Raw genomic sequence first — 288,358 nt, forward strand, 5'->3', positions numbered from 1 at the left:
ATGTGCTCCGCTTAGCTTCACATCTCACACTGCTTATAATTATAAGATAACGTATCCACGTTCGTAATAACGTGGTGAAATCTGCCAAAAATGGTGAGACTGAGCATAATAAGTAATAAGACAATCTGAGCACTTAGTCCACATATTTCTAAATGAGAAGAAAAAGTTCCTCCAAACAATATAAGGCACACAATTCTATATGGGAAAACAGTTACAGTTGTCATTAAGAGAAGCACTACTCATTACACAGATGTCAATAACCGTCCTAATATTAATAGTTCAACAGTCTTCCTCTGTCTATTATACGCACTGTACACATGTTAAATATCTGCCTTGAAATGACAATGAAATGACTTCCGGGCGCACTGAAAATTGTTATATACACACAGACACCCCCATACCAACATAAGCATAGTGCAACTCTTTGTTTACGCACCAGAGATTGAGTGGGCAAGTGCGTGTATATGCGAGTTTAAATTATTATACACAAATGTAAGTAGTAGGCTATTTATGTGAAAATGTTTCATATGTATGTACAAGTAGTGTTTCCCTGATTTCTCCCTAAATGGCCCCTCATAGTTCAGCAGTAATGAGGCTAGTTAGATTTTGCTCAGAATTAAGTACACTTTGGGATGTTATACGTATCACAGTCTCCGGTGAGCCGTACATGGTTGATCAATCCAGGTTGAGGTAGAGTCACTGCATTAATGACACGTCTGTTTGCATTGCCAGTTGCTGCTATGGCAGCAATGAAATTAGGAAATTCAAAGAAAAACAACTCATCTACGCTCTTGGAACTTTAGAACCCCATATGTCCTGTGGCCCGATGTCACACGTGAGGGGAATCCCATGAACACCTTTACAGATCAGTCTGTGGAAAGACACTGAAGAAGACAGAGGAAAAATGAGGCGTTTCTGGAGATGGTGTGCTGGACGCATCGAGGACGAATACACAGACACAAAGGATGTGGAGGGTAAATGTAAATATAATGCCACTCACACCTGCGGTTGCTGGTGCTGCCACTCATACCTGTGGTTAAAATTCCTTTTTTGTCTTTAGCGCTGCATTGTCGCCTCTATCTCCCAATAATTCATACTCGAGGCTTTAGAAATCTAAGTTTTTGGGGGGTATATGCCATTTCCTGTTATTTGTGCAGAATACACACACTTTCACTTTGGAATCCACAAAGTTTTATAAATGAGGTCCCTGAATAACATCTATCTATTTCTACACTATATGGCTTGCTAATTTGTGTGTGTGTGTGTGTGTGTGTGTGTGTGTTATACCAGCCCATAGAGGAGGACATGAGTCTGAAAGTGGTGCTGGAGATGAAGAACCAGGAGATCAAAGATCAGCACGATCTTTTGGTAAAACTATATACTCTGTATGTAGTACCTGGTTTAACATTATGTCCTCTGTATATATATTATATACTGTTTATGTAGTACCTGGTTTAACACTATACCCTCAGCTTACTCTAGTCTGCAGATGTGAAGAAATTAAACAGAATGTGTATCTGTGTATATGTGCGCACCTGTATGTGTCTGGTTGTAGTATTATTTAAAGGGTCAAACTGCGTGAAGTGTGCCCAGACCCAGGCATGACTCTGTGACCTCTTGGGCCAGGAAGTCTGTTTCTAGTTTTATTTAAACGGTCAAACTGCGTGAAGTGTGCCCAGGCCCAGAGCTACTTTGCTGGGCATGACTGTGTGACCTCTTGGGCCTGGAAGTCTGGTTTTAGTATGATTTTAAAGGGTCAAATGGTCTCCATTGTGTGTCCAGGTTTAAGGCTAGTTTGCTGGGCATGTGATTTGGACCCATCGGGTACGGAAGCCTTTCCCTCAAGTGCTCGTTTTATACGCCTTCAGCGCAGGTAGCCTGCGAATTTAAAACCGACGTGCATTTTATTCTTTTCCCCTTTTATCCTTTCATATCTCTCCGCTACCTTGGAGAAGAGAGACGCACGCGGGTAAATAAAATGTAAATATCTGTAAATATCTGTATAATATGTAAATAAAAGGAAGAAGTGGTTGTGTAGTGTAGTCGTTTGATTATAAATAATCTCATAATAATTTTATCCACAAATTCTTATACATTTATACATGTTTATCTCTCTCTCTGTGTGTGTGTGTGTGGTTCTGTGTCACTAGTGGGGCCTGTGGCCCGATTGGAGTGTTTGCGGTGTGAGAAGGAGGAGTTGGAGAACAATTTGTTGGAGCAGCTGAAGGAGTTGAGGTTGCAGAAGCAGAAGGAGCTGCAGGTTCTTCAGGAGATGCTGAAACACAAGCAGCAAGAGGAGACAGAGCTCCTGCAGAAACAGCAGGAGGAGGAGGAGCATAACAGGTCCATCAAGAGTAAGTACTATGGAAATGCAATAATACTAACATAACTAATAATGAATGTTAGCCTTTAGGCTCCAATAAAAGTGATACTAATATATGTATAGTACTATATATATTATATTTTATATATTCAGTAGTAATTATGTAGTATATACAATCTGTGTTATATCCAGCAGTAATGATACTTGCTCTGGCAGATATGAAAATGGCCTGTGAACAGGAGAAGAAATCTCTGGAGGAAGAACTTGAGAAGCTCAGACTGTCACTGCAGGTAGAGATCCCTTATAGTGTCAGTACACATCCACCAGTACCTCCACCTTTCACTTATAACGTCAGTACACATTCAGTACACATTCCCACCTTTCCATTGTACTGGCTGTAGATATGATTCGTGTGTGTGTTATACCAGCCCATAGAGGAGGACTTTATGAGTCTGAAAGTGGCGCTGGAGATGAAGAACCAGGAGATCAAAGATCAGCACGATCTTTTGGTCAAACTATATACTCTGTATGTATACTATATACTCTGTATGTAGTACCTGGTTTAACACTATATCCTCTGTATATATACTATATACTGTTTATGTAGTTCCTGGTTTAACACTATACCCTCAGCTTACTCTAGTCTGCAGATGTGAAGAAATTTAAACAGAATGTGTATCTGTGTATATGTGCGCACCTGTATGTGTCTGGTTGTAGTATTATTTAAAGGGTCAAATGGTCTCCATTGTGTGTCCAGGTTTAAGGCTACTTTGCTGGGCATGTGATTTGGACCCATCGGGTACGGAAGCCTTTCCGTCACGTGCTCGTTTTCCACGCCTTCAGCGCAGGTAGCCTGCGAATTTAAAACCGACGTGCATTTTATTCTTTTCCCCTTTTATCCTTTCATATCTCTCCGCTACCTTGGAGAAGAGAGACGCACGCGGGTAAATAAAATGTAAATATCTGTAAATATCTGTATAATATGTAAATAAAAGGAAGAAGTGGTTGTGTAGTGTAGTCGTTTCATTATAAATAATCTCATAATAATTTTATCCACAAATTCTTATACATTTATACATGTTTATCTCTCTCTTTGTGTGTGTGTGTGTGTGTGTGTGTGTGTGTGTGTGTGTCTGTGTGTGTGTGTGTGTGTGTGTGTGTGTGTGTGTGTGTGTGTCTGTGTCTGTGTGTGGTTCTGTGTCACTAGTGGGGCCTGTGGCCCGATTGGAGTGTTTGCGGTGTGAGAAGGAGGAGTTGGAGAACAGTTTGTTGGAGCAGCTGAAGGAGTTGAGGTTGCAGAAGCAGAAGGAACTGCAGGTTCTTCAGGAGATGCTGAAACACAAGCAGCAGGAGGAGACAGAGCTCCTGCAGAAACAGCAGGAGGAGGAGGAGCATAACAGGTCCATCAAGAGTAAGTACTATGGAAATGCAATAATACTAACATAACTAATAATGAATGTTAGCCTTTAGGCTCCAATAAAAGTGATACTAATATATGTATAGTACTATATATATTATATTTTATATATTCAGTAGTAATTATGTAGTATATACAATCTGTGTTATATCCAGCAGTAATGATACATGCTCTGGCAGATATGAAAATGGCCTGTGAACAGGAGAAGAAATCTCTGGAGGAAGAACTTGAGAAGCTCAGACTGTCACTGCAGGTAGAGATCCCTTATAGTGTCAGTACACATCCACCAGTAGCTCCACCTTTCATTTATAACGTCAGTACACATTCAGTACACATTCCCACCTTTCCATTGTACTGGCTGTAGTGATGATTCGTGTGTGTGTTATACCAGCCCATAGAGGAGGACATTATGAGTCTGAAAGTGGCGCTGGAGATGAAGAACCAGGAGATCAAAGATCAGCACGATCTTTTGGTCAAACTATATACTCTGTATATATACTATATACTCTGTATGTAGTACCTGGTTTAACACTATATCCTCTGTATATATACTATATACTGTTTATGTAGTACCTGGTTTAACACTATACCCTCAGCTTACTCTAGTCTGCAGATGTGAAGAAATTTAAACAGAATGTGTATCTGTGTATATGTGCGCACCTGTATGTGTCTGGTTGTAGTATTATTTAAAGGGTCAAATGGTCTCCATTGTGTGTCCAGGTTTAAGGCTACTTTGCTGGGCATGTGATTTGGACCCTTCGGGTACGGAAGCCTTTCCGTCACGTGCTCGTTTTCCACGCCTTCAGCGCAGGTAGCCTGCGAATTTAAAACCGACGTGCATTTTATTCTTTTCCCCTTTTATACTTTCATATCTCTCCGCTACCTTGGAGAAGAGAGACGCACGCGGGTAAATAAAATGTAAATATCTCTAAATATCTGTATAATTTGTAAATAAAAGGAAGATGTGGTTGTGTAGTGTAGTCGTTTGATTATAAATAATCTCATAATAATTTTATCCACAAATTCTTATACATTTATACATGTTTATCTCTCTCTTTGTGTGTGTGTGTGTGTGTGTGTGGTTCTGTGTCACTAGTGGGGCCTGTGGCCCGATTGGAGTGTTTGCGGTGTGAGAAGGAGGAGTTGGAGAACAGTTTGTTGGAGCAGCTGAAGGAGTTGAGGTTGCAGAAGCAGAAGGAGCTGCAGGTTCTTCAGGAGATGCTGAAACACAAGCAGCATGAGGAGACAGAGCTCCTGCAGAAACAGCAGGAGGAGGAGGAGCATAACAGGTCCATCAAGAGTAAGTACTATGGAAATGCAATAATACTAACATAACTAATAATGAATGCTAGCCTTTAGGCTCCAATAAAAGTGATACTAATATATGTATAGTACTATATATATTATATTTTATATATTCAGTAGTAATTATGTAGTATATACAATCTATGTTATATCCAGCAGTAATGATACTTGCTCTGGCAGATATGAAAATGGCCTGTGAACAGGAGAAGAAATCTCTAGAGGAAGAACTTGAGAAGCTCAGACTGTCACTGCAGGTAGAGATCCCTTATAGTGTCAGTACACATCCACCAGTACCTCCACCTTTCACTTATAACGTCAGTACACATTCAGTACACATTCCCACCTTTCCATTGTACTGGCTGTAGTGATGATTCGTATGTGTGGGTTATACCAGCCCATAGAAGAGGACATTATGAGTCTGAAAGTGGCGCTGGAGATGAAGAACCAGGAGATCAAAGATCAGCACGATCTTTTGGTCAAACTATATACTCTGTATGTATACTATATCGAACCCACGGTTTTCTCGCTACGATTTTTTTAAATGTGGTGAGCTGCGGAGAAAAGTCGCGGTCCGGACGTATTTGTGGCTTAATATCTTTGGGCTCCTTGGGAGTAGGAAGTCTGTTCATGCCTCTTTGGAAAGGGCTGCATCTCCCCTGTAATCGCCTTCGAGCGGCACGCGGATCGAACCCACGGTTTTCACGCTATGATTTTTTTAAATGTGGTGCGCGGCGGAGAAAATGCGCGTGTTGGACGTCATTTCGGCTTAATATCTCTTGTCTCCTTGAGAGTAGAAAGTCTTTTCATGGCTCTTTGGAAAGGGTTGCGTCTCCCCTGTAATCGCCTTTAAGCGGCACGCGGATCGGACCCACCGTTCTTACGCTACGATTTTTTAAATGTGGTGCGCGGCGTAGAAAAGACGCGCGTAGGACGTATTTGCGGCTTAATATCTTTGGGCTCCTTGGGAGTAGAAAGTCTGTTCATGGCTCTTTGGAAAGGGCTGCATCTCCCCTGTAATCGCCTTCGCGCGGCACGCGGATCGGAACCATCGTTATCACGCTACGATTTTTTAATGCCGACAGGGATAGGCCGAAAGCGTGGCAGGTGGCGTTCGTTAGGGACAGTCATGGAGGTGATGCGCGCCGAGTTGCAGGCCATTTGGTCCTGGCCCGGCCTAGATGTGAGCGTTCAAAGTCAGCGCGTTTGTTTAAACTTTCTCCTCCAATTCGTTGCAATTGTACAAGCGTTTCTCGCTCATCCGACTAGAGCGTAACGCTTTATCTGTTAATATCTCTGGTCTCCTTGGGAGTAGAAAGTCTGTTCATGGCTCATTGGAAAGGGCTGCATCTCCCCTGTAATCGCCTTCGAGCGGCACGCGGATCGAACCCACGGTTTTCACGCTATGATTTTTTTAAATGTGCTGCGCAGCGGAGAAAATGCGCGCGTCGGACGTCATTGCGGCTTAATATCTCTTGTCTCCTTGGGAATAGAAAGTCTGTTCATGGCTCTTAGGAAAGGGCTGCATCTCCCCTGTAATCGCCTTCGAGCGGCACGCGGATGGAACCCACGGTTTTCACGCTATGATTTTTTTAAATGTGGTGCGCGGCGGAGAAAATGCGCGCGTCGGACGTCATTGCGGCTTAATATCTCTTGTCTCCTTGGGAGTAGAAAGTCTGTTCATGGCTCTTTGGAAAGGGCTGCATCTCCCCTGTAATCGCCTTTAAGCGGCACGCGGATCGGACCCACCGTTCTCACGCTACGATTTTTTAAATGTGGTGCGCGGCGCAATAAATGCGCGCGTCGGACGTCATTGCGGCTTAATATCTCTTGTCTCGTTGGGAGTAGGAAGTCTGTTCATGGCTCTTTGGAAAGGGCTGCATCTCCCCTGTAATCGCCTTCGAGCGGCACGCGGATCGAACCCACGGTTTTCACGCTATGATTTTTTAAAATGTGTTGCGCGGCGGAGAAAATGCGCGCGTCGGACGTCATTGCGGCTTAATATCTCTTGTCTCCTTGGGAGTAGAAAGTCTTTTCATGGCTCTTTGGAAAGGGCTGCATTTCCCTTGTAATCGCCTTTAAGCGGCACGCGGATCGGACCCACCGTTCTCACGCTAAGATTTTTTAAATGTGGTGCGCGGCGTAGAAAAGACGCGCGTAGGACGTATTTGCGGCTTAATATCTTTGGGCTCCTTGGGAGTAGAAAGTCTGTTCATGGCTCTTTGGAAAGGGCTGCATCTCCCCTGTAATCGCCTTCGAGCGGCACGCGGATCGAACCCACGGTTTTCACGCTATGATTTTTTTAAATGTGGGGCGCGGCGGAGGAAATGCGCGCGTCGGACGTCATTTCGGCTTAATATCTCTTGTCTCCTTGGGAGTAGAAAGTCTTTTCATGGCTCTTTGGAAAGGGCTGCATCTCCCCTGTAATCGCCTTTAAGCGGCACGCGGATCGAACACACGGTTTTCACGCTACGATTTTTTTTAAATGTGTTGCGCGGCGGAGAATAGACGCGCGCCGGACGTATTTGCGGCTTGATATCTCTTGTCTCATTGGGAGTAGAAAGTCTGTTCATGGCTCTTTGGAAAGGTTTGCATCTCCCCTGTAATCGCCTTTAAGCGGCACGCGGATCGGACCCACCGTTCTTACGCTACGATTTTTTAAATGTGGTGCGCGGCGTAGAAAAGACGCGCGTAGGACGTATTTGCGGCTTAATATCTTTGGGCTCTTTGGGAGTAGGAAGTCTGTTCATGCCTCTTTGGAAAGGGCTCCATCTCCCCTGTAATCGCCTTTAAGCGGCACGCGGATCGAACACACGGTTTTCACGCTACGATTTTTTTTAAATGTGTTGCGCGGCGGAGAATAGACGCGCGCCGGACGTATTTGCGGCTTGATATCTCTTGTCTCATTGGGAGTAGAAAGTCTGTTCATGGCTCTTTGGAAAGGTTTGCATCTCCCCTGTAATCGCCTTTAAGCGGCACGCGGATCGGACCCACCGTTCTTACGCTACGATTTTTTAAATGTGGTGCGCGGCGTAGAAAAGACGCGCGTAGGACGTATTTGCGGCTTAATATCTTTGGGCTCTTTGGGAGTAGGAAGTCTGTTCATGCCTCTTTGGAAAGGGCTCCATCTCCCCTGTAATCGCCTTCGAGCGGCACGCGCATCGGAACCATCGTTATCACGCTACGATTTTTTAATGCCGCCAGGGATAGGCCGAAAGCGTGGCAGGTGGCGTTCGTTAGGGACAGTCATGGAGGTGATGCACACCGAGTTGCACGCCATTTGGAGTTGGCCCGGCCTAGATGTGAGCGTTCAAAGTCAGCGCGTTTGTTTAAACTTTCTCCTCCAATTCGTTGCAATTGTACAAGCGTTTCTCGTTCATCCGACTGGAGCGTAACGCTTTATATGTTAATATTTCTGGTCTCCTTGGGAGTAGAAAGTCTGTTCATGGCTCTTTTGAAAGGGATGCATCTCCCCTGTAATCGCCTTCGAGCGGCACGCGGATCGAACCCACGGTTTTCACGCTATGATTTTTTTAAATGTGGTGCGCGGCGGAGGAAATGCGCGCGTCGGACGTCATTTCGGCTTAATATCTCTTGTCTCCTTGGGAGTAGAAAGTCTTTTCATGGCTCTTTGGAAAGGGCTGCATCTCCGCTGTAATCGCCTTCGAGCGGCACGCGGATCGAACCCACGGTTTTCACGCTATGATTTTTTTTAAATGTGGTGCGCGGCGGAGAAAATGCGCGCGTAGGACGTCATTTCGGCTTAATATCTCTTGTCTCCTTGGGAGTAGAAAGTCTTTTCATGGCTCTTTGGAAAGGGCTGCATCTCCGCTGTAATCGCCTTCGAGCGGCACGCGGATCGAACCCACGGTTTTCACGCTATGATTTTTTTTAAATGTGGTGCGCGGCGGAGAAAATGCGCGCGTCGGACGTCATTTCGGCTTAATATCTATTGTCTCCTTGGGAGTAGAAAGTCTTTTCATGGCTCTTTGGAAAGGGCTGCATCTCCCTTGTAATCGCCTTTAAGCGGCACGCGGATCGAACCCACGGTTTTCACGCTACGATTTTTTTTAAATGTGTTGCGCGGCGGAGAATAGACGCGCGCCGGACGTATTTGCGGCTTGATATCTCTTGTCTCATTGGGAGTAGAAAGTCTGTTCATGGCTCTTTGGAAAGGGCTGCATCTCCCCTGTAATCGCCTTCGAGCGGCACGCGGATCGAACCCACGGTTTTCACGCTATGATTTTTTTAAATGTGTTGCGCGTCGGAGAAAATGCGCGCGTCGGACGTCATTGCGGCGTAATATCTCTTGTCTCCTTGGGAGTAGAAAGTCTTTTCATGGCTCTTTGGAAAGGTTTGCATCTCCCCTGTAATCGCCTTTAAGCGGCACGCGGATCGGACCCACCGTTCTCACGCTACGATTTTTTAAACGTGGTGCGCGTCGGAGAAAATGCGCGTAATATCTCTTGTCTCCTTGGGAGTAGAAAGTCTGTTCATGGCTCTTTGGAAAGGGCTGTATCTCCCCTGTAATCGCCTTCGAGCGGCACGCGCATCGGAACCATCGTTATCACGCTACGATTTTTTAATGCCGCCAGGGATAGGCCGAAAGCGTGGCAGGTGGCGTTCGTTAGGGACAGTCATGGAGGTGATGCACACCGAGTTGCACGCCATTTGGAGTTGGCCCGGCCTAGATGTGAGCGTTCAAAGTCAGCGCGTTTGTTTAAACTTTCTCCTCCAATTCGTTGCAATTGTACAAGCGTTTCTCGTTCATCCGACTGGAGCGTAACGCTTTATATGTTAATATTTCTGGTCTCCTTGGGAGTAGAAAGTCTGTTCATGGCTCTTTTGAAAGGGATGCATCTCCCCTGTAATCGCCTTCGAGCGGCACGCGGATCGAACCCACGGTTTTCACGCTATGATTTTTTTAAATGTGGTGCGCGGCGGAGGAAATTCGCGCGTCGGACGTCATTTCGGCTTAATATCTCTTGTCTCCTTGGGAGTAGAAAGTCTTTTCATGGCTCTTTGGAAAGGGCTGCATCTCCCCTGTAATCGCCTTTAAGCGGCACGCGGATCGAACACACGGTTTTCACGCTACGATTTTTTTTAAATGTGTTGCGCGGCGGAGAATAGACGCGCGCCGGACGTATTTGCGGCTTGATATCTCTTGTCTCATTGGGAGTAGAAAGTCTGTTCATGGCTCTTTGGAAAGGTTTGCATCTCCCCTGTAATCACCTTTAAGCGGCACGCGGATCGGACCCACCGTTCTTACGCTACGATTTTTTAAATGTGGTGCGCGGCGTAGAAAAGACGCGCGTAGGACGTATTTGCGGCTTAATATCTTTGGGCTCTTTGGGAGTAGGAAGTCTGTTCATGCCTCTTTGGAAAGGGCTCCATCTCCCCTGTAATCGCCTTCGAGCGGCACGCGCATCGGAACCATCGTTATCACGCTACGATTTTTTAATGCCGCCAGGGATAGGCCGAAAGCGTGGCAGGTGGCGTTCGTTAGGGACAGTCATGGAGGTGATGCACACCGAGTTGCACGCCATTTGGAGTTGGCCCGGCCTAGATGTGAGCGTTCAAAGTCAGCGCGTTTGTTTAAACTTTCTCCTCCAATTCGTTGCAATTGTACAAGCGTTTCTCGTTCATCCGACTGGAGCGTAACGCTTTATATGTTAATATTTCTGGTCTCCTTGGGAGTAGAAAGTCTGTTCATGGCTCTTTTGAAAGGGATGCATCTCCCCTGTAATCGCCTTCGAGCGGCACGCGGATCGAACCCACGTTTTTCACGCTACGATTTTTTTTAAATGTGGTGCGCGGCGGAGAAAAGACGCGCGCCGGACGTATTTGCGGCTTAATATCTCTTGTCTCATTGGGTGTAGAAAGTCTGTTCATGGCTCTTTGGAAAGGGCTGTATCTCCCCTGTAATCGCCTTCGAGCGGCACGCGCATCGGAACCATCGTTATCACGCTACGATTTTTTAATGCCGCCAGGGATAGGCCGAAAGCGTGGCAGGTGGCGTTCGTTAGGGACAGTCATGGAGGTGATGCACACCGAGTTGCACGCCATTTGGAGTTGGCCCGGCCTAGATGTGAGCGTTCAAAGTCAGCGCGTTTGTTTAAACTTTCTCCTCCAATTCGTTGCAATTGTACAAGCGTTTCTCGTTCATCCGACTGGAGCGTAACGCTTTATATGTTAATATTTCTGGTCTCCTTGGGAGTAGAAAGTCTGTTCATGGCTCTTTTGAAAGGGATGCATCTCCCCTGTAATCGCCTTCGAGCGGCACGCGGATCGAACCCACGTTTTTCACGCTACGATTTTTTTAAATGTGCTGCGCGGCGGAGGAAATGCGCGCGTCGGACGTCATTTCGGCTTAATATCTCTTGTCTCCTTGGGAGTAGAAAGTCTTTTCATGGCTCTTTGGAAAGGGCTGCATCTCCGCTGTAATCGCCTTCGAGCGGCACGCGGATCGAACCCACGGTTTTCACGCTATGATTTTTTTAAATGTGGTGCGCGGCGGAGAAAATGCGCGCGTCGGACGTCATTTCGGCTTAATATCTATTGTCTCCTTGGGAGTAGAAAGTCTTTTCATGGCTCTTTGGAAAGGTTTGCATCTCCCTTGTAATCGCCTTTAAGCGGCACGCGGATTGGACCCACCGTTCTTCCGATACGATTTTTTAAATGTGGTGCGCGGCGTAGAAAAGACGCGCGTAGGACGTATTTGCGGCTTAATATCTTTGGGCTCCTTGGGAGTAGGAAGTCTGTTCATGCGTCTTTGGAAAGGGCTGCATCTCCCCTGTAATCGCCTTCGAGCGGCACGCGGATCGAACCCACGGTTTTCACGCTATGATTTTTTTAAATGTGGTGCGCGGCGGAGGAAATGCGCGCGTCGGACGTCATTTCGGCTTAATATCTCTTGTCTCCTTGGGAGTAGAAAGTCTTTTCATGGCTCTTTGGAAAGGGCTGCATCTCCCCTGTAATCGCCTTTAAGCGGCACGCGGATCGAACCCACGGTTTTCACGCTACGATTTTTTTTAAATGTGTTGCGCGGCGGAGAATAGCCGCGCGCCGGACGTATTTGCGGCTTGATATCTCTTGTCTCATTGGGAGTAGAAAGTCTGTTCATGGCTCTTTGGAAAGGGCTGCATCTCCCCTGTAATCGCCTTTAAGCGGCACGCGGATCGGACCCACCGTTCTCACGCTACGATTTTTTAAACGTGGTGCGCGTCGGAGAATATGCGCGTAATATCTCTTGTCTCCTTGGGAGTAGAAAGTCTGTTCATGGCTCTTTGGAAAGGGCTGTATCTCCCCTGTAATCGCCTTCGAGCGGCACGCGCATCGGAACCATCGTTATCACGCTACGATTTTTTAATGCCGCCAGGGATAGGCCGAAAGCGTGGCAGGTGGCGTTCGTTAGGGACAGTCATGGAGGTGATGCACACCGAGTTGCACGCCATTTGGAGTTGGCCCGGCCTAGATGTGAGCGTTCAAAGTCAGCGCGTTTGTTTAAACTTTCTCCTCCAATTCGTTGCAATTGTACAAGCGTTTCTCGTTCATCCGACTGGAGCGTAACGCTTTATATGTTAATATTTCTGGTCTCCTTGGGAATAGAAAGTCTGTTCATGGCTCTTTTGAAAGGGATGCATCTCCCCTGTAATCGCCTTCGAGCGGCACGCGGATCGAACCCACGTTTTTCACGCTACGATTTTTTTTAAATGTGATGCGCGGCGGAGAAAAGACGCGCGCCGGACGTATTTGCGGCTTAATATCTCTTGTCTCATTGGGTGTAGAAAGTCTGTTCATGGCTCTTTGGAAAGGGCTGCATCTCCCCTGTAATCGCCTTCGAGCGGCACGCGGATCGAACCCACGGTTTTCACGCTATGATTTTTTTAAATGTGGGGCGCGGCGGAGGAAATGCGCGCTTCGGACGTCATTTCGGCTTAATATCTCTTGTCTCCTTGGGAGTAGAAAGTCTTTTCATGGCTCTTTGGAAAGGGCTGCATCTCCCTTGTAATCGCCTTTAAGCGGCACGCGGATTGGACCCACCGTTCTTCCGATACGATTTTTTAAATGTGGTGCGCGGCGTAGAAAAGACGCGCGTAGGACGTATTTGCGGCTTAATATCTTTGGGCTCCTTGGGAGTAGGAAGTCTGTTCATGCCTCTTTGGAAAGGGCTGCATCTCCCCTGTAATCGCCTTCGAGCGGCACGCGGATCGAACACACGGTTTTCACGCTATGATTTTTTTAAATGTGGTGCGCGGCGGAGGAAATGCGCGCGTCGGACGTCATTTCGACTTAATATCTCTTGTCTCCTTGGGAGTAGAAAGTCTTTTCATGGCTCTTTGGAAAGGGCTGCATCTCCCCTGTAATCGCCTTTAAGCGGCACGCGGATCGAACACACGGTTTTCACGCTACGATTTTTTTTAAATGTGTTGCGCGGCGGAGAATAGACGCGCGCCGGACGTATTTGCGGCTTGATATCTCTTGTCTCATTGGGAGTAGAAAGTCTGTTCATGGCTCTTTGGAAAGGTTTGCATCTCCCCTGTAATCGCCTTTAAGCGGCACGCGGATCGGACCCACCGTTCTTACGCTACGATTTTTTAAATGTGGTGCGCGGCGTAGAAAAGACGCGCGTAGGACGTATTTGCGGCTTAATATCTTTGGGCTCTTTGGGAGTAGGAAGTCTGTTCATGCCTCTTTGGAAAGGGCTCCATCTCCCCTGTAATCGCCTTCGAGCGGCACGCGCATCGGAACCATCGTTATCACGCTACGATTTTTTAATGCCGCCAGGGATAGGCCGAAAGCGTGGCAGGTGGCGTTCGTTAGGGACAGTCATGGAGGTGATGCACACCGAGTTGCACGCCATTTGGAGTTGGCCCGGCCTAGATGTGAGCGTTCAAAGTCAGCGCGTTTGTTTAAACTTTCTCCTCCAATTCGTTGCAATTGTACAAGCGTTTCTCGTTCATCCGACTGGAGCGTAACGCTTTATATGTTAATATTTCTGGTCTCCTTGGGAGTAGAAAGTCTGTTCATGGCTCTTTTGAAAGGGATGCATCTCCCCTGTAATCGCCTTCGAGCGGCACGCGGATCGAACCCACGGTTTTCACGCTATGATTTTTTTAAATGTGGTGCGCGGCGGAGGAAATGCGCGCGTCGGACGTCATTTCGGCTTAATATCTCTTGTCTCCTTGGGAGTAGAAAGTCTTTTCATGGCTCTTTGGAAAGGGCTGCATCTCCGCTGTAATCGCCTTCGAGCGGCACGCGGATCGAACCCACGGTTTTCACGCTATGATTTTTTTTAAATGTGGTGCGCGGCGGAGAAAATGCGCGCGTAGGACGTCATTTCGGCTTAATATCTCTTGTCTCCTTGGGAGTAGAAAGTCTTTTCATGGCTCTTTGGAAAGGGCTGCATCTCCGCTGTAATCGCCTTCGAGCGGCACGCGGATCGAACCCACGGTTTTCACGCTATGATTTTTTTTAAATGTGGTGCGCGGCGGAGAAAATGCGCGCGTCGGACGTCATTTCGGCTTAATATCTATTGTCTCCTTGGGAGTAGAAAGTCTTTTCATGGCTCTTTGGAAAGGGCTGCATCTCCCTTGTAATCGCCTTTAAGCGGCACGCGGATCGAACCCACGGTTTTCACGCTACGATTTTTTTTAAATGTGTTGCGCGGCGGAGAATAGACGCGCGCCGGACGTATTTGCGGCTTGATATCTCTTGTCTCATTGGGAGTAGGAAGTCTGTTCATGCCTCTTTGGAAAGGGCTCCATCTCCCCTGTAATCGCCTTCGAGCGGCACGCGCATCGGAACCATCGTTATCACGCTACGATTTTTTAATGCCGCCAGGGATAGGCCGAAAGCGTGGCAGGTGGCGTTCGTTAGGGACAGTCATGGAGGTGATGCACACCGAGTTGCACGCCATTTGGAGTTGGCCCGGCCTAGATGTGAGCGTTCAAAGTCAGCGCGTTTGTTTAAACTTTCTCCTCCAATTCGTTGCAATTGTACAAGCGTTTCTCGTTCATCCGACTGGAGCGTAACGCTTTATATGTTAATATTTCTGGTCTCCTTGGGAGTAGAAAGTCTGTTCATGGCTCTTTTGAAAGGGATGCATCTCCCCTGTAATCGCCTTCGAGCGGCACGCGGATCGAACCCACGGTTTTCACGCTATGATTTTTTTAAATGTGGTGCGCGGCGGAGGAAATTCGCGCGTCGGACGTCATTTCGGCTTAATATCTCTTGTCTCCTTGGGAGTAGAAAGTCTTTTCATGGCTCTTTGGAAAGGGCTGCATCTACCTTGTAATCGCCTTTAAGCGGCACGCGGATTGGACCCACCGTTCTTCCGATACGATTTTTTAAATGTGGTGCGCGGCGTAGAAAAGACGCGCGTAGGACGTATTTGCGGCTTAATATCTTTGGGCTCCTTGGGAGTAGGAAGTCTGTTCATGCCTCTTTGGAAAGGGCTGCATCTCCCCTGTAATCGCCTTCGAGCGGCACGCGGATCGAACCCACGGTTTTCACGCTATGATTTTTTTAAATGTGTTGCGCGTCGGAGAAAATGCGCGCGTCGGACGTCATTGCGGCGTAATATCTCTTGTCTCCTTGGGAGTAGAAAGTCTTTTCATGGCTCTTTGGAAAGGTTTGCATCTCCCCTGTAATCGCCTTTAAGCGGCACGCGGATCGGACCCACCGTTCTCACGCTACGATTTTTTAAACGTGGTGCGCGTCGGAGAAAATGCGCGTAATATCTCTTGTCTCCTTGGGAGTAGAAAGTCTGTTCATGGCTCTTTGGAAAGGGCTGTATCTCCCCTGTAATCGCCTTCGAGCGGCACGCGCATCGGAACCATCGTTATCACGCTACGATTTTTTAATGCCGCCAGGGATAGGCCGAAAGCGTGGCAGGTGGCGTTCGTTAGGGACAGTCATGGAGGTGATGCACACCGAGTTGCACGCCATTTGGAGTTGGCCCGGCCTAGATGTGAGCGTTCAAAGTCAGCGCGTTTGTTTAAACTTTCTCCTCCAATTCGTTGCAATTGTACAAGCGTTTCTCGTTCATCCGACTGGAGCGTAACGCTTTATATGTTAATATTTCTGGTCTCCTTGGGAGTAGAAAGTCTGTTCATGGCTCTTTTGAAAGGGATGCATCTCCCCTGTAATCGCCTTCGAGCGGCACGCGGATCGAACCCACGGTTTTCACGCTATGATTTTTTTAAATGTGGTGCGCGGCGGAGGAAATTCGCGCGTCGGACGTCATTTCGGCTTAATATCTCTTGTCTCCTTGGGAGTAGAAAGTCTTTTCATGGCTCTTTGGAAAGGGCTGCATCTACCTTGTAATCGCCTTTAAGCGGCACGCGGATTGGACCCACCGTTCTTCCGATACGATTTTTTAAATGTGGTGCGCGGCGTAGAAAAGACGCGCGTAGGACGTATTTGCGGCTTAATATCTTTGGGCTCCTTGGGAGTAGGAAGTCTGTTCATGCCTCTTTGGAAAGGGCTGCATCTCCCCTGTAATCGCCTTCGAGCGGCACGCGGATCGAACACACGGTTTTCACGCTATGATTTTTTTAAATGTGGTGCGCGGCGGAGGAAATGCGCGCGTCGGACGTCATTTCGGCTTAATATCTCTTGTCTCCTTGGGAGTAGAAAGTCTTTTCATGGCTCTTTGGAAAGGGCTGCATCTCCCCTGTAATCGCCTTTAAGCGGCACGCGGATCGAACACACGGTTTTCACGCTACGATTTTTTTTAAATGTGTTGCGCGGCGGAGAATAGACGCGCGCCGGACGTATTTGCGGCTTGATATCTCTTGTCTCATTGGGAGTAGAAAGTCTGTTCATGGCTCTTTGGAAAGGTTTGCATCTCCCCTGTAATCACCTTTAAGCGGCACGCGGATCGGACCCACCGTTCTTACGCTACGATTTTTTAAATGTGGTGCGCGGCGTAGAAAAGACGCGCGTAGGACGTATTTGCGGCTTAATATCTTTGGGCTCTTTGGGAGTAGGAAGTCTGTTCATGCCTCTTTGGAAAGGGCTCCATCTCCCCTGTAATCGCCTTCGAGCGGCACGCGCATCGGAACCATCGTTATCACGCTACGATTTTTTAATGCCGCCAGGGATAGGCCGAAAGCGTGGCAGGTGGCGTTCGTTAGGGACAGTCATGGAGGTGATGCACACCGAGTTGCACGCCATTTGGAGTTGGCCCGGCCTAGATGTGAGCGTTCAAAGTCAGCGCGTTTGTTTAAACTTTCTCCTCCAATTCGTTGCAATTGTACAAGCGTTTCTCGTTCATCCGACTGGAGCGTAACGCTTTATATGTTAATATTTCTGGTCTCCTTGGGAGTAGAAAGTCTGTTCATGGCTCTTTTGAAAGGGATGCATCTCCCCTGTAATCGCCTTCGAGCGGCACGCGGATCGAACCCACGGTTTTCACGCTATGATTTTTTTAAATGTGGTGCGCGGCGGAGGAAATGCGCGCGTCGGACGTCATTTCGGCTTAATATCTCTTGTCTCCTTGGGTGTAGAAAGTCTGTTCATGGCTCTTTGGAAAGGGCTGCATCTCCCCTGTAATCGCCTTCGAGCGGCACGCGGATCGAACCCACGGTTTTCACGCTATGATTTTTTTAAATGTGGTGCGCGGCGGAGGAAATGCGCGCGTCGGACGTCATTTCGGCTTAATATCTCTTGTCTCCTTGGGAGTAGAAAGTCTTTTCATGGCTCTTTGGAAAGGGCTGCATCTCCGCTGTAATCGCCTTCGAGCGGCACGCGGATCGAACCCACGGTTTTCACGCTATGATTTTTTTAAATGTGGTGCGCGGCGGAGAAAATGCGCGCGTCGGACGTCATTTCGGCTTAATATCTATTGTCTCCTTGGGAGTAGAAAGTCTTTTCATGGCTCTTTGGAAAGGTTTGCATCTCCCTTGTAATCGCCTTTAAGCGGCACGCGGATTGGACCCACCGTTCTTCCGATAAGATTTTTTAAATGTGGTGCGCGGCGTAGAAAAGACGCGCGTAGGACGTATTTGCGGCTTAATATCTTTGGGCTCCTTGGGAGTAGGAAGTCTGTTCATGCCTCTTTGGAAAGGGTTGCATCTCCCCTGTAATCGCCTTTAAGCGGCACGCGGATCGGACCCACCGTTCTCACGCTACGATTTTTTAAACGTGGTGCGCGTCGGAGAAAATGCACGTAATATCTCTTGTCTCCTTGGGAGTAGAAAGTCTGTTCATGGCTCTTTGGAAAGGGCTGTATCTCCCCTGTAATCGCCTTCGAGCGGCACGCGCATCGGAACCATCGTTATCACGCTACGATTTTTTAATGCCGCCAGGGATAGGCCGAAAGCGTGGCAGGTGGCGTTCGTTAGGGACAGTCATGGAGGTGATGCACACCGAGTTGCACGCCATTTGGAGTTGGCCCGGCCTAGATGTGAGCGTTCAAAGTCAGCGCGTTTGTTTAAACTTTCTCCTCCAATTCGTTGCAATTGTACAAGCGTTTCTCGTTCATCCGACTGGAGCGTAACGCTTTATATGTTAATATTTCTGGTCTCCTTGGGAGTAGAAAGTCTGTTCATGGCTCTTTTGAAAGGGATGCATCTCCCCTGTAATCGCCTTCGAGCGGCACGCGGATCGAACCCACGTTTTTCACGCTACGATTTTTTTAAATGTGGTGCGCGGCGGAGGAAATGCGCGCGTCGGACGTCATTTCGGCTTAATATCTCTTGTCTCCTTGGGAGTAGAAAGTCTTTTCATGGCTCTTTGGAAAGGGCTGCATCTCCGCTGTAATCGCCTTCGAGCGGCACGCGGATCGAACCCACGGTTTTCACGCTATGATTTTTTTAAATGTGGTGCGCGGCGGAGAAAATGCGCGCGTCGGACGTCATTTCGGCTTAATATCTATTGTCTCCTTGGGAGTAGAAAGTCTTTTCATGGCTCTTTGGAAAGGTTTGCATCTCCCTTGTAATCGCCTTTAAGCGGCACGCGGATTGGACCCACCGTTCTTCCGATAAGATTTTTTAAATGTGGTGCGCGGCGTAGAAAAGACGCGCGTAGGACGTATTTGCGGCTTAATATCTTTGGGCTCCTTGGGAGTAGGAAGTCTGTTCATGCCTCTTTGGAAAGGGCTGCATCTCCCCTGTAATCGCCTTCGAGCGGCACGCGGATCGAACCCACGGTTTTCACGCTATGATTTTTTTAAATGTGGTGCGCGGCGGAGGAAATGCGCGCGTCGGACGTCATTGCGGCTTAATATCTCTTGTCTCCTTGAGAGTAGAAAGTCTTTTCATGGCTCTTTGGAAAGGGTTGCGTCTCCCCTGTAATCGCCTTTAAGCGGCACGCGGATCGGACCCACCGTTCTTACGCTACGATTTTTTAAATGTGGTGCGCGGCGTAGAAAAGACGCGCGTAGGACGTATTTGCGGCTTAATATCTTTGGGCTCCTTGGGAGTAGAAAGTCTGTTCATGGCTCTTTGGAAAGGGCTGCATCTCCCCTGTAATCGCCTTCGCGCGGCACGCGGATCGGAACCATCGTTATCACGCTACGATTTTTTAATGCCGACAGGGACGGGCCGAAAGCGTGGCAGGTGGCGTTCGTTAGGGACAGTCATGGAGGTGATGCGCGCCGAGTTGCAGGCCATTTGGTCCTGGCCCGGCCTAGATGTGAGCGTTCAAAGTCAGCGCGTTTGTTTAAACTTTCTCCTCCAATTCGTTGCAATTGTACAAGCGTTTCTCGCTCATCCGACTAGAGCGTAACGCTTTATCTGTTAATATCTCTGGTCTCCTTGGGAGTAGAAAGTCTGTTCATGGCTCATTGGAAAGGGCTGCATCTCCCCTGTAATCGCCTTCGAGCGGCACGCGGATCGAACCCACGGTTTTCACGCTATGATTTTTTTAAATGTGCTGCGCAGCGGAGAAAATGCGCGCGTCGGACGTCATTGCGGCTTAATATCTCTTGTCTCCTTGGGAATAGAAAGTCTGTTCATGGCTCTTAGGAAAGGGCTGCATCTCCCCTGTAATCGCCTTCGAGCGGCACGCGGATGGAACCCACGGTTTTCACGCTATGATTTTTTTAAATGTGGTGCGCGGCGGAGAAAATGCGCGCGTCGGACGTCATTGCGGCTTAATATCTCTTGTCTCCTTGGGAGTAGAAAGTCTGTTCATGGCTCTTTGGAAAGGGCTGCATCTCCCCTGTAATCGCCTTTAAGCGGCACGCGGATCGGACCCACCGTTCTCACGCTACGATTTTTTAAATGTGGTGCGCGGCGCAATAAATGCGCGCGTCGGACGTCATTGCGGCTTAATATCTCTTGTCTCGTTGGGAGTAGGAAGTCTGTTCATGGCTCTTTGGAAAGGGCTGCATCTCCCCTGTAATCGCCTTCGAGCGGCACGCGGATCGAACCCACGGTTTTCACGCTATGATTTTTTAAAATGTGTTGCGCGGCGGAGAAAATGCGCGCGTCGGACGTCATTGCGGCTTAATATCTCTTGTCTCCTTGGGAGTAGAAAGTCTTTTCATGGCTCTTTGGAAAGGGCTGCATTTCCCTTGTAATCGCCTTTAAGCGGCACGCGGATCGGACCCACCGTTCTCACGCTAAGATTTTTTAAATGTGGTGCGCGGCGTAGAAAAGACGCGCGTAGGACGTATTTGCGGCTTAATATCTTTGGGCTCCTTGGGAGTAGAAAGTCTGTTCATGGCTCTTTGGAAAGGGCTGCATCTCCCCTGTAATCGCCTTCGAGCGGCACGCGGATCGAACCCACGGTTTTCACGCTATGATTTTTTTAAATGTGGGGCGCGGCGGAGGAAATGCGCGCGTCGGACGTCATTTCGGCTTAATATCTCTTGTCTCCTTGGGAGTAGAAAGTCTTTTCATGGCTCTTTGGAAAGGGCTGCATCTCCCCTGTAATCGCCTTTAAGCGGCACGCGGATCGAACACACGGTTTTCACGCTACGATTTTTTTTAAATGTGTTGCGCGGCGGAGAATAGACGCGCGCCGGACGTATTTGCGGCTTGATATCTCTTGTCTCATTGGGAGTAGAAAGTCTGTTCATGGCTCTTTGGAAAGGTTTGCATCTCCCCTGTAATCGCCTTTAAGCGGCACGCGGATCGGACCCACCGTTCTTACGCTACGATTTTTTAAATGTGGTGCGCGGCGTAGAAAAGACGCGCGTAGGACGTATTTGCGGCTTAATATCTTTGGGCTCTTTGGGAGTAGGAAGTCTGTTCATGCCTCTTTGGAAAGGGCTCCATCTCCCCTGTAATCGCCTTCGAGCGGCACGCGCATCGGAACCATCGTTATCACGCTACGATTTTTTAATGCCGCCAGGGATAGGCCGAAAGCGTGGCAGGTGGCGTTCGTTAGGGACAGTCATGGAGGTGATGCACACCGAGTTGCACGCCATTTGGAGTTGGCCCGGCCTAGATGTGAGCGTTCAAAGTCAGCGCGTTTGTTTAAACTTTCTCCTCCAATTCGTTGCAATTGTACAAGCGTTTCTCGTTCATCCGACTGGAGCGTAACGCTTTATATGTTAATATTTCTGGTCTCCTTGGGAGTAGAAAGTCTGTTCATGGCTCTTTTGAAAGGGATGCATCTCCCCTGTAATCGCCTTCGAGCGGCACGCGGATCGAACCCACGGTTTTCACGCTATGATTTTTTTAAATGTGGTGCGCGGCGGAGGAAATGCGCGCGTCGGACGTCATTTCGGCTTAATATCTCTTGTCTCCTTGGGAGTAGAAAGTCTTTTCATGGCTCTTTGGAAAGGGCTGCATCTCCGCTGTAATCGCCTTCGAGCGGCACGCGGATCGAACCCACGGTTTTCACGCTATGATTTTTTTTAAATGTGGTGCGCGGCGGAGAAAATGCGCGCGTAGGACGTCATTTCGGCTTAATATCTCTTGTCTCCTTGGGAGTAGAAAGTCTTTTCATGGCTCTTTGGAAAGGGCTGCATCTCCGCTGTAATCGCCTTCGAGCGGCACGCGGATCGAACCCACGGTTTTCACGCTATGATTTTTTTTAAATGTGGTGCGCGGCGGAGAAAATGCGCGCGTCGGACGTCATTTCGGCTTAATATCTATTGTCTCCTTGGGAGTAGAAAGTCTTTTCATGGCTCTTTGGAAAGGGCTGCATCTCCCTTGTAATCGCCTTTAAGCGGCACGCGGATCGAACCCACGGTTTTCACGCTACGATTTTTTTTAAATGTGTTGCGCGGCGGAGAATAGACGCGCGCCGGACGTATTTGCGGCTTGATATCTCTTGTCTCATTGGGAGTAGAAAGTCTGTTCATGGCTCTTTGGAAAGGGCTGCATCTCCCCTGTAATCGCCTTCGAGCGGCACGCGGATCGAACCCACGGTTTTCACGCTATGATTTTTTTAAATGTGTTGCGCGTCGGAGAAAATGCGCGCGTCGGACGTCATTGCGGCGTAATATCTCTTGTCTCCTTGGGAGTAGAAAGTCTTTTCATGGCTCTTTGGAAAGGTTTGCATCTCCCCTGTAATCGCCTTTAAGCGGCACGCGGATCGGACCCACCGTTCTCACGCTACGATTTTTTAAACGTGGTGCGCGTCGGAGAAAATGCGCGTAATATCTCTTGTCTCCTTGGGAGTAGAAAGTCTGTTCATGGCTCTTTGGAAAGGGCTGTATCTCCCCTGTAATCGCCTTCGAGCGGCACGCGCATCGGAACCATCGTTATCACGCTACGATTTTTTAATGCCGCCAGGGATAGGCCGAAAGCGTGGCAGGTGGCGTTCGTTAGGGACAGTCATGGAGGTGATGCACACCGAGTTGCACGCCATTTGGAGTTGGCCCGGCCTAGATGTGAGCGTTCAAAGTCAGCGCGTTTGTTTAAACTTTCTCCTCCAATTCGTTGCAATTGTACAAGCGTTTCTCGTTCATCCGACTGGAGCGTAACGCTTTATATGTTAATATTTCTGGTCTCCTTGGGAGTAGAAAGTCTGTTCATGGCTCTTTTGAAAGGGATGCATCTCCCCTGTAATCGCCTTCGAGCGGCACGCGGATCGAACCCACGGTTTTCACGCTATGATTTTTTTAAATGTGGTGCGCGGCGGAGGAAATTCGCGCGTCGGACGTCATTTCGGCTTAATATCTCTTGTCTCCTTGGGAGTAGAAAGTCTTTTCATGGCTCTTTGGAAAGGGCTGCATCTACCTTGTAATCGCCTTTAAGCGGCACGCGGATTGGACCCACCGTTCTTCCGATACGATTTTTTAAATGTGGTGCGCGGCGTAGAAAAGACGCGCGTAGGACGTATTTGCGGCTTAATATCTTCGGGCTCCTTGGGAGTAGGAAGTCTGTTCATGCCTCTTTGGAAAGGGCTGCATCTCCCCTGTAATCGCCTTCGAGCGGCACGCGGATCGAACACACGGTTTTCACGCTATGATTTTTTTAAATGTGGTGCGCGGCGGAGGAAATGCGCGCGTCGGACGTCATTTCGGCTTAATATCTCTTGTCTCCTTGGGAGTAGAAAGTCTTTTCATGGCTCTTTGGAAAGGGCTGCATCTCCCCTGTAATCGCCTTTAAGCGGCACGCGGATCGAACACACGGTTTTCACGCTACGATTTTTTTTAAATGTGTTGCGCGGCGGAGAATAGACGCGCGCCGGACGTATTTGCGGCTTGATATCTCTTGTCTCATTGGGAGTAGAAAGTCTGTTCATGGCTCTTTGGAAAGGTTTGCATCTCCCCTGTAATCACCTTTAAGCGGCACGCGGATCGGACCCACCGTTCTTACGCTACGATTTTTTAAATGTGGTGCGCGGCGTAGAAAAGACGCGCGTAGGACGTATTTGCGGCTTAATATCTTTGGGCTCTTTGGGAGTAGGAAGTCTGTTCATGCCTCTTTGGAAAGGGCTCCATCTCCCCTGTAATCGCCTTCGAGCGGCACGCGCATCGGAACCATCGTTATCACGCTACGATTTTTTAATGCCGCCAGGGATAGGCCGAAAGCGTGGCAGGTGGCGTTCGTTAGGGACAGTCATGGAGGTGATGCACACCGAGTTGCACGCCATTTGGAGTTGGCCCGGCCTAGATGTGAGCGTTCAAAGTCAGCGCGTTTGTTTAAACTTTCTCCTCCAATTCGTTGCAATTGTACAAGCGTTTCTCGTTCATCCGACTGGAGCGTAACGCTTTATATGTTAATATTTCTGGTCTCCTTGGGAGTAGAAAGTCTGTTCATGGCTCTTTTGAAAGGGATGCATCTCCCCTGTAATCGCCTTCGAGCGGCACGCGGATCGAACCCACGGTTTTCACGCTATGATTTTTTTAAATGTGGTGCGCGGCGGAGGAAATGCGCGCGTCGGACGTCATTTCGGCTTAATATCTCTTGTCTCCTTGGGAGTAGAAAGTCTTTTCATGGCTCTTTGGAAAGGGCTGCATCTCCGCTGTAATCGCCTTCGAGCGGCACGCGGATCGAACCCACGGTTTTCACGCTATGATTTTTTTAAATGTGGTGCGCGGCGGAGAAAATGCGCGCGTCGGACGTCATTTCGGCTTAATATCTATTGTCTCCTTGGGAGTAGAAAGTCTTTTCATGGCTCTTTGGAAAGGTTTGCATCTCCCTTGTAATCGCCTTTAAGCGGCACGCGGATTGGACCCACCGTTCTTCCGATAAGATTTTTTAAATGTGGTGCGCGGCGTAGAAAAGACGCGCGTAGGACGTATTTGCGGCTTAATATCTTTGGGCTCCTTGGGAGTAGGAAGTCTGTTCATGCCTCTTTGGAAAGGGTTGCATCTCCCCTGTAATCGCCTTTAAGCGGCACGCGGATCGGACCCACCGTTCTCACGCTACGATTTTTTAAACGTGGTGCGCGTCGGAGAAAATGCACGTAATATCTCTTGTCTCCTTGGGAGTAGAAAGTCTGTTCATGGCTCTTTGGAAAGGGCTGTATCTCCCCTGTAATCGCCTTCGAGCGGCACGCGCATCGGAACCATCGTTATCACGCTACGATTTTTTAATGCCGCCAGGGATAGGCCGAAAGCGTGGCAGGTGGCGTTCGTTAGGGACAGTCATGGAGGTGATGCACACCGAGTTGCACGCCATTTGGAGTTGGCCCGGCCTAGATGTGAGCGTTCAAAGTCAGCGCGTTTGTTTAAACTTTCTCCTCCAATTCGTTGCAATTGTACAAGCGTTTCTCGTTCATCCGACTGGAGCGTAACGCTTTATATGTTAATATTTCTGGTCTCCTTGGGAGTAGAAAGTCTGTTCATGGCTCTTTTGAAAGGGATGCATCTCCCCTGTAATCGCCTTCGAGCGGCACGCGGATCGAACCCACGTTTTTCACGCTACGATTTTTTTAAATGTGCTGCGCGGCGGAGGAAATGCGCGCGTCGGACGTCATTTCGGCTTAATATCTCTTGTCTCCTTGGGAGTAGAAAGTCTTTTCATGGCTCTTTGGAAAGGGCTGCATCTCCGCTGTAATCGCCTTCGAGCGGCACGCGGATCGAACCCACGGTTTTCACGCTATGATTTTTTTAAATGTGGTGAACGGCGGAGAAAATGCGCGCGTCGGACGTCATTTCGGCTTAATATCTATTGTCTCCTTGGGAGTAGAAAGTCTTTTCATGGCTCTTTGGAAAGGTTTGCATCTCCCTTGTAATCGCCTTTAAGCGGCACGCGGATTGGACCCACCGTTCTTCCGATACGATTTTTTAAATGTGGTGCGCGGCGTAGAAAAGACGCGCGTAGGACGTATTTGCGGCTTAATATCTTTGGGCTCCTTGGGAGTAGGAAGTCTGTTCATGCGTCTTTGGAAAGGGCTGCATCTCCCCTGTAATCGCCTTCGAGCGGCACGCGGATCGAACCCACGGTTTTCACGCTATGATTTTTTTAAATGTGGTGCGCGGCGGAGGAAATGCGCGCGTCGGACGTCATTTCGGCTTAATATCTCTTGTCTCCTTGGGAGTAGAAAGTCTTTTCATGGCTCTTTGGAAAGGGCTGCATCTCCCCTGTAATCGCCTTTAAGCGGCACGCGGATCGAACCCACGGTTTTCACGCTACGATTTTTTTTAAATGTGTTGCGCGGCGGAGAATAGCCGCGCGCCGGACGTATTTGCGGCTTGATATCTCTTGTCTCATTGGGAGTAGAAAGTCTGTTCATGGCTCTTTGGAAAGGGCTGCATCTCCCCTGTAATCGCCTTTAAGCGGCACGCGGATCGGACCCACCGTTCTCACGCTACGATTTTTTAAACGTGGTGCGCGTCGGAGAATATGCGCGTAATATCTCTTGTCTCCTTGGGAGTAGAAAGTCTGTTCATGGCTCTTTGGAAAGGGCTGTATCTCCCCTGTAATCGCCTTCGAGCGGCACGCGCATCGGAACCATCGTTATCACGCTACGATTTTTTAATGCCGCCAGGGATAGGCCGAAAGCGTGGCAGGTGGCGTTCGTTAGGGACAGTCATGGAGGTGATGCACACCGAGTTGCACGCCATTTGGAGTTGGCCCGGCCTAGATGTGAGCGTTCAAAGTCAGCGCGTTTGTTTAAACTTTCTCCTCCAATTCGTTGCAATTGTACAAGCGTTTCTCGTTCATCCGACTGGAGCGTAACGCTTTATATGTTAATATTTCTGGTCTCCTTGGGAATAGAAAGTCTGTTCATGGCTCTTTTGAAAGGGATGCATCTCCCCTGTAATCGCCTTCGAGCGGCACGCGGATCGAACCCACGTTTTTCACGCTACGATTTTTTTTAAATGTGATGCGCGGCGGAGAAAAGACGCGCGCCGGACGTATTTGCGGCTTAATATCTCTTGTCTCATTGGGTGTAGAAAGTCTGTTCATGGCTCTTTGGAAAGGGCTGCATCTCCCCTGTAATCGCCTTCGAGCGGCACGCGGATCGAACCCACGGTTTTCACGCTATGATTTTTTTAAATGTGGGGCGCGGCGGAGGAAATGCGCGCGTCGGACGTCATTTCGGCTTAATATCTCTTGTCTCCTTGGGAGTAGAAAGTCTTTTCATGGCTCTTTGGAAAGGGCTGCATCTCCCTTGTAATCGCCTTTAAGCGGCACGCGGATTGGACCCACCGTTCTTCCGATACGATTTTTTAAATGTGGTGCGCGGCGTAGAAAAGACGCGCGTAGGACGTATTTGCGGCTTAATATCTTTGGGCTCCTTGGGAGTAGGAAGTCTGTTCATGCCTCTTTGGAAAGGGCTGCATCTCCCCTGTAATCGCCTTCGAGCGGCACGCGGATCGAACACACGGTTTTCACGCTATGATTTTTTTAAATGTGGTGCGCGGCGGAGGAAATGCGCGCGTCGGACGTCATTTCGACTTAATATCTCTTGTCTCCTTGGGAGTAGAAAGTCTTTTCATGGCTCTTTGGAAAGGGCTGCATCTCCCCTGTAATCGCCTTTAAGCGGCACGCGGATCGAACACACGGTTTTCACGCTACGATTTTTTTTAAATGTGTTGCGCGGCGGAGAATAGACGCGCGCCGGACGTATTTGCGGCTTGATATCTCTTGTCTCATTGGGAGTAGAAAGTCTGTTCATGGCTCTTTGGAAAGGTTTGCATCTCCCCTGTAATCGCCTTTAAGCGGCACGCGGATCGGACCCACCGTTCTTACGCTACGATTTTTTAAATGTGGTGCGCGGCGTAGAAAAGACGCGCGTAGGACGTATTTGCGGCTTAATATCTTTGGGCTCTTTGGGAGTAGGAAGTCTGTTCATGCCTCTTTGGAAAGGGCTCCATCTCCCCTGTAATCGCCTTCGAGCGGCACGCGCATCGGAACCATCGTTATCACGCTACGATTTTTTAATGCCGCCAGGGATAGGCCGAAAGCGTGGCAGGTGGCGTTCGTTAGGGACAGTCATGGAGGTGATGCACACCGAGTTGCACGCCATTTGGAGTTGGCCCGGCCTAGATGTGAGCGTTCAAAGTCAGCGCGTTTGTTTAAACTTTCTCCTCCAATTCGTTGCAATTGTACAAGCGTTTCTCGTTCATCCGACTGGAGCGTAACGCTTTATATGTTAATATTTCTGGTCTCCTTGGGAGTAGAAAGTCTGTTCATGGCTCTTTTGAAAGGGATGCATCTCCCCTGTAATCGCCTTCGAGCGGCACGCGGATCGAACCCACGGTTTTCACGCTATGATTTTTTTAAATGTGGTGCGCGGCGGAGGAAATGCGCGCGTCGGACGTCATTTCGGCTTAATATCTCTTGTCTCCTTGGGAGTAGAAAGTCTTTTCATGGCTCTTTGGAAAGGGCTGCATCTCCGCTGTAATCGCCTTCGAGCGGCACGCGGATCGAACCCACGGTTTTCACGCTATGATTTTTTTTAAATGTGGTGCGCGGCGGAGAAAATGCGCGCGTAGGACGTCATTTCGGCTTAATATCTCTTGTCTCCTTGGGAGTAGAAAGTCTTTTCATGGCTCTTTGGAAAGGGCTGCATCTCCGCTGTAATCGCCTTCGAGCGGCACGCGGATCGAACCCACGGTTTTCACGCTATGATTTTTTTTAAATGTGGTGCGCGGCGGAGAAAATGCGCGCGTCGGACGTCATTTCGGCTTAATATCTATTGTCTCCTTGGGAGTAGAAAGTCTTTTCATGGCTCTTTGGAAAGGGCTGCATCTCCCTTGTAATCGCCTTTAAGCGGCACGCGGATCGAACCCACGGTTTTCACGCTACGATTTTTTTTAAATGTGTTGCGCGGCGGAGAATAGACGCGCGCCGGACGTATTTGCGGCTTGATATCTCTTGTCTCATTGGGAGTAGAAAGTCTGTTCATGGCTCTTTGGAAAGGGCTGCATCTCCCCTGTAATCGCCTTCGAGCGGCACGCGGATCGAACCCACGGTTTTCACGCTATGATTTTTTTAAATGTGTTGCGCGTCGGAGAAAATGCGCGCGTCGGACGTCATTGCGGCGTAATATCTCTTGTCTCCTTGGGAGTAGAAAGTCTTTTCATGGCTCTTTGGAAAGGTTTGCATCTCCCCTGTAATCGCCTTTAAGCGGCACGCGGATCGGACCCACCGTTCTCACGCTACGATTTTTTAAACGTGGTGCGCGTCGGAGAAAATGCGCGTAATATCTCTTGTCTCCTTGGGAGTAGAAAGTCTGTTCATGGCTCTTTGGAAAGGGCTGTATCTCCCCTGTAATCGCCTTCGAGCGGCACGCGCATCGGAACCATCGTTATCACGCTACGATTTTTTAATGCCGCCAGGGATAGGCCGAAAGCGTGGCAGGTGGCGTTCGTTAGGGACAGTCATGGAGGTGATGCACACCGAGTTGCACGCCATTTGGAGTTGGCCCGGCCTAGATGTGAGCGTTCAAAGTCAGCGCGTTTGTTTAAACTTTCTCCTCCAATTCGTTGCAATTGTACAAGCGTTTCTCGTTCATCCGACTGGAGCGTAACGCTTTATATGTTAATATTTCTGGTCTCCTTGGGAGTAGAAAGTCTGTTCATGGCTCTTTTGAAAGGGATGCATCTCCCCTGTAATCGCCTTCGAGCGGCACGCGGATCGAACCCACGGTTTTCACGCTATGATTTTTTTAAATGTGGTGCGCGGCGGAGGAAATTCGCGCGTCGGACGTCATTTCGGCTTAATATCTCTTGTCTCCTTGGGAGTAGAAAGTCTTTTCATGGCTCTTTGGAAAGGGCTGCATCTACCTTGTAATCGCCTTTAAGCGGCACGCGGATTGGACCCACCGTTCTTCCGATACGATTTTTTAAATGTGGTGCGCGGCGTAGAAAAGACGCGCGTAGGACGTATTTGCGGCTTAATATCTTTGGGCTCCTTGGGAGTAGGAAGTCTGTTCATGCCTCTTTGGAAAGGGCTGCATCTCCCCTGTAATCGCCTTCGAGCGGCACGCGGATCGAACCCACGGTTTTCACGCTATGATTTTTTTAAATGTGTTGCGCGTCGGAGAAAATGCGCGCGTCGGACGTCATTGCGGCGTAATATCTCTTGTCTCCTTGGGAGTAGAAAGTCTTTTCATGGCTCTTTGGAAAGGTTTGCATCTCCCCTGTAATCGCCTTTAAGCGGCACGCGGATCGGACCCACCGTTCTCACGCTACGATTTTTTAAACGTGGTGCGCGTCGGAGAAAATGCGCGTAATATCTCTTGTCTCCTTGGGAGTAGAAAGTCTGTTCATGGCTCTTTGGAAAGGGCTGTATCTCCCCTGTAATCGCCTTCGAGCGGCACGCGCATCGGAACCATCGTTATCACGCTACGATTTTTTAATGCCGCCAGGGATAGGCCGAAAGCGTGGCAGGTGGCGTTCGTTAGGGACAGTCATGGAGGTGATGCACACCGAGTTGCACGCCATTTGGAGTTGGCCCGGCCTAGATGTGAGCGTTCAAAGTCAGCGCGTTTGTTTAAACTTTCTCCTCCAATTCGTTGCAATTGTACAAGCGTTTCTCGTTCATCCGACTGGAGCGTAACGCTTTATATGTTAATATTTCTGGTCTCCTTGGGAGTAGAAAGTCTGTTCATGGCTCTTTTGAAAGGGATGCATCTCCCCTGTAATCGCCTTCGAGCGGCACGCGGATCGAACCCACGGTTTTCACGCTATGATTTTTTTAAATGTGGTGCGCGGCGGAGGAAATTCGCGCGTCGGACGTCATTTCGGCTTAATATCTCTTGTCTCCTTGGGAGTAGAAAGTCTTTTCATGGCTCTTTGGAAAGGGCTGCATCTACCTTGTAATCGCCTTTAAGCGGCACGCGGATTGGACCCACCGTTCTTCCGATACGATTTTTTAAATGTGGTGCGCGGCGTAGAAAAGACGCGCGTAGGACGTATTTGCGGCTTAATATCTTTGGGCTCCTTGGGAGTAGGAAGTCTGTTCATGCCTCTTTGGAAAGGGCTGCATCTCCCCTGTAATCGCCTTCGAGCGGCACGCGGATCGAACCCACGGTTTTCACGCTATGATTTTTTTAAATGTGTTGCGCGTCGGAGAAAATGCGCGCGTCGGACGTCATTGCGGCGTAATATCTCTTGTCTCCTTGGGAGTAGAAAGTCTTTTCATGGCTCTTTGGAAAGGTTTGCATCTCCCCTGTAATCGCCTTTAAGCGGCACGCGGATCGGACCCACCGTTCTCACGCTACGATTTTTTAAACGTGGTGCGCGTCGGAGAAAATGCGCGTAATATCTCTTGTCTCCTTGGGAGTAGAAAGTCTGTTCATGGCTCTTTGGAAAGGGCTGTATCTCCCCTGTAATCGCCTTCGAGCGGCACGCGCATCGGAACCATCGTTATCACGCTACGATTTTTTAATGCCGCCAGGGATAGGCCGAAAGCGTGGCAGGTGGCGTTCGTTAGGGACAGTCATGGAGGTGATGCACACCGAGTTGCACGCCATTTGGAGTTGGCCCGGCCTAGATGTGAGCGTTCAAAGTCAGCGCGTTTGTTTAAACTTTCTCCTCCAATTCGTTGCAATTGTACAAGCGTTTCTCGTTCATCCGACTGGAGCGTAACGCTTTATATGTTAATATTTCTGGTCTCCTTGGGAGTAGAAAGTCTGTTCATGGCTCTTTTGAAAGGGATGCATCTCCCCTGTAATCGCCTTCGAGCGGCACGCGGATCGAACCCACGGTTTTCACGCTATGATTTTTTTAAATGTGGTGCGCGGCGGAGGAAATTCGCGCGTCGGACGTCATTTCGGCTTAATATCTCTTGTCTCCTTGGGAGTAGAAAGTCTTTTCATGGCTCTTTGGAAAGGGCTGCATCTACCTTGTAATCGCCTTTAAGCGGCACGCGGATTGGACCCACCGTTCTTCCGATACGATTTTTTAAATGTGGTGCGCGGCGTAGAAAAGACGCGCGTAGGACGTATTTGCGGCTTAATATCTTTGGGCTCCTTGGGAGTAGGAAGTCTGTTCATGCCTCTTTGGAAAGGGCTGCATCTCCCCTGTAATCGCCTTCGAGCGGCACGCGGATCGAACACACGGTTTTCACGCTATGATTTTTTTAAATGTGGTGCGCGGCGGAGGAAATGCGCGCGTCGGACGTCATTTCGGCTTAATATCTCTTGTCTCCTTGGGAGTAGAAAGTCTTTTCATGGCTCTTTGGAAAGGGCTGCATCTCCCCTGTAATCGCCTTTAAGCGGCACGCGGATCGAACACACGGTTTTCACGCTACGATTTTTTTTAAATGTGTTGCGCGGCGGAGAATAGACGCGCGCCGGACGTATTTGCGGCTTGATATCTCTTGTCTCATTGGGAGTAGAAAGTCTGTTCATGGCTCTTTGGAAAGGTTTGCATCTCCCCTGTAATCACCTTTAAGCGGCACGCGGATCGGACCCACCGTTCTTACGCTACGATTTTTTAAATGTGGTGCGCGGCGTAGAAAAGACGCGCGTAGGACGTATTTGCGGCTTAATATCTTTGGGCTCTTTGGGAGTAGGAAGTCTGTTCATGCCTCTTTGGAAAGGGCTCCATCTCCCCTGTAATCGCCTTCGAGCGGCACGCGCATCGGAACCATCGTTATCACGCTACGATTTTTTAATGCCGCCAGGGATAGGCCGAAAGCGTGGCAGGTGGCGTTCGTTAGGGACAGTCATGGAGGTGATGCACACCGAGTTGCACGCCATTTGGAGTTGGCCCGGCCTAGATGTGAGCGTTCAAAGTCAGCGCGTTTGTTTAAACTTTCTCCTCCAATTCGTTGCAATTGTACAAGCGTTTCTCGTTCATCCGACTGGAGCGTAACGCTTTATATGTTAATATTTCTGGTCTCCTTGGGAGTAGAAAGTCTGTTCATGGCTCTTTTGAAAGGGATGCATCTCCCCTGTAATCGCCTTCGAGCGGCACGCGGATCGAACCCACGGTTTTCACGCTATGATTTTTTTAAATGTGGTGCGCGGCGGAGGAAATGCGCGCGTCGGACGTCATTTCGGCTTAATATCTCTTGTCTCCTTGGGTGTAGAAAGTCTGTTCATGGCTCTTTGGAAAGGGCTGCATCTCCCCTGTAATCGCCTTCGAGCGGCACGCGGATCGAACCCACGGTTTTCACGCTATGATTTTTTTAAATGTGGTGCGCGGCGGAGGAAATGCGCGCGTCGGACGTCATTTCGGCTTAATATCTCTTGTCTCCTTGGGAGTAGAAAGTCTTTTCATGGCTCTTTGGAAAGGGCTGCATCTCCGCTGTAATCGCCTTCGAGCGGCACGCGGATCGAACCCACGGTTTTCACGCTATGATTTTTTTAAATGTGGTGCGCGGCGGAGAAAATGCGCGCGTCGGACGTCATTTCGGCTTAATATCTATTGTCTCCTTGGGAGTAGAAAGTCTTTTCATGGCTCTTTGGAAAGGTTTGCATCTCCCTTGTAATCGCCTTTAAGCGGCACGCGGATTGGACCCACCGTTCTTCCGATAAGATTTTTTAAATGTGGTGCGCGGCGTAGAAAAGACGCGCGTAGGACGTATTTGCGGCTTAATATCTTTGGGCTCCTTGGGAGTAGGAAGTCTGTTCATGCCTCTTTGGAAAGGGTTGCATCTCCCCTGTAATCGCCTTTAAGCGGCACGCGGATCGGACCCACCGTTCTCACGCTACGATTTTTTAAACGTGGTGCGCGTCGGAGAAAATGCACGTAATATCTCTTGTCTCCTTGGGAGTAGAAAGTCTGTTCATGGCTCTTTGGAAAGGGCTGTATCTCCCCTGTAATCGCCTTCGAGCGGCACGCGCATCGGAACCATCGTTATCACGCTACGATTTTTTAATGCCGCCAGGGATAGGCCGAAAGCGTGGCAGGTGGCGTTCGTTAGGGACAGTCATGGAGGTGATGCACACCGAGTTGCACGCCATTTGGAGTTGGCCCGGCCTAGATGTGAGCGTTCAAAGTCAGCGCGTTTGTTTAAACTTTCTCCTCCAATTCGTTGCAATTGTACAAGCGTTTCTCGTTCATCCGACTGGAGCGTAACGCTTTATATGTTAATATTTCTGGTCTCCTTGGGAGTAGAAAGTCTGTTCATGGCTCTTTTGAAAGGGATGCATCTCCCCTGTAATCGCCTTCGAGCGGCACGCGGATCGAACCCACGTTTTTCACGCTACGATTTTTTTAAATGTGGTGCGCGGCGGAGGAAATGCGTTCGTCGGACGTCATTTCGGCTTAATATCTCTTGTCTCCTTGGGAGTAGAAAGTCTTTTCATGGCTCTTTGGAAAGGTTTGCATCTCCCCTGTAATCGCCTTTAAGCGGCACGCGGATCGGACCCACCGTTCTTACGCTACGATTTTTTAAAATCCGCCAGGGACGGAACGAACGCTTGGCAGGTGGCGTTCGTGACGGACAGTCAAGCAGTTAATGCGCACCGAGCTGCAGGCCATTTGGACCTGGCCCAGCCTAGATGTGAGTTTTCAAAGTCAGCACGTTTGTTTCAAAGTTCTCCACCAATTCGTTGTAATTGCGTGTGTGCGCGTGAACACCAGGTTTGTGGAGGAGTTCGTCCTTGGACTGTACAAGGGGAGACAGTGTGTGGCCTGGCTGCGTGAGGTTGCAGTTTGCTGGGCATGAGAGATTGGCATGTGGTGCCCTGGAGGTGTGGTTGTTCCAGGACGGGCAAGGTGGGGTAGTGTGGCTGGGTGACGGTGCGCTTCACTGGGGATGTGGTTGTGAGTTGCAGGCCCATTCCTTTGAATGACAGAAAGGATCTGATTTGTTTCCAGGTTTAAACGTACTTTGCTGGGTATGACTGTGACCTCTTGGGCCAGGAAGTCTGTTTCTAGTTTTATTTAAACGGTCAAACTGCGTGAAGTGTGCCCAGGCCCAGAGCTACTTTGCTGGGCATGGCTGTGTGACCTCTTGGGCCTGGAAGTCTGGTTGTAGTATGATTTTAAAGGGTCAAATGCTCTCCATTGTGTGTCCAGGTTTAAGGCTACTTTGCTGGGCATGTGATTTGGACCCATCGGGTACGGAAGCCTTTCCGTCACGTGCTCGTTTTCCACGCCTTCAGCGCAGGTAGCCTGCGAATTTAAAACCGACGTGCATTTTATTATTTTCCCCTTTTATCCTTTCATATCTCTCCGCTACCTTGGAGAAGAGAGACGCACGCGGGTAAATAAAATGTAAATATCTCTAAATATCTGTATAATATGTAAATAAAAGGAAGATGTGGTTGTGTAGTGTAGTCGTTTGATTATAAATAATCTCATAATAATTTTATCCACAAATTCTTATACATTTATACATGTTTATCTCTCTCTTTGTGTGTGTGTGTGTGTGTGTGTGTGTGTGTGTGTGTGTGTGTGTGTGGTTCTGTGTCACTAGTGGGGCCTGTGGCCCGATTGGAGTGTTTGCGGTGTGAGAAGGAGGAGTTGGAGAACAGTTTGTTGGAGCAGCTGAAGGAGTTGAGGTTGCAGAAGCAGAAGGAGCTGCAGATTCTTCAGGAGATGCTGAAACACAAGCAGCATGAGGAGACAGAGCTCCTGCAGAAACAGCAGGAGGAGGAGGAGCATAACAGGTCCATCAAGAGTAAGTACTATGGAAATGCAATAATACTAACATAACTAATAATGAATGCTAGCCTTTAGGCTCCAATAAAAGTGATACTAATATATGTATAGTACTATATATATTATATTTTATATATTCAGTAGTAATTATGTAGTATATACAATCTATGTTATATCCAGCAGTAATGATACTTGCTCTGGCAGATATGAAAATGGCCTGTGAACAGGAGAAGAACTCTCTGGAGGAAGAACTTGAGAAGCTCAGACTGTCACTGCAGGTAGAGATCCCTTATAGTGTCAGTACACATCCACCAGTAGCTCCACCTTTCACTTATAACGTCAGTACACATTCCCAACTTTCCATTGTACTGGCTGTAGTGATGATTCGAGTGTGTGTTATACCAGCCCATAGAGGAGGACATTATGAGTCTGAAAGTGGCGCTGGAGATGAAGAACCAGGAGATCAAAGATCAGCACGATCTTTTGGTCAAACTATATACTCTGTATGTATACTATATCGAACCCACGGTTTTCACGCTACGATTTTTTTAAATGTGGTGAGCTGCGGAGAAAAGACGCGGTCCGGACGTATTTGCGGCTTGATATCTCTTGTCTCATTGGGTGTAGAAAGTCTGTTCATGGCTCTTTGGAAATGGCTGCATCTCCCCTGTAATCGCCTTCGAGCGGCACGCGGATCGAACCCACGGTTTTCACGCTGTGATTTTTTTAAATGTGCTGCGCGGCGGAGAAAATGCGCGCGTCGGATGTCATTGCGGCTTAATATCTCGTTTCCTTGGGAGTAGAAAGTCTTTTCATGGTTCTTTGGAAAGGGTTGCATCTCCCCTGTAATCGCCTTTAAGCGGCACGTGGATCGGACCCATCGTTCTCACGCTACGATTTTTTAAAATCCGCCAGGGACGGAACGAACGCTTGGCAGGTGGCGTTCGTGACGGACAGTCAAGCAGTTAATGCGCACCGAGCTGCAGGCCATTTGGACCTGGCCCAGCCTAGATGTGAGTTTTCAAAGTCAGCACGTTTGTTTCAAAGTTCTCCACCAATTCGTTGTAATTGCGTGTGTGCGCGTGAACACCAGGTTTGTGGAGGAGTTCGTCCTTGGACTGTACAAGGGGAGACAGTGTGTGGCCTGGCTGCGTGAGGTTGCAGTTTGCTGGGCATGAGAGATTGGCATGTGGTGCCCTGGAGGTGTGGTTGTTCCAGGACGGGCAAGGTGGGGTAGTGTGGCTGGGTGACGGTGCGCTTCACTGGGGATGTGGTTGTGAGTTGCAGGCCCATTCCTTTGAATGACAGAAAGGATCTGATTTGTTTCCAGGTTTAAACGTACTTTGCTGGGTATGACTGTTACCTCTTGGGCCAGGAAGTCTGTTTCTAGTTTTATTTAAACGGTCAAACTGCGTGAAGTGTGCCCAGGCCCAGAGCTACTTTGCTGGGCATGGCTGTGTGACCTCTTGGGCCTGGAAGTCTGGTTGTAGTATGATTTTAAAGGGTCAAATGGTCTCCATTGTGTGTCCAGGTTTAAGGCTACTTTGCTGGGCATGTGATTTGGACCCATCGGGTACGGAAGCCTTTCCGTCACGTGCTCGTTTTCCACGCCTTCAGCGCAGGTAGCCTGCGAATTTAAAACCGACGTGCATTTTATTCTTTTCCCCTTTTATCCTTTCATATCTCTCCGCTACCTTGGAGAAGAGAGACGCACACGGGTAAATAAAATGTAAATATCTCTAAATATCTGTATAATATGTAAATAAAAGGAAGATGTGGTTGTGTAGTGTAGTCGTTTGATTATAAATAATCTCATAATAATTTTATCCACAAATTCTTATACATTTATACATGTTTATCTCTCTCTTTGTGTGTGTGTGTGTGTGTGTGTGGTTCTGTGTCACTAGTGGGGCCTGTGGCCCGATTGGAGTGTTTGCGGTGTGAGAAGGAGGAGTTGGAGAACAGTTTGTTGGAGCAGCTGAAGGAGTTGAGGTTGCAGAAGCAGAAGGAGCTGCAGGTTCTTCAGGAGATGCTGAAACACAAGCAGCAGGAGGAGACAGAGCTCCTGCAGAAACAGCAGGAGGAGGAGGAGCATAACAGGTCCATCAAGAGTAAGTACTATGGAAATGCAATAATACTAACATAACTAATAATGAATGTTAGCCTTTAGGCTCCAATAAAAGTGATACTAATATATGTATAGTACTATATATATTATATTTTATATATTCAGTAGTAATTATGTAGTATATACAATCTATGTTATATCCAGCAGTAATGATACTTGCTCTGGCAGATATGAAAATGGCCTGTGAACAGGAGAAGAAATCTCTGGAGGAAGAACTTGAGAAGCTCAGACTGTCACTGCAGGTAGAGATCCCTTATAGTGTCAGTACACATCCACCAGTAGCTCCACCTTTCACTTATAACGTCAGTACACATTCAGTACACATTCCCACCTTTCCATTGTACTGGCTGTAGTGATGATTCGTGTGTGTGTTATACCAACCCATAGAGGAGGACATTATGAGTCTGAAAGTGGCGCTGGAGATGAAGAACCAGGAGATCAAAGATCAGCACGATCTTTTGGTCAAACTATATACTCTGTATGTATACTATATACTCTGTATGTAGTACCTGGTTTAACACTATATCCTCTGTATATATACTATATACTGTTTATGTAGTACCTGGTTTAACACTATACCCTCAGCTTACTCTAGTCTGCAGATGTGAAGAAATTAAACAGAATGTGTATCTGTGTATATGTGCGCACCTGTATGTGTCTGGTTGTAGTATTATTTAAAGGGTCAAACTGCGTGAAGTGTGCCCAGGCCCAGAGCTACTTTGATGGGCATGATTCTGTGACCTCTTGGGCCTTGAAATGTGGTGCTTTGAATGATTTAAAGAGTGAAACGGTCTGAAGTGTGCCCACGTTTAAAGCAACCTTGCTGGGCATGACTGTGTGACCTCTTGGGCCAGGAAGTCTGTTTCTAGTTTTATTTAAACGGTCAAACTGCGTGAAGTGTGCCCAGGCCCAGAGCTACTTTGCTGGGCATGACTGTGTGACCTCTTGGGCCTGGAAGTCTGGTTGTAGTATGATTTTAAAGGGTCAAATGGTCTCCATTGTGTGTCCAGGTTTAAGGCTACTTTTCTGGGCATGTGATTTGGACCCATCGTGTACGGAAGCCTTTCCGTCACGTGCTCGTTTTCCACGCCTTCAGCGCAGGTAGCCTGCGAATTTAAAACCGACGTGCATTTTATTCTTTTCCCCTTTTATCCCTTCATATCTCTCCGCTACCTTGGAGAAGAGAGACGCACGCGGGTAAATAAAATGTAAATATCTCTAAATATCTGTATAATATGTAAATAAAAGGAAGAAGTGGTTGTGTAGTGTAGTCGTTTCATTATAAATAATCTCATAATAATTTTATCCACAAATTCTTATACATTTATACATGTTTATCTCTCTCTGTGTGTGTGTGTGTGTGTGTGTGTGTGTGTGTGTGTGTGTGTGTGTGTGGTTCTGTGTCACTAGTGGGGCCTGTGGCCCGATTGGAGTGTTTGCGGTGTGAGAAGGAGGAGTTGGAGAACAGTTTGTTGGAGCAGCTGAAGGAGTTGAGGTTGCAGAAGCAGAAGGAGCTGCAGGTTCTTCAGGAGATGCTGAAACACAAGCAGCATGAGGAGACAGAGCTCCTGCAGAAACAGCAGGAGGAGGAGGAGCATAACAGGTCCATCAAGAGTAAGTACTATGGAAATGCAATAATACTAACATAACTAATAATGAATGCTAGCCTTTAGGCTCCAATAAAAGTGATACTAATATATGTATAGTACTATATATATTATATTTTATATATTCAGTAGTAATTATGTAGTATATACAATCTATGTTATATCCAGCAGTAATGATACTTGCTCTGGCAGATCTGAAAATGGCCTGTGAACAGGAGAAGAAATCTCTGGAGGAAGAACTTGAGAAGCTCAGACTGTCACTGCAGGTAGAGATCCCTTATAGTGTCAGTACACATCCACCAGTACCTCCACCTTTCACTTATAACGTCAGTACACATTCAGTACACATTCCCACCTTTCCATTGTACTGGCTGTAGTGATGATTCGTATGTGTGGGTTATACCAGCCCATAGAGGAGGACATTATGAGTCAGAAAGTGGCGCTGGAGATGAAGAACCAGGAGATCAAAGATCAGCACGATCTTTTGGTCAAACTATATACTCTGTATGTATACTATATACTCTGTATGTAGTACCTGGTTTAACACTATATCCTCTTTATATATACTATATACTGTTTATGTAGCTCCTGGTTTAACACTATACCCTCAGCTTACTCTAGTCTGCAGATGTGAAGAAATTAAACAGAATGTGTATCTGTGTATATGTGCGCACCTGTATGTGTCTGGTTGTAGTATTATTTAAAGGGTCAAACTCCGTAAAGTGTGCCCAGGCCCAGAGCTACTTTGATGGGCATGATTCTGTGACCTCTTGGGCCTTGAAATGTGGTGCTTTGAATGATTTAAAGAGTGAAACGGTCTGAAGTGTGCCCACGTTTAAAGCAACCTTGCTGGGCATGACTGTGTGACCTCTTGGGCCAGGAAGTCTGTTTCTAGTTTTATTTAAACGGTCAAACTGCGTGAAGTGTGCCCAGGCCCAGAGCTACTTTGCTGGGCATGACTGTGTGACCTCTTGGGCCTGGAAGTCTGGTTGTAGTATGATTTTAAAGGGTCAAATGGTCTCCATTGTGTGTCCAGGTTTAAGGCTACTTTTCTGGGCATGTGATTTGGACCCATCGGGTACGGAAGCCTTTCCGTCACGTGCTCGTTTTCCACGCCTTCAGCGCAGGTAGCCTGCGAATTTAAAACCGACGTGCATTTTATTCTTTTCCCCTTTTATCCTTTCATATCTCTCCGCTACCTTGGAGAAAAGAGACGCACACGGGTAAATAAAATGTAAATATCTCTAAATATCTGTATAATATGTAAATAAAAGGAAGATGTGGTTGTGTAGTGTAGTCGTTTGATTATAAATAATCTCATAATAATTTTATCCACAAATTCTTATACATTTATACATGTTTATCTCTCTCTTTGTGTGTGTGTGTGTGTGTGTGTGGTTCTGTGTCACTAGTGGGGCCTGTGGCCCGATTGGAGTGTTTGCGGTGTGAGAAGGAGGAGTTGGAGAACAGTTTGTTGGAGCAGCTGAAGGAGTTGAGGTTGCAGAAGCAGAAGGAGCTGCAGGTTCTTCAGGAGATGCTGAAACACAAGCAGCAGGAGGAGACAGAGCTCCTGCAGAAACAGCAGGAGGAGGAGGAGCATAACAGGTCCATCAAGAGTAAGTACTATGGAAATGCAATAATACTAACATAACTAATAATGAATGCTAGCCTTTAGGCTCCAATAAAAGTGATACTAATATATGTATAGTACTATATATATTATATTTTATATATTCAGTAGTAATTATGTAGTATATACAATCTATGTTATATCCAGCAGTAATGATACTTGCTCTGGCAGATCTGAAAATGGCCTGTGAACAGGAGAAGAAATCTCTGGAGGAAGAACTTGAGAAGCTCAGACTGTCACTGCAGGTAGAGATCCCTTATAGTGTCAGTACACATCCACCAGTACCTCCACCTTTCACTTATAACGTCAGTACACATTCAGTACACATTCCCACCTTTCCATTGTACTGGCTGTAGTGATGATTCGTATGTGTGGGTTATACCAGCCCATAGAGGAGGACATTATGAGTCTGAAAGTGGCGCTGGAGATGAAGAACCAGGAGATCAAAGATCAGCACGATCTTTTGGTCAAACTATATACTCTGTATGTATACTATATACTCTGTATGTAGTACCTGGTTTAACACTATATCCTCTTTATATATACTATATACTGTTTATGTAGCTCCTGGTTTAACACTATACCCTCAGCTTACTCTAGTCTGCAGATGTGAAGAAATTAAACAGAATGTGTATCTGTGTATATGTGCGCACCTGTATGTGTCTGGTTGTAGTATTATTTAAAGGGTCAAACTCCGTAAAGTGTGCCCAGGCCCAGAGCTACTTTGATGGGCATGATTCTGTGACCTCTTGGGCCTTGAAATGTGGTGCTTTGAATGATTTAAAGAGTGAAACGGTCTGAAGTGTGCCCACGTTTAAAGCAACCTTGCTGGGCATGACTGTGTGACCTCTTGGGCCAGGAAGTCTGTTTCTAGTTTTATTTAAACGGTCAAACTGCGTGAAGTGTGCCCAGGCCCAGAGCTACTTTGCTGGGCATGACTGTGTGACCTCTTGGGCCTGGAAGTCTGGTTGTAGTATGATTTTAAAGGGTCAAATGGTCTCCATTGTGTGTCCAGGTTTAAGGCTACTTTTCTGGGCATGTGATTTGGACCCATCGGGTACGGAAGCCTTTCCGTCACGTGCTCGTTTTCCACGCCTTCAGCGCAGGTAGCCTGCGAATTTAAAACCGACGTGCATTTTATTCTTTTCCCCTTTTATCCTTTCATATCTCTCCGCTACCTTGGAGAAGAGAGACGCACACGGGTAAATAAAATGTAAATATCTCTAAATATCTGTATAATATGTAAATAAAAGGAAGATGTGGTTGTGTAGTGTAGTCGTTTGATTATAAATAATCTCATAATAATTTTATCCACAAATTCTTATACATTTATACATGTTTATCTCTCTCTTTGTGTGTGTGTGTGTGTGTGTGTGTGGTTCTGTGTCACTAGTGGGGCCTGTGGCCCGATTGGAGTGTTTGCGGTGTGAGAAGGAGGAGTTGGAGAACAGTTTGTTGGAGCAGCTGAAGGAGTTGAGGTTGCAGAAGCAGAAGGAGCTGCAGGTTCTTCAGGAGATGCTGAAACACAAGCAGCAGGAGGAGACAGAGCTCCTGCAGAAACAGCAGGAGGAGGAGGAGCATAACAGGTCCATCAAGAGTAAGTACTATGGAAATGCAATAATACTAACATAACTAATAATGAATGCTAGCCTTTAGGCTCCAATAAAAGTGATACTAATATATGTATAGTACTATATATATTATATTTTATATATTCAGTAGTAATTATGTAGTATATACAATCTATGTTATATCCAGCAGTAATGATACTTGCTCTGGCAGATCTGAAAATGGCCTGTGAACAGGAGAAGAAATCTCTGGAGGAAGAACTTGAGAAGCTCAGACTGTCACTGCAGGTAGAGATCCCTTATAGTGTCAGTACACATCCACCAGTACCTCCACCTTTCACTTATAACGTCAGTACACATTCAGTACACATTCCCACCTTTCCATTGTACTGGCTGTAGTGATGATTCGTATGTGTGGGTTATACCAGCCCATAGAGGAGGACATTATGAATCTGAAAGTGGCGCTGGAGATGAAGAACCAGGAGATCAAAGATCAGCACGATCTTTTGGTCAAACTATATACTCTGTATGTATACTATATACTCTGTATGTAGTACCTGGTTTAACACTATATCCTCTGTATATATATTATATACTGTTTATGTAGTTCCTGGTTTAACACTATACCCTCAGCTTACTCTAGTCTGCAGATGTGAAGAAATTTAAACAGAATGTGTATCTGTGTATATGTGCGCACCTGTATGTGTCTGGTTGTAGTATTATTTAAAGGGTCAAATGGTCTCCATTGTGTGTCCAGGTTTAAGGCTACTTTGCTGGGCATGTGATTTGGACCCATCGGGTACGGAAGCCTTTCCGTCACGTGCTCGTTTTCCACGCCTTCAGCGCAGGTAGCCTGCGAATTTAAAACCGACGTGCATTTTATTCTTTTCCCCTTTTATCCTTTCATATCTCTCCGCTACCTTGGAGAAGAGAGACGCACGCGGGTAAATAAAATGTAAATATCTGTAAATATCTGTATAATATGTAAATAAAAGGAAGAAGTGGTTGTGTAGTGTAGTCGTTTCATTATAAATAATCTCATAATAATTTTATCCACAAATTCTTATACATTTATACATGTTTATCTCTCTCTTTGTGTGTGTGTGTGTGTGTGTGTGTGTGTGTGTGTCTGTGTGTGTGTGTGTGTGGTTCTGTGTCACTAGTGGGGCCTGTGGCCCGATTGGAGTGTTTGCGGTGTGAGAAGGAGGAGTTGGAGAACAGTTTGTTGGAGCAGCTGAAGGAGTTGAGGTTGCAGAAGCAGAAGGAGCTGCAGGTTCTTCAGGAGATGCTGAAACACAAGCAGCAGGAGGAGACAGAGCTCCTGCAGAAACAGCAGGAGGAGGAGGAGCATAACAGGTCCATCAAGAGTAAGTACTATGGAAATGCAATAATACTAACATAACTAATAATGAATGTTAGCCTTTAGGCTCCAATAAAAGTGATACTAATATATGTATAGTACTATATATATTATATTTTATATATTCAGTAGTAATTATGTAGTATATACAATCTGTGTTATATCCAGCAGTAATGATACTTGCTCTGGCAGATATGAAAATGGCCTGTGAACAGGAGAAGAAATCTCTGGAGGAAGAACTTGAGAAGCTCAGACTGTCACTGCAGGTAGAGATCCCTTATAGTGTCAGTACACATCCACCAGTACCTCCACCTTTCACTTATAACATCAGTACACATTCAGTACACATTCCCACCTTTCCATTGTACTGGCTGTAGATATGATTCGTGTGTGTGTTATACCAGCCCATAGAGGAGGACATTATGAGTCTGAAAGTGGCGCTGGAGATGAAGAACCAGGAGATCAAAGATCAGCACGATCTTTTGGTCAAACTATATACTCTGTATGTATACTATATACTCTGTATGTAGTACCTGGTTTAACACTATATCCTCTGTATATATATTATATACTGTTTATGTAGTTCCTGGTTTAACACTATACCCTCAGCTTACTCTAGTCTGCAGATGTGAAGAAATTTAAACAGAATGTGTATCTGTGTATATGTGCGCACCTGTATGTGTCTGGTTGTAGTATTATTTAAAGGGTCAAATGGTCTCCATTGTGTGTCCAGGTTTAAGGCTACTTTGCTGGGCATGTGATTTGGACCCATCGGGTACGGAAGCCTTTCCGTCACGTGCTCGTTTTCCACGCCTTCAGCGCAGGTAGCCTGCGAATTTAAAACCGACGTGCATTTTATTCTTTTCCCCTTTTATCCTTTCATATCTCTCCGCTACCTTGGAGAAGAGAGACGCACGCGGGTAAATAAAATGTAAATATCTGTAAATATCTGTATAATATGTAAATAAAAGGAAGAAGTGGTTGTGTAGTGTAGTTGTTTCATTATAAATAATCTCATAATAATTTTATCCACAAATTCTTATACATTTATACATGTTTATCTCTCTCTTTGTGTGTGTGTGTGTGTGTGTGTGTGTGTGTGTGTGTGTGTGTGTCTGTGTGTGTGTGTGTGTGGTTCTGTGTCACTAGTGGGGCCTGTGGCCCGATTGGAGTGTTTGCGGTGTGAGAAGGAGGAGTTGGAGAACAGTTTGTTGGAGCAGCTGAAGGAGTTGAGGTTGCAGAAGCAGAAGGAGCTGCAGGTTCTTCAGGAGATGCTGAAACACAAGCAGCAGGAGGAGACAGAGCTCCTGCAGAAACAGCAGGAGGAGGAGGAGCATACCAGGTCCCTCAAGGGTAAGTACTATGGAAATGCAATAATACTAACATAACTAATAATGAATGTTAGCCTTTAGGCTCCAATAAAAGTGATACTAATATATGTATAGTACTATATATATTATATTTTATATATTCAGTAGTAATTATGTAGTATATACAATCTGTGTTATATCCAGCAGTAATGATACTTGCTCTGGCAGATATGAAAATGGCCTGTGAACAGGAGAAGAAATCTCTGGAGGAAGAACTTGAGAAGCTCAGACTGTCACTGCAGGTAGAGATCCCTTATAGTGTCAGTACACATCCACCAGTAGCTCCACCTTTCACTTATAACGTCAGTACACATTCAGTACACATTCCCACCTTTCCATTGTACTGGCTGTAGTGATGATTCGTGTGTGTGTTATACCAGCCCATAGAGGTGGACATTATGAGTCTGAAAGTGGCGCTGGAGATGAAGAACCAGGAGATCAAAGATCAGCACGATCTTTTGGTCAAACTATATACTCTGTATGTATACTATATACTCTGTATGTAGTACCTGGTTTAACACTATATCCTCTGTATATATACTATATACTGTTTATGTAGTACCTGGTTTAACACTATACCCTCAGCTTACTCTAGTCTGCAGATGTGAAGAAATTTAAACAGAATGTGTATCTGTGTATATGTGCGCACCTGTATGTGTCTGGTTGTAGTATTATTTAAAGGGTCAAACTGCGTGAAGTGTGCCCAGGCCCAGAGCTACTTTGATGGGCATGATTCTGTGACCTCTTGGGCCTTGAAATGTGGTGCTTTGAATGATTTAAAGAGTGAAACGGTCTAAAGTGTGCCCACGTTTAAAGCAACCTTGCTGGGCATGACTGTGTGACCTCTTGGGCCAGGAAGTCTGTTTCTAGTTTTATTTAAACGGTCAAACTGCGTGAAGTGTGCCCAGGCCCAGAGGTACTTTGCTGGGCATGACTGTGTGACCTCTTGGGCCTGGAAGTCTGCTTGTAGTATGATTTTAAAGGGTCAAATGGTCTCCATTGTGTGTCCAGGTTTAAGGCTACTTTGCTGGGCATGTGATTTGGACCCATCGGGTAGGGAAGCCTTTCCGTCACGTGCTCGTTTTCCACGCCTTCAGCGAAGGTAGCCTGCGAATTTAAAACCGACGTGCATTTTATTCTTTTCCCCTTTTATCCTTTCATATCTCTCCGCTACCTTGGAGAAGAGAGACGCATGCGGGTAAATAAAATGTAAATATCTGTAAATATCTGTATAATATGTAAATAAAAGGAAGAAGTGGTTGTGTAGTGTAGTCGTTTGATTATAAATAATCTCATAATAATTTTATCCACAAATTCTTATACATTTATACATGTTTATCTCTCTGTGTGTGTGTGTGTGTGTGTGTGTGTGTGTGTGTGTGTGTGTGTGTGTGGTTCTGTGTCACTAGTGGGGCCTGTGGCCCGATTGGAGTGTTTGCGGTGTGAGAAGGAGGAGTTGGAGAACAGTTTGTTGGAGCAGCTGAAGGAGTTGAGGTTGCAGAAGCAGAAGGAGCTGCAGGTTCTTCAGGAGATGCTGAAACACAAGCAGCAGGAGGAGACAGAGCTCCTGCAGAAACAGCAGGAGGAGGAGGAGCATAACAGGTCCATCAAGAGTAAGTACTATGGAAATGTAATAATACTAACATAACTAATAATGAATGTTAGCCTTTAGGCTCCAATAAAAGTGATACTAATATATGTATAGTACTATATATATTATATTTTATATATTCAGTAGTAATTATGTAGTATATACAATCTGTGTTATATCCAGCAGTAATGATACTTGCTCTGGCAGATATGAAAATGGCCTGTGAACAGGAGAAGAAATCTCTGGAGGAAGAACTTGAGAAGCTCAGACTGTCACTGCAGGTAGAGATCCCTTATAGTGTCAGTACACATCCACCAGTACCTCCACCTCTCACTTATAACGTCAGTACACATTCAGTACACATTCCCACCTTTCCATTGTACTGGCTGTAGTGATGATTCGTGTGTGTGTTATACCAGCCCATAGAGGAGGACTTTATGAGTCTGAAAGTGGCGCTGGAGATGAAGAACCAGGAGATCAAAGATCAGCACGATCTTTTGGTCAAACTATATACTCTGTATGTATACTATATACTCTGTATGTAGTACCTGGTTTAACACTATATCCTCTGTATATATACTATATACTGTTTATGTAGTACCTGGTTTAACACTATACCCTCAGCTTACTCTAGTCTTCAGATGTGAAGAAATTTAAACAGAATGTGTATCTGTGTATATGTGCGCACCTGTATGTGTCTGGTTGTAGTATTATTTAAAGGGTCAAACTGCGTGAAGTGTGCCCAGGCCCAGAGCTACTTTGATGGGCATGATTCTGTGACCTCTTGGGCCTTGAAATGTGGTGCTTTGAATGATTTAAAGAGTGAAACGGTCTGAAGTGTGCCCACGTTTAAAGCAACCTTGCTGGGCATGACTGTGTGACCTCTTGGGCCAGGAAGTCTGTTTCTAGTTTTATTTAAAAGGTCAAACTGCGTGAAGTGTGCCCAGGCCCAGAGGTACTTTGCTGGGCATGACTGTGTGACCTCTTGGGCCTGGAAGTCTGGTTGTAGTATGATTTTAAAGGGTCAAATGGTCTCCATTGTGTGTCCAGGTTTAAGGCTACTTTGCTGGGCATGTGATTTGGACCCATCGGGTACGGAAGCCTTTCCGTCACGTGCTCGTTTTCCACGCCTTCAGCGCAGGTAGCCTTCGAATTTAAAACGGACGTGCATTTTATTCTTTTCCCCTTTTATCCTTTCATATCTCTCCGCTACCTTGGAGAAGAGAGACGCACGCGGGTAAATAAAATGTAAATATCTCTAAATATCTGTATAATATGTAAATAAAAGGAAGATGTGGTTGTGTAGTGTAGTCGTTTGATTATAAATAATCTCATAATAATTTTATCCACAAATTCTTACACATTTATACATGTTTATCTCTCTGTGTGTGTGTGTGTGTGTGTGGTTCTGTGTCACTAGTGGGGCCTGTGGCCCGATTGGAGTGTTTGCGGTGTGAGAAGGAGGAGTTGGATAACAGTTTGTTGGAGCAGCTGAAGGAGTTGAGGTTGCAGAAGCAGAAGGAGCTGCAGGTTCTTCAGGAGATGCTGAAACAAAAGCAGCAGGAGGAGACAGAGCTCCTGCAGAAACAGCAGGAGGAGGAGGAGCATAACAGGTCCATCAAGAGTAAGTACTATGGAAATGCAATAATACTAACATAACTAATAATGAATGCTAGCCTTTAGGCTCCAATAAAAGTGATACTAATATATGTATAGTACTATATATATTATATTTTATATATTCAGTAGTAATTATGTAGTATATACAATCTATGTTATATCCAGCAGTAATGATACTTGCTCTGGCAGATATGAAAATGGCCTGTGAACAGGAGAAGAAATCTCTGGAGGAAGAACTTGAGAAGCTCAGACTGTCACTGCAGGTAGAGATCCCTTATAGTGTCAGTACACATCCACCAGTACCTCCACCTTTCACTTATAACGTCAGTACACATTCAGTACACATTCCCACCTTTCCATTGTACTGGCTGTAGTGATGATTCGTATGTGTGGGTTATACCAGCCCATAGAGGAGGACATTATGAGTCTGAAAGTGGCGCTGGAGATGAAGAACCAGGAGATCAAAGATCAGCACGATCTTTTGGTCAAACTATATACTCTGTATGTAGTACCTGGTTTAACATTATATCCTCTTTATATATACTATATACTGTTTATGTAGTACCTGGTTTAACACTATACCCTCAGCTTACTCTAGTCTGCAGATGTGAATAAATTAAACAGAATGTGTATCTGTGTATATGTGCGCACCTGTATGTGTCTGGTTGTAGTATTATTTAAAGGGTCAAACTGCATGAAGTGTGCCCAGGCCCAGAGCTACTTTGATGGGCATGATTCTGTGACCTCTTGGGCCTTGAAATGTGGTGCTTTGAATGATTTAAAGAGTGAAACGGTCTGAAGTGTGCCCACGTTTAAAGCATCCTTGCTGGGCATGACTGTGTGACCTCTTGGGCCAGGAAGTCTGTTTCTACTTTTATTTAAACGGTCAAACTGCGTGAAGTGTGCCCATGCCCAGAGCTACTTTGCTGGGCATGACTGTGTGACCTCTTGGGCCTGGAAGTCTGGTTGTAGTATGATTTTAAAGGGTCAAATGGTCTCCATTGTGTGTCCAGGTTTAAGGCTACTTTGCTGGGCATGTGATTTGGACCCATCGGGTACGGAAGCCTTTCCGTCACGTGCTCGTTTTCCACGCCTTCAGCGCAGGTAGCCTGCGAATTTAAAACCGACGTGCATTTTATTCTTTTCCCCTTTTATCCTTTCATATCTCTCCGCTACCTTGGAGAAGAGAGACGGACGCAGGTAAATAAAATGTAAATATCTCTAAATATCTGTATAATATGTAAATAAAAGGAAGATGTGGTTGTGTAGTGTAGTCGTTTGATTATAAATAATCTCATAATAATTTTATCCACAAATTCTTATACATTTATACATGTTTATCTCTCTCTCTGTGTGTGTGTGTGTGGTTCTGTGTCACTAGTGGGGCCTGTGGCCCGATTGGAGTGTTTGCGGTGTGAGAAGGAGGAGTTGGAGAACAATTTGTTGGAGCAGCTGAAGGAGTTGAGGTTGCAGAAGCAGAAGGAGCTGCAGGTTCTTCAGGTGATGCTGAAACACAAGCAGCAGGAGGAGACAGAGCTCCTGCAGAAACAGCAGGAGGAGGAGGAGCATAACAGGTCCATCAAGAGTAAGTACTATGGAAATGCAATAATACTAACATAACTAATAATGAATGTTAGCCTTTAGGCTCCAATAAAAGTGATACTAATATATGTATAGTACTATATATATTATATTTTATATATTCAGTAGTAATTATGTAGTATATACAATCTGTGTTATATCCTGCAGTAATGATACTTGCTCTGGCAGATATGAAAATGGCCTGTGAACAGGAGAAGAAATCTCTGGAGGAAGAACTTGAGAAGCTCAGACTGTCACTGCAGGTAGAGATCCCTTATAGTGTCAGTACACATCCACCAGTACCTCCACCTTTCACTTATAACGTCAGTACACATTCAGTACACATTCCCACCTTTCCATTGTACTGGCTGTAGATATGATTCGTGTGTGTGTTATACCAGCCCATAGAGGAGGACTTTATGAGTCTGAAAGTGGCGCTGGAGATGAAGAACCAGGAGATCAAAGATCAGCACGATCTTTTGGTCAAACTATATACTCTGTATGTATACTATATACTCTGTATGTAGTACCTGGTTTAACACTATATCCTCTGTATATATACTATATACTGTTTATGTAGTTCCTGGTTTAACACTATACCCTCAGCTTACTCTAGTCTGCAGATGTGAAGAAATTTAAACAGAATGTGTATCTGTGTATATGTGCGCACCTGTATGTGTCTGGTTGTAGTATTATTTAAAGGGTCAAATGGTCTCCATTGTGTGTCCAGGTTTAAGGCTACTTTGCTGGGCATGTGATTTGGACCCATCGGGTACGGAAGCCTTTCCGTCACGTGCTCGTTTTCCACGCCTTCAGCGCAGGTAGCCTGCGAATTTAAAACCGACGTGCATTTTATTCTTTTCCCCTTTTATCCTTTCATATCTCTCCGCTACCTTGGAGAAGAGAGACGCACGCGGGTAAATAAAATGTAAATATCTCTAAATATCTGTATAATATGTAAATAAAAGGAAGAAGTGGTTGTGTAGTGTAGTCGTTTCATTATAAATAATCTCATAATAATTTTATCCACAAATTCTTATACATTTATACATGTTTATCTCTCTCTTTGTGTGTGTGTGTGTGTGTGTGTCTGTGTGTGTGTGTGTGTGGTTCTGTGTCACTAGTGGGGCCTGTGGCCCGATTGGAGTGTTTGCGGTGTGAGAAGGAGGAGTTGGAGAACAGTTTGTTGGAGCAGCTGAAGGAGTTGAGGTTGCAGAAGCAGAAGGAGCTGCAGGTTCTTCAGGAGATGCTGAAACACAAGCAGCAGGAGGAGACAGAGCTTCTGCAGAAACAGCAGGAGGAGGAGGAGCATAACAGGTCCCTCAAGGGTAAGTACTATGGAAATGCAATAATACTAAGATAACTAATAATGAATGTTAGCCTTTAGGCTCCAATAAAAGTGATACTAATATATGTATAGTACTATATATATTATATTTTATATATTCAGTAGTAATTATGTAGTATATACAATCTGTGTTATATCCAGCAGTAATGATACTTGCTCTGGCAGATATGAAAATGGCCTGTGAACAGGAGAAGAAATCTCTGGAGGAAGAACTTGAGAAGCTCAGACTGTCACTGCAGGTAGAGATCCCTTATAGTGTCAGTACACATCCACCAGTACCTCCACCTTTCACTTATAACGTCAGTACACATTCAGTACACATTCCCACCTTTCCATTGTACTGGCTGTAGTGATGATTCGTGTGTGTGTTATACCAGCCCATAGAGGAGGACATTATGAGTCTGAAAGTGGCGCTGGAGATGAAGAACCAGGAGATCAAAGATCAGCACGATCTTTTGGTCAAACTATATACTCTGTATGTAGTACCTGGTTTAACATTATATCCTCTGTATATATACTATATACTGTTTATGTAGTACCTGGTTTAACACTATACCCTCAGCTTACTCTAGTCTGCAGATGTGAATAAATTAAACAGAATGTGTATCTGTGTATATGTGCGCACCTGTATGTGTCTGGTTGTAGTATTATTTAAAGGGTCAAACTGCATGAAGTGTGCCCAGGCCCAGAGCTACTTTGATGGGCATGATTCTGTGACCTCTTGGGCCTTGAAATGTGGTGCTTTGAATGATTTAAAGAGTGAAACGGTCTGAAGTGTGCCCACGTTTAAAGCATCCTTGCTGGGCATGACTGTGTGACCTCTTGGGCCAGGAAGTCTGTTTCTACTTTTATTTAAACGGTCAAACTGCGTGAAGTGTGCCCATGCCCAGAGCTACTTTGCTGGGCATGACTGTGTGACCTCTTGGGCCTGGAAGTCTGGTTGTAGTATGATTTTAAAGGGTCAAATGGTCTCCATTGTGTGTCCAGGTTTAAGGCTACTTTGCTTGGCATGTGATTTGGACCCATCGGGTACGGAAGCCTTTCCGTCACGTGCTCGTTTTCCACGCCTTCAGCGCAGGTAGCCTGCGAATTTAAAACCGACGTGCATTTTATTCTTTTCCCCTTTTATCCTTTCATATCTCTCCGCTACCTTGGAGAAGAGAGACGCACGCGGGTAAATAAAATGTAAATATCTGTAAATATCTGTATAATATGTAAATAAAAGGAAGAAGTGGTTGTGTAGTGTAGTCGTTTCATTATAAATAATCTCATAATAATTTTATCCACAAATTCTTATACATTTATACATGTTTATCTCTCTCTTTGTGTGTGTGTGTGTGTGTGTGTGTGTGTGTGTGTGTGTGTGTGTGTGTGTGTGTGTGTGTGGTTCTGTGTCACTAGTGGGGCCTGTGGCCCGATTGGAGTGTTTGCGGTGTGAGAATGAGGAATGAGGAGTTGGAGAACAGTTTGTTGGAGCAGCTGAAGGAGTTGAGGTTGCAGAAGCAGAAGGAGCTGCAGGTTCTTCAGGAGATGCTGAAACACAAGCAGCAGGAGGAGACAGAGCTCCTGCAGAAACAGCAGGAGGAGGAGGAGCATAACAGGTCCATCAAGAGTAAGTACTATGGAAATGCAATAATACTAACATAACTAATAATGAATGTTAGCCTTTAGGCTCCAATAAAAGTGATACTAATATATGTATAGTACTATATATATTATATTTTATATATTCAGTAGTAATTATGTAGTATATACAATCTGTGTTATATCCAGCAGTAATGATACTTGCTCTGGCAGATATGAAAATGGCCTGTGAACAGGAGAAGAAATCTCTGGAGGAAGAACTTGAGAAGCTCAGACTGTCACTGCAGGTAGAGATCCCTTATAGTGTCAGTACACATCCACCAGTACCTCCACCTCTCACTTATAACGTCAGTACACATTCAGTACACATTCCCACCTTTCCATTGTACTGGCTGTAGTGATGATTCGTGTGTGTGTTATACCAGCCCATAGAGGAGGACTTTATGAGTCTGAAAGTGGCGCTGGAGATGAAGAACCAGGAGATCAAAGATCAGCACGATCTTTTGGTCAAACTATATACTCTGTATGTATACTATATACTCTGTATGTAGTACCTGGTTTAACACTATATCCTCTGTATATATACTATATACTGTTTATGTAGTACCTGGTTTAACACTATACCCTCAGCTTACTCTAGTCTTCAGATGTGAAGAAATTTAAACAGAATGTGTATCTGTGTATATGTGCGCACCTGTATGCGTCTGGTTGTAGTATTATTTAAAGGGTCAAACTGCGTGAAGTGTGCCCAGGCCCAGAGCTACTTTGATGGGCATGATTCTGTGACCTCTTGGGCCTTGAAATGTGGTGCTTTGAATGATTTAAAGAGTGAAACGGTCTGAAGTGTGCCCACGTTTAAAGCATCCTTGCTGGGCATGACTGTGTGACCTCTTGGGCCAGGAAGTCTGTTTCTACTTTTATTTAAACGGTCAAACTGCGTGAAGTGTGCCCAGGCCCAGAGCTACTTTGCTGTGCATGACTGTGTGACCTCTTGGGCCTGGAAGTCTGGTTGTAGTATGATTTTAAAGGGTCAAATGGTCTCCATTGTGTGTCCAGGTTTAAGGCTACTTTGCTGGGCATGTGATTTGGACCCATCGGGTACGGAAGCCTTTCCGTCACGTGCTCGTTTTCCACGCCTTCAGCGCAGGTAGGCTGCGAAATTAAAACCGACGTGCATTTTATTCTTTTCCCCTTTTATCCTTTCATATCTCTCCGCTACCTTGGAGAAGAGAGATGCACGCGGGTAAATAAAATGTAAATATCTGTAAACATCTGTATAACATGTAAATAAAAGGAAGAAGTGGTTTTGTAGTGTAGTCGTTTGATTATGAATAATCTCATAATAATTTTATCCACAAATTCTTATACATTTATACATGTTTATCTCTCTCTTTGTGTGTGTGTCTGTGTGTGTGTCTGTGTGTGTGTGTGTGTGTGTGTGTGTGGTTCTGTGTCACTAGTGGGGCCTGTGGCCCGATTGGATTGTTTGCGGTGTGAGAAGGAGGAGTTGGAGAACAATTTGTTGGAGCAGCTGAAGGAGTTGAGGTTGCAGAAGCAGAAGGAGCTGCAGGTTCTTCAGGAGATGCTGAAACACAAGCAGCAGGAGGAGACAGAGCTCCTGCAGAAACAGCAGGAGGAGGAGGAGCATAACAGGTCCATCAAGAGTAAGTACTATGGAAATGCAATAATACTAACATAATAATGAATGTTAGCCTTTATGCTCCAATAAAAGTGATACTAATATATGTATAGTACTCTATTTATATTATATTTTATATATTCAGTAGTAATTATGTAGTATATACAATCTGTGTTATATCCAGCAGTAATGATACTTGTTCTGGCAGATATGAAAATGGCCTGTGAACAGGAGAAGAAATCTCTGGAGGAAGAACTTGAGAAGCTCAGACTGTCACTGCAGGTAGAGATCCCTTATAGTGTCAGTACACATCCACCAGTACCTCCACCTTTCACTTATAACGTCAGTACACATTCAGTACACATTCCCACCTTTCCATTGTACTGGCTGTAGTGATGATTCGTGTGCGTGGGTTATACCAGCCCATAGAGGAGGACATTATGAGTCTGAAAGTGGCGCTGGAGATGAAGAACCAGGAGATCAAAGATCAGCACGATCTTTTGGTCAAACTATATACTCTGTATGTATACTATATACTCTGTATGTAGTACCTGGTTTAACACTATATCCTCTGTATATATACTATATACTGTTTATGTAGTACCTGGTTTAACACTATACCCTCAGCTTACTCTAGTCTGCAGATGTGAAGAAATTAAACAGAATGTGTATCTGTGTATATGTGCGCACCTGTATGTGTCTGGTTGTAGTATTATTTAAAGGGTCAAACTGCGTGAAGTGTGCCCAGGCCCAGAGCTACTTTGATGGGCATGATTCTGTGACCTCTTGGGCCTTGAAATGTGGTGCTTTGAATGATTTAAAGAGTGAAACGGTCTGAAGTGTGCCCACGTTTAAAGCAACCTTGCTGGGCATGACTGTGTGACCTCTTGGGCCAGGAAGTCTGTTTCTAGTTTTATTTAAACGGTCAAACTGCGTAAAGTGTGCCCAGGCCCAGAGCTACTTTGCTGGGCATGGCTGTGTGACCTCTTGGGCCTGGAAGTCTGCTTGTAGTATGATTTTAAAGGGTCAAATGGTCTCCATTGTGTATCCAGGTTTAAGTCTACTTTGCTGGGCATGTGATTTGGACCCATCGGGTACGGAAGCCTTTCCGTCACGTGCTCGTTTTCCACGCCTTCAGCGCAGGTAGCCTGCGAATTTAAAACCGACGTGCATTTTATTCTTTTCCCCTTTTATCCTTTCATATCTCTACGCTACCTTGGAGAAGAGAGACGCACGCGGGTAAATAAAATGTAAATATCTCTAAATATCTGTATAATATGTAAATAAAAGGAAGATGTGGTTGTGTAGTGTAGTCGTTTGATTATAAATAATCTCATAATAATTTTATCCACAAATTCTTATACATTTATACATGTTTATCTCTCTCTGTGTGTGTGTGTATGTGTGTGTGTGTGTGTGTGTGTGTGTCTGTGTCTGTGTGTGTGTGTGTGGTTCTGTGTCACTAGTGGGGCCTGTGGCCCGATTGGAGTGTTTGCGGTGTGAGAAGGAGGAGTTGGAGAACAGTTTGTTGGAGCAGCTGAAGGAGTTGAGGTTGCAGAAGCAGAAGGAGCTGCAGGTTCTTCAGGAGATGCTGAAACACAAGCAGCAGGAGGAGACAGAGCTCCTGCAGAAACAGCAGGAGGAGGAGGAGCATAACAGGTCCATCAAGAGTAAGTACTATGGAAATGCAATAATACTAACATAACTAATAATGAATGCTAGCCTTTAGGCTCCAATAAAAGTGATACTAATATATGTATAGTACTATATATATTATATTTTATATATTCAGTAGTAATTATGTAGTATATACAATCTATGTTATATCCAGCAGTAATGATACTTGCTCTGGTAGATATGAAAATGGCCTGTGAACAGGAGAAGAAATCTCTGGAGGAAGAACTTGAGAAGCTCAGACTGTCACTGCAGGTAGAGATCCCTTATAGTGTCAGTACACATCCACCAGTACCTCCACCTTTCACTTATAACGTCAGTACACATGCAGTACACATTCCCACCTTTCCATTGTACTGGCTGTAGTGATGATTCGTGTGTGTGTTATACCAGCCCATAGAGGAGGACATTATGAGTCTGAAAGTGGCGCTGGAGATGAAGAACCAGGAGATCAAAGATCAGCACGATCTTTTGGTCAAACTATATACTCTGTATGTATACTATATACTCTGTATGTAGTACCTGGTTTAACACTATATCCTCTGTATATATACTATATACTGTTTATGTAGTACCTGGTTTAACACTATAACCTCAGCTTACTCTAGTCTGCAGATGTGAAGAAATTAAACAGAATGTGTATCTGTGTATATGTGCGCACCTGTATGCGTCTGGTTGTAGTATTATTTAAAGGGTCAAACTGCGTGAAGTGTGCCCAGGCCCAGAGCTACTTTGATGGGCATGATTCTGTGACCTCTTGGGCCTTGAAATGTGGTGCTTTGAATGATTTAAAGAGTGAAACGGTCTGAAGTGTGCCCACGTTTAAAGTAACCTTTCTGGGCATGACTGTGTGACCTCTTGGGCCAGGAAGTCTGTTTCTAGTTTTATTTAAACGGTCAAACTGCGTGAAGTGTGCCCAGGCCCAGAGCTACTTTGCTGGGCATGACTGTGTGACCTCTTGGGCCTGGAAGTCTGGTTGTAGTATGATTTTAAAGGGTCAAATGGTCTCCATTGTGTGTCCAGGTTTAAGGCTACTTTGCTGGGCATGTGATTTGGACCCATCGGGTACGGAAGCCTTTCCGTCACGTGCTCGTTTTCCACGCCTTCAGCGCAGGTAGCCTGCGAATTTAAAACCGACGTGCATTTTATTCTTTTCCCCTTTTATCCCTTCATATCTCTCCGCTACCTTGGAGAAGAGAGACGCACGCGGGTAAATAAAATGTAAATATCTGTATAATATGTAAATAAAAGGAAGAAGTGGTTGTGTAGTGTAGTCGTTTGATTATAAATAATCTCATAATAATTTTATCCACAAATTCTTATACATTTATACATGTTTATCTCTCTCTGTGTGTGTGTGTGTGTGTGTGTGTGTGTGTGTGTGTGGTTCTGTGTCACTAGTGGGGCCTGTGGCCCGATTGGATTGTTTGCGGTGTGAGAAGGAGGAGTTGGAGAACAATTTGTTGGAGCAGCTGAAGGAGTTGAGGTTGCAGAAGCAGAAGGAGCTGCAGGTTCTTCAGGAGATGCTGAAACACAAGCAGCAGGAGGAGACAGAGCTCCTGCAGAAACAGCAGGAGGAGGAGGAGCATAACAGGTCCATCAAGAGTAAGTACTATGGAAATGCAATAATACTAACATAATAATGAATGTTAGCCTTTAGGCTCCAATAAAAGTGATACTAATATATGTATAGTACTCTATTTATATTATATTTTATATATTCAGTAGTAATTATGTAGTATATACAATCTGTGTTATATCCAGCAGTAATGATACTTGTTCTGGCAGATATGAAAATGGCCTGTGAACAGGAGAAGAAATCTCTGGAGGAAGAACTTGAGAAGCTCAGACTGTCACTGCAGGTAGAGATCCCTTATAGTGTCAGTACACATCCACCAGTACCTCCACCTTTCACTTATAACGTCAGTACACATTCAGTACACATTCCCACCTTTCCATTGTACTGGCTGTAGTGATGATTCGTGTGCGTGGGTTATACCAGCCCATAGAGGAGGACATTATGAGTCTGAAAGTGGCGCTGGAGATGAAGAACCAGGAGATCAAAGATCAGCACGATCTTTTGGTCAAACTATATACTCTGTATGTATACTATATACTCTGTATGTAGTACCTGGTTTAACACTATATCCTCTGTATATATACTATATACTGTTTATGTAGTACCTGGTTTAACACTATACCCTCAGCTTACTCTAGTCTGCAGATGTGAAGAAATTAAACAGAATGTGTATCTGTGTATATGTGCGCACCTGTATGTGTCTGGTTGTAGTATTATTTAAAGGGTCAAACTGCGTGAAGTGTGCCCAGGCCCAGAGCTACTTTGATGGGCATGATTCTGTGACCTCTTGGGCCTTGAAATGTGGTGCTTTGAATGATTTAAAGAGTGAAACGGTCTGAAGTGTGCCCACGTTTAAAGCAACCTTGCTGGGCATGACTGTGTGACCTCTTGGGCCAGGAAGTCTGTTTCTAGTTTTATTTAAACGGTCAAACTGCGTAAAGTGTGCCCAGGCCCAGAGCTACTTTGCTGGGCATGGCTGTGTGACCTCTTGGGCCTGGAAGTCTGCTTGTAGTATGATTTTAAAGGGTCAAATGGTCTCCATTGTGTATCCAGGTTTAAGTCTACTTTGCTGGGCATGTGATTTGGACCCATCGGGTACGGAAGCCTTTCCGTCACGTGCTCGTTTTCCACGCCTTCAGCGCAGGTAGCCTGCGAATTTAAAACCGACGTGCATTTTATTCTTTTCCCCTTTTATCCTTTCATATCTCTACGCTACCTTGGAGAAGAGAGACGCACGCGGGTAAATAAAATGTAAATATCTCTAAATATCTGTATAATATGTAAATAAAAGGAAGATGTGGTTGTGTAGTGTAGTCGTTTGATTATAAATAATCTCATAATAATTTTATCCACAAATTCTTATACATTTATACATGTTTATCTCTCTCTGTGTGTGTGTGTATGTGTGTGTGTGTGTGTGTGTGTGTGTCTGTGTCTGTGTGTGTGTGTGTGGTTCTGTGTCACTAGTGGGGCCTGTGGCCCGATTGGAGTGTTTGCGGTGTGAGAAGGAGGAGTTGGAGAACAGTTTGTTGGAGCAGCTGAAGGAGTTGAGGTTGCAGAAGCAGAAGGAGCTGCAGGTTCTTCAGGAGATGCTGAAACACAAGCAGCAGGAGGAGACAGAGCTCCTGCAGAAACAGCAGGAGGAGGAGGAGCATAACAGGTCCATCAAGAGTAAGTACTATGGAAATGCAATAATACTAACATAACTAATAATGAATGCTAGCCTTTAGGCTCCAATAAAAGTGATACTAATATATGTATAGTACTATATATATTATATTTTATATATTCAGTAGTAATTATGTAGTATATACAATCTATGTTATATCCAGCAGTAATGATACTTGCTCTGGTAGATATGAAAATGGCCTGTGAACAGGAGAAGAAATCTCTGGAGGAAGAACTTGAGAAGCTCAGACTGTCACTGCAGGTAGAGATCCCTTATAGTGTCAGTACACATCCACCAGTACCTCCACCTTTCACTTATAACGTCAGTACACATGCAGTACACATTCCCACCTTTCCATTGTACTGGCTGTAGTGATGATTCGTGTGTGTGTTATACCAGCCCATAGAGGAGGACATTATGAGTCTGAAAGTGGCGCTGGAGATGAAGAACCAGGAGATCAAAGATCAGCACGATCTTTTGGTCAAACTATATACTCTGTATGTATACTATATACTCTGTATGTAGTACCTGGTTTAACACTATATCCTCTGTATATATACTATATACTGTTTATGTAGTACCTGGTTTAACACTATAACCTCAGCTTACTCTAGTCTGCAGATGTGAAGAAATTAAACAGAATGTGTATCTGTGTATATGTGCGCACCTGTATGCGTCTGGTTGTAGTATTATTTAAAGGGTCAAACTGCGTGAAGTGTGCCCAGGCCCAGAGCTACTTTGATGGGCATGATTCTGTGACCTCTTGGGCCTTGAAATGTGGTGCTTTGAATGATTTAAAGAGTGAAACGGTCTGAAGTGTGCCCACGTTTAAAGTAACCTTTCTGGGCATGACTGTGTGACCTCTTGGGCCAGGAAGTCTGTTTCTAGTTTTATTTAAACGGTCAAACTGCGTGAAGTGTGCCCAGGCCCAGAGCTACTTTGCTGGGCATGACTGTGTGACCTCTTGGGCCTGGAAGTCTGGTTGTAGTATGATTTTAAAGGGTCAAATGGTCTCCATTGTGTGTCCAGGTTTAAGGCTACTTTGCTGGGCATGTGATTTGGACCCATCGGGTACGGAAGCCTTTCCGTCACGTGCTCGTTTTCCACGCCTTCAGCGCAGGTAGCCTGCGAATTTAAAACCGACGTGCATTTTATTCTTTTCCCCTTTTATCCCTTCATATCTCTCCGCTACCTTGGAGAAGAGAGACGCACGCGGGTAAATAAAATGTAAATATCTGTATAATATGTAAATAAAAGGAAGAAGTGGTTGTGTAGTGTAGTCGTTTGATTATAAATAATCTCATAATAATTTTATCCACAAATTCTTATACATTTATACATGTTTATCTCTCTCTGTGTGTGTGTGTGTGTGTGTGTGTGTGTGTGTGTGTGGTTCTGTGTCACTAGTGGGGCCTGTGGCCCGATTGGATTGTTTGCGGTGTGAGAAGGAGGAGTTGGAGAACAATTTGTTGGAGCAGCTGAAGGAGTTGAGGTTGCAGAAGCAGAAGGAGCTGCAGGTTCTTCAGGAGATGCTGAAACACAAGCAGCAGGAGGAGACAGAGCTCCTGCAGAAACAGCAGGAGGAGGAGGAGCATAACAGGTCCATCAAGAGTAAGTACTATGGAAATGCAATAATACTAACATAATAATGAATGTTAGCCTTTAGGCTCCAATAAAAGTGATACTAATATATGTATAGTACTCTATTTATATTATATTTTATATATTCAGTAGTAATTATGTAGTATATACAATCTGTGTTATATCCAGCAGTAATGATACTTGTTCTGGCAGATATGAAAATGGCCTGTGAACAGGAGAAGAAATCTCTGGAGGAAGAACTTGAGAAGCTCAGACTGTCACTGCAGGTAGAGATCCCTTATAGTGTCAGTACACATCCACCAGTACCTCCACCTTTCACTTATAACGTCAGTACACATTCAGTACACATTCCCACCTTTCCATTGTACTGGCTGTAGTGATGATTCGTGTGCGTGGGTTATACCAGCCCATAGAGGAGGACATTATGAGTCTGAAAGTGGCGCTGGAGATGAAGAACCAGGAGATCAAAGATCAGCACGATCTTTTGGTCAAACTATATACTCTGTATGTATACTATATACTCTGTATGTAGTACCTGGTTTAACACTATATCCTCTGTATATATACTATATACTGTTTATGTAGTACCTGGTTTAACACTATACCCTCAGCTTACTCTAGTCTGCAGATGTGAAGAAATTAAACAGAATGTGTATCTGTGTATATGTGCGCACCTGTATGTGTCTGGTTGTAGTATTATTTAAAGGGTCAAACTGCGTGAAGTGTGCCCAGGCCCAGAGCTACTTTGATGGGCATGATTCTGTGACCTCTTGGGCCTTGAAATGTGGTGCTTTGAATGATTTAAAGAGTGAAACGGTCTGAAGTGTGCCCACGTTTAAAGCAACCTTGCTGGGCATGACTGTGTGACCTCTTGGGCCAGGAAGTCTGTTTCTAGTTTTATTTAAACGGTCAAACTGCGTAAAGTGTGCCCAGGCCCAGAGCTACTTTGCTGGGCATGGCTGTGTGACCTCTTGGGCCTGGAAGTCTGCTTGTAGTATGATTTTAAAGGGTCAAATGGTCTCCATTGTGTATCCAGGTTTAAGTCTACTTTGCTGGGCATGTGATTTGGACCCATCGGGTACGGAAGCCTTTCCGTCACGTGCTCGTTTTCCACGCCTTCAGCGCAGGTAGCCTGCGAATTTAAAACCGACGTGCATTTTATTCTTTTCCCCTTTTATCCTTTCATATCTCTACGCTACCTTGGAGAAGAGAGACGCACGCGGGTAAATAAAATGTAAATATCTCTAAATATCTGTATAATATGTAAATAAAAGGAAGATGTGGTTGTGTAGTGTAGTCGTTTGATTATAAATAATCTCATAATAATTTTATCCACAAATTCTTATACATTTATACATGTTTATCTCTCTCTGTGTGTGTGTGTATGTGTGTGTGTGTGTGTGTGTGTGTGTCTGTGTCTGTGTGTGTGTGTGTGGTTCTGTGTCACTAGTGGGGCCTGTGGCCCGATTGGAGTGTTTGCGGTGTGAGAAGGAGGAGTTGGAGAACAGTTTGTTGGAGCAGCTGAAGGAGTTGAGGTTGCAGAAGCAGAAGGAGCTGCAGGTTCTTCAGGAGATGCTGAAACACAAGCAGCAGGAGGAGACAGAGCTCCTGCAGAAACAGCAGGAGGAGGAGGAGCATAACAGGTCCATCAAGAGTAAGTACTATGGAAATGCAATAATACTAACATAACTAATAATGAATGCTAGCCTTTAGGCTCCAATAAAAGTGATACTAATATATGTATAGTACTATATATATTATATTTTATATATTCAGTAGTAATTATGTAGTATATACAATCTATGTTATATCCAGCAGTAATGATACTTGCTCTGGCAGATATGAAAATGGCCTGTGAACAGGAGAAGAAATCTCTGGAGGAAGAACTTGAGAAGCTCAGACTGTCACTGCAGGTAGAGATCCCTTATAGTGTCAGTACACATCCACCAGTACCTCCACCTTTCACTTATAACGTCAGTACACATTCAGTACACATTCCCACCTTTCCATTGTACTGGCTGTAGTGATGATTCGTGTGTGTGGGTTATACCAGCCCATAGAGGAGGACATTATGAGTCTGAAAGTGGCGCTGGAGATGAAGAACCAGGAGATCAAAGATCAGCACGATCTTTTGGTCAAACTATATACTCTGTATGTATACTATATACTCTGTATGTAGTACCTGGTTTAACACTATATCCTCTGTATATATACTATATACTGTTTATGTAGTACCTGGTTTAACACTATACCCTCAGCTTACTCTAGTCTGCAGATGTGAAGAAATTAAACAGAATGTGTATCTGTGTATATGTGCGCACCTGTATGTGTCTGGTTGTAGTATTATTTAAAGGGTCAAACTGCGTGAAGTGTGCCCAGGCCCAGAGCTACTTTGATGGGCATGATTCTGTGACCTCTTGGGCCTTGAAATGTGGTGCTTTGAATGATTTAAAGAGTGAAACGGTCTGAAGTGTGCCCACGTTTAAAGCAACCTTGCTGGGCATGACTGTGTGACCTCTTGGGCCAGGAAGTCTGTTTCTAGTTTTATTTAAACGGTCAAACTGCGTGAAGTGTGCCCAGGCCCAGAGCTACTTTGCTGGGCATGACTGTGTGACCTCTTGGGCCTGGAAGTCTGGTTGTAGTATGATTTTAAAGGGTCAAATGGTCTCCATTGTGTGTCCAGGTTTAAGGCTACTTTTCTGGGCATGTGATTTGGACCCATCGTGTACGGAAGCCTTTCCGTCACGTGCTCGTTTTCCACGCCTTCAGCGCGGGTAGCCTGCGAATTTAAAACCGACGTGCATTTTATTCTTTTCCCCTTTTATCCCTTCATATCTCTCCGCTACCTTGGAGAAGAGAGACGCACGCGGGTAAATAAAATGTAAATATCTCTAAATATCTGTATAATATGTAAATAAAAGGAAGAAGTGGTTGTGTAGTGTAGTCGTTTCATTATAAATAATCTCATAATAATTTTATCCACAAATTCTTATACATTTATACATGTTTATCTCTCTCTGTGTGTGTGTGTGTGTGTGTGTGTGTGTGTGTGTGTGTGTGTGTGTGTGGTTCTGTGTCACTAGTGGGGCCTGTGGCCCGATTGGAGTGTTTGCGGTGTGAGAAGGAGGAGTTGGAGAACAGTTTGTTGGAGCAGCTGAAGGAGTTGAGGTTGCAGAAGCAGAAGGAGCTGCAGGTTCTTCAGGAGATGCTGAAACACAAGCAGCATGAGGAGACAGAGCTCCTGCAGAAACAGCAGGAGGAGGAGGAGCATAACAGGTCCATCAAGAGTAAGTACTATGGAAATGCAATAATACTAACATAACTAATAATGAATGCTAGCCTTTAGGCTCCAATAAAAGTGATACTAATATATGTATAGTACTATATATATTATATTTTATATATTCAGTAGTAATTATGTAGTATATACAATCTATGTTATATCCAGCAGTAATGATACTTGCTCTGGCAGATCTGAAAATGGCCTGTGAACAGGAGAAGAAATCTCTGGAGGAAGAACTTGAGAAGCTCAGACTGTCACTGCAGGTAGAGATCCCTTATAGTGTCAGTACACATCCACCAGTACCTCCACCTTTCACTTATAACGTCAGTACACATTCAGTACACATTCCCACCTTTCCATTGTACTGGCTGTAGTGATGATTCGTATGTGTGGGTTATACCAGCCCATAGAGGAGGACATTATGAGTCAGAAAGTGGCGCTGGAGATGAAGAACCAGGAGATCAAAGATCAGCACGATCTTTTGGTCAAACTATATACTCTGTATGTATACTATATACTCTGTATGTAGTACCTGGTTTAACACTATATCCTCTTTATATATACTATATACTGTTTATGTAGCTCCTGGTTTAACACTATACCCTCAGCTTACTCTAGTCTGCAGATGTGAAGAAATTAAACAGAATGTGTATCTGTGTATATGTGCGCACCTGTATGTGTCTGGTTGTAGTATTATTTAAAGGGTCAAACTCCGTAAAGTGTGCCCAGGCCCAGAGCTACTTTGATGGGCATGATTCTGTGACCTCTTGGGCCTTGAAATGTGGTGCTTTGAATGATTTAAAGAGTGAAACGGTCTGAAGTGTGCCCACGTTTAAAGCAACCTTGCTGGGCATGACTGTGTGACCTCTTGGGCCAGGAAGTCTGTTTCTAGTTTTATTTAAACGGTCAAACTGCGTGAAGTGTGCCCAGGCCCAGAGCTACTTTGCTGGGCATGACTGTGTGACCTCTTGGGCCTGGAAGTCTGGTTGTAGTATGATTTTAAAGGGTCAAATGGTCTCCATTGTGTGTCCAGGTTTAAGGCTACTTTTCTGGGCATGTGATTTGGACCCATCGGGTACGGAAGCCTTTCCGTCACGTGCTCGTTTTCCACGCCTTCAGCGCAGGTAGCCTGCGAATTTAAAACCGACGTGCATTTTATTCTTTTCCCCTTTTATCCTTTCATATCTCTCCGCTACCTTGGAGAAAAGAGACGCACACGGGTAAATAAAATGTAAATATCTCTAAATATCTGTATAATATGTAAATAAAAGGAAGATGTGGTTGTGTAGTGTAGTCGTTTGATTATAAATAATCTCATAATAATTTTATCCACAAATTCTTATACATTTATACATGTTTATCTCTCTCTTTGTGTGTGTGTGTGTGTGTGTGTGGTTCTGTGTCACTAGTGGGGCCTGTGGCCCGATTGGAGTGTTTGCGGTGTGAGAAGGAGGAGTTGGAGAACAGTTTGTTGGAGCAGCTGAAGGAGTTGAGGTTGCAGAAGCAGAAGGAGCTGCAGGTTCTTCAGGAGATGCTGAAACACAAGCAGCAGGAGGAGACAGAGCTCCTGCAGAAACAGCAGGAGGAGGAGGAGCATAACAGGTCCATCAAGAGTAAGTACTATGGAAATGCAATAATACTAACATAACTAATAATGAATGCTAGCCTTTAGGCTCCAATAAAAGTGATACTAATATATGTATAGTACTATATATATTATATTTTATATATTCAGTAGTAATTATGTAGTATATACAATCTATGTTATATCCAGCAGTAATGATACTTGCTCTGGCAGATCTGAAAATGGCCTGTGAACAGGAGAAGAAATCTCTGGAGGAAGAACTTGAGAAGCTCAGACTGTCACTGCAGGTAGAGATCCCTTATAGTGTCAGTACACATCCACCAGTACCTCCACCTTTCACTTATAACGTCAGTACACATTCAGTACACATTCCCACCTTTCCATTGTACTGGCTGTAGTGATGATTCGTATGTGTGGGTTATACCAGCCCATAGAGGAGGACATTATGAGTCTGAAAGTGGCGCTGGAGATGAAGAACCAGGAGATCAAAGATCAGCACGATCTTTTGGTCAAACTATATACTCTGTATGTATACTATATACTCTGTATGTAGTACCTGGTTTAACACTATATCCTCTTTATATATACTATATACTGTTTATGTAGCTCCTGGTTTAACACTATACCCTCAGCTTACTCTAGTCTGCAGATGTGAAGAAATTAAACAGAATGTGTATCTGTGTATATGTGCGCACCTGTATGTGTCTGGTTGTAGTATTATTTAAAGGGTCAAACTCCGTAAAGTGTGCCCAGGCCCAGAGCTACTTTGATGGGCATGATTCTGTGACCTCTTGGGCCTTGAAATGTGGTGCTTTGAATGATTTAAAGAGTGAAACGGTCTGAAGTGTGCCCACGTTTAAAGCAACCTTGCTGGGCATGACTGTGTGACCTCTTGGGCCAGGAAGTCTGTTTCTAGTTTTATTTAAACGGTCAAACTGCGTGAAGTGTGCCCAGGCCCAGAGCTACTTTGCTGGGCATGACTGTGTGACCTCTTGGGCCTGGAAGTCTGGTTGTAGTATGATTTTAAAGGGTCAAATGGTCTCCATTGTGTGTCCAGGTTTAAGGCTACTTTTCTGGGCATGTGATTTGGACCCATCGGGTACGGAAGCCTTTCCGTCACGTGCTCGTTTTCCACGCCTTCAGCGCAGGTAGCCTGCGAATTTAAAACCGACGTGCATTTTATTCTTTTCCCCTTTTATCCTTTCATATCTCTCCGCTACCTTGGAGAAGAGAGACGCACACGGGTAAATAAAATGTAAATATCTCTAAATATCTGTATAATATGTAAATAAAAGGAAGATGTGGTTGTGTAGTGTAGTCGTTTGATTATAAATAATCTCATAATAATTTTATCCACAAATTCTTATACATTTATACATGTTTATCTCTCTCTTTGTGTGTGTGTGTGTGTGTGTGTGGTTCTGTGTCACTAGTGGGGCCTGTGGCCCGATTGGAGTGTTTGCGGTGTGAGAAGGAGGAGTTGGAGAACAGTTTGTTGGAGCAGCTGAAGGAGTTGAGGTTGCAGAAGCAGAAGGAGCTGCAGGTTCTTCAGGAGATGCTGAAACACAAGCAGCAGGAGGAGACAGAGCTCCTGCAGAAACAGCAGGAGGAGGAGGAGCATAACAGGTCCATCAAGAGTAAGTACTATGGAAATGCAATAATACTAACATAACTAATAATGAATGCTAGCCTTTAGGCTCCAATAAAAGTGATACTAATATATGTATAGTACTATATATATTATATTTTATATATTCAGTAGTAATTATGTAGTATATACAATCTATGTTATATCCAGCAGTAATGATACTTGCTCTGGCAGATCTGAAAATGGCCTGTGAACAGGAGAAGAAATCTCTGGAGGAAGAACTTGAGAAGCTCAGACTGTCACTGCAGGTAGAGATCCCTTATAGTGTCAGTACACATCCACCAGTACCTCCACCTTTCACTTATAACGTCAGTACACATTCAGTACACATTCCCACCTTTCCATTGTACTGGCTGTAGTGATGATTCGTATGTGTGGGTTATACCAGCCCATAGAGGAGGACATTATGAGTCTGAAAGTGGCGCTGGAGATGAAGAACCAGGAGATCAAAGATCAGCACGATCTTTTGGTCAAACTATATACTCTGTATGTATACTATATACTCTGTATGTAGTACCTGGTTTAACACTATATCCTCTGTATATATATTATATACTGTTTATGTAGTTCCTGGTTTAACACTATACCCTCAGCTTACTCTAGTCTGCAGATGTGAAGAAATTTAAACAGAATGTGTATCTGTGTATATGTGCGCACCTGTATGTGTCTGGTTGTAGTATTATTTAAAGGGTCAAATGGTCTCCATTGTGTGTCCAGGTTTAAGGCTACTTTGCTGGGCATGTGATTTGGACCCATCGGGTACGGAAGCCTTTCCGTCACGTGCTCGTTTTCCACGCCTTCAGCGCAGGTAGCCTGCGAATTTAAAACCGACGTGCATTTTATTCTTTTCCCCTTTTATCCTTTCATATCTCTCCGCTACCTTGGAGAAGAGAGACGCACGCGGGTAAATAAAATGTAAATATCTGTAAATATCTGTATAATATGTAAATAAAAGGAAGAAGTGGTTGTGTAGTGTAGTCGTTTCATTATAAATAATCTCATAATAATTTTATCCACAAATTCTTATACATTTATACATGTTTATCTCTCTCTTTGTGTGTGTGTGTGTGTGTGTGTGTGTGTGTGTGTCTGTGTGTGTGTGTGTGTGGTTCTGTGTCACTAGTGGGGCCTGTGGCCCGATTGGAGTGTTTGCGGTGTGAGAAGGAGGAGTTGGAGAACAGTTTGTTGGAGCAGCTGAAGGAGTTGAGGTTGCAGAAGCAGAAGGAGCTGCAGGTTCTTCAGGAGATGCTGAAACACAAGCAGCAGGAGGAGACAGAGCTCCTGCAGAAACAGCAGGAGGAGGAGGAGCATAACAGGTCCATCAAGAGTAAGTACTATGGAAATGCAATAATACTAACATAACTAATAATGAATGTTAGCCTTTAGGCTCCAATAAAAGTGATACTAATATATGTATAGTACTATATATATTATATTTTATATATTCAGTAGTAATTATGTAGTATATACAATCTGTGTTATATCCAGCAGTAATGATACTTGCTCTGGCAGATATGAAAATGGCCTGTGAACAGGAGAAGAAATCTCTGGAGGAAGAACTTGAGAAGCTCAGACTGTCACTGCAGGTAGAGATCCCTTATAGTGTCAGTACACATCCACCAGTACCTCCACCTTTCACTTATAACATCAGTACACATTCAGTACACATTCCCACCTTTCCATTGTACTGGCTGTAGATATGATTCGTGTGTGTGTTATACCAGCCCATAGAGGAGGACATTATGAGTCTGAAAGTGGCGCTGGAGATGAAGAACCAGGAGATCAAAGATCAGCACGATCTTTTGGTCAAACTATATACTCTGTATGTATACTATATACTCTGTATGTAGTACCTGGTTTAACACTATATCCTCTGTATATATATTATATACTGTTTATGTAGTTCCTGGTTTAACACTATACCCTCAGCTTACTCTAGTCTGCAGATGTGAAGAAATTTAAACAGAATGTGTATCTGTGTATATGTGCGCACCTGTATGTGTCTGGTTGTAGTATTATTTAAAGGGTCAAATGGTCTCCATTGTGTGTCCAGGTTTAAGGCTACTTTGCTGGGCATGTGATTTGGACCCATCGGGTACGGAAGCCTTTCCGTCACGTGCTCGTTTTCCACGCCTTCAGCGCAGGTAGCCTGCGAATTTAAAACCGACGTGCATTTTATTCTTTTCCCCTTTTATCCTTTCATATCTCTCCGCTACCTTGGAGAAGAGAGACGCACGCGGGTAAATAAAATGTAAATATCTGTAAATATCTGTATAATATGTAAATAAAAGGAAGAAGTGGTTGTGTAGTGTAGTCGTTTCATTATAAATAATCTCATAATAATTTTATCCACAAATTCTTATACATTTATACATGTTTATCTCTCTCTTTGTGTGTGTGTGTGTGTGTGTGTGTGTGTGTGTGTGTGTGTGTCTGTGTGTGTGTGTGTGTGGTTCTGTGTCACTAGTGGGGCCTGTGGCCCGATTGGAGTGTTTGCGGTGTGAGAAGGAGGAGTTGGAGAACAGTTTGTTGGAGCAGCTGAAGGAGTTGAGGTTGCAGAAGCAGAAGGAGCTGCAGGTTCTTCAGGAGATGCTGAAACACAAGCAGCAGGAGGAGACAGAGCTCCTGCAGAAACAGCAGGAGGAGGAGGAGCATACCAGGTCCCTCAAGGGTAAGTACTATGGAAATGCAATAATACTAACATAACTAATAATGAATGTTAGCCTTTAGGCTCCAATAAAAGTGATACTAATATATGTATAGTACTATATATATTATATTTTATATATTCAGTAGTAATTATGTAGTATATACAATCTGTGTTATATCCAGCAGTAATGATACTTGCTCTGGCAGATATGAAAATGGCCTGTGAACAGGAGAAGAAATCTCTGGAGGAAGAACTTGAGAAGCTCAGACTGTCACTGCAGGTAGAGATCCCTTATAGTGTCAGTACACATCCACCAGTAGCTCCACCTTTCACTTATAACGTCAGTACACATTCAGTACACATTCCCACCTTTCCATTGTACTGGCTGTAGTGATGATTCGTGTGTGTGTTATACCAGCCCATAGAGGTGGACATTATGAGTCTGAAAGTGGCGCTGGAGATGAAGAACCAGGAGATCAAAGATCAGCACGATCTTTTGGTCAAACTATATACTCTGTATGTATACTATATACTCTGTATGTAGTACCTGGTTTAACACTATATCCTCTGTATATATACTATATACTGTTTATGTAGTACCTGGTTTAACACTATACCCTCAGCTTACTCTAGTCTGCAGATGTGAAGAAATTAAACAGAATGTGTATCTGTGTATATGTGCGCACCTGTATGTGTCTGGTTGTAGTATTATTTAAAGGGTCAAACTGCGTGAAGTGTGCCCAGACCCAGGCATGACTGTGTGACCTCTTGGGCCAGGAAGTCTGTTTCTAGTTTTATTTAAACGGTCAAACTGCGTGAAGTGTGCCCAGGCCCAGAGCTACTTTGCTGGGCATGACTGTGTGACCTCTTGGGCCTGGAAGTCTGGTTGTAGTATGATTTTAAAGGGTCAAATGGTCTCCATTGTGTGTCCAGGTTTAAGGCTACTTTTCTGGGCATGTGATTTGGACCCATCGTGTACGGAAGCCTTTCCGTCACGTGCTCGTTTTCCACGCCTTCAGCGCAGGTAGCCTGCGAATTTAAAACCGACGTGCATTTTATTCTTTTCCCCTTTTATCCCTTCATATCTCTCCGCTACCTTGGAGAAGAGAGACGCACGCGGGTAAATAAAATGTAAATATCTCTAAATATCTGTATAATATGTAAATAAAAGGAAGAAGTGGTTGTGTAGTGTAGTCGTTTCATTATAAATAATCTCATAATAATTTTATCCACAAATTCTTATACATTTATACATGTTTATCTCTCTCTGTGTGTGTGTGTGTGTGTGTGTGTGTGTGTGTGTGTGTGTGTGTGTGTGGTTCTGTGTCACTAGTGGGGCCTGTGGCCCGATTGGAGTGTTTGCGGTGTGAGAAGGAGGAGTTGGAGAACAGTTTGTTGGAGCAGCTGAAGGAGTTGAGGTTGCAGAAGCAGAAGGAGCTGCAGGTTCTTCAGGAGATGCTGAAACACAAGCAGCATGAGGAGACAGAGCTCCTGCAGAAACAGCAGGAGGAGGAGGAGCATAACAGGTCCATCAAGAGTAAGTACTATGGAAATGCAATAATACTAACATAACTAATAATGAATGCTAGCCTTTAGGCTCCAATAAAAGTGATACTAATATATGTATAGTACTATATATATTATATTTTATATATTCAGTAGTAATTATGTAGTATATACAATCTATGTTATATCCAGCAGTAATGATACTTGCTCTGGCAGATCTGAAAATGGCCTGTGAACAGGAGAAGAAATCTCTGGAGGAAGAACTTGAGAAGCTCAGACTGTCACTGCAGGTAGAGATCCCTTATAGTGTCAGTACACATCCACCAGTACCTCCACCTTTCACTTATAACGTCAGTACACATTCAGTACACATTCCCACCTTTCCATTGTACTGGCTGTAGTGATGATTCGTATGTGTGGGTTATACCAGCCCATAGAGGAGGACATTATGAGTCAGAAAGTGGCGCTGGAGATGAAGAACCAGGAGATCAAAGATCAGCACGATCTTTTGGTCAAACTATATACTCTGTATGTATACTATATACTCTGTATGTAGTACCTGGTTTAACACTATATCCTCTTTATATATACTATATACTGTTTATGTAGCTCCTGGTTTAACACTATACCCTCAGCTTACTCTAGTCTGCAGATGTGAAGAAATTAAACAGAATGTGTATCTGTGTATATGTGCGCACCTGTATGTGTCTGGTTGTAGTATTATTTAAAGGGTCAAACTCCGTAAAGTGTGCCCAGGCCCAGAGCTACTTTGATGGGCATGATTCTGTGACCTCTTGGGCCTTGAAATGTGGTGCTTTGAATGATTTAAAGAGTGAAACGGTCTGAAGTGTGCCCACGTTTAAAGCAACCTTGCTGGGCATGACTGTGTGACCTCTTGGGCCAGGAAGTCTGTTTCTAGTTTTATTTAAACGGTCAAACTGCGTGAAGTGTGCCCAGGCCCAGAGCTACTTTGCTGGGCATGACTGTGTGACCTCTTGGGCCTGGAAGTCTGGTTGTAGTATGATTTTAAAGGGTCAAATGGTCTCCATTGTGTGTCCAGGTTTAAGGCTACTTTTCTGGGCATGTGATTTGGACCCATCGGGTACGGAAGCCTTTCCGTCACGTGCTCGTTTTCCACGCCTTCAGCGCAGGTAGCCTGCGAATTTAAAACCGACGTGCATTTTATTCTTTTCCCCTTTTATCCTTTCATATCTCTCCGCTACCTTGGAGAAAAGAGACGCACACGGGTAAATAAAATGTAAATATCTCTAAATATCTGTATAATATGTAAATAAAAGGAAGATGTGGTTGTGTAGTGTAGTCGTTTGATTATAAATAATCTCATAATAATTTTATCCACAAATTCTTATACATTTATACATGTTTATCTCTCTCTTTGTGTGTGTGTGTGTGTGTGTGTGGTTCTGTGTCACTAGTGGGGCCTGTGGCCCGATTGGAGTGTTTGCGGTGTGAGAAGGAGGAGTTGGAGAACAGTTTGTTGGAGCAGCTGAAGGAGTTGAGGTTGCAGAAGCAGAAGGAGCTGCAGGTTCTTCAGGAGATGCTGAAACACAAGCAGCAGGAGGAGACAGAGCTCCTGCAGAAACAGCAGGAGGAGGAGGAGCATAACAGGTCCATCAAGAGTAAGTACTATGGAAATGCAATAATACTAACATAACTAATAATGAATGCTAGCCTTTAGGCTCCAATAAAAGTGATACTAATATATGTATAGTACTATATATATTATATTTTATATATTCAGTAGTAATTATGTAGTATATACAATCTATGTTATATCCAGCAGTAATGATACTTGCTCTGGCAGATCTGAAAATGGCCTGTGAACAGGAGAAGAAATCTCTGGAGGAAGAACTTGAGAAGCTCAGACTGTCACTGCAGGTAGAGATCCCTTATAGTGTCAGTACACATCCACCAGTACCTCCACCTTTCACTTATAACGTCAGTACACATTCAGTACACATTCCCACCTTTCCATTGTACTGGCTGTAGTGATGATTCGTATGTGTGGGTTATACCAGCCCATAGAGGAGGACATTATGAGTCTGAAAGTGGCGCTGGAGATGAAGAACCAGGAGATCAAAGATCAGCACGATCTTTTGGTCAAACTATATACTCTGTATGTATACTATATACTCTGTATGTAGTACCTGGTTTAACACTATATCCTCTTTATATATACTATATACTGTTTATGTAGCTCCTGGTTTAACACTATACCCTCAGCTTACTCTAGTCTGCAGATGTGAAGAAATTAAACAGAATGTGTATCTGTGTATATGTGCGCACCTGTATGTGTCTGGTTGTAGTATTATTTAAAGGGTCAAACTCCGTAAAGTGTGCCCAGGCCCAGAGCTACTTTGATGGGCATGATTCTGTGACCTCTTGGGCCTTGAAATGTGGTGCTTTGAATGATTTAAAGAGTGAAACGGTCTGAAGTGTGCCCACGTTTAAAGCAACCTTGCTGGGCATGACTGTGTGACCTCTTGGGCCAGGAAGTCTGTTTCTAGTTTTATTTAAACGGTCAAACTGCGTGAAGTGTGCCCAGGCCCAGAGCTACTTTGCTGGGCATGACTGTGTGACCTCTTGGGCCTGGAAGTCTGGTTGTAGTATGATTTTAAAGGGTCAAATGGTCTCCATTGTGTGTCCAGGTTTAAGGCTACTTTTCTGGGCATGTGATTTGGACCCATCGGGTACGGAAGCCTTTCCGTCACGTGCTCGTTTTCCACGCCTTCAGCGCAGGTAGCCTGCGAATTTAAAACCGACGTGCATTTTATTCTTTTCCCCTTTTATCCTTTCATATCTCTCCGCTACCTTGGAGAAGAGAGACGCACACGGGTAAATAAAATGTAAATATCTCTAAATATCTGTATAATATGTAAATAAAAGGAAGATGTGGTTGTGTAGTGTAGTCGTTTGATTATAAATAATCTCATAATAATTTTATCCACAAATTCTTATACATTTATACATGTTTATCTCTCTCTTTGTGTGTGTGTGTGTGTGTGTGTGGTTCTGTGTCACTAGTGGGGCCTGTGGCCCGATTGGAGTGTTTGCGGTGTGAGAAGGAGGAGTTGGAGAACAGTTTGTTGGAGCAGCTGAAGGAGTTGAGGTTGCAGAAGCAGAAGGAGCTGCAGGTTCTTCAGGAGATGCTGAAACACAAGCAGCAGGAGGAGACAGAGCTCCTGCAGAAACAGCAGGAGGAGGAGGAGCATAACAGGTCCATCAAGAGTAAGTACTATGGAAATGCAATAATACTAACATAACTAATAATGAATGCTAGCCTTTAGGCTCCAATAAAAGTGATACTAATATATGTATAGTACTATATATATTATATTTTATATATTCAGTAGTAATTATGTAGTATATACAATCTATGTTATATCCAGCAGTAATGATACTTGCTCTGGCAGATCTGAAAATGGCCTGTGAACAGGAGAAGAAATCTCTGGAGGAAGAACTTGAGAAGCTCAGACTGTCACTGCAGGTAGAGATCCCTTATAGTGTCAGTACACATCCACCAGTACCTCCACCTTTCACTTATAACGTCAGTACACATTCAGTACACATTCCCACCTTTCCATTGTACTGGCTGTAGTGATGATTCGTATGTGTGGGTTATACCAGCCCATAGAGGAGGACATTATGAGTCTGAAAGTGGCGCTGGAGATGAAGAACCAGGAGATCAAAGATCAGCACGATCTTTTGGTCAAACTATATACTCTGTATGTATACTATATACTCTGTATGTAGTACCTGGTTTAACACTATATCCTCTGTATATATATTATATACTGTTTATGTAGTTCCTGGTTTAACACTATACCCTCAGCTTACTCTAGTCTGCAGATGTGAAGAAATTTAAACAGAATGTGTATCTGTGTATATGTGCGCACCTGTATGTGTCTGGTTGTAGTATTATTTAAAGGGTCAAATGGTCTCCATTGTGTGTCCAGGTTTAAGGCTACTTTGCTGGGCATGTGATTTGGACCCATCGGGTACGGAAGCCTTTCCGTCACGTGCTCGTTTTCCACGCCTTCAGCGCAGGTAGCCTGCGAATTTAAAACCGACGTGCATTTTATTCTTTTCCCCTTTTATCCTTTCATATCTCTCCGCTACCTTGGAGAAGAGAGACGCACGCGGGTAAATAAAATGTAAATATCTGTAAATATCTGTATAATATGTAAATAAAAGGAAGAAGTGGTTGTGTAGTGTAGTCGTTTCATTATAAATAATCTCATAATAATTTTATCCACAAATTCTTATACATTTATACATGTTTATCTCTCTCTTTGTGTGTGTGTGTGTGTGTGTGTGTGTGTGTGTGTCTGTGTGTGTGTGTGTGTGGTTCTGTGTCACTAGTGGGGCCTGTGGCCCGATTGGAGTGTTTGCGGTGTGAGAAGGAGGAGTTGGAGAACAGTTTGTTGGAGCAGCTGAAGGAGTTGAGGTTGCAGAAGCAGAAGGAGCTGCAGGTTCTTCAGGAGATGCTGAAACACAAGCAGCAGGAGGAGACAGAGCTCCTGCAGAAACAGCAGGAGGAGGAGGAGCATAACAGGTCCATCAAGAGTAAGTACTATGGAAATGCAATAATACTAACATAACTAATAATGAATGTTAGCCTTTAGGCTCCAATAAAAGTGATACTAATATATGTATAGTACTATATATATTATATTTTATATATTCAGTAGTAATTATGTAGTATATACAATCTGTGTTATATCCAGCAGTAATGATACTTGCTCTGGCAGATATGAAAATGGCCTGTGAACAGGAGAAGAAATCTCTGGAGGAAGAACTTGAGAAGCTCAGACTGTCACTGCAGGTAGAGATCCCTTATAGTGTCAGTACACATCCACCAGTACCTCCACCTTTCACTTATAACATCAGTACACATTCAGTACACATTCCCACCTTTCCATTGTACTGGCTGTAGATATGATTCGTGTGTGTGTTATACCAGCCCATAGAGGAGGACATTATGAGTCTGAAAGTGGCGCTGGAGATGAAGAACCAGGAGATCAAAGATCAGCACGATCTTTTGGTCAAACTATATACTCTGTATGTATACTATATACTCTGTATGTAGTACCTGGTTTAACACTATATCCTCTGTATATATATTATATACTGTTTATGTAGTTCCTGGTTTAACACTATACCCTCAGCTTACTCTAGTCTGCAGATGTGAAGAAATTTAAACAGAATGTGTATCTGTGTATATGTGCGCACCTGTATGTGTCTGGTTGTAGTATTATTTAAAGGGTCAAATGGTCTCCATTGTGTGTCCAGGTTTAAGGCTACTTTGCTGGGCATGTGATTTGGACCCATCGGGTACGGAAGCCTTTCCGTCACGTGCTCGTTTTCCACGCCTTCAGCGCAGGTAGCCTGCGAATTTAAAACCGACGTGCATTTTATTCTTTTCCCCTTTTATCCTTTCATATCTCTCCGCTACCTTGGAGAAGAGAGACGCACGCGGGTAAATAAAATGTAAATATCTGTAAATATCTGTATAATATGTAAATAAAAGGAAGAAGTGGTTGTGTAGTGTAGTCGTTTCATTATAAATAATCTCATAATAATTTTATCCACAAATTCTTATACATTTATACATGTTTATCTCTCTCTTGTGTGTGTGTGTGTGTGTGTGTGTGTGTGTGTGTGTGTGTGTCTGTGTGTGTGTGTGTGTGGTTCTGTGTCACTAGTGGGGCCTGTGGCCCGATTGGAGTGTTTGCGGTGTGAGAAGGAGGAGTTGGAGAACAGTTTGTTGGAGCAGCTGAAGGAGTTGAGGTTGCAGAAGCAGAAGGAGCTGCAGGTTCTTCAGGAGATGCTGAAACACAAGCAGCAGGAGGAGACAGAGCTCCTGCAGAAACAGCAGGAGGAGGAGGAGCATACCAGGTCCCTCAAGGGTAAGTACTATGGAAATGCAATAATACTAACATAACTAATAATGAATGTTAGCCTTTAGGCTCCAATAAAAGTGATACTAATATATGTATAGTACTATATATATTATATTTTATATATTCAGTAGTAATTATGTAGTATATACAATCTGTGTTATATCCAGCAGTAATGATACTTGCTCTGGCAGATATGAAAATGGCCTGTGAACAGGAGAAGAAATCTCTGGAGGAAGAACTTGAGAAGCTCAGACTGTCACTGCAGGTAGAGATCCCTTATAGTGTCAGTACACATCCACCAGTAGCTCCACCTTTCACTTATAACGTCAGTACACATTCAGTACACATTCCCACCTTTCCATTGTACTGGCTGTAGTGATGATTCGTGTGTGTGTTATACCAGCCCATAGAGGTGGACATTATGAGTCTGAAAGTGGCGCTGGAGATGAAGAACCAGGAGATCAAAGATCAGCACGATCTTTTGGTCAAACTATATACTCTGTATGTATACTATATACTCTGTATGTAGTACCTGGTTTAACACTATATCCTCTGTATATATACTATATACTGTTTATGTAGTACCTGGTTTAACACTATACCCTCAGCTTACTCTAGTCTGCAGATGTGAAGAAATTTAAACAGAATGTGTATCTGTGTATATGTGCGCACCTGTATGTGTCTGGTTGTAGTATTATTTAAAGGGTCAAACTGCGTGAAGTGTGCCCAGGCCCAGAGCTACTTTGATGGGCATGATTCTGTGACCTCTTGGGCCTTGAAATGTGGTGCTTTGAATGATTTAAAGAGTGAAACGGTCTAAAGTGTGCCCACGTTTAAAGCAACCTTGCTGGGCATGACTGTGTGACCTCTTGGGCCAGGAAGTCTGTTTCTAGTTTTATTTAAACGGTCAAACTGCGTGAAGTGTGCCCAGGCCCAGAGGTACTTTGCTGGGCATGACTGTGTGACCTCTTGGGCCTGGAAGTCTGCTTGTAGTATGATTTTAAAGGGTCAAATGGTCTCCATTGTGTGTCCAGGTTTAAGGCTACTTTGCTGGGCATGTGATTTGGACCCATCGGGTAGGGAAGCCTTTCCGTCACGTGCTCGTTTTCCACGCCTTCAGCGAAGGTAGCCTGCGAATTTAAAACCGACGTGCATTTTATTCTTTTCCCCTTTTATCCTTTCATATCTCTCCGCTACCTTGGAGAAGAGAGACGCATGCGGGTAAATAAAATGTAAATATCTGTAAATATCTGTATAATATGTAAATAAAAGGAAGAAGTGGTTGTGTAGTGTAGTCGTTTGATTATAAATAATCTCATAATAATTTTATCCACAAATTCTTATACATTTATACATGTTTATCTCTCTGTGTGTGTGTGTGTGTGTGTGTGTGTGTGTGTGTGTGTGTGTGTGTGTGGTTCTGTGTCACTAGTGGGGCCTGTGGCCCGATTGGAGTGTTTGCGGTGTGAGAAGGAGGAGTTGGAGAACAGTTTGTTGGAGCAGCTGAAGGAGTTGAGGTTGCAGAAGCAGAAGGAGCTGCAGGTTCTTCAGGAGATGCTGAAACACAAGCAGCAGGAGGAGACAGAGCTCCTGCAGAAACAGCAGGAGGAGGAGGAGCATAACAGGTCCATCAAGAGTAAGTACTATGGAAATGTAATAATACTAACATAACTAATAATGAATGTTAGCCTTTAGGCTCCAATAAAAGTGATACTAATATATGTATAGTACTATATATATTATATTTTATATATTCAGTAGTAATTATGTAGTATATACAATCTGTGTTATATCCAGCAGTAATGATACTTGCTCTGGCAGATATGAAAATGGCCTGTGAACAGGAGAAGAAATCTCTGGAGGAAGAACTTGAGAAGCTCAGACTGTCACTGCAGGTAGAGATCCCTTATAGTGTCAGTACACATCCACCAGTACCTCCACCTCTCACTTATAACGTCAGTACACATTCAGTACACATTCCCACCTTTCCATTGTACTGGCTGTAGTGATGATTCGTGTGTGTGTTATACCAGCCCATAGAGGAGGACTTTATGAGTCTGAAAGTGGCGCTGGAGATGAAGAACCAGAAGATCAAAGATCAGCACGATCTTTTGGTCAAACTATATACTCTGTATGTATACTATATACTCTGTATGTAGTACCTGGTTTAACACTATATCCTCTGTATATATACTATATACTGTTTATGTAGTACCTGGTTTAACACTATACCCTCAGCTTACTCTAGTCTTCAGATGTGAAGAAATTTAAACAGAATGTGTATCTGTGTATATGTGCGCACCTGTATGTGTCTGGTTGTAGTATTATTTAAAGGGTCAAACTGCGTGAAGTGTGCCCAGGCCCAGAGCTACTTTGATGGGCATGATTCTGTGACCTCTTGGGCCTTGAAATGTGGTGCTTTGAATGATTTAAAGAGTGAAACGGTCTGAAGTGTGCCCACGTTTAAAGCAACCTTGCTGGGCATGACTGTGTGACCTCTTGGGCCAGGAAGTCTGTTTCTAGTTTTATTTAAAAGGTCAAACTGCGTGAAGTGTGCCCAGGCCCAGAGGTACTTTGCTGGGCATGACTGTGTGACCTCTTGGGCCTGGAAGTCTGGTTGTAGTATGATTTTAAAGGGTCAAATGGTCTCCATTGTGTGTCCAGGTTTAAGGCTACTTTGCTGGGCATGTGATTTGGACCCATCGGGTACGGAAGCCTTTCCGTCACGTGCTCGTTTTCCACGCCTTCAGCGCAGGTAGCCTTCGAATTTAAAACGGACGTGCATTTTATTCTTTTCCCCTTTTATCCTTTCATATCTCTCCGCTACCTTGGAGAAGAGAGACGCACGCGGGTAAATAAAATGTAAATATCTCTAAATATCTGTATAATATGTAAATAAAAGGAAGATGTGGTTGTGTAGTGTAGTCGTTTGATTATAAATAATCTCATAATAATTTTATCCACAAATTCTTACACATTTATACATGTTTATCTCTCTGTGTGTGTGTGTGTGTGTGTGGTTCTGTGTCACTAGTGGGGCCTGTGGCCCGATTGGAGTGTTTGCGGTGTGAGAAGGAGGAGTTGGATAACAGTTTGTTGGAGCAGCTGAAGGAGTTGAGGTTGCAGAAGCAGAAGGAGCTGCAGGTTCTTCAGGAGATGCTGAAACAAAAGCAGCAGGAGGAGACAGAGCTCCTGCAGAAACAGCAGGAGGAGGAGGAGCATAACAGGTCCATCAAGAGTAAGTACTATGGAAATGCAATAATACTAACATAACTAATAATGAATGCTAGCCTTTAGGCTCCAATAAAAGTGATACTAATATATGTATAGTACTATATATATTATATTTTATATATTCAGTAGTAATTATGTAGTATATACAATCTATGTTATATCCAGCAGTAATGATACTTGCTCTGGCAGATATGAAAATGGCCTGTGAACAGGAGAAGAAATCTCTGGAGGAAGAACTTGAGAAGCTCAGACTGTCACTGCAGGTAGAGATCCCTTATAGTGTCAGTACACATCCACCAGTACCTCCACCTTTCACTTATAACGTCAGTACACATTCAGTACACATTCCCACCTTTCCATTGTACTGGCTGTAGTGATGATTCGTATGTGTGGGTTATACCAGCCCATAGAGGAGGACATTATGAGTCTGAAAGTGGCGCTGGAGATGAAGAACCAGGAGATCAAAGATCAGCACGATCTTTTGGTCAAACTATATACTCTGTATGTAGTACCTGGTTTAACATTATATCCTCTTTATATATACTATATACTGTTTATGTAGTACCTGGTTTAACACTATACCCTCAGCTTACTCTAGTCTGCAGATGTGAATAAATTAAACAGAATGTGTATCTGTGTATATGTGCGCACCTGTATGTGTCTGGTTGTAGTATTATTTAAAGGGTCAAACTGCATGAAGTGTGCCCAGGCCCAGAGCTACTTTGATGGGCATGATTCTGTGACCTCTTGGGCCTTGAAATGTGGTGCTTTGAATGATTTAAAGAGTGAAACGGTCTGAAGTGTGCCCACGTTTAAAGCATCCTTGCTGGGCATGACTGTGTGACCTCTTGGGCCAGGAAGTCTGTTTCTACTTTTATTTAAACGGTCAAACTGCGTGAAGTGTGCCCATGCCCAGAGCTACTTTGCTGGGCATGACTGTGTGACCTCTTGGGCCTGGAAGTCTGGTTGTAGTATGATTTTAAAGGGTCAAATGGTCTCCATTGTGTGTCCAGGTTTAAGGCTACTTTGCTGGGCATGTGATTTGGACCCATCGGGTACGGAAGCCTTTCCGTCACGTGCTCGTTTTCCACGCCTTCAGCGCAGGTAGCCTGCGAATTTAAAACCGACGTGCATTTTATTCTTTTCCCCTTTTATCCTTTCATATCTCTCCGCTACCTTGGAGAAGAGAGACGGACGCAGGTAAATAAAATGTAAATATCTCTAAATATCTGTATAATATGTAAATAAAAGGAAGATGTGGTTGTGTAGTGTAGTCGTTTGATTATAAATAATCTCATAATAATTTTATCCACAAATTCTTATACATTTATACATGTTTATCTCTCTCTCTGTGTGTGTGTGTGTGGTTCTGTGTCACTAGTGGGGCCTGTGGCCCGATTGGAGTGTTTGCGGTGTGAGAAGGAGGAGTTGGAGAACAATTTGTTGGAGCAGCTGAAGGAGTTGAGGTTGCAGAAGCAGAAGGAGCTGCAGGTTCTTCAGGAGATGCTGAAACACAAGCAGCAGGAGGAGACAGAGCTCCTGCAGAAACAGCAGGAGGAGGAGGAGCATAACAGGTCCATCAAGAGTAAGTACTATGGAAATGCAATAATACTAACATAACTAATAATGAATGTTAGCCTTTAGGCTCCAATAAAAGTGATACTAATATATGTATAGTACTATATATATTATATTTTATATATTCAGTAGTAATTATGTAGTATATACAATCTGTGTTATATCCTGCAGTAATGATACTTGCTCTGGCAGATATGAAAATGGCCTGTGAACAGGAGAAGAAATCTCTGGAGGAAGAACTTGAGAAGCTCAGACTGTCACTGCAGGTAGAGATCCCTTATAGTGTCAGTACACATCCACCAGTACCTCCACCTTTCACTTATAACGTCAGTACACATTCAGTACACATTCCCACCTTTCCATTGTACTGGCTGTAGATATGATTCGTGTGTGTGTTATACCAGCCCATAGAGGAGGACTTTATGAGTCTGAAAGTGGCGCTGGAGATGAAGAACCAGGAGATCAAAGATCAGCACGATCTTTTGGTCAAACTATATACTCTGTATGTATACTATATACTCTGTATGTAGTACCTGGTTTAACACTATATCCTCTGTATATATACTATATACTGTTTATGTAGTTCCTGGTTTAACACTATACCCTCAGCTTACTCTAGTCTGCAGATGTGAAGAAATTTAAACAGAATGTGTATCTGTGTATATGTGCGCACCTGTATGTGTCTGGTTGTAGTATTATTTAAAGGGTCAAATGGTCTCCATTGTGTGTCCAGGTTTAAGGCTACTTTGCTGGGCATGTGATTTGGACCCATCGGGTACGGAAGCCTTTCCGTCACGTGCTCGTTTTCCACGCCTTCAGCGCAGGTAGCCTGCGAATTTAAAACCGACGTGCATTTTATTCTTTTCCCCTTTTATCCTTTCATATCTCTCCGCTACCTTGGAGAAGAGAGACGCACGCGGGTAAATAAAATGTAAATATCTCTAAATATCTGTATAATATGTAAATAAAAGGAAGAAGTGGTTGTGTAGTGTAGTCGTTTCATTATAAATAATCTCATAATAATTTTATCCACAAATTCTTATACATTTATACATGTTTATCTCTCTCTTTGTGTGTGTGTGTGTGTGTGTGTCTGTGTGTGTGTGTGTGTGGTTCTGTGTCACTAGTGGGGCCTGTGGCCCGATTGGAGTGTTTGCGGTGTGAGAAGGAGGAGTTGGAGAACAGTTTGTTGGAGCAGCTGAAGGAGTTGAGGTTGCAGAAGCAGAAGGAGCTGCAGGTTCTTCAGGAGATGCTGAAACACAAGCAGCAGGAGGAGACAGAGCTTCTGCAGAAACAGCAGGAGGAGGAGGAGCATAACAGGTCCCTCAAGGGTAAGTACTATGGAAATGCAATAATACTAAGATAACTAATAATGAATGTTAGCCTTTAGGCTCCAATAAAAGTGATACTAATATATGTATAGTACTATATATATTATATTTTATATATTCAGTAGTAATTATGTAGTATATACAATCTGTGTTATATCCAGCAGTAATGATACTTGCTCTGGCAGATATGAAAATGGCCTGTGAACAGGAGAAGAAATCTCTGGAGGAAGAACTTGAGAAGCTCAGACTGTCACTGCAGGTAGAGATCCCTTATAGTGTCAGTACACATCCACCAGTACCTCCACCTTTCACTTATAACGTCAGTACACATTCAGTACACATTCCCACCTTTCCATTGTACTGGCTGTAGTGATGATTCGTGTGTGTGTTATACCAGCCCATAGAGGAGGACATTATGAGTCTGAAAGTGGCGCTGGAGATGAAGAACCAGGAGATCAAAGATCAGCACGATCTTTTGGTCAAACTATATACTCTGTATGTAGTACCTGGTTTAACATTATATCCTCTGTATATATACTATATACTGTTTATGTAGTACCTGGTTTAACACTATACCCTCAGCTTACTCTAGTCTGCAGATGTGAATAAATTAAACAGAATGTGTATCTGTGTATATGTGCGCACCTGTATGTGTCTGGTTGTAGTATTATTTAAAGGGTCAAACTGCATGAAGTGTGCCCAGGCCCAGAGCTACTTTGATGGGCATGATTCTGTGACCTCTTGGGCCTTGAAATGTGGTGCTTTGAATGATTTAAAGAGTGAAACGGTCTGAAGTGTGCCCACGTTTAAAGCATCCTTGCTGGGCATGACTGTGTGACCTCTTGGGCCAGGAAGTCTGTTTCTACTTTTATTTAAACGGTCAAACTGCGTGAAGTGTGCCCATGCCCAGAGCTACTTTGCTGGGCATGACTGTGTGACCTCTTGGGCCTGGAAGTCTGGTTGTAGTATGATTTTAAAGGGTCAAATGGTCTCCATTGTGTGTCCAGGTTTAAGGCTACTTTGCTTGGCATGTGATTTGGACCCATCGGGTACGGAAGCCTTTCCGTCACGTGCTCGTTTTCCACGCCTTCAGCGCAGGTAGCCTGCGAATTTAAAACCGACGTGCATTTTATTCTTTTCCCCTTTTATCCTTTCATATCTCTCCGCTACCTTGGAGAAGAGAGACGCACGCGGGTAAATAAAATGTAAATATCTGTAAATATCTGTATAATATGTAAATAAAAGGAAGAAGTGGTTGTGTAGTGTAGTCGTTTCATTATAAATAATCTCATAATAATTTTATCCACAAATTCTTATACATTTATACATGTTTATCTCTCTCTTTGTGTGTGTGTGTGTGTGTGTGTGTGTGTGTGTGTGTGTGTGTGTGTGTGTGTGTGTGTGTGGTTCTGTGTCACTAGTGGGGCCTGTGGCCCGATTGGAGTGTTTGCGGTGTGAGAATGAGGAATGAGGAGTTGGAGAACAGTTTGTTGGAGCAGCTGAAGGAGTTGAGGTTGCAGAAGCAGAAGGAGCTGCAGGTTCTTCAGGAGATGCTGAAACACAAGCAGCAGGAGGAGACAGAGCTCCTGCAGAAACAGCAGGAGGAGGAGGAGCATAACAGGTCCATCAAGAGTAAGTACTATGGAAATGCAATAATACTAACATAACTAATAATGAATGTTAGCCTTTAGGCTCCAATAAAAGTGATACTAATATATGTATAGTACTATATATATTATATTTTATATATTCAGTAGTAATTATGTAGTATATACAATCTGTGTTATATCCAGCAGTAATGATACTTGCTCTGGCAGATATGAAAATGGCCTGTGAACAGGAGAAGAAATCTCTGGAGGAAGAACTTGAGAAGCTCAGACTGTCACTGCAGGTAGAGATCCCTTATAGTGTCAGTACACATCCACCAGTACCTCCACCTCTCACTTATAACGTCAGTACACATTCAGTACACATTCCCACCTTTCCATTGTACTGGCTGTAGTGATGATTCGTGTGTGTGTTATACCAGCCCATAGAGGAGGACTTTATGAGTCTGAAAGTGGCGCTGGAGATGAAGAACCAGGAGATCAAAGATCAGCACGATCTTTTGGTCAAACTATATACTCTGTATGTATACTATATACTCTGTATGTAGTACCTGGTTTAACACTATATCCTCTGTATATATACTATATACTGTTTATGTAGTACCTGGTTTAACACTATACCCTCAGCTTACTCTAGTCTTCAGATGTGAAGAAATTTAAACAGAATGTGTATCTGTGTATATGTGCGCACCTGTATGTGTCTGGTTGTAGTATTATTTAAAGGGTCAAACTGCGTGAAGTGTGCCCAGGCCCAGAGCTACTTTGATGGGCATGATTCTGTGACCTCTTGGGCCTTGAAATGTGGTGCTTTGAATGATTTAAAGAGTGAAACGGTCTGAAGTGTGCCCACGTTTAAAGCATCCTTGCTGGGCATGACTGTGTGACCTCTTGGGCCAGGAAGTCTGTTTCTACTTTTATTTAAACGGTCAAACTGCGTGAAGTGTGCCCAGGCCCAGAGCTACTTTGCTGTGCATGACTGTGTGACCTCTTGGGCCTGGAAGTCTGGTTGTAGTATGATTTTAAAGGGTCAAATGGTCTCCATTGTGTGTCCAGGTTTAAGGCTACTTTGCTGGGCATGTGATTTGGACCCATCGGGTACGGAAGCCTTTCCGTCACGTGCTCGTTTTCCACGCCTTCAGCGCAGGTAGGCTGCGAAATTAAAACCGACGTGCATTTTATTCTTTTCCCCTTTTATCCTTTCATATCTCTCCGCTACCTTGGAGAAGAGAGATGCACGCGGGTAAATAAAATGTAAATATCTGTAAACATCTGTATAACATGTAAATAAAAGGAAGAAGTGGTTGTGTAGTGTAGTCGTTTGATTATGAATAATCTCATAATAATTTTATCCACAAATTCTTATACATTTATACATGTTTATCTCTCTCTTTGTGTGTGTGTCTGTGTGTGTGTCTGTGTGTGTGTCTGTGTGTGTGTGTGTGTGGTTCTGTGTCACTAGTGGGGCCTGTGGCCCGATTGGAGTGTTTGCGGTGTGAGAAGGAGTTTGAGAACAGTTTGTTGGAGCAGCTGAAGGAGTTGAGGTTGCAGAAGCAGAAGGAGCTGCAGGTTCTTCAGGAGATGCTGAAACACAAGCAGCAGGAGGAGACAGAGCTCTTGCAGAAACAGCAGGAGGAGTAGGAGCATAACAGGTCCATCAAGAGTAAGTACTATGGAAATGCAATAATACTAACATAACTAATAATGAATGTTAGCCTTTAGGCTCCAATAAAAGTGATACTAATATATGTATAGTACTATATATATTATATTTTATATATTCAGTAGTAATTATGTAGTATATACAATCTGTGTTATATCCAGCAGTAATGATACTTGCTCTGGCAGATATGAAAATGGCCTGTGAACAGGAGAAGAAATCTCTGGAGGAAGAACTTGAGAAGCTCAGACTGTCACTGCAGGTAGAGATCCCTTATAGTGTCAGTACACATCCACCAGTACCTCCACCTTTCACTTATAACGTCAATACACATTCAGTACACATTCCCACCTTTCCATTGTACTGGCTTTAGTGATGATTCGTGTGTGTGGGTTATACCAGCCCATAGAGGAGGACATTATGAGTCTGAAAGTGGCGCTGGAGATGAAGAACCAGGAGATCAAAGATCAGCACGATCTTTTGGTCAAACTATATACTCTGTATGTATACTATATACTCTGTATGTAGTACCTGGTTTAACACTATATCCTCTGTATATATACTATATACTGTTTATGTAGTACCTGGTTTAACACTATACCCTCAGCTTTCTCTAGTCTGCAGATGTGAAGAAATTAAACAGAATGTGTATCTGTGTATATGTGCGCACCTGTATGTGTCTGGTTGTAGTATTATTTAAAGGGTCAAACTGCGTGAAGTGTGCCCAGACCCAGGCATGACTGTGTGACCTCTTGGGCCAGGAAGTCTGTTTCTAGTTTTATTTAAACGGTCAAACTGCGTGAAGTGTGCCCAGGCCCAGAGCTACTTTGCTGGGCATGACTTTGTGACCTCTTGGGCCTGGAAGTCTGCTTGTAGTATGATTTTAAAGGGTCAAATGGTCTCCATTGTGTGTCCAGGTTTAAGGCTACTTTGCTGGGCATGTGATTTGGACCCATCGGGTACGGAAGCCTTTCCGTCACGTGCTCGTTTTCCACGCCTTCAGCGCAGGTAGCCTGCGAATTTAAAACCGACGTGCATTTTATTCTTTTCCCCTTTTATCCTTTCATATCTCTCCGCTACCTTGGAGAAGAGAGACGCACGCGGGTAAATAAAATGTAAATATCTCTAAATATCTGTATAATATGTAAATAAAAGGAAGATGTGGTTGTGTAGTGTAGTCGTTTGATTATAAATAATCTCATAATAATTTTATCCACAAATTCTTATACATTTATACATGTTTATCTCTCTCTCTGTGTGTGTGTGTGTGTGGTTCTGTGTCACTAGTGGGGCCTGTGGCCCGATTGGAGTGTTTGCGGTGTGAGAAGGAGGAGTTGGAGAACAATTTGTTGGAGCAGCTGAAGGAGTTGAGGTTGCAGAAGCAGAAGGAGCTGCAGGTTCTTCAGGAGATGCTGAAACACAAGCAGCAGGAGGAGACAGAGCTCCTGCAGAAACAGCAGGAGGAGGAGGAGCATAACAGGTCCATCAAGAGTAAGTACTATGGAAATGCAATAATACTAACATAACTAATAATGAATGCTAGCCTTTAGGCTCCAATAAAAGTGATACTAATATATGTATAGTACTATATATATTATATTTTATATATTCAGTAGTAATTATGTAGTATATACAATCTATGTTATATCCAGCAGTAATGATACTTGCTCTGGCAGATATGAAAATGGCCTGTGAACAGGAGAAGAAATCTCTGGAGGAAGAACTTGAGAAGCTCAGACTGTCACTGCAGGTAGAGATCCCTTATAGTGTCAGTACACATCCACCAGTACCTCCACCTTTCACTTATAACGTCAGTACACATTCAGTACACATTCCCACCTTTCCATTGTACTGGCTGTAGTGATGATTCGTGTGTGTGGGTTATACCAGCCCATAGAGGAGGACATTATGAGTCTGAAAGTGGCGCTGGAGATGAAGAACCAGGAGATCAAAGATCAGCACGATCTTTTGGTCAAACTATATACTCTGTATGTATACTATATACTCTGTATGTAGTACCTGGTTTAACACTATATCCTCTGTATATATACTATATACTGTTTATGTAGTACCTGGTTTAACACTATACCCTCAGCTTACTCTAGTCTGCAGATGTGAAGAAATTAAACAGAATGTGTATCTGTGTATATGTGCGCACCTGTATGTGTCTGGTTGTAGTATTATTTAAAGGGTCAAACTCCGTAAAGTGTGCCCAGGCCCAGAGCTACTTTGATGGGCATGATTCTGTGACCTCTTGGGCCTTGAAATGTGGTGCTTTGAATGATTTAAAGAGTGAAACGGTCTGAAGTGTGCCCACGTTTAAAGCAACCTTGCTGGGCATGACTGTGTGACCTCTTGGGCCAGGAAGTCTGTTTCTAGTTTTATTTAAACGGTCAAACTGCGTGAAGTGTGTATAGGCCCAGAGTTACTTTTCTGGGCATGACTGTGTGACCTCTTGGGCCTGGAGGTCTGGTGTTTCCATTATATAAAAGGTGAAATGGCCTGAAGTGTACACAGGCCCAGAGCTACTTTGATGGGCATGATTCTGTGACCTCCTGGGCTTTGAGTTCTGTTTCTAGTTTTGGTTAAAGGGTCAAATTGCATGGTCTGCCCAGGCCCATAGCGACTTTGCTGGGCATGACTCTGTGACCTCTTCGGCTTGGAAGTCTGGTTGTAGTATTATTTAAAGGCACAAAGTACATGAAGTGTGCCCTGGCCCAGCACTACTTTGCTGTGCATGATTGTGTGACCTCTTGTGCCTGGAAGTCTGGTTGTAGTATTATTTAAAGGGTCAAACTGCATGAAGTGTGCCCAGGCCCAGAGCTACTTTGCTGGGCATGACTGTGTGACCTCTTGTGCCTGGAAGTCTGGTTGTAGTATTATTTAAAGGGTCAAACTGCATGAAGTGTGCCCAGGCCCAGAGCTACTTTGCTGGGCATGATTCTGTGACCTCTTGGGCCTTGAAATCTGGTGCTTTGAACGATTTAAAGAGTGAAACGGTCTGAAGTGTGCCCACGTTTAAAGCAACCTTGCTGGGCATGACTGTGTGACCTCTTGTGCCTGGAAGTCTGGTTGTAGTATTATTTAAAGGGTCAAACTGTGCCCTGTAAACCGCACTGTGCCCTTCTGCGAAGAGCAAAGATGGTAAGGAAATCTCACAATTAATATCGTGATATGTCATCAGCTTGGCAAACGTCACATCCGGGTCAACCCAACACCATCTCAGCCTGCAGATGGCGTAAGTTTACACGACGGATTCTTTTATTCTCTTCAACGACAAAACTCAGGTCTATACACCAAAAATATGGCTGATTAAAATGCACGTAAATTAAATTTTGAGTCAATAAAATGCATATGAATTGACGTTTTGACTGATAAGTAGTTTTATTTGACTCAAGTTTAATCAACTTATCTTTCAACTTTATCCATTTTTATTACTTGCCTTATTTATCGTTTATTTGAAGTTTGCGGGCGCAACGTTCTGATTGACATTTTTGCGTCGAGAGGCGGAAGTAACGAAAATTGCTTGGGTTAAACCATGGATTGATTAATTAATGAATGTTATTGGATAAACAAGGCAACTAAAACAGTTACTAATGTTAAGTGATAAAAGAGTCCGGTAACACAAACGGCTTGAGTTAAATGTTAAATGACGTGACACAAAGTTATTCCAATTATTTAATTATATACCACTGTAGTATTTAGTTCACATGCATTTGTTGTTTACACCCTCATAGAAACTCCCTTGGTCATGAATGATCAAACTTGATATTTGATTTTTAAAAATATATCAAATCAAGACTGTTTTAATCCTATCACTTACATTTTCAATTCACAAGCATTTTTTCATGACCAGTTTATATTTTCATGGATTTTTATCAGCTTCGATTTCATCATTTAGAATTTGCTAGTTCCTCCACTCATGTGCCTGAAATGTTACTAAATTAGTAGATTCATTCCTGTTTGAGGAATTCTGGCTTGTGTTTATTGTCTGTGGGCAGAAAGGCTTTCCTAGATGCCAACTGGCAAAATGTTCCAAGATTTCTAAGAAATTATTAAACTTCCCTGAAAAAAACACACACACAAAAAAACCAAATAAGTAAGCTGAGAGAACTAAAACGAAAGCTATAAATACAACTTGACAGTTTTCAGCAGCAGGCGAATTTGTACGGTTACTGAGCTGCTAGCTAGCTAGCGAGCTACCGGCTGCAAGGTTAACAGTGCAAAGTCAGTAGCTAGCTAGCTAGCTACAGTAGCTACTACTAGCTAGCTACTGACTTTGCACTGTTAAAAGTGCTTCCGGTAGCTAGCTAGCTACAGTAGCTACTACTAGCTAGCTACTGACTTTGCACTGTTAAAAGTGCTTCCGGTAGCTAGCTAGCTAGCTAGGTAGCTTGGTAATGGCTTTGCACTGTTAACCGTGCAGCCGGTAACTAGCGGTATCTAGTGGTTTAAATGCTTGGTGGACATTTGATTGTATGGTTTACTGAGCTGATAGCTAGCTAGCTAGCTACGGTTACTGAGCTGAAAGCTAGCTAGCTACTTTACTGGGTATGATTCTGTGAGCTCCTAGGCTTGCAGGTCTGTTTCTAGTTTTGGTTAAAGGGTCAAACTGCGTGAAGTGTGCCCAGGCCCAGAGCTACTTTGCTGGGCATGACTGTGTGACCTCTTGGGCCTGGAAGTCTGGTTGTAGTATGATTTTAAAGGGTCAAATGGTCTCCATTGTGTGTCCAGGTTTAAGGCTACTTTGCTGGGCATGTGATTTGGACCCATCGGGTACGGAAGCCTGTCCGTTACGTGCTCGTTTTCCACGCCTTCAGCGCAGGTAGCCTGCGAATTTAAAACCGACGTGCATTTTATTCTTTTCCCCTTTTATCCTTTCATATCTCTCCACTACCTTGGAGAAGAGAGACGCACGCGGGTAAATAAAATGTAAATATCTGTACATATCTGTATAATATCTAAATAAAAGGAAGAAGTGGTTGTATAGTGTAGTCGTTTGATTATAAATAATCTCATAATAATTTTATCCTCATATTCTTATACATTTATACATGTTTATCTCTCTGTGTGTGTGTGTGTGTGTGTGTGTGTGTGTGTGTGTGTGTGTGTGTGTGGTTCTGTGTCACTAGTGGGGCCTGTGGCCCGATTGGAGTGTTTGCGGTGTAAGAAGGAGGAGTTGGAGAACAGTTTGTTGGAGCAGCTGAAGGAGTTGAGGTTGCAGAAGCAGAAGGAGCTGCAGGTTCTTCAGGAGATGCTGAAACACAAGCAGCAAGAGGAGACAGACCTCCTGCAGAAACAGCAGGAGGAGGAGGAGCATAACAGGTCCATCAAGAGTAAGTACTATGGAAATGCAATAATACTAACATAACTAATAATGAATGTTAGCCTTTAGGCTCCAATAAAAGTGATACTAATATATGTATAGTACTATATATATTATATTTTATATATTCAGTAGTAATTATGTAGTATATACAATCTGTGTTATGTCCAGCAGTAATGATACTTGCTCTGGCAGATATGAAAATGGCCTGTGAACAGGAGAAGAAATCTCTGGAGGAAGAACTTGAGAAGCTCAGACTGTCACTGCAGGTAGAGATCCCTTATAGTGTCAGTACACATCCACCAGTACCTCCACCTTTCACTTATAACGTCAGTACACGTTCGGTACACATTCCCACCTTTCCATTGTACTGGCTGTAGTGATGATTCGTGTGTGTGTTATACCAGCCCATAGAGGAGGACATTGAGTCTGAAAGTGGCGCTGGAGATGAAGAACCAGGAGATCAAAGATCAGCACGATCTTTTGGTCAAACTATATACTCTGTATGTATACTATATACTCTGTATGTAGTACCTGGTTTAACACTATATCCTCTGTATATATACTATATACTGTTTATGTAGTACCTGGTTTAACACTATACCCTCAGCTTACTCTAGTCTGCAGATGTGAAGAAATTAAACAGAATGTGTATCTGTGTATATGTGCGCACCTGTATGTGTCTGGTTGTAGTATTATTTAAAGGGTCAAACTCCGTAAAGTGTGCCCAGGCCCAGAGCTACTTTGATGGGCATGATTCTGTGACCTCTTGGGCCTTGAAATGTGGTGCTTTGAATGATTTAAAGAGTGAAACGGTCTGAAGTGTGCCCACGTTTAAAGCAACCTTGCTGGGCATGACTGTGTGACCTCTTGGGCCAGGAAGTCTGTTTCTAGTTTTATTTAAACGGTCAAACTGCGTGAAGTGTGTATAGGCCCAGAGTTACTTTTCTGGGCATGACTGTGTGACCTCTTGGGCCTGGAGGTCTGGTGTTTCCATTATATAAAAGGTGAAATGGCCTGAAGTGTACACAGGCCCAGAGCTACTTTGATGGGCATGATTCTGTGACCTCCTGGGCTTTGAGTTCTGTTTCTAGTTTTGGTTAAAGGGTCAAATTGCATGGTCTGCCCAGGCCCATAGCGACTTTGCTGGGCATGACTCTGTGACCTCTTCGGCTTGGAAGTCTGGTTGTAGTATTATTTAAAGGCACAAAGTACATGAAGTGTGCCCTGGCCCAGCACTACTTTGCTGTGCATGACTGTGTGACCTCTTGTGCCTGGAAGTCTGGTTGTAGTATTATTTAAAGGGTCAAACTGCATGAAGTGTGCCCAGGCCCAGAGCTACTTTGCTGGGCATGACTGTGTGACCTCTTGTGCCTGGAAGTCTGGTTGTAGTATTATTTAAAGGGTCAAACTGCATGAAGTGTGCCCAGGCCCAGAGCTACTTTGCTGGGCATGATTCTGTGACCTCTTGGGCCTTGAAATCTGGTGCTTTGAACGATTTAAAGAGTGAAACGGTCTGAAGTGTGCCCACGTTTAAAGCAACCTTGCTGGGCATGACTGTGTGACCTCTTGTGCCTGGAAGTCTGGTTGTAGTATTATTTAAAGGGTCAAACTGTGCCCTGTAAACCGCACTGTGCCCTTCTGCGAAGAGCAAAGATGGTAAGGAAATCTCACAATTAATATCGTGATATGTCATCAGCTTGGCAAACGTCACATCCGGGTCAACCCAACACCATCTCAGCCTGCAGATGGCGTAAGTTTACACGACGGATTCTTTTATTCTCTTCAACGACAAAACTCAGGTCTATACACCAAAAATATGGCTGATTAAAATGCACGTAAATTAAATTTTGAGTCAATAAAATGCATATGAATTGACGTTTTGACTGATAAGTAGTTTTATTTGACTCAAGTTTAATCAACTTATCTTTCAACTTTATCCATTTTTATTACTTGCCTTATTTATCGTTTATTTGAAGTTTGCGGGCGCAACGTTCTGATTGACATTTTTGCGTCGAGAGGCGGAAGTAACGAAAATTGCTTGGGTTAAACCATGGATTGATTAATTAATGAATGTTATTGGATAAACAAGGCAACTAAAACAGTTACTAATGTTAAGTGATAAAAGAGTCCGGTAACACAAACGGCTTGAGTTAAACGTTAAATGACGTGACACAAAGTTATTCCAATTATTTAATTATATACCACTGTAGTATTTAGTTCACATGCATTTGTTGTTTACACCCTCATAGAAACTCCCTTGGTCATGAATGATCAAACTTGATATTTGATTTTTAAAAATATATCAAATCAAGACTGTTTTAATCCTATCACTTACATTTTCAATTCACAAGCATTTTTTCATGACCAGTTTATATTTTCATGGATTTTTATCAGCTTCGATTTCATCATTTAGAATTTGCTAGTTCCTCCACTCATGTGCCTGAAATGTTACTACATTAGTAGATTCATTCCTGTTTGAGGAATTCTGGCTTGTGTTTATTGTCTGTGGGCAGAAAGGCTTTCCTAGATGCCAACTGGCAAAATGTTCCAAGATTTCTAAGAAATTATTAAACTTCCCTGAAAAAAACACACACACAAAAAAACCAAATAAGTAAGCTGAGAGAACTAAAACGAAAGCTATAAATACAACTTGACAGTTTTCAGCAGCAGGCGAATTTGTACGGTTACTGAGCTGCTAGCTAGCTAGCGAGCTACCGGCTGCAAGGTTAACAGTGCAAAGTCAGTAGCTAGCTAGCTAGCTACAGTAGCTACTACTAGCTAGCTACTGACTTTGCACTGTTAAAAGTGCTTCCGGTAGCTAGCTAGCTACAGTAGCTACTACTAGCTAGCTACTGACTTTGCACTGTTAAAAGTGCTTCCGGTAGCTAGCTAGCTACAGTAGCTACTACTAGCTAGCTACTGACTTTGCACTGTTAAAAGTGCTTCCGGTAGCTAGCTAGCTAGCTAGGTAGCTTGGTAATGGCTTTGCACTGTTAACCGTGCAGCCGGTAACTAGCGGTATCTAGTGGTTTAAATGCTTGCGGTTTAAATGCTTGGTGGACATTTGATTGTATGGTTTACTGAGCTGATAGCTAGCTAGCTAGCTACGGTTACTGAGCTGAAAGCTAGCTAGCTACTTTACTGGGTATGATTCTGTGAGCTCCTGGGCTTGCAGGTCTGTTTCTAGTTTTGGTTAAAGGGTCAAACTGCGTGAAGTGTGCCCAGGCCCAGAGCTACTTTGCTGGGCATGACTGTGTGACCTCTTGGGCCTGGAAGTCTGGTTGTAGTATGATTTTAAAGGGTCAAATGGTCTCCATTGTGTGTCCAGGTTTAAGGCTACTTTGCTGGGCATGTGATTTGGACCCATCGGGTACGGAAACCTGTCCGTTACGTGCTCGTTTTCCACGCCTTCAGCGCAGGTAGCCTGCGAATTTAAAACCGACGTGCATTTTATTCTTTTCCCCTTTTATCCTTTCATATCTCTCCGCTACCTTGGAGAAGAGAGACGCACACGGGTAAATATCTGTAAATATCTGTATAATATGTAAATAAAAGGAAGAAGTGGTTGTGTAGTGTAGTCGTTTGATTATAAATAATCTCATAATAATTTTATCCACAAATTCTTATACATTTATACATGTTTATCTCTCTGTGTGTGTGTGTGGGGTTCTGTGTCACTAGTGGGGCCTGTGGCCCGATTGGAGTGTTTGCGGTGTGAGAAGGAGGAGTTGGAGAACAATTTGTTGGAGCAGCTGAAGGAGTTGAGGTTGCAGAAGCAGAAGGAGCTGCAGGTTCTTCAGGAGATGCTGAAACACAAGCAGCAGGAGGAGACTGAGCTCCTGCAGAAACAGCAGGAGGAGGAGGAGCATAACAGGTCCATCAAGAGTAAGTACTATGGAAATGCAATAATACTAACATAACTAATAATGAATGTTAGCCTTTAGGCTCCAATAAAAGTGATACTAATATATGTATAGTACTATATATATTATATTTTGTATATTCAGTAGTAATTATGTAGTATATACAATCTGTGTTCTATCCAGCAGTAATGATACTTGCTCTGGCAGATATGAAAATGGCCTGTGAACAGGAGAAGAAATCTCTGGAGGAAGAACTTGAGAAGCTCAGACTGTCACTGCAGGTAGAGATCCCTTATAGTGTCAGTACACATCCACCAGTAGCTCCACCTTTCACTTATAACGTCAGTACACATTCAGTACACATTCCCACCTTTCCATTGTACTGGCTGTAGTGATGATTTTTGTGTGTGTTATACCAGCCCATAGAGGAGGACATTGAGTCTGAAAGTGGCGCTGGAGATGAAGAACCAGGAGATCAAAGATCAGCACGATCTTTTGGTCAAACTATATACTCTGTATGTATACTATATACTCTGTATGTAGTACCTGGTTTAACACTATATCCTCTGTATATATACTATATACTGTTTATGTAGTACCTGGTTTAACACTATACCCTCAGCTTACTCTAGTCTGCAGATGTGAAGAAATTAAACAGAATGTGTATCTGTGTATATGTGCGCACCTGTATGTGTCTGGTTGTAGTATTATTTAAAGGGTCAAACTGCGTGAAGTGTGCCCAGGCCCAGAGCTACTTTGCTGGGAATGACTATGTGACCTCTTGGGCCTGGAAGTCTGGTTGTAGTATGATTTTAAAGGGTCAAATGGTCTCCATTGTGTGTCCAGGTTTAAGGCTACTTTGCTGGGCATGTGATTTGGACCCATCGGGTACGGAAGCCTTTCCGTCACGTGCTGGTTTTCCACGCCTTCAGCGCAGGTAGCCTGCGAATTTAAAACCGACGTGCATTTTATTCTTTTCCCCTTTTATCCTTTCATATCTCTCTGCTACCTTGGAGAAGAGAGACGCACGCGGGTAAATAAAATGTAAATATCTCTAAATGTCTGTATAATATGTAAATAAAAGGAAGATGTGGTTGTATAGTGTAGTCGTTTGATTATAAATAATCTCATAGTAATTTTATCCTCAAATTCTTATACATTTATACATGTTTATCTCTCTCTTTCTGTGTGTGTGTGTGTGTGTGTGTGTGTGGTTTTGTGTCACTAGTGGGGCCTGTGGCCCGATTGGAGTGTTTGCGGTGTGAGAAGGAGGAGTTGGAGAACAGTTTGTTGGAGCAGCTGAAGGAGTTGAGGTTGCAGAAGGAGCTGCAGGTTCTTCAGGAGATGCTGAAACACAAGCAGCAGGAGGAGACAGAGCTCCTGCAGAAACAGCAGGAGGAGGAGGAGCATAACAGGTCCATCAAGAGTAAGTACTATGGAAATGCAATAATACTAACATAACTAATAATGAATGTTAGCCTTTAGGCTCCAATAAAAGTGACACTAATATATGTATAGTACTATATATATTATATTTTATATATTCAGTAGTAATTATGTAGTATATACAATCTGTGTTATATCCAGCAGTAATGATACTTGCTCTGGCAGATATGAAAATGGCCTGTGAACAGGAGAAGAAATCTCTGGAGGAAGAACTTGAGAAGCTCAGACTGTCACTGCAGGTAGAGATCCCTTATAGTGTCAGTACACATCCACCAGTAGCTCCACCTTTCACTTATAACGTCAGTACACATTCAGTACACATTCCCACCTTTCCATTGTACTGGCTGTAGTGATGATTCGTGTGTGTTTTGTACCAGCCCATAGAGGAGGACATTATGAGTCTGAAAGTAGCGCTGGAGATGAAGAACCAGGAGATCAAAGATCAGCACGATCTTTTGGTCAAACTATATACTCTGTATGTATACTATATCGAACCCACGGTTTTCACGCTACGATTTTTTTAAATGTGGTGAGCTGCGGAGAAAAGACGCGGTCCGGACGTATTTGTGGCTTAATATCTCTTGTCTCCTTGGGAGTAGGAAGTCTGTTCATGGCTCTTTGGAAAGGGCTGCATCTCCCCTCTAATCGCCTTCGAGCTTCAAGCGGATTGGACCCACGGTTATCACGCTACGATTTTTTAAAGCCGCCAGGGACGGGCCGAAAGCGTGGCAGGTGGCGTTCGTTAGGGACAGTCATGGAGGTGATGCGCACCGAGTTGCACGCCATTTGGACTTGGCCAGACCTAGATGTGAGCGTTCAAAGTCAGCGCGTTTGTTTAAACTTTCTCCTCCAATTCGTTTCAACTGCTCAAGCGTTTCTCGCTCATCCGACTGTAGCGTAACGCTTTATATGTTAATATCTCTTGTCTCCTTGGGAGTAGGAAGTCTGTTCATGGATCTTTGGAAAGGGCTGCATCTCCCCTGTAATCGCCTTCGAGCGGCACGCAGATCGAACCCACGGTTTTCACGCTATGATTTTTTTAAATGTGTTGCGCGGCGGAGAAATTGCGCGCCTCGGACGTCATTTCGGCTTAATATCTCTTGTCTCCTTGGGAGTAGAAAGTCTTTTCATGGCTCTTTGGAAAGGGGTGCATCTCCCCTGTAATCGCCTTTAAGCGGCACGCGGATCGGACCCACCGTTCTCACGCTAAGATTTTTTAAATGTGGTGCGCGGCGGAGAAAATGCGCGTGTCGGACATCATTGCTGCTTAATATCTCTTTTCTCCTTGGGAGTAGGAAGTCTGTTCATGGCTCTTTGGAAATGCTGCATCTCCCCTGTAATCGCCTTCAAGCGGCACGCGGATCGAACCCACGGTTTTCACGCTATGATTTTTTTAAATGTGGTGCGCGGCGGAGAAAATGCGCGCGTCGGACGTCATTGCCGCTTAATATCTCTTGTCTCCTTGGGAATAGAAAGTCTTTTCATGGCTCTTTGGAAAGGGTTGCATCTCCCCTGTAATCGCCTTTAAGCGGCATGCGGATCGGACCCACCGTTCTCACGCTACGATTTTTTAAATGTGGTGTGCGGCGGAGAAAATGCGCGCGTCGGATATCATTGCGGCTTAATATCTCTTGTCTCCTTGTGAGTAGAAAGTCTGTTCATTGCTCTTTGGAAAGGGCTGCATCTCCCCTGTAATCGCCTTCGTGCGGCACGCGCATCGGAACCATCGTTATCACGCTACGATTTTTTAATGCCGCCAGGGACGCGCCGAAAGCGTGGCAGGTGGCGTTCGTTAGGGACAGTCATGGAGGTGATGCGCACCGAGTTGCAGGCCATTTGGATCTGGCCCGGCCTAGATGTGAGCGTTCAAAGTCAGCGCGTTTGTTTAAACTTTCTCCTCCAATTCGTTGCAATTGTACAAGCGTTTCTCGCTCATCCGACTGTAGCGTAACGCTTTATATGTTAATATCTCTTGTCTCCTTGGGAGTAGGAAGTCTGTTCATGGATCTTTGGAAAGGGCTGCATCTCCCCTGTAATCGCCTTCGAGCGGCACGCAGATCGAACCCACGGTTTTCACGCTATGATTTTTTTAAATGTGTTGCGCGGCGGAGAAATTGCGCGCCTCGGACGTCATTTCGGCTTAATATCTCTTGTCTCCTTGGGAGTAGAAAGTCTTTTCATGGCTCTTTGGAAAGGGGTGCATCTCCCCTGTAATCGCCTTTAAGCGGCACGCGGATCGGACCCACCGTTCTCACGCTAAGATTTTTTAAATGTGGTGCGCGGCGGAGAAAATGCGCGTGTCGGACATCATTGCTGCTTAATATCTCTTTTCTCCTTGGGAGTAGGAAGTCTGTTCATGGCTCTTTGGAAATGCTGCATCTCCCCTGTAATCGCCTTCAAGCGGCACGCGGATCGAACCCACGGTTTTCACGCTATGATTTTTTTAAATGTGGTGCGCGGCGGAGAAAATGCGCGCGTCGGACGTCATTGCCGCTTAATATCTCTTGTCTCCTTGGGAATAGAAAGTCTTTTCATGGCTCTTTGGAAAGGGTTGCATCTCCCCTGTAATCGCCTTTAAGCGGCATGCGGATCGGACCCACCGTTCTCACGCTACGATTTTTTAAATGTGGTGTGCGGCGGAGAAAATGCGCGCGTCGGATATCATTGCGGCTTAATATCTCTTGTCTCCTTGTGAGTAGAAAGTCTGTTCATTGCTCTTTGGAAAGGGCTGCATCTCCCCTGTAATCGCCTTCGTGCGGCACGCGCATCGGAACCATCGTTATCACGCTACGATTTTTTAATGCCGCCAGGGACGCGCCGAAAGCGTGGCAGGTGGCGTTCGTTAGGGACAGTCATGGAGGTGATGCGCACCGAGTTGCAGGCCATTTGGATCTGGCCCGGCCTAGATGTGAGCGTTCAAAGTCAGCGCGTTTGTTTAAACTTTCTCCTCCAATTCGTTGCAATTGTACAAGCGTTTCTCGCTCATCCGACTGGAGCGTAACGCTTTATCTGTTAATATCTCTGGTCTCCTTGGGAGTAGAAAGTCTGTTCATGGCTCTTTGGAAAGGGCTGCATCTCCCCTGTAATCGCCTTCGAGCGGCACGCGGATCGAACCCACGGTTTTCACGCTATGATTTTTTTAAATGTGTTGCGCGTCGGAGAAAATGCGCGCGTCGGACGTCATTGCGGCTTAATATCTCTTGTCTCCTTGGGAGTAGAAAGTCTTTTCATGGTTCTTTGGAAAGGGTTACATCTCCCCTGTAATCGCCTTTAAGCGGCACGCGGATCGGACCCACCGTTCTTACGCTACGATTTTTTAAATGTGGTGCGCGGCGTAGAAAAGACGCGCGTAGGACTTATTTGCGGCTTAATATCTTTGGGCTCCTTGGGAGTAGAAAGTCTGTTCATAGCTCTTTGGAAAGGGCTGCATCTCCCCTGTAATCGCCTTCGAGCGGCACGCGGATCGAACCCACGGTTTTCACGCTATGATTTTTTTAAATGTGGTGCGCGGCGGAGGAAATGCGCGCGTCGGACGTCATTTCGGCTTAATATCTCTTGTCTCCTTGGGAGTAGAAAGTCTTTTCATGGCTCTTTGGAAAGGGCTGCATCTCCGCTGTAATCGCCTTCGAGCGGCACGCGGATCGAACCCACGGTTGTCACGCTATGATTTTTTTAAATGTGTTGCGCGGCGGAGAAATTGCGCGCCTCGGACGTCATTTCGGCTTAATATCTCTTGTCTCCTTGGGAGTAGAAAGTCTTTTCATGGCTCTTTGGAAAGGGGTGCATCTCCCCTGTAATCGCCTTTAAGCGGCACGCGGATCGGACCCACCGTTCTCACGCTAAGATTTTTTAAATGTGGTGCGCGGCGGAGAAAATGCGCGTGTCGGACATCATTGCTGCTTAATATCTCTTTTCTCCTTGGGAGTAGGAAGTCTGTTCATGGCTCTTTGGAAATGCTGCATCTCCCCTGTAATCGCCTTCAAGCGGCACGCGGATCGAACCCACGGTTTTCACGCTATGATTTTTTTAAATGTGGTGCGCGGCGGAGAAAATGCGCGCGTCGGACGTCATTGCCGCTTAATATCTCTTGTCTCCTTGGGAATAGAAAGTCTTTTCATGGCTCTTTGGAAAGGGTTGCATCTCCCCTGTAATCGCCTTTAAGCGGCATGCGGATCGGACCCACCGTTCTCACGCTACGATTTTTTAAATGTGGTGTGCGGCGGAGAAAATGCGCGCGTCGGATATCATTGCGGCTTAATATCTCTTGTCTCCTTGTGAGTAGAAAGTCTGTTCATTGCTCTTTGGAAAGGGCTGCATCTCCCCTGTAATCGCCTTCGTGCGGCACGCGCATCGGAACCATCGTTATCACGCTACGATTTTTTAATGCCGCCAGGGACGGGCCGAAAGCGTGGCAGGTGGCGTTCGTTAGGGACAGTCATGGAGGTGATGCGCACCGAGTTGCAGGCCATTTGGATCTGGCCCGGCCTAGATGTGAGCGTTCAAAGTCAGCGCGTTTGTTTAAACTTTCTCCTCCAATTCGTTGCAATTGTACAAGCGTTTCTCGCTCATCCGACTGGAGCGTAACGCTTTATCTGTTAATATCTCTGGTCTCCTTGGGAGTAGAAAGTCTGTTCATGGCTCTTTGGAAAGGGCTGCATCTCCCCTGTAATCGCCTTCGAGCGGCACGCGGATCGAACCCACGGTTTTCACGCTATGATTTTTTTAAATGTGTTGCGCGTCGGAGAAAATGCGCGCGTCGGACGTCATTGCGGCTTAATATCTCTTGTCTCCTTGGGAGTAGAAAGTCTTTTCATGGTTCTTTGGAAAGGGTTACATCTCCCCTGTAATCGCCTTTAAGCGGCACGCGGATCGGACCCACCGTTCTTACGCTACGATTTTTTAAATGTGGTGCGCGGCGTAGAAAAGACGCGCGTAGGACTTATTTGCGGCTTAATATCTTTGGGCTCCTTGGGAGTAGAAAGTCTGTTCATAGCTCTTTGGAAAGGGCTGCATCTCCCCTGTAATCGCCTTCGAGCGGCACGCGGATCGAACCCACGGTTTTCACGCTATGATTTTTTTAAATGTGGTGCGCGGCGGAGGAAATGCGCGCGTCGGACGTCATTTCGGCTTAATATCTCTTGTCTCCTTGGGAGTAGAAAGTCTTTTCATGGCTCTTTGGAAAGGGCTGCATCTCCGCTGTAATCGCCTTCGAGCGGCACGCGGATCGAACCCACGGTTTTCACGCTATGATTTTTTTAAATGTGGTGCGCGTCGGAGAAAATGCGCGCGTCGGACGTCATTTCGGCTTAATATCTATTGTCTCCTTGGGAGTAGAAAGTCTTTTCATGGCTCTTTGGAAAGGTTTGCATCTCCCTTGTAATCGCCTTTAAGCGGCACGCGGATTGGACCCACCGTTCTTCCGATACGATTTTTTAAACGTGGTGCGCGTCGGAGAAAATGCGCCTAATATCTCTGGTCTCCTTGGGAGTAGAAAGTCTGTTCATGGCTCTTTGGAAAGGGCTGTATCTCCCCTGTAATCGCCTTCGAGCGGCACGCGCATCGGAACCATCGTTATCACGCTACGATTTTTTAATGCCGCCAGGGACGGGCCGAAAGCGTGGCAGGTGGCGTTCGTTAGGGACAGTCATGGAGGTGATGCGCACCGAGTTGCACGCCATTTGGAGTTGGCCCGGCCTAGATGTGAGCGTTCAAAGTCAGCGCGTTTGTTTAAACTTTCTCCTCCAATTCGTTGCAGTTGTACAAGCGTTTCTCGTTCATCCGACTGGAGCGTAACGCTTTATATGTTAATATTTCTGGTCTCCTTGGGAGTAGAAAGTCTGTTCATGGCTCTTTTGAAAGGGATGCATCTCCCCTGTAATCGCCTTCGAGCGGCACGCGGATCGAACCCACGTTTTTCACGCTACGATTTTTTTTAAATGTGTTGCGCGGCGGAGAAAAGACGCGCGCCGGACGTATTTGCGGCTTAATATCTCTTGTCTCATTGGGTGTAGAAAGTCTGTTCATGGCTCTTTGGAAAGGGCTGCATGTCCCCTGTAATCGCCTTCGAGCGGCACGCGGATCGAACCCACGGTTTTCACGCTATGATTTTTTTAAATGTGGTGCGCGGCGGAGGAAATGCGCGCGTCGGACGTCATTTCGGCTTAATATCTCTTGTCTCCTTGGGAGTAGAAAGTCTTTTCATGGCTCTTTGGAAAGGGCTGCATCTCCGCTGTAATCGCCTTCGAGCGGCACGCGGATCGAACCCACGGTTTTCACGCTATGATTTTTTTAATGTGGTGCGCGTCGGAGAAAATGCGCGCGTCGGACGTCATTTCGGCTTAATATCTATTGTCTCCTTGGGAGTAGAAAGTCTTTTCATGGCTCTTTGGAAAGGTTTGCATCTCCCTTGTAATCGCCTTTAAGCGGCACGCGGATTGGACCCACCGTTCTTCCGATACGATTTTTTAAATGTGGTGCGCGGCGTAGAAAAGACGCGCGTAGGACGTATTTGCAGCTTAATATCTTTGGGCTCCTTGGGAGTAGGAAGTGTGTTCATGCCTCTTTGGAAAGGGCTGCATCTCCCCTGTAATCGCCTTCGCGCGGCACGCGGATCGGAACCATCGTTATCACGCTACGATTTTTTAATGCCGACAGGGACGGGCCGAAAGCTTGGCAGGTGGCGTTCGTTAGGAAAAGTCATGGACGTGATGCGGACCGAGTTGCAGGCCATTTGGACCTGGCCCGGCCTAGATGTGAGCCTTCAAAGTCAGCGCGTTTGTTTAAACTTTCTCCTCCAATTCGTTGCAATTGTACAAGCGTTTCTCGCTCATCCGACTGGAGCGTAACGCTTTATCTGTTAATATCTCTGGTCTCCTTGGGAGTAGAAAGTCTGTTCATGGCTCTTTGGAAAGGGCTGTATCTCCCCTGTAATCGCCTTCGAGCGGCACGCGCATCGGAACCATCGTTATCACGCTACGATTTTTTAATGCCGCCAGGGACGGGCCGAAAGCGTGGCAGGTGGCGTTCGTTAGGGACAGTCATGGAGGTGATGCGCACCGAGTTGCACGCCATTTGGAGTTGGCCCGGCCTAGATGTGAGCGTTCAAAGTCAGCGCGTTTGTTTAAACTTTCTCCTCCAATTCGTTGCAATTGTACAAGCGTTTCTCGCTCATCCGACTGGAGCGTAACGCTTTATCTGTTAATATCTCTGGTCTCCTTGGGAGTAGAAAGTCTGTTCATGGCTCTTTGGAAAGGGCTGTATCTCCCCTGTAATCGCCTTCGAGCGGCACGCGCATCGGAATCATCGTTATCACGCTACGATTTTTTAATGCCGCCAGGGACGGGCCGAAAGCGTGGCAGGTGGCGTTCGTTAGGGACAGTCATGGAGGTGATGCGCACCGAGTTGCACGCCATTTGGAGTTGGCCCGGCCTAGATGTGAGCGTTCAAAGTCAGCGCGTTTGTTTAAATTTTCTCCTCCAATTCGTTGCAATTGTACAAGCGTTTCTCGTTCATCCGACTGGAGCGTAACGCTTTATATGTTAATATTTCTGGTCTCCTTGGGAGTAGAAAGTCTGTTCATGGCTCTTTTGAAAGGGATGCATCTCCCCTGTAATCGCCTTCGAGCGGCACGCGGATCGAACCCACGTTTTTCACGCTACGATTTTTTTTAAATGTGTTGCGCGGCGGAGAAAAGACGCGCGCCGGACGTATTTGCGGCTTAATATCTCTTGTCTCATTGGGTGTAGAAAGTCTGTTCATGGCTCTTTGGAAAGGGCTGCATCTCCCCTTTAATCGCCTTCGAGCGGCACGCGGATCGAACCCACGGTTTTCACGCTATGATTTTTTTAAATGTGGTGCGCGGCGGAGGAAATGCGCGCGTCGGACGTCATTTCGGCTTAATATCTCTTGTCTCCTTGGGAGTAGAAAGTCTTTTCATGGCTCTTTGGAAAGGGCTGCATCTCCACTGTAATCGCCTTCGAGCGGCACGCGGATCGAACCCACGGTTTTCACGCTATGATTTTTTTAAATGTGGTGCGCGGCGGAGAATAGACGCGCGCCGGACGTATTTGCGGCTTGATATCTCTTGTCTCATTGGGTGTAGAAAGTCTGTTCATGGCTCTTTGGAAATGGCTGCATCTCCCCTGTAATCGCCTTCGAGCGGCACGCGGATCGAACCCACGGTTTTCACGCTGTGATTTTTTTAAATGTGCTGCGCAGCGGAGAAAATGCGCGCGTCGGATGTCATTGCGGCTTAATATCTCGTTTCCTTGGGAGTAGAAAGTCTTTTCATGGTTCTTTGGAAAGGGTTGCATCTCCCCTGTAATCGCCTTTAAGCGGCACGCGGATCGGACCCATCGTTCTCACGCTACGATTTTTTAAAATCCGCCAGGGACGGAACGAACGCTTGGCAGGTGGCGTTCGTGACGGACAGTCAAGCAGTTAATGTGCACCGAGCTGCAGGCCATTTGGACCTGGCCCAGCCTAGATGTGAGTTTTCAAAGTCAGCACGTTTGTTTCAAAGTTCTCCACCAATTCGTTGTAATTGCGTGTGTGCGCGTGAACACCAGGTTTGTGGAGGAGTTCGTCCTTGGACTGTACAAGGGGAGACAGTGTGTGGCCTGGCTGCGTGAGGTTGCAGTTTGCTGGGCATGAGAGATTGGCATGTGGTGCCCTGGAGGTGTGGTTGTTCCAGGACGGGCAAGGTGGGGTAGTGTGGCTGGGTGACGGTGCGCTTCACTGGGGATGTGGTTGTGAGTTGCAGGCCCATTCCTTTGAATGACAGAAAGGATCTGATTTGTTTCCAGGTTTAAACGTACTTTTCTGGGTATGACTGTTACCTCTTGGGCCAGGAAGTCTGTTTCTAGTTTTATTTAAACGGTCAAACTGCGTGAAGTGTGCCCAGGCCCAGAGCTACTTTGCTGGGCATGGCTGTGTGACCTCTTGGGCCTGGAAGTCTGGTTGTAGTATGATTTTAAAGGGTCAAATGCTCTCCATTGTGTGTCCAGGTTTAAGGCTACTTTGCTGGGCATGTGATTTGGACCCATCGGGTACGGAAGCCTTTCCGTCACGTGCTCGTTTTCCACGCCTTCAGCGCAGGTAGCCTGCGAATTTAAAACCGACGTGCATTTTATTCTTTTCCCCTTTTATCCTTTCATATCTCTCCGCTACCTTGGAGAAGAGAGACGCACACGGGTAAATAAAATGTAAATATCTCTAAATATCTGTATAATATGTAAATAAAAGGAAGATGTGGTTGTGTAGTGTAGTCGTTTGATTATAAATAATCTCATAATAATTTTATCCACAAATTCTTATACATTTATACATGTTTATCTCTCTCTTTGTGTGTGTGTGTGTGTGTGTGTTTTTCTGTGTCACTAGTGGGGCCTGTGGCCCGATTGGAGTGTTTGCGGTGTGAGAATGAGGAATGAGGAGTTGGAGAACAGTTTGTTGGAGCAGCTGAAGGAGTTGAGGTTGCAGAAGCAGAAGGAGCTGCAGGTTCTTCAGGAGATGCTGAAACACAAGCAGCATGAGGAGACAGAGCTCCTGCAGAAACAGCAGGAGGAGGAGGAGCATAACAGGTCCATCAAGAGTAAGTACTATGGAAATGCAATAATACTAACATAACTAATAATGAATGCTAGCCTTTAGGCTCCAATAAAAGTGATACTAATATATGTATAGTACTATATATATTATATTTTATATATTCAGTAGTAATTATGTAGTATATACAATCTATGTTATATCCAGCAGTAATGATACTTGCTCTGGCAGATCTGAAAATGGCCTGTGAACAGGAGAAGAAATCTCTGGAGGAAGAACTTGAGAAGCTCAGACTGTCACTGCAGGTAGAGATCCCTTATAGTGTCAGTACACATCCACCAGTACCTCCACCTTTCACTTATAACGTCAGTACACATTCAGTACACATTCCCACCTTTCCATTGTACTGGCTGTAGTGATGATTCGTATGTGTGGGTTATACCAGCCCATAGAGGAGGACATTATGAGTCTGAAAGTGGCGCTGGAGATGAAGAACCAGGAGATCAAAGATCAGCACGATCTTTTGGTCAAACTATATACTCTGTATGTATACTATATACTCTGTATGTAGTATCTGGTTTAACACTATATCCTCTTTATATATACTATATACTGTTTATGTAGCTCCTGGTTTAACACTATACCCTCAGCTTACTCTAGTCTGCAGATGTGAAGAAATTAAACAGAATGTGTATCTGTGTATATGTGCGCACCTGTATGTGTCTGGTTGTAGTATTATTTAAAGGGTCAAACTCCGTAAAGTGTGCCCAGGCCCAGAGCTACTTTGATGGGCATGATTCTGTGACCTCTTGGGCCTTGAAATGTGGTGCTTTGAATGATTTAAAGAGTGAAACGGTCTGAAGTGTGCCCACGTTTAAAGCAACCTTGCTGGGCATGACTGTGTGACCTCTTGGGCCAGGAAGTCTGTTTCTAGTTTTATTTAAACGGTCAAACTGCGTGAAGTGTGCCCAGGCCCAGAGCTACTTTGCTGGGCATGACTGTGTGACCTCTTGGGCCTGGAAGTCTGGTTGTAGTATGATTTTAAAGGGTCAAATGGTCTCCATTGTGTGTCCAGGTTTAAGGCTACTTTGCTGGGCATGTGATTTGGACCCATCGGGTACGGAAGCCTTTCCGTCACGTGCTCGTTTTCCACGCCTTCAGCGCAGGTAGCCTGCGAATTTAAAACCGACGTGCATTTTATTCTTTTCCCCTTTTATCCTTTCATATCTCTCCGCTACCTTGGAGAAGAGAGACGCACGCGGGTAAATAAAATGTAAATATCTCTAAATATCTGTATAATATGTAAATAAAAGGAAGATGTGGTTGTGTAGTGTAGTCGTTTGATTATAAATAATCTCATAATAATTTTATCCACAAATTCTTATACATTTATACATGTTTATCTCTCTCTGTGTGTGTGTGTGTGTGTGTGTGTCTGTGTGTGTGTGTGTGTGGTTCTGTGTCACTAGTGGGGCCTGTGGCCCGATTGCAGTGTTTGCGGTGTGAGAAGGAGGAGTTGGAGAACAGTTTGTTTGAGCAGCTGAAGGAGTTGAGGTTGCAGAAGCAGAAGGAGCTGCAGGTTCTTCAGGAGATGCTGAAACACAAGCAGCAGGAGGAGACAGAGCTCCTGCAGAAACAGCAGGAGGAGGAGGAGCATAACAGGTCCATCAAGAGTAAGTACTATGGAAATGCAATAATACTAACATAACTAATAATGAATGTTAGCCTTTAGGCTCCAATAAAAGTGACACTAATATATGTATAGTACTATATATATTATATTTTATATATTCAGCAGTAATTATGTAGTATATACAATCTGTGTTATATCCAGCAGTAATGATACTTGCTCTGGCAGATATGAAAATGGCCTGTGAACAGGAGAAGAAATCTCTGGAGGAAGAACTTGAGAAGCTCAAACTGTCACTGCAGGTAGAGATCCCTTATAGTGTCAGTACACATCCACCAGTACCACCACCTCTCACTTATAACGTCAGTACACATTCAGTACACATTCCCACCTTTCCATTGTACTGGCTGTAGTGATGATTCGTGTGTGTGTTATACCAGCCCATAGAGGAGGACTTTATGAGTCTGAAAGTGGCGCTGGAGATGAAGAACCAGGAGATCAAAGATCAGCACGATCTTTTGGTCAAACTGTATACTCTGTATGTATACTATATCGAACCCACGGTTTTCACGCTACGATTTTTTTAAATGTGGTGAGCTGCGGAGAAAAGACGCGGTCCGGACGTATTTGTGGCTTAATATCTCTTGTCTCCTTGGGAGTAGGAAGTCTGTTCATGGCTCGTTGGAAAGGGCTGCATCTCCCCTCTAATCGCCTTCGAGCTTCAAGCGGATTGGACCCACGGTTATCACGCTACGATTTTTTAAATCCGCCAGGGACGGGCCGAAAGCGTGGCAGGTGGCGTTCGTTAGGGACAGTCATGGAGGTGATGCGCACCGAGTTGCACGCCATTTGGACTTGGCCAGACCTAGATGTGAGCGTTCAAAGTCAGCGCGTTTGTTTAAACTTTCTCCTCCAATTCGTTGCAACTGTTCAAGCGTTTCTCGCTCATCCGACTGGAGCGTAACGCTTTATATGTTAATATCTCTTGTCTCCTTGGGAGTAGGAAGTCTGTTCATGGCTCTTTGGAAAGGGTTGCATCTCCCCTGTAATCGCCTTTAAGCGGCATGCGGATCGGACCCACCGTTCTTACGCTACGATTTTTTAAATGTGGTGCGCGGCGTAGAAAAGACGCGCGTAGGACGTATTTGCGGCTTAATATCTTTGGGCTCCTTGGGAGTAGAAAGTCTGTTCATGGCTCTTTGGAAAGGGCTGCATCTCCCCTGTAATCGCCTTTAAGCGGCACGCGGATCGGACCCACCGTTCTCACGCTACGATTTTTTAAATGTGGTGCGCGGCGCAATAAATGCGCGCGTCGGACGTCATTGCGGCTTAATATCTCTTGTCTCCTTGGGAGTAGAAAGTCTGTTGATGGCTCTTTGGAAAGGGCTGCATCTCCCCTGTAATCGCCTTCGAGCGGCACGCGGATCGAACCCACGGTTTTCACGCTATGATTTTTTAAAATGTGGTGCGCGGCGGAGAAAATGCGCGCGTCGGACGTCATTTCGGCTTAATATCTCTTGTCTCCTTGGGAGTAGAAAGTCTTTTCATGGCTCTTTGGAAAGGGCTGCATCTCCCCTGTAATCGCCTTTAAGCGGCACGCGGATCGGACCCACCGTTCTCACGCTAAGATTTTTTAAATGTGGTGCGCGGCGGAGAAAATGCGCGCGTGGGACATCATTGCGGCTTAATATCTCTTGTCTCCTTGGGAGTAGAAAGTCTGTTCATGGCTCTTTGGAAAGGGATGCATCTCCCCTGTAATCGCTTTTAAGCGGCACGCGGATCGGACCCACCGTTCCCACGCTACGATTTTTTAAACGTGGTGCGTGTCGGAGAAAATGCGCGCGTATGACGTATTTGCGGCTTAATATCTTTGAGCTCCTTGGGAGTAGAAAGTCTGTTCATGGCTATTGGGAAAGGGCTGCATCTCCACTGTTATCGCCTTCGAGCGGCACGCGGATCGGAACCATCGTTATCACGCTACGATTTTTTAATGCCGCCAGGGACGGGCCGAAAGCGTGGCAGGTGGCGTTCGTTAGGGACCGTCATGGAGGTGATGCGCACCGAGTTGCAGGCCATTTGGACCTGGCCCGGCCTAGATGTGAGCGTTCAAATCAGCGCGTTTGTTTAAACTTTCTCCTCCAATTCGTTGCAATTGTACAAGCGTTTCTCGCTCATCCGACTGGAGCGTAACGCTTTATCTGTTAATATCTCTGGTCTCCTTGGGAGTAGGAAGTCTGTTCATGGCTCTTTGGAAAGGGCTGCATCTCCCCTGTAATCGCCTTTGAGCGGCACGCGGATCGAACCCACGGTTTTCACGCTATGATTTTTTTAAATGTGTTGCGCGTCGGAGAAAATGCGCGCGTCGGACGTCATTGCGGCTTAATATCTCTTGTCTCCTTGGGAGTAGAAAGTCTTTTCATGGCTCTTTGGAAAGGGTTGCATCTCCCCTGTAATCGCCTTTAAGCGGCACGCGGATCGGACCCACCGTTCTTACGCTACGATTTTTTAAATGTGGTGCGCGGCATAGAAAAGACGCGCGTCGGACGTCATTGCGGCTTAATATCTCTTGTCTCCTTGGGAGTAGAAAGTCTTTTCATGGCTCTTTGGAAAGGGTTGCATCTCCCCTGTAATCGCCTTTAAGCGGCACGCGGATCGGACCCACCGTTCTTACGCTACGATTTTTTAAATGTGGTGCGCGGCGTAGAAAAGACGCGCGTAGGACGTATTTGCGGCTTAATATCTTTGGGCTCCTTGGGAGTAGAAAGTCTGTTCATGGCTCTTTGGAAAGGGCTGCATCTCCCCTGTAATCGCCTTCGAGCGGCACGCGGATCGAACCCACGGTTTTCACGCTATGATTTTTTTAAATGTGGTGCGCCCCGGAGAAAATGCGCGCGTCGGACGTCATTTCGGCTTAATGTCTCTTGTCTCATTGGGAGTAGAAAGTCTTTTCATGGCTCTTTGGAAAGGGCTGCATCTCCCCTGTAATCGCCTTTAAGCGGCACGCGGATCGGAACCATCGTTCTCACGCTACGATTTTTTAAAATCCGCCAGGGACGGAACGAACGCTTGGCAGGTGGTGTTGGTGACGGACAGTCAAGCAGTTAATGCGCACCGAGCTGCAGGCCATTTGGACCTGGCCCAGCCTAGATGTGAGTATTCAAAGTCAGCACGTTTGTTTCAAAGTTCTCCACCAATTCGTTGTAATTGCGTGTGTGCGCGTGAACACCAGGTTTGTTTAGGAGTTCGTCCCTGGACGGTACAAGGGGAGACAGTGTGTGGCCTGGCTGCGTGAGGTTGCAGTTTGCTGGGCATGAGAGATTGGCATGTGGTGCCCTGGAGGTGTGGTTGTTCCAGGACGGGCAAGGTGGGGTAGTGTGGCTGGGTGACGGTGCGCTTCACTGGGGATGTGGTTGTGAGTTGCAGGCCCATTCCTTTGAATGACAGAAAGGATCTGATTTGTTTCCAGGTTTAAACGTACTTTGCTGGGTATGACTGTGACCTCTTTGGCCAGGAAGTCTGTTTCTAGTTTTATTTAAACGGTCAAACTGCGTGAAGTGTGCCCAGGCCCAGAGCTACTTTGATGGGCATGATTCTGTGACCTCTTGGGCCTTGAAATGTGGTGCTTTGAATGATTTAAAGAGTGAAACGGTCTGAAGTGTGCCCACGTTTAAAGTAACCTTGCTGGGCATGACTGTGTGACCTCTTGTGCCTGGAAGTCTGGTTGTAGTATTATTTAAAGGGTCAAATTGCATGAAGTGTGCCCAGGCCCAGAGCTACTTTGCTGGGCATGACTGTGTGACCTCTTGGGCCTTGAAATGTGGTGCTTTGAACGATTTAAAGAGTGAAACGGTCTGAAGTGTGCTCACGTTTAAAGTAACCTTGCTGGGCATGACTGTGTGACCTCTTGGGCCAGGAAGTCTGTTTCTAGTTTTATTTAAACTGTCAAACTGCGTGAAGTGTGCCCAGGCCCAGAGCTACTTTGCTGGGCATGACTGTGTGACCTCTTGGGCCTGGAAGTCTGGTTGTAGTATGATTTTAAAGGGTCAAATGGTCTCCATTGTGTGTCCAGGTTTAAGGCTACTTTGCTGGGCATGTGATTTGGACCCATCGGGTACGGAAGCCTTTCCGTCACGTGCTCGTTTTCCACGCCTTCAGCGCAGGTAGCCTGCGAATTTAAAACGGACGTGCATTTTATTCTTTTCCCCTTTTATCCTTTCATATCTCTCCGCTACCTTGGAGAAGAGAGACGCACGCGGGTAAATAAAATGTAAATATCTCTAAATATCTGTATAATATGTAAATAAAAGGAAGATGTGGTTGTGTAGTGTAGTCGTTTGATTATAAATAATCTCATAATAATTTTATCCACAAATTCTTATAAATTTATACATGTTTATCTCTCTCTGTGTGTGTGTGTGTGTGTGGTTCTGTGTCACTAGTGGGGCCTGTGGCCCGATTGGAGTGTTTGCGGTGTGAGAAGGAGGAGTTGGATAACAGTTTGTTGGAGCAGCTGAAGGAGTTGAGGTTGCAGAAGCAGAAGGAGCTGCAGGTTCTTCAGGAGATGCTGAAACACAAGCAGCAGGAGGAGACAGAGCTCCTGCAGAAACAGCAGGAGGAGGAGGAGCATAACAGGTCCATCAAGAGTAAGTACTATGGAAATGCAATAATACTAACATAACTAATAATGAATGTTAGCCTTTAGGCTCCAATAAAAGTGATACTAATATATGTATAGTACTATATATATTATATTTTATATATTCAGTAGTAATTATGTAGTATATACAATCTGTGTTATATCCAGCAGTAATGATACTTGCTCTGGCAGATATGAAAATGGCCTGTGAACAGGAGAAGAAATCTCTGGAGGAAGAACTTGAGAAGCTCAGACTGTCACTGCAGGTAGAGATCCCTTATAGTGTCAGTACACATCCACCAGTACCTCCACCTTTCACTTATAACATCAGTACACATTCAGTCCACATTCCCACCTTTCCATTGTACTGGCTGTAGATATGATTCGTGTGTGTGTTATACCAGCCCATAGAGGAGGACTTTATGAGTCTGAAAGTGGCGCTGGAGATGAAGAACCAGGAGATCAAAGATCAGCACGATCTTTTGGTCAAACTATATACTCTGTATGTATACTATATACTCTGTATGTAGTACCTGGTTTAACACTATATCCTCTGTATATATATTATATACTGTTTATGTAGTTCCTGGTTTAACACTATACCCTCAGCTTACTCTAGTCTGCAGATGTGAAGAAATTTAAACAGAATGTGTATCTGTGTATATGTGCGCACCTGTATGTGTCTGGTTGTAGTATTATTTAAAGGGTCAAATGGTCTCCATTGTGTGTCCAGGTTTAAGGCTACTTTGCTGGGCATGTGATTTGGACCCATCGGGTACGGAAGCCTTTCCGTCACGTGCTCGTTTTCCACGCCTTCAGCGCAGGTAGCCTGCGAATTTAAAACCGACGTGCATTTTATTCTTTTCCCCTTTTATCCTTTCATATCTCTCCGCTACCTTGGAGAAGAGAGACGCACGCGGGTAAATAAAATGTAAATATCTGTAAATATCTGTATAATATGTAAATAAAAGGAAGAAGTGGTTGTGTAGTGTAGTCGTTTCATTATAAATAATCTCATAATAATTTTATCCACAAATTCTTATACATTTATACATGTTTATCTCTCTCTTTGTGTGTGTGTGTGTGTGTGTGTGTGTGTGTGTGTGTGTGTCTGTGTGTGTGTGTGTGTGGTTCTGTGTCACTAGTGGGGCCTGTGGCCCGATTGGAGTGTTTGCGGTGTGAGAAGGAGGAGTTGGAGAACAGTTTGTTGGAGCAGCTGAAGGAGTTGAGGTTGCAGAAGCAGAAGGAGCTGCAGGTTCTTCAGGAGATGCTGAAACACAAGCAGCAGGAGGAGACAGAGCTCCTGCAGAAACAGCAGGAGGAGGAGGAGCATAACAGGTCCCTCAAGGGTAAGTACTATGGAAATGCAATAATACTAACATAACTAATAATGAATGTTAGCCTTTAGGCTCCAATAAAAGTGATACTAATATATGTATAGTACTATATATATTATATTTTATATATTCAGTAGTAATTATGTAGTATATACAATCTGTGTTATATCCAGCAGTAATGATACTTGCTCTGGCAGATATGAAAATGGCCTGTGAACAGGAGAAGAAATCTCTGGAGGAAGAACTTGAGAAGCTCAGACTGTCACTGCAGGTAGAGATCCCTTATAGTGTCAGTACACATCCACCAGTAGCTCCACCTTTCACTTATAACGTCAGTACACATTCAGTACACATTCCCACCTTTCCATTGTACTGGCTGTAGTGATGATTCGTGTGTGTGTTATACCAGCCCATAGAGGAGGACATTGAGTCTGAAAGTGGCGCTGGAGATGAAGAACCAGGAGATCAAAGATCAGCACGAACTTTTGGTCAAACTATATACTCTGTATGTATACTATATACTCTGTATGTAGTACCTGGTTTAACATTATATCCTCTGTATATATACTATATACTGTTTATGTAGTTCCTGGTTTAACACTATACCCTCAGCTTACTCTAGTCTGCAGATGTGAAGAAATTTAAACAGAATGTGTATCTGTGTATATGTGCGCACCTGTATGTGTCTGGTTGTAGTATTATTTAAAGGGTCAAATGGTCTCCATTGTGTGTCCAGGTTTAAGGCTACTTTGCTGGGCATGTGATTTGGACCCATCGGGTACGGAAGCCTTTCCGTCACGTGCTCGTTTTCCACGCCTTCAGCGCAGGTAGCCTGCGAATTTAAAACCGACGTGCATTTTATTCTTTTCCCCTTTTATCCTTTCATATCTCTCCGCTATCTTGGAGAAGAGAGACGCACGCGGGTAAATAAAATGTAAATATCTGTAAATATCTGTATAATATGTAAATAAAAGGAAGAAGTGGCTGTGTAGTGTAGTCGTTTCATTATAAATAATCTCATAATAATTTTATCCACAAATTCTTATACATTTATACATGTTTATCTCTCTCTTTGTGTGCGTGTGTGTGTGTGTGTGTGTGTGTCTGTGTGTGTGTGTGTGTGGTTCTGTGTCACTAGTGGGGCCTGTGGCCCGATTGGAGTGTTTGCGGTGTGAGAAGGAGGAGTTGGAGAACAGTTTGTTGGAGCAGCTGAAGGAGTTGAGGTTGCAGAAGCAGAAGGAGCTGCAGGTTCTTCAGGAGATGCTGAAACACAAGCAGCAGGAGGAGACAGAGCTCCTGCAGAAACAGCAGGAGGAGGAGGAGCATAACAGGTCCCTCAAGGGTAAGTACTATGGAAATGCAATAATACTAACATAACTAATAATGAATGTTAGCCTTTAGGCTCCAATAAAAGTGATACTAATATATGTATAGTACTATATATATTATATTTTATATATTCAGTAGTAATTATGTAGTATATACAATCTGTGTTATATCCAGCAGTAATGATACTTGCTCTGGCAGATATGAAAATGGCCTGTGAACAGGAGAAGAAATCTCTGGAGGAAGAACTTGAGAAGCTCAGACTGTCACTGCAGGTAGAGATCCCTTATAGTGTCAGTACACATCCACCAGTAGCTCCACCTTTCACTTATAACGTCAGTACACATTCAGTACACATTCCCACCTTTCCATTGTACTGGCTGTAGTGATGATTCGTGTGTGTGTTATACCAGCCCATAGAGGAGGACATTATGAGTCTGAAAGTGGCGCTGGAGATGAAGAACCAGGAGATCAAAGATCACCACGATCTTTTGGTCAAACTATATACTCTGTATGTAGTACCTGGTTTAACATTATATCCTCTGTTTATATATTATATACTGTTTATGTAGTACCTGGTTTAACACTATACCCTCAGCTTACTCTAGTCTGCAGATGTGAAGAAATTAAACAGAATGTGCATCTGTGTATATGTGCGCACCTGTATGTGTCTGGTTGTAGTATTATTTAAAGGGTCAAACTGCATGAAGTGTGCCCAGGCCCAGAGCTACTTTGATGGGCATGATTCTGTGACCTCTTGGGCCTTGAAATGTGGTGCTTTGAATGATTTAAAGAGTGAAACGGTCTGAAGTGTGCCCACGTTTAAAGCATCCTTGCTGGGCATGACTGTGTGACCTCTTGGGCCAGGAAGTCTGTTTCTACTTTTATTTAAATGTTCAAACTGCGTGAAGTGTGCCCATGCCCAGAGCTACTTTGCTGGGCATGACTGTGTGACCTCTTGGGCCTGGAAGTCTGGTTGTAGTATGATTTTAAAGGGTCAAATGGTCTCCATTGTGTGTCCAGGTTTAAGGCTACTTTGCTGGGCATGTGATTTGGACCCATCGGGTACGGAAGCCTTTCCGTCACGTGCTCGTTTTCCACGCCTTCAGCGTAGGTAGCCTGCGAATTTAAAACCGACGTGCATTTTATTCTTTTCCCCTTTTATCCTTTCATATCTCTCCGCTACCTTGGAGAAGAGAGACGCACGCGGGTAAATAAAATGTAAATATCTCTAAATATCTGTATAATATGTAAATAAAAGGAAGATGTTGTTGTGTAGTGTAGTCGTTTGATTATAAATAATCTCATAATAATTTTATCCACAAATTCTTATACATTTATACATGTTTATCTCTCTCTGTGTGTGTGTGTGTGTGTGTGTGTGTCTGTGTGTGTGTGTGGTTCTGTGTCACTAGTGGGGCCTGTGGTCCGATTGGAGTGTTTGCGGTGTGAGAAGGAGGAGTTGGAGAACAGTTTGTTGGAGCAGCCGAAGGAGTTGAGGTTGCAGAAGCAGAAGGAGCTGCAGGTTCTTCAGGAGATGCTGAATCACAAGCAGCAGGAGGAGACAGAGCTCCTGCAGAAACAGCAGGAGGAGGAGGAGCATAACAGGTCCATCAAGAGTAAGTACTATGGAAATGCAATAATACTAACATAACTAATAATGAATGTTAGCCTTTAGGCTCCAATAAAAGTGATACTAATATATGTATAGTACTATATATATTATATTTTATATATTCAGTAGTAATTATGTAGTATATACAATCTGTGTTATATCCAGCAGTAATGATACTTGCTCTGGCAGATATGAAAATGGCCTGTGAACAGGAGAAGAAATCTCTGGAGGAAGAACTTGAGAAGCTCAGACTGTCACTGCAGGTAGAGATCCCTTATAGTGTCAGTACACATCCACCAGTACCTCCACCTCTCACTTATAACGTGCCCACGTTTAAAGCAACCTTGCTGGGCATGACTGTGTGACCTCTTGGGCCAGGAAGTCTGTTTCTAGTTTTATTTAAACGGTCAAACTGCGTGAAGTGTGCCCAGGCCCAGAGGTACTTTGCTGGGCATGACTGTGTGACCTCTTGGGCCTGGAAGTCTGCTTGTAGTATGATTTTAAAGGGTCAAATGGTCTCCATTGTGTGTCCAGGTTTAAGGCTACTTTGCTGGGCATGTGATTTGGACCCATCGGGTACGGAAGCCTTTCCGTCACGTGCTCGTTTTCCACGCCTTCAGCGCAGGTAGCCTGCGAATTTAAAACCGACGTGCATTTTATTCTTTTCCCCTTTTATCCTTTCATATCTCTCCGCTACCTTGGAGAAGAGAGACGCACGCGGGTAAATAAAATGTAAATATCTGTAAATATCTGTATAATATGTAAATAAAAGGAAGAAGTGGTTGTGTAGTGTAGTCGTTTGATTATAAATAATCTCATAATAATTTTATCCACAAATTCTTATACATTTATACATGTTTATCTCTCTCTGTGTGTGTGTGTGTGTGTGTGTGTGTCTGTGTGTGTGTGTGGTTCTGTGTCACTAGTGGGGCCTGTGGCCCGATTGGAGTGTTTGCGGTGTGAGAAGGAGGAGTTGGAGAACAGTTTGTTGGAGCAGCTGAAGGAGTTGAGGTTGCAGAAGCAGAAGGAGCTGCAGGTTCTTCAGGAGATGCTGAAACACAAGCAGCAGGAGGAGACAGAGCTCCTGCAGAAACAGCAGGAGGAGGAGGAGCATAACAGGTCCCTCAAGGGTAAGTACTATGGAAATGCAATAATACTAACATAACTAATAATGAATGTTAGCCTTTAGGCTCCAATAAAAGTGATACTAATATATGTATAGTACTATATATATTATATTTTATATATTCAGTAGTAATTATGTAGTATATACAATCTGTGTTATATCCAGCAGTAATGATACTTGCTCTGGCAGATATGAAAATGGCCTGTGAACAGGAGAAGAAATCTCTGGAGGAAGAACTTGAGAAGCTCAGACTGTCACTGCAGGTAGAGATCCCTTATAGTGTCAGTACACATCCACCAGTAGCTCCACCTTTCACTTATAACGTCAGTACACATTCAGTACACATTCCCACCTTTCCATTGTACTGGCTGTAGTGATGATTCGTGTGTGTGTTATACCAGCCCATAGAGGAGGACATTGAGTCTGAAAGTGGCGCTGGAGATGAAGAACCAGGAGATCAAAGATCAGCACGAACTTTTGGTCAAACTATATACTCTGTATGTATACTATATACTCTGTATGTAGTACCTGGTTTAACATTATATCCTCTGTATATATACTATATACTGTTTATGTAGTTCCTGGTTTAACACTATACCCTCAGCTTACTCTAGTCTGCAGATGTGAAGAAATTTAAACAGAATGTGTATCTGTGTATATGTGCGCACCTGTATGTGTCTGGTTGTAGTATTATTTAAAGGGTCAAATGGTCTCCATTGTGTGTCCAGGTTTAAGGCTACTTTGCTGGGCATGTGATTTGGACCCATCGGGTACGGAAGCCTTTCCGTCACGTGCTCGTTTTCCACGCCTTCAGCGCAGGTAGCCTGCGAATTTAAAACCGACGTGCATTTTATTCTTTTCCCCTTTTATCCTTTCATATCTCTCCGCTATCTTGGAGAAGAGAGACGCACGCGGGTAAATAAAATGTAAATATCTGTAAATATCTGTATAATATGTAAATAAAAGGAAGAAGTGGCTGTGTAGTGTAGTCGTTTCATTATAAATAATCTCATAATAATTTTATCCACAAATTCTTATACATTTATACATGTTTATCTCTCTCTTTGTGTGCGTGTGTGTGTGTGTGTGTGTGTGTCTGTGTGTGTGTGTGTGTGGTTCTGTGTCACTAGTGGGGCCTGTGGCCCGATTGGAGTGTTTGCGGTGTGAGAAGGAGGAGTTGGAGAACAGTTTGTTGGAGCAGCTGAAGGAGTTGAGGTTGCAGAAGCAGAAGGAGCTGCAGGTTCTTCAGGAGATGCTGAAACACAAGCAGCAGGAGGAGACAGAGCTCCTGCAGAAACAGCAGGAGGAGGAGGAGCATAACAGGTCCCTCAAGGGTAAGTACTATGGAAATGCAATAATACTAACATAACTAATAATGAATGTTAGCCTTTAGGCTCCAATAAAAGTGATACTAATATATGTATAGTACTATATATATTATATTTTATATATTCAGTAGTAATTATGTAGTATATACAATCTGTGTTATATCCAGCAGTAATGATACTTGCTCTGGCAGATATGAAAATGGCCTGTGAACAGGAGAAGAAATCTCTGGAGGAAGAACTTGAGAAGCTCAGACTGTCACTGCAGGTAGAGATCCCTTATAGTGTCAGTACACATCCACCAGTAGCTCCACCTTTCACTTATAACGTCAGTACACATTCAGTACACATTCCCACCTTTCCATTGTACTGGCTGTAGTGATGATTCGTGTGTGTGTTATACCAGCCCATAGAGGAGGACATTATGAGTCTGAAAGTGGCGCTGGAGATGAAGAACCAGGAGATCAAAGATCACCACGATCTTTTGGTCAAACTATATACTCTGTATGTAGTACCTGGTTTAACATTATATCCTCTGTTTATATATTATATACTGTTTATGTAGTACCTGGTTTAACACTATACCCTCAGCTTACTCTAGTCTGCAGATGTGAAGAAATTAAACAGAATGTGCATCTGTGTATATGTGCGCACCTGTATGTGTCTGGTTGTAGTATTATTTAAAGGGTCAAACTGCATGAAGTGTGCCCAGGCCCAGAGCTACTTTGATGGGCATGATTCTGTGACCTCTTGGGCCTTGAAATGTGGTGCTTTGAATGATTTAAAGAGTGAAACGGTCTGAAGTGTGCCCACGTTTAAAGCATCCTTGCTGGGCATGACTGTGTGACCTCTTGGGCCAGGAAGTCTGTTTCTACTTTTATTTAAATGTTCAAACTGCGTGAAGTGTGCCCATGCCCAGAGCTACTTTGCTGGGCATGACTGTGTGACCTCTTGGGCCTGGAAGTCTGGTTGTAGTATGATTTTAAAGGGTCAAATGGTCTCCATTGTGTGTCCAGGTTTAAGGCTACTTTGCTGGGCATGTGATTTGGACCCATCGGGTACGGAAGCCTTTCCGTCACGTGCTCGTTTTCCACGCCTTCAGCGTAGGTAGCCTGCGAATTTAAAACCGACGTGCATTTTATTCTTTTCCCCTTTTATCCTTTCATATCTCTCCGCTACCTTGGAGAAGAGAGACGCACGCGGGTAAATAAAATGTAAATATCTCTAAATATCTGTATAATATGTAAATAAAAGGAAGATGTTGTTGTGTAGTGTAGTCGTTTGATTATAAATAATCTCATAATAATTTTATCCACAAATTCTTATACATTTATACATGTTTATCTCTCTCTGTGTGTGTGTGTGTGTGTGTGTGTGTGTCTGTGTGTGTGTGTGGTTCTGTGTCACTAGTGGGGCCTGTGGTCCGATTGGAGTGTTTGCGGTGTGAGAAGGAGGAGTTGGAGAACAGTTTGTTGGAGCAGCCGAAGGAGTTGAGGTTGCAGAAGCAGAAGGAGCTGCAGGTTCTTCAGGAGATGCTGAATCACAAGCAGCAGGAGGAGACAGAGCTCCTGCAGAAACAGCAGGAGGAGGAGGAGCATAACAGGTCCATCAAGAGTAAGTACTATGGAAATGCAATAATACTAACATAACTAATAATGAATGTTAGCCTTTAGGCTCCAATAAAAGTGATACTAATATATGTATAGTACTATATATATTATATTTTATATATTCAGTAGTAATTATGTAGTATATACAATCTGTGTTATATCCAGCAGTAATGATACTTGCTCTGGCAGATATGAAAATGGCCTGTGAACAGGAGAAGAAATCTCTGGAGGAAGAACTTGAGAAGCTCAGACTGTCACTGCAGGTAGAGATCCCTTATAGTGTCAGTACACATCCACCAGTACCTCCACCTCTCACTTATAACGTGCCCACGTTTAAAGCAACCTTGCTGGGCATGACTGTGTGACCTCTTGGGCCAGGAAGTCTGTTTCTAGTTTTATTTAAACGGTCAAACTGCGTGAAGTGTGCCCAGGCCCAGAGGTACTTTGCTGGGCATGACTGTGTGACCTCTTGGGCCTGGAAGTCTGCTTGTAGTATGATTTTAAAGGGTCAAATGGTCTCCATTGTGTGTCCAGGTTTAAGGCTACTTTGCTGGGCATGTGATTTGGACCCATCGGGTACGGAAGCCTTTCCGTCACGTGCTCGTTTTCCACGCCTTCAGCGCAGGTAGCCTGCGAATTTAAAACCGACGTGCATTTTATTCTTTTCCCCTTTTATCCTTTCATATCTCTCCGCTACCTTGGAGAAGAGAGACGCACGCGGGTAAATAAAATGTAAATATCTGTAAATATCTGTATAATATGTAAATAAAAGGAAGAAGTGGTTGTGTAGTGTAGTCGTTTGATTATAAATAATCTCATAATAATTTTATCCACAAATTCTTATACATTTATACATGTTTATCTCTCTCTGTGTGTGTGTGTGTGTGTGTGTGTGTCTGTGTGTGTGTGTGGTTCTGTGTCACTAGTGGGGCCTGTGGCCCGATTGGAGTGTTTGCGGTGTGAGAAGGAGGAGTTTGAGAACAGTTTGTTGGAGCAGCCGAAGGAGTTGAGGTTGCAGAAGCAGAAGGAGCTGCAGGTTCTTCAGGAGATGCTGAAACACAAGCAGCAGGAGGAGGAGGAGCATAACAGGTCCATCAAGAGTAAGTACTATGGAAATGCAATAATACTAACATAACTAATAATGAATGTTAGCCTTTAGGCTCCAATAAAAGTGATACTAATAAATGTATAGTACTATATATATTATATTTTATATATTCAGTAGTAATTATGTAGTATATACAATCTGTGTTATATCCAGCAGTAATGATACTTGCTCTGGCAGATATGAAAATGGCCTGTGAACAGGAGAAGAAATCTCTGGAGGAAGAACTTGAGAAGCTCAGACTGTCACTGCAGGTAGAGATCCCTTATAGTGTCAGTACACATCCACCAGTACCTCCACCTTTCACTTATAACGTCAGTACACATTCAGTACACATTCCCACCTTTCCATTGTACTGGCTGTATTGATGATTCGTGTGTGTGTTATACCAGCCCATAGAGGAGGACTTTATGAGTCTGAAAGTGGCGCTGGAGATGAAGAACCAGGAGATCAAAGATCAGCACGATCTTTTGGTCAAACTATATACTCTGTATATATACTATATACTCTGTATGTAGTACCTGGTTTAACACTATATCCTCTGTATATATACTATATACTGTTTATGTAGTACCTGGTTTAACACTATACCCTCAGCTTACTCTAGTCTGCAGATGTGAAGAAATTTAAACAGAATGTGTATCTGTGTATATGTGCGCACCTGTATGTGTCTGCTTGTAGTATGATTTTAAAGGGTCAAATGGTCTCCATTGTGTGTCCAGGTTTAAGGCTACTTTGCTGGGCATGTGATTTGGACCCATCGGGTACGGAAGCCTTTCCGTCACGTGCTCGTTTTCCACGCCTTCAGCGCAGGTAGCCTGCGAATTTAAAACGGACGTGCATTTTATTCTTTTCCCCTTTTATCCTTTCATATCTCTCCGCTACCTTGGAGAAGAGAGACGCACGCGGGTAAATAAAATGTAAATATCTCTAAATATCTGTATAATATGTAAATAAAAGGAAGATGTGGTTGTGTAGTGTAGTCGTTTGATTATAAATAATCTCATAATAATTTTATCCACAAATTCTTATACATTTATACATGTTTATCTCTCTCTGTGTGTGTGTGTGTGTGTGGTTCTGTGTCACTAGTGGGGCCTGTGGCCCGATTGGAGTGTTTGCGGTGTGAGAAGGAGGAGTTGGATAACAGTTTGTTGGAGCAGCTGAAGGAGTTGAGGTTGCAGAAGCAGAAGGAGCTGCAGGTTCTTCAGGAGATGCTGAAACACAAGCAGCAGGAGGAGACAGAGCTCCTGCAGAAACAGCAGGAGGAGGAGGAGCATAACAGGTCCATCAAGAGTAAGTACTATGGAAATGCAATAATACTAACATAACTAATAATGAATGTTAGCCTTTAGGCTCCAATAAAAGTGATACTAATATATGTATAGTACTATATATATTATATTTTATATATTCAGTAGTAATTATGTAGTATATACAATCTGTGTTATATCCAGCAGTAATGATACTTGCTCTGGCAGATATGAAAATGGCCTGTGAACAGGAGAAGAAATCTCTGGAGGAAGAACTTGAGAAGCTCAGACTGTCACTGCAGGTAGAGATCCCTTATAGTGTCAGTACACATCCACCAGTACCTCCACCTTTCACTTATAACATCAGTACACATTCAGTCCACATTCCCACCTTTCCATTGTACTGGCTGTAGATATGATTCGTGTGTGTGTTATACCAGCCCATAGAGGAGGACATTATGAGTCTGAAAGTGGCGCTGGAGATGAAGAACCAGGAGATCAAAGATCAGCACGATCTTTTGGTCAAACTATATACTCTGTATGTATACTATATACTCTGTATGTAGTACCTGGTTTAACACTATATCCTCTGTATATATATTATATACTGTTTATGTAGTTCCTGGTTTAACACTATACCCTCAGCTTACTCTAGTCTGCAGATGTGAAGAAATTTAAACAGAATGTGTATCTGTGTATATGTGCGCACCTGTATGTGTCTGGTTGTAGTATTATTTAAAGGGTCAAATGGTCTCCATTGTGTGTCCAGGTTTAAGGCTACTTTGCTGGGCATGTGATTTGGACCCATCGGGTACGGAAGCCTTTCCGTCACGTGCTCGTTTTCCACGCCTTCAGCGCAGGTAGCCTGCGAATTTAAAACCGACGTGCATTTTATTCTTTTCCCCTTTTATCCTTTCATATCTCTCCGCTATCTTGGAGAAGAGAGACGCACGCGGGTAAATAAAATGTAAATATCTGTAAATATCTGTATAATATGTAAATAAAAGTAAGAAGTGGCTGTGTAGTGTAGTCGTTTCATTATAAATAATCTCATAATAATTTTATCCACAAATTCTTATACATTTATACATGTTTATCTCTCTCTTTGTGTGCGTGTGTGTGTGTGTGTGTGTGTGTGTCTGTGTGTGTGTGTGTGTGGTTCTGTGTCACTAGTGGGGCCTGTGGCCCGATTGGAGTGTTTGCGGTGTGAGAAGGAGGAGTTGGAGAACAGTTTGTTGGAGCAGCTGAAGGAGTTGAGGTTGCAGAAGCAGAAGGAGCTGCAGGTTCTTCAGGAGATGCTGAAACACAAGCAGCAGGAGGAGACAGAGCTCCTGCAGAAACAGCAGGAGGAGGAGGAGCATAACAGGTCCCTCAAGGGTAAGTACTATGGAAATGCAATAATACTAACATAACTAATAATGAATGTTAGCCTTTAGGCTCCAATAAAAGTGATACTAATATATGTATAGTACTATATATATTATATTTTATATATTCAGTAGTAATTATGTAGTATATACAATCTGTGTTATATCCAGCAGTAATGATACTTGCTCTGGCAGATATGAAAATGGCCTGTGAACAGGAGAAGAAATCTCTGGAGGAAGAACTTGAGAAGCTCAGACTGTCACTGCAGGTAGAGATCCCTTATAGTGTCAGTACACATCCACCAGTAGCTCCACCTTTCACTTATAACGTCAGTACACATTCAGTACACATTCCCACCTTTCCATTGTACTGGCTGTAGTGATGATTCGTGTGTGTGTTATACCAGCCCATAGAGGAGGACATTATGAGTCTGAAAGTGGCGCTGGAGATGAAGAACCAGGAGATCAAAGATCACCACGATCTTTTGGTCAAACTATATACTCTGTATGTAGTACCTGGTTTAACATTATATCCTCTGTTTATATATTATATACTGTTTATGTAGTACCTGGTTTAACACTATACCCTCAGCTTACTCTAGTCTGCAGATGTGAAGAAATTAAACAGAATGTGCATCTGTGTATATGTGCGCACCTGTATGTGTCTGGTTGTAGTATTATTTAAAGGGTCAAACTGCATGAAGTGTGCCCAGGCCCAGAGCTACTTTGATGGGCATGATTCTGTGACCTCTTGGGCCTTGAAATGTGGTGCTTTGAATGATTTAAAGAGTGAAACGGTCTGAAGTGTGCCCACGTTTAAAGCATCCTTGCTGGGCATGACTGTGTGACCTCTTGGGCCAGGAAGTCTGTTTCTACTTTTATTTAAATGTTCAAACTGCGTGAAGTGTGCCCATGCCCAGAGCTACTTTGCTGGGCATGACTGTGTGACCTCTTGGGCCTGGAAGTCTGGTTGTAGTATGATTTTAAAGGGTCAAATGGTCTCCATTGTGTGTCCAGGTTTAAGGCTACTTTGCTGGGCATGTGATTTGGACCCATCGGGTACGGAAGCCTTTCCGTCACGTGCTCGTTTTCCACGCCTTCAGCGTAGGTAGCCTGCGAATTTAAAACCGACGTGCATTTTATTCTTTTCCCCTTTTATCCTTTCATATCTCTCCGCTACCTTGGAGAAGAGAGACGCACGCGGGTAAATAAAATGTAAATATCTCTAAATATCTGTATAATATGTAAATAAAAGGAAGATGTTGTTGTGTAGTGTAGTCGTTTGATTATAAATAATCTCATAATAATTTTATCCACAAATTCTTATACATTTATACATGTTTATCTCTCTCTGTGTGTGTGTGTGTGTGTGTGTGTGTCTGTGTGTGTGTGTGGTTCTGTGTCACTAGTGGGGCCTGTGGTCCGATTGGAGTGTTTGCGGTGTGAGAAGGAGGAGTTGGAGAACAGTTTGTTGGAGCAGCCGAAGGAGTTGAGGTTGCAGAAGCAGAAGGAGCTGCAGGTTCTTCAGGAGATGCTGAATCACAAGCAGCAGGAGGAGACAGAGCTCCTGCAGAAACAGCAGGAGGAGGAGGAGCATAACAGGTCCATCAAGAGTAAGTACTATGGAAATGCAATAATACTAACATAACTAATAATGAATGTTAGCCTTTAGGCTCCAATAAAAGTGATACTAATATATGTATAGTACTATATATATTATATTTTATATATTCAGTAGTAATTATGTAGTATATACAATCTGTGTTATATCCAGCAGTAATGATACTTGCTCTGGCAGATATGAAAATGGCCTGTGAACAGGAGAAGAAATCTCTGGAGGAAGAACTTGAGAAGCTCAGACTGTCACTGCAGGTAGAGATCCCTTATAGTGTCAGTACACATCCACCAGTACCTCCACCTCTCACTTATAACGTGCCCACGTTTAAAGCAACCTTGCTGGGCATGACTGTGTGACCTCTTGGGCCAGGAAGTCTGTTTCTAGTTTTATTTAAACGGTCAAACTGCGTGAAGTGTGCCCAGGCCCAGAGGTACTTTGCTGGGCATGACTGTGTGACCTCTTGGGCCTGGAAGTCTGCTTGTAGTATGATTTTAAAGGGTCAAATGGTCTCCATTGTGTGTCCAGGTTTAAGGCTACTTTGCTGGGCATGTGATTTGGACCCATCGGGTACGGAAGCCTTTCCGTCACGTGCTCGTTTTCCACGCCTTCAGCGTAGGTAGCCTGCGAATTTAAAACCGACGTGCATTTTATTCTTTTCCCCTTTTATCCTTTCATATCTCTCCGCTACCTTGGAGAAGAGAGACGCACGCGGGTAAATAAAATGTAAATATCTCTAAATATCTGTATAATATGTAAATAAAAGGAAGATGTTGTTGTGTAGTGTAGTCGTTTGATTATAAATAATCTCATAATAATTTTATCCACAAATTCTTATACATTTATACATGTTTATCTCTCTCTGTGTGTGTGTGTGTGTGTGTGTGTGTCTGTGTGTGTGTGTGGTTCTGTGTCACTAGTGGGGCCTGTGGTCCGATTGGAGTGTTTGCGGTGTGAGAAGGAGGAGTTGGAGAACAGTTTGTTGGAGCAGCCGAAGGAGTTGAGGTTGCAGAAGCAGAAGGAGCTGCAGGTTCTTCAGGAGATGCTGAATCACAAGCAGCAGGAGGAGACAGAGCTCCTGCAGAAACAGCAGGAGGAGGAGGAGCATAACAGGTCCATCAAGAGTAAGTACTATGGAAATGCAATAATACTAACATAACTAATAATGAATGTTAGCCTTTAGGCTCCAATAAAAGTGATACTAATATATGTATAGTACTATATATATTATATTTTATATATTCAGTAGTAATTATGTAGTATATACAATCTGTGTTATATCCAGCAGTAATGATACTTGCTCTGGCAGATATGAAAATGGCCTGTGAACAGGAGAAGAAATCTCTGGAGGAAGAACTTGAGAAGCTCAGACTGTCACTGCAGGTAGAGATCCCTTATAGTGTCAGTACACATCCACCAGTACCTCCACCTCTCACTTATAACGTGCCCACGTTTAAAGCAACCTTGCTGGGCATGACTGTGTGACCTCTTGGGCCAGGAAGTCTGTTTCTAGTTTTATTTAAACGGTCAAACTGCGTGAAGTGTGCCCAGGCCCAGAGGTACTTTGCTGGGCATGACTGTGTGACCTCTTGGGCCTGGAAGTCTGCTTGTAGTATGATTTTAAAGGGTCAAATGGTCTCCATTGTGTGTCCAGGTTTAAGGCTACTTTGCTGGGCATGTGATTTGGACCCATCGGGTACGGAAGCCTTTCCGTCACGTGCTCGTTTTCCACGCCTTCAGCGCAGGTAGCCTGCGAATTTAAAACCGACGTGCATTTTATTCTTTTCCCCTTTTATCCTTTCATATCTCTCCGCTACCTTGGAGAAGAGAGACGCACGCGGGTAAATAAAATGTAAATATCTGTAAATATCTGTATAATATGTAAATAAAAGGAAGAAGTGGTTGTGTAGTGTAGTCGTTTGATTATAAATAATCTCATAATAATTTTATCCACAAATTATTATACATTTATACATGTTTATCTCTCTCTGTGTGTGTGTGTGTGTGTGTGTGTGTGTGTGTGTGTGTGTGTGTGTGTGTGTGTGTGTGTGTGTGTGTTTGTCTGTGTCTGTGTGTGTGTGTGGTTCTGTGTCACTAGTGGGGCCTGTGGCCCGATTGGAGTGTTTGCGGTGTGAGAAGGAGGAGTTTGAGAACAGTTTGTTGGAGCAGCTGAAGGAGTTGAGGTTGCAGAAGCAGAAGGAGCTGCAGGTTCTTCAGGAGATGCTGAAACACAAGCAGCAGGAGGAGGAGGAGCATAACAGGTCCATCAAGAGTAAGTACTATGGAAATGCAATAATACTAACATAACTAATAATGAATGTTAGCCTTTAGGCTCCAATAAAAGTGATACTAATAAATGTATAGTACTATATATATTATATTTTATATATTCAGTAGTAATTATGTAGTATATACAATCTGTGTTATATCCAGCAGTAATGATACTTGCTCTGGCAGATATGAAAATGGCCTGTGAACAGGAGAAGAAATCTCTGGAGGAAGAACTTGAGAAGCTCAGACTGTCACTGCAGGTAGAGATCCCTTATAGTGTCAGTACACATCCACCAGTACCTCCACCTTTCACTTATAACGTCAGTACACATTCAGTACACATTCCCACCTTTCCATTGTACTGGCTGTATTGATGATTCGTGTGTGTGTTATACCAGCCCATAGAGGAGGACTTTATGAGTCTGAAAGTGGCGCTGGAGATGAAGAACCAGGAGATCAAAGATCAGCACGATCTTTTGGTCAAACTATATACTCTGTATATATACTATATACTCTGTATGTAGTACCTGGTTTAACACTATATCCTCTGTATATATACTATATACTGTTTATGTAGTACCTGGTTTAACACTATACCCTCAGCTTACTCTAGTCTGCAGATGTGAAGAAATTTAAACAGAATGTGTATCTGTGTATATGTGCGCACCTGTATGTGTCTGGTTGTAGTATTATTTAAAGGGTCAAATGGTCTCCATTGTGTGTCCAGGTTTAAGGCTACTTTGCTGGGCATGTGATTTGGACCCTTCGGGTACGGAAGCCTTTCCGTCACGTGCTCGTTTTCCACGCCTTCAGCGCAGGTAGCCTGCGAATTTAAAACCGACGTGCATTTTATTCTTTTCCCCTTTTATCCTTTCATATCTCTCCGCTACCTTGGAGAAGAGAGACGCACGCGGGTAAATAAAATGTAAATATCTCTAAATATCTGTATAATTTGTAAATAAAAGGAAGATGTGGTTGTGTAGTGTAGTCGTTTGATTATAAATAATCTCATAATAATTTTATCCACAAATTCTTATACATTTATACATGTTTATCTCTCTCTTTGTGTGTGTGTGTGTGTGTGTGTGATTGTGTGTGTGTGTGTGATTGTGTGTGTGATTGTGTGTGTGTGTGTGATTGTGTGTGTGTGTGTGATTGTGTGTGTGTGGTTCTGTGTCACTAGTGGGGCCTGTGGCCCGATTGGAGTGTTTGCGGTGTGAGAATGAGGAATGAGGAGTTGGAGAACAGTTTGTTGGAGCAGCTGAAGGAGTTGAGGTTGCAGAAGCAGAAGGAGCTGCAGGTTCTTCAGGAGATGCTGAAACACAAGCAGCAGGAGGAGACAGAGCTCCTGCAGAAACAGCAGGAGGAGGAGGAGCATAACAGGTCCATCAAGAGTAAGTACTATGGAAATGCAATAATACTAACATAACTAATAATGAATGTTAGCCTTTAGGCTCCAATAAAAGTGATACTAATATATGTATAGTACTATATATATTATATTTTATATATTCAGTAGTAATTATGTAGTATATACAATCTGTGTTATATCCAGCAGTAATGATACTTGCTCTGGCAGATATGAAAATGGCCTGTGAACAGGAGAAGAAATCTCTGGAGGAAGAACTTGAGAAGCTCAGACTGTCACTGCAGGTAGAGATCCCTTATAGTGTCAGTACACATCCACCAGTACCTCCACCTCTCACTTATAACGTCAGTACACATTCAGTACACATTCCCACCTTTCCATTGTACTGGCTGTAGTGATGATTCGTGTGTGTGTTATACCAGCCCATAGAGGAGGACTTTATGAGTCTGAAAGTGGCGCTGGAGATGAAGAACCAGGAGATCAAAGATCAGCACGATCTTTTGGTCAAACTATATACTCTGTATGTATACTATATACTCTGTTTATGTAGTACCTGGTTTAACACTATACCCTCAGCTTACTCTAGTCTGCAGATGTGAAGAAATTAAACAGAATGTGTATCTGTGTATATGTGCGCACCTGTATGTGTCTGGTTGTAGTATTATTTAAAGGGTCAAACTGCGTGAAGTGTGCCCAGGCCCAGAGCTACTTTGATGGGCATGACTGTGTGACCTCTTGGGCCTTGAAATGTGGTGCTTTGAATGATTTAAAGAGTGAAACGGTCTGAAGTGTGCCCAAGTTTAAAGTAACCTTGCTGGGCATGACTGTGTGACCTCTTGTGCCTGGAAGTCTGGTTGTAGTATTATTTAAACGGTCAAACTGCGTGAAGTGTGCCCAGGCCCAGAGCTACTTTGCTGGGCATGACTGTGTGACCTCTTGGGCCTGGAAGTCTGGTTGTAGAATGATTTTAAAGGGTCAAATGGTCTCCATTGTGTGTCCAGGTTTAAGGCTACTTTGCTGGGCATGTGATTTGGACCCATCGGGTACGGAAGCCTTTCCGTCATGTGCTCGTTTTCCACGCCTTCAGCGCAGGTAGCCTGCGAATTTAAAACCGACGTGCATTTTATTCTTTTCCCCTTTTATCCCTTCATATCTCTCCGCTACCTTGGAGAAGAGAGACGCACGCGGGTAAATAAAATGTAAATATCTGTATAATATGTAAATAAAAGGAAGAAGTGGTTGTGTAGTGTAGTCGTTTGATTATAAATAATCTCATAATAATTTTATCCACAAATTCTTATACATTTATACATGTTTATCTCTCTCTGTGTGTGTGTGTGTGTGTGTGTGTGTGTGTGTGTGGTTCTGTGTCACTAGTGGGGCCTGTGGCCCGATTGGATTGTTTGCGGTGTGAGAAGGAGGAGTTGGAGAACAATTTGTTGGAGCAGCTGAAGGAGTTGAGGTTGCAGAAGCAGAAGGAGCTGCAGGTTCTTCAGGAGATGCTGAAACACAAGCAGCAGGAGGAGACAGAGCTCCTGCAGAAACAGCAGGAGGAGGAGGAGCATAACAGGTCCATCAAGAGTAAGTACTATGGAAATGCAATAATACTAACATAATAATGAATGTTAGCCTTTAGGCTCCAATAAAAGTGATACTAATATATGTATAGTACTCTATTTATATTATATTTTATATATTCAGTAGTAATTATGTAGTATATACAATCTGTGTTATATCCAGCAGTAATGATACTTGTTCTGGCAGATATGAAAATGGCCTGTGAACAGGAGAAGAAATCTCTGGAGGAAGAACTTGAGAAGCTCAGACTGTCACTGCAGGTAGAGATCCCTTATAGTGTCAGTACACATCCACCAGTACCTCCACCTTTCACTTATAACGTCAGTACACATTCAGTACACATTCCCACCTTTCCATTGTACTGGCTGTAGTGATGATTCGTGTGCGTGGGTTATACCAGCCCATAGAGGAGGACATTATGAGTCTGAAAGTGGCGCTGGAGATGAAGAACCAGGAGATCAAAGATCAGCACGATCTTTTGGTCAAACTATATACTCTGTATGTATACTATATACTCTGTATGTAGTACCTGGTTTAACACTATATCCTCTGTATATATACTATATACTGTTTATGTAGTACCTGGTTTAACACTATACCCTCAGCTTACTCTAGTCTGCAGATGTGAAGAAATTAAACAGAATGTGTATCTGTGTATATGTGCGCACCTGTATGTGTCTGGTTGTAGTATTATTTAAAGGTTCATACTGCGTGAAGTGTGCCCAGGCGCAGAGCTACTTTGCTGGGAATGACTATGTGACCTCTTGGGCCTGGAAGTCTGGTTGTAGTATGATTTTAAAGGGTCAAATGGTCTCCATTGTGTGTCCAGGTTTAAGGCTACTTTGCTGGGCATGTGATTTGGACCCATCGGGTACGGAAGCCTTTCCGTCACGTGCTGGTTTTCCACGCCTTCAGCGCAGGTAGCCTGCGAATTTAAAACCGACGTGCATTTTATTCTTTTCCCCTTTTATCCTTTCATATCTCTCTGCTACCTTGGAGAAGAGAGACGCACGCGGGTAAATAAAATGTAAATATCTCTAAATGTCTGTATAATATGTAAATAAAAGGAAGATGTGGTTGTATAGTGTAGTCGTTTGATTATAAATAATCTCATAGTAATTTTATCCTCAAATTCTTATACATTTATACATGTTTATCTCTCTCTTTCTGTGTGTGTGTGTGTGTGTGTGTGTGTGGTTTTGTGTCACTAGTGGGGCCTGTGGCCCGATTGGAGTGTTTGCGGTGTGAGAAGGAGGAGTTGGAGAACAGTTTGTTGGAGCAGCTGAAGGAGTTGAGGTTGCAGAAGGAGCTGCAGGTTCTTCAGGAGATGCTGAAACACAAGCAGCAGGAGGAGACAGAGCTCCTGCAGAAACAGCAGGAGGAGGAGGAGCATAACAGGTCCCTCAAGGGTAAGTACTATGGAAATGCAATAATACTAACATAACTAATAATGAATGTTAGCCTTTAGGCTCCAATAAAAGTGATACTAATATATGTATAGTACTATTTATATTATATTTTATATATTCAGTAGTAATTATGTAGTATATACAATCTGTGTTATATCCAGCAGTAATGATACTTGCTCTGGCAGATATGAAAATGGCCTGTGAACAGGAGAAGAAATCTCTGGAGGAAGAACTTGAGAAGCTCAGACTGTCACTGCAGGTAGAGATCCCTTATAGTGTCAGTACACATCCACCAGTACCTCCACCTTTCACTTATAACGTCAGTACACATTCAGTACACATTCCCACCTTTCCATTGTACTGGCTGTAGTGATGATTCGTGTGCGTGGGTTATACCAGCCCATAGAGGAGGACATTATGAGTCTGAAAGTGGCGCTGGAGATGAAGAACCAGGAGATCAAAGATCAGCACGATCTTTTGGTCAAACTATATACTCTGTATGTATACTATATACTCTGTATGTAGTACCTGGTTTAACACTATATCCTCTGTATATATACTATATACTGTTTATGTAGTACCTGGTTTAACAGTATACCCTCAGCTTACTCTAGTCTGCAGATGTGAAGAAATTAAACAGAATGTGTATCTGTGTATATGTGCGCACCTGTATGTGTCTGGTTGTAGTATTATTTAAAGGGTCAAACTGCGTGAAGTGTGCCCAGGCCCAGAGCTACTTTGATGGGCATGATTCTGTGACCTCTTGGGCCTTGAAATGTGGTGCTTTGAATGATTTAAAGAGTGAAACGGTCTGAAGTGTGCCCACGTTTAAAGCAACCTTGCTGGGCATGACTGTGTGACCTCTTGGGCCAGGAAGTCTGTTTCTAGTTTTATTTAAACGGTCAAACTGCGTAAAGTGTGCCCAGGCCCAGAGCTACTTTGCTGGGCATGGCTGTGTGACCTCTTGGGCCTGGAAGTCTGCTTGTAGTATGATTTTAAAGGGTCAAATGGTCTCCATTGTGTATCCAGGTTTAAGTCTACTTTGCTGGGCATGTGATTTGGACCCATCGGGTACGGAAGCCTTTCCGTCACGTGCTCGTTTTCCACGCCTTCAGCGCAGGTAGCCTGCGAATTTAAAACCGACGTGCATTTTATTCTTTTCCCCTTTTATCCTTTCATATCTCTCCGCTACCTTGGAGAAGAGAGACGCACGCGGGTAAATAAAATGTAAATATCTCTAAATATCTGTATAATATGTAAATAAAAGGAAGATGTGGTTGTGTAGTGTAGTCGTTTGATTATAAATAATCTCATAATAATTTTATCCACAAATTCTTATACATTTATACATGTTTATCTCTCTCTGTGTGTGTGTGTGTGTGTGTCTGTGTGTGTGTGTGTGTGGTTCTGTGTCACTAGTGGGGCCTGTGGCCCGATTGGAGTGTTTGCGGTGTGAGAAGGAGGAGTTGGAGAACAGTTTGTTTGAGCAGCTGAAGGAGTTGAGGTTGCAGAAGCAGAAGGAGCTGCAGGTTCTTCAGGAGATGCTGAAACACAAGCAGCAGGAGGAGACAGCTCCTGCAGAAACAGCAGGAGGAGGAGGAGCATAACAGGTCCATCAAGAGTAAGTACTATGGAAATGCAATAATACTAACATAACTAATAATGAATGTTAGCCTTTAGGCTCCAATAAAAGTGACACTAATATATGTATAGTACTATATATATTATATTTTATATATTCAGCAGTAATTATGTAGTATATACAATCTGTGTTATATCCAGCAGTAATGATACTTGCTCTGGCAGATATGAAAATGGCCTGTGAACAGGAGAAGAAATCTCTGGAGGAAGAACTTGAGAAGCTCAAACTGTCACTGCAGGTAGAGATCCCTTATAGTGTCAGTACACATCCACCAGTACCACCACCTCTCACTTATAACGTCAGTACACATTCAGTACACATTCCCACCTTTCCATTGTACTGGCTGTAGTGATGATTCGTGTCTGTGTTATACCAGCCCATAGAGGAGGACATTATGAGTCTGAAAGTGGCGCTGGAGATGAAGAACCAGGAGATCAAAGATCAGCACGATCTTTTGGTCAAACTATATACTCTGTATGTATACTATATCGAACCCACGGTTTTCACGCTACGATTTTTTTAAATGTGGTGAGCTGCGGAGAAAAGACGCGGTCCGGACGTATTTGTGGCTTAATATCTCTTGTCTCCTTGGGAGTAGGAAGTCTGTTCATGGCTCTTTGGAAAGGGCTGCATCTCCCCTCTAATCGCCTTCGAGCTTCAAGCGGATTGGACCCACGGTTATCACGCTACGATTTTTTAAAGCCGCCAGGGACGGGCCGAAAGCTTGGAAGGTGGCGTTTGTTAGGGACAGTCATGGAGGTGATGCGCACCGAGTTGCACGCCATTTGGACTTGGCCAGACCTAGATGTGAGCGTTCAAAGTCAGCGCGTTTGTTTAAACTTTCTCCTCCAATTCGTTGCAACTGCTCAAGCGTTTCTCGCTCATCCGACTGGAGCGTAACGCTTTATATGTTAATATCTCTTGTCTCCTTGGGAGTAGGAAGTCTGTTCATGGCTCTTTGGAAAGGGCTGCATCTCCCCTGTAATCGCATTCGAGCGGCACGCGGATCGAACCCACGGTTTTCACGCTATGATTTTTTTTAAATGTGTTGCGCGGCGGAGAAAATGCGCGCGTCGGACGTCATTGCGGCTTAATATCTCTTGTCTCCTTGGGAGTAGAAAGTCTTTTCATGGCTCTTTGGAAAGGTTTGCATCTCCCCTGTAATCGCCTTTAAGCGGCACGCGGATCGGACCCACCGTTCTTACGCTACGATTTTTTAAATGTGGTGCGCGGCGTAGAAAAGACGCGAGTAGGACGTATTTGCGGCTTAATATCTTTGGGCTCCTTGGGAGTAGGAAGTCTGTTCATGCCTCTTTGGAAAGGGCTCCATCTCCCCTGTAATCGCCTTCGAGCGGCACGCGGATCGAACCCACGGTTTTCACGCTATGATTTTTTTAAATGTGGTGCGCGGCGGAGAAAATGCGCGCGTCGGACGTCATTTCGGCTTAATATCTATTGTCTCCTTGGGAGTAGAAAGTCTTTTCATGGCTCTTTGGAAAGGTTTGCATCTCCCCTGTAATCGCCTTTAAGCGGCACGCGGATCGGACCCACCGTTCTTACGCTACGATTTTTTAAACGTGGTGCGCGTCGGAGAAAATGCGCGTAATATCTCTTGTCTCCTTGGGAGTAGAAAGTCTGTTCATGGCTCTTTGGAAAGGGCTGCATCTCCCCTGTAATCGCCTTCGAGCGGCACGCGCATCGGAACCATCGTTATCACGCTACGATTTTTTAATGCCGCCAGGGATAGGCCGAAAGCGTGGCAGGTGGCGTTCGTTAGGGACAGTCATGGAGGTGATGCACACCGAGTTGCACGCCATTTGGAGTTGGCCCGGCCTAGATGTGAGCGTTCAAAGTCAGCGCATTTGTTTAAACTTTCTCCTCCAATTCGTTGCAATTGTACAAGCGTTTCTCGTTCATCCGACTGGAGCGTAACGCTTTATATGTTAATATTTCTGGTCTCCTTGGGAGTAGAAAGTCTGTTCATGGCTCTTTTGAAAGGGATGCATCTCCCCTGTAATCGCCTTCGAGCGGCACGCGGATCGAACCCACGGTTTTCACGCTATGATTTTTTTAAATGTGGTGCGCGGCGGAGAAAATGCGTGCGTCGGACGTCATTTCGGCTTAATATCTATTGTCTCCTTGGGAGTAGAAAGTCTTTTCATGGCTCTTTGGAAAGGTTTGCATCTCCCTTGTAATCGCCTTTAAGCGGCACGCGGATTGGACCCACCGTTCTTCCGATACGATTTTTTAAATGTGGTGCGCGGCGTAGAAAAGACGCGCGTAGGACGTATTTGCGGCTTAATATCTTTGGGCTCCTTGGGAGTAGGAAGTCTGTTCATGGCTCTTTTGAAAGGGATGCATCTCCCCTGTAATCGCCTTCGAGCGGCACGCGGATCGAACCCACGTTTTTCACGCTACGATTTTTTTTAAATGTGTTGCGCGGCGGAGAAAAGACGCGCGCCGGACGTATTTGCGGCTTAATATCTCTTGTCTCATTGGGAGTAGAAAGTCTGTTCATGGCTCTTTGGAAAGGTTTGCATCTTCCCTGTAATCGCCTTTAAGCGGCACGCGGATCGGACCCACCGTTCTTACGCTACGATTTTTTAAATGTGGTGCGCGGCGTAGAAAAGACGCGCGTAGGACGTATTTGCGGCTTAATATCTTTGGGCTCCTTGGGAGTAGGAAGTCTGTTCATGGCTCTTTGGAAAGGGCTGCATCTCCCCTGTAATCGCCTTTAAGCGGCACGCGGATCGAACCCACGGTTTTCACGCTACGATTTTTTTTAAATGTGTTGCGCGGCGGAGAATAGACGCGCGCCGGACGTATTTGCGGCTTGATATCTCATGTCTCATTGGGAGTAGAAAGTCTGTTCATGGCTCTTTGGAAAGGGATGCATCTCCCCTGTAATCGCCTTTAAGCGGCACACGGATCGGACCCACCGTTCTCACGCTACGATTTTTTAAACGTGGTGCGCGTCGGAGAAAATGCGCGTAATATCTCTTGTCTCCTTGGGAGTAGAAAGTCTGTTCATGGCTCTTTGGAAAGGGTTGTATCTCCCCTGTAATCGCCTTCGAGCGGCACGCGCATCGGAACCATCGTTATCACGCTACGATTTTTTAATGCCGCCAGGGATAGGCCGAAAGCGTGGCAGGTGGCGTTCGTTAGGGACAGTCATGGAGGTGATGCACACCGAGTTGCACGCCATTTGGAGTTGGCCCGGCCTAGATGTGAGCGTTCAAAGTCAGCGCGTTTGTTTAAACTTTCTCCTCCAATTCGTTGCAGTTGTACAAGCGTTTCTCGTTCATCCGACTGGAGCGTAACGCTTTATATGTTAATATTTCTGGTCTCCTTGGGAGTAGAAAGTCTGTTCATGGCTCTTTTGAAAGGGATGCATCTCCCCTGTAATCGCCTTCGAGCGGCACGCGGATCGAACCCACGTTTTTCACGCTACGATTTTTTTTTAAATGTGTTGCGCGGCGGAGAAAAGACGCGCGCCGGACGTATTTGCGGCTTAATATCTCTTGTCTCATTGGGTGTAGAAAGTCTGTTCATGGCTCTTTGGAAAGGGCTGCATCTCCCCTGTAATCGCCTTCGAGCGGCACGCGGATCGAACCCACGGTTTTCACCCTATGATTTTTTTAAATGTGGTGCGCGGCGGAGGAAATGCGCACGTCGGACGTCATTTCGGCTTAATATCTCTTGTCTCCTTGGGAGTAGAAAGTCTTTTCATGGCTCTTTGGAAAGGGCTGCATCTCCGCTGTAATCGCCTTCGAGCGGCACGCGGATCGAACCCACGGTTTTCACGCTATGATTTTTTTAAATGTGGTGCGAGTCGGAGAAAATGCGCGCGTCGGACGTCATTTCGGCTTAATATCTATTGTCTCCTTGGGAGTAGAAAGTCTTTTCATGGCTCTTTGGAAAGGTTTGCATCTCCCTTGTAATCGCCTTTAAGCGGCACGCGGATTGGACCCACCGTTCTTCCGATACGATTTTTTAAATGTGGTGCGCGGCGTGGAAAAGACGCGCGTAGGACGTATTTGCGGCTTAATATCTTTGGGCTCCTTGGGAGTAGGAAGTCTGTTCATGGCTCTTTGGAAAGGGCTGCATCTCCCCTGTAATCGCCTTCGAGCGGCACGTGGATCGAACCCACGGTTTTCACACTATGATTTTTTTAAATGTGCTGCGCGGCGGAGAAAATGCGCGCGTCGGACGTCATTGCGGCTTAATATCTCTTGTCTCCTTGGGAGTAGAAAGTCTTTTCATGGTTCTTTGGAAAGGGCTGCATCTCCCCTGTAATCGCCTTCGCGCGGCACGCGGATCGGAACCATCGTTATCACGCTACGATTTTTTAATGCCGACAGGGACGGGCCGATAGCTTGGCAGGTGGCGTTCGTTAGGAAAAGTCATGGACGTGATGCGGACCGAGTTGCAGGCCATTTGGACCTGGCCCGGCCTAGATGTGAGCCTTCAAAGTCAGCGCGTTTGTTTAAACTTTCTCCTCCAATTCGTTGCAATTGTACAAGCGTTTCTCGCTCATCCGACTGGAGCGTAACGCTTTATCTGTTAATATCTCTGGTCTCCTTGGGAGTAGAAAGTCTGTTCATGGCTCTTTGGAAAGGGATGCATCTCCCCTGTAATCGCCTTTAAGCGGCACGCGGATCGGACCCACCGTTCTCACGCTACGATTTTTTAAACGTGGTGCGCGTCGGAGAAAATGCGCGTAATATCTCTTGTCTCCTTGGGAGTAGAAAGTCTGTTCATGGCTCTTTGGAAAGGGCTGTATCTCCCTTGTAATCGCCTTCGAGCGGCACGCGCATCGGAACCATCGTTATCACGCTACGATTTTTTAATGCCGCCAGGGACGGGCCGAAAGCGTGGCAGGTGGCGTTCGTTAGGGACAGTCATGGAGGTGATGCGCACCGAGTTGCACGCCATTTGGAGTTGGCCCGGCCTAGATGTGAGCGTTCAAAGTCAGCGCGTTTGTTTAAACTTTCTCCTCCAATTCGTTGCAATTGTACAAGCGTTTCTCGTTCATCCGACTGGAGCGTAACGCTTTATATGTTAATATTTCTGGTCTCCTTGGGAGTAGAAAGTCTGTTCATGGCTCTTTTGAAAGGGATGCATCTCCCCTGTAATCGCCTTCGAGCGGCACGCGGATCGAACCCACGTTTTTCACGCTACGATTTTTTTTAAATGTGTTGCGCGGCGGAGAAAAGACGCGCGCCGGACGTATTTGCGGCTTAATATCTCTTGTCTCATTGGGTGTAGAAAGTTTGTTCATGGCTCTTTTGAAAGGGCTGCATCTCCCCTGTAATCGCCTTCGAGCGGCACGCGGATCGAACCCACGGTTTTCACGCTATGATTTTTTTAAATGTGGTGCGCGGCGGAGGAAATGCGCGCGTCGGACGTCATTTCGGCTTAATATCTCTTGTCTCCTTGGGAGTAGAAAGTCTTTTCATGGCTCTTTGGAAAGGGCTGCATCTCCGCTGTAATCGCCTTCGAGCGGCACGCGGATCGAACCCACGGTTTTCACGCTATGATTTTTTTAAATGTGGTGCGCGGCGGAGAAAATGCGCGCGTCTGACGTCATTTCGGCTTAATATCTATTGTCTCCTTGGGAGTAGAAAGTCTTTTCATGGCTCTTTGGAAAGGTTTGCATCTCCCTTGTAATCGCCTTTAAGCGGCACGCGGATTGGACCCACCGTTCTTCCGATACGATTTTTTAAATGTGGTGCGCGGCGTAGAAAAGACGCGCGTAGGACGTCATTGCGGCTTAATATCTCTTGTCTCCTTGGGAGTAGAAAGTCTGTTCATGGCTCTTTGGAAAGGGATGCATCTCCCCTGTAATCGCCTTCGAGCGGCACGCGGATCGAACCCACGTTTTTCACGCTACGATTTTTTTTAAATGTGTTGCGCGGCGGAGAAAAGACGCGCGCCGGACGTATTTGCGGCTTAATATCTCTTGTCTCATTGGGTGTAGAAAGTCTGTTCATGGCTCTTTGGAAAGGTTTGCATCTCCCTTGTAATCGCCTTTAAGCGGCACGCGGATTGGACCCACCGTTCTTCCGATACGATTTTTTAAATGTGGTGCGCGGCGTAGAAAAGGCGCGCGTAGGACGTCATTTCGGCTTAATATCTCTTGTCTCCTTGGGAGTAGAAAGTCTTTTCATGGCTCTTTGGAAAGGGCTGCATCTCCCCTGTAATCGCCTTTAAGCGGCACGCGGATCGAACCCACGGTTTTCACGTTACGATTTTTTTTAAATGTGTTGCGCGGCGGAGAATAGACGCGCGCCGGACGTATTTGCGGCTTGATATCTCTTGTCTCATTGGGAGTAGAAAGTCTGTTCATGGCTCTTTGGAAAGGGCTGCATCTCCCCTGTAATCGCCTTCGAGCGGCACGCGGATCGAACCCACGGTTTTCACGCTATGATTTTTTTAAATGTGTTGCGCGTCGGAGAAAATGCGCGCGTCGGACGTCATTGCGGCTTAATATCTCTTGTCTCCTTGGGAGTAGAAAGTCTTTTCATGGCTCTTTGGAAAGGTTTGCATCTCCCCTGTAATCGCCTTTAAGCGGCACGCGGATCGGACCCACCGTTCTTACGCTACGATTTTTTAAATGTGGTGCGCGGCGTAGAAAAGACGCGCGTAGGACGTATTTGCGGCTTAATATCTTTGGGCTCCTTGGGAGTAGGAAGTCTGTTCATGCCTCTTTGGAAAGGGCTCCATCTCCCCTGTAATCGCCTTCGAGCGGCACGCGGATCGAACCCACGGTTTTCACGCTATGATTTTTTTAAATGTGCTGCGCGGCGGAGAAAATGCGCGCGTCGGACGTCATTGCGGCTTAATATCTCTTGTCTCCTTGGGAGTAGAAAGTCTTTTCATGGTTCTTTGGAAAGGGTTGCATCTCCCCTGTAATCGCCTTTAAGCGGCACGCGGATCGGACCCACCGTTCTCACGCTACGATTTTTTAAACGTGGTGCGCGTCGGAGAAAATGCGCGTAATATCTCTTGTCTCCTTGGGAGTAGAAAGTCTGTTCATGGCTCTTTGGAAAGGGCTGTATCTCCCCTGTAATCGCCTTCGAGCGGCACGCGCATCGGAACCATCGTTATCACGCTACGATTTTTTAATGCCGCCAGGGATAGGCCGAAAGCGTGGCAGGTGGCGTTCGTTAGGGACAGTCATGGAGGTGATGCACACCGAGTTGCACGCCATTTGGAGTTGGCCCGGCCTAGATGTGAGCGTTCAAAGTCAGCGCGTTTGTTTAAACTTTCTCCTCCAATTCGTTGCAGTTGTACAAGCGTTTCTCGTTCATCCGACTGGAGCGTAACGCTTTATATGTTAATATTTCTGGTCTCCTTGGGAGTAGAAAGTCTGTTCATGGCTCTTTTGAAAGGGATGCATCTCCCCTGTAATCGCCTTCGAGCGGCACGCGGATCGAACCCACGTTTTTCACGCTACGATTTTTTTTAAATGTGTTGCGCGGCGGAGAAAAGACGCGCGCCGGACGTATTTGCGGCTTAATATCTCTTGTCTCATTGGGTGTAGAAAGTCTGTTCATGGCTCTTTGGAAAGGGCTGCATCTCCCCTGTAATCGCCTTCGAGCGGCACGCGGATCGAACCCACGGTTTTCACGCTATGATTTTTTTAAATGTGGTGCGCGGCGGAGGAAATGCGCACGTCGGACGTCATTTCGGCTTAATATCTCTTGTCTCCTTGGGAGTAGAAAGTCTTTTCATGGCTCTTTGGAAAGGGCTGCATCTCCGCTGTAATCGCCTTCGATCGGCACGCGGATCGAACCCACGGTTTTCACGCTATGATTTTTTTAAATGTGGTGCGCGTCGGAGAAAATGCGCGCGTCGGACTTCATTTCGGCTTAATATCTATTGTCTCCTTGGGAGTAGAAAGTCTTTTCATGGCTCTTTGGAAAGGTTTGCATCTCCCTTGTAATCGCCTTTAAGCGGCACGCGGATTGGACCCACCGTTCTTCCGATACGATTTTTTAAATGTGGTGCGCGGCGTGGAAAAGACGCGCGTAGGACGTATTTGCGGCTTAATATCTTTGGGCTCCTTGGGAGTAGGAAGTCTGTTCATGGCTCTTTGGAAAGGGCTGCATCTCCCCTGTAATCGCCTTCGAGCGGCACGTGGATCGAACCCACGGTTTTCACACTATGATTTTTTTAAATGTGCTGCGCGGCGGAGAAAATGCGCGCGTCGGACGTCATTGCGGCTTAATATCTCTTGTCTCCTTGGGAGTAGAAAGTCTTTTCATGGTTCTTTGGAAAGGGCTGCATCTCCCCTGTAATCGCCTTCGCGCGGCACGCGGATCGGAACCATCGTTATCACGCTACGATTTTTTAATGCCGACAGGGACGGGCCGAAAGCTTGGCAGGTGGCGTTCGTTAGGAAAAGTCATGGACGTGATGCGGACCGAGTTGCAGGCCATTTGGACCTGGCCCGGCCTAGATGTGAGCCTTCAAAGTCAGCGCGTTTGTTTAAACTTTCTCCTCCAATTCGTTGCAATTGTACAAGCGTTTCTCGCTCATCCGACTGGAGCGTAACGCTTTATCTGTTAATATCTCTGGTCTCCTTGGGAGTAGAAAGTCTGTTCATGGCTCTTTGGAAAGGGATGCATCTCCCCTGTAATCGCCTTTAAGCGGCACGCGGATCGGACCCACCGTTCTCACGCTACGATTTTTTAAACGTGGTGCGCGTCGGAGAAAATGCGCGTAATATCTCTTGTCTCCTTGGGAGTAGAAAGTCTGTTCATGGCTCTTTGGAAAGGGCTGTATCTCCCCTGTAATCGCCTTCGAGCGGCACGCGCATCGGAACCATCGTTATCACGCTACGATTTTTTAATGCCGCCAGGGACGGGCCGAAAGCGTGGCAGGTGGCGTTCGTTAGGGACAGTCATGGAGGTGATGCGCACCGAGTTGCACGCCATTTGGAGTTGGCCCGGCCTAGATGTGAGCGTTCAAAGTCAGCGCGTTTGTTTAAACTTTCTCCTCCAATTCGTTGCAATTGTACAAGCGTTTCTCGTTCATCCGACTGGAGCGTAACGCTTTATATGTTAATATTTCTGGTCTCCTTGGGAGTAGAAAGTCTGTTCATGGCTCTTTTGAAAGGGCTGCATCTCCCCTGTAATCGCCTTCGAGCGGCACGCGGATCGAACCCACGTTTTTCACGCTACGATTTTTTTTAAATGTGTTGCGCGGCGGAGAAAAGACGCGCGCCGGACGTATTTGCGGCTTAATATCTCTTGTCTCATTGGGTGTAGAAAGTCTGTTCATGGCTCTTTTGAAAGGGCTGCATCTCCCCTGTAATCGCCTTCGAGCGGCACGCGGATCGAACCCACGGTTTTCACGCTATGATTTTTTTAAATGTGGTGCGCGGCGGAGGAAATGCGCGCGTCGGACGTCATTTCGGCTTAATATCTCTTGTCTCCTTGGGAGTAGAAAGTCTTTTCATGGCTCTTTGGAAAGGGCTGCATCTCCGCTGTAATCGCCTTCGAGCGGCACGCGGATCGAACCCACGGTTTTCACGCTATGATTTTTTTAAATGTGGTGCGCGGCGGAGAAAATGCGCGCGTCGGACGTCATTTCGGCTTAATATCTATTGTCTCCTTGGGAGTAGAAAGTCTTTTCATGGCTCTTTGGAAAGGTTTGCATCTCCCTTGTAATCGTCTTTAAGCGGCACGCGGATTGGACCCACCGTTCTTCCGATACGATTTTTTAAATGTGGTGCGCGGCGTAGAAAAGACGCGCGTAGGACGTATTTGCGGCTTAATATCTTTGGGCTCCTTGGGAGTAGGAAGTCTGTTCATGCCTCTTTGGAAAGGGCTGCATCTCCCCTGTAATCGCCTTCGAGCGGCACGCGGATCGAACCCACGGTTTTCACGCTATGATTTTTTTAAATGTGCTGCGCGGCGGAGAAAATGCGCGCGTCGGACGTCATTGCGGCTTAATATCTCTTGTCTCCTTGGGAGTAGAAAGTCTTTTCATGGTTCTTTGGAAAGGGTTGCATCTCCCCTGTAATCGCCTTTAAGCGGCACGCGGATCGGACCCACCGTTCTCACGCTACTATTTTTTAAACGTGGTGCGCGTCGGAGAAAATGCGCATAATATCTATTGTCTCCTTGGGAGTAGAAAGTCTTTTCATGGCTCTTTGGAAAGGTTTGCATCTCCCTTGTAATCGCCTTTAAGCGACACGCGGATTGGACCCACCGTTCTTCCGATACGATTTTTTAAATGTGGTGCGCGGCGTAGAAAAGACGCCCGTAGGACGTATTTGCGGCTTAATATCTTTGGGCTCCTTGGGAGTAGGAAGTCTGTTCATGCCTCTTTGGAAAGGGCTGCATCTCCCCTGTAATCGCCTTCGCGCGGCACGCGGATCGGAACCATCGTTATCACGCTACGATTTTTTAATGCCGACAGGGACGGGCCGAAAGCTTGGCAGGTGGCGTTCGTTAGGAAAAGTCATGGACGTGATGCGGACCGAGTTGCAGGCCATTTGGACCTGGCCCGGCCTAGATGTGAGCCTTCAAAGTCAGCGCGTTTGTTTAAACTTTCTCCTCCAATTCGTTGCAATTGTACAAGCGTTTCTCGCTCATCCGACTGGAGCGTAACGCTTTATCTGTTAATATCTCTGGTCTCCTTGGGAGTAGAAATTCTGTTCATGGCTCTTTGGAAAGGGCTGTATCTCCCCTGTAATCGCCTTCGAGCGGCACGCGCATCGGAACCATCGTTATCACGCTACGATTTTTTAATGCCGCCAGGGACGGGCCGAAAGCGTGGCAGGTGGCGTTCGTTAGGGACAGTCATGGAGGTGATGCGCACCGAGTTGCACGCCATTTGGAGTTGGCCCGGCCTAGATGTGAGCCTTCAAAGTCAGCGCGTTTGTTTAAACTTTCTCCTCCAATTCGTTGCAATTGTACAAGCGTTTCTCGCTCATCCGACTGGAGCGTAACGCTTTATCTGTTAATATCTCTGGTCTCCTTGGGAGTAGAAAGTCTGTTCATGGCTCTTTGGAAAGGGCTGTATCTCCCCTGTAATCGCCTTCGAGCGGCACGCGCATCGGAACCATCGTTATCACGCTACGATTTTTTAATGCCGCCAGGGACGGGCCGAAAGCGTGGCAGGTGGCGTTCGTTAGGGACAGTCATGGAGGTGATGCGCACCGAGTTGCACGCCATTTGGAGTTGGCCCGGCCTAGATGTGAGCCTTCAAAGTCAGCGCGTTTGTTTAAACTTTCTCCTCCAATTCGTTGCAATTGTACAAGCGTTTCTCGCTCATCCGACTGGAGCGTAACGCTTTATCTGTTAATATCTCTGGTCTCCTTGGGAGTAGAAAGTCTGTTCATGGCTCTTTGGAAAGGGCTGTATCTCCCCTGTAATCGCCTTCGAGCGGCACGCGCATCGGAATCATCGTTATCACGCTACGATTTTTTAATGCCGCCAGGGACGGGCCGAAAGCGTGGCAGGTGGCGTTCGTTAGGGACAGTCATGGAGGTGATGCGCACCGAGTTGCACGCCATTTGGAGTTGGCCCGGCCTAGATGTGAGCGTTCAAAGTCAGCGCGTTTGTTTAAATTTTCTCCTCCAATTCGTTGCAATTGTACAAGCGTTTCTCGTTCATCCGACTGGAGCGTAACGCTTTATATGTTAATATTTCTGGTCTCCTTGGGAGTAGAAAGTCTGTTCATGGCTCTTTTGAAAGGGATGCATCTCCCCTGTAATCGCCTTCGAGCGGCACGCGGATCGAACCCACGTTTTTCACGCTACGATTTTTTTTAAATGTGTTGCGCGGCGGAGAAAAGACGCGCGCCGGACGTATTTGCGGCTTAATATCTCTTGTCTCATTGGGTGTAGAAAGTCTGTTCATGGCTCTTTGGAAAGGGCTGCATCTCCCCTGTAATCGCCTTCGAGCGGCACGCGGATCGAACCCACGGTTTTCACGCTATGATTTTTTTAAATGTGGTGCGCGGCGGAGGAAATGCGCGCGTCGGACGTCATTTCGGCTTAATATCTCTTGTCTCCTTGGGAGTAGAAAGTCTTTTCATGGCTCTTTGGAAAGGGCTGCATCTCCGCTGTAATCGCCTTCGAGCGGCACGCGGATCGAACCCACGGTTTTCACGCTATGATTTTTTTAAATGTGGTGCGCGTCGGAGAAAATGCGCGCGTCGGACGTCATTTCGGCTTAATATCTATTGTCTCCTTGGGAGTAGAAAGTCTTTTCATGGCTCTTTGGAAAGGTTTGCATCTCCCTTGTAATCGCCTTTAAGCGGCACGGGGATTGGACCCACCGTTCTTCCGATACGATTTTTTAAATGTGGTGCGCGGCGTAGAAAAGACGCGCGTAGGACGTATTTGCGGCTTAATATCTTTGGGCTCCTTGGGAGTAGGAAGTCTGTTCATGCCTCTTTGGAAAGGGCTGCATCTCCCCTGTAATCGCCTTCGAGCGGCACGTGGATCGAACCCACGGTTTTCACGCTATGATTTTTTTAAATGTGCTGCGCAGCGGAGAAAATGCGCGCGTCGGACGTCATTGCGGCTTAATATCTCTTGTCTCCTTGGGAGTAGAAAGTCTTTTCATGGTTCTTTGGAAAGGGCTGCATCTCCCCTGTAATCGCCTTCGCGCGGCACGCGGATCGGAACCATCGTTATCACGCTACGATTTTTTAATGCCGACAGGGACGGGCCGAAAGCTTGGCAGGTGGCGTTCGTTAGGAAAAGTCATGGACGTGATGCGGACCGAGTTGCAGGCCATTTGGACCTGGCCCGGCCTAGATGTGAGCCTTCAAAGTCAGCGCGTTTGTTTAAACTTTCTCCTCCAATTCGTTGCAATTGTACAAGCGTTTCTCTCTCATCCGACTGGAGCGTAACGCTTTATCTGTTAATATCTCTGGTCTCCTTGGGAGTATAAAGTCTGTTCATGGCTCTTTGGAAAGGGATGCATCTCCCCTGTAATCGCCTTTAAGCGGCACGCGGATCGGACCCACCGTTCTCACGCTACGATTTTTTAAACGTGGTGCGCGTCGGAGAAAATGCGCGTAATATCTCTTGTCTCCTTGGGAGTAGAAAGTCTGTTCATGGCTCTTTGGAAAGGGCTGTATCTCCCCTGTAATCGCCTTCGAGCGGCACGCGCATCGGAACCATCGTTATCACGCTACGATTTTTTAATGCCGCCAGGGACGGGCCGAAAGCGTGGCAGGTGGCGTTCGTTAGGGACAGTCATGGAGGTGATGCGCACCGAGTTGCACGCCATTTGGAGTTGGCCCGGCCTAGATGTGAGCGTTCAAAGTCAGCGCGTTTGTTTAAACTTTCTCCTCCAATTCGTTGCAATTGTACAAGCGTTTCTCGTTCATCCGACTGGAGCGTAACGCTTTATATGTTAATATTTCTGGTCTCCTTGGGAGTAGAAAGTCTGTTCATGGCTCTTTTGAAAGGGCTGCATCTCCCCTGTAATCGCCTTCGAGCGGCACGCGGATCGAACCCACGTTTTTCACGCTACGATTTTTTTTAAATGTGTTGCGCGGCGGAGAAAATGCGTGCGTCGGACGTCATTTCGGCTTAATATCTATTGTCTCCTTGGGAGTAGAAAGTCTTTTCATGGCTCTTTGGAAAGGTTTGCATCTCCCTTGTAATCGCCTTTAAGCGGCACGCGGATTGGACCCACCGTTCTTCCGATACGATTTTTTAAATGTGGTGCGCGGCGTAGAAAAGACGCGCGTAGGACGTATTTGCGGCTTAATATCTTTGGGCTCCTTGGGAGTAGGAAGTCTGTTCATGGCTCTTTTGAAAGGGATGCATCTCCCCTGTAATCGCCTTCGAGCGGCACGCGGATCGAACCCACGTTTTTCACGCTACGATTTTTTTTAAATGTGTTGCGCGGCGGAGAAAAGACGCGCGCCGGACGTATTTGCGGCTTAATATCTCTTGTCTCATTGGGAGTAGAAAGTCTGTTCATGGCTCTTTGGAAAGGTTTGCATCTTCCCTGTAATCGCCTTTAAGCGGCACGCGGATCGGACCCACCGTTCTTACGCTACGATTTTTTAAATGTGGTGCGCGGCGTAGAAAAGACGCGCGTAGGACGTATTTGCGGCTTAATATCTTTGGGCTCCTTGGGAGTAGGAAGTCTGTTCATGGCTCTTTGGAAAGGGCTGCATCTCCCCTGTAATCGCCTTTAAGCGGCACGCGGATCGAACCCACGGTTTTCACGCTACGATTTTTTTTAAATGTGTTGCGCGGCGGAGAATAGACGCGCGCCGGACGTATTTGCGGCTTGATATCTCTTGTCTCATTGGGAGTAGAAAGTCTGTTCATGGCTCTTTGGAAAGGGATGCATCTCCCCTGTAATCGCCTTTAAGCGGCACACGGATCGGACCCACCGTTCTCACGCTACGATTTTTTAAACGTGGTGCGCGTCGGAGAAAATGCGCGTAATATCTCTTGTCTCCTTGGGAGTAGAAAGTCTGTTCATGGCTCTTTGGAAAGGGTTGTATCTCCCCTGTAATCGCCTTCGAGCGGCACGCGCATCGGAACCATCGTTATCACGCTACGATTTTTTAATGCCGCCAGGGATAGGCCGAAAGCGTGGCAGGTGGCGTTCGTTAGGGACAGTCATGGAGGTGATGCACACCGAGTTGCACGCCATTTGGAGTTGGCCCGGCCTAGATGTGAGCGTTCAAAGTCAGCGCGTTTGTTTAAACTTTCTCCTCCAATTCGTTGCAGTTGTACAAGCGTTTCTCGTTCATCCGACTGGAGCGTAACGCTTTATATGTTAATATTTCTGGTCTCCTTGGGAGTAGAAAGTCTGTTCATGGCTCTTTTGAAAGGGATGCATCTCCCCTGTAATCGCCTTCGAGCGGCACGCGGATCGAACCCACGTTTTTCACGCTACGATTTTTTTTTAAATGTGTTGCGCGGCGGAGAAAAGACGCGCGCCGGACGTATTTGCGGCTTAATATCTCTTGTCTCATTGGGTGTAGAAAGTCTGTTCATGGCTCTTTGGAAAGGGCTGCATCTCCCCTGTAATCGCCTTCGAGCGGCACGCGGATCGAACCCACGGTTTTCACCCTATGATTTTTTTAAATGTGGTGCGCGGCGGAGGAAATGCGCACGTCGGACGTCATTTCGGCTTAATATCTCTTGTCTCCTTGGGAGTAGAAAGTCTTTTCATGGCTCTTTGGAAAGGGCTGCATCTCCGCTGTAATCGCCTTCGAGCGGCACGCGGATCGAACCCACGGTTTTCACGCTATGATTTTTTTAAATGTGGTGCGCGTCGGAGAAAATGCGCGCGTCGGACGTCATTTCGGCTTAATATCTATTGTCTCCTTGGGAGTAGAAAGTCTTTTCATGGCTCTTTGGAAAGGTTTGCATCTCCCTTGTAATCGCCTTTAAGCGGCACGCGGATTGGACCCACCGTTCTTCCGATACGATTTTTTAAATGTGGTGCGCGGCGTGGAAAAGACGCGCGTAGGACGTATTTGCGGCTTAATATCTTTGGGCTCCTTGGGAGTAGGAAGTCTGTTCATGGCTCTTTGGAAAGGGCTGCATCTCCCCTGTAATCGCCTTCGAGCGGCACGTGGATCGAACCCACGGTTTTCACACTATGATTTTTTTAAATGTGCTGCGCGGCGGAGAAAATGCGCGCGTCGGACGTCATTGCGGCTTAATATCTCTTGTCTCCTTGGGAGTAGAAAGTCTTTTCATGGTTCTTTGGAAAGGGCTGCATCTCCCCTGTAATCGCCTTCGCGCGGCACGCGGATCGGAACCATCGTTATCACGCTACGATTTTTTAATGCCGACAGGGACGGGCCGAAAGCTTGGCAGGTGGCGTTCGTTAGGAAAAGTCATGGACGTGATGCGGACCGAGTTGCAGGCCATTTGGACCTGGCCCGGCCTAGATGTGAGCCTTCAAAGTCAGCGCGTTTGTTTAAACTTTCTCCTCCAATTCGTTGCAATTGTACAAGCGTTTCTCGCTCATCCGACTGGAGCGTAACGCTTTATCTGTTAATATCTCTGGTCTCCTTGGGAGTAGAAAGTCTGTTCATGGCTCTTTGGAAAGGGATGCATCTCCCCTGTAATCGCCTTTAAGCGGCACGCGGATCGGACCCACCGTTCTCACGCTACGATTTTTTAAACGTGGTGCGCGTCGGAGAAAATGCGCGTAATATCTCTTGTCTCCTTGGGAGTAGAAAGTCTGTTCATGGCTCTTTGGAAAGGGCTGTATCTCCCTTGTAATCGCCTTCGAGCGGCACGCGCATCGGAACCATCGTTATCACGCTACGATTTTTTAATGCCGCCAGGGACGGGCCGAAAGCGTGGCAGGTGGCGTTCGTTAGGGACAGTCATGGAGGTGATGCGCACCGAGTTGCACGCCATTTGGAGTTGGCCCGGCCTAGATGTGAGCGTTCAAAGTCAGCGCGTTTGTTTAAACTTTCTCCTCCAATTCGTTGCAATTGTACAAGCGTTTCTCGTTCATCCGACTGGAGCGTAACGCTTTATATGTTAATATTTCTGGTCTCCTTGGGAGTAGAAAGTCTGTTCATGGCTCTTTTGAAAGGGATGCATCTCCCCTGTAATCGCCTTCGAGCGGCACGCGGATCGAACCCACGTTTTTCACGCTACGATTTTTTTTAAATGTGTTGCGCGGCGGAGAAAAGACGCGCGCCGGACGTATTTGCGGCTTAATATCTCTTGTCTCATTGGGTGTAGAAAGTTTGTTCATGGCTCTTTTGAAAGGGCTGCATCTCCCCTGTAATCGCCTTCGAGCGGCACGCGGATCGAACCCACGGTTTTCACGCTATGATTTTTTTAAATGTGGTGCGCGGCGGAGGAAATGCGCGCGTCGGACGTCATTTCGGCTTAATATCTCTTGTCTCCTTGGGAGTAGAAAGTCTTTTCATGGCTCTTTGGAAAGGGCTGCATCTCCGCTGTAATCGCCTTCGAGCGGCACGCGGATCGAACCCACGGTTTTCACGCTATGATTTTTTTAAATGTGGTGCGCGGCGGAGAAAATGCGCGCGTCTGACGTCATTTCGGCTTAATATCTATTGTCTCCTTGGGAGTAGAAAGTCTTTTCATGGCTCTTTGGAAAGGTTTGCATCTCCCTTGTAATCGCCTTTAAGCGGCACGCGGATTGGACCCACCGTTCTTCCGATACGATTTTTTAAATGTGGTGCGCGGCGTAGAAAAGACGCGCGTAGGACGTCATTGCGGCTTAATATCTCTTGTCTCCTTGGGAGTAGAAAGTCTGTTCATGGCTCTTTGGAAAGGGATGCATCTCCCCTGTAATCGCCTTCGAGCGGCACGCGGATCGAACCCACGTTTTTCACGCTACGATTTTTTTTAAATGTGTTGCGCGGCGGAGAAAAGACGCGCGCCGGACGTATTTGCGGCTTAATATCTCTTGTCTCATTGGGTGTAGAAAGTCTGTTCATGGCTCTTTGGAAAGGTTTGCATCTCCCTTGTAATCGCCTTTAAGCGGCACGCGGATTGGACCCACCGTTCTTCCGATACGATTTTTTAAATGTGGTGCGCGGCGTAGAAAAGGCGCGCGTAGGACGTCATTTCGGCTTAATATCTCTTGTCTCCTTGGGAGTAGAAAGTCTTTTCATGGCTCTTTGGAAAGGGCTGCATCTCCCCTGTAATCGCCTTTAAGCGGCACGCGGATCGAACCCACGGTTTTCACGTTACGATTTTTTTTAAATGTGTTGCGCGGCGGAGAATAGACGCGCGCCGGACGTATTTGCGGCTTGATATCTCTTGTCTCATTGGGAGTAGAAAGTCTGTTCATGGCTCTTTGGAAAGGGCTGCATCTCCCCTGTAATCGCCTTCGAGCGGCACGCGGATCGAACCCACGGTTTTCACGCTATGATTTTTTTAAATGTGTTGCGCGTCGGAGAAAATGCGCGCGTCGGACGTCATTGCGGCTTAATATCTCTTGTCTCCTTGGGAGTAGAAAGTCTTTTCATGGCTCTTTGGAAAGGTTTGCATCTCCCCTGTAATCGCCTTTAAGCGGCACGCGGATCGGACCCACCGTTCTTACGCTACGATTTTTTAAATGTGGTGCGCGGCGTAGAAAAGACGCGCGTAGGACGTATTTGCGGCTTAATATCTTTGGGCTCCTTGGGAGTAGGAAGTCTGTTCATGCCTCTTTGGAAAGGGCTCCATCTCCCCTGTAATCGCCTTCGAGCGGCACGCGGATCGAACCCACGGTTTTCACGCTATGATTTTTTTAAATGTGCTGCGCGGCGGAGAAAATGCGCGCGTCGGACGTCATTGCGGCTTAATATCTCTTGTCTCCTTGGGAGTAGAAAGTCTTTTCATGGTTCTTTGGAAAGGGTTGCATCTCCCCTGTAATCGCCTTTAAGCGGCACGCGGATCGGACCCACCGTTCTCACGCTACGATTTTTTAAACGTGGTGCGCGTCGGAGAAAATGCGCGTAATATCTCTTGTCTCCTTGGGAGTAGAAAGTCTGTTCATGGCTCTTTGGAAAGGGCTGTATCTCCCCTGTAATCGCCTTCGAGCGGCACGCGCATCGGAACCATCGTTATCACGCTACGATTTTTTAATGCCGCCAGGGATAGGCCGAAAGCGTGGCAGGTGGCGTTCGTTAGGGACAGTCATGGAGGTGATGCACACCGAGTTGCACGCCATTTGGAGTTGGCCCGGCCTAGATGTGAGCGTTCAAAGTCAGCGCGTTTGTTTAAACTTTCTCCTCCAATTCGTTGCAGTTGTACAAGCGTTTCTCGTTCATCCGACTGGAGCGTAACGCTTTATATGTTAATATTTCTGGTCTCCTTGGGAGTAGAAAGTCTGTTCATGGCTCTTTTGAAAGGGATGCATCTCCCCTGTAATCGCCTTCGAGCGGCACGCGGATCGAACCCACGTTTTTCACGCTACGATTTTTTTTAAATGTGTTGCGCGGCGGAGAAAAGACGCGCGCCGGACGTATTTGCGGCTTAATATCTCTTGTCTCATTGGGTGTAGAAAGTCTGTTCATGGCTCTTTGGAAAGGGCTGCATCTCCCCTGTAATCGCCTTCGAGCGGCACGCGGATCGAACCCACGGTTTTCACGCTATGATTTTTTTAAATGTGGTGCGCGGCGGAGGAAATGCGCACGTCGGACGTCATTTCGGCTTAATATCTCTTGTCTCCTTGGGAGTAGAAAGTCTTTTCATGGCTCTTTGGAAAGGGCTGCATCTCCGCTGTAATCGCCTTCGATCGGCACGCGGATCGAACCCACGGTTTTCACGCTATGATTTTTTTAAATGTGGTGCGCGTCGGAGAAAATGCGCGCGTCGGACTTCATTTCGGCTTAATATCTATTGTCTCCTTGGGAGTAGAAAGTCTTTTCATGGCTCTTTGGAAAGGTTTGCATCTCCCTTGTAATCGCCTTTAAGCGGCACGCGGATTGGACCCACCGTTCTTCCGATACGATTTTTTAAATGTGGTGCGCGGCGTGGAAAAGACGCGCGTAGGACGTATTTGCGGCTTAATATCTTTGGGCTCCTTGGGAGTAGGAAGTCTTTTCATGGTTCTTTGGAAAGGGCTGCATCTCCCCTGTAATCGCCTTCGCGCGGCACGCGGATCGGAACCATCGTTATCACGCTACGATTTTTTAATGCCGACAGGGACGGGCCGAAAGCTTGGCAGGTGGCGTTCGTTAGGAAAAGTCATGGACGTGATGCGGACCGAGTTGCAGGCCATTTGGACCTGGCCCGGCCTAGATGTGAGCCTTCAAAGTCAGCGCGTTTGTTTAAACTTTCTCCTCCAATTCGTTGCAATTGTACAAGCGTTTCTCGCTCATCCGACTGGAGCGTAACGCTTTATCTGTTAATATCTCTGGTCTCCTTGGGAGTAGAAAGTCTGTTCATGGCTCTTTGGAAAGGGATGCATCTCCCCTGTAATCGCCTTTAAGCGGCACGCGGATCGGACCCACCGTTCTCACGCTACGATTTTTTAAACGTGGTGCGCGTCGGAGAAAATGCGCGTAATATCTCTTGTCTCCTTGGGAGTAGAAAGTCTGTTCATGGCTCTTTGGAAAGGGCTGTATCTCCCCTGTAATCGCCTTCGAGCGGCACGCGCATCGGAATCATCGTTATCACGCTACGATTTTTTAATGCCGCCAGGGACGGGCCGAAAGCGTGGCAGGTGGCGTTCGTTAGGGACAGTCATGGAGGTGATGCGCACCGAGTTGCACGCCATTTGGAGTTGGCCCGGCCTAGATGTGAGCGTTCAAAGTCAGCGCGTTTGTTTAAATTTTCTCCTCCAATTCGTTGCAATTGTACAAGCGTTTCTCGTTCATCCGACTGGAGCGTAACGCTTTATATGTTAATATTTCTGGTCTCCTTGGGAGTAGAAAGTCTGTTCATGGCTCTTTTGAAAGGGATGCATCTCCCCTGTAATCGCCTTCGAGCGGCACGCGGATCGAACCCACGTTTTTCACGCTACGATTTTTTTTAAATGTGTTGCGCGGCGGAGAAAAGACGCGCGCCGGACGTATTTGCGGCTTAATATCTCTTGTCTCATTGGGTGTAGAAAGTCTGTTCATGGCTCTTTGGAAAGGGCTGCATCTCCCCTGTAATCGCCTTCGAGCGGCACGCGGATCGAACCCACGGTTTTCACGCTATGATTTTTTTAAATGTGGTGCGCGGCGGAGGAAATGCGCGCGTCGGACGTCATTTCGGCTTAATATCTCTTGTCTCCTTGGGAGTAGAAAGTCTTTTCATGGCTCTTTGGAAAGGGCTGCATCTCCGCTGTAATCGCCTTCGAGCGGCACGCGGATCGAACCCACGGTTTTCACGCTATGATTTTTTTAAATGTGGTGCGCGTCGGAGAAAATGCGCGCGTCGGACGTCATTTCGGCTTAATATCTATTGTCTCCTTGGGAGTAGAAAGTCTTTTCATGGCTCTTTGGAAAGGTTTGCATCTCCCTTGTAATCGCCTTTAAGCGGCACGGGGATTGGACCCACCGTTCTTCCGATACGATTTTTTAAATGTGGTGCGCGGCGTAGAAAAGACGCGCGTAGGACGTATTTGCGGCTTAATATCTTTGGGCTCCTTGGGAGTAGGAAGTCTGTTCATGCCTCTTTGGAAAGGGCTGCATCTCCCCTGTAATCGCCTTCGAGCGGCACGTGGATCGAACCCACGGTTTTCACGCTATGATTTTTTTAAATGTGCTGCGCAGCGGAGAAAATGCGCGCGTCGGACGTCATTGCGGCTTAATATCTCTTGTCTCCTTGGGAGTAGAAAGTCTTTTCATGGTTCTTTGGAAAGGGCTGCATCTCCCCTGTAATCGCCTTCGCGCGGCACGCGGATCGGAACCATCGTTATCACGCTACGATTTTTTAATGCCGACAGGGACGGGCCGAAAGCTTGGCAGGTGGCGTTCGTTAGGAAAAGTCATGGACGTGATGCGGACCGAGTTGCAGGCCATTTGGACCTGGCCCGGCCTAGATGTGAGCCTTCAAAGTCAGCGCGTTTGTTTAAACTTTCTCCTCCAATTCGTTGCAATTGTACAAGCGTTTCTCTCTCATCCGACTGGAGCGTAACGCTTTATCTGTTAATATCTCTGGTCTCCTTGGGAGTATAAAGTCTGTTCATGGCTCTTTGGAAAGGGATGCATCTCCCCTGTAATCGCCTTTAAGCGGCACGCGGATCGGACCCACCGTTCTCACGCTACGATTTTTTAAACGTGGTGCGCGTCGGAGAAAATGCGCGTAATATCTCTTGTCTCCTTGGGAGTAGAAAGTCTGTTCATGGCTCTTTGGAAAGGGCTGTATCTCCCCTGTAATCGCCTTCGAGCGGCACGCGCATCGGAACCATCGTTATCACGCTACGATTTTTTAATGCCGCCAGGGATAGGCCGAAAGCGTGGCAGGTGGCGTTCGTTAGGGACAGTCATGGAGGTGATGCGCACCGAGTTGCACGCCATTTGGAGTTGGCCCGGCCTAGATGTGAGCGTTCAAAGTCAGCGCGTTTGTTTAAACTTTCTCCTCCAATTCGTTGCAATTGTACAAGCGTTTCTCGTTCATCCGACTGGAGCGTAACGCTTTATATGTTAATATTTCTGGTCTCCTTGGGAGTAGAAAGTCTGTTCATGGCTCTTTTGAAAGGGATGCATCTCCCCTGTAATCGCCTTCGAGCGGCACGCGGATCGAACCCACGGTTTTCACGCTATGATTTTTTTAAATGTGGTGCGCGGCGGAGAAAATGCGCGCGTCGGACGTCATTTCGGCTTAATATCTATTGTCTCCTTGGGAGTAGAAAGTCTTTTCATGGCTCTTTGGAAAGGTTTGCATCTCCCTTGTAATCGCCTTTAAGCGGCACGCGGATTGGACCCACCGTTCTTCCGATACGATTTTTTAAATGTGGTGCGCGGCGTAGAAAAGACGCGCGTAGGACGTATTTGCGGCTTAATATCTTTGGGCTCCTTGGGAGTAGGAAGTCTGTTCATGCCTCTTTGGAAAGGGCTGCATCTCACCTGTAATCGCCTTCGAGCGGCACGCGGATCGAACCCACGGTTTTCACGCTATGATTTTTTTAAATGTGGTGCGCGGCGGAGGAAATGCGCGCGTCGGACGTCATTTCGGCTTAATATCTCTTGTCTCCTTGGGAGTAGAAAGTCTTTTCATGGCTCTTAGGAAAGGGCTGCATCTCCGCTGTAATCGCCTTCGAGCGGCACGCGGATCGAACCCACGGTTTTCACGCTATGATTTTTTTAAATGTGGTGCGCGGCATAGAAAAGACGCGCGCCGGACGTATTTGCGGCTTGATATCTCTTGTCTCATTGGGTGTAGAAAGTCTGTTCATGGCTCTTTGGAAAGGGTTGCATCTCCCCTGTAATCGCCTTTAAGCGGCACGCGGATCGGACCCACCGTTCTTACGCTACGATTTTTTAAATGTGGTGCGCGGCGTAGAAAAGACGCGCGTAGGACGTATTTGCGGCTTAATATCTTTGGGCTCCTTGGGAGTAGAAAGTCTGTTCATGGCTCTTTGGAAAGGGCTGCATCTCCCCTGTAATCGCCTTCGAGCGGCACGCGGATCGAACCCACGGTTTTCACGCTATGATTTTTTTAAATGTGGTGCGCCCCGGAGAAAATGCGCGCGTCGGACGTCATTTCGGCTTAATGTCTCTTGTCTCATTGGGAGTAGAAAGTCTTTTCATGGCTCTTTGGAAAGGGCTGCATCTCCCCTGTAATCGCCTTTAAGCGGCACGTGGATCGGAACCATCGTTCTCACGCTACGATTTTTTAAAATCCGCCAGGGACGGAACGAACGCTTGGCAGGTGGTGTTGGTGACGGACAGTCAAGCAGTTAATGCGCACCGAGCTGCAGGCCATTTGGACCTGGCCCAGCCTAGATGTGAGTATTCAAAGTCAGCACGTTTGTTTCAAAGTTCTCCACCAATTCGTTGTAATTGCGTGTGTGCGCGTGAACACCAGGTTTGTTTAGGAGTTCGTCCCTGGACGGTACAAGGGGAGACAGTGTGTGGCCTGGCTGCGTGAGGTTGCAGTTTGCTGGGCATGAGAGATTGGCATGTGGTGCCCTGGAGGTGTGGTTGTTCCAGGACGGGCAAGGTGGGGTAGTGTGGCTGGGTGACGGTGCGCTTCACTGGGGATGTGGTTGTGAGTTGCAGGCCCATTCCTTTGAATGACAGAAAGGATCTGATTTGTTTCCAGGTTTAAACGTACTTTGCTGGGTATGACTGTGACCTCTTTGGCCAGGAAGTCTGTTTCTAGTTTTATTTAAACGGTCAAACTGCGTGAAGTGTGCCCAGGCCCAGAGCTACTTTGATGGGCATGATTCTGTGACCTCTTGGGCCTTGAAATGTGGTGCTTTGAATGATTTAAAGAGTGAAACGGTCTGAAGTGTGCCCACGTTTAAAGTAACCTTGCTGGGCATGACTGTGTGACCTCTTGTGCCTGGAAGTCTGGTTGTAGTATTATTTAAAGGGTCAAATTGCATGAAGTGTGCCCAGGCCCAGAGCTACTTTGCTGGGCATGACTGTGTGACCTCTTGGGCCTTGAAATGTGGTGCTTTGAACGATTTAAAGAGTGAAACGGTCTGAAGTGTGCTCACGTTTAAAGTAACCTTGCTGGGCATGACTGTGTGACCTCTTGGGCCAGGAAGTCTGTTTCTAGTTTTATTTAAACTGTCAAACTGCGTGAAGTGTGCCCAGGCCCAGAGCTACTTTGCTGGGCATGACTGTGTGACCTCTTGGGCCTGGAAGTCTGGTTGTAGTATGATTTTAAAGGGTCAAATGGTCTCCATTGTGTGTCCAGGTTTAAGGCTACTTTGCTGGGCATGTGATTTGGACCCATCGGGTACGGAAGCCTTTCCGTCACGTGCTCGTTTTCCACGCCTTCAGCGCAGGTAGCCTGCGAATTTAAAACGGACGTGCATTTTATTCTTTTCCCCTTTTATCCTTTCATATCTCTCCGCTACCTTGGAGAAGAGAGACGCACGCGGGTAAATAAAATGTAAATATCTCTAAATATCTGTATAATATGTAAATAAAAGGAAGATGTGGTTGTGTAGTGTAGTCGTTTGATTATAAATAATCTCATAATAATTTTATCCACAAATTCTTATACATTTATACATGTTTATCTCTCTCTGTGTGTGTGTGTGTGTGTGGTTCTGTGTCACTAGTGGGGCCTGTGGCCCGATTGGAGTGTTTGCGGTGTGAGAAGGAGGAGTTGGATAACAGTTTGTTGGAGCAGCTGAAGGAGTTGAGGTTGCAGAAGCAGAAGGAGCTGCAGGTTCTTCAGGAGATGCTGAAACACAAGCAGCAGGAGGAGACAGAGCTCCTGCAGAAACAGCAGGAGGAGGAGGAGCATAACAGGTCCATCAAGAGTAAGTACTATGGAAATGCAATAATACTAACATAACTAATAATGAATGTTAGCCTTTAGGCTCCAATAAAAGTGATACTAATATATGTATAGTACTATATATATTATATTTTATATATTCAGTAGTAATTATGTAGTATATACAATCTGTGTTATATCCAGCAGTAATGATACTTGCTCTGGCAGATATGAAAATGGCCTGTGAACAGGAGAAGAAATCTCTGGAGGAAGAACTTGAGAAGCTCAGACTGTCACTGCAGGTAGAGATCCCTTATAGTGTCAGTACACATCCACCAGTACCTCCACCTTTCACTTATAACATCAGTACACATTCAGTCCACATTCCCACCTTTCCATTGTACTGGCTGTAGATATGATTCGTGTGTGTGTTATACCAGCCCATAGAGGAGGACATTATGAGTCTGAAAGTGGCGCTGGAGATGAAGAACCAGGAGATCAAAGATCAGCACGATCTTTTGGTCAAACTATATACTCTGTATGTATACTATATACTCTGTATGTAGTACCTGGTTTAACACTATATTCTCTGTATATATATTATATACTGTTTATGTAGTTCCTGGTTTAACACTATACCCTCAGCTTACTCTAGTCTGCAGATGTGAAGAAATTTAAACAGAATGTGTATCTGTGTATATGTGCGCACCTGTATGTGTCTGGTTGTAGTATTATTTAAAGGGTCAAATGGTCTCCATTGTGTGTCCAAGTTTAAGGCTACTTTGCTGGGCATGTGATTTGGACCCATCGGGTACGGAAGCCTTTCCGTCACGTGCTCGTTTTCCACGCCTTCAGCGCAGGTAGCCTGCGAATTTAAAACCGACGTGCATTTTATTCTTTTCCCCTTTTATCCTTTCATATCTCTCCGCTATCTTGGAGAAGAGAGACGCACGCGGGTAAATAAAATGTAAATATCTGTAAATATCTGTATAATATGTAAATAAAAGGAAGAAGTGGCTGTGTAGTGTAGTCGTTTCATTATAAATAATCTCATAATAATTTTATCCACAAATTCTTATACATTTATACATGTTTATCTCTCTCTTTGTGTGCGTGTGTGTGTGTGTGTGTGTGTGTCTGTGTGTGTGTGTGTGTGGTTCTGTGTCACTAGTGGGGCCTGTGGCCCGATTGGAGTGTTTGCGGTGTGAGAAGGAGGAGTTGGAGAACAGTTTGTTGGAGCAGCTGAAGGAGTTGAGGTTGCAGAAGCAGAAGGAGCTGCAGGTTCTTCAGGAGATGCTGAAACACAAGCAGCAGGAGGAGACAGAGCTCCTGCAGAAACAGCAGGAGGAGGAGGAGCATAACAGGTCCCTCAAGGGTAAGTACTATGGAAATGCAATAATACTAACATAACTAATAATGAATGTTAGCCTTTAGGCTCCAATAAAAGTGATACTAATATATGTATAGTACTATATATATTATATTTTATATATTCAGTAGTAATTATGTAGTATATACAATCTGTGTTATATCCAGCAGTAATGATACTTGCTCTGGCAGATATGAAAATGGCCTGTGAACAGGAGAAGAAATCTCTGGAGGAAGAACTTGAGAAGCTCAGACTGTCACTGCAGGTAGAGATCCCTTATAGTGTCAGTACACATCCACCAGTAGCTCCACCTTTCACTTATAACGTCAGTACACATTCAGTACACATTCCCACCTTTCCATTGTACTGGCTGTAGTGATGATTCGTGTGTGTGTTATACCAGCCCATAGAGGAGGACATTATGAGTCTGAAAGTGGCGCTGGAGATGAAGAACCAGGAGATCAAAGATCACCACGATCTTTTGGTCAAACTATATACTCTGTATGTAGTACCTGGTTTAACATTATATCCTCTGTTTATATATTATATACTGTTTATGTAGTACCTGGTTTAACACTATACCCTCAGCTTACTCTAGTCTGCAGATGTGAAGAAATTAAACAGAATGTGCATCTGTGTATATGTGCGCACCTGTATGTGTCTGGTTGTAGTATTATTTAAAGGGTCAAACTGCATGAAGTGTGCCCAGGCCCAGAGCTACTTTGATGGGCATGATTCTGTGACCTCTTGGGCCTTGAAATGTGGTGCTTTGAATGATTTAAAGAGTGAAACGGTCTGAAGTGTGCCCACGTTTAAAGCATCCTTGCTGGGCATGACTGTGTGACCTCTTGGGCCAGGAAGTCTGTTTCTACTTTTATTTAAATGTTCAAACTGCGTGAAGTGTGCCCATGCCCAGAGCTACTTTGCTGGGCATGACTGTGTGACCTCTTGGGCCTGGAAGTCTGGTTGTAGTATGATTTTAAAGGGTCAAATGGTCTCCATTGTGTGTCCAGGTTTAAGGCTACTTTGCTGGGCATGTGATTTGGACCCATCGGGTACGGAAGCCTTTCCGTCACGTGCTCGTTTTCCACGCCTTCAGCGTAGGTAGCCTGCGAATTTAAAACCGACGTGCATTTTATTCTTTTCCCCTTTTATCCTTTCATATCTCTCCGCTACCTTGGAGAAGAGAGACGCACGCGGGTAAATAAAATGTAAATATCTCTAAATATCTGTATAATATGTAAATAAAAGGAAGATGTTGTTGTGTAGTGTAGTCGTTTGATTATAAATAATCTCATAATAATTTTATCCACAAATTCTTATACATTTATACATGTTTATCTCTCTCTGTGTGTGTGTGTGTGTGTGTGTGTGTCTGTGTGTGTGTGTGGTTCTGTGTCACTAGTGGGGCCTGTGGTCCGATTGGAGTGTTTGCGGTGTGAGAAGGAGGAGTTGGAGAACAGTTTGTTGGAGCAGCCGAAGGAGTTGAGGTTGCAGAAGCAGAAGGAGCTGCAGGTTCTTCAGGAGATGCTGAATCACAAGCAGCAGGAGGAGACAGAGCTCCTGCAGAAACAGCAGGAGGAGGAGGAGCATAACAGGTCCATCAAGAGTAAGTACTATGGAAATGCAATAATACTAACATAACTAATAATGAATGTTAGCCTTTAGGCTCCAATAAAAGTGATACTAATATATGTATAGTACTATATATATTATATTTTATATATTCAGTAGTAATTATGTAGTATATACAATCTGTGTTATATCCAGCAGTAATGATACTTGCTCTGGCAGATATGAAAATGGCCTGTGAACAGGAGAAGAAATCTCTGGAGGAAGAACTTGAGAAGCTCAGACTGTCACTGCAGGTAGAGATCCCTTATAGTGTCAGTACACATCCACCAGTACCTCCACCTCTCACTTATAACGTGCCCACGTTTAAAGCAACCTTGCTGGGCATGACTGTGTGACCTCTTGGGCCAGGAAGTCTGTTTCTAGTTTTATTTAAACGGTCAAACTGCGTGAAGTGTGCCCAGGCCCAGAGGTACTTTGCTGGGCATGACTGTGTGACCTCTTGGGCCTGGAAGTCTGCTTGTAGTATGATTTTAAAGGGTCAAATGGTCTCCATTGTGTGTCCAGGTTTAAGGCTACTTTGCTGGGCATGTGATTTGGACCCATCGGGTACGGAAGCCTTTCCGTCACGTGCTCGTTTTCCACGCCTTCAGCGCAGGTAGCCTGCGAATTTAAAACCGACGTGCATTTTATTCTTTTCCCCTTTTATCCTTTCATATCTCTCCGCTACCTTGGAGAAGAGAGACGCACGCGGGTAAATAAAATGTAAATATCTGTAAATATCTGTATAATATGTAAATAAAAGGAAGAAGTGGTTGTGTAGTGTAGTCGTTTGATTATAAATAATCTCATAATAATTTTATCCACAAATTATTATACATTTATACATGTTTATCTCTCTCTGTGTGTGTGTGTGTGTGTGTGTGTGTGTGTGTGTGTGTGTGTGTGTGTGTGTGTGTTTGTCTGTGTCTGTGTGTGTGTGTGGTTCTGTGTCACTAGTGGGGCCTGTGGCCCGATTGGAGTGTTTGCGGTGTGAGAAGGAGGAGTTTGAGAACAGTTTGTTGGAGCAGCTGAAGGAGTTGAGGTTGCAGAAGCAGAAGGAGCTGCAGGTTCTTCAGGAGATGCTGAAACACAAGCAGCAGGAGGAGGAGGAGCATAACAGGTCCATCAAGAGTAAGTACTATGGAAATGCAATAATACTAACATAACTAATAATGAATGTTAGCCTTTAGGCTCCAATAAAAGTGATACTAATAAATGTATAGTACTATATATATTATATTTTATATATTCAGTAGTAATTATGTAGTATATACAATCTGTGTTATATCCAGCAGTAATGATACTTGCTCTGGCAGATATGAAAATAGCCTGTGAACAGGAGAAGAAATCTCTGGAGGAAGAACTTGAGAAGCTCAGACTGTCACTGCAGGTAGAGATCCCTTATAGTGTCAGTACACATCCACCAGTACCTCCACCTTTCACTTATAACGTCAGTACACATTCAGTACACATTCCCACCTTTCCATTGTACTGGCTGTATTGATGATTCGTGTGTGTGTTATACCAGCCCATAGAGGAGGACTTTATGAGTCTGAAAGTGGCGCTGGAGATGAAGAACCAGGAGATCAAAGATCAGCACGATCTTTTGGTCAAACTATATACTCTGTATATATACTATATACTCTGTATGTAGTACCTGGTTTAACACTATATCCTCTGTATATATACTATATACTGTTTATGTAGTACCTGGTTTAACACTATACCCTCAGCTTACTCTAGTCTGCAGATGTGAAGAAATTTAAACAGAATGTGTATCTGTGTATATGTGCGCACCTGTATGTGTCTGCTTGTAGTATGATTTTAAAGGGTCAAATGGTCTCCATTGTGTGTCCAGGTTTAAGGCTACTTTGCTGGGCATGTGATTTGGACCCATCGGGTACGGAAGCCTTTCCGTCACGTGCTCGTTTTCCACGCCTTCAGCGCAGGTAGCCTGCGAATTTAAAACGGACGTGCATTTTATTCTTTTCCCCTTTTATCCTTTCATATCTCTCCGCTACCTTGGAGAAGAGAGACGCACGCGGGTAAATAAAATGTAAATATCTCTAAATATCTGTATAATATGTAAATAAAAGGAAGATGTGGTTGTGTAGTGTAGTCGTTTGATTATAAATAATCTCATAATAATTTTATCCACAAATTCTTATACATTTATACATGTTTATCTCTCTCTTTGTGTGTGTGTGTGTGTGTGTGTGTGTGTGTGTGTGTCTGTGTGTGTGTGTGTGTGGTTCTGTGTCACTAGTGGGGCCTGTGGCCCGATTGGAGTGTTTGCGGTGTGAGAAGGAGGAGTTGGAGAACAGTTTGTTGGAGCAGCTGAAGGAGTTGAGGTTGCAGAAGCAGAAGGAGCTGCAGGTTCTTCAGGAGATGCTGAAACACAAGCAGCAGGAGGAGACAGAGCTCCTGCAGAAACAGCAGGAGGAGGAGGAGCATAACAGGTCCCTCAAGGGTAAGTACTATGGAAATGCAATAATACTAACATAACTAATAATGAATGTTAGCCTTTAGGCTCCAATAAAAGTGATACTAATATATGTATAGTACTATATATATTATATTTTGTATATTCAGTAGTAATTATGTAGTATATACAATCTGTGTTATATCCAGCAGTAATGATACTTGTTCTGGCAGATATGAAAATGGCCTGTGAACAGGAGAAGAAATCTCTGGAGGAAGAACTTGAGAAGCTCAGACTGTCACTGCAGGTAGAGATCCCTTATAGTGTCAGTACACATCCACCAGTAGCTCCACCTTTCACTTATAACGTCAGTACACATTCAGTACACATTCCCACCTTTCCATTGTACTGGCTGTAGTGATGATTCGTGTGTGTGTTATACCAGCCCATAGAGGAGGACATTATGAGTCTGAAAGTGGCGCTGGAGATGAAGAACCAGGAGATCAAAGATCACCACGATCTTTTGGTCAAACTATATACTCTGTATGTAGTACCTGGTTTAACATTATATCCTCTGTTTATATATTATATACTGTTTATGTAGTACCTGGTTTAACACTATACCCTCAGCTTACTCTAGTCTGCAGATGTGAAGAAATTAAACAGAATGTGCATCTGTGTATATGTGCGCACCTGTATGTGTCTGGTTGTAGTATTATTTAAAGGGTCAAACTGCATGAAGTGTGCCCAGGCCCAGAGCTACTTTGATGGGCATGATTCTGTGACCTCTTGGGCCTTGAAATGTGGTGCTTTGAATGATTTAAAGAGTGAAACGGTCTGAAGTGTGCCCACGTTTAAAGCATCCTTGCTGGGCATGACTGTGTGACCTCTTGGGCCAGGAAGTCTGTTTCTACTTTTATTTAAATGTTCAAACTGCGTGAAGTGTGCCCATGCCCAGAGCTACTTTGCTGGGCATGACTGTGTGACCTCTTGGGCCTGGAAGTCTGGTTGTAGTATGATTTTAAAGGGTCAAATGGTCTCCATTGTGTGTCCAGGTTTAAGGCTACTTTGCTGGGCATGTGATTTGGACCCATCGGGTACGGAAGCCTTTCCGTCACGTGCTCGTTTTCCACGCCTTCAGCGTAGGTAGCCTGCGAATTTAAAACCGACGTGCATTTTATTCTTTTCCCCTTTTATCCTTTCATATCTCTCCGCTACCTTGGAGAAGAGAGACGCACGCGGGTAAATAAAATGTAAATATCTCTAAATATCTGTATAATATGTAAATGAAAGGAAGATGTTGTTGTGTAGTGTAGTCGTTTGATTATAAATAATCTCATAATAATTTTATCCACAAATTCTTATACATTTATACATGTTTATCTCTCTCTGTGTGTGTGTGTGTGTGTGTGTGTGTCTGTGTGTGTGTGTGGTTCTGTGTCACTAGTGGGGCCTGTGGTCCGATTGGAGTGTTTGCGGTGTGAGAAGGAGGAGTTGGAGAACAGTTTGTTGGAGCAGCCGAAGGAGTTGAGGTTGCAGAAGCAGAAGGAGCTGCAGGTTCTTCAGGAGATGCTGAATCACAAGCAGCAGGAGGAGACAGAGCTCCTGCAGAAACAGCAGGAGGAGGAGGAGCATAACAGGTCCATCAAGAGTAAGTACTATGGAAATGCAATAATACTAACATAACTAATAATGAATGTTAGCCTTTAGGCTCCAATAAAAGTGATACTAATATATGTATAGTACTATATATATTATATTTTATATATTCAGTAGTAATTATGTAGTATATACAATCTGTGTTATATCCAGCAGTAATGATACTTGCTCTGGCAGATATGAAAATGGCCTGTGAACAGGAGAAGAAATCTCTGGAGGAAGAACTTGAGAAGCTCAGACTGTCACTGCAGGTAGAGATCCCTTATAGTGTCAGTACACATCCACCAGTACCTCCACCTCTCACTTATAACGTCAGTACACATTCAGTACACATTCCCACCTTTCCATTGTACTGGCTGTAGTGATGATTCGTGTGTGTGTTATACCAGCCCATAGAGGAGGACTTTATGAGTCTGAAAGTGGCGCTGGAGATGAAGAACCAGGAGATCAAAGATCAGCACGATCTTTTGGTCAAACTATATACTCTGTATGTATACTATATACTCTGTTTATGTAGTACCTGGTTTAACACTATACCCTCAGCTTACTCTAGTCTGCAGATGTGAAGAAATTAAACAGAATGTGTATCTGTGTATATGTGCGCACCTGTATGTGTCTGGTTGTAGTATTATTTAAAGGGTCAAACTGCGTGAAGTGTGCCCAGGCCCAGAGCTACTTTGATGGGCATGACTGTGTGACCTCTTGGGCCAGGAAGTCTGTTTCTAGTTTTATTTAAACGGTCAAACTGCGTGAAGTGTGCCCAGGCCCAGAGCTACTTTGCTGGGCATGACTGTGTGACCTCTTGGGCCTGGAAGTCTGGTTGTAGTATGATTTTAAAGGGTCAAATGGTCTCCATTGTGTGTCCAGGTTTAAGGCTACTTTGCTGGGCATGACTGTGTGACCTCTTGGGCCAGGAAGTCTGTTTCTAGTTTTATTTAAACGGTCAAACTGCGTGAAGTGTGTATAGGCCCAGAGTTACTTTTCTGGGCATGACTGTGTGACCTCTTGGGCCTGGAGGTCTGGTGTTTCCATTATATAAAAGGTGAAATGGCCTGAAGTGTACACAGGCCCAGAGCTACTTTGATGGGCATGATTCTGTGACCTCCTGGGCTTTGAGTTCTGTTTCTAGTTTTGGTTAAAGGGTCAAATTGCATGGTCTGCCCAGGCCCATAGCGACTTTGCTGGGCATGACTCTGTGACCTCTTCGGCTTGGAAGTCTGGTTGTAGTATTATTTAAAGGCACAAAGTACATGAAGTGTGCCCTGGCCCAGCACTACTTTGCTGTGCATGACTGTGTGACCTCTTGTGCCTGGAAGTCTGGTTGTAGTATTATTTAAAGGGTCAAACTGCATGAAGTGTGCCCAGGCCCAGAGCTACTTTGCTGGGCATGACTGTGTGACCTCTTGTGCCTGGAAGTCTGGTTGTAGTATTATTTAAAGGGTCAAACTGCATGAAGTGTGCCCAGGCCCAGAGCTACTTTGCTGGGCATGATTCTGTGACCTCTTGGGCCTTGAAATCTGGTGCTTTGAACGATTTAAAGAGTGAAACGGTCTGAAGTGTGCCCACGTTTAAAGCAACCTTGCTGGGCATGACTGTGTGACCTCTTGTGCCTGGAAGTCTGGTTGTAGTATTATTTAAAGGGTCAAACTGTGCCCTGTAAACCGCACTGTGCCCTTCTGCGAAGAGCAAAGATGGTAAGGAAATCTCACAATTAATATCGTGATATGTCATCAGCTTGGCAAACGTCACATCCGGGTCAACCCAACACCATCTCAGCCTGCAGATGGCGTAAGTTTACACGACGGATTCTTTTATTCTCTTCAACGACAAAACTCAGGTCTATACACCAAAAATATGGCTGATTAAAATGCACGTAAATTAAATTTTGAGTCAATAAAATGCATATGAATTGACGTTTTGACTGATAAGTAGTTTTATTTGACTCAAGTTTAATCAACTTATCTTTCAACTTTATCCATTTTTATTACTTGCCTTATTTATCGTTTATTTGAAGTTTGCGGGCGCAACGTTCTGATTGACATTTTTGCGTCGAGAGGCGGAAGTAACGAAAATTGCTTGGGTTAAACCATGGATTGATTAATTAATGAATGTTATTGGATAAACAAGGCAACTAAAACAGTTACTAATGTTAAGTGATAAAAGAGTCCGGTAACACAAACGGCTTGAGTTAAATGTTAAATGACGTGACACAAAGTTATTCCAATTATTTAATTATATACCACTGTAGTATTTAGTTCACATGCATTTGTTGTTTACACCCTCATAGAAACTCCCTTGGTCATGAATGATCAAACTTGATATTTGATTTTTAAAAATATATCAAATCAAGACTGTTTTAATCCTATCACTTACATTTTCAATTCACAAGCATTTTTTCATGACCAGTTTATATTTTCATGGATTTTTATCAGCTTCGATTTCATCATTTAGAATTTGCTAGTTCCTCCACTCATGTGCCTGAAATGTTACTAAATTAGTAGATTCATTCCTGTTTGAGGAATTCTGGCTTGTGTTTATTGTCTGTGGGCAGAAAGGCTTTCCTAGATGCCAACTGGCAAAATGTTCCAAGATTTCTAAGAAATTATTAAACTTCCCTGAAAAAAACACACACACAAAAAAACCAAATAAGTAAGCTGAGAGAACTAAAACGAAAGCTATAAATACAACTTGACAGTTTTCAGCAGCAGGCGAATTTGTACGGTTACTGAGCTGCTAGCTAGCTAGCGAGCTACCGGCTGCAAGGTTAACAGTGCAAAGTCAGTAGCTAGCTAGCTACAGTAGCTACTACTAGCTAGCTACTGACTTTGCACTGTTAAAAGTGCTTCCGGTAGCTAGCTAGCTACAGTAGCTACTACTAGCTAGCTACTGACTTTGCACTGTGAAAAGTGCTTCCGGTAGCTAGCTAGCTACAGTAGCTACTACTAGCTAGCTACTGACTTTGCACTGTTAAAAGTGCTTCCGGTAGCTAGCTAGCTAGCTAGGTAGCTTGGTAATGGCTTTGCACTGTTAACCGTGCAGCCGGTAACTAGCGGTATCTAGTGGTTTAAATGCTTGCGGTTTAAATGCTTGGTGGACATTTGATTGTATGGTTTACTGAGCTGATAGCTAGCTAGCTAGCTACGGTTACTGAGCTGAAAGCTAGCTAGCTACTTTACTGGGTATGATTCTGTGAGCTCCTGGGCTTGCAGGTCTGTTTCTAGTTTTGGTTAAAGGGTCAAACTGCGTGAAGTGTGCCCAGGCCCAGAGCTACTTTGCTGGGCATGACTGTGTGACCTCTTGGGCCTGGAAGTCTGGTTGTAGTATGATTTTAAAGGGTCAAATGGTCTCCATTGTGTGTCCAGGTTTAAGGCTACTTTGCTGGGCATGTGATTTGGACCCATCGGGTACGGAAGCCTGTCCGTTACGTGCTCGTTTTCCACGCCTTCAGCGCAGGTAGCCTGCGAATTTAAAACCGACGTGCATTTTATTCTTTTCCCCTTTTATCCTTTCATATCTCTCCGCTACCTTGGAGAAGAGAGACGCACACGGGTAAATATCTGTAAATATCTGTATAATATGTAAATAAAAGGAAGAAGTGGTTGTGTAGTGTAGTCGTTTGATTATAAATAATCTCATAATAATTTTATCCACAAATTCTTATACATTTATACATGTTTATCTCTGTGTGTGTGTGTGTGGGGTTCTGTGTCACTAGTGGGGCCTGTGGCCCGATTGGAGTGTTTTCGGAGTGAGAAGGAGGAGTTGGAGAACAGTTTGTTGGAGCAACTGAAGGAGTTGAGGTTGCAGAAGCAGAAGGAGCTGCAGGTTCTTCAGGAGATGCTGAAACACAAGCAGCAGGAGGAGACACAGAGCTCCTGCAGAAACAGCAGGAGGAGGAGGAGCATAACAGGTCCATCAAGAGTAAGTACTATGGAAATGCAATAATACTAACATAACTAATAATGAATGTTAGCCTTTAGGCTACAATAAAAGTGATACTAATATATGTATAGTACTATATATATTATATTTTATATATTCAGTAGTAATTATGTAGTATATACAATCTGTGTTATATCCAGGAGTAATGATACTTGCTCTGGCAGATATGAAAATGGCCTGTGAACAGGAGAAGAAATCTCTGGAGGAAGAACTTGAGAAGCTCAGACTGTCACTGCAGGTAGAGATCCCTTCTAGTGTCAGTACACATCCACCAGTACCTCCACCTTTCACTTATAAAGTCAGTACACATTCAGTACACATTCCCACCTTTCCATTGTACTGGCTGTAGTGATGATTCGTGTGTGTGGGTTATACCAGCCCATAGAGGAGGACATTATGAGTCTGAAAGTGGCGCTGGAGATGAAGAACCAGGAGATCAAAGATCAGCACGATCTTTTGGTCAAACTATATACTCTGTATGTATACTATATACTCTGTATGTAGTACCTGGTTTAACACTATATCCTCTGTATATATACTATATACTGTTTATGTAGCACCTGGTTTAACACTATACCCTCAGCTTACTCTAGTCTGCAGATGTGAAGAAATTAAACAGAATGTGTATCTGTGTATATGTGCCCACCTGTATGTGTCTGGTTGTAGTATTATTTAAAGGGTCAAACTGCGTGAAGTGTGCCCAGGCCCAGAGCTACTTTGCTGGGCATGACTGTGTGACCTCTTGGGCCTGGAAGTCTGGTTGTAGTATGATTTTAAAGGGTCAAATGGTCTCCATTGTGTGTCCAGGTTTAAGGCTACTTTGCTTGGCATGTGATTTGGACCCATCGGGTACGGAAGCCTTTCCGTCACGTGCTCGTTTTCCACGCCTTCAGCGCAGGTAGCCTGCGAATTTAAAACCGACGTGCATTTTATTCTTTTCCCCTTTTATCCCTTCATATCTCTCCGCTACCTTGGAGAAGAGAGACGCACGCGGGTAAATAAAATGTAAATATCTCTAAATATCTGTATAATATGTAAATAAAAGGAAGAAGTGGTTGTGTAGTGTAGTCGTTTCATTATAAATAATCTCATAATAATTTTATCCACAAATTCTTATACATTTATACATGTTTATCTCTCTCTTTGTGTGTGTGTGTGTGTGTGTGTGTGTGTGTGTGTGTGTGTGTCTGTGTGTGTGTGTGTGTGGTTCTGTGTCACTAGTGGGGCCTGTGGCCCGATTGGAGTGTTTGCGGTGTGAGAAGGAGGAGTTGGAGAACAGTTTGTTTGAGCAGCTGAAGGAGTTGAGGTTGCAGAAGCAGAAGGAGCTGCAGGTTCTTCAGGAGATGCTGAAACACAAGCAGCAGGAGGAGACAGAGCTCCTGCAGAAACAGCAGGAGGAGGAGGAGCATAACAGGTCCATCAAGAGTAAGTACTATGGAAATGCAATAATACTAACATAACTAATAATGAATGTTAGCCTTTAGGCTCCAATAAAAGTGACACTAATATATGTATAGTACTATATATATTATATTTTATATATTCAGCAGTAATTATGTAGTATATACAATCTGTGTTATATCCAGCAGTAATGATACTTGCTCTGGCAGATATGAAAATGGCCTGTGAACAGGAGAAGAAATCTCTGGAGGAAGAACTTGAGAAGCTCAAACTGTCACTGCAGGTAGAGATCCCTTATAGTGTCAGTACACATCCACCAGTACCACCACCTCTCACTTATAACGTCAGTACACATTCAGTACACATTCCCACCTTTCCATTGTACTGGCTGTAGTGATGATTCGTGTCTGTGTTATACCAGCCCATAGAGGAGGACATTATGAGTCTGAAAGTGGCGCTGGAGATGAAGAACCAGGAGATCAAAGATCAGCACGATCTTTTGGTCAAACTATATACTCTGTATGTATACTATATCGAACCCACGGTTTTCACGCTACGATTTTTTTAAATGTGGTGAGCTGCGGAGAAAAGACGCGGTCCGGACGTATTTGTGGCTTAATATCTCTTGTCTCCTTGGGAGTAGGAAGTCTGTTCATGGCTCTTTGGAAAGGGCTGCATCTCCCCTCTAATCGCCTTCGAGCTTCAAGCGGATTGGACCCACGGTTATCACGCTACGATTTTTTAAAGCCGCCAGGGACGGGCCGAAAGCTTGGCAGGTGGCGTTTGTTAGGGACAGTCATGGAGGTGATGCGCACCGAGTTGCACGCCATTTGGACTTGGCCAGACCTAGATGTGAGCGTTCAAAGTCAGCGCGTTTGTTTAAACTTTCTCCTCCAATTCGTTGCAACTGCTCAAGCGTTTCTCGCTCATCCGACTGGAGCGTAACGCTTTATATGTTAATATCTCTTGTCTCCTTGGGAGTAGGAAGTCTGTTCATGGCTCTTTGGAAAGGGCTGCATCTCCCCTGTAATCGCCTTCGAGCGGCACGCGGATCGAACCCACGGTTTTCACGCTATGATTTTTTTAAATGTGCTGCGCGGCGGAGGAAATGCGCGCGTCGGACGTCATTTCGGCTTAATATCTCTTGTCTCCTTGGGAGTAGAAAGTCTTTTCATGGCTCTTTGGAAAGGGCTGCATCTCCCCTGTAATCGCCTTTAAGCGGCACGCGGATCGAACCCACGGTTTTCACGCTACGATTTTTTTTAAATGTGTTGCGCGGCGGAGAAAATGCGCGCGTCGGACGTCATTGCGGCTTAATATCTCTTGTCTCCTTGGGAGTAGAAAGTCTTTTCATGGCTCTTTGGAAAGGTTTGCATCTCCCCTGTAATCGCCTTTAAGCGGCACGCGGATCGGACCCACCGTTCTTACGCTACGATTTTTTAAACGTGGTGCGCGTCGGAGAAAATGCGCGTAATATCTCTTGTCTCCTTGGGAGTAGAAAGTCTGTTCATGGCTCTTTGGAAAGGGCTGTATCTCCCCTGTAATCGCCTTCGAGCGGCACGCGCATCGGAACCATCGTTATCACGCTACGATTTTTTAATGCCGCCAGGGATAGGCCGAAAGCGTGGCAGGTGGCGTTCGTTAGGGACAGTCATGGAGGTGATGCACACCGAGTTGCACGCCATTTGGAGTTGGCCCGGCCTAGATGTGAGCGTTCAAAGTCAGCGCATTTGTTTAAACTTTCTCCTCCAATTCGTTGCAATTGTACAAGCGTTTCTCGTTCATCCGACTGGAGCGTAACGCTTTATATGTTAATATTTCTGGTCTCCTTGGGAGTAGAAAGTCTGTTCATGGCTCTTTTGAAAGGGATGCATCTCCCCTGTAATCGCCTTCGAGCGGCACGCGGATCGAACCCACGTTTTTCACGCTACGATTTTTTTTAAATGTGTTGCGCGGCGGAGAAAAGACGCGCGCCGGTCGTATTTGCGGCTTAATATCTCTTGTCTCATTGCGTGTAGAAAGTCTGTTCATGGCTCTTTGGAAAGGGCTGCATCTCCGCTGTAATCGCCTTCGAGCGGCACGCGGATCGAACCCACGGTTTTCACGCTATGATTTTTTTAAATGTGGTGCGCGGCGGAGAAAATGCGTGCGTCGGACGTCATTTCGGCTTAATATCTCTTGTCTCCTTGGGAGTAGAAAGTCTTTTCATGGCTCTTTGGAAAGGGCTGCATCTCCGCTGTAATCGCCTTCGAGCGGCACGCGGATCGAACCCACGGTTTTCACGCTATGATTTTTTTAAATGTGGTGCGCGTCGGAGAAAATGCGCGCGTCGGACGTCATTTCGGCTTAATATCTATTGTCTCCTTGGGAGTAGAAAGTCTTTTCATGGCTCTTTGGAAAGGTTTGCATCTCCCTTGTAATCGCCTTTAAGCGGCACGCGGATTGGACCCACCGTTCTTCCGATACGATTTTTTAAATGTGGTGCGCGGTGTAGAAAAGACTTGCGTAGGACGTATTTGCGGCTTAATATCTTTGGGCTCCTTGGGAGTAGGAAGTCTGTTCATGGCTCTTTTGAAAGGGATGCATCTCCCCTGTAATCGCCTTCGAGCGGCACGCGGATCGAACCCACGTTTTTCACGCTACGATTTTTTTTAAATGTGTTGCGCGGCGGAGAAAAGACGCGCGCCGGACGTATTTGCGGCTTAATATCTCTTGTCTCATTGGGAGTAGAAAGTCTGTTCATGGCTCTTTGGAAAGGTTTGCATCTTCCCTGTAATCGCCTTTAAGCGGCACGCGGATCGGACCCACCGTTCTTACGCTACGATTTTTTAAATGTGGTGCGCGGCGTAGAAAAGACGCGCGTAGGACGTATTTGCGGCTTAATATCTTTGGGCTCCTTGGGAGTAGGAAGTCTGTTCATGCCTCTTTGGAAAGGGCTCCATCTCCCCTGTAATCGCCTTCGAGCGGCACGCGGATCGAACCCACGGTTTTCACGCTATGATTTTTTTAAATGTGCTGCGCGGCGGAGAAAATGCGCGCGTCGGACGTCATTGCGGCTTAATATCTCTTGTCTCCTTGGGAGTAGAAAGTCTTTTCATGGTTCTTTGGAAAGGGCTGCATCTCCCCTGTAATCGCCTTCGCGCGGCACGCGGATCGGAACCATCGTTATCACGCTACGATTTTTTAATGCCCACAAGGACGGGCCGAAAGCTTGGCAGGTGGCGTTCGTTAGGAAAAGTCATGGACGTGATGCGGACCGAGTTGCAGGCCATTTGGACCTGGCCCGGCCTAGATGTGAGCCTTCAAAGTCAGCGCGTTTGTTTAAACTTTCTCCTCCAATTCGTTGCAATTGTACAAGCGTTTCTCGCTCATCCGACTGGAGCGTAACGCTTTATCTGTTAATATCTCTGGTCTCCTTGGGAGTAGAAAGTTTGTTCATGGCTCTTTGGAAAGGGATGCATCTCCCCTGTAATCGCCTTTAAGCGGCACGCGGATCGGACCCACCGTTCTCACGCTACGATTTTTTAAACGTGGTGCGCGTCGGAGAAAATGCGCGTAATATCTCTTGTCTCCTTGGGAGTAGAAAGTCTGTTCATGGCTCTTTGGAAAGGGCTGTATCTCCCCTGTAATCGCCTTCGAGCGGCACGCGGATCGAACCCACGTTTTTCACGCTACGATTTTTTTTAAATGTGTTGCGCGGCGGAGAAAAGACACGCGCCGGACGTATTTGCGGCTTAATATCTCTTGTCTCATTGGGTGTAGAAAGTCTGTTCATGGCTCTTTGGAAAGGTTTGCATCTCCCTTGTAATCGCCTTTAAGCGGCACGCGGATTGGACCCACCGTTCTTCCGATACGATTTTTTAAATGTGGTGCGCGGCGTAGAAAAGACGCGCGTAGGACGTCATTTCGGCTTAATATCTCTTGTCTCCTTGGGAGTAGAAAGTCTTTTCATGGCTCTTTGGAAAGGGCTGCATCTCCCCTGTAATCGCGTTTAAGCGGCACGCGGATCGAACCCACGGTTTTCACGTTACGATTTTTTATAAATGTGTTGCGCGGCGGAGAATAGACGCGCGCCGGACGTATTTGCGGCTTGATATCTCTTGTCTCATTGGGAGTAGAAAGTCTGTTCATGGCTCTTTGGAAAGGGCTGCATCTCCCCTGTAATCGCCTTCGAGCGGCACGCGGATCGAACCCACGGTTTTCACGCTATGATATTTTTAAATGTGTTGCGCGTCGGAGAAAATGCGCGCGTCGGACGTCATTGCGGCTTAATATCTCTTGTCTCCTTGGGAGTAGAAAGTCTTTTCATGGCTCTTTGGAAAGGTTTGCATCTCCCCTGTAATCGCCTTTAAGCGGCACGCGGATCGGACCCACCGTTCTTACGCTACGATTTTTTAAATGTGGTGCGCGGCGTAGAAAAGACGCGCGTAGGACGTATTTGCGGCTTAATATCTTTGGGCTCCTTGGGAGTAGGAAGTCTGTTCATGCCTCTTTGGAAAGGGCTCCATCTCCCCTGTAATCGCCTTCGAGCGGCACGCGGATCGAACCCACGGTTTTCACGCTATGATTTTTTTAAATGTGCTGCGCGGCGGAGAAAATGCGCGCGTCGGACGTCATTGCAGCTTAATATCTCTTGTCTCCTTGGGAGTAGAAAGTCTTTTCATGGTTCTTTGGAAAGGGTTGCATCTCCCCTGTAATCGCCTTTAAGCGGCACGCGGATCGGACCCACCGTTCTCACGCTACGATTTTTTAAACGTGGTGCGCGTCGGAGAAAATGCGCGTAATATCTCTTGTCTCCTTGGGAGTAGAAAGTCTGTTCATGGCTCTTTGGAAAGGGCTGTATCTCCCCTGTAATCGCCTTCGAGCGGCACGCGCATCGGAACCATCGTTATCACGCTACGATTTTTTAATGCCGCCAGGGATAGGCCGAAAGCGTGGCAGGTGGCGTTCGTTAGGGACAGTCATGGAGGTGATGCACACCGAGTTGCACGCCATTTGGAGTTGGCCCGGCCTAGATGTGAGCGTTCAAAGTCAGCGCGTTTGTTTAAACTTTCTCCTCCAATTCGTTGCAGTTGTACAAGCGTTTCTCGTTCATCCGACTGGAGCGTAACGCTTTATATGTTAATATTTCTGGTCTCCTTGGGAGTAGAAAGTCTGTTCATGGCTCTTTTGAAAGGGATGCATCTCCCCTGTAATCGCCTTCGAGCGGCACGCGGATCGAACCCACGGTTTTCACGCTATGATTTTTTTAAATGTGGTGCGCGGCGGAGGAAATGCGCGCGTCGGACGTCATTTCGGCTTAATATCTCTTGTCTCCTTGGGAGTAGAAAGTCTTTTCATGGCTCTTTGGAAAGGGCTGCATCTCCGCTGTAATCGCCTTCGAGCGGCACGCGGATCGAACCCACGGTTTTCACGCTATGATTTTTTTTAAATGTGGTGCGCGGCGGAGAAAATGCGCGCGTCGGACGTCATTTCGGCTTAATATCTCTTGTCTCCTTGGGATTAGAAAGTCTTTTCATGGCTCTTTGGAAAGGGCTGCATCTCCGCTGTAATCGCCTTCGAGCGGCACGCGGATCGAACCCACGGTTTTCACGCTATGATTTTTTTTAAATGTGGTGCGCGGCGGAGAAAATGCGCGCGTCGGACGTCATTTCGGCTTAATATCTATTGTCTCCTTGGGAGTAGAAAGTCTTTTCATGGCTCTTTGGAAAGGGCTGCATCTCCCTTGTAATCGCCTTTAAGCGGCACGCGGATCGAACCCACGGTTTTCACGCTACGATTTTTTTTAAATGTGTTGCGCGGCGGAGAATAGACGCGCGCCGGACGTATTTGCGGCTTGATATCTCTTGTCTCATTGGGAGTAGAAAGTCTGTTCATGGCTCTTTGGAAAGGGCTGCATCTCCCCTGTAATCGCCTTCGAGCGGCACGCGGATCGAACCCACGGTTTTCACGCTATGATTTTTTTAAATGTGGTGCGCGGCGGAGGAAATGCGCACGTCGGACGTCATTTCGGCTTAATATCTCTTGTCTCCTTGGGAGTAGAAAGTCTTTTCATGGCTCTTTGGAAAGGGCTGCATCTCCGCTGTAATCGCCTTCGAGCGGCACGCGGATCGAACCCACGGTTTTCACGCTATGATTTTTTTAAATGTGGTGCGCGTCGGAGAAAATGCGCGCGTCGGACGTCATTTCGGCTTAATATCTATTGTCTCCTTGGGAGTAGAAAGTCTTTTCATGGCTCTTTGGAAAGGTTTGCATCTCCCTTGTAATCGCCTTTAAGCGGCACGCGGATTGGACCCACCGTTCTTCCGATACGATTTTTTAAATGTGCTGCGCGGTGTAGAAAAGACTTGCGTAGGACGTATTTGCAGCTTAATATCTTTGGGCTCCTTGGGAGTAGGAAGTCTGTTCATGGCTCTTTTGAAAGGGATGCATCTCCCCTGTAATCGCCTTCGAGCGGCACGCGGATCGAACCCACGTTTTTCACGCTACGATTTTTTTTAAATGTGTTGCGCGGCGGAGAAAAGACGCGCGCCGGACGTATTTGCGGCTTAATATCTCTTGTCTCATTGGGAGTAGAAAGTCTGTTCATGGCTCTTTGGAAAGGTTTGCATCTTCCCTGTAATCGCCTTTAAGCGGCACGCGGATCGGACCCACCGTTCTTACGCTACGATTTTTTAAATGTGGTGCGCGGCGTAGAAAAGACGCGCGTAGGACGTATTTGCGGCTTAATATCTTTGGGCTCCTTGGGAGTAGGAAGTCTGTTCATGCCTCTTTGGAAAGGGCTCCATCTCCCCTGTAATCGCCTTCGAGCGGCACGCGGATCGAACCCATGGTTTTCACGCTATGATTTTTTTAAATGTGCTGCGCGGCGGATAAAATGCGCGCGTCGGACGTCATTGCGGCTTAATATCTCTTGTCTCCTTGGGAGTAGAAAGTCTTTTCATGGTTCTTTGGAAAGGGCTGCATCTCCCCTGTAATCGCCTTCGCGCGGCACGCGGATCGGAACCATCGTTATCACGCTACGATTTTTTAATGCCGACAAGGACGGGCCGAAAGCTTGGCAGGTGGCGTTCGTTAGGAAAAGTCATGGACGTGATGCGGACCGAGTTGCAGGCCATTTGGACCTGGCCCGGCCTAGATGTGAGCCTTCAAAGTCAGCGCGTTTGTTTAAACTTTCTCCTCCAATTCGTTGCAATTGTACAAGCGTTTCTCGCTCATCCGACTGGAGCGTAACGCTTTATCTGTTAATATCTCTGGTCTCCTTGGGAGTAGAAAGTTTGTTCATGGCTCTTTGGAAAGGGATGCATCTCCCCTGTAATCGCCTTTAAGCGGCACGCGGATCGGACCCACCGTTCTCACGCTACGATTTTTTAAACGTGGTGCGCGTCGGAGAAAATGCGCGTAATATCTCTTGTCTCCTTGGGAGTAGAAAGTCTGTTCATGGCTCTTTGGAAAGGGCTGTATCTCCCCTGTAATCGCCTTCGAGCGGCACGCGGATCGAACCCACGTTTTTCACGCTACGATTTTTTTTAAATGTGTTGCGCGGCGGAGAAAAGACACGCGCCGGACGTATTTGCGGCTTAATATCTCTTGTCTCATTGGGTGTAGAAAGTCTGTTCATGGCTCTTTGGAAAGGTTTGCATCTCCCTTGTAATCGCCTTTAAGCGGCACGCGGATTGGACCCACCGTTCTTCCGATACGATTTTTTAAATGTGGTGCGCGGCGTAGAAAAGACGCGCGTAGGACGTCATTTCGGCTTAATATCTCTTGTCTCCTTGGGAGTAGAAAGTCTTTTCATGGCTCTTTGGAAAGGGCTGCATCTCCCCTGTAATCGCGTTTAAGCGGCACGCGGATCGAACCCACGGTTTTCACGTTACGATTTTTTTTAAATGTGTTGCGCGGCGGAGAATAGACGCGCGCCGGACGTATTTGCGGCTTGATATCTCTTGTCTCATTGGGAGTAGAAAGTCTGTTCATGGCTCTTTGGAAAGGGCTGCATCTCCCCTGTAATCGCCTTCGAGCGGCACGCGGATCGAACCCACCGTTCTTACGCTACGATTTTTTAAATGTGGTGCGCGGCGTAGAAAAGACGCGCGTAGGACGTATTTGCGGCTTAATATCTTTGGGCTCCTTGGGAGTAGGAAGTCTGTTCATGCCTCTTTGGAAAGGGCTCCATCTCCCCTGTAATCGCCTTCGAGCGGCACGCGGATCGAACCCACGGTTTTCACGCTATGATTTTTTTAAATGTGCTGCGCGGCGGAGAAAATGCGCGCGTCGGACGTCATTGCAGCTTAATATCTCTTGTCTCCTTGGGAGTAGAAAGTCTTTTCATGGTTCTTTGGAAAGGGTTGCATCTCCCCTGTAATCGCCTTTAAGCGGCACGCGGATCGGACCCACCGTTCTCACGCTACGATTTTTTAAACGTGGTGCGCGTCGGAGAAAATGCGCGTAATATCTCTTGTCTCCTTGGGAGTAGAAAGTCTGTTCATGGCTCTTTTGAAAGGGATGCATCTCCCCTGTAATCGCCTTCGAGCGGCACGCGGATCGAACCCACGTTTTTCACGCTACGATTTTTTTTAAATGTGTTGCGCGGCGGAGAAAAGACGCGCGCCGGACGTATTTGCGGCTTAATATCTCTTGTCTCATTGGGTGTAGAAAGTCTGTTCATGGCTCTTTGGAAAGGTTTGCATCTCCCTTGTAATCGCCTTTAAGCGGCACGCGGATTGGACCCACCGTTCTTCCGATACGATTTTTTAAATGTGGTGCGCGGCGTAGAAAAGACGCGCGTAGGACGTCATTTCGGCTTAATATCTCTTGTCTCCTTGGGAGTAGAAAGTCTTTTCATGGCTCTTTGGAAAGGGCTGCATCTCCCCTGTAATCGCGTTTAAGCGGCACGCGGATCGAACCCACGGTTTTCACGTTACGATTTTTTTTAAATGTGTTGCGCGGCGGAGAATAGACGCGCGCCGGACGTATTTGCGGCTTGATATCTCTTGTCTCATTGGGAGTAGAAAGTCTGTTCATGGCTCTTTGGAAAGGGCTGCATCTCCCCTGTAATCGCCTTCGAGCGGCACGCGGATCGAACCCACGGTTTTCACGCTATGATATTTTTAAATGTGTTGCGCGTCGGAGAAAATGCGCGCGTCGGACGTCATTGCGGCTTAATATCTCTTGTCTCCTTGGGAGTAGAAAGTCTTTTCATGGCTCTTTGGAAAGGTTTGCATCTCCCCTGTAATCGCCTTTAAGCGGCACGCGGATCGGACCCACCGTTCTTACGCTACGATTTTTTAAATGTGGTGCGCGGCGTAGAAAAGACGCGCGTAGGACGTATTTGCGGCTTAATATCTTTGGGCTCCTTGGGAGTAGGAAGTCTGTTCATGCCTCTTTGGAAAGGGCTCCATCTCCCCTGTAATCGCCTTCGAGCGGCACGCGGATCGAACCCACGGTTTAAACGCTATGATTTTTTTAAATGTGCTGCGCGGCGGAGAAAATGCGCGCGTCGGACGTCATTGCAGCTTAATATCTCTTGTCTCCTTGGGAGTAGAAAGTCTTTTCATGGTTCTTTGGAAAGGGTTGCATCTCCCCTGTAATCGCCTTTAAGCGGCACGCGGATCGGACCCACCGTTCTCACGCTACGATTTTTTAAACGTGGTGCGCGTCGGAGAAAATGCGCGTAATATCTCTTGTCTCCTTGGGAGTAGAAAGTCTGTTCATGGCTCTTTTGAAAGGGATGCATCTCCCCTGTAATCGCCTTCGAGCGGCACGCGGATCGAACCCACGTTTTTCACGCTACGATTTTTTTTAAATGTGTTGCGCGGCGGAGAAAAGACGCGCGCCGGACGTATTTGCGGCTTAATATCTCTTGTCTCATTGGGTGTAGAAAGTCTGTTCATGGCTCTTTGGAAAGGGCTGCATCTCCCCTGTAATCGCCTTCGAGCGGCACGCGGATCGAACCCACGGTTTTCACCCTATGATTTTTTTAAATGTGGTGCGCGGCGGAGGAAATGCGCACGTCGGACGTCATTTCGGCTTAATATCTCTTGTCTCCTTGGGAGTAGAAAGTCTTTTCATGGCTCTTTGGAAAGGGCTGCATCTCCGCTGTAATCGCCTTCGAGCGGCACGCGGATCGAACCCACGGTTTTCACGCTATGATTTTTTTAAATGTGGTGCGCGGCGGAGAAAATGCGCGCGTCGGACGTCATTTCGGCTTAATATCTATTGTCTCCTTGGGAGTAGAAAGTCTTTTCATGGCTCTTTGGAAAGGTTTGCATCTCCCTTGTAATCGCCTTTAAGCGGCACGCGGATTGGACCCACCGTTCTTCCGATACGATTTTTTAAATGTGGTGCGCGGCGTAGAAAAGACGCGCGTAGGACGTCATTGCGGCTTAATATCTCTTGTCTCCTTGGGAGTAGAAAGTCTGTTCATGGCTCTTTGGAAAGGGCTGTATCTCCCCTGTAATCGCCTTCGAGCGGCACGCGGATCGAACCCACGTTTTTCACGCTACGATTTTTTTTAAATGTGTTGCGCGGCGGAGAAAAGACGCGCGCCGGACGTATTTGCGGCTTAATATCTCTTGTCTCATTGGGTGTAGAAAGTCTGTTCATGGCTCTTTGGAAAGGTTTGCATCTCCCTTGTAATCGCCTTTAAGCGGCACGCGGATTGGACCCACCGTTCTTCCGATACGATTTTTTAAATGTGGTGCGCGGCGTAGAAAAGACGCGCGTAGGACGTCATTTCGGCTTAATATCTCTTGTCTCCTTGGGAGTAGAAAGTCTTTTCATGGCTCTTTGGAAAGGGCTGCATCTCCCCTGTAATCGCCTTTAAGCGGCACGCGGATCGAACCCACGGTTTTCACGTTACGATTTTTTTTAAATGTGTTGCGCGGCGGAGAATAGACGCGCGCCGGACGTATTTGCGGCTTGATATCTCTTGTCTCATTGGGTGTAGAAAGTCTGTTCATGGCTCTTTGGAAAGGGCTGCATCTCCCCTGTAATCGCCTTCGAGCGGCACGCGGATCGAACCCACGGTTTTCACGCTATGATTTTTTTAAATGTGTTGCGCGTCGGAGAAAATGCGCGCGTCGGACGTCATTGCGGCTTAATATCTCTTGTCTCCTTGGGAGTAGAAAGTCTTTTCATGGCTCTTTGGAAAGGTTTGCATCTCCCCTGTAATCGCCTTTAAGCGGCACGCGGATCGGACCCACCGTTCTTACGCTACGATTTTTTAAATGTGGTGCGCGGCGTAGAAAAGACGCGCGTAGGACGTATTTGCGGCTTAATATCTTTGGGCTCCTTGGGAGTAGGAAGTCTGTTCATGCCTCTTTGGAAAGGGCTCCATCTCCCCTGTAATCGCCTTCGAGCGGCACGCGGATCGAACCCACGGTTTTCACGCTATGATTTTTTTAAATGTGCTGCGCGGCGGAGAAAATGCGCGCGTCGGACGTCATTGCGGCTTAATATCTCTTGTCTCCTTGGGAGTAGAAAGTCTTTTCATGGTTCTTTGGAAAGGGCTGCATCTCCCCTGTAATCGCCTTCGCGCGGCACGCGGATCGGAACCATCGTTATCACGCTACGATTTTTTAATGCCGACAGGGACGGGCCGAAAGCTTGGCAGGTGGCGTTCGTTAGGAAAAGTCATGGACGTGATGCGGACCGAGTTGCAGGCCATTTGGACCTGGCCCGGCCTAGATGTGAGCCTTCAAAGTCAGCGCGTTTGTTTAAACTTTCTCCTCCAATTCGTTGCAATTGTACAAGCGTTTCTCGCTCATCCGACTGGAGCGTAACGCTTTATCTGTTAATATCTCTGGTCTCCTTGGGAGTAGAAAGTCTGTTCATGGCTCTTTGGAAAGGGATGCATCTCCCCTGTAATCGCCTTTAAGCGGCACGCGGATCGGACCCACCGTTCTCACGCTACGATTTTTTAAACGTGGTGCGCGTCGGAGAAAATGCGCGTAATATCTCTTGTCTCCTTGGGAGTAGAAAGTCTGTTCATGGCTCTTTGGAAAGGGCTGTATCTCCCCTGTAATCGCCTTCGAGCGGCACGCGCATCGGAACCATCGTTATCACGCTACGATTTTTTAATGCCGCCAGGGACGGGCCGAAAGCGTGGCAGGTGGCGTTCGTTAGGGACAGTCATGGAGGTGATGCGCACCGAGTTGCACGCCATTTGGAGTTGGCCCGGCCTAGATGTGAGCGTTCAAAGTCAGCGCGTTTGTTTAAACTTTCTCCTCCAATTCGTTGCAATTGTACAAGCGTTTCTCGTTCATCCGACTGGAGCGTAACGCTTTATATGTTAATATTTCTGGTCTCCTTGGGAGTAGAAAGTCCGTTCATGGCTCTTTTGAAAGGGATGCATCTCCCCTGTAATCGCCTTCGAGCGGCACGCGGATCGAACCCACGTTTTTCACGCTACGATTTTTTTTAAATGTGTTGCGCGGCAGAGAAAAGACGCGCGCCGGACGTATTTGCGGCTTAATATCTTTTGTCTCATTGGGTGTAGAAAGTCTGTTCATGGCTCTTTGGAAAGGGCTGCATCTCCCCTGTAATCGCCTTCGAGCGGCACGCGGATCGAACCCACGGTTTTCAAGCTATGATTTTTTTAAATGTGGTGCGAGGCGGAGGAAATGCGCGCGTCGGACGTCATTTCGGCTTAATATCTCTTGTCTCCTTGGGAGTAGAAAGTCTTTTCATGGCTCTTTGGAAAGGGCTGCATCTCCGCTGTAATCGCCTTCGAGCGGCACGCGGATCGAACCCACGGTTTTCACGCTATGATTTTTTTAAATGTGGTGAGCGGCGGAGAAAATGCGCGCGTCGGACGTCATTTCGGCTTAATATCTATTGTCTCCTTGGGAGTAGAAAGTCTTTTCATGGTTCTTTGGAAAGGGCTGCATCTCCCCTGTAATCGCCTTCGCGCGGCACGCGGATCGGAACCATCCTTATCACGCTACGATTTTTTAATGCCGACAGGGACGGGCCGAAAGCTTGGCAGGTGGCGTTCGTTAGGAAAAGTCATGGACGTGATGCGGACCGAGTTGCAGGCCATTTGGACCTGGCCCGGCCTAGATGTGAGCCTTCAAAGTCAGCGCGTTTGTTTAAACTTTCTCCTCCAATTCGTTGCAATTGTACAAGCGTTTCTCGCTCATCCGACTGGAGCGTAACGCTTTATCTGTTAATATCTCTGGTCTCCTTGGGAGTAGAAAGTCTGTTCATGGCTCTTTGGAAAGGGATGCATCTCCCCTGTAATCGCCTTTAAGCGGCACGCGGATCGGACCCACCGTTCTCACGCTACGATTTTTTAAACGTGGTGCGCGTCGGAGAAAATGCGCGTAATATCTCTTGTCTCCTTGGGAGTAGAAAGTCTGTTCATGGCTCTTTGTAAAGGGCTGTATCTCCCCTGTAATCGCCTTCGAGCGGCACGCGCATCGGAACCATCGTTATCACGCTACGATTTTTTAATGCCGCCAGGGACGGGCCGAAAGCGTGGCAGGTGGCGTTCGTTAGGGACAGTCATGGAGGTGATGCGCACCGAGTTGCACGCCATTTGGAGTTGGCCCGGCCTAGATGTGAGCGTTCAAAGTCAGCGCGTTTGTTTAAACTTTCTCCTCCAATTCGTTGCAATTGTACAAGCGTTTCTCGTTCATCCGACTGGAGCGTAACGCTTTATATGTTAATATTTCTGGTCTCCTTGGGAGTAGAAAGTCTGTTCATGGCTCTTTTGAAAGGGATGCATCTCCCCTGTAATCGCCTTCGAGCGGCACGCGGATCGAACCCACGTTTTTCACGCTACGATTTTTTTTAAATGTGTTGCGCGGCAGAGAAAAGACGCGCGCCGGACGTATTTGCGGCTTAATATCTCTTGTCTCATTGGGTGTAGAAAGTCTGTTCATGGCTCTTTGGAAAGGGCTGCATCTCCCCTGTAATCGCCTTCGAGCGGCACGCGGATCGAACCCACGGTTTTCAAGCTATGATTTTTTTAAATGTGGTGCGCGGCGGAGGAAATGCGCGCGTCGGACGTCATTTCGGCTTAATATCTCTTGTCTCCTTGGGAGTAGAAAGTCTTTTCATGGCTCTTTGGAAACGGCTGCATCTCCGCTGTAATCGCCTTCGAGCGGCACGCGGATCGAACCCACGGTTTTCACGCTATGATTTTTTTAAATGTGGTGAGCGGCGGAGAAAATGCGCGCGTCGGACGTCATTTCGGCTTAATATCTATTGTCTCCTTGGGAGTAGAAAGTCTTTTCATGGCTCTTTGGAAAGGTTTGCATCTCCCTTGTAATCGCCTTTAAGCGGCACGCGGATTGGACCCACCGTTCTTCCGATACGATTTTTTAAATGTGGTGCGCGGCGTAGAAAAGACGCGCGTAGGACGTATTTGCGGCTTAATATCTTTGGGCTCCTTGGGAGTAGGAAGTCTGTTCATGCCTCTTTGGAAAGGGCTGCATCTCCCCTGTAATCGCCTTCGAGCGGCACGCGGATCGAACCCACGGTTTTCACGCTATGATTTTTTTAAATGTGGTGCGCGGCGGAGGAAATGCGCGCGTCGGACGTCATTTCGGCTTAATATCTCTTGTCTCCTTGGGAGTAGAAAGTCTTTTCATGGCTCTTTGGAAAGGGCTGCATCTCCGCTGTAATCGCCTTCGAGCGGCACGCGGATCGAACCCACGGTTTTCACGCTATGATTTTTTTAAATGTGGTGCGCGGCGGAGAAAATGCGCGCGTCGGACGTCATTTCGGCTTAATATCTATTGTCTCCTTGGGAGTAGAAAGTCTTTTCATGGCTCTTTGGAAAGGTTTGCATCTCCCTTGTAATCGCCTTTAAGCGGCACGCGGATTGGACCCACCGATCTTCCGATACGATTTTTTAAATGTGGTGCGCGGCGTAGAAAAGACGCGCGTAGGACGTATTTGCGGCTTAATATCTTTGGGCTCCTTGGGAGTAGGAAGTCTGTTCATGCCTCTTTGGAAAGGGCTGCATCTCCTCTGTAATCGCCTTCGAGCGGCACGCGGATCGAACCCACGGTTTTCACGCTATGATTTTTTTAAATGTGGTGCGCGGCGGAGGAAATGCGCGCGTCGGACGTCATTTCGGCTTAATATCTCTTGTCTCCTTGGGAGTAGAAAGTCTTTTCATGGCTCTTTGGAAAGGGCTGCATCTCCCCTGTAATCGCCTTTAAGCAGCACGCGGATCGGACCCACCGTTCTCACGCTACGATTTTTTAAACGTGGTGCGCGTCGGAGAAAATGCGCGTAATATCTCTTGTCTCCTTGGGAGTAGAAAGTCTGTTCATGGCTCTTTGGAAAGGGCTGTATCTCCCCTGTAATCGCCTTTGAGCGGCACGCGCATCGGAACCATCGTTATCACGCTACGATTTTTTAATGCCGCCAGGGATAGGCCGAAAGCGTGGCAGGTGGCGTTCGTTAGGGACAGTCATGGAGGTGATGCACACCGAGTTGCACGCCATTTGGAGTTGGCCCGGCCTAGATGTGAGCGTTCAAAGTCAGCGCGTTTGTTTAAACTTTCTCCTCCAATTCGTTGCAATTGTACAAGCGTTTCTCGTTCATCCGACTGGAGCGTAACGCTTTATATGTTAATATTTCTGGTCTCCTTGGGAGTAGAAAGTCTGTTCATGGCTCTTTTGAAAGGGATGCATCTCCCCTGTAATCGCCTTCGAGCGGCACGCGGATCGAACCCACGTTTTTCACGCTACGATTTTTTTTAAATGTGTTGCGCGGCAGAGAAAAGACGCGCGCCGGACGTATTTGCGGCTTAATATCTCTTGTCTCATTGGGTGTAGAAAGTCTGTTCATGGCTCTTTGGAAAGGGCTGCATCTCCCCTGTAATCGCCTTCGAGCGGCACGCGGATCGAACCCACGGTTTTCAAGCTATGATTTTTTTAAATGTGGTGCGCGGCGGAGGAAATGCGCGCGTCGGACGTCATTTCGGCTTAATATCTCTTGTCTCCTTGGGAGTAGAAAGTCTTTTCATGGCTCTTTGGAAACGGCTGCATCTCCGCTGTAATCGCCTTCGAGCGGCACGCGGATCGAACCCACGGTTTTCACGCTATGATTTTTTTAAATGTGGTGAGCGGCGGAGAAAATGCGCGCGTCGGACGTCATTTCGGCTTAATATCTATTGTCTCCTTGGGAGTAGAAAGTCTTTTCATGGCTCTTTGGAAAGGTTTGCATCTCCCTTGTAATCGCCTTTAAGCGGCACGCGGATTGGACCCACCGTTCTTCCGATACGATTTTTTAAATGTGGTGCGCGGCGTAGAAAAGACGCGCGTAGGACGTATTTGCGGCTTAATATCTTTGGGCTCCTTGGGAGTAGGAAGTCTGTTCATGCCTCTTTGGAAAGGGCTGCATCTCCCCTGTAATCGCCTTCGAGCGGCACGCGGATCGAACCCACGGTTTTCACGCTATGATTTTTTTAAATGTGGTGCGCGGCGGAGGAAATGCGCGCGTCGGACGTCATTTCGGCTTAATATCTCTTGTCTCCTTGGGAGTAGAAAGTCTTTTCATGGCTCTTTGGAAAGGGCTGCATCTCCGCTGTAATCGCCTTCGAGCGGCACGCGGATCGAACCCACGGTTTTCACGCTATGATTTTTTTAAATGTGGTGCGCGGCGGAGAAAATGCGCGCGTCGGACGTCATTTCGGCTTAATATCTATTGTCTCCTTGGGAGTAGAAAGTCTTTTCATGGCTCTTTGGAAAGGTTTGCATCTCCCTTGTAATCGCCTTTAAGCGGCACGCGGATTGGACCCACCGATCTTCCGATACGATTTTTTAAATGTGGTGCGCGGCGTAGAAAAGACGCGCGTAGGACGTATTTGCGGCTTAATATCTTTGGGCTCCTTGGGAGTAGGAAGTCTGTTCATGCCTCTTTGGAAAGGGCTGCATCTCCTCTGTAATCGCCTTCGAGCGGCACGCGGATCGAACCCACGGTTTTCACGCTATGATTTTTTTAAATGTGGTGCGCGGCGGAGGAAATGCGCGCGTCGGACGTCATTTCGGCTTAATATCTCTTGTCTCCTTGGGAGTAGAAAGTCTTTTCATGGCTCTTTGGAAAGGGCTGCATCTCCCCTGTAATCGCCTTTAAGCAGCACGCGGATCGGACCCACCGTTCTCACGCTACGATTTTTTAAACGTGGTGCGCGTCGGAGAAAATGCGCGTAATATCTCTTGTCTCCTTGGGAGTAGAAAGTCTGTTCATGGCTCTTTGGAAAGGGCTGTATCTCCCCTGTAATCGCCTTTGAGCGGCACGCGCATCGGAACCATCGTTATCACGCTACGATTTTTTAATGCCGCCAGGGATAGGCCGAAAGCGTGGCAGGTGGCGTTCGTTAGGGACAGTCATGGAGGTGATGCACACCGAGTTGCACGCCATTTGGAGTTGGCCCGGCCTAGATGTGAGCGTTCAAAGTCAGCGCGTTTGTTTAAACTTTCTCCTCCAATTCGTTGCAATTGTACAAGCGTTTCTCGTTCATCCGACTGGAGCGTAACGCTTTATATGTTAATATTTCTGGTCTCCTTGGGAGTAGAAAGTCTGTTCATGGCTCTTTTGAAAGGGATGCATCTCCCCTGTAATCGCCTTCGAGCGGCACGCGGATCGAACCCACGTTTTTCACGCTACGATTTTTTTTAAATGTGTTGCGCGGCGGAGAAAAGACGCGCGCCGGACGTATTTGCGGCTTAATATCTCTTGTCTCATTGGGTGTAGAAAGTCTGTTCATGGCTCTTTGGAAAGGGCTGCATCTCCCCTGTAATCGCCTTCGAGCGGCACGCGGATCGAACCCACGGTTTTCAAGCTATGATTTTTTTAAATGTGGTGCGCGGCGGAGGAAATGCGCGCGTCGGACGTCATTTCGGCTTAATATCTCTTGTCTCCTTGGGAGTAGAAAGTCTTTTCATGGCTCTTTGGAAAGGGCTGCATCTCCGCTGTAATCGCCTTCGAGCGGCACGCGGATCGAACCCACGGTTTTCACGCTATGATTTTTTTAAATGTGGTGAGCGGCGGAGAAAATGCGCGCGTCGGACGTCATTTCGGCTTAATATCTATTGTCTCCTTGGGAGTAGAAAGTCTTTTCATGGCTCTTTGGAAAGGTTTGCATCTCCCTTGTAATCGCCTTTAAGCGGCACGCGGATTGGACCCACCGTTCTTCCGATACGATTTTTTAAATGTGGTGCGCGGCGTAGAAAAGACGCGCGTAGGACGTATTTGCGGCTTAATATCTTTGGGCTCCTTGGGAGTAGGAAGTCTGTTCATGCCTCTTTGGAAAGGGCTGCATCTCCCCTGTAATCGCCTTCGAGCGGCACGCGGATCGAACCCACGGTTTTCACGCTATGATTTTTTTAAATGTGGTGCGCGGCGGAGGAAATGCGCGCGTCGGACGTCATTTCGGCTTAATATCTCTTGTCTCCTTGGGAGTAGAAAGTCTTTTCATGGCTCTTTGGAAAGGGCTGCATCTCCCCTGTAATCGCCTTTAAGCGGCACGCGGATCGAACCCACGGTTTTCACGCTACGATTTTTTTTAAATGTGTTGCGCGTCGGAGAAAATGCGCGCGTCGGACGTCATTGCGGCTTAATATCTCTTGTCTCCTTGGGAGTAGAAAGTCTTTTCATGGCTCTTTGGAAAGGGCTGCATCTCCGCTGTAATCGCCTTCGAGCGGCACGCGGATCGAACCCACGGTTTTCACGCTATGATTTTTTTAAATGTGGTGCGCGTCGGAGAAAATGCGCGCGTCGGACGTCATTTCGGCTTAATATCTATTGTCTCCTTGGGAGTAGAAAGTCTTTTCATGGCTCTTTGGAAAGGTTTGCATCTCCCTTGTAATCGCCTTTAAGCGGCACGCGGATTGGACCCACCGTTCTTCCGATACGATTTTTTAAATGTGGTGCGCGGCGTAGAAAAGACGCGCGTAGGACGTATTTGCGGCTTAATATCTTTTGGCTCCTTGGGAGTAGGAAGTCTGTTCATGCCTCTTTGGAAAGGGCTGCATCTCCCCTGTAATCGCCTTCGAGCGGCACGTGGATCGAACCCACGGTTTTCACGCTATGATTTTTTTAAATGTGCTGCGCGGCGGAGAAAATGCGCGCGTCGGACGTCATTGCGGCTTAATATCTCTTGTCTCCTTGGGAGTAGAAAGTCTTTTCATGGTTCTTTGGAAAGGGCTGCATCTCCCCTGTAATCGCCTTCGCGCGGCACGCGGATCGGAACCATCCTTATCACGCTACGATTTTTTAATGCCGACAGGGACGAGCCGAAAGCTTGGCAGGTGGCGTTCGTTAGGAAAAGTCATGGACGTGATGCGGACCGAGTTGCAGGCCATTTGGACCTGGCCCGGCCTAGATGTGAGCCTTCAAAGTCAGCGCGTTTGTTTAAACTTTCTCCTCCAATTCGTTGCAATTGTACAAGCGTTTCTCGCTCATCCGACTGGAGCGTAACGCTTTATCTGTTAATATCTCTGGTCTCCTTGGGAGTAGAAAGTCTGTTCATGGCTCTTTGGAAAGGGATGCATCTCCCCTGTAATCGCCTTTAAGCGGCACGCGGATCGGACCCACCGTTCTCACGCTACGATTTTTTAAACGTGGTGCGCGTCGGAGAAAATGTGCGTAATATCTCTTGTCTCCTTGGGAGTAGAAAGTCTGTTCATGGCTCTTTGGAAAGGGCTGTATCTCCCCTGTAATCGCCTTCGAGCGGCACGCGCATCGGAACCATCGTTATCACGCTACGATTTTTTAATGCCGCCAGGGACGGGCCGAAAGCGTGGCAGGTGGCGTTCGTTAGGGACAGTCATGGAGGTGATGCGCACCGAGTTGCACGCCATTTGGAGTTGGCCCGGCCTAGATGTGAGCGTTCAAAGTCAGCGCGTTTGTTTAAACTTTCTCCTCCAATTCGTTGCAATTGTACAAGCGTTTCTCGTTCATCCGACTGGAGCGTAACGCTTTATATGTTAATATTTCTGGTCTCCTTGGGAGTAGAAAGTCCGTTCATGGCTCTTTTGAAAGGGATGCATCTCCCCTGTAATCGCCTTCGAGCGGCACGCGGATCGAACCCACGTTTTTCACGCTACGATTTTTTTTAAATGTGTTGCGCGGCAGAGAAAAGACGCGCGCCGGACGTATTTGCGGCTTAATATCTCTTGTCTCATTGGGTGTAGAAAGTCTGTTCATGGCTCTTTGGAAAGGGCTGCATCTCCCCTGTAATCGCCTTCGAGCGGCACGCGGATCGAACCCACGGTTTTCAAGCTATGATTTTTTTAAATGTGGTGCGAGGCGGAGGAAATGCGCGCGTCGGACGTCATTTCGGCTTAATATCTCTTGTCTCCTTGGGAGTAGAAAGTCTTTTCATGGCTCTTTGGAAAGGGCTGCATCTCCGCTGTAATCGCCTTCGAGCGGCACGCGGATCGAACCCACGGTTTTCACGCTATGATTTTTTTAAATGTGGTGAGCGGCGGAGAAAATGCGCGCGTCGGACGTCATTTCGGCTTAATATCTATTGTCTCCTTGGGAGTAGAAAGTCTTTTCATGGCTCTTTGGAAAGGTTTGCATCTCCCTTGTAATCGCCTTTAAGCGGCACGCGGATTGGACCCACCGTTCTTCCGATACGATTTTTTAAATGTGGTGCGCGGCGTAGAAAAGACGCGCGTAGGACGTATTTGCGGCTTAATATCTTTGGGCTCCTTGGGAGTAGGAAGTCTGTTCATGCCTCTTTGGAAAGGGCTGCATCTCCCCTGTAATCGCCTTCGAGCGGCACGCGGATCGAACCCACGGTTTTCACGCTATGATTTTTTTAAATGTGGTGCGCGGCGGAGGAAATGCGCGCGTCGGACGTCATTTCGGCTTAATATCTCTTGTCTCCTTGGGAGTAGAAAGTCTTTTCATGGCTCTTTGGAAAGGGCTGCATCTCCTCTGTAATCGCCTTCGAGCGGCACGCGGATCGAACCCACGGTTTTCACGCTATGATTTTTTTAAATGTGGTGCGCGGCGGAGAAAATGCGCGCGTCGGACGTCATTTCGGCTTAATATCTATTGTCTCCTTGGGAGTAGAAAGCCTTTTCATGGCTCTTTGGAAAGGTTTGCATCTCCCTTGTAATCGCCTTTAAGCGGCACGCGGATTGGACCCACCGTTCTTCCGATACGATTTTTTAAATGTGGTGCGCGGCGTAGAAAAGACGCGCGTAGGACGTATTTGCGGCTTAATATCTTTGGGCTCCTTGGGAGTAGGAAGTCTGTTCATGCCTCTTTGGAAAGGGCTGCATCTCCCCTGTAATCGCCTTCGAGCGGCACGTGGATCGAACCCACGGTTTTCACGCTATGATTTTTTTAAATGTGCTGCGCGGCGGAGAAAATGCGCGCGTCGGACGTCATTGCGGCTTAATATCTCTTGTCTCCTTGGGAGTAGAAAGTCTTTTCATGGTTCTTTGGAAAGGGATGCATCTCCCCTGTAATCGCCTTTAAGCGGCACGCGGATCGGACCCACCGTTCTCACGCTACGATTTTTTAAATGTGGTGCGCGTCGGAGAAAATGCGCGTAATATCTCTTGTCTCCTTGGGAGTAGAAAGTCTGTTCATGGCTCTTTGGAAAGGGCTGTATCTCCCCTGTAATCGCCTTCGAGCGGCACGCGCATCGGAACCATCGTTATCACGCTACGATTTTTTAATGCCGCCAGGGACGGGCCGAAAGCGTGGCAGGTGGCGTTCGTTAGGGACAGTCATGGAGGTGATGCGCACCGAGTTGCACGCCATTTGGAGTTGGCCCGGCCTAGATGTGAGCGTTCAAAGTCAGCGCGTTTGTTTAAACTTTCTCCTCCAATTCGTTGCAATTGTACAAGCGTTTCTCGTTCATCCGACTGGAGCGTAACGCTTTATATGTTAATATTTCTGGTCTCCTTGGGAGTAGAAAGTCTGTTCATGGCTCTTTTGAAAGGGATGCATCTCCCCTGTAATCGCCTTCGAGCGGCACGCGGATCGAACCCACGTTTTTCACGCTACGATTTTTTTTAAATGTGTTGCGCGGCAGAGAAAAGACGCGCGCCGGACGTATTTGCGGCTTAATATCTCTTGTCTCATTGGGTGTAGAAAGTCTGTTCATGGCTCTTTGGAAAGGGCTGCATCTCCCCTGTAATCGCCTTCGAGCGGCACGCGGATCGAACCCACGGTTTTCAAGCTATGATTTTTTTAAATGTGGTGCGCGGCGGAGGAAATGCGCGCGTCGGACGTCATTTCGGCTTAATATCTCTTGTCTCCTTGGGAGTAGAAAGTCTTTTCATGGCTCTTTGGAAAGGGCTGCATCTCCGCTGTAATCGCCTTCGAGCGGCACGCGGATCGAACCCACGGTTTTCACGCTATGATTTTTTTAAATGTGGTGAGCGGCGGAGAAAATGCGCGCGTCGGACGTCATTTCGGCTTAATATCTATTGTCTCCTTGGGAGTAGAAAGTCTTTTCATGGCTCTTTGGAAAGGTTTGCATCTCCCTTGTAATCGCCTTTAAGCGGCACGCGGATTGGACCCACCGTTCTTCCGATACGATTTTTTAAATGTGGTGCGCGGCGTAGAAAAGACGCGCGTAGGACGTATTTGCGGCTTAATATCTTTGGGCTCCTTGGGAGTAGGAAGTCTGTTCATGCCTCTTTGGAAAGGGCTGCATCTCCCCTGTAATCGCCTTCGAGCGGCACGCGGATCGAACCCACGGTTTTCGCGCTATGATTTTTTTAAATGTGGTGCGCGGCGGAGGAAATGCGCGCGTCGGACGTCATTTCGGCTTAATATCTCTTGTCTCCTTGGGAGTAGAAAGTCTTTTCATGGCTCTTTGGAAAGGGCTGCATCTCCCCTGTAATCGCCTTTAAGCGGCACGCGGATCGAACCCACGGTTTTCACGCTACGATTTTTTTTAAATGTGTTGCGCGGCGGAGAATAGACGCGCGCCGGACGTATTTGCGGCTTGATATCTCTTGTCTCATTGGGAGTAGAAAGTCTGTTCATGGCTCTTTGGAAAGGGCTGCATCTCCCCTGTAATCGCCTTCGAGCGGCACGCGGATCGAACCCACGGTTTTCACGCTACGATTTTTTTTAAATGTGTTGCGCGGCGGAGAAAAGACGCGCGCCGGACGTATTTGCGGCTTAATATCTCTTGTCTCATTGGGTGTAGAAAGTCTGTTTATGGCTCTTTGGAAAGGGCTGCATCTCCCCTGTAATCCCCTTCGAGCGGCACGCGGATCGAACCCACGGTTTTCACGCTATGATTTTTTTAAATGTGCTGCGCGGCGCAGGAAATGCGCGCGTCGGACGTCATTGCGGCTTAATATCTCTTGTCTCCTTGGGAGTAGAAAGTCTTTTCATGGTTCTTTGGAAAGGGATGCATCTCCCCTGTAATCGCCTTTAAGCGGCACGCGGATCGGACCCACCGTTCTCACGCTACGATTTTTTAAATGTGGTGCGCGTCGGAGAAAATGCGCGTAATATCTCTTGTCTCCTTGGGAGTAGAAAGTCTGTTCATGGCTCTTTGGAAAGGGCTGTATCTCCCCTGTAATCGCCTTCGAGCGGCACGCGCATCGGAACCATCGTTATCACGCTACGATTTTTTAATGCCGCCAGGGACGGGCCGAAAGCGTGGCAGGTGGCGTTCGTTAGGGACAGTCATGGAGGTGATGCGCACCGAGTTGCACGCCATTTGGAGTTGGCCCGGCCTAGATGTGAGCGTTCAAAGTCAGCGCGTTTGTTTAAACTTTCTCCTCCAATTCGTTGCAATTGTACAAGCGTTTCTCGTTCATCCGACTGGAGCGTAACGCTTTATATGTTAATATTTCTGGTCTCCTTGGGAGTAGAAAGTCTGTTCATGGCTCTTTTGAAAGGGATGCATCTCCCCTGTAATCGCCTTCGAGCGGCACGCGGATCGAACCCACGTTTTTCACGCTACGATTTTTTTTAAATGTGTTGCGCGGCAGAGAAAAGACGCGCGCCGGACGTATTTGCGGCTTAATATCTCTTGTCTCATTGGGTGTAGAAAGTCTGTTCATGGCTCTTTGGAAAGGGCTGCATCTCCCCTGTAATCGCCTTCGAGCGGCACGCGGATCGAACCCACGGTTTTCAAGCTATGATTTTTTTAAATGTGGTGCGCGGCGGAGGAAATGCGCGCGTCGGACGTCATTTCGGCTTAATATCTCTTGTCTCCTTGGGAGTAGAAAGTCTTTTCATGGCTCTTTGGAAACGGCTGCATCTCCGCTGTAATCGCCTTCGAGCGGCACGCGGATCGAACCCACGGTTTTCACGCTATGATTTTTTTAAATGTGGTGAGCGGCGGAGAAAATGCGCGCGTCGGACGTCATTTCGGCTTAATATCTATTGTCTCCTTGGGAGTAGAAAGTCTTTTCATGGCTCTTTGGAAAGGTTTGCATCTCCCTTGTAATCGCCTTTAAGCGGCACGCGGATTGGACCCACCGTTCTTCCGATACGATTTTTTAAATGTGGTGCGCGGCGTAGAAAAGACGCGCGTAGGACGTATTTGCGGCTTAATATCTTTGGGCTCCTTGGGAGTAGGAAGTCTGTTCATGCCTCTTTGGAAAGGGCTGCATCTCCCCTGTAATCGCCTTCGAGCGGCACGCGGATCGAACCCACGGTTTTCACGCTATGATTTTTTTAAATGTGGTGCGCGGCGGAGGAAATGCGCGCGTCGGACGTCATTTCGGCTTAATATCTCTTGTCTCCTTGGGAGTAGAAAGTCTTTTCATGGCTCTTTGGAAAGGGCTGCATCTCCGCTGTAATCGCCTTCGAGCGGCACGCGGATCGAACCCACGGTTTTCACGCTATGATTTTTTTAAATGTGGTGCGCGGCGGAGAAAATGCGCGCGTCGGACGTCATTTCGGCTTAATATCTATTGTCTCCTTGGGAGTAGAAAGTCTTTTCATGGCTCTTTGGAAAGGTTTGCATCTCCCTTGTAATCGCCTTTAAGCGGCACGCGGATTGGACCCACCGATCTTCCGATACGATTTTTTAAATGTGGTGCGCGGCGTAGAAAAGACGCGCGTAGGACGTATTTGCGGCTTAATATCTTTGGGCTCCTTGGGAGTAGGAAGTCTGTTCATGCCTCTTTGGAAAGGGCTGCATCTCCTCTGTAATCGCCTTCGAGCGGCACGCGGATCGAACCCACGGTTTTCACGCTATGATTTTTTTAAATGTGGTGCGCGGCGGAGGAAATGCGCGCGTCGGACGTCATTTCGGCTTAATATCTCTTGTCTCCTTGGGAGTAGAAAGTCTTTTCATGGCTCTTTGGAAAGGGCTGCATCTCCCCTGTAATCGCCTTTAAGCAGCACGCGGATCGGACCCACCGTTCTCACGCTACGATTTTTTAAACGTGGTGCGCGTCGGAGAAAATGCGCGTAATATCTCTTGTCTCCTTGGGAGTAGAAAGTCTGTTCATGGCTCTTTGGAAAGGGCTGTATCTCCCCTGTAATCGCCTTTGAGCGGCACGCGCATCGGAACCATCGTTATCACGCTACGATTTTTTAATGCCGCCAGGGATAGGCCGAAAGCGTGGCAGGTGGCGTTCGTTAGGGACAGTCATGGAGGTGATGCACACCGAGTTGCACGCCATTTGGAGTTGGCCCGGCCTAGATGTGAGCGTTCAAAGTCAGCGCGTTTGTTTAAACTTTCTCCTCCAATTCGTTGCAATTGTACAAGCGTTTCTCGTTCATCCGACTGGAGCGTAACGCTTTATATGTTAATATTTCTGGTCTCCTTGGGAGTAGAAAGTCTGTTCATGGCTCTTTTGAAAGGGATGCATCTCCCCTGTAATCGCCTTCGAGCGGCACGCGGATCGAACCCACGTTTTTCACGCTACGATTTTTTTTAAATGTGTTGCGCGGCGGAGAAAAGACGCGCGCCGGACGTATTTGCGGCTTAATATCTCTTGTCTCATTGGGTGTAGAAAGTCTGTTCATGGCTCTTTGGAAAGGGCTGCATCTCCCCTGTAATCGCCTTCGAGCGGCACGCGGATCGAACCCACGGTTTTCAAGCTATGATTTTTTTAAATGTGGTGCGCGGCGGAGGAAATGCGCGCGTCGGACGTCATTTCGGCTTAATATCTCTTGTCTCCTTGGGAGTAGAAAGTCTTTTCATGGCTCTTTGGAAAGGGCTGCATCTCCGCTGTAATCGCCTTCGAGCGGCACGCGGATCGAACCCACGGTTTTCACGCTATGATTTTTTTAAATGTGGTGAGCGGCGGAGAAAATGCGCGCGTCGGACGTCATTTCGGCTTAATATCTATTGTCTCCTTGGGAGTAGAAAGTCTTTTCATGGCTCTTTGGAAAGGTTTGCATCTCCCTTGTAATCGCCTTTAAGCGGCACGCGGATTGGACCCACCGTTCTTCCGATACGATTTTTTAAATGTGGTGCGCGGCGTAGAAAAGACGCGCGTAGGACGTATTTGCGGCTTAATATCTTTGGGCTCCTTGGGAGTAGGAAGTCTGTTCATGCCTCTTTGGAAAGGGCTGCATCTCCCCTGTAATCGCCTTCGAGCGGCACGCGGATCGAACCCACGGTTTTCACGCTATGATTTTTTTAAATGTGGTGCGCGGCGGAGGAAATGCGCGCGTCGGACGTCATTTCGGCTTAATATCTCTTGTCTCCTTGGGAGTAGAAAGTCTTTTCATGGCTCTTTGGAAAGGGCTGCATCTCCCCTGTAATCGCCTTTAAGCGGCACGCGGATCGAACCCACGGTTTTCACGCTACGATTTTTTTTAAATGTGTTGCGCGTCGGAGAAAATGCGCGCGTCGGACGTCATTGCGGCTTAATATCTCTTGTCTCCTTGGGAGTAGAAAGTCTTTTCATGGCTCTTTGGAAAGGGCTGCATCTCCGCTGTAATCGCCTTCGAGCGGCACGCGGATCGAACACACGGTTTTCACGCTATGATTTTTTTAAATGTGGTGCGCGTCGGAGAAAATGCGCGCGTCGGACGTCATTTCGGCTTAATATCTATTGTCTCCTTGGGAGTAGAAAGTCTTTTCATGGCTCTTTGGAAAGGTTTGCATCTCCCTTGTAATCGCCTTTAAGCGGCACGCGGATTGGACCCACCGTTCTTCCGATACGATTTTTTAAATGTGGTGCGCGGCGTAGAAAAGACGCGCGTAGGACGTATTTGCGGCTTAATATCTTTGGGCTCCTTGGGAGTAGGAAGTCTGTTCATGCCTCTTTGGAAAGGGCTGCATCTCCCCTGTAATCGCCTTCGAGCGGCACGTGGATCGAACCCACGGTTTTCACGCTATGATTTTTTTAAATGTGCTGCGCGGCGGAGAAAATGCGCGCGTCGGACGTCATTGCGGCTTAATATCTCTTGTCTCCTTGGGAGTAGAAAGTCTTTTCATGGTTCTTTGGAAAGGGCTGCATCTCCCCTGTAATCGCCTTCGCGCGGCACGCGGATCGGAACCATCCTTATCACGCTACGATTTTTTAATGCCGACAGGGACGAGCCGAAAGCTTGGCAGGTGGCGTTCGTTAGGAAAAGTCATGGACGTGATGCGGACCGAGTTGCAGGCCATTTGGACCTGGCCCGGCCTAGATGTGAGCCTTCAAAGTCAGCGCGTTTGTTTAAACTTTCTCCTCCAATTCGTTGCAATTGTACAAGCGTTTCTCGCTCATCCGACTGGAGCGTAACGCTTTATCTGTTAATATCTCTGGTCTCCTTGGGAGTAGAAAGTCTGTTCATGGCTCTTTGGAAAGGGATGCATCTCCCCTGTAATCGCCTTTAAGCGGCACGCGGATCGGACCCACCGTTCTCACGCTACGATTTTTTAAACGTGGTGCGCGTCGGAGAAAATGTGCGTAATATCTCTTGTCTCCTTGGGAGTAGAAAGTCTGTTCATGGCTCTTTGGAAAGGGCTGTATCTCCCCTGTAATCGCCTTCGAGCGGCACGCGCATCGGAACCATCGTTATCACGCTACGATTTTTTAATGCCGCCAGGGACGGGCCGAAAGCGTGGCAGGTGGCGTTCGTTAGGGACAGTCATGGAGGTGATGCGCACCGAGTTGCACGCCATTTGGAGTTGGCCCGGCCTAGATGTGAGCGTTCAAAGTCAGCGCGTTTGTTTAAACTTTCTCCTCCAATTCGTTGCAATTGTACAAGCGTTTCTCGTTCATCCGACTGGAGCGTAACGCTTTATATGTTAATATTTCTGGTCTCCTTGGGAGTAGAAAGTCCGTTCATGGCTCTTTTGAAAGGGATGCATCTCCCCTGTAATCGCCTTCGAGCGGCACGCGGATCGAACCCACGTTTTTCACGCTACGATTTTTTTTAAATGTGTTGCGCGGCAGAGAAAAGACGCGCGCCGGACGTATTTGCGGCTTAATATCTCTTGTCTCATTGGGTGTAGAAAGTCTGTTCATGGCTCTTTGGAAAGGGCTGCATCTCCCCTGTAATCGCCTTCGAGCGGCACGCGGATCGAACCCACGGTTTTCAAGCTATGATTTTTTTAAATGTGGTGCGCGGCGGAGGAAATGCGCGCGTCGGACGTCATTTCGGCTTAATATCTCTTGTCTCCTTGGGAGTAGAAAGTCTTTTCATGGCTCTTTGGAAAGGGCTGCATCTCCGCTGTAATCGCCTTCGAGCGGCACGCGGATCGAACCCACGGTTTTCACGCTATGATTTTTTTAAATGTGGTGAGCGGCGGAGAAAATGCGCGCGTCGGACGTCATTTCGGCTTAATATCTATTGTCTCCTTGGGAGTAGAAAGTCTTTTCATGGCTCTTTGGAAAGGTTTGCATCTCCCTTGTAATCGCCTTTAAGCGGCACGCGGATTGGACCCACCGTTCTTCCGATACGATTTTTTAAATGTGGTGCGCGGCGTAGAAAAGACGCGCGTAGGACGTATTTGCGGCTTAATATCTTTGGGCTCCTTGGGAGTAGGAAGTCTGTTCATGCCTCTTTGGAAAGGGCTGCATCTCCCCTGTAATCGCCTTCGAGCGGCACGCGGATCGAACCCACGGTTTTCGCGCTATGATTTTTTTAAATGTGGTGCGCGGCGGAGGAAATGCGCGCGTCGGACGTCATTTCGGCTTAATATCTCTTGTCTCCTTGGGAGTAGAAAGTCTTTTCATGGCTCTTTGGAAAGGGCTGCATCTCCCCTGTAATCGCCTTTAAGCGGCACGCGGATCGAACCCACGGTTTTCACGCTACGATTTTTTTTAAATGTGTTGCGCGGCGGAGAATAGACGCGCGCCGGACGTATTTGCGGCTTGATATCTCTTGTCTCATTGGGAGTAGAAAGTCTGTTCATGGCTCTTTGGAAAGGGCTGCATCTCCCCTGTAATCGCCTTCGAGCGGCACGCGGATCGAACCCACGGTTTTCACGCTACGATTTTTTTTAAATGTGTTGCGCGGCGGAGAAAAGACGCGCGCCGGACGTATTTGCGGCTTAATATCTCTTGTCTCATTGGGTGTAGAAAGTCTGTTTATGGCTCTTTGGAAAGGGCTGCATCTCCCCTGTAATCCCCTTCGAGCGGCACGCGGATCGAACCCACGGTTTTCACGCTATGATTTTTTTAAATGTGCTGCGCGGCGCAGGAAATGCGCGCGTCGGACGTCATTGCGGCTTAATATCTCTTGTCTCCTTGGGAGTAGAAAGTCTTTTCATGGTTCTTTGGAAAGGGATGCATCTCCCCTGTAATCGCCTTTAAGCGGCACGCGGATCGGACCCACCGTTCTCACGCTACGATTTTTTAAATGTGGTGCGCGTCGGAGAAAATGCGCGTAATATCTCTTGTCTCCTTGGGAGTAGAAAGTCTGTTCATGGCTCTTTGGAAAGGGCTGTATCTCCCCTGTAATCGCCTTCGAGCGGCACGCGCATCGGAACCATCGTTATCACGCTACGATTTTTTAATGCCGCCAGGGACGGGCCGAAAGCGTGGCAGGTGGCGTTCGTTAGGGACAGTCATGGAGGTGATGCGCACCGAGTTGCACGCCATTTGGAGTTGGCCCGGCCTAGATGTGAGCGTTCAAAGTCAGCGCGTTTGTTTAAACTTTCTCCTCCAATTCGTTGCAATTGTACAAGCGTTTCTCGTTCATCCGACTGGAGCGTAACGCTTTATATGTTAATATTTCTGGTCTCCTTGGGAGTAGAAAGTCTGTTCATGGCTCTTTTGAAAGGGATGCATCTCCCCTGTAATCGCCTTCGAGCGGCACGCGGATCGAACCCACGTTTTTCACGCTACGATTTTTTTTAAATGTGTTGCGCGGCAGAGAAAAGACGCGCGCCGGACGTATTTGCGGCTTAATATCTCTTGTCTCATTGGGTGTAGAAAGTCTGTTCATGGCTCTTTGGAAAGGGCTGCATCTCCCCTGTAATCGCCTTCGAGCGGCACGCGGATCGAACCCACGGTTTTCAAGCTATGATTTTTTTAAATGTGGTGCGCGGCGGAGGAAATGCGCGCGTCGGACGTCATTTCGGCTTAATATCTCTTGTCTCCTTGGGAGTAGAAAGTCTTTTCATGGCTCTTTGGAAACGGCTGCATCTCCGCTGTAATCGCCTTCGAGCGGCACGCGGATCGAACCCACGGTTTTCACGCTATGATTTTTTTAAATGTGGTGAGCGGCGGAGAAAATGCGCGCGTCGGACGTCATTTCGGCTTAATATCTATTGTCTCCTTGGGAGTAGAAAGTCTTTTCATGGCTCTTTGGAAAGGTTTGCATCTCCCTTGTAATCGCCTTTAAGCGGCACGCGGATTGGACCCACCGTTCTTCCGATACGATTTTTTAAATGTGGTGCGCGGCGTAGAAAAGACGCGCGTAGGACGTATTTGCGGCTTAATATCTTTGGGCTCCTTGGGAGTAGGAAGTCTGTTCATGCCTCTTTGGAAAGGGCTGCATCTCCCCTGTAATCGCCTTCGAGCGGCACGCGGATCGAACCCACGGTTTTCACGCTATGATTTTTTTAAATGTGGTGCGCGGCGGAGGAAATGCGCGCGTCGGACGTCATTTCGGCTTAATATCTCTTGTCTCCTTGGGAGTAGAAAGTCTTTTCATGGCTCTTTGGAAAGGGCTGCATCTCCGCTGTAATCGCCTTCGAGCGGCACGCGGATCGAACCCACGGTTTTCACGCTATGATTTTTTTAAATGTGGTGCGCGGCGGAGAAAATGCGCGCGTCGGACGTCATTTCGGCTTAATATCTATTGTCTCCTTGGGAGTAGAAAGTCTTTTCATGGCTCTTTGGAAAGGTTTGCATCTCCCTTGTAATCGCCTTTAAGCGGCACGCGGATTGGACCCACCGATCTTCCGATACGATTTTTTAAATGTGGTGCGCGGCGTAGAAAAGACGCGCGTAGGACGTATTTGCGGCTTAATATCTTTGGGCTCCTTGGGAGTAGGAAGTCTGTTCATGCCTCTTTGGAAAGGGCTGCATCTCCTCTGTAATCGCCTTCGAGCGGCACGCGGATCGAACCCACGGTTTTCACGCTATGATTTTTTTAAATGTGGTGCGCGGCGGAGGAAATGCGCGCGTCGGACGTCATTTCGGCTTAATATCTCTTGTCTCCTTGGGAGTAGAAAGTCTTTTCATGGCTCTTTGGAAAGGGCTGCATCTCCCCTGTAATCGCCTTTAAGCAGCACGCGGATCGGACCCACCGTTCTCACGCTACGATTTTTTAAACGTGGTGCGCGTCGGAGAAAATGCGCGTAATATCTCTTGTCTCCTTGGGAGTAGAAAGTCTGTTCATGGCTCTTTGGAAAGGGCTGTATCTCCCCTGTAATCGCCTTTGAGCGGCACGCGCATCGGAACCATCGTTATCACGCTACGATTTTTTAATGCCGCCAGGGATAGGCCGAAAGCGTGGCAGGTGGCGTTCGTTAGGGACAGTCATGGAGGTGATGCACACCGAGTTGCACGCCATTTGGAGTTGGCCCGGCCTAGATGTGAGCGTTCAAAGTCAGCGCGTTTGTTTAAACTTTCTCCTCCAATTCGTTGCAATTGTACAAGCGTTTCTCGTTCATCCGACTGGAGCGTAACGCTTTATATGTTAATATTTCTGGTCTCCTTGGGAGTAGAAAGTCTGTTCATGGCTCTTTTGAAAGGGATGCATCTCCCCTGTAATCGCCTTCGAGCGGCACGCGGATCGAACCCACGTTTTTCACGCTACGATTTTTTTTAAATGTGTTGCGCGGCGGAGAAAAGACGCGCGCCGGACGTATTTGCGGCTTAATATCTCTTGTCTCATTGGGTGTAGAAAGTCTGTTCATGGCTCTTTGGAAAGGGCTGCATCTCCCCTGTAATCGCCTTCGAGCGGCACGCGGATCGAACCCACGGTTTTCAAGCTATGATTTTTTTAAATGTGGTGCGCGGCGGAGGAAATGCGCGCGTCGGACGTCATTTCGGCTTAATATCTCTTGTCTCCTTGGGAGTAGAAAGTCTTTTCATGGCTCTTTGGAAAGGGCTGCATCTCCGCTGTAATCGCCTTCGAGCGGCACGCGGATCGAACCCACGGTTTTCACGCTATGATTTTTTTAAATGTGGTGAGCGGCGGAGAAAATGCGCGCGTCGGACGTCATTTCGGCTTAATATCTATTGTCTCCTTGGGAGTAGAAAGTCTTTTCATGGCTCTTTGGAAAGGTTTGCATCTCCCTTGTAATCGCCTTTAAGCGGCACGCGGATTGGACCCACCGTTCTTCCGATACGATTTTTTAAATGTGGTGCGCGGCGTAGAAAAGACGCGCGTAGGACGTATTTGCGGCTTAATATCTTTGGGCTCCTTGGGAGTAGGAAGTCTGTTCATGCCTCTTTGGAAAGGGCTGCATCTCCCCTGTAATCGCCTTCGAGCGGCACGCGGATCGAACCCACGGTTTTCACGCTATGATTTTTTTAAATGTGGTGCGCGGCGGAGGAAATGCGCGCGTCGGACGTCATTTCGGCTTAATATCTCTTGTCTCCTTGGGAGTAGAAAGTCTTTTCATGGCTCTTTGGAAAGGGCTGCATCTCCCCTGTAATCGCCTTTAAGCGGCACGCGGATCGAACCCACGGTTTTCACGCTACGATTTTTTTTAAATGTGTTGCGCGTCGGAGAAAATGCGCGCGTCGGACGTCATTGCGGCTTAATATCTCTTGTCTCCTTGGGAGTAGAAAGTCTTTTCATGGCTCTTTGGAAAGGGCTGCATCTCCGCTGTAATCGCCTTCGAGCGGCACGCGGATCGAACACACGGTTTTCACGCTATGATTTTTTTAAATGTGGTGCGCGTCGGAGAAAATGCGCGCGTCGGACGTCATTTCGGCTTAATATCTATTGTCTCCTTGGGAGTAGAAAGTCTTTTCATGGCTCTTTGGAAAGGTTTGCATCTCCCTTGTAATCGCCTTTAAGCGGCACGCGGATTGGACCCACCGTTCTTCCGATACGATTTTTTAAATGTGGTGCGCGGCGTAGAAAAGACGCGCGTAGGACGTATTTGCGGCTTAATATCTTTGGGCTCCTTGGGAGTAGGAAGTCTGTTCATGCCTCTTTGGAAAGGGCTGCATCTCCCCTGTAATCGCCTTCGAGCGGCACGTGGATCGAACCCACGGTTTTCACGCTATGATTTTTTTAAATGTGCTGCGCGGCGGAGAAAATGCGCGCGTCGGACGTCATTGCGGCTTAATATCTCTTGTCTCCTTGGGAGTAGAAAGTCTTTTCATGGTTCTTTGGAAAGGGCTGCATCTCCCCTGTAATCGCCTTCGCGCGGCACGCGGATCGGAACCATCCTTATCACGCTACGATTTTTTAATGCCGACAGGGACGAGCCGAAAGCTTGGCAGGTGGCGTTCGTTAGGAAAAGTCATGGACGTGATGCGGACCGAGTTGCAGGCCATTTGGACCTGGCCCGGCCTAGATGTGAGCCTTCAAAGTCAGCGCGTTTGTTTAAACTTTCTCCTCCAATTCGTTGCAATTGTACAAGCGTTTCTCGCTCATCCGACTGGAGCGTAACGCTTTATCTGTTAATATCTCTGGTCTCCTTGGGAGTAGAAAGTCTGTTCATGGCTCTTTGGAAAGGGATGCATCTCCCCTGTAATCGCCTTTAAGCGGCACGCGGATCGGACCCACCGTTCTCACGCTACGATTTTTTAAACGTGGTGCGCGTCGGAGAAAATGTGCGTAATATCTCTTGTCTCCTTGGGAGTAGAAAGTCTGTTCATGGCTCTTTGGAAAGGGCTGTATCTCCCCTGTAATCGCCTTCGAGCGGCACGCGCATCGGAACCATCGTTATCACGCTACGATTTTTTAATGCCGCCAGGGACGGGCCGAAAGCGTGGCAGGTGGCGTTCGTTAGGGACAGTCATGGAGGTGATGCGCACCGAGTTGCACGCCATTTGGAGTTGGCCCGGCCTAGATGTGAGCGTTCAAAGTCAGCGCGTTTGTTTAAACTTTCTCCTCCAATTCGTTGCAATTGTACAAGCGTTTCTCGTTCATCCGACTGGAGCGTAACGCTTTATATGTTAATATTTCTGGTCTCCTTGGGAGTAGAAAGTCCGTTCATGGCTCTTTTGAAAGGGATGCATCTCCCCTGTAATCGCCTTCGAGCGGCACGCGGATCGAACCCACGTTTTTCACGCTACGATTTTTTTTAAATGTGTTGCGCGGCAGAGAAAAGACGCGCGCCGGACGTATTTGCGGCTTAATATCTCTTGTCTCATTGGGTGTAGAAAGTCTGTTCATGGCTCTTTGGAAAGGGCTGCATCTCCCCTGTAATCGCCTTCGAGCGGCACGCGGATCGAACCCACGGTTTTCAAGCTATGATTTTTTTAAATGTGGTGCGAGGCGGAGGAAATGCGCGCGTCGGACGTCATTTCGGCTTAATATCTCTTGTCTCCTTGGGAGTAGAAAGTCTTTTCATGGCTCTTTGGAAAGGGCTGCATCTCCGCTGTAATCGCCTTCGAGCGGCACGCGGATCGAACCCACGGTTTTCACGCTATGATTTTTTTAAATGTGGTGAGCGGCGGAGAAAATGCGCGCGTCGGACGTCATTTCGGCTTAATATCTATTGTCTCCTTGGGAGTAGAAAGTCTTTTCATGGCTCTTTGGAAAGGTTTGCATCTCCCTTGTAATCGCCTTTAAGCGGCACGCGGATTGGACCCACCGTTCTTCCGATACGATTTTTTAAATGTGGTGCGCGGCGTAGAAAAGACGCGCGTAGGACGTATTTGCGGCTTAATATCTTTGGGCTCCTTGGGAGTAGGAAGTCTGTTCATGCCTCTTTGGAAAGGGCTGCATCTCCCCTGTAATCGCCTTCGAGCGGCACGCGGATCGAACCCACGGTTTTCACGCTATGATTTTTTTAAATGTGGTGCGCGGCGGAGGAAATGCGCGCGTCGGACGTCATTTCGGCTTAATATCTCTTGTCTCCTTGGGAGTAGAAAGTCTTTTCATGGCTCTTTGGAAAGGGCTGCATCTCCGCTGTAATCGCCTTCGAGCGGCACGCGGATCGAACCCACGGTTTTCACGCTATGATTTTTTTAAATGTGGTGCGCGGCGGAGAAAATGCGCGCGTCGGACGTCATTTCGGCTTAATATCTATTGTCTCCTTGGGAGTAGAAAGCCTTTTCATGGCTCTTTGGAAAGGTTTGCATCTCCCTTGTAATCGCCTTTAAGCGGCACGCGGATTGGACCCACCGTTCTTCCGATACGATTTTTTAAATGTGGTGCGCGGCGTAGAAAAGACGCGCGTAGGACGTATTTGCGGCTTAATATCTTTGGGCTCCTTGGGAGTAGGAAGTCTGTTCATGCCTCTTTGGAAAGGGCTGCATCTCCCCTGTAATCGCCTTCGAGCGGCACGTGGATCGAACCCACGGTTTTCACGCTATGATTTTTTTAAATGTGCTGCGCGGCGGAGAAAATGCGCGCGTCGGACGTCATTGCGGCTTAATATCTCTTGTCTCCTTGGGAGTAGAAAGTCTTTTCATGGTTCTTTGGAAAGGGATGCATCTCCCCTGTAATCGCCTTTAAGCGGCACGCGGATCGGACCCACCGTTCTCACGCTACGATTTTTTAAATGTGGTGCGCGTCGGAGAAAATGCGCGTAATATCTCTTGTCTCCTTGGGAGTAGAAAGTCTGTTCATGGCTCTTTGGAAAGGGCTGTATCTCCCCTGTAATCGCCTTCGAGCGGCACGCGCATCGGAACCATCGTTATCACGCTACGATTTTTTAATGCCGCCAGGGACGGGCCGAAAGCGTGGCAGGTGGCGTTCGTTAGGGACAGTCATGGAGGTGATGCGCACCGAGTTGCACGCCATTTGGAGTTGGCCCGGCCTAGATGTGAGCGTTCAAAGTCAGCGCGTTTGTTTAAACTTTCTCCTCCAATTCGTTGCAATTGTACAAGCGTTTCTCGTTCATCCGACTGGAGCGTAACGCTTTATATGTTAATATTTCTGGTCTCCTTGGGAGTAGAAAGTCTGTTCATGGCTCTTTTGAAAGGGATGCATCTCCCCTGTAATCGCCTTCGAGCGGCACGCGGATCGAACCCACGTTTTTCACGCTACGATTTTTTTTAAATGTGTTGCGCGGCAGAGAAAAGACGCGCGCCGGACGTATTTGCGGCTTAATATCTCTTGTCTCATTGGGTGTAGAAAGTCTGTTCATGGCTCTTTGGAAAGGGCTGCATCTCCCCTGTAATCGCCTTCGAGCGGCACGCGGATCGAACCCACGGTTTTCAAGCTATGATTTTTTTAAATGTGGTGCGCGGCGGAGGAAATGCGCGCGTCGGACGTCATTTCGGCTTAATATCTCTTGTCTCCTTGGGAGTAGAAAGTCTTTTCATGGCTCTTTGGAAAGGGCTGCATCTCCGCTGTAATCGCCTTCGAGCGGCACGCGGATCGAACCCACGGTTTTCACGCTATGATTTTTTTAAATGTGCTGCGCGGCGGAGAAAATGCGCGCGTCGGACGTCATTGCGGCTTAATATCTCTTGTCTCCTTGGGAGTAGAAAGTCTTTTCATGGTTCTTTGGAAAGGGATGCATCTCCCCTGTAATCGCCTTTAAGCGGCACGCGGATCGGACCCACCGTTCTCACGCTACGATTTTTTAAATGTGGTGCGCGTCGGAGAAAATGCGCGTAATATCTCTTGTCTCCTTGGGAGTAGAAAGTCTGTTCATGGCTCTTTGGAAAGGGCTGTATCTCCCCTGTAATCGCCTTCGAGCGGCACGCGCATCGGAACCATCGTTATCACGCTACGATTTTTTAATGCCGCCAGGGACGGGCCGAAAGCGTGGCAGGTGGCGTTCGTTAGGGACAGTCATGGAGGTGATGCGCACCGAGTTGCACGCCATTTGGAGTTGGCCCGGCCTAGATGTGAGCGTTCAAAGTCAGCGCGTTTGTTTAAACTTTCTCCTCCAATTCGTTGCAATTGTACAAGCGTTTCTCGTTCATCCGACTGGAGCGTAACGCTTTATATGTTAATATTTCTGGTCTCCTTGGGAGTAGAAAGTCTGTTCATGGCTCTTTTGAAAGGGATGCATCTCCCCTGTAATCGCCTTCGAGCGGCACGCGGATCGAACCCACGTTTTTCACGCTACGATTTTTTTTAAATGTGTTGCGCGGCAGAGAAAAGACGCGCGCCGGACGTATTTGCGGCTTAATATCTCTTGTCTCATTGGGTGTAGAAAGTCTGTTCATGGCTCTTTGGAAAGGGCTGCATCTCCCCTGTAATCGCCTTCGAGCGGCACGCGGATCGAACCCACGGTTTTCAAGCTATGATTTTTTTAAATGTGGTGCGCGGCGGAGGAAATGCGCGCGTCGGACGTCATTTCGGCTTAATATCTCTTGTCTCCTTGGGAGTAGAAAGTCTTTTCATGGCTCTTTGGAAAGGGCTGCATCTCCGCTGTAATCGCCTTCGAGCGGCACGCGGATCGAACCCACGGTTTTCACGCTATGATTTTTTTAAATGTGGTGAGCGGCGGAGAAAATGCGCGCGTCGGACGTCATTTCGGCTTAATATCTATTGTCTCCTTGGGAGTAGAAAGTCTTTTCATGGCTCTTTGGAAAGGTTTGCATCTCCCTTGTAATCGCCTTTAAGCGGCACGCGGATTGGACCCACCGTTCTTCCGATACGATTTTTTAAATGTGGTGCGCGGCGTAGAAAAGACGCGCGTAGGACGTATTTGCGGCTTAATATCTTTGGGCTCCTTGGGAGTAGGAAGTCTGTTCATGCCTCTTTGGAAAGGGCTGCATCTCCCCTGTAATCGCCTTCGAGCGGCACGCGGATCGAACCCACGGTTTTCGCGCTATGATTTTTTTAAATGTGGTGCGCGGCGGAGGAAATGCGCGCGTCGGACGTCATTTCGGCTTAATATCTCTTGTCTCCTTGGGAGTAGAAAGTCTTTTCATGGCTCTTTGGAAAGGGCTGCATCTCCCCTGTAATCGCCTTTAAGCGGCACGCGGATCGAACCCACGGTTTTCACGCTACGATTTTTTTTAAATGTGTTGCGCGGCGGAGAATAGACGCGCGCCGGACGTATTTGCGGCTTGATATCTCTTGTCTCATTGGGAGTAGAAAGTCTGTTCATGGCTCTTTGGAAAGGGCTGCATCTCCCCTGTAATCGCCTTCGAGCGGCACGCGGATCGAACCCACGGTTTTCACGCTACGATTTTTTTTAAATGTGTTGCGCGGCGGAGAAAAGACGCGCGCCGGACGTATTTGCGGCTTAATATCTCTTGTCTCATTGGGTGTAGAAAGTCTGTTTATGGTTCTTTGGAAAGGGATGCATCTCCCCTGTAATCGCCTTTAAGCGGCACGCGGATCGGACCCACCGTTCTCACGCTACGATTTTTTAAATGTGGTGCGCGTCGGAGAAAATGCGCGTAATATCTCTTGTCTCCTTGGGAGTAGAAAGTCTGTTCATGGCTCTTTGGAAAGGGCTGTATCTCCCCTGTAATCGCCTTCGAGCGGCACGCGCATCGGAACCATCGTTATCACGCTACGATTTTTTAATGCCGCCAGGGACGGGCCGAAAGCGTGGCAGGTGGCGTTCGTTAGGGACAGTCATGGAGGTGATGCGCACCGAGTTGCACGCCATTTGGAGTTGGCCCGGCCTAGATGTGAGCGTTCAAAGTCAGCGCGTTTGTTTAAACTTTCTCCTCCAATTCGTTGCAATTGTACAAGCGTTTCTCGTTCATCCGACTGGAGCGTAACGCTTTATATGTTAATATTTCTGGTCTCCTTGGGAGTAGAAAGTCTGTTCATGGCTCTTTTGAAAGGGATGCATCTCCCCTGTAATCGCCTTCGAGCGGCACGCGGATCGAACCCACGTTTTTCACGCTACGATTTTTTTTAAATGTGTTGCGCGGCAGAGAAAAGACGCGCGCCGGACGTATTTGCGGCTTAATATCTCTTGTCTCATTGGGTGTAGAAAGTCTGTTCATGGCTCTTTGGAAAGGGCTGCATCTCCCCTGTAATCGCCTTCGAGCGGCACGCGGATCGAACCCACGGTTTTCAAGCTATGATTTTTTTAAATGTGGTGCGCGGCGGAGGAAATGCGCGCGTCGGACGTCATTTCGGCTTAATATCTCTTGTCTCCTTGGGAGTAGAAAGTCTTTTCATGGCTCTTTGGAAAGGGCTGCATCTCCGCTGTAATCGCCTTCGAGCGGCACGCGGATCGAACCCACGGTTTTCACGCTATGATTTTTTTAAATGTGGTGAGCGGCGGAGAAAATGCGCGCGTCGGACGTCATTTCGGCTTAATATCTATTGTCTCCTTGGGAGTAGAAAGTCTTTTCATGGCTCTTTGGAAAGGTTTGCATCTCCCTTGTAATCGCCTTTAAGCGGCACGCGGATTGGACCCACCGTTCTTCCGATACGATTTTTTAAATGTGGTGCGCGGCGTAGAAAAGACGCGCGTAGGACGTATTTGCGGCTTAATATCTTTGGGCTCCTTGGGAGTAGGAAGTCTGTTCATGCCTCTTTGGAAAGGGCTGCATCTCCCCTGTAATCGCCTTCGAGCGGCACGCGGATCGAACCCACGGTTTTCGCGCTATGATTTTTTTAAATGTGGTGCGCGGCGGAGGAAATGCGCGCGTCGGACGTCATTTCGGCTTAATATCTCTTGTCTCCTTGGGAGTAGAAAGTCTTTTCATGGTTCTTTGGAAAGGGCTGCATCTCCCCTGTAATCGCCTTCGCGCGGCACGCGGATCGGGACCATCCTTATCACGCTACGATTTTTTAATGCCGACAGGGACGGGCCGAAAGCTTGGCAGGTGGCGTTCGTTAGGAAAAGTCATGGACGTGATGCGGACCGAGTTGCAGGCCATTTGGACCTGGCCCGGCCTAGATGTGAGCCTTCAAAGTCAGCGCGTTTGTTTAAACTTTCTCCTCCAATTCGTTGCAATTGTACAAGCGTTTCTCGCTCATCCGACTGGAGCGTAACGCTTTATCTGTTAATATCTCTGGTCTCCTTGGGAGTAGAAAGTCTGTTCATGGCTCTTTGGAAAGGGATGCATCTCCCCTGTAATCGCCTTTAAGCGGCACGCGGATCGGACCCACCGTTCTCACGCTACGATTTTTTAAACGTGGTGCGCGTCGGAGAAAATGCGCGTAATATCTCTTGTCTCCTTGGGAGTAGAAAGTCTGTTCATGGCTCTTTGGAAAGGGCTGTATCTCCCCTGTAATCGCCTTCGAGCGGCACGCGCATCGGAACCATCGTTATCACGCTACGATTTTTTAATGCCGCCAGGGACGGGCCGAAAGCGTGGCAGGTGGCGTTCGTTAGGGACAGTCATGGAGGTGATGCGCACCGAGTTGCACGCCATTTGGAGTTGGCCCGGCCTAGATGTGAGCGTTCAAAGTCAGCGCGTTTGTTTAAACTTTCTCCTCCAATTCGTTGCAATTGTACAAACGTTTCTCGTTCATCCGACTGGAGCGTAATGCTTTATATGTTAATATTTCTGGTCTCCTTGGGAGTAGAAAGTCTGTTCATGGCTCTTTTGAAAGGGATGCATCTCCCCTGTAATCGCCTTCGAGCGGCACGCGGATCGAACCCACGTTTTTCACGCTACGATTTTTTTTAAATGTGTTGCGCGGCGGAGAAAAGACGCGCGCCGGACGTATTTGCGGCTTAATATCTCTTGTCTCATTGGGTGTAGAAAGTCTGTTCATGGCTCTTTGGAAAGGGCTGCATCTCCCCTGTAATCGCCTTCGAGCGGCACGCGGATCGAACCCACGGTTTTCAAGCTATGATTTTTTTAAATGTGGTGCGCGGCGGAGGAAATGCGCGCGTCGGACGTCATTTCGGCTTAATATCTCTTGTCTCCTTGGGAGTAGAAAGTCTTTTCATGGCTCTTTGGAAAGGGCTGCATCTCCGCTGTAATCGCCTTCGAGCGGCACGCGGATCGAACCCACGGTTTTCACGCTATGATTTTTTTAAATGTGGTGAGCGGCGGAGAAAATTCGCGCGTCGGACGTCATTTCGGCTTAATATCTATTGTCTCCTTGGGAGTAGAAAGTCTTTTCATGGCTCTTTGGAAAGGTTTGCATCTCCCTTGTAATCGCCTTTAAGCGGCACGCGGATTGGACCCACCGTTCTTCCGATACGATTTTTTAAATGTGGTGCGCGGCGTAGAAAAGACGCGCGTAGGACGTATTTGCGGCTTAATATCTTTGGGCTCCTTGGGAGTAGGAAGTCTGTTCATGCCTCTTTGGAAAGGGCTGCATCTCCCCTGTAATCGCCTTCGAGCGGCACGCGGATCGAACCCACGGTTTTCACGCTATGATTTTTTTAAATGTGGTGCGCGGCGGAGGAAATGCGCGCGTCGGACGTCATTTCGGCTTAATATCTCTTGTCTCCTTGGGAGTAGAAAGTCTTTTCATGGCTCTTTGGAAAGGGCTGCATCTCCCCTGTAATCGCCTTTAAGCGGCACGCGGATCGAACCCACGGTTTTCACGCTACGATTTTTTTTAAATGTGTTGCGCGTCGGAGAAAATGCGCGCGTCGGACGTCATTGCGGCTTAATATCTCTTGTCTCCTTGGGAGTAGAAAGTCTTTTCATGGCTCTTTGGAAAGGGCTGCATCTCCGCTGTAATCGCCTTCGAGCGGCACGCGGATCGAACACACGGTTTTCACGCTATGATTTTTTTAAATGTGGTGCGCGTCGGAGAAAATGCGCGCGTCGGACGTCATTTCGGCTTAATATCTATTGTCTCCTTGGGAGTAGAAAGTCTTTTCATGGCTCTTTGGAAAGGTTTGCATCTCCCTTGTAATCGCCTTTAAGCGGCACGCGGATTGGACCCACCGTTCTTCCGATACGATTTTTTAAATGTGGTGCGCGGCGTAGAAAAGACGCGCGTAGGACGTATTTGCGGCTTAATATCTTTGGGCTCCTTGGGAGTAGGAAGTCTGTTCATGCCTCTTTGGAAAGGGCTGCATCTCCCCTGTAATCGCCTTCGAGCGGCACGTGGATCGAACCCACGGTTTTCACGCTATGATTTTTTTAAATGTGCTGCGCGGCGGAGAAAATGCGCGCGTCGGACGTCATTGCGGCTTAATATCTCTTGTCTCCTTGGGAGTAGAAAGTCTTTTCATGGTTCTTTGGAAAGGGCTGCATCTCCCCTGTAATCGCCTTCGCGCGGCACGCGGATCGGAACCATCCTTATCACGCTACGATTTTTTAATGCCGACAGGGACGAGCCGAAAGCTTGGCAGGTGGCGTTCGTTAGGAAAAGTCATGGACGTGATGCGGACCGAGTTGCAGGCCATTTGGACCTGGCCCGGCCTAGATGTGAGCCTTCAAAGTCAGCGCGTTTGTTTAAACTTTCTCCTCCAATTCGTTGCAATTGTACAAGCGTTTCTCGCTCATCCGACTGGAGCGTAACGCTTTATCTGTTAATATCTCTGGTCTCCTTGGGAGTAGAAAGTCTGTTCATGGCTCTTTGGAAAGGGATGCATCTCCCCTGTAATCGCCTTTAAGCGGCACGCGGATCGGACCCACCGTTCTCACGCTACGATTTTTTAAACGTGGTGCGCGTCGGAGAAAATGTGCGTAATATCTCTTGTCTCCTTGGGAGTAGAAAGTCTGTTCATGGCTCTTTGGAAAGGGCTGTATCTCCCCTGTAATCGCCTTCGAGCGGCACGCGCATCGGAACCATCGTTATCACGCTACGATTTTTTAATGCCGCCAGGGACGGGCCGAAAGCGTGGCAGGTGGCGTTCGTTAGGGACAGTCATGGAGGTGATGCGCACCGAGTTGCACGCCATTTGGAGTTGGCCCGGCCTAGATGTGAGCGTTCAAAGTCAGCGCGTTTGTTTAAACTTTCTCCTCCAATTCGTTGCAATTGTACAAGCGTTTCTCGTTCATCCGACTGGAGCGTAACGCTTTATATGTTAATATTTCTGGTCTCCTTGGGAGTAGAAAGTCCGTTCATGGCTCTTTTGAAAGGGATGCATCTCCCCTGTAATCGCCTTCGAGCGGCACGCGGATCGAACCCACGTTTTTCACGCTACGATTTTTTTTAAATGTGTTGCGCGGCAGAGAAAAGACGCGCGCCGGACGTATTTGCGGCTTAATATCTCTTGTCTCATTGGGTGTAGAAAGTCTGTTCATGGCTCTTTGGAAAGGGCTGCATCTCCCCTGTAATCGCCTTCGAGCGGCACGCGGATCGAACCCACGGTTTTCAAGCTATGATTTTTTTAAATGTGGTGCGCGGCGGAGGAAATGCGCGCGTCGGACGTCATTTCGGCTTAATATCTCTTGTCTCCTTGGGAGTAGAAAGTCTTTTCATGGCTCTTTGGAAAGGGCTGCATCTCCGCTGTAATCGCCTTCGAGCGGCACGCGGATCGAACCCACGGTTTTCACGCTATGATTTTTTTAAATGTGGTGAGCGGCGGAGAAAATGCGCGCGTCGGACGTCATTTCGGCTTAATATCTATTGTCTCCTTGGGAGTAGAAAGTCTTTTCATGGCTCTTTGGAAAGGTTTGCATCTCCCTTGTAATCGCCTTTAAGCGGCACGCGGATTGGACCCACCGTTCTTCCGATACGATTTTTTAAATGTGGTGCGCGGCGTAGAAAAGACGCGCGTAGGACGTATTTGCGGCTTAATATCTTTGGGCTCCTTGGGAGTAGGAAGTCTGTTCATGCCTCTTTGGAAAGGGCTGCATCTCCCCTGTAATCGCCTTCGAGCGGCACGCGGATCGAACCCACGGTTTTCGCGCTATGATTTTTTTAAATGTGGTGCGCGGCGGAGGAAATGCGCGCGTCGGACGTCATTTCGGCTTAATATCTCTTGTCTCCTTGGGAGTAGAAAGTCTTTTCATGGTTCTTTGGAAAGGGCTGCATCTCCCCTGTAATCGCCTTCGCGCGGCACGCGGATCGGGACCATCCTTATCACGCTACGATTTTTTAATGCCGACAGGGACGGGCCGAAAGCTTGGCAGGTGGCGTTCGTTAGGAAAAGTCATGGACGTGATGCGGACCGAGTTGCAGGCCATTTGGACCTGGCCCGGCCTAGATGTGAGCCTTCAAAGTCAGCGCGTTTGTTTAAACTTTCTCCTCCAATTCGTTGCAATTGTACAAGCGTTTCTCGCTCATCCGACTGGAGCGTAACGCTTTATCTGTTAATATCTCTGGTCTCCTTGGGAGTAGAAAGTCTGTTCATGGCTCTTTGGAAAGGGATGCATCTCCCCTGTAATCGCCTTTAAGCGGCACGCGGATCGGACCCACCGTTCTCACGCTACGATTTTTTAAACGTGGTGCGCGTCGGAGAAAATGCGCGTAATATCTCTTGTCTCCTTGGGAGTAGAAAGTCTGTTCATGGCTCTTTGGAAAGGGCTGTATCTCCCCTGTAATCGCCTTCGAGCGGCACGCGCATCGGAACCATCGTTATCACGCTACGATTTTTTAATGCCGCCAGGGACGGGCCGAAAGCGTGGCAGGTGGCGTTCGTTAGGGACAGTCATGGAGGTGATGCGCACCGAGTTGCACGCCATTTGGAGTTGGCCCGGCCTAGATGTGAGCGTTCAAAGTCAGCGCGTTTGTTTAAACTTTCTCCTCCAATTCGTTGCAATTGTACAAACGTTTCTCGTTCATCCGACTGGAGCGTAATGCTTTATATGTTAATATTTCTGGTCTCCTTGGGAGTAGAAAGTCTGTTCATGGCTCTTTTGAAAGGGATGCATCTCCCCTGTAATCGCCTTCGAGCGGCACGCGGATCGAACCCACGTTTTTCACGCTACGATTTTTTTTAAATGTGTTGCGCGGCGGAGAAAAGACGCGCGCCGGACGTATTTGCGGCTTAATATCTCTTGTCTCATTGGGTGTAGAAAGTCTGTTCATGGCTCTTTGGAAAGGGCTGCATCTCCCCTGTAATCGCCTTCGAGCGGCACGCGGATCGAACCCACGGTTTTCAAGCTATGATTTTTTTAAATGTGGTGCGTGGCGGAGGAAATGCGCGCGTCGGACGTCATTTCGGCTTAATATCTCTTGTCTCCTTGGGAGTAGAAAGTCTTTTCATGGCTCTTTGGAAAGGGCTGCATCTCCGCTGTAATCGCCTTCGAGCGGCACGCGGATCGAACCCACGGTTTTCACGCTATGATTTTTTTAAATGTGGTGAGCGGCGGAGAAAATGCGCGCGTCGGACGTCATTTCGGCTTAATATCTATTGTCTCCTTGGGAGTAGAAAGTCTTTTCATGGCTCTTTGGAAAGGTTTGCATCTCCCTTGTAATCGCCTTTAAGCGGCACGCGGATTGGACCCACCGTTCTTCCGATACGATTTTTTAAATGTGGTGCGCGGCGTAGAAAAGACGCGCGTAGGACGTATTTGCGGCTTAATATCTTTGGGCTCCTTGGGAGTAGGAAGTCTGTTCATGCCTCTTTGGAAAGGGCTGCATCTCCCCTGTAATCGCCTTCGAGCGGCACGCGGATCGAACCCACGGTTTTCACGCTATGATTTTTTTAAATGTGGTGCGCGGCGGAGGAAATGCGCGCGTCGGACGTCATTTCGGCTTAATATCTCTTGTCTCCTTGGGAGTAGAAAGTCTTTTCATGGCTCTTTGGAAAGGGCTGCATCTCCCCTGTAATCGCCTTTAAGCGGCACGCGGATCGAACCCACGGTTTTCACGCTACGATTTTTTTTAAATGTGTTGCGCGTCGGAGAAAATGCGCGCGTCGGACGTCATTGCGGCTTAATATCTCTTGTCTCCTTGGGAGTAGAAAGTCTTTTCATGGCTCTTTGGAAAGGGCTGCATCTCCGCTGTAATCGCCTTCGAGCGGCACGCGGATCGAACACACGGTTTTCACGCTATGATTTTTTTAAATGTGGTGCGCGTCGGAGAAAATGCGCGCGTCGGACGTCATTTCGGCTTAATATCTATTGTCTCCTTGGGAGTAGAAAGTCTTTTCATGGCTCTTTGGAAAGGTTTGCATCTCCCTTGTAATCGCCTTTAAGCGGCACGCGGATTGGACCCACCGTTCTTCCGATACGATTTTTTAAATGTGGTGCGCGGCGTAGAAAAGACGCGCGTAGGACGTATTTGCGGCTTAATATCTTTGGGCTCCTTGGGAGTAGGAAGTCTGTTCATGCCTCTTTGGAAAGGGCTGCATCTCCCCTGTAATCGCCTTCGAGCGGCACGTGGATCGAACCCACGGTTTTCACGCTATGATTTTTTTAAATGTGCTGCGCGGCGGAGAAAATGCGCGCGTCGGACGTCATTGCGGCTTAATATCTCTTGTCTCCTTGGGAGTAGAAAGTCTTTTCATGGTTCTTTGGAAAGGGCTGCATCTCCCCTGTAATCGCCTTCGCGCGGCACGCGGATCGGAACCATCCTTATCACGCTACGATTTTTTAATGCCGACAGGGACGAGCCGAAAGCTTGGCAGGTGGCGTTCGTTAGGAAAAGTCATGGACGTGATGCGGACCGAGTTGCAGGCCATTTGGACCTGGCCCGGCCTAGATGTGAGCCTTCAAAGTCAGCGCGTTTGTTTAAACTTTCTCCTCCAATTCGTTGCAATTGTACAAGCGTTTCTCGCTCATCCGACTGGAGCGTAACGCTTTATCTGTTAATATCTCTGGTCTCCTTGGGAGTAGAAAGTCTGTTCATGGCTCTTTGGAAAGGGATGCATCTCCCCTGTAATCGCCTTTAAGCGGCACGCGGATCGGACCCACCGTTCTCACGCTACGATTTTTTAAACGTGGTGCGCGTCGGAGAAAATGTGCGTAATATCTCTTGTCTCCTTGGGAGTAGAAAGTCTGTTCATGGCTCTTTGGAAAGGGCTGTATCTCCCCTGTAATCGCCTTCGAGCGGCACGCGCATCGGAACCATCGTTATCACGCTACGATTTTTTAATGCCGCCAGGGACGGGCCGAAAGCGTGGCAGGTGGCGTTCGTTAGGGACAGTCATGGAGGTGATGCGCACCGAGTTGCACGCCATTTGGAGTTGGCCCGGCCTAGATGTGAGCGTTCAAAGTCAGCGCGTTTGTTTAAACTTTCTCCTCCAATTCGTTGCAATTGTACAAGCGTTTCTCGTTCATCCGACTGGAGCGTAACGCTTTATATGTTAATATTTCTGGTCTCCTTGGGAGTAGAAAGTCCGTTCATGGCTCTTTTGAAAGGGATGCATCTCCCCTGTAATCGCCTTCGAGCGGCACGCGGATCGAACCCACGTTTTTCACGCTACGATTTTTTTTAAATGTGTTGCGCGGCAGAGAAAAGACGCGCGCCGGACGTATTTGCGGCTTAATATCTTTTGTCTCATTGGGTGTAGAAAGTCTGTTCATGGCTCTTTGGAAAGGGCTGCATCTCCCCTGTAATCGCCTTCGAGCGGCACGCGGATCGAACCCACGGTTTTCAAGCTATGATTTTTTTAAATGTGGTGCGAGGCGGAGGAAATGCGCGCGTCGGACGTCATTTCGGCTTAATATCTCTTGTCTCCTTGGGAGTAGAAAGTCTTTTCATGGCTCTTTGGAAAGGGCTGCATCTCCGCTGTAATCGCCTTCGAGCGGCACGCGGATCGAACCCACGGTTTTCACGCTATGATTTTTTTAAATGTGGTGAGCGGCGGAGAAAATGCGCGCGTCGGACGTCATTTCGGCTTAATATCTATTGTCTCCTTGGGAGTAGAAAGTCTTTTCATGGTTCTTTGGAAAGGGCTGCATCTCCCCTGTAATCGCCTTCGCGCGGCACGCGGATCGGAACCATCCTTATCACGCTACGATTTTTTAATGCCGACAGGGACGGGCCGAAAGCTTGGCAGGTGGCGTTCGTTAGGAAAAGTCATGGACGTGATGCGGACCGAGTTGCAGGCCATTTGGACCTGGCCCGGCCTAGATGTGAGCCTTCAAAGTCAGCGCGTTTGTTTAAACTTTCTCCTCCAATTCGTTGCAATTGTACAAGCGTTTCTCGCTCATCCGACTGGAGCGTAACGCTTTATCTGTTAATATCTCTGGTCTCCTTGGGAGTAGAAAGTCTGTTCATGGCTCTTTGGAAAGGGATGCATCTCCCCTGTAATCGCCTTTAAGCGGCACGCGGATCGGACCCACCGTTCTCACGCTACGATTTTTTAAACGTGGTGCGCGTCGGAGAAAATGCGCGTAATATCTCTTGTCTCCTTGGGAGTAGAAAGTCTGTTCATGGCTCTTTGTAAAGGGCTGTATCTCCCCTGTAATCGCCTTCGAGCGGCACGCGCATCGGAACCATCGTTATCACGCTACGATTTTTTAATGCCGCCAGGGACGGGCCGAAAGCGTGGCAGGTGGCGTTCGTTAGGGACAGTCATGGAGGTGATGCGCACCGAGTTGCACGCCATTTGGAGTTGGCCCGGCCTAGATGTGAGCGTTCAAAGTCAGCGCGTTTGTTTAAACTTTCTCCTCCAATTCGTTGCAATTGTACAAGCGTTTCTCGTTCATCCGACTGGAGCGTAACGCTTTATATGTTAATATTTCTGGTCTCCTTGGGAGTAGAAAGTCTGTTCATGGCTCTTTTGAAAGGGATGCATCTCCCCTGTAATCGCCTTCGAGCGGCACGCGGATCGAACCCACGTTTTTCACGCTACGATTTTTTTTAAATGTGTTGCGCGGCAGAGAAAAGACGCGCGCCGGACGTATTTGCGGCTTAATATCTCTTGTCTCATTGGGTGTAGAAAGTCTGTTCATGGCTCTTTGGAAAGGGCTGCATCTCCCCTGTAATCGCCTTCGAGCGGCACGCGGATCGAACCCACGGTTTTCAAGCTATGATTTTTTTAAATGTGGTGCGCGGCGGAGGAAATGCGCGCGTCGGACGTCATTTCGGCTTAATATCTCTTGTCTCCTTGGGAGTAGAAAGTCTTTTCATGGCTCTTTGGAAACGGCTGCATCTCCGCTGTAATCGCCTTCGAGCGGCACGCGGATCGAACCCACGGTTTTCACGCTATGATTTTTTTAAATGTGGTGAGCGGCGGAGAAAATGCGCGCGTCGGACGTCATTTCGGCTTAATATCTATTGTCTCCTTGGGAGTAGAAAGTCTTTTCATGGCTCTTTGGAAAGGTTTGCATCTCCCTTGTAATCGCCTTTAAGCGGCACGCGGATTGGACCCACCGTTCTTCCGATACGATTTTTTAAATGTGGTGCGCGGCGTAGAAAAGACGCGCGTAGGACGTATTTGCGGCTTAATATCTTTGGGCTCCTTGGGAGTAGGAAGTCTGTTCATGCCTCTTTGGAAAGGGCTGCATCTCCCCTGTAATCGCCTTCGAGCGGCACGCGGATCGAACCCACGGTTTTCACGCTATGATTTTTTTAAATGTGGTGCGCGGCGGAGGAAATGCGCGCGTCGGACGTCATTTCGGCTTAATATCTCTTGTCTCCTTGGGAGTAGAAAGTCTTTTCATGGCTCTTTGGAAAGGGCTGCATCTCCGCTGTAATCGCCTTCGAGCGGCACGCGGATCGAACCCACGGTTTTCACGCTATGATTTTTTTAAATGTGGTGCGCGGCGGAGAAAATGCGCGCGTCGGACGTCATTTCGGCTTAATATCTATTGTCTCCTTGGGAGTAGAAAGTCTTTTCATGGCTCTTTGGAAAGGTTTGCATCTCCCTTGTAATCGCCTTTAAGCGGCACGCGGATTGGACCCACCGTTCTTCCGATACGATTTTTTAAATGTGGTGCGCGGCGTAGAAAAGACGCGCGTAGGACGTATTTGCGGCTTAATATCTTTGGGCTCCTTGGGAGTAGGAAGTCTGTTCATGCCTCTTTGGAAAGGGCTGCATCTCCTCTGTAATCGCCTTCGAGCGGCACGCGGATCGAACCCACGGTTTTCACGCTATGATTTTTTTAAATGTGGTGCGCGGCGGAGGAAATGCGCGCGTCGGACGTCATTTCGGCTTAATATCTCTTGTCTCCTTGGGAGTAGAAAGTCTTTTCATGGCTCTTTGGAAAGGGCTGCATCTCCCCTGTAATCGCCTTTAAGCAGCACGCGGATCGGACCCACCGTTCTCACGCTACGATTTTTTAAACGTGGTGCGCGTCGGAGAAAATGCGCGTAATATCTCTTGTCTCCTTGGGAGTAGAAAGTCTGTTCATGGCTCTTTGGAAAGGGCTGTATCTCCCCTGTAATCGCCTTTGAGCGGCACGCGCATCGGAACCATCGTTATCACGCTACGATTTTTTAATGCCGCCAGGGATAGGCCGAAAGCGTGGCAGGTGGCGTTCGTTAGGGACAGTCATGGAGGTGATGCACACCGAGTTGCACGCCATTTGGAGTTGGCCCGGCCTAGATGTGAGCGTTCAAAGTCAGCGCGTTTGTTTAAACTTTCTCCTCCAATTCGTTGCAATTGTACAAGCGTTTCTCGTTCATCCGACTGGAGCGTAACGCTTTATATGTTAATATTTCTGGTCTCCTTGGGAGTAGAAAGTCTGTTCATGGCTCTTTTGAAAGGGATGCATCTCCCCTGTAATCGCCTTCGAGCGGCACGCGGATCGAACCCACGTTTTTCACGCTACGATTTTTTTTAAATGTGTTGCGCGGCGGAGAAAAGACGCGCGCCGGACGTATTTGCGGCTTAATATCTCTTGTCTCATTGGGTGTAGAAAGTCTGTTCATGGCTCTTTGGAAAGGGCTGCATCTCCCCTGTAATCGCCTTCGAGCGGCACGCGGATCGAACCCACGGTTTTCAAGCTATGATTTTTTTAAATGTGGTGCGCGGCGGAGGAAATGCGCGCGTCGGACGTCATTTCGGCTTAATATCTCTTGTCTCCTTGGGAGTAGAAAGTCTTTTCATGGCTCTTTGGAAAGGGCTGCATCTCCGCTGTAATCGCCTTCGAGCGGCACGCGGATCGAACCCACGGTTTTCACGCTATGATTTTTTTAAATGTGGTGAGCGGCGGAGAAAATGCGCGCGTCGGACGTCATTTCGGCTTAATATCTATTGTCTCCTTGGGAGTAGAAAGTCTTTTCATGGCTCTTTGGAAAGGTTTGCATCTCCCTTGTAATCGCCTTTAAGCGGCACGCGGATTGGACCCACCGTTCTTCCGATACGATTTTTTAAATGTGGTGCGCGGCGTAGAAAAGACGCGCGTAGGACGTATTTGCGGCTTAATATCTTTGGGCTCCTTGGGAGTAGGAAGTCTGTTCATGCCTCTTTGGAAAGGGCTGCATCTCCCCTGTAATCGCCTTCGAGCGGCACGCGGATCGAACCCACGGTTTTCACGCTATGATTTTTTTAAATGTGGTGCGCGGCGGAGGAAATGCGCGCGTCGGACGTCATTTCGGCTTAATATCTCTTGTCTCCTTGGGAGTAGAAAGTCTTTTCATGGCTCTTTGGAAAGGGCTGCATCTCCCCTGTAATCGCCTTTAAGCGGCACGCGGATCGAACCCACGGTTTTCACGCTACGATTTTTTTTAAATGTGTTGCGCGTCGGAGAAAATGCGCGCGTCGGACGTCATTGCGGCTTAATATCTCTTGTCTCCTTGGGAGTAGAAAGTCTTTTCATGGCTCTTTGGAAAGGGCTGCATCTCCGCTGTAATCGCCTTCGAGCGGCACGCGGATCGAACCCACGGTTTTCACGCTATGATTTTTTTAAATGTGGTGCGCGTCGGAGAAAATGCGCGCGTCGGACGTCATTTCGGCTTAATATCTATTGTCTCCTTGGGAGTAGAAAGTCTTTTCATGGCTCTTTGGAAAGGTTTGCATCTCCCTTGTAATCGCCTTTAAGCGGCACGCGGATTGGACCCACCGTTCTTCCGATACGATTTTTTAAATGTGGTGCGCGGCGTAGAAAAGACGCGCGTAGGACGTATTTGCGGCTTAATATCTTTTGGCTCCTTGGGAGTAGGAAGTCTGTTCATGCCTCTTTGGAAAGGGCTGCATCTCCCCTGTAATCGCCTTCGAGCGGCACGTGGATCGAACCCACGGTTTTCACGCTATGATTTTTTTAAATGTGCTGCGCGGCGGAGAAAATGCGCGCGTCGGACGTCATTGCGGCTTAATATCTCTTGTCTCCTTGGGAGTAGAAAGTCTTTTCATGGTTCTTTGGAAAGGGCTGCATCTCCCCTGTAATCGCCTTCGCGCGGCACGCGGATCGGAACCATCCTTATCACGCTACGATTTTTTAATGCCGACAGGGACGAGCCGAAAGCTTGGCAGGTGGCGTTCGTTAGGAAAAGTCATGGACGTGATGCGGACCGAGTTGCAGGCCATTTGGACCTGGCCCGGCCTAGATGTGAGCCTTCAAAGTCAGCGCGTTTGTTTAAACTTTCTCCTCCAATTCGTTGCAATTGTACAAGCGTTTCTCGCTCATCCGACTGGAGCGTAACGCTTTATCTGTTAATATCTCTGGTCTCCTTGGGAGTAGAAAGTCTGTTCATGGCTCTTTGGAAAGGGATGCATCTCCCCTGTAATCGCCTTTAAGCGGCACGCGGATCGGACCCACCGTTCTCACGCTATGATTTTTTAAATGTGGTGCGCGGCGTAGAAAAGACGCGCGTAGGACGTATTTGCGGCTTAATATCTTTGGGCTCCTTGGGAGTAGGAAGTCTGTTCATGCCTCTTTGGAAAGGGCTGCATCTCCCCTGTAATCGCCTTCGAGCGGCACGTGGATCGAACCCACGGTTTTCACGCTATGATTTTTTTAAATGTGCTGCGCGGCGGAGAAAATGCGCGCGTCGGACGTCATTGCGGCTTAATATCTCTTGTCTCCTTGGGAGTAGAAAGTCTTTTCATGGTTCTTTGGAAAGGGATGCATCTCCCCTGTAATCGCCTTTAAGCGGCACGCGGATCGGACCCACCGTTCTCACGCTACGATTTTTTAAATGTGGTGCGCGTCGGAGAAAATGCGCGTAATATCTCTTGTCTCCTTGGGAGTAGAAAGTCTGTTCATGGCTCTTTGGAAAGGGCTGTATCTCCCCTGTAATCGCCTTCGAGCGGCACGCGCATCGGAACCATCGTTATCACGCTACGATTTTTTAATGCCGCCAGGGACGGGCCGAAAGCGTGGCAGGTGGCGTTCGTTAGGGACAGTCATGGAGGTGATGCGCACCGAGTTGCACGCCATTTGGAGTTGGCCCGGCCTAGATGTGAGCGTTCAAAGTCAGCGCGTTTGTTTAAACTTTCTCCTCCAATTCGTTGCAATTGTACAAGCGTTTCTCGTTCATCCGACTGGAGCGTAACGCTTTATATGTTAATATTTCTGGTCTCCTTGGGAGTAGAAAGTCTGTTCATGGCTCTTTTGAAAGGGATGCATCTCCCCTGTAATCGCCTTCGAGCGGCACGCGGATCGAACCCACGTTTTTCACGCTACGATTTTTTTTAAATGTGTTGCGCGGCAGAGAAAAGACGCGCGCCGGACGTATTTGCGGCTTAATATCTCTTGTCTCATTGGGTGTAGAAAGTCTGTTCATGGCTCTTTGGAAAGGGCTGCATCTCCCCTGTAATCGCCTTCGAGCGGCACGCGGATCGAACCCACGGTTTTCAAGCTATGATTTTTTTAAATGTGGTGCGCGGCGGAGGAAATGCGCGCGTCGGACGTCATTTCGGCTTAATATCTCTTGTCTCCTTGGGAGTAGAAAGTCTTTTCATGGCTCTTTGGAAAGGGCTGCATCTCCGCTGTAATCGCCTTCGAGCGGCACGCGGATCGAACCCACGGTTTTCACGCTATGATTTTTTTAAATGTGGTGAGCGGCGGAGAAAATGCGCGCGTCGGACGTCATTTCGGCTTAATATCTATTGTCTCCTTGGGAGTAGAAAGTCTTTTCATGGCTCTTTGGAAAGGTTTGCATCTCCCTTGTAATCGCCTTTAAGCGGCACGCGGATTGGACCCACCGTTCTTCCGATACGATTTTTTAAATGTGGTGCGCGGCGTAGAAAAGACGCGCGTAGGACGTATTTGCGGCTTAATATCTTTGGGCTCCTTGGGAGTAGGAAGTCTGTTCATGCCTCTTTGGAAAGGGCTGCATCTCCCCTGTAATCGCCTTCGAGCGGCACGCGGATCGAACCCACGGTTTTCGCGCTATGATTTTTTTAAATGTGGTGCGCGGCGGAGGAAATGCGCGCGTCGGACGTCATTTCGGCTTAATATCTCTTGTCTCCTTGGGAGTAGAAAGTCTTTTCATGGCTCTTTGGAAAGGGCTGCATCTCCCCTGTAATCGCCTTTAAGCGGCACGCGGATCGAACCCACGGTTTTCACGCTACGATTTTTTTTAAATGTGTTGCGCGGCGGAGAATAGACGCGCGCCGGACGTATTTGCGGCTTGATATCTCTTGTCTCATTGGGAGTAGAAAGTCTGTTCATGGCTCTTTGGAAAGGGCTGCATCTCCCCTGTAATCGCCTTCGAGCGGCACGCGGATCGAACCCACGGTTTTCACGCTACGATTTTTTTTAAATGTGTTGCGCGGCGGAGAAAAGACGCGCGCCGGACGTATTTGCGGCTTAATATCTCTTGTCTCATTGGGTGTAGAAAGTCTGTTTATGGCTCTTTGGAAAGGGCTGCATCTCCCCTGTAATCCCCTTCGAGCGGCACGCGGATCGAACCCACGGTTTTCACGCTATGATTTTTTTAAATGTGCTGCGCGGCGGAGAAAATGCGCGCGTCGGACGTCATTGCGGCTTAATATCTCTTGTCTCCTTGGGAGTAGAAAGTCTTTTCATGGTTCTTTGGAAAGGGATGCATCTCCCCTGTAATCGCCTTTAAGCGGCACGCGGATCGGACCCACCGTTCTCACGCTACGATTTTTTAAATGTGGTGCGCGTCGGAGAAAATGCGCGTAATATCTCTTGTCTCCTTGGGAGTAGAAAGTCTGTTCATGGCTCTTTGGAAAGGGCTGTATCTCCCCTGTAATCGCCTTCGAGCGGCACGCGCATCGGAACCATCGTTATCACGCTACGATTTTTTAATGCCGCCAGGGACGGGCCGAAAGCGTGGCAGGTGGCGTTCGTTAGGGACAGTCATGGAGGTGATGCGCACCGAGTTGCACGCCATTTGGAGTTGGCCCGGCCTAGATGTGAGCGTTCAAAGTCAGCGCGTTTGTTTAAACTTTCTCCTCCAATTCGTTGCAATTGTACAAGCGTTTCTCGTTCATCCGACTGGAGCGTAACGCTTTATATGTTAATATTTCTGGTCTCCTTGGGAGTAGAAAGTCTGTTCATGGCTCTTTGGAAAGGGCTGCATCTCCCCTGTAATCGCCTTTAAGCGGCACGCGGATCGAACCCACGGTTTTCACGCTACGATTTTTTTTAAATGTGTTGCGCGGCGGAGAATAGACGCGCGCCGGACGTATTTGCGGCTTGATATCTCTTGTCTCATTGGGAGTAGAAGGTCTGTTCATGGCTCTTTGGAAAGGGCTGCATCTCCCCTGTAATCGCCTTCGAGCGGCACGCGGATCGAACCCACGGTTTTCACGCTATGATTTTTTTTAAATGTGTTGCGCGTCGGAGAAAATGCGCGCGTCGGACGTCATTGCGGCTTAATATCTCTTGTCTCCTTGGGAGTAGAAAGTCTTTTCATGGCTCTTTGGAAAGGGCTGCATCTCCGCTGTAATCGCCTTCGAGCGGCACGCGGATCGAACCCACGGTTTTCACGCTATGATTTTTTTAAATGTGGTGCGCGTCGGAGAAAATGCGCGCGTCGGACGTCATTTCGGCTTAATATCTATTGTCTCCTTGGGAGTAGAAAGTCTTTTCATGGCTCTTTGGAAAGGTTTGCATCTCCCTTGTAATCGCCTTCGAGCGGCACGTGGATCGAACCCACGGTTTTCACGCTATGATTTTTTAAAATGTGCTGCGCGGCGGAGAAAATGCGCGCGTCGGACGTCATTGCGGCTTAATATCTCTTGTCTCCTTGGGAGTAGAAAGTCTTTTCATGGTTCTTTGGAAAGGGCTGCATCTCCCCTGTAATCGCCTTCGCGCGGCACGCGGATCGGAACCATCCTTATCACGCTACGATTTTTTAATGCCGACAGGGACGGGCCGAAAGCTTGGCAGGTGGCGTTCGTTAGGAAAAGTCATGGACGTGATGCGGACCGAGTTGCAGGCCATTTGGACCTGGCCCGGCCTAGATGTGAGCCTTCAAAGTCAGCGCGTTTGTTTAAACTTTCTCCTCCAATTCGTTGCAATTGTACAAGCGTTTCTCGCTCATCCGACTGGAGCGTAACGCTTTATCTGTTAATATCTCTGGTCTCCTTGGGAGTAGAAAGTCTGTTCATGGCTCTTTGGAAAGGGATGCATCTCCCCTGTAATCGCCTTTAAGCGGCACGCGGATCGGACCCACCGTTCTCACGCTACGATTTTTTAAACGTGGTGCGCGTCGGAGAAAATGCGCGTAATATCTCTTGTCTCCTTGGGAGTAGAAAGTCTGTTCATGGCTCTTTGGAAAGGGCTGTATCTCCCCTGTAATCGCCTTCGAGCGGCACGCGCATCAGAACCATCGTTATCACGCTACGATTTTTTAATGCCGCCAGGGACGGGCCGAAAGCGTGGCAGGTGGCGTTCGTTAGGGACAGTCATGGAGGTGATGCGCACCGAGTTGCACGCCATTTGGAGTTGGCCCGGCCTAGATGTGAGCGTTCAAAGTCAGCGCGTTTGTTTAAACTTTCTCCTCCAATTCGTTGCAATTGTACAAGCGTTTCTCGTTCATCCGACTGGAGCGTAACGCTTTATATGTTAATATTTCTGGTCTCCTTGGGAGTAGAAAGTCTGTTCATGGCTCTTTTGAAAGGGATGCATCTCCCCTGTATTCGCCTTCGAGCGGCACGCGGATCGAACCCACGTTTTTCACGCTACGATTTTTTTTAAATGTGTTGCGCGGCAGAGAAAAGACTCGCGCCGGACGTATTTGCGGCTTAATATCTCTTGTCTCATTGGGTGTAGAAAGTCTGTTCATGGCTCTTTGGAAAGGGCTGCATCTCCCCTGTAATCGCCTTCGAGCGGCACGCGGATCGAACCCACGGTTTTCAAGCTATGATTTTTTTAAATGTGGTGCGCGGCGGAGGAAATGCGCGCGTCGGACGTCATTTCGGCTTAATATCTCTTGTCTCCTTGGGAGTAGAAAGTCTTTTCATGGCTCTTTGGAAAGGGCTGCATCTCCGCTGTAATCGCCTTCGAGCGGCACGCGGATCGAACCCACGGTTTTCACGCTATGATTTTTTTAAATGTGGTGAGCGGCGGAGAAAATGCGCGCGTCGGACGTCATTTCGGCTTAATATCTATTGTCTCCTTGGGAGTAGAAAGTCTTTTCATGGCTCTTTGGAAAGGTTTGCATCTCCCTTGTAATCGCCTTTAAGCGGCACGCGGATTGGACCCACCGTTCTTCCGATACGATTTTTTAAATGTGGTGCGCGGCGTAGAAAAGACGCGCGTAGGACGTATTTGCGGCTTAATATCTTTGGGCTCCTTGGGAGTAGGAAGTCTGTTCATGCCTCTTTGGAAAGGGCTGCATCTCCCCTGTAATCGCCTTCGAGCGGCACGCGGATCGAACCCACGGTTTTCACGCTATGATTTTTTTAAATGTGTTGCGCGTCGGAGAAAATGCGCGCGTCGGACGTCATTGCGGCTTAATATCTCTTGTCTCCTTGGGAGTAGAAAGTCTTTTCATGGCTCTTTGGAAAGGGCTGCATCTCCGCTGTAATCGCCTTCGAGCGGCACGCGGATCGAACCCACGGTTTTCACGCTATGATTTTTTTAAATGTGGTGCGCGTCGGAGAAAATGCGCGCGTCGGACGTCATTTCGGCTTAATATCTATTGTCTCCTTGGGAGTAGAAAGTCTTTTCATGGCTCTTTGGAAAGGTTTGCATCTCCCTTGTAATCGCCTTCGAGCGGCACGTGGATCGAACCCACGGTTTTCACGCTATGATTTTTTAAAATGTGCTGCGCGGCGGAGAAAATGCGCGCGTCGGACGTCATTGCGGCTTAATATCTCTTGTCTCCTTGGGAGTAGAAAGTCTTTTCATGGTTCTTTGGAAAGGGCTGCATCTCCCCTGTAATCGCCTTCGCGCGGCACGCGGATCGGAACCATCCTTATCACGCTACGATTTTTTAATGCCGACAGGGACGGGCCGAAAGCTTGGCAGGTGGCGTTCGTTAGGAAAAGTCATGGACGTGATGCGGACCGAGTTGCAGGCCATTTGGACCTGGCCCGGCCTAGATGTGAGCCTTCAAAGTCAGCGCGTTTGTTTAAACTTTCTCCTCCAATTCGTTGCAATTGTACAAGCGTTTCTCGCTCATCCGACTGGAGCGTAACGCTTTATCTGTTAATATCTCTGGTCTCCTTGGGAGTAGAAAGTCTGTTCATGGCTCTTTGGAAAGGGATGCATCTCCCCTGTAATCGCCTTTAAGCGGCACGCGGATCGGACCCACCGTTCTCACGCTACGATTTTTTAAACGTGGTGCGCGTCGGAGAAAATGCGCGTAATATCTCTTGTCTCCTTGGGAGTAGAAAGTCTGTTCATGGCTCTTTGGAAAGGGCTGTATCTCCCCTGTAATCGCCTTCGAGCGGCACGCGCATCAGAACCATCGTTATCACGCTACGATTTTTTAATGCCGCCAGGGACGGGCCGAAAGCGTGGCAGGTGGCGTTCGTTAGGGACAGTCATGGAGGTGATGCGCACCGAGTTGCACGCCATTTGGAGTTGGCCCGGCCTAGATGTGAGCGTTCAAAGTCAGCGCGTTTGTTTAAACTTTCTTCTCCAATTCGTTGCAATTGTACAAGCGTTTCTCGTTCATCCGACTGGAGCGTAACGCTTTATATGTTAATATTTCTGGTCTCCTTGGGAGTAGAAAGTCTGTTCATGGCTCTTTTGAAAGGGATGCATCTCCCCTGTATTCGCCTTCGAGCGGCACGCGGATCGAACCCACGTTTTTCACGCTACGATTTTTTTTAAATGTGTTGCGCGGCAGAGAAAAGACTCGCGCCGGACGTATTTGCGGCTTAATATCTCTTGTCTCATTGGGTGTAGAAAGTCTGTTCATGGCTCTTTGGAAAGGGCTGCATCTCCCCTGTAATCGCCTTCGAGCGGCACGCGGATCGAACCCACGGTTTTCAAGCTATGATTTTTTTAAATGTGGTGCGCGGCGGAGGAAATGCGCGCGTCGGACGTCATTTCGGCTTAATATCTCTTGTCTCCTTGGGAGTAGAAAGTCTTTTCATGGCTCTTTGGAAAGGTTTGCATCTCCCTTGTAATCGCCTTTAAGCGGCACGCGGATTGGACCCACCGTTCTTCCGATACGATTTTTTAAATGTGGTGCGCGGCGTAGAAAAGACGCGCGTAGGACGTATTTGCGGCTTAATATCTTTGGGCTCCTTGGGAGTAGGAAGTCTGTTCATGCCTCTTTGGAAAGGGCTGCATCTCCCCTGTAATCGCCTTCGAGCGGCACTCGGATCGAACCCACGGTTTTCACGCTATGATTTTTTTAAAGGTTGTGCGCGGCGGAGGAAATGCGCGCGTCGGACGTCATTTCGGCTTAATATCTCCTGTCTCCTTGGGAGTAGAAAGTCTTTTCATGGCTCTTTGGAAAGGGCTGCATCTCCCCTGTAATCGCCTTCGAGCTGCACGCGGATCGAACCCACGGTTTTCACGCTATGATTTTTTTAAATGTGGTGCGCGGCGGAGCAAATGCGCGCGTCGGATGTCATTGCGGCTTAATATCTCGTTTCCTTGGGAGTAGAAAGTCTTTTCATGGTTCTTTGGAAAGGGTTGCATCTCCCCTGTAATCGCCTTTAAGCGGCACGCGGATCGGAACCATCGTTATCACGCTATGATTTTTTAAAATCCGCCAGGGACGGAACGAACGCTTGGCAGGTGGCGTTCGTGACGGACAGTCAAGCAGTTAATGCGCACCGAGCTGCAGGCCATTTGGACCTGGCCCAGCCTAGATGTGAGTATTCAAAGTCAGCACGTTTGTTTCAAAGTTCTCCACCAATTCGTTGTAATTGCGTGTGTGCGCGTGAACACCAGGTTTGTGGAGGAGTTCGTCCTTGGACTGTACAAGGGGAGACAGTGTGTGGCCTGGCTGCGTGAGGTTGCAGTTTGCTGGGCATGAGAGATTGGCATGTGGTGCCCTGGAGGTGTGGTTGTTCCAGGACGGGCAAGGTGGGGTAGTGTGGCTGGGTGACGGTGCGCTTCACTGGGGATGTGGTTGTGAGTTGCAGGCCCATTCCTTTGAATGACAGAAAGGATCTGATTTGTTTCCAGGTTTAAACGTACTTTGCTGGGTATGACTGTGACCTCTTGGGCCAGGAAGTCTGTTTCTAGTTTTATTTAAACGGTCAAACTGCGTGAAGTGTGCCCAGGCCCAGAGCTACTTTGCTGGGCATGGCTGTGTGACCTCTTGGGCCTGGAAGTCTGGTTGTAGTATGATTTTAAAGGGTCAAATGCTCTCCATTGCGTGTCCAGGTTTAAGGCTACTTTGCTGGGCATGTGATTTGGACCCATCGGGTACGGAAGCCTTTCCGTCACGTGCTCGTTTTCCACGCCTTCAGCGCAGGTAGCCTGCGAATTTAAAACCGACGTGCATTTTATTCTTTTCCCCTTTTATCCTTTCATATCTCTCCGCTACCTTGGAGAAGAGAGACGCACGCGGGTAAATAAAATGTAAATATCTCTAAATATCTGTATAATATGTAAATAAAAGGAAGATGTGGTTGTGTAGTGTAATCGTTTGATTATAAATAATCTCATAATAATTTTATCCACAAATTCTTATACATTTATACATGTTTATCTCTCTCTTTGTGTGTGTGTGTGTGTGTGTGTGGTTCTGTGTCACTAGTGGGGCCTGTGGCCCGATTGGAGTGTTTGCGGTGTGAGAAGGAGGAGTTGGAGAACAGTTTGTTGGAGCAGCTGAAGGAGTTGAGGTTGCAGAAGCAGAAGGAGCTGCAGGTTCTTCAGGAGATGCTGAAACACAAGCAGCAGGAGGAGACAGAGCTCCTGCAGAAACAGCAGGAGGAGGAGGAGCATAACAGGTCCATCAAGAGTAAGTACTATGGAAATGCAATAATACTAACATAACTAATAATGAATGTTAGCCTTTAGGCTCCAATAAAAGTGATACTAATATATGTATAGTACTATATATATTATATTTTATATATTCAGTAGTAATTATGTAGTATATACAATCCATGTTATATCCAGCAGTAATGATACTTGCTCTGGCAGATATGAAAATGGCCTGTGAACAGGAGAAGAAATCTCTGGAGGAAGAACTTGAGAAGCTCAGACTGTCACTGCAGGTAGAGATCCCTTATAGTGTCAGTACACATCCACCAGTAGCTCCACCTTTCACTTATAACGTCAGTACACATTCAGTACACATTCCCACCTTTCCATTGTACTGGCTGTAGTGATGATTCGTATGTGTGGCTTATACCAGCCCATAGAGGAGGACATTGAGTCTGAAAGTGGCGCTGGAGATGAAGAACCAGGAGATCAAAGATCAGCACGAACTTTTGGTCAAACTATATACTCTGTATGTAGTACCTGGTTTAACATTATATCCTCTGTATATATACTATATACTGTTTATGTAGTTCCTGGTTTAACACTATACCCTCAGCTTACTCTAGTCTGCAGATGTGAAGAAATTTAAACAGAATGTGTATCTGTGTATATGTGCGCACCTGTATGTGTCTGGTTGTAGTATTATTTAAAGGGTCAAATGGTCTCCATTGTGTGTCCAGGTTTAAGGCTACTTTGCTGGGCATGTGATTTGGACCCATCGGGTACGGAAGCCTTTCCGTCACGTGCTCGTTTTCCACGCCTTCAGCGCAGGTAGCCTGCGAATTTAAAACCGACGTGCATTTTATTCTTTTCCCCTTTTATCCTTTCATATCTCTCCGCTATGTTGGAGAAGAGAGACGCACGCGGGTAAATAAAATGTAAATATCTGTAAATATCTGTATAATATGTAAATAAAAGGAAGAAGTGGCTGTGTAGTGTAGTCGTTTCATTATAAATAATCTCATAATAATTTTATCCACAAATTCTTATACATTTATACATGTTTATCTCTCTGTGTGTGTGTGTGTGTGTGTGTGTGTGTGTGTGTGTGTGTGTGTCTGTGTGTGTGTGTTTGTCTGTGTCTGTGTGTGTGTGTGGTTCTGTGTCACTAGTGGGGCCTGTGGCCCGATTGGAGTGTTTGCGGTGTGAGAAGGAGGAGTTGGAGAACAGTTTGTTGGAGCAGCTGAAGGAGTTGAGGTTGCAGAAGCAGAAGGAGCTGCAGGTTCTTCAGGAGATGCTGAAACACAAGCAGCAGGAGGAGACAGAGCTCCTGCAGAAACAGCAGGAGGAGGAGGAGCATAACAGGTCCATCAAGAGTAAGTACTATGGAAATGCAATAATACTAACATAACTAATAATGAATGCTAGCCTTTAGGCTCCAATAAAAGTGATACTAATATATGTATAGTACTATATATATTATATTTTATATATTCAGTAGTAATTATGTAGTATATACAATCTATGTTATATCCAGCAGTAATGATACTTGCTCTGGCAGATATGAAAATGGCCTGTGAACAGGAGAAGAAATCTCTGGAGGAAGAACTTGAGAAGCTCAGACTGTCACTGCAGGTAGAGATCCCTTCTAGTGTCAGTACACATCCACCAGTACCTCCACCTTTCACTTATAAAGTCAGTACACATTCAGTACACATTCCCACCTTTCCATTGTACTGGCTGTAGTGATGATTCGTGTGTGTGGGTTATACCAGCCCATAGAGGAGGACATTATGAGTCTGAAAGTGGCGCTGGAGATGAAGAACCAGGAGATCAAAGATCAGCACGATCTTTTGGTCAAACTATATACTCTGTATGTATACTATATACTCTGTATGTAGTACCTGGTTTAACACTATATCCTCTGTATATATACTATATACTGTTTATGTAGTACCTGGTTGAACACTATACCCTCAGCTTACTCTAGTCTGCAGATGTGAAGAAATTAAACAGAATGTGTATCTGTGTATATGTGCCCACCTGTATGTGTCTGGTTGTAGTATTATTTAAAGGGTCAAACTGCGTGAAGTGTGCCCAGGCCCAGAGCTACTTTGCTGGGCATGACTGTGTGACCTCTTGGGCCTGGAAGTCTGGTTGTAGTATGATTTTAAAGGGTCAAATGGTCTCCATTGTGTGTCCAGGTTTAAGGCTACTTTGCTGGGCATGTGATTTGGACCCATCGGGTACGGAAGCCTTTCCGTCACGTGCTCGTTTTCCACGCCTTCAGCGCAGGTAGCCTGCGAATTTAAAACCGACGTGCATTTTATTCTTTTCCCCTTTTATCCTTTCATATCTCTCCGCTACCTTGGAGAAGAGAGACGCACGCGGGTAAATAAAATGTAAATATCTCTAAATATCTGTATAATATGTAAATAAAAGGAAGAAGTGGTTGTGTAGTGTAGTCGTTTCATTATAAATAATCTCATAATAATTTTATCCACAAATTCTCTATTTTATCGTTTTTTCCTGATCAATAATAGAAAAAAAAGAAAAAAAAAGATGAACAGCACCCTCTAGCGATGAACCTCAATTATTTCAAGATAACTGTAAAACATGGCTAGGTTAAGTCGGCGTTAGAACAAAAAATGCTCAGATTAACTTGTGTCTCATGGCACGCAGCTGAGTTTAAAATTAAACACAATGAAATCAAATTAAATTGACCCAGCTGCAACAGGCTCAGCAACCACATTTAATTTCACTGATTGGTCAGTTAGCCAGGCTATACAAAACAGGCTATTGTTAGAAATTCTGCACATGTGCTCCGCTTAGCTTCACATCTCACACTGCTTATAATTATAAGATAACGTATCCACGTTCGTAATAACGTGGTGAAATCTGCCAAAAATGGTGAGACTGAGCATAATAAGTAATAAGACAATCTGAGCACTTAGTCCACATATTTCTAAATGAGAAGAAAAAGTTCCTCCAAACAATATAAGGCACACAATTCTATATGGGAAAACAGTTACAGTTGTCATTAAGAGAAGCACTACTCATTACACAGATGTCAATAACCGTCCTAATATTAATAGTTCAACAGTCTTCCTCTGTCTATTATACGCACTGTACACATGTTAAATATCTGCCTTGAAATGACAATGAAATGACTTCCGGGCGCACTGAAAATTGTTATATACACACAGACACCCCCATACCAACATAAGCATAGTGCAACTCTTTGTTTACGCACCAGAGATTGAGTGGGCAAGTGCGTGTATATGCGAGTTTAAATTATTATACACAAATGTAAGTAGTAGGCTATTTATGTGAAAATGTTTCATATGTATGTACAAGTAGTGTTTCCCTGATTTCTCCCTAAATGGCCCCTCATAGTTCAGCAGTAATGAGGCTAGTTAGATTTTGCTCAGAATTAAGTACACTTTGGGATGTTATACGTATCACAGTCTCCGGTGAGCCGTACATGGTTGATCAATCCAGGTTGAGGTAGAGTCACTGCATTAATGACACGTCTGTTTGCATTGCCAGTTGCTGCTATGGCAGCAATGAAATTAGGAAATTCAAAGAAAAACAACTCATCTACGCTCTTGGAACTTTAGAACCCCATATGTCCTGTGGCCCGATGTCACACGTGAGGGGAATCCCATGAACACCTTTACAGATCAGTCTGTGGAAAGACACTGAAGAAGACAGAGGAAAAATGAGGCGTTTCTGGAGATGGTGTGCTGGACGCATCGAGGACGAATACACAGACACAAAGGATGTGGAGGGTAAATGTAAATATAATGCCACTCACACCTGCGGTTGCTGGTGCTGCCACTCATACCTGTGGTTAAAATTCCTTTTTTGTCTTTAGCGCTGCATTGTCGCCTCTATCTCCCAATAATTCATACTCGAGGCTTTAGAAATCTAAGTTTTTGGGGGGTATATGCCATTTCCTGTTATTTGTGCAGAATACACACACTTTCACTTTGGAATCCACAAAGTTTTATAAATGAGGTCCCTGAATAACATCTATCTATTTCTACACTATATGGCTTGCTAATTTGTGTGTGTGTGTGTGTGTGTGTGTGTGTGTTATACCAGCCCATAGAGGAGGACATGAGTCTGAAAGTGGTGCTGGAGATGAAGAACCAGGAGATCAAAGATCAGCACGATCTTTTGGTAAAACTATATACTCTGTATGTAGTACCTGGTTTAACATTATGTCCTCTGTATATATATTATATACTGTTTATGTAGTACCTGGTTTAACACTATACCCTCAGCTTACTCTAGTCTGCAGATGTGAAGAAATTAAACAGAATGTGTATCTGTGTATATGTGCGCACCTGTATGTGTCTGGTTGTAGTATTATTTAAAGGGTCAAACTGCGTGAAGTGTGCCCAGACCCAGGCATGACTCTGTGACCTCTTGGGCCAGGAAGTCTGTTTCTAGTTTTATTTAAACGGTCAAACTGCGTGAAGTGTGCCCAGGCCCAGAGCTACTTTGCTGGGCATGACTGTGTGACCTCTTGGGCCTGGAAGTCTGGTTTTAGTATGATTTTAAAGGGTCAAATGGTCTCCATTGTGTGTCCAGGTTTAAGGCTAGTTTGCTGGGCATGTGATTTGGACCCATCGGGTACGGAAGCCTTTCCCTCAAGTGCTCGTTTTATACGCCTTCAGCGCAGGTAGCCTGCGAATTTAAAACCGACGTGCATTTTATTCTTTTCCCCTTTTATCCTTTCATATCTCTCCGCTACCTTGGAGAAGAGAGACGCACGCGGGTAAATAAAATGTAAATATCTGTAAATATCTGTATAATATGTAAATAAAAGGAAGAAGTGGTTGTGTAGTGTAGTCGTTTGATTATAAATAATCTCATAATAATTTTATCCACAAATTCTTATACATTTATACATGTTTATCTCTCTCTCTGTGTGTGTGTGTGTGGTTCTGTGTCACTAGTGGGGCCTGTGGCCCGATTGGAGTGTTTGCGGTGTGAGAAGGAGGAGTTGGAGAACAATTTGTTGGAGCAGCTGAAGGAGTTGAGGTTGCAGAAGCAGAAGGAGCTGCAGGTTCTTCAGGAGATGCTGAAACACAAGCAGCAAGAGGAGACAGAGCTCCTGCAGAAACAGCAGGAGGAGGAGGAGCATAACAGGTCCATCAAGAGTAAGTACTATGGAAATGCAATAATACTAACATAACTAATAATGAATGTTAGCCTTTAGGCTCCAATAAAAGTGATACTAATATATGTATAGTACTATATATATTATATTTTATATATTCAGTAGTAATTATGTAGTATATACAATCTGTGTTATATCCAGCAGTAATGATACTTGCTCTGGCAGATATGAAAATGGCCTGTGAACAGGAGAAGAAATCTCTGGAGGAAGAACTTGAGAAGCTCAGACTGTCACTGCAGGTAGAGATCCCTTATAGTGTCAGTACACATCCACCAGTACCTCCACCTTTCACTTATAACGTCAGTACACATTCAGTACACATTCCCACCTTTCCATTGTACTGGCTGTAGATATGATTCGTGTGTGTGTTATACCAGCCCATAGAGGAGGACTTTATGAGTCTGAAAGTGGCGCTGGAGATGAAGAACCAGGAGATCAAAGATCAGCACGATCTTTTGGTCAAACTATATACTCTGTATGTATACTATATACTCTGTATGTAGTACCTGGTTTAACACTATATCCTCTGTATATATACTATATACTGTTTATGTAGTTCCTGGTTTAACACTATACCCTCAGCTTACTCTAGTCTGCAGATGTGAAGAAATTTAAACAGAATGTGTATCTGTGTATATGTGCGCACCTGTATGTGTCTGGTTGTAGTATTATTTAAAGGGTCAAATGGTCTCCATTGTGTGTCCAGGTTTAAGGCTACTTTGCTGGGCATGTGATTTGGACCCATCGGGTACGGAAGCCTTTCCGTCACGTGCTCGTTTTCCACGCCTTCAGCGCAGGTAGCCTGCGAATTTAAAACCGACGTGCATTTTATTCTTTTCCCCTTTTATCCTTTCATATCTCTCCGCTACCTTGGAGAAGAGAGACGCACGCGGGTAAATAAAATGTAAATATCTGTAAATATCTGTATAATATGTAAATAAAAGGAAGAAGTGGTTGTGTAGTGTAGTCGTTTCATTATAAATAATCTCATAATAATTTTATCCACAAATTCTTATACATTTATACATGTTTATCTCTCTCTTTGTGTGTGTGTGTGTGTGTGTGTGTGTGTGTGTGTGTGTCTGTGTGTGTGTGTGTGTGTGTGTGTGTGTGTGTGTGTGTGTGTGTGTCTGTGTCTGTGTGTGGTTCTGTGTCACTAGTGGGGCCTGTGGCCCGATTGGAGTGTTTGCGGTGTGAGAAGGAGGAGTTGGAGAACAGTTTGTTGGAGCAGCTGAAGGAGTTGAGGTTGCAGAAGCAGAAGGAGCTGCAGGTTCTTCAGGAGATGCTGAAACACAAGCAGCAGGAGGAGACAGAGCTCCTGCAGAAACAGCAGGAGGAGGAGGAGCATAACAGGTCCATCAAGAGTAAGTACTATGGAAATGCAATAATACTAACATAACTAATAATGAATGTTAGCCTTTAGGCTCCAATAAAAGTGATACTAATATATGTATAGTACTATATATATTATATTTTATATATTCAGTAGTAATTATGTAGTATATACAATCTGTGTTATATCCAGCAGTAATGATACATGCTCTGGCAGATATGAAAATGGCCTGTGAACAGGAGAAGAAATCTCTGGAGGAAGAACTTGAGAAGCTCAGACTGTCACTGCAGGTAGAGATCCCTTATAGTGTCAGTACACATCCACCAGTAGCTCCACCTTTCATTTATAACGTCAGTACACATTCAGTACACATTCCCACCTTTCCATTGTACTGGCTGTAGTGATGATTCGTGTGTGTGTTATACCAGCCCATAGAGGAGGACATTATGAGTCTGAAAGTGGCGCTGGAGATGAAGAACCAGGAGATCAAAGATCAGCACGATCTTTTGGTCAAACTATATACTCTGTATATATACTATATACTCTGTATGTAGTACCTGGTTTAACACTATATCCTCTGTATATATACTATATACTGTTTATGTAGTACCTGGTTTAACACTATACCCTCAGCTTACTCTAGTCTGCAGATGTGAAGAAATTTAAACAGAATGTGTATCTGTGTATATGTGCGCACCTGTATGTGTCTGGTTGTAGTATTATTTAAAGGGTCAAATGGTCTCCATTGTGTGTCCAGGTTTAAGGCTACTTTGCTGGGCATGTGATTTGGACCCTTCGGGTACGGAAGCCTTTCCGTCACGTGCTCGTTTTCCACGCCTTCAGCGCAGGTAGCCTGCGAATTTAAAACCGACGTGCATTTTATTCTTTTCCCCTTTTATCCTTTCATATCTCTCCGCTACCTTGGAGAAGAGAGACGCACGCGGGTAAATAAAATGTAAATATCTCTAAATATCTGTATAATTTGTAAATAAAAGGAAGATGTGGTTGTGTAGTGTAGTCGTTTGATTATAAATAATCTCATAATAATTTTATCCACAAATTCTTATACATTTATACATGTTTATCTCTCTCTTTGTGTGTGTGTGTGTGTGTGTGTGGTTCTGTGTCACTAGTGGGGCCTGTGGCCCGATTGGAGTGTTTGCGGTGTGAGAAGGAGGAGTTGGAGAACAGTTTGTTGGAGCAGCTGAAGGAGTTGAGGTTGCAGAAGCAGAAGGAGCTGCAGGTTCTTCAGGAGATGCTGAAACACAAGCAGCATGAGGAGACAGAGCTCCTGCAGAAACAGCAGGAGGAGGAGGAGCATAACAGGTCCATCAAGAGTAAGTACTATGGAAATGCAATAATACTAACATAACTAATAATGAATGCTAGCCTTTAGGCTCCAATAAAAGTGATACTAATATATGTATAGTACTATATATATTATATTTTATATATTCAGTAGTAATTATGTAGTATATACAATCTATGTTATATCCAGCAGTAATGATACTTGCTCTGGCAGATATGAAAATGGCCTGTGAACAGGAGAAGAAATCTCTAGAGGAAGAACTTGAGAAGCTCAGACTGTCACTGCAGGTAGAGATCCCTTATAGTGTCAGTACACATCCACCAGTACCTCCACCTTTCACTTATAACGTCAGTACACATTCAGTACACATTCCCACCTTTCCATTGTACTGGCTGTAGTGATGATTCGTATGTGTGGGTTATACCAGCCCATAGAAGAGGACATTATGAGTCTGAAAGTGGCGCTGGAGATGAAGAACCAGGAGATCAAAGATCAGCACGATCTTTTGGTCAAACTATATACTCTGTATGTATACTATATCGAACCCACGGTTTTCTCGCTACGATTTTTTTAAATGTGGTGAGCTGCGGAGAAAAGTCGCGGTCCGGACGTATTTGTGGCTTAATATCTTTGGGCTCCTTGGGAGTAGGAAGTCTGTTCATGCCTCTTTGGAAAGGGCTGCATCTCCCCTGTAATCGCCTTCGAGCGGCACGCGGATCGAACCCACGGTTTTCACGCTATGATTTTTTTAAATGTGGTGCGCGGCGGAGAAAATGCGCGTGTTGGACGTCATTTCGGCTTAATATCTCTTGTCTCCTTGAGAGTAGAAAGTCTTTTCATGGCTCTTTGGAAAGGGTTGCGTCTCCCCTGTAATCGCCTTTAAGCGGCACGCGGATCGGACCCACCGTTCTTATGCTACGATTTTTTAAATGTGGTGCGCGGCGTAGAAAAGACGCGCGTAGGACGTATTTGCGGCTTAATATCTTTGGGCTCCTTGGGAGTAGAAAGTCTGTTCATGGCTCTTTGGAAAGGGCTGCATCTCCCCTGTAATCGCCTTCGCGCGGCACGCGGATCGGAACCATCGTTATCACGCTACGATTTTTTAATGCCGACAGGGACGGGCCGAAAGCGTGGCAGGTGGCGTTCGTTAGGGACAGTCATGGAGGTGATGCGCGCCGAGTTGCAGGCCATTTGGTCCTGGCCCGGCCTAGATGTGAGCGTTCAAAGTCAGCGCGTTTGTTTAAACTTTCTCCTCCAATTCGTTGCAATTGTACAAGCGTTTCTCGCTCATCCGACTAGAGCGTAACGCTTTATCTGTTAATATCTCTGGTCTCCTTGGGAGTAGAAAGTCTGTTCATGGCTCATTGGAAAGGGCTGCATCTCCCCTGTAATCGCCTTCGAGCGGCACGCGGATCGAACCCACGGTTTTCACGCTATGATTTTTTTAAATGTGCTGCGCAGCGGAGAAAATGCGCGCGTCGGACGTCATTGCGGCTTAATATCTCTTGTCTCCTTGGGAATAGAAAGTCTGTTCATGGCTCTTAGGAAAGGGCTGCATCTCCCCTGTAATCGCCTTCGAGCGGCACGCGGATGGAACCCACGGTTTTCACGCTATGATTTTTTTAAATGTGGTGCGCGGCGGAGAAAATGCGCGCGTCGGACGTCATTGCGGCTTAATATCTCTTGTCTCCTTGGGAGTAGAAAGTCTGTTCATGGCTCTTTGGAAAGGGCTGCATCTCCCCTGTAATCGCCTTTAAGCGGCACGCGGATCGGACCCACCGTTCTCACGCTACGATTTTTTAAATGTGGTGCGCGGCGCAATAAATGCGCGCGTCGGACGTCATTGCGGCTTAATATCTCTTGTCTCGTTGGGAGTAGGAAGTCTGTTCATGGCTCTTTGGAAAGGGCTGCATCTCCCCTGTAATCGCCTTCGAGCGGCACGCGGATCGAACCCACGGTTTTCACGCTATGATTTTTTAAAATGTGTTGCGCGGCGGAGAAAATGCGCGCGTCGGACGTCATTGCGGCTTAATATCTCTTGTCTCCTTGGGAGTAGAAAGTCTTTTCATGGCTCTTTGGAAAGGGCTGCATTTCCCTTGTAATCGCCTTTAAGCGGCACGCGGATCGGACCCACCGTTCTCACGCTAAGATTTTTTAAATGTGGTGCGCGGCGTAGAAAAGACGCGCGTAGGACGTATTTGCGGCTTAATATCTTTGGGCTCCTTGGGAGTAGAAAGTCTGTTCATGGCTCTTTGGAAAGGGCTGCATCTCCCCTGTAATCGCCTTCGAGCGGCACGCGGATCGAACCCACGGTTTTCACGCTATGATTTTTTTAAATGTGGGGCGCGGCGGAGGAAATGCGCGCGTCGGACGTCATTTCGGCTTAATATCTCTTGTCTCCTTGGGAGTAGAAAGTCTTTTCATGGCTCTTTGGAAAGGGCTGCATCTCCCCTGTAATCGCCTTTAAGCGGCACGCGGATCGAACACACGGTTTTCACGCTACGATTTTTTTTAAATGTGTTGCGCGGCGGAGAATAGACGCGCGCCGGACGTATTTGCGGCTTGATATCTCTTGTCTCATTGGGAGTAGAAAGTCTGTTCATGGCTCTTTGGAAAGGTTTGCATCTCCCCTGTAATCGCCTTTAAGCGGCACGCGGATCGGACCCACCGTTCTTACGCTACGATTTTTTAAATGTGGTGCGCGGCGTAGAAAAGACGCGCGTAGGACGTATTTGCGGCTTAATATCTTTGGGCTCTTTGGGAGTAGGAAGTCTGTTCATGCCTCTTTGGAAAGGGCTCCATCTCCCCTGTAATCGCCTTCGAGCGGCACGCGCATCGGAACCATCGTTATCACGCTACGATTTTTTAATGCCGCCAGGGATAGGCCGAAAGCGTGGCAGGTGGCGTTCGTTAGGGACAGTCATGGAGGTGATGCACACCGAGTTGCACGCCATTTGGAGTTGGCCCGGCCTAGATGTGAGCGTTCAAAGTCAGCGCGTTTGTTTAAACTTTCTCCTCCAATTCGTTGCAATTGTACAAGCGTTTCTCGTTCATCCGACTGGAGCGTAACGCTTTATATGTTAATATTTCTGGTCTCCTTGGGAGTAGAAAGTCTGTTCATGGCTCTTTTGAAAGGGATGCATCTCCCCTGTAATCGCCTTCGAGCGGCACGCGGATCGAACCCACGGTTTTCACGCTATGATTTTTTTAAATGTGGTGCGCGGCGGAGGAAATGCGCGCGTCGGACGTCATTTCGGCTTAATATCTCTTGTCTCCTTGGGAGTAGAAAGTCTTTTCATGGCTCTTTGGAAAGGGCTGCATCTCCGCTGTAATCGCCTTCGAGCGGCACGCGGATCGAACCCACGGTTTTCACGCTATGATTTTTTTTAAATGTGGTGCGCGGCGGAGAAAATGCGCGCGTAGGACGTCATTTCGGCTTAATATCTCTTGTCTCCTTGGGAGTAGAAAGTCTTTTCATGGCTCTTTGGAAAGGGCTGCATCTCCGCTGTAATCGCCTTCGAGCGGCACGCGGATCGAACCCACGGTTTTCACGCTATGATTTTTTTTAAATGTGGTGCGCGGCGGAGAAAATGCGCGCGTCGGACGTCATTTCGGCTTAATATCTATTGTCTCCTTGGGAGTAGAAAGTCTTTTCATGGCTCTTTGGAAAGGGCTGCATCTCCCTTGTAATCGCCTTTAAGCGGCACGCGGATCGAACCCACGGTTTTCACGCTACGATTTTTTTTAAATGTGTTGCGCGGCGGAGAATAGACGCGCGCCGGACGTATTTGCGGCTTGATATCTCTTGTCTCATTGGGAGTAGAAAGTCTGTTCATGGCTCTTTGGAAAGGGCTGCATCTCCCCTGTAATCGCCTTCGAGCGGCACGCGGATCGAACCCACGGTTTTCACGCTATGATTTTTTTAAATGTGTTGCGCGTCGGAGAAAATGCGCGCGTCGGACGTCATTGCGGCGTAATATCTCTTGTCTCCTTGGGAGTAGAAAGTCTTTTCATGGCTCTTTGGAAAGGTTTGCATCTCCCCTGTAATCGCCTTTAAGCGGCACGCGGATCGGACCCACCGTTCTCACGCTACGATTTTTTAAACGTGGTGCGCGTCGGAGAAAATGCGCGTAATATCTCTTGTCTCCTTGGGAGTAGAAAGTCTGTTCATGGCTCTTTGGAAAGGGCTGTATCTCCCCTGTAATCGCCTTCGAGCGGCACGCGCATCGGAACCATCGTTATCACGCTACGATTTTTTAATGCCGCCAGGGATAGGCCGAAAGCGTGGCAGGTGGCGTTCGTTAGGGACAGTCATGGAGGTGATGCACACCGAGTTGCACGCCATTTGGAGTTGGCCCGGCCTAGATGTGAGCGTTCAAAGTCAGCGCGTTTGTTTAAACTTTCTCCTCCAATTCGTTGCAATTGTACAAGCGTTTCTCGTTCATCCGACTGGAGCGTAACGCTTTATATGTTAATATTTCTGGTCTCCTTGGGAGTAGAAAGTCTGTTCATGGCTCTTTTGAAAGGGATGCATCTCCCCTGTAATCGCCTTCGAGCGGCACGCGGATCGAACCCACGGTTTTCACGCTATGATTTTTTTAAATGTGGTGCGCGGCGGAGGAAATTCGCGCGTCGGACGTCATTTCGGCTTAATATCTCTTGTCTCCTTGGGAGTAGAAAGTCTTTTCATGGCTCTTTGGAAAGGGCTGCATCTACCTTGTAATCGCCTTTAAGCGGCACGCGGATTGGACCCACCGTTCTTCCGATACGATTTTTTAAATGTGGTGCGCGGCGTAGAAAAGACGCGCGTAGGACGTATTTGCGGCTTAATATCTTCGGGCTCCTTGGGAGTAGGAAGTCTGTTCATGCCTCTTTGGAAAGGGCTGCATCTCCCCTGTAATCGCCTTCGAGCGGCACGCGGATCGAACACACGGTTTTCACGCTATGATTTTTTTAAATGTGGTGCGCGGCGGAGGAAATGCGCGCGTCGGACGTCATTTCGGCTTAATATCTCTTGTCTCCTTGGGAGTAGAAAGTCTTTTCATGGCTCTTTGGAAAGGGCTGCATCTCCCCTGTAATCGCCTTTAAGCGGCACGCGGATCGAACACACGGTTTTCACGCTACGATTTTTTTTAAATGTGTTGCGCGGCGGAGAATAGACGCGCGCCGGACGTATTTGCGGCTTGATATCTCTTGTCTCATTGGGAGTAGAAAGTCTGTTCATGGCTCTTTGGAAAGGTTTGCATCTCCCCTGTAATCACCTTTAAGCGGCACGCGGATCGGACCCACCGTTCTTACGCTACGATTTTTTAAATGTGGTGCGCGGCGTAGAAAAGACGCGCGTAGGACGTATTTGCGGCTTAATATCTTTGGGCTCTTTGGGAGTAGGAAGTCTGTTCATGCCTCTTTGGAAAGGGCTCCATCTCCCCTGTAATCGCCTTCGAGCGGCACGCGCATCGGAACCATCGTTATCACGCTACGATTTTTTAATGCCGCCAGGGATAGGCCGAAAGCGTGGCAGGTGGCGTTCGTTAGGGACAGTCATGGAGGTGATGCACACCGAGTTGCACGCCATTTGGAGTTGGCCCGGCCTAGATGTGAGCGTTCAAAGTCAGCGCGTTTGTTTAAACTTTCTCCTCCAATTCGTTGCAATTGTACAAGCGTTTCTCGTTCATCCGACTGGAGCGTAACGCTTTATATGTTAATATTTCTGGTCTCCTTGGGAGTAGAAAGTCTGTTCATGGCTCTTTTGAAAGGGATGCATCTCCCCTGTAATCGCCTTCGAGCGGCACGCGGATCGAACCCACGTTTTTCACGCTACGATTTTTTTTAAATGTGGTGCGCGGCGGAGAAAAGACGCGCGCCGGACGTATTTGCGGCTTAATATCTCTTGTCTCATTGGGTGTAGAAAGTCTGTTCATGGCTCTTTGGAAAGGGCTGCATCTCCCCTGTAATCGCCTTCGAGCGGCACGCGGATCGAACCCACGGTTTTCACGCTATGATTTTTTTAAATGTGGTGCGCGGCGGAGGAAATGCGCGCGTCGGACGTCATTTCGGCTTAATATCTCTTGTCTCCTTGGGAGTAGAAAGTCTTTTCATGGCTCTTTGGAAAGGGCTGCATCTCCGCTGTAATCGCCTTCGAGCGGCACGCGGATCGAACCCACGGTTTTCACGCTATGATTTTTTTAAATGTGGTGCGCGGCGGAGAAAATGCGCGCGTCGGACGTCATTTCGGCTTAATATCTATTGTCTCCTTGGGAGTAGAAAGTCTTTTCATGGCTCTTTGGAAAGGTTTGCATCTCCCTTGTAATCGCCTTTAAGCGGCACGCGGATTGGACCCACCGTTCTTCCGATAAGATTTTTTAAATGTGGTGCGCGGCGTAGAAAAGACGCGCGTAGGACGTATTTGCGGCTTAATATCTTTGGGCTCCTTGGGAGTAGGAAGTCTGTTCATGCCTCTTTGGAAAGGGTTGCATCTCCCCTGTAATCGCCTTTAAGCGGCACGCGGATCGGACCCACCGTTCTCACGCTACGATTTTTTAAACGTGGTGCGCGTCGGAGAAAATGCACGTAATATCTCTTGTCTCCTTGGGAGTAGAAAGTCTGTTCATGGCTCTTTGGAAAGGGCTGTATCTCCCCTGTAATCGCCTTCGAGCGGCACGCGCATCGGAACCATCGTTATCACGCTACGATTTTTTAATGCCGCCAGGGATAGGCCGAAAGCGTGGCAGGTGGCGTTCGTTAGGGACAGTCATGGAGGTGATGCACACCGAGTTGCACGCCATTTGGAGTTGGCCCGGCCTAGATGTGAGCGTTCAAAGTCAGCGCGTTTGTTTAAACTTTCTCCTCCAATTCGTTGCAATTGTACAAGCGTTTCTCGTTCATCCGACTGGAGCGTAACGCTTTATATGTTAATATTTCTGGTCTCCTTGGGAGTAGAAAGTCTGTTCATGGCTCTTTTGAAAGGGATGCATCTCCCCTGTAATCGCCTTCGAGCGGCACGCGGATCGAACCCACGTTTTTCACGCTACGATTTTTTTAAATGTGCTGCGCGGCGGAGGAAATGCGCGCGTCGGACGTCATTTCGGCTTAATATCTCTTGTCTCCTTGGGAGTAGAAAGTCTTTTCATGGCTCTTTGGAAAGGGCTGCATCTCCGCTGTAATCGCCTTCGAGCGGCACGCGGATCGAACCCACGGTTTTCACGCTATGATTTTTTTAAATGTGGTGCGCGGCGGAGAAAATGCGCGCGTCGGACGTCATTTCGGCTTAATATCTATTGTCTCCTTGGGAGTAGAAAGTCTTTTCATGGCTCTTTGGAAAGGTTTGCATCTCCCTTGTAATCGCCTTTAAGCGGCACGCGGATTGGACCCACCGTTCTTCCGATACGATTTTTTAAATGTGGTGCGCGGCGTAGAAAAGACGCGCGTAGGACGTATTTGCGGCTTAATATCTTTGGGCTCCTTGGGAGTAGGAAGTCTGTTCATGCGTCTTTGGAAAGGGCTGCATCTCCCCTGTAATCGCCTTCGAGCGGCACGCGGATCGAACCCACGGTTTTCACGCTATGATTTTTTTAAATGTGGTGCGCGGCGGAGGAAATGCGCGCGTCGGACGTCATTTCGGCTTAATATCTCTTGTCTCCTTGGGAGTAGAAAGTCTTTTCATGGCTCTTTGGAAAGGGCTGCATCTCCCCTGTAATCGCCTTTAAGCGGCACGCGGATCGAACCCACGGTTTTCACGCTACGATTTTTTTTAAATGTGTTGCGCGGCGGAGAATAGCCGCGCGCCGGACGTATTTGCGGCTTGATATCTCTTGTCTCATTGGGAGTAGAAAGTCTGTTCATGGCTCTTTGGAAAGGGCTGCATCTCCCCTGTAATCGCCTTTAAGCGGCACGCGGATCGGACCCACCGTTCTCACGCTACGATTTTTTAAACGTGGTGCGCGTCGGAGAATATGCGCGTAATATCTCTTGTCTCCTTGGGAGTAGAAAGTCTGTTCATGGCTCTTTGGAAAGGGCTGTATCTCCCCTGTAATCGCCTTCGAGCGGCACGCGCATCGGAACCATCGTTATCACGCTACGATTTTTTAATGCCGCCAGGGATAGGCCGAAAGCGTGGCAGGTGGCGTTCGTTAGGGACAGTCATGGAGGTGATGCACACCGAGTTGCACGCCATTTGGAGTTGGCCCGGCCTAGATGTGAGCGTTCAAAGTCAGCGCGTTTGTTTAAACTTTCTCCTCCAATTCGTTGCAATTGTACAAGCGTTTCTCGTTCATCCGACTGGAGCGTAACGCTTTATATGTTAATATTTCTGGTCTCCTTGGGAATAGAAAGTCTGTTCATGGCTCTTTTGAAAGGGATGCATCTCCCCTGTAATCGCCTTCGAGCGGCACGCGGATCGAACCCACGTTTTTCACGCTACGATTTTTTTTAAATGTGATGCGCGGCGGAGAAAAGACGCGCGCCGGACGTATTTGCGGCTTAATATCTCTTGTCTCATTGGGTGTAGAAAGTCTGTTCATGGCTCTTTGGAAAGGGCTGCATCTCCCCTGTAATCGCCTTCGAGCGGCACGCGGATCGAACCCACGGTTTTCACGCTATGATTTTTTTAAATGTGGGGCGCGGCGGAGGAAATGCGCGCGTCGGACGTCATTTCGGCTTAATATCTCTTGTCTCCTTGGGAGTAGAAAGTCTTTTCATGGCTCTTTGGAAAGGGCTGCATCTCCCTTGTAATCGCCTTTAAGCGGCACGCGGATTGGACCCACCGTTCTTCCGATACGATTTTTTAAATGTGGTGCGCGGCGTAGAAAAGACGCGCGTAGGACGTATTTGCGGCTTAATATCTTTGGGCTCCTTGGGAGTAGGAAGTCTGTTCATGCCTCTTTGGAAAGGGCTGCATCTCCCCTGTAATCGCCTTCGAGCGGCACGCGGATCGAACACACGGTTTTCACGCTATGATTTTTTTAAATGTGGTGCGCGGCGGAGGAAATGCGCGCGTCGGACGTCATTTCGACTTAATATCTCTTGTCTCCTTGGGAGTAGAAAGTCTTTTCATGGCTCTTTGGAAAGGGCTGCATCTCCCCTGTAATCGCCTTTAAGCGGCACGCGGATCGAACACACGGTTTTCACGCTACGATTTTTTTTAAATGTGTTGCGCGGCGGAGAATAGACGCGCGCCGGACGTATTTGCGGCTTGATATCTCTTGTCTCATTGGGAGTAGAAAGTCTGTTCATGGCTCTTTGGAAAGGTTTGCATCTCCCCTGTAATCGCCTTTAAGCGGCACGCGGATCGGACCCACCGTTCTTACGCTACGATTTTTTAAATGTGGTGCGCGGCGTAGAAAAGACGCGCGTAGGACGTATTTGCGGCTTAATATCTTTGGGCTCTTTGGGAGTAGGAAGTCTGTTCATGCCTCTTTGGAAAGGGCTCCATCTCCCCTGTAATCGCCTTCGAGCGGCACGCGCATCGGAACCATCGTTATCACGCTACGATTTTTTAATGCCGCCAGGGATAGGCCGAAAGCGTGGCAGGTGGCGTTCGTTAGGGACAGTCATGGAGGTGATGCACACCGAGTTGCACGCCATTTGGAGTTGGCCCGGCCTAGATGTGAGCGTTCAAAGTCAGCGCGTTTGTTTAAACTTTCTCCTCCAATTCGTTGCAATTGTACAAGCGTTTCTCGTTCATCCGACTGGAGCGTAACGCTTTATATGTTAATATTTCTGGTCTCCTTGGGAGTAGAAAGTCTGTTCATGGCTCTTTTGAAAGGGATGCATCTCCCCTGTAATCGCCTTCGAGCGGCACGCGGATCGAACCCACGGTTTTCACGCTATGATTTTTTTAAATGTGGTGCGCGGCGGAGGAAATGCGCGCGTCGGACGTCATTTCGGCTTAATATCTCTTGTCTCCTTGGGAGTAGAAAGTCTTTTCATGGCTCTTTGGAAAGGGCTGCATCTCCGCTGTAATCGCCTTCGAGCGGCACGCGGATCGAACCCACGGTTTTCACGCTATGATTTTTTTTAAATGTGGTGCGCGGCGGAGAAAATGCGCGCGTAGGACGTCATTTCGGCTTAATATCTCTTGTCTCCTTGGGAGTAGAAAGTCTTTTCATGGCTCTTTGGAAAGGGCTGCATCTCCGCTGTAATCGCCTTCGAGCGGCACGCGGATCGAACCCACGGTTTTCACGCTATGATTTTTTTTAAATGTGGTGCGCGGCGGAGAAAATGCGCGCGTCGGACGTCATTTCGGCTTAATATCTATTGTCTCCTTGGGAGTAGAAAGTCTTTTCATGGCTCTTTGGAAAGGGCTGCATCTCCCTTGTAATCGCCTTTAAGCGGCACGCGGATCGAACCCACGGTTTTCACGCTACGATTTTTTTTAAATGTGTTGCGCGGCGGAGAATAGACGCGCGCCGGACGTATTTGCGGCTTGATATCTCTTGTCTCATTGGGAGTAGAAAGTCTGTTCATGGCTCTTTGGAAAGGGCTGCATCTCCCCTGTAATCGCCTTCGAGCGGCACGCGGATCGAACCCACGGTTTTCACGCTATGATTTTTTTAAATGTGTTGCGCGTCGGAGAAAATGCGCGCGTCGGACGTCATTGCGGCGTAATATCTCTTGTCTCCTTGGGAGTAGAAAGTCTTTTCATGGCTCTTTGGAAAGGTTTGCATCTCCCCTGTAATCGCCTTTAAGCGGCACGCGGATCGGACCCACCGTTCTCACGCTACGATTTTTTAAACGTGGTGCGCGTCGGAGAAAATGCGCGTAATATCTCTTGTCTCCTTGGGAGTAGAAAGTCTGTTCATGGCTCTTTGGAAAGGGCTGTATCTCCCCTGTAATCGCCTTCGAGCGGCACGCGCATCGGAACCATCGTTATCACGCTACGATTTTTTAATGCCGCCAGGGATAGGCCGAAAGCGTGGCAGGTGGCGTTCGTTAGGGACAGTCATGGAGGTGATGCACACCGAGTTGCACGCCATTTGGAGTTGGCCCGGCCTAGATGTGAGCGTTCAAAGTCAGCGCGTTTGTTTAAACTTTCTCCTCCAATTCGTTGCAATTGTACAAGCGTTTCTCGTTCATCCGACTGGAGCGTAACGCTTTATATGTTAATATTTCTGGTCTCCTTGGGAGTAGAAAGTCTGTTCATGGCTCTTTTGAAAGGGATGCATCTCCCCTGTAATCGCCTTCGAGCGGCACGCGGATCGAACCCACGGTTTTCACGCTATGATTTTTTTAAATGTGGTGCGCGGCGGAGGAAATTCGCGCGTCGGACGTCATTTCGGCTTAATATCTCTTGTCTCCTTGGGAGTAGAAAGTCTTTTCATGGCTCTTTGGAAAGGGCTGCATCTACCTTGTAATCGCCTTTAAGCGGCACGCGGATTGGACCCACCGTTCTTCCGATACGATTTTTTAAATGTGGTGCGCGGCGTAGAAAAGACGCGCGTAGGACGTATTTGCGGCTTAATATCTTTGGGCTCCTTGGGAGTAGGAAGTCTGTTCATGCCTCTTTGGAAAGGGCTGCATCTCCCCTGTAATCGCCTTCGAGCGGCACGCGGATCGAACCCACGGTTTTCACGCTATGATTTTTTTAAATGTGTTGCGCGTCGGAGAAAATGCGCGCGTCGGACGTCATTGCGGCGTAATATCTCTTGTCTCCTTGGGAGTAGAAAGTCTTTTCATGGCTCTTTGGAAAGGTTTGCATCTCCCCTGTAATCGCCTTTAAGCGGCACGCGGATCGGACCCACCGTTCTCACGCTACGATTTTTTAAACGTGGTGCGCGTCGGAGAAAATGCGCGTAATATCTCTTGTCTCCTTGGGAGTAGAAAGTCTGTTCATGGCTCTTTGGAAAGGGCTGTATCTCCCCTGTAATCGCCTTCGAGCGGCACGCGCATCGGAACCATCGTTATCACGCTACGATTTTTTAATGCCGCCAGGGATAGGCCGAAAGCGTGGCAGGTGGCGTTCGTTAGGGACAGTCATGGAGGTGATGCACACCGAGTTGCACGCCATTTGGAGTTGGCCCGGCCTAGATGTGAGCGTTCAAAGTCAGCGCGTTTGTTTAAACTTTCTCCTCCAATTCGTTGCAATTGTACAAGCGTTTCTCGTTCATCCGACTGGAGCGTAACGCTTTATATGTTAATATTTCTGGTCTCCTTGGGAGTAGAAAGTCTGTTCATGGCTCTTTTGAAAGGGATGCATCTCCCCTGTAATCGCCTTCGAGCGGCACGCGGATCGAACCCACGGTTTTCACGCTATGATTTTTTTAAATGTGGTGCGCGGCGGAGGAAATTCGCGCGTCGGACGTCATTTCGGCTTAATATCTCTTGTCTCCTTGGGAGTAGAAAGTCTTTTCATGGCTCTTTGGAAAGGGCTGCATCTACCTTGTAATCGCCTTTAAGCGGCACGCGGATTGGACCCACCGTTCTTCCGATACGATTTTTTAAATGTGGTGCGCGGCGTAGAAAAGACGCGCGTAGGACGTATTTGCGGCTTAATATCTTTGGGCTCCTTGGGAGTAGGAAGTCTGTTCATGCCTCTTTGGAAAGGGCTGCATCTCCCCTGTAATCGCCTTCGAGCGGCACGCGGATCGAACACACGGTTTTCACGCTATGATTTTTTTAAATGTGGTGCGCGGCGGAGGAAATGCGCGCGTCGGACGTCATTTCGGCTTAATATCTCTTGTCTCCTTGGGAGTAGAAAGTCTTTTCATGGCTCTTTGGAAAGGGCTGCATCTCCCCTGTAATCGCCTTTAAGCGGCACGCGGATCGAACACACGGTTTTCACGCTACGATTTTTTTTAAATGTGTTGCGCGGCGGAGAATAGACGCGCGCCGGACGTATTTGCGGCTTGATATCTCTTGTCTCATTGGGAGTAGAAAGTCTGTTCATGGCTCTTTGGAAAGGTTTGCATCTCCCCTGTAATCACCTTTAAGCGGCACGCGGATCGGACCCACCGTTCTTACGCTACGATTTTTTAAATGTGGTGCGCGGCGTAGAAAAGACGCGCGTAGGACGTATTTGCGGCTTAATATCTTTGGGCTCTTTGGGAGTAGGAAGTCTGTTCATGCCTCTTTGGAAAGGGCTCCATCTCCCCTGTAATCGCCTTCGAGCGGCACGCGCATCGGAACCATCGTTATCACGCTACGATTTTTTAATGCCGCCAGGGATAGGCCGAAAGCGTGGCAGGTGGCGTTCGTTAGGGACAGTCATGGAGGTGATGCACACCGAGTTGCACGCCATTTGGAGTTGGCCCGGCCTAGATGTGAGCGTTCAAAGTCAGCGCGTTTGTTTAAACTTTCTCCTCCAATTCGTTGCAATTGTACAAGCGTTTCTCGTTCATCCGACTGGAGCGTAACGCTTTATATGTTAATATTTCTGGTCTCCTTGGGAGTAGAAAGTCTGTTCATGGCTCTTTTGAAAGGGATGCATCTCCCCTGTAATCGCCTTCGAGCGGCACGCGGATCGAACCCACGGTTTTCACGCTATGATTTTTTTAAATGTGGTGCGCGGCGGAGGAAATGCGCGCGTCGGACGTCATTTCGGCTTAATATCTCTTGTCTCCTTGGGTGTAGAAAGTCTGTTCATGGCTCTTTGGAAAGGGCTGCATCTCCCCTGTAATCGCCTTCGAGCGGCACGCGGATCGAACCCACGGTTTTCACGCTATGATTTTTTTAAATGTGGTGCGCGGCGGAGGAAATGCGCGCGTCGGACGTCATTTCGGCTTAATATCTCTTGTCTCCTTGGGAGTAGAAAGTCTTTTCATGGCTCTTTGGAAAGGGCTGCATCTCCGCTGTAATCGCCTTCGAGCGGCACGCGGATCGAACCCACGGTTTTCACGCTATGATTTTTTTAAATGTGGTGCGCGGCGGAGAAAATGCGCGCGTCGGACGTCATTTCGGCTTAATATCTATTGTCTCCTTGGGAGTAGAAAGTCTTTTCATGGCTCTTTGGAAAGGTTTGCATCTCCCTTGTAATCGCCTTTAAGCGGCACGCGGATTGGACCCACCGTTCTTCCGATAAGATTTTTTAAATGTGGTGCGCGGCGTAGAAAAGACGCGCGTAGGACGTATTTGCGGCTTAATATCTTTGGGCTCCTTGGGAGTAGGAAGTCTGTTCATGCCTCTTTGGAAAGGGTTGCATCTCCCCTGTAATCGCCTTTAAGCGGCACGCGGATCGGACCCACCGTTCTCACGCTACGATTTTTTAAACGTGGTGCGCGTCGGAGAAAATGCACGTAATATCTCTTGTCTCCTTGGGAGTAGAAAGTCTGTTCATGGCTCTTTGGAAAGGGCTGTATCTCCCCTGTAATCGCCTTCGAGCGGCACGCGCATCGGAACCATCGTTATCACGCTACGATTTTTTAATGCCGCCAGGGATAGGCCGAAAGCGTGGCAGGTGGCGTTCGTTAGGGACAGTCATGGAGGTGATGCACACCGAGTTGCACGCCATTTGGAGTTGGCCCGGCCTAGATGTGAGCGTTCAAAGTCAGCGCGTTTGTTTAAACTTTCTCCTCCAATTCGTTGCAATTGTACAAGCGTTTCTCGTTCATCCGACTGGAGCGTAACGCTTTATATGTTAATATTTCTGGTCTCCTTGGGAGTAGAAAGTCTGTTCATGGCTCTTTTGAAAGGGATGCATCTCCCCTGTAATCGCCTTCGAGCGGCACGCGGATCGAACCCACGTTTTTCACGCTACGATTTTTTTAAATGTGGTGCGCGGCGGAGGAAATGCGCGCGTCGGACGTCATTTCGGCTTAATATCTCTTGTCTCCTTGGGAGTAGAAAGTCTTTTCATGGCTCTTTGGAAAGGGCTGCATCTCCGCTGTAATCGCCTTCGAGCGGCACGCGGATCGAACCCACGGTTTTCACGCTATGATTTTTTTAAATGTGGTGCGCGGCGGAGAAAATGCGCGCGTCGGACGTCATTTCGGCTTAATATCTATTGTCTCCTTGGGAGTAGAAAGTCTTTTCATGGCTCTTTGGAAAGGTTTGCATCTCCCTTGTAATCGCCTTTAAGCGGCACGCGGATTGGACCCACCGTTCTTCCGATAAGATTTTTTAAATGTGGTGCGCGGCGTAGAAAAGACGCGCGTAGGACGTATTTGCGGCTTAATATCTTTGGGCTCCTTGGGAGTAGGAAGTCTGTTCATGCCTCTTTGGAAAGGGCTGCATCTCCCCTGTAATCGCCTTCGAGCGGCACGCGGATCGAACCCACGGTTTTCACGCTATGATTTTTTTAAATGTGGTGCGCGGCGGAGGAAATGCGCGCGTCGGACGTCATTTCGGCTTAATATCTCTTGTCTCCTTGGGAGTAGAAAGTCTTTTCATGGCTCTTTGGAAAGGGCTGCATCTCCCCTGTAATCGCCTTTAAGCGGCACGCGGATCGAACCCACGGTTTTCACGCTACGATTTTTTTTAAATGTGTTGCGCGGCAGAGAATAGACGCGCGCCGGACGTATTTGCGGCTTGATATCTCTTGTCTCATTGGGAGTAGAAAGTCTGTTCATGGCTCTTTGGAAAGGGCTGCATCTCCCCTGTAATCGCCTTCGAGCGGCACGCGGATCGAACCCACGGTTTTCACGCTATGATTTTTTTAAATGTGTTGCGCGTCGGAGAAAATGCGCGCGTCGGACGTCATTGCGGCTTAATATCTCTTGTCTCCTTGGGAGTAGAAAGTCTTTTCATGGCTCTTTGGAAAGGTTTGCATCTCCCCTGTAATCGCCTTTAAGCGGCACGCGGATCGGACCCACCGTTCTTACGCTACGATTTTTTAAAATCCGCCAGGGACGGAACGAACGCTTGGCAGGTGGCGTTCGTGACGGACAGTCAAGCAGTTAATGCGCACCGAGCTGCAGGCCATTTGGACCTGGCCCAGCCTAGATGTGAGTTTTCAAAGTCAGCACGTTTGTTTCAAAGTTCTCCACCAATTCGTTGTAATTGCGTGTGTGCGCGTGAACACCAGGTTTGTGGAGGAGTTCGTCCTTGGACTGTACAAGGGGAGACAGTGTGTGGCCTGGCTGCGTGAGGTTGCAGTTTGCTGGGCATGAGAGATTGGCATGTGGTGCCCTGGAGGTGTGGTTGTTCCAGGACGGGCAAGGTGGGGTAGTGTGGCTGGGTGACGGTGCGCTTCACTGGGGATGTGGTTGTGAGTTGCAGGCCCATTCCTTTGAATGACAGAAAGGATCTGATTTGTTTCCAGGTTTAAACGTACTTTGCTGGGTATGACTGTGACCTCTTGGGCCAGGAAGTCTGTTTCTAGTTTTATTTAAACGGTCAAACTGCGTGAAGTGTGCCCAGGCCCAGAGCTACTTTGCTGGGCATGGCTGTGTGACCTCTTGGGCCTGGAAGTCTGGTTGTAGTATGATTTTAAAGGGTCAAATGCTCTCCATTGTGTGTCCAGGTTTAAGGCTACTTTGCTGGGCATGTGATTTGGACCCATCGGGTACGGAAGCCTTTCCGTCACGTGCTCGTTTTCCACGCCTTCAGCGCAGGTAGCCTGCGAATTTAAAACCGACGTGCATTTTATTATTTTCCCCTTTTATCCTTTCATATCTCTCCGCTACCTTGGAGAAGAGAGACGCACGCGGGTAAATAAAATGTAAATATCTCTAAATATCTGTATAATATGTAAATAAAAGGAAGATGTGGTTGTGTAGTGTAGTCGTTTGATTATAAATAATCTCATAATAATTTTATCCACAAATTCTTATACATTTATACATGTTTATCTCTCTCTTTGTGTGTGTGTGTGTGTGTGTGTGTGTGTGTGTGTGTGTGTGTGTGTGTGTGTGTGTGTGGTTCTGTGTCACTAGTGGGGCCTGTGGCCCGATTGGAGTGTTTGCGGTGTGAGAAGGAGGAGTTGGAGAACAGTTTGTTGGAGCAGCTGAAGGAGTTGAGGTTGCAGAAGCAGAAGGAGCTGCAGATTCTTCAGGAGATGCTGAAACACAAGCAGCATGAGGAGACAGAGCTCCTGCAGAAACAGCAGGAGGAGGAGGAGCATAACAGGTCCATCAAGAGTAAGTACTATGGAAATGCAATAATACTAACATAACTAATAATGAATGCTAGCCTTTAGGCTCCAATAAAAGTGATACTAATATATGTATAGTACTATATATATTATATTTTATATACTCAGTAGTAATTATGTAGTATATACAATCTATGTTATATCCAGCAGTAATGATACTTGCTCTGGCAGATATGAAAATGGCCTGTGAACAGGAGAAGAACTCTCTGGAGGAAGAACTTGAGAAGCTCAGACTGTCACTGCAGGTAGAGATCCCTTATAGTGTCAGTACACATCCACCAGTAGCTCCACCTTTCACTTATAACGTCAGTACACATTCCCAACTTTCCATTGTACTGGCTGTAGTGATGATTCGAGTGTGTGTTATACCAGCCCATAGAGGAGGACATTATGAGTCTGAAAGTGGCGCTGGAGATGAAGAACCAGGAGATCAAAGATCAGCACGATCTTTTGGTCAAACTATATACTCTGTATGTATACTATATCGAACCCACGGTTTTCACGCTACGATTTTTTTAAATGTGGTGAGCTGCGGAGAAAAGACGCGGTCCGGACGTATTTGCGGCTTGATATCTCTTGTCTCATTGGGTGTAGAAAGTCTGTTCATGGCTCTTTGGAAATGGCTGCATCTCCCCTGTAATCGCCTTCGAGCGGCACGCGGATCGAACCCACGGTTTTCACGCTGTGATTTTTTTAAATGTGCTGCGCGGCGGAGAAAATGCGCGCGTCGGATGTCATTGCGGCTTAATATCTCGTTTCCTTGGGAGTAGAAAGTCTTTTCATGGTTCTTTGGAAAGGGTTGCATCTCCCCTGTAATCGCCTTTAAGCGGCACGTGGATCGGACCCATCGTTCTCACGCTACGATTTTTTAAAATCCGCCAGGGACGGAACGAACGCTTGGCAGGTGGCGTTCGTGACGGACAGTCAAGCAGTTAATGCGCACCGAGCTGCAGGCCATTTGGACCTGGCCCAGCCTAGATGTGAGTTTTCAAAGTCAGCACGTTTGTTTCAAAGTTCTCCACCAATTCGTTGTAATTGCGTGTGTGCGCGTGAACACCAGGTTTGTGGAGGAGTTCGTCCTTGGACTGTACAAGGGGAGACAGTGTGTGGCCTGGCTGCGTGAGGTTGCAGTTTGCTGGGCATGAGAGATTGGCATGTGGTGCCCTGGAGGTGTGGTTGTTCCAGGACGGGCAAGGTGGGGTAGTGTGGCTGGGTGACGGTGCGCTTCACTGGGGATGTGGTTGTGAGTTGCAGGCCCATTCCTTTGAATGACAGAAAGGATCTGATTTGTTTCCAGGTTTAAACGTACTTTGCTGGGTATGACTGTTACCTCTTGGGCCAGGAAGTCTGTTTCTAGTTTTATTTAAACGGTCAAACTGCGTGAAGTGTGCCCAGGCCCAGAGCTACTTTGCTGGGCATGGCTGTGTGACCTCTTGGGCCTGGAAGTCTGGTTGTAGTATGATTTTAAAGGGTCAAATGGTCTCCATTGTGTGTCCAGGTTTAAGGCTACTTTGCTGGGCATGTGATTTGGACCCATCGGGTACGGAAGCCTTTCCGTCACGTGCTCGTTTTCCACGCCTTCAGCGCAGGTAGCCTGCGAATTTAAAACCGACGTGCATTTTATTCTTTTCCCCTTTTATCCTTTCATATCTCTCCGCTACCTTGGAGAAGAGAGACGCACACGGGTAAATAAAATGTAAATATCTCTAAATATCTGTATAATATGTAAATAAAAGGAAGATGTGGTTGTGTAGTGTAGTCGTTTGATTATAAATAATCTCATAATAATTTTATCCACAAATTCTTATACATTTATACATGTTTATCTCTCTCTTTGTGTGTGTGTGTGTGTGTGTGTGGTTCTGTGTCACTAGTGGGGCCTGTGGCCCGATTGGAGTGTTTGCGGTGTGAGAAGGAGGAGTTGGAGAACAGTTTGTTGGAGCAGCTGAAGGAGTTGAGGTTGCAGAAGCAGAAGGAGCTGCAGGTTCTTCAGGAGATGCTGAAACACAAGCAGCAGGAGGAGACAGAGCTCCTGCAGAAACAGCAGGAGGAGGAGGAGCATAACAGGTCCATCAAGAGTAAGTACTATGGAAATGCAATAATACTAACATAACTAATAATGAATGTTAGCCTTTAGGCTCCAATAAAAGTGATACTAATATATGTATAGTACTATATATATTATATTTTATATATTCAGTAGTAATTATGTAGTATATACAATCTGTGTTATATCCAGCAGTAATGATACATGCTCTGGCAGATATGAAAATGGCCTGTGAACAGGAGAAGAAATCTCTGGAGGAAGAACTTGAGAAGCTCAGACTGTCACTGCAGGTAGAGATCCCTTATAGTGTCAGTACACATCCACCAGTAGCTCCACCTTTCATTTATAACGTCAGTACACATTCAGTACACATTCCCACCTTTCCATTGTACTGGCTGTAGTGATGATTCGTGTGTGTGTTATACCAGCCCATAGAGGAGGACATTATGAGTCTGAAAGTGGCGCTGGAGATGAAGAACCAGGAGATCAAAGATCAGCACGATCTTTTGGTCAAACTATATACTCTGTATATATACTATATACTCTGTATGTAGTACCTGGTTTAACACTATATCCTCTGTATATATACTATATACTGTTTATGTAGTACCTGGTTTAACACTATACCCTCAGCTTACTCTAGTCTGCAGATGTGAAGAAATTTAAACAGAATGTGTATCTGTGTATATGTGCGCACCTGTATGTGTCTGGTTGTAGTATTATTTAAAGGGTCAAATGGTCTCCATTGTGTGTCCAGGTTTAAGGCTACTTTGCTGGGCATGTGATTTGGACCCTTCGGGTACGGAAGCCTTTCCGTCACGTGCTCGTTTTCCACGCCTTCAGCGCAGGTAGCCTGCGAATTTAAAACCGACGTGCATTTTATTCTTTTCCCCTTTTATCCTTTCATATCTCTCCGCTACCTTGGAGAAGAGAGACGCACGCGGGTAAATAAAATGTAAATATCTCTAAATATCTGTATAATTTGTAAATAAAAGGAAGATGTGGTTGTGTAGTGTAGTCGTTTGATTATAAATAATCTCATAATAATTTTATCCACAAATTCTTATACATTTATACATGTTTATCTCTCTCTTTGTGTGTGTGTGTGTGTGTGTGTGGTTCTGTGTCACTAGTGGGGCCTGTGGCCCGATTGGAGTGTTTGCGGTGTGAGAAGGAGGAGTTGGAGAACAGTTTGTTGGAGCAGCTGAAGGAGTTGAGGTTGCAGAAGCAGAAGGAGCTGCAGGTTCTTCAGGAGATGCTGAAACACAAGCAGCATGAGGAGACAGAGCTCCTGCAGAAACAGCAGGAGGAGGAGGAGCATAACAGGTCCATCAAGAGTAAGTACTATGGAAATGCAATAATACTAACATAACTAATAATGAATGCTAGCCTTTAGGCTCCAATAAAAGTGATACTAATATATGTATAGTACTATATATATTATATTTTATATATTCAGTAGTAATTATGTAGTATATACAATCTATGTTATATCCAGCAGTAATGATACTTGCTCTGGCAGATATGAAAATGGCCTGTGAACAGGAGAAGAAATCTCTAGAGGAAGAACTTGAGAAGCTCAGACTGTCACTGCAGGTAGAGATCCCTTATAGTGTCAGTACACATCCACCAGTACCTCCACCTTTCACTTATAACGTCAGTACACATTCAGTACACATTCCCACCTTTCCATTGTACTGGCTGTAGTGATGATTCGTATGTGTGGGTTATACCAGCCCATAGAAGAGGACATTATGAGTCTGAAAGTGGCGCTGGAGATGAAGAACCAGGAGATCAAAGATCAGCACGATCTTTTGGTCAAACTATATACTCTGTATGTATACTATATCGAACCCACGGTTTTCTCGCTACGATTTTTTTAAATGTGGTGAGCTGCGGAGAAAAGTCGCGGTCCGGACGTATTTGTGGCTTAATATCTTTGGGCTCCTTGGGAGTAGGAAGTCTGTTCATGCCTCTTTGGAAAGGGCTGCATCTCCCCTGTAATCGCCTTCGAGCGGCACGCGGATCGAACCCACGGTTTTCACGCTATGATTTTTTTAAATGTGGTGCGCGGCGGAGAAAATGCGCGTGTTGGACGTCATTTCGGCTTAATATCTCTTGTCTCCTTGAGAGTAGAAAGTCTTTTCATGGCTCTTTGGAAAGGGTTGCGTCTCCCCTGTAATCGCCTTTAAGCGGCACGCGGATCGGACCCACCGTTCTTACGCTACGATTTTTTAAATGTGGTGCGCGGCGTAGAAAAGACGCGCGTAGGACGTATTTGCGGCTTAATATCTTTGGGCTCCTTGGGAGTAGAAAGTCTGTTCATGGCTCTTTGGAAAGGGCTGCATCTCCCCTGTAATCGCCTTCGCGCGGCACGCGGATCGGAACCATCGTTATCACGCTACGATTTTTTAATGCCGACAGGGACGGGCCGAAAGCGTGGCAGGTGGCGTTCGTTAGGGACAGTCATGGAGGTGATGCGCGCCGAGTTGCAGGCCATTTGGTCCTGGCCCGGCCTAGATGTGAGCGTTCAAAGTCAGCGCGTTTGTTTAAACTTTCTCCTCCAATTCGTTGCAATTGTACAAGCGTTTCTCGCTCATCCGACTAGAGCGTAACGCTTTATCTGTTAATATCTCTGGTCTCCTTGGGAGTAGAAAGTCTGTTCATGGCTCATTGGAAAGGGCTGCATCTCCCCTGTAATCGCCTTCGAGCGGCACGCGGATCGAACCCACGGTTTTCACGCTATGATTTTTTTAAATGTGCTGCGCAGCGGAGAAAATGCGCGCGTCGGACGTCATTGCGGCTTAATATCTCTTGTCTCCTTGGGAATAGAAAGTCTGTTCATGGCTCTTAGGAAAGGGCTGCATCTCCCCTGTAATCGCCTTCGAGCGGCACGCGGATGGAACCCACGGTTTTCACGCTATGATTTTTTTAAATGTGGTGCGCGGCGGAGAAAATGCGCGCGTCGGACGTCATTGCGGCTTAATATCTCTTGTCTCCTTGGGAGTAGAAAGTCTGTTCATGGCTCTTTGGAAAGGGCTGCATCTCCCCTGTAATCGCCTTTAAGCGGCACGCGGATCGGACCCACCGTTCTCACGCTACGATTTTTTAAATGTGGTGCGCGGCGCAATAAATGCGCGCGTCGGACGTCATTGCGGCTTAATATCTCTTGTCTCGTTGGGAGTAGGAAGTCTGTTCATGGCTCTTTGGAAAGGGCTGCATCTCCCCTGTAATCGCCTTCGAGCGGCACGCGGATCGAACCCACGGTTTTCACGCTATGATTTTTTAAAATGTGTTGCGCGGCGGAGAAAATGCGCGCGTCGGACGTCATTGCGGCTTAATATCTCTTGTCTCCTTGGGAGTAGAAAGTCTTTTCATGGCTCTTTGGAAAGGGCTGCATTTCCCTTGTAATCGCCTTTAAGCGGCACGCGGATCGGACCCACCGTTCTCACGCTAAGATTTTTTAAATGTGGTGCGCGGCGTAGAAAAGACGCGCGTAGGACGTATTTGCGGCTTAATATCTTTGGGCTCCTTGGGAGTAGAAAGTCTGTTCATGGCTCTTTGGAAAGGGCTGCATCTCCCCTGTAATCGCCTTCGAGCGGCACGCGGATCGAACCCACGGTTTTCACGCTATGATTTTTTTAAATGTGGGGCGCGGCGGAGGAAATGCGCGCGTCGGACGTCATTTCGGCTTAATATCTCTTGTCTCCTTGGGAGTAGAAAGTCTTTTCATGGCTCTTTGGAAAGGGCTGCATCTCCCCTGTAATCGCCTTTAAGCGGCACGCGGATCGAACACACGGTTTTCACGCTACGATTTTTTTTAAATGTGTTGCGCGGCGGAGAATAGACGCGCGCCGGACGTATTTGCGGCTTGATATCTCTTGTCTCATTGGGAGTAGAAAGTCTGTTCATGGCTCTTTGGAAAGGTTTGCATCTCCCCTGTAATCGCCTTTAAGCGGCACGCGGATCGGACCCACCGTTCTTACGCTACGATTTTTTAAATGTGGTGCGCGGCGTAGAAAAGACGCGCGTAGGACGTATTTGCGGCTTAATATCTTTGGGCTCTTTGGGAGTAGGAAGTCTGTTCATGCCCCTTTGGAAAGGGCTCCATCTCCCCTGTAATCGCCTTCGAGCGGCACGCGCATCGGAACCATCGTTATCACGCTACGATTTTTTAAACGTGGTGCGCGTCGGAGAAAATGCACGTAATATCTCTTGTCTCCTTGGGAGTAGAAAGTCTGTTCATGGCTCTTTGGAAAGGGCTGTATCTCCCCTGTAATCGCCTTCGAGCGGCACGCGCATCGGAACCATCGTTATCACGCTACGATTTTTTAATGCCGCCAGGGATAGGCCGAAAGCGTGGCAGGTGGCGTTCGTTAGGGACAGTCATGGAGGTGATGCACACCGAGTTGCACGCCATTTGGAGTTGGCCCGGCCTAGATGTGAGCGTTCAAAGTCAGCGCGTTTGTTTAAACTTTCTCCTCCAATTCGTTGCAATTGTACAAGCGTTTCTCGTTCATCCGACTGGAGCGTAACGCTTTATATGTTAATATTTCTGGTCTCCTTGGGAGTAGAAAGTCTGTTCATGGCTCTTTTGAAAGGGATGCATCTCCCCTGTAATCGCCTTCGAGCGGCACGCGGATCGAACCCACGTTTTTCACGCTACGATTTTTTTAAATGTGCTGCGCGGCGGAGGAAATGCGCGCGTCGGACGTCATTTCGGCTTAATATCTCTTGTCTCCTTGGGAGTAGAAAGTCTTTTCATGGCTCTTTGGAAAGGGCTGCATCTCCGCTGTAATCGCCTTCGAGCGGCACGCGGATCGAACCCACGGTTTTCACGCTATGATTTTTTTAAATGTGGTGCGCGGCGGAGAAAATGCGCGCGTCGGACGTCATTTCGGCTTAATATCTATTGTCTCCTTGGGAGTAGAAAGTCTTTTCATGGCTCTTTGGAAAGGTTTGCATCTCCCTTGTAATCGCCTTTAAGCGGCACGCGGATTGGACCCACCGTTCTTCCGATACGATTTTTTAAATGTGGTGCGCGGCGTAGAAAAGACGCGCGTAGGACGTATTTGCGGCTTAATATCTTTGGGCTCCTTGGGAGTAGGAAGTCTGTTCATGCGTCTTTGGAAAGGGCTGCATCTCCCCTGTAATCGCCTTCGAGCGGCACGCGGATCGAACCCACGGTTTTCACGCTATGATTTTTTTAAATGTGGTGCGCGGCGGAGGAAATGCGCGCGTCGGACGTCATTTCGGCTTAATATCTCTTGTCTCCTTGGGAGTAGAAAGTCTTTTCATGGCTCTTTGGAAAGGGCTGCATCTCCCCTGTAATCGCCTTTAAGCGGCACGCGGATCGAACCCACGGTTTTCACGCTACGATTTTTTTTAAATGTGTTGCGCGGCGGAGAATAGCCGCGCGCCGGACGTATTTGCGGCTTGATATCTCTTGTCTCATTGGGAGTAGAAAGTCTGTTCATGGCTCTTTGGAAAGGGCTGCATCTCCCCTGTAATCGCCTTTAAGCGGCACGCGGATCGGACCCACCGTTCTCACGCTACGATTTTTTAAACGTGGTGCGCGTCGGAGAATATGCGCGTAATATCTCTTGTCTCCTTGGGAGTAGAAAGTCTGTTCATGGCTCTTTGGAAAGGGCTGTATCTCCCCTGTAATCGCCTTCGAGCGGCACGCGCATCGGAACCATCGTTATCACGCTACGATTTTTTAATGCCGCCAGGGATAGGCCGAAAGCGTGGCAGGTGGCGTTCGTTAGGGACAGTCATGGAGGTGATGCACACCGAGTTGCACGCCATTTGGAGTTGGCCCGGCCTAGATGTGAGCGTTCAAAGTCAGCGCGTTTGTTTAAACTTTCTCCTCCAATTCGTTGCAATTGTACAAGCGTTTCTCGTTCATCCGACTGGAGCGTAACGCTTTATATGTTAATATTTCTGGTCTCCTTGGGAATAGAAAGTCTGTTCATGGCTCTTTTGAAAGGGATGCATCTCCCCTGTAATCGCCTTCGAGCGGCACGCGGATCGAACCCACGTTTTTCACGCTACGATTTTTTTTAAATGTGATGCGCGGCGGAGAAAAGACGCGCGCCGGACGTATTTGCGGCTTAATATCTCTTGTCTCATTGGGTGTAGAAAGTCTGTTCATGGCTCTTTGGAAAGGGCTGCATCTCCCCTGTAATCGCCTTCGAGCGGCACGCGGATCGAACCCACGGTTTTCACGCTATGATTTTTTTAAATGTGGGGCGCGGCGGAGGAAATGCGCGCGTCGGACGTCATTTCGGCTTAATATCTCTTGTCTCCTTGGGAGTAGAAAGTCTTTTCATGGCTCTTTGGAAAGGGCTGCATCTCCCTTGTAATCGCCTTTAAGCGGCACGCGGATTGGACCCACCGTTCTTCCGATACGATTTTTTAAATGTGGTGCGCGGCGTAGAAAAGACGCGCGTAGGACGTATTTGCGGCTTAATATCTTTGGGCTCCTTGGGAGTAGGAAGTCTGTTCATGCCTCTTTGGAAAGGGCTGCATCTCCCCTGTAATCGCCTTCGAGCGGCACGCGGATCGAACACACGGTTTTCACGCTATGATTTTTTTAAATGTGGTGCGCGGCGGAGGAAATGCGCGCGTCGGACGTCATTTCGACTTAATATCTCTTGTCTCCTTGGGAGTAGAAAGTCTTTTCATCGCTCTTTGGAAAGGGCTGCATCTCCCCTGTAATCGCCTTTAAGCGGCACGCGGATCGAACACACGGTTTTCACGCTACGATTTTTTTTAAATGTGTTGCGCGGCGGAGAATAGACGCGCGCCGGACGTATTTGCGGCTTGATATCTCTTGTCTCATTGGGAGTAGAAAGTCTGTTCATGGCTCTTTGGAAAGGTTTGCATCTCCCCTGTAATCGCCTTTAAGCGGCACGCGGATCGGACCCACCGTTCTTACGCTACGATTTTTTAAATGTGGTGCGCGGCGTAGAAAAGACGCGCGTAGGACGTATTTGCGGCTTAATATCTTTGGGCTCTTTGGGAGTAGGAAGTCTGTTCATGCCTCTTTGGAAAGGGCTCCATCTCCCCTGTAATCGCCTTCGAGCGGCACGCGCATCGGAACCATCGTTATCACGCTACGATTTTTTAATGCCGCCAGGGATAGGCCGAAAGCGTGGCAGGTGGCGTTCGTTAGGGACAGTCATGGAGGTGATGCACACCGAGTTGCACGCCATTTGGAGTTGGCCCGGCCTAGATGTGAGCGTTCAAAGTCAGCGCGTTTGTTTAAACTTTCTCCTCCAATTCGTTGCAATTGTACAAGCGTTTCTCGTTCATCCGACTGGAGCGTAACGCTTTATATGTTAATATTTCTGGTCTCCTTGGGAGTAGAAAGTCTGTTCATGGCTCTTTTGAAAGGGATGCATCTCCCCTGTAATCGCCTTCGAGCGGCACGCGGATCGAACCCACGGTTTTCACGCTATGATTTTTTTAAATGTGGTGCGCGGCGGAGGAAATGCGCGCGTCGGACGTCATTTCGGCTTAATATCTCTTGTCTCCTTGGGAGTAGAAAGTCTTTTCATGGCTCTTTGGAAAGGGCTGCATCTCCGCTGTAATCGCCTTCGAGCGGCACGCGGATCGAACCCACGGTTTTCACGCTATGATTTTTTTAAATGTGGTGCGCGGCGGAGAAAATGCGCGCGTCGGACGTCATTTCGGCTTAATATCTATTGTCTCCTTGGGAGTAGAAAGTCTTTTCATGGCTCTTTGGAAAGGTTTGCATCTCCCTTGTAATCGCCTTTAAGCGGCACGCGGATTGGACCCACCGTTCTTCCGATACGATTTTTTAAATGTGGTGCGCGGCGTAGAAAAGACGCGCGTAGGACGTATTTGCGGCTTAATATCTTTGGGCTCCTTGGGAGTAGGAAGTCTGTTCATGCGTCTTTGGAAAGGGCTGCATCTCCCCTGTAATCGCCTTCGAGCGGCACGCGGATCGAACCCACGGTTTTCACGCTATGATTTTTTTAAATGTGGTGCGCGGCGGAGGAAATGCGCGCGTCGGACGTCATTTCGGCTTAATATCTCTTGTCTCCTTGGGAGTAGAAAGTCTTTTCATGGCTCTTTGGAAAGGGCTGCATCTCCCCTGTAATCGCCTTTAAGCGGCACGCGGATCGAACCCACGGTTTTCACGCTACGATTTTTTTTAAATGTGTTGCGCGGCGGAGAATAGCCGCGCGCCGGACGTATTTGCGGCTTGATATCTCTTGTCTCATTGGGAGTAGAAAGTCTGTTCATGGCTCTTTGGAAAGGGCTGCATCTCCCCTGTAATCGCCTTTAAGCGGCACGCGGATCGGACCCACCGTTCTCACGCTACGATTTTTTAAACGTGGTGCGCGTCGGAGAATATGCGCGTAATATCTCTTGTCTCCTTGGGAGTAGAAAGTCTGTTCATGGCTCTTTGGAAAGGGCTGTATCTCCCCTGTAATCGCCTTCGAGCGGCACGCGCATCGGAACCATCGTTATCACGCTACGATTTTTTAATGCCGCCAGGGATAGGCCGAAAGCGTGGCAGGTGGCGTTCGTTAGGGACAGTCATGGAGGTGATGCACACCGAGTTGCACGCCATTTGGAGTTGGCCCGGCCTAGATGTGAGCGTTCAAAGTCAGCGCGTTTGTTTAAACTTTCTCCTCCAATTCGTTGCAATTGTACAAGCGTTTCTCGTTCATCCGACTGGAGCGTAACGCTTTATATGTTAATATTTCTGGTCTCCTTGGGAATAGAAAGTCTGTTCATGGCTCTTTTGAAAGGGATGCATCTCCCCTGTAATCGCCTTCGAGCGGCACGCGGATCGAACCCACGTTTTTCACGCTACGATTTTTTTTAAATGTGATGCGCGGCGGAGAAAAGACGCGCGCCGGACGTATTTGCGGCTTAATATCTCTTGTCTCATTGGGTGTAGAAAGTCTGTTCATGGCTCTTTGGAAAGGGCTGCATCTCCCCTGTAATCGCCTTCGAGCGGCACGCGGATCGAACCCACGGTTTTCACGCTATGATTTTTTTAAATGTGGGGCGCGGCGGAGGAAATGCGCGCGTCGGACGTCATTTCGGCTTAATATCTCTTGTCTCCTTGGGAGTAGAAAGTCTTTTCATGGCTCTTTGGAAAGGGCTGCATCTCCCTTGTAATCGCCTTTAAGCGGCACGCGGATTGGACCCACCGTTCTTCCGATACGATTTTTTAAATGTGGTGCGCGGCGTAGAAAAGACGCGCGTAGGACGTATTTGCGGCTTAATATCTTTGGGCTCCTTGGGAGTAGGAAGTCTGTTCATGCCTCTTTGGAAAGGGCTGCATCTCCCCTGTAATCGCCTTCGAGCGGCACGCGGATCGAACACACGGTTTTCACGCTATGATTTTTTTAAATGTGGTGCGCGGCGGAGGAAATGCGCGCGTCGGACGTCATTTCGACTTAATATCTCTTGTCTCCTTGGGAGTAGAAAGTCTTTTCATCGCTCTTTGGAAAGGGCTGCATCTCCCCTGTAATCGCCTTTAAGCGGCACGCGGATCGAACACACGGTTTTCACGCTACGATTTTTTTTAAATGTGTTGCGCGGCGGAGAATAGACGCGCGCCGGACGTATTTGCGGCTTGATATCTCTTGTCTCATTGGGAGTAGAAAGTCTGTTCATGGCTCTTTGGAAAGGTTTGCATCTCCCCTGTAATCGCCTTTAAGCGGCACGCGGATCGGACCCACCGTTCTTACGCTACGATTTTTTAAATGTGGTGCGCGGCGTAGAAAAGACGCGCGTAGGACGTATTTGCGGCTTAATATCTTTGGGCTCTTTGGGAGTAGGAAGTCTGTTCATGCCTCTTTGGAAAGGGCTCCATCTCCCCTGTAATCGCCTTCGAGCGGCACGCGCATCGGAACCATCGTTATCACGCTACGATTTTTTAATGCCGCCAGGGATAGGCCGAAAGCGTGGCAGGTGGCGTTCGTTAGGGACAGTCATGGAGGTGATGCACACCGAGTTGCACGCCATTTGGAGTTGGCCCGGCCTAGATGTGAGCGTTCAAAGTCAGCGCGTTTGTTTAAACTTTCTCCTCCAATTCGTTGCAATTGTACAAGCGTTTCTCGTTCATCCGACTGGAGCGTAACGCTTTATATGTTAATATTTCTGGTCTCCTTGGGAGTAGAAAGTCTGTTCATGGCTCTTTTGAAAGGGATGCATCTCCCCTGTAATCGCCTTCGAGCGGCACGCGGATCGAACCCACGGTTTTCACGCTATGATTTTTTTAAATGTGGTGCGCGGCGGAGGAAATGCGCGCGTCGGACGTCATTTCGGCTTAATATCTCTTGTCTCCTTGGGAGTAGAAAGTCTTTTCATGGCTCTTTGGAAAGGGCTGCATCTCCGCTGTAATCGCCTTCGAGCGGCACGCGGATCGAACCCACGGTTTTCACGCTATGATTTTTTTTAAATGTGGTGCGCGGCGGAGAAAATGCGCGCGTAGGACGTCATTTCGGCTTAATATCTCTTGTCTCCTTGGGAGTAGAAAGTCTTTTCATGGCTCTTTGGAAAGGGCTGCATCTCCGCTGTAATCGCCTTCGAGCGGCACGCGGATCGAACCCACGGTTTTCACGCTATGATTTTTTTTAAATGTGGTGCGCGGCGGAGAAAATGCGCGCGTCGGACGTCATTTCGGCTTAATATCTATTGTCTCCTTGGGAGTAGAAAGTCTTTTCATGGCTCTTTGGAAAGGGCTGCATCTCCCTTGTAATCGCCTTTAAGCGGCACGCGGATCGAACCCACGGTTTTCACGCTACGATTTTTTTTAAATGTGTTGCGCGGCGGAGAATAGACGCGCGCCGGACGTATTTGCGGCTTGATATCTCTTGTCTCATTGGGAGTAGAAAGTCTGTTCATGGCTCTTTGGAAAGGGCTGCATCTCCCCTGTAATCGCCTTCGAGCGGCACGCGGATCGAACCCACGGTTTTCACGCTATGATTTTTTTAAATGTGTTGCGCGTCGGAGAAAATGCGCGCGTCGGACGTCATTGCGGCGTAATATCTCTTGTCTCCTTGGGAGTAGAAAGTCTTTTCATGGCTCTTTGGAAAGGTTTGCATCTCCCCTGTAATCGCCTTTAAGCGGCACGCGGATCGGACCCACCGTTCTCACGCTACGATTTTTTAAACGTGGTGCGCGTCGGAGAAAATGCGCGTAATATCTCTTGTCTCCTTGGGAGTAGAAAGTCTGTTCATGGCTCTTTGGAAAGGGCTGTATCTCCCCTGTAATCGCCTTCGAGCGGCACGCGCATCGGAACCATCGTTATCACGCTACGATTTTTTAATGCCGCCAGGGATAGGCCGAAAGCGTGGCAGGTGGCGTTCGTTAGGGACAGTCATGGAGGTGATGCACACCGAGTTGCACGCCATTTGGAGTTGGCCCGGCCTAGATGTGAGCGTTCAAAGTCAGCGCGTTTGTTTAAACTTTCTCCTCCAATTCGTTGCAATTGTACAAGCGTTTCTCGTTCATCCGACTGGAGCGTAACGCTTTATATGTTAATATTTCTGGTCTCCTTGGGAGTAGAAAGTCTGTTCATGGCTCTTTTGAAAGGGATGCATCTCCCCTGTAATCGCCTTCGAGCGGCACGCGGATCGAACCCACGGTTTTCACGCTATGATTTTTTTAAATGTGGTGCGCGGCGGAGGAAATTCGCGCGTCGGACGTCATTTCGGCTTAATATCTCTTGTCTCCTTGGGAGTAGAAAGTCTTTTCATGGCTCTTTGGAAAGGGCTGCATCTACCTTGTAATCGCCTTTAAGCGGCACGCGGATTGGACCCACCGTTCTTCCGATACGATTTTTTAAATGTGGTGCGCGGCGTAGAAAAGACGCGCGTAGGACGTATTTGCGGCTTAATATCTTTGGGCTCCTTGGGAGTAGGAAGTCTGTTCATGCCTCTTTGGAAAGGGCTGCATCTCCCCTGTAATCGCCTTCGAGCGGCACGCGGATCGAACCCACGGTTTTCACGCTATGATTTTTTTAAATGTGTTGCGCGTCGGAGAAAATGCGCGCGTCGGACGTCATTGCGGCGTAATATCTCTTGTCTCCTTGGGAGTAGAAAGTCTTTTCATGGCTCTTTGGAAAGGTTTGCATCTCCCCTGTAATCGCCTTTAAGCGGCACGCGGATCGGACCCACCGTTCTCACGCTACGATTTTTTAAACGTGGTGCGCGTCGGAGAAAATGCGCGTAATATCTCTTGTCTCCTTGGGAGTAGAAAGTCTGTTCATGGCTCTTTGGAAAGGGCTGTATCTCCCCTGTAATCGCCTTCGAGCGGCACGCGCATCGGAACCATCGTTATCACGCTACGATTTTTTAATGCCGCCAGGGATAGGCCGAAAGCGTGGCAGGTGGCGTTCGTTAGGGACAGTCATGGAGGTGATGCACACCGAGTTGCACGCCATTTGGAGTTGGCCCGGCCTAGATGTGAGCGTTCAAAGTCAGCGCGTTTGTTTAAACTTTCTCCTCCAATTCGTTGCAATTGTACAAGCGTTTCTCGTTCATCCGACTGGAGCGTAACGCTTTATATGTTAATATTTCTGGTCTCCTTGGGAGTAGAAAGTCTGTTCATGGCTCTTTTGAAAGGGATGCATCTCCCCTGTAATCGCCTTCGAGCGGCACGCGGATCGAACCCACGGTTTTCACGCTATGATTTTTTTAAATGTGGTGCGCGGCGGAGGAAATTCGCGCGTCGGACGTCATTTCGGCTTAATATCTCTTGTCTCCTTGGGAGTAGAAAGTCTTTTCATGGCTCTTTGGAAAGGGCTGCATCTACCTTGTAATCGCCTTTAAGCGGCACGCGGATTGGACCCACCGTTCTTCCGATACGATTTTTTAAATGTGGTGCGCGGCGTAGAAAAGACGCGCGTAGGACGTATTTGCGGCTTAATATCTTTGGGCTCCTTGGGAGTAGGAAGTCTGTTCATGCCTCTTTGGAAAGGGCTGCATCTCCCCTGTAATCGCCTTTAAGCGGCACGCGGATCGAACACACGGTTTTCACGCTACGATTTTTTTTAAATGTGTTGCGCGGCGGAGAATAGACGCGCGCCGGACGTATTTGCGGCTTGATATCTCTTGTCTCATTGGGAGTAGAAAGTCTGTTCATGGCTCTTTGGAAAGGTTTGCATCTCCCCTGTAATCACCTTTAAGCGGCACGCGGATCGGACCCACCGTTCTTACGCTACGATTTTTTAAATGTGGTGCGCGGCGTAGAAAAGACGCGCGTAGGACGTATTTGCGGCTTAATATCTTTGGGCTCTTTGGGAGTAGGAAGTCTGTTCATGCCTCTTTGGAAAGGGCTCCATCTCCCCTGTAATCGCCTTCGAGCGGCACGCGCATCGGAACCATCGTTATCACGCTACGATTTTTTAATGCCGCCAGGGATAGGCCGAAAGCGTGGCAGGTGGCGTTCGTTAGGGACAGTCATGGAGGTGATGCACACCGAGTTGCACGCCATTTGGAGTTGGCCCGGCCTAGATGTGAGCGTTCAAAGTCAGCGCGTTTGTTTAAACTTTCTCCTCCAATTCGTTGCAATTGTACAAGCGTTTCTCGTTCATCCGACTGGAGCGTAACGCTTTATATGTTAATATTTCTGGTCTCCTTGGGAGTAGAAAGTCTGTTCATGGCTCTTTTGAAAGGGATGCATCTCCCCTGTAATCGCCTTCGAGCGGCACGCGGATCGAACCCACGGTTTTCACGCTATGATTTTTTTAAATGTGGTGCGCGGCGGAGGAAATGCGCGCGTCGGACGTCATTTCGGCTTAATATCTCTTGTCTCCTTGGGTGTAGAAAGTCTGTTCATGGCTCTTTGGAAAGGGCTGCATCTCCCCTGTAATCGCCTTCGAGCGGCACGCGGATCGAACCCACGGTTTTCACGCTATGATTTTTTTAAATGTGGTGCGCGGCGGAGGAAATGCGCGCGTCGGACGTCATTTCGGCTTAATATCTCTTGTCTCCTTGGGAGTAGAAAGTCTTTTCATGGCTCTTTGGAAAGGGCTGCATCTCCGCTGTAATCGCCTTCGAGCGGCACGCGGATCGAACCCACGGTTTTCACGCTATGATTTTTTTAAATGTGGTGCGCGGCGGAGAAAATGCGCGCGTCGGACGTCATTTCGGCTTAATATCTATTGTCTCCTTGGGAGTAGAAAGTCTTTTCATGGCTCTTTGGAAAGGTTTGCATCTCCCTTGTAATCGCCTTTAAGCGGCACGCGGATTGGACCCACCGTTCTTCCGATAAGATTTTTTAAATGTGGTGCGCGGCGTAGAAAAGACGCGCGTAGGACGTATTTGCGGCTTAATATCTTTGGGCTCCTTGGGAGTAGGAAGTCTGTTCATGCCTCTTTGGAAAGGGCTGCATCTCCCCTGTAATCGCCTTCGAGCGGCACGCGGATCGAACCCACGGTTTTCACGCTATGATTTTTTTAAATGTGGTGCGCGGCGGAGGAAATGCGCGCGTCGGACGTCATTTCGGCTTAATATCTCTTGTCTCCTTGGGAGTAGAAAGTCTTTTCATGGCTCTTTGGAAAGGGCTGCATCTCCCCTGTAATCGCCTTTAAGCGGCACGCGGATCGAACCCACGGTTTTCACGCTACGATTTTTTTTAAATGTGTTGCGCGGCAGAGAATAGACGCTCGCCGGACGTATTTGCGGCTTGATATCTCTTGTCTCATTGGGAGTAGAAAGTCTGTTCATGGCTCTTTGGAAAGGGCTGCATCTCCCCTGTAATCGCCTTCGAGCGGCACGCGGATCGAACCCACGGTTTTCACGCTATGATTTTTTTAAATGTGTTGCGCGTCGGAGAAAATGCGCGCGTCGGACGTCATTGCGGCTTAATATCTCTTGTCTCCTTGGGAGTAGAAAGTCTTTTCATGGCTCTTTGGAAAGGTTTGCATCTCCCCTGTAATCGCCTTTAAGCGGCACGCGGATCGGACCCACCGTTCTTACGCTACGATTTTTTAAAATCCGCCAGGGACGGAACGAACGCTTGGCAGGTGGCGTTCGTGACGGACAGTCAAGCAGTTAATGCGCACCGAGCTGCAGGCCATTTGGACCTGGCCCAGCCTAGATGTGAGTTTTCAAAGTCAGCACGTTTGTTTCAAAGTTCTCCACCAATTCGTTGTAATTGCGTGTGTGCGCGTGAACACCAGGTTTGTGGAGGAGTTCGTCCTTGGACTGTACAAGGGGAGACAGTGTGTGGCCTGGCTGCGTGAGGTTGCAGTTTGCTGGGCATGAGAGATTGGCATGTGGTGCCCTGGAGGTGTGGTTGTTCCAGGACGGGCAAGGTGGGGTAGTGTGGCTGGGTGACGGTGCGCTTCACTGGGGATGTGGTTGTGAGTTGCAGGCCCATTCCTTTGAATGACAGAAAGGATCTGATTTGTTTCCAGGTTTAAACGTACTTTGCTGGGTATGACTGTGACCTCTTGGGCCAGGAAGTCTGTTTCTAGTTTTATTTAAACGGTCAAACTGCGTGAAGTGTGCCCAGGCCCAGAGCTACTTTGCTGGGCATGGCTGTGTGACCTCTTGGGCCTGGAAGTCTGGTTGTAGTATGATTTTAAAGGGTCAAATGCTCTCCATTGTGTGTCCAGGTTTAAGGCTACTTTGCTGGGCATGTGATTTGGACCCATCGGGTACGGAAGCCTTTCCGTCACGTGCTCGTTTTCCACGCCTTCAGCGCAGGTAGCCTGCGAATTTAAAACCGACGTGCATTTTATTATTTTCCCCTTTTATCCTTTCATATCTCTCCGCTACCTTGGAGAAGAGAGACGCACGCGGGTAAATAAAATGTAAATATCTCTAAATATCTGTATAATATGTAAATAAAAGGAAGATGTGGTTGTGTAGTGTAGTCGTTTGATTATAAATAATCTCATAATAATTTTATCCACAAATTCTTATACATTTATACATGTTTATCTCTCTCTTTGTGTGTGTGTGTGTGTGTGTGTGTGTGTGTGTGTGTGTGTGTGTGTGTGTGTGGTTCTGTGTCACTAGTGGGGCCTGTGGCCCGATTGGAGTGTTTGCGGTGTGAGAAGGAGGAGTTGGAGAACAGTTTGTTGGAGCAGCTGAAGGAGTTGAGGTTGCAGAAGCAGAAGGAGCTGCAGATTCTTCAGGAGATGCTGAAACACAAGCAGCATGAGGAGACAGAGCTCCTGCAGAAACAGCAGGAGGAGGAGGAGCATAACAGGTCCATCAAGAGTAAGTACTATGGAAATGCAATAATACTAACATAACTAATAATGAATGCTAGCCTTTAGGCTCCAATAAAAGTGATACTAATATATGTATAGTACTATATATATTATATTTTATATATTCAGTAGTAATTATGTAGTATATACAATCTATGTTATATCCAGCAGTAATGATACTTGCTCTGGCAGATATGAAAATGGCCTGTGAACAGGAGAAGAACTCTCTGGAGGAAGAACTTGAGAAGCTCAGACTGTCACTGCAGGTAGAGATCCCTTATAGTGTCAGTACACATCCACCAGTAGCTCCACCTTTCACTTATAACGTCAGTACACATTCCCAACTTTCCATTGTACTGGCTGTAGTGATGATTCGAGTGTGTGTTATACCAGCCCATAGAGGAGGACATTATGAGTCTGAAAGTGGCGCTGGAGATGAAGAACCAGGAGATCAAAGATCAGCACGATCTTTTGGTCAAACTATATACTCTGTATGTATACTATATCGAACCCACGGTTTTCACGCTACGATTTTTTTAAATGTGGTGAGCTGCGGAGAAAAGACGCGGTCCGGACGTATTTGCGGCTTGATATCTCTTGTCTCATTGGGTGTAGAAAGTCTGTTCATGGCTCTTTGGAAATGGCTGCATCTCCCCTGTAATCGCCTTCGAGCGGCACGCGGATCGAACCCACGGTTTTCACGCTGTGATTTTTTTAAATGTGCTGCGCGGCGGAGAAAATGCGCGCGTCGGATGTCATTGCGGCTTAATATCTCGTTTCCTTGGGAGTAGAAAGTCTTTTCATGGTTCTTTGGAAAGGGTTGCATCTCCCCTGTAATCGCCTTTAAGCGGCACGTGGATCGGACCCATCGTTCTCACGCTACGATTTTTTAAAATCCGCCAGGGACGGAACGAACGCTTGGCAGGTGGCGTTCGTGACGGACAGTCAAGCAGTTAATGCGCACCGAGCTGCAGGCCATTTGGACCTGGCCCAGCCTAGATGTGAGTTTTCAAAGTCAGCACGTTTGTTTCAAAGTTCTCCACCAATTCGTTGTAATTGCGTGTGTGCGCGTGAACACCAGGTTTGTGGAGGAGTTCGTCCTTGGACTGTACAAGGGGAGACAGTGTGTGGCCTGGCTGCGTGAGGTTGCAGTTTGCTGGGCATGAGAGATTGGCATGTGGTGCCCTGGAGGTGTGGTTGTTCCAGGACGGGCAAGGTGGGGTAGTGTGGCTGGGTGACGGTGCGCTTCACTGGGGATGTGGTTGTGAGTTGCAGGCCCATTCCTTTGAATGACAGAAAGGATCTGATTTGTTTCCAGGTTTAAACGTACTTTGCTGGGTATGACTGTTACCTCTTGGGCCAGGAAGTCTGTTTCTAGTTTTATTTAAACGGTCAAACTGCGTGAAGTGTGCCCAGGCCCAGAGCTACTTTGCTGGGCATGGCTGTGTGACCTCTTGGGCCTGGAAGTCTGGTTGTAGTATGATTTTAAAGGGTCAAATGGTCTCCATTGTGTGTCCAGGTTTAAGGCTACTTTGCTGGGCATGTGATTTGGACCCATCGGGTACGGAAGCCTTTCCGTCACGTGCTCGTTTTCCACGCCTTCAGCGCAGGTAGCCTGCGAATTTAAAACCGACGTGCATTTTATTCTTTTCCCCTTTTATCCTTTCATATCTCTCCGCTACCTTGGAGAAGAGAGACGCACACGGGTAAATAAAATGTAAATATCTCTAAATATCTGTATAATATGTAAATAAAAGGAAGATGTGGTTGTGTAGTGTAGTCGTTTGATTATAAATAATCTCATAATAATTTTATCCACAAATTCTTATACATTTATACATGTTTATCTCTCTCTTTGTGTGTGTGTGTGTGTGTGTGTGGTTCTGTGTCACTAGTGGGGCCTGTGGCCCGATTGGAGTGTTTGCGGTGTGAGAAGGAGGAGTTGGAGAACAGTTTGTTGGAGCAGCTGAAGGAGTTGAGGTTGCAGAAGCAGAAGGAGCTGCAGGTTCTTCAGGAGATGCTGAAACACAAGCAGCAGGAGGAGACAGAGCTCCTGCAGAAACAGCAGGAGGAGGAGGAGCATAACAGGTCCATCAAGAGTAAGTACTATGGAAATGCAATAATACTAACATAACTAATAATGAATGTTAGCCTTTAGGCTCCAATAAAAGTGATACTAATATATGTATAGTACTATATATATTATATTTTATATATTCAGTAGTAATTATGTAGTATATACAATCTATGTTATATCCAGCAGTAATGATACTTGCTCTGGCAGATATGAAAATGGCCTGTGAACAGGAGAAGAAATCTCTGGAGGAAGAACTTGAGAAGCTCAGACTGTCACTGCAGGTAGAGATCCCTTATAGTGTCAGTACACATCCACCAGTAGCTCCACCTTTCACTTATAACGTCAGTACACATTCAGTACACATTCCCACCTTTCCATTGTACTGGCTGTAGTGATGATTCGTGTGTGTGTTATACCAACCCATAGAGGAGGACATTATGAGTCTGAAAGTGGCGCTGGAGATGAAGAACCAGGAGATCAAAGATCAGCACGATCTTTTGGTCAAACTATATACTCTGTATGTATACTATATACTCTGTATGTAGTACCTGGTTTAACACTATATCCTCTGTATATATACTATATACTGTTTATGTAGTACCTGGTTTAACACTATACCCTCAGCTTACTCTAGTCTGCAGATGTGAAGAAATTAAACAGAATGTGTATCTGTGTATATGTGCGCACCTGTATGTGTCTGGTTGTAGTATTATTTAAAGGGTCAAACTGCGTGAAGTGTGCCCAGGCCCAGAGCTACTTTGATGGGCATGATTCTGTGACCTCTTGGGCCTTGAAATGTGGTGCTTTGAATGATTTAAAGAGTGAAACGGTCTGAAGTGTGCCCACGTTTAAAGCAACCTTGCTGGGCATGACTGTGTGACCTCTTGGGCCAGGAAGTCTGTTTCTAGTTTTATTTAAACGGTCAAACTGCGTGAAGTGTGCCCAGGCCCAGAGCTACTTTGCTGGGCATGACTGTGTGACCTCTTGGGCCTGGAAGTCTGGTTGTAGTATGATTTTAAAGGGTCAAATGGTCTCCATTGTGTGTCCAGGTTTAAGGCTACTTTTCTGGGCATGTGATTTGGACCCATCGTGTACGGAAGCCTTTCCGTCACGTGCTCGTTTTCCACGCCTTCAGCGCAGGTAGCCTGCGAATTTAAAACCGACGTGCATTTTATTCTTTTCCCCTTTTATCCCTTCATATCTCTCCGCTACCTTGGAGAAGAGAGACGCACGCGGGTAAATAAAATGTAAATATCTCTAAATATCTGTATAATATGTAAATAAAAGGAAGAAGTGGTTGTGTAGTGTAGTCGTTTCATTATAAATAATCTCATAATAATTTTATCCACAAATTCTTATACATTTATACATGTTTATCTCTCTCTGTGTGTGTGTGTGTGTGTGTGTGTGTGTGTGTGTGTGTGTGTGTGTGTGGTTCTGTGTCACTAGTGGGGCCTGTGGCCCGATTGGAGTGTTTGCGGTGTGAGAAGGAGGAGTTGGAGAACAGTTTGTTGGAGCAGCTGAAGGAGTTGAGGTTGCAGAAGCAGAAGGAGCTGCAGGTTCTTCAGGAGATGCTGAAACACAAGCAGCATGAGGAGACAGAGCTCCTGCAGAAACAGCAGGAGGAGGAGGAGCATAACAGGTCCATCAAGAGTAAGTACTATGGAAATGCAATAATACTAACATAACTAATAATGAATGCTAGCCTTTAGGCTCCAATAAAAGTGATACTAATATATGTATAGTACTATATATATTATATTTTATATATTCAGTAGTAATTATGTAGTATATACAATCTATGTTATATCCAGCAGTAATGATACTTGCTCTGGCAGATCTGAAAATGGCCTGTGAACAGGAGAAGAAATCTCTGGAGGAAGAACTTGAGAAGCTCAGACTGTCACTGCAGGTAGAGATCCCTTATAGTGTCAGTACACATCCACCAGTACCTCCACCTTTCACTTATAACGTCAGTACACATTCAGTACACATTCCCACCTTTCCATTGTACTGGCTGTAGTGATGATTCGTATGTGTGGGTTATACCAGCCCATAGAGGAGGACATTATGAGTCAGAAAGTGGCGCTGGAGATGAAGAACCAGGAGATCAAAGATCAGCACGATCTTTTGGTCAAACTATATACTCTGTATGTATACTATATACTCTGTATGTAGTACCTGGTTTAACACTATATCCTCTTTATATATACTATATACTGTTTATGTAGCTCCTGGTTTAACACTATACCCTCAGCTTACTCTAGTCTGCAGATGTGAAGAAATTAAACAGAATGTGTATCTGTGTATATGTGCGCACCTGTATGTGTCTGGTTGTAGTATTATTTAAAGGGTCAAACTCCGTAAAGTGTGCCCAGGCCCAGAGCTACTTTGATGGGCATGATTCTGTGACCTCTTGGGCCTTGAAATGTGGTGCTTTGAATGATTTAAAGAGTGAAACGGTCTGAAGTGTGCCCACGTTTAAAGCAACCTTGCTGGGCATGACTGTGTGACCTCTTGGGCCAGGAAGTCTGTTTCTAGTTTTATTTAAACGGTCAAACTGCGTGAAGTGTGCCCAGGCCCAGAGCTACTTTGCTGGGCATGACTGTGTGACCTCTTGGGCCTGGAAGTCTGGTTGTAGTATGATTTTAAAGGGTCAAATGGTCTCCATTGTGTGTCCAGGTTTAAGGCTACTTTTCTGGGCATGTGATTTGGACCCATCGGGTACGGAAGCCTTTCCGTCACGTGCTCGTTTTCCACGCCTTCAGCGCAGGTAGCCTGCGAATTTAAAACCGACGTGCATTTTATTCTTTTCCCCTTTTATCCTTTCATATCTCTCCGCTACCTTGGAGAAAAGAGACGCACACGGGTAAATAAAATGTAAATATCTCTAAATATCTGTATAATATGTAAATAAAAGGAAGATGTGGTTGTGTAGTGTAGTCGTTTGATTATAAATAATCTCATAATAATTTTATCCACAAATTCTTATACATTTATACATGTTTATCTCTCTCTTTGTGTGTGTGTGTGTGTGTGTGTGGTTCTGTGTCACTAGTGGGGCCTGTGGCCCGATTGGAGTGTTTGCGGTGTGAGAAGGAGGAGTTGGAGAACAGTTTGTTGGAGCAGCTGAAGGAGTTGAGGTTGCAGAAGCAGAAGGAGCTGCAGGTTCTTCAGGAGATGCTGAAACACAAGCAGCAGGAGGAGACAGAGCTCCTGCAGAAACAGCAGGAGGAGGAGGAGCATAACAGGTCCATCAAGAGTAAGTACTATGGAAATGCAATAATACTAACATAACTAATAATGAATGCTAGCCTTTAGGCTCCAATAAAAGTGATACTAATATATGTATAGTACTATATATATTATATTTTATATATTCAGTAGTAATTATGTAGTATATACAATCTATGTTATATCCAGCAGTAATGATACTTGCTCTGGCAGATCTGAAAATGGCCTGTGAACAGGAGAAGAAATCTCTGGAGGAAGAACTTGAGAAGCTCAGACTGTCACTGCAGGTAGAGATCCCTTATAGTGTCAGTACACATCCACCAGTACCTCCACCTTTCACTTATAACGTCAGTACACATTCAGTACACATTCCCACCTTTCCATTGTACTGGCTGTAGTGATGATTCGTATGTGTGGGTTATACCAGCCCATAGAGGAGGACATTATGAGTCTGAAAGTGGCGCTGGAGATGAAGAACCAGGAGATCAAAGATCAGCACGATCTTTTGGTCAAACTATATACTCTGTATGTATACTATATACTCTGTATGTAGTACCTGGTTTAACACTATATCCTCTTTATATATACTATATACTGTTTATGTAGCTCCTGGTTTAACACTATACCCTCAGCTTACTCTAGTCTGCAGATGTGAAGAAATTAAACAGAATGTGTATCTGTGTATATGTGCGCACCTGTATGTGTCTGGTTGTAGTATTATTTAAAGGGTCAAACTCCGTAAAGTGTGCCCAGGCCCAGAGCTACTTTGATGGGCATGATTCTGTGACCTCTTGGGCCTTGAAATGTGGTGCTTTGAATGATTTAAAGAGTGAAACGGTCTGAAGTGTGCCCACGTTTAAAGCAACCTTGCTGGGCATGACTGTGTGACCTCTTGGGCCAGGAAGTCTGTTTCTAGTTTTATTTAAACGGTCAAACTGCGTGAAGTGTGCCCAGGCCCAGAGCTACTTTGCTGGGCATGACTGTGTGACCTCTTGGGCCTGGAAGTCTGGTTGTAGTATGATTTTAAAGGGTCAAATGGTCTCCATTGTGTGTCCAGGTTTAAGGCTACTTTTCTGGGCATGTGATTTGGACCCATCGGGTACGGAAGCCTTTCCGTCACGTGCTCGTTTTCCACGCCTTCAGCGCAGGTAGCCTGCGAATTTAAAACCGACGTGCATTTTATTCTTTTCCCCTTTTATCCTTTCATATCTCTCCGCTACCTTGGAGAAGAGAGACGCACACGGGTAAATAAAATGTAAATATCTCTAAATATCTGTATAATATGTAAATAAAAGGAAGATGTGGTTGTGTAGTGTAGTCGTTTGATTATAAATAATCTCATAATAATTTTATCCACAAATTCTTATACATTTATACATGTTTATCTCTCTCTTTGTGTGTGTGTGTGTGTGTGTGTGTGGTTCTGTGTCACTAGTGGGGCCTGTGGCCCGATTGGAGTGTTTGCGGTGTGAGAAGGAGGAGTTGGAGAACAGTTTGTTGGAGCAGCTGAAGGAGTTGAGGTTGCAGAAGCAGAAGGAGCTGCAGGTTCTTCAGGAGATGCTGAAACACAAGCAGCAGGAGGAGACAGAGCTCCTGCAGAAACAGCAGGAGGAGGAGGAGCATAACAGGTCCATCAAGAGTAAGTACTATGGAAATGCAATAATACTAACATAACTAATAATGAATGCTAGCCTTTAGGCTCCAATAAAAGTGATACTAATATATGTATAGTACTATATATATTATATTTTATATATTCAGTAGTAATTATGTAGTATATACAATCTATGTTATATCCAGCAGTAATGATACTTGCTCTGGCAGATCTGAAAATGGCCTGTGAACAGGAGAAGAAATCTCTGGAGGAAGAACTTGAGAAGCTCAGACTGTCACTGCAGGTAGAGATCCCTTATAGTGTCAGTACACATCCACCAGTACCTCCACCTTTCACTTATAACGTCAGTACACATTCAGTACACATTCCCACCTTTCCATTGTACTGGCTGTAGTGATGATTCGTATGTGTGGGTTATACCAGCCCATAGAGGAGGACATTATGAGTCTGAAAGTGGCGCTGGAGATGAAGAACCAGGAGATCAAAGATCAGCACGATCTTTTGGTCAAACTATATACTCTGTATGTATACTATATACTCTGTATGTAGTACCTGGTTTAACACTATATCCTCTGTATATATATTATATACTGTTTATGTAGTTCCTGGTTTAACACTATACCCTCAGCTTACTCTAGTCTGCAGATGTGAAGAAATTTAAACAGAATGTGTATCTGTGTATATGTGCGCACCTGTATGTGTCTGGTTGTAGTATTATTTAAAGGGTCAAATGGTCTCCATTGTGTGTCCAGGTTTAAGGCTACTTTGCTGGGCATGTGATTTGGACCCATCGGGTACGGAAGCCTTTCCGTCACGTGCTCGTTTTCCACGCCTTCAGCGCAGGTAGCCTGCGAATTTAAAACCGACGTGCATTTTATTCTTTTCCCCTTTTATCCTTTCATATCTCTCCGCTACCTTGGAGAAGAGAGACGCACGCGGGTAAATAAAATGTAAATATCTGTAAATATCTGTATAATATGTAAATAAAAGGAAGAAGTGGTTGTGTAGTGTAGTCGTTTCATTATAAATAATCTCATAATAATTTTATCCACAAATTCTTATACATTTATACATGTTTATCTCTCTCTTTGTGTGTGTGTGTGTGTGTGTGTGTGTGTGTGTGTCTGTGTGTGTGTGTGTGTGGTTCTGTGTCACTAGTGGGGCCTGTGGCCCGATTGGAGTGTTTGCGGTGTGAGAAGGAGGAGTTGGAGAACAGTTTGTTGGAGCAGCTGAAGGAGTTGAGGTTGCAGAAGCAGAAGGAGCTGCAGGTTCTTCAGGAGATGCTGAAACACAAGCAGCAGGAGGAGACAGAGCTCCTGCAGAAACAGCAGGAGGAGGAGGAGCATAACAGGTCCATCAAGAGTAAGTACTATGGAAATGCAATAATACTAACATAACTAATAATGAATGTTAGCCTTTAGGCTCCAATAAAAGTGATACTAATATATGTATAGTACTATATATATTATATTTTATATATTCAGTAGTAATTATGTAGTATATACAATCTGTGTTATATCCAGCAGTAATGATACTTGCTCTGGCAGATATGAAAATGGCCTGTGAACAGGAGAAGAAATCTCTGGAGGAAGAACTTGAGAAGCTCAGACTGTCACTGCAGGTAGAGATCCCTTATAGTGTCAGTACACATCCACCAGTACCTCCACCTTTCACTTATAACATCAGTACACATTCAGTACACATTCCCACCTTTCCATTGTACTGGCTGTAGATATGATTCGTGTGTGTGTTATACCAGCCCATAGAGGAGGACATTATGAGTCTGAAAGTGGCGCTGGAGATGAAGAACCAGGAGATCAAAGATCAGCACGATCTTTTGGTCAAACTATATACTCTGTATGTATACTATATACTCTGTATGTAGTACCTGGTTTAACACTATATCCTCTGTATATATATTATATACTGTTTATGTAGTTCCTGGTTTAACACTATACCCTCAGCTTACTCTAGTCTGCAGATGTGAAGAAATTTAAACAGAATGTGTATCTGTGTATATGTGCGCACCTGTATGTGTCTGGTTGTAGTATTATTTAAAGGGTCAAATGGTCTCCATTGTGTGTCCAGGTTTAAGGCTACTTTGCTGGGCATGTGATTTGGACCCATCGGGTACGGAAGCCTTTCCGTCACGTGCTCGTTTTCCACGCCTTCAGCGCAGGTAGCCTGCGAATTTAAAACCGACGTGCATTTTATTCTTTTCCCCTTTTATCCTTTCATATCTCTCCGCTACCTTGGAGAAGAGAGACGCACGCGGGTAAATAAAATGTAAATATCTGTAAATATCTGTATAATATGTAAATAAAAGGAAGAAGTGGTTGTGTAGTGTAGTCGTTTCATTATAAATAATCTCATAATAATTTTATCCACAAATTCTTATACATTTATACATGTTTATCTCTCTCTTTGTGTGTGTGTGTGTGTGTGTGTGTGTGTGTGTGTGTGTGTGTCTGTGTGTGTGTGTGTGTGGTTCTGTGTCACTAGTGGGGCCTGTGGCCCGATTGGAGTGTTTGCGGTGTGAGAAGGAGGAGTTGGAGAACAGTTTGTTGGAGCAGCTGAAGGAGTTGAGGTTGCAGAAGCAGAAGGAGCTGCAGGTTCTTCAGGAGATGCTGAAACACAAGCAGCAGGAGGAGACAGAGCTCCTGCAGAAACAGCAGGAGGAGGAGGAGCATACCAGGTCCCTCAAGGGTAAGTACTATGGAAATGCAATAATACTAACATAACTAATAATGAATGTTAGCCTTTAGGCTCCAATAAAAGTGATACTAATATATGTATAGTACTATATATATTATATTTTATATATTCAGTAGTAATTATGTAGTATATACAATCTGTGTTATATCCAGCAGTAATGATACTTGCTCTGGCAGATATGAAAATGGCCTGTGAACAGGAGAAGAAATCTCTGGAGGAAGAACTTGAGAAGCTCAGACTGTCACTGCAGGTAGAGATCCCTTATAGTGTCAGTACACATCCACCAGTAGCTCCACCTTTCACTTATAACGTCAGTACACATTCAGTACACATTCCCACCTTTCCATTGTACTGGCTGTAGTGATGATTCGTGTGTGTGTTATACCAGCCCATAGAGGTGGACATTATGAGTCTGAAAGTGGCGCTGGAGATGAAGAACCAGGAGATCAAAGATCAGCACGATCTTTTGGTCAAACTATATACTCTGTATGTATACTATATACTCTGTATGTAGTACCTGGTTTAACACTATATCCTCTGTATATATACTATATACTGTTTATGTAGTACCTGGTTTAACACTATACCCTCAGCTTACTCTAGTCTGCAGATGTGAAGAAATTTAAACAGAATGTGTATCTGTGTATATGTGCGCACCTGTATGTGTCTGGTTGTAGTATTATTTAAAGGGTCAAACTGCGTGAAGTGTGCCCAGGCCCAGAGCTACTTTGATGGGCATGATTCTGTGACCTCTTGGGCCTTGAAATGTGGTGCTTTGAATGATTTAAAGAGTGAAACGGTCTAAAGTGTGCCCACGTTTAAAGCAACCTTGCTGGGCATGACTGTGTGACCTCTTGGGCCAGGAAGTCTGTTTCTAGTTTTATTTAAACGGTCAAACTGCGTGAAGTGTGCCCAGGCCCAGAGGTACTTTGCTGGGCATGACTGTGTGACCTCTTGGGCCTGGAAGTCTGCTTGTAGTATGATTTTAAAGGGTCAAATGGTCTCCATTGTGTGTCCAGGTTTAAGGCTACTTTGCTGGGCATGTGATTTGGACCCATCGGGTAGGGAAGCCTTTCCGTCACGTGCTCGTTTTCCACGCCTTCAGCGAAGGTAGCCTGCGAATTTAAAACCGACGTGCATTTTATTCTTTTCCCCTTTTATCCTTTCATATCTCTCCGCTACCTTGGAGAAGAGAGACGCATGCGGGTAAATAAAATGTAAATATCTGTAAATATCTGTATAATATGTAAATAAAAGGAAGAAGTGGTTGTGTAGTGTAGTCGTTTGATTATAAATAATCTCATAATAATTTTATCCACAAATTCTTATACATTTATACATGTTTATCTCTCTGTGTGTGTGTGTGTGTGTGTGTGTGTGTGTGTGTGTGTGTGTGTGTGTGGTTCTGTGTCACTAGTGGGGCCTGTGGCCCGATTGGAGTGTTTGCGGTGTGAGAAGGAGGAGTTGGAGAACAGTTTGTTGGAGCAGCTGAAGGAGTTGAGGTTGCAGAAGCAGAAGGAGCTGCAGGTTCTTCAGGAGATGCTGAAACACAAGCAGCAGGAGGAGACAGAGCTCCTGCAGAAACAGCAGGAGGAGGAGGAGCATAACAGGTCCATCAAGAGTAAGTACTATGGAAATGTAATAATACTAACATAACTAATAATGAATGTTAGCCTTTAGGCTCCA

The sequence above is a fragment of the Electrophorus electricus genome, chromosome 9 (genome assembly GCF_041902795.1).
Source record: "Electrophorus electricus isolate QZ-2024a chromosome 9, ASM4190279v1, whole genome shotgun sequence".
In the NCBI taxonomy this organism is placed as follows: Eukaryota; Metazoa; Chordata; class Actinopteri; order Gymnotiformes; family Gymnotidae; genus Electrophorus; species Electrophorus electricus.